At 40.3% G+C, this 282,044-nt stretch overlaps 2 protein-coding genes across 4 annotated transcripts; one reads left to right on the top strand and one right to left on the bottom strand.

Annotated features, from left to right (window-relative positions):
- Nucleotides 1-88,540: 88,540 nt before the first annotated feature.
- Nucleotides 88,541-208,553, bottom strand: LOC148028465 (uncharacterized). Of its 2 annotated transcripts, none has more exons than XM_087690277.1 (15): nt 208,410-208,553; nt 191,277-191,376; nt 190,846-191,044; nt 190,672-190,757; nt 188,752-188,824; nt 188,558-188,632; nt 173,720-173,830; nt 170,854-170,899; nt 170,668-170,767; nt 128,145-128,247; nt 118,718-118,813; nt 118,563-118,640; nt 91,451-91,547; nt 89,254-89,335; nt 88,541-89,075 (listed from the first exon to the last, which is right to left on the bottom strand). In XM_087690277.1, the coding sequence occupies exons 1-15, from the start codon at nt 208,474-208,476 to the stop codon at nt 88,964-88,966; spliced, it is 1,425 nt and encodes a 474-aa protein (XP_087546403.1). In that variant the 5' UTR covers nt 208,477-208,553; the 3' UTR covers nt 88,541-88,963. The 2 variants fall into 2 exon arrangements, with proteins under 2 accessions (XP_087546403.1, XP_087546402.1); XM_087690276.1 differs by having other exon boundaries at nt 191,277-191,379; nt 208,410-208,491.
- A 24,908-nt stretch (nt 208,554-233,461) lies between these two features.
- On the top strand, nt 233,462-249,734 carry LOC148028464 (agamous-like MADS-box protein AGL3). 2 transcript variants are annotated; one of them, XM_087689058.1, is made up of 7 exons: nt 233,464-233,858; nt 235,180-235,239; nt 235,324-235,390; nt 235,510-235,568; nt 236,494-236,593; nt 236,669-236,754; nt 249,372-249,734. In XM_087689058.1, exons 1-7 carry the CDS (start codon nt 233,674-233,676, stop codon nt 249,517-249,519), a joined length of 705 nt encoding a protein of 234 aa, XP_087545184.1. In that variant the 5' UTR covers nt 233,464-233,673; the 3' UTR covers nt 249,520-249,734. The 2 variants fall into 2 exon arrangements, with proteins under 2 accessions (XP_087545185.1, XP_087545184.1); XM_087689059.1 differs by lacking the exon at nt 235,324-235,390 and having other exon boundaries at nt 233,462-233,858.
- The last annotated feature ends 32,310 nt before the right edge of the window (nt 249,735-282,044 follow it).

The raw sequence follows: 282,044 nt of genomic DNA, 5'->3' as shown, positions 1-282,044 counted from the left end.
GAGAATGGGGAAACCCATGAAGACAAGTGCCATGCCATTGTAACCTATTCTTCCTTTGAAGCTGTTTGAGAAGTGGGGCATCGACTTCGTAGGTCATCGATCCTCCTACCAGAAGGAAACATAACCGATACATCCTCGTATGTACGGATTATGTCACAAAGTGGTGTGAAGCTAAAGCTCTAAAGCGGGACGATGGTAATAGCGTAGCCCTGTTCATGTATGAAAATATCATCACCCGTTTTGGCAGTCCCTTAGAGCTGGTAAGTGACAGAGGCACTCATTTCCTTAATAAAGTCATGGAAGAATTGACAGAGTTGTATAAGATCCACCATCGCAAGTCTACTTCTTATTACCCAAGAGCCAACGGCCAAGTCGAAGTCACCAATCGCATCCTCTGCTCGATTCTGACAAGAACGATTGCTGCACATCGTCGTGATTGGGATGATCGACTTATAGAGGCCCTCTGGGCGTACATAATCTCCCATAAAGCAGCAACAGGACAAACACCCTTCCAGCTGGTGTATGGTACAGAAGCTGTTTTTCCTGTTGAACTGGAATTACCCTCTTTGAGAGTGGCTATCAAAGAGCATTTGGGAAACGATGATTCACTGCAACGCCGTCTCTTGCACCTAGAATGTTTGGACGAAATTCGTAGGATGGCTCTACAGTGCATGGAAGCCACGCAAGCTCGACGTAAGGCTTACCATGATAGCTTCATCAAGCACAAGGAGTTCCAAGAAGGTGATTTGGTCCTAGCCTATGATTCACGCTTTGGCAAGTTTCCTGGCAAGCTCCAACAGCGGTGGATGGGCCCCTATAAGGTACTTGCAGTCAACCCTAATGGCTCTGTCCAAGTACAGACCGTTGATGCCTCTGATGATCCCTTTCTGATCAATGGATATCGCCTGAAGAAGTACTTCCCTCCTTGGGGATCTTGACAATTACGGTCACTTGATCTTTTCCCTCATTGGCGTGGCATTGTACTTCTTATGCTGCTACTTCTGATATCCGTTCTTCAGTCAGTCCTGATGAAATGGACGCAACCCTTTGTCCCCTCAACTCCATCTTCCAGCCTTGATCTCTTATCCTCTATTTTCCACCAGCCACAGTGGCGAGGTTGGTTCTGACAAATGGTAGTTCTACCATTCCCTTGCTCAATTCGAAAAAAAAGAAGAAGAAAATAAAAGAAAGAAAGAAAGAAAAAAAAAACAAAACATATTGGTCATGGGAGAAAATGACTTAGGCCCTTGTAATGCCGACCTATTCTTCGAGAAAAGGTGGAAACACCCTCGAGAATAGGGAAAAACAAGAAAAAAAAGAAAAGAAAAAGAAAAAGAAAAAAAAAACTGTTATGAGAGAAAAGGAAGAAATTCCCTGTCATAGCAGGCCTCGTTCCAAGAAAAGGTGGTAAATATCCTTGGACAGGAAGCTAGCTATGGAAAAGGTGGCAACACCCAGCAGTCCAGAAAGTGGATTCATTGATTGATATCCCTCGGATCCAATTCCGACGCTACCTCCCTTGGTACGCTGTGTCCTGGGTCTCTCTGCAAAGTGACTACCTGTCCTCTAGCAGACGACATATTCCTGTCCAATACAACGTTCGATTTGATGGCTACCTCCCTGGGTACGCCTCTTCAACAACTGATGACGCGATCTTCATCGACAAACAATCGAGTGCCGTGAGCTTTCATCCTAACCGGATGAGGAAGTGAGTATGGGTTGCCCTCTGTAACTATCAACAACGAGTGAGACAGAGGGTGGGGCGAGAGACCAGTCCTTTCCCTTCAAATTAAATGAGAGGTGAGAAGTGTGAATGAAGTGTTGCACGCACAAGATGGGCCTCTCAATGCACACTGCACAATTTGTTCTGTGCACTGCACTATAAGGCTCCATGGCCTTCCTTCTCGCACCATATGCCGGCACATAGCGGGATGCACAGTTGCACCATCCAATGCGCACAAGGCATACAACCTTTGGTTTCAGGAAAATGTTGCCTTTCTGTCATTATCAATAGAGCGTGAGACAGAGGGTGGGATGAGTGTGACTGGAGTTTCTTCAATCAATTACCGAGAGGTGAGATTGAGGGACGTTACGACACTTGGAGTCAGGTATGTTCCAGTTTCCCTGTGCACCCACGGGATGGGTCTTTGCCCTCATCACAAGACACATCACCCTGTTCTGTACACTGCACTGTAAGGCTCCCTTGCCTTCCTTCTTGCACTTATGCCAGACGGGTTGGACGCACTAATGCACCATCAAATGTGCACCCTTGCATACTCCTTCTGCACCATTCCCCCCTTGTCGATTCCTCAATCGGGTATGAGATATGGGTTTCAATCATTCTTCCTCGAGTGATATTAGTCATGGGGCGAGTGACTGTTCTTTCATTCCAATTGAGTGACTGTGAGTTGAGTGCAATATCCCTCATCATCGACAATGCATTTCCTGCGATTCCTTCCATCAGCTACCTTCTTGGGTGCTGCTGCATGGTCCCTTCCATGACGGACGTGTACAGCGAAGATGCCTTGGTACCTCTAGAAGCCGACTACAACACTGGACGTGCCATCGACACTCACCCTTACTTTGATCCTCAACAAAATGGGCCAAGTTTTTCTAACCCTACAACTTTTGTTTCTCAGTGCTGGTCATGTTTTAAGTGTGGGGACGTTAGTGGATGGTCTGTGGCGTGATCCTCAGTCCCTGTTGCTCGGTTAACCCTATCCGTTAAGGTCTTACGTGTGGGGACGCGTCCCTGCGCGTCCATATTACATATCCCTCTGCATATGCCTTACCCTGTTCATGCATGTTTGCCATGCCTTGCTTTTACCCTGATGGGGTCCCTTCCCACCCACCCATTCATTTTCCACCCACCCTTGGGGCTGTTCCCTTACAGTTTTCCTTCATTCCCTGATTTTGCGGTCCTGTCTTGTGAATGCATCCTACGTTCCCTGAAGTCCAAATCCAACCTTATAGCCCAGTTCCTTCCTTTGACCAACTCATTTTTCCTTCTTACCTACCCCTATTCCGGTGCACGGTTTTTGCGTTATTAATTTTTGACACATTTTACACAAATTCGCTGGTTTTCCATGTGAACGTGTTTTTCTTGTTTCGGAACCGTGCTCTGACGTCCTAGCCCTGCCATCCACTTTTTCCCTGATATTTTTTCTTTTTCCTCCGTGTCATTCCGATACACGGTTTGTCCAATATTAATTTTCCGGTTTTTTTTACGACTTTTTCGTGCGTATTTTTGACATTTTTCCATGTGAACCTGCCCTTTTTGCATCAGAATTCCAATTTGATTTGACAGCCGTCCCTTGTGCCTTCCCTCACCTTTTTCCTTTTTCCTCCATCCTCTTTCGCCTTCTGGATTTTTACTTATTAATTTTTAAATGAGTTTTTAGGAGTATTTTTGGAATTTTTTGCATGTGAACCCCTCCTACTTCCACCGAAACTGCGGTTTAACGTGATAACCCTGTGCCACTCCTTCCTGCGGATATTTTCCCTTCTTATTGCATGTCATTTCGGTGAACGGTTCGTCCGATATTAATTTTCGATCCCATTTTCGAGTTTTTTTTTGGGTTTTTCCCATGTGCACGCATTTTATCTCAGTCGGAATTATGTTTTGATGTGATAGGATTGTTGGGCACGTCTTTCTGCACAGTTTTCCTTTTTTGTGCACCTCATTTCGATGCACGGATTTTCTGATATTAATTTTTAATTGCGTTTTTTGTTTCATTTTTTGTGTTTTTTGCACGTGACCGCCCTTTCCCCCCCCGGAACCTCCGTTATATATTTTCCTTGTTTTCCCCCTGTCGTTCTACCCACTTTTTGTTTTTACGATATTTCGGTTTGACGTCCGGATTGGGAGATATTAATTTTTCTTTAATTTTACGTGTTTTCACGCGCTCCGTCTTGCGCGTGAACGCGTCCTTTTTCGATTTTACGCGTCTCCACGCGCCCCGGTTATGTCCGCGTGACCCGTCCCGTCATCCCAGCGCCATTTCAATCTCGTTACGGCAAATTTTTTTACCCCGCCTTGCGCATGTGCGCGAGACGGGGGTACCCGTCCCTCTTGGGCCCCTACCCCGCCCATTTCTATTTCCCCCACCCCTACCCTTCCCTGGGTATCCCCTACCCTACCCTGCCCATAACCCTACTCTATCCCACCCCTCTTGGGCACCCCCCGTGGGTGCCCTTATCCCCCCACCCCCTTGCCCCCCTAACCTACCCCCACCCCTCCCTTCCCTAACCGTCTACCTCCTTCCTCTCCCTCTTCTTGCGTTCCTCCTCCCCCTCCTCTACCTCCTTCCTCTCCCTCTTCCTGCGTACCTCCTCCCCCTTCTCTACCTCCTTCCTCCTCCCCCCTTCCTCATTTCTCCGCCCGCCTGCCCCGTCGCCCACGACGCCGTCCGCCCCCCCGTCGCAGGCCGTCGCCGCCCCCTCGTCGCTGCAGAACCGCCCCCTCGCCACCCGGAGCCGCGTTTCGTGCCCGGAGCTTGCCGCCGCCTGGAGGTCGTTGCCGGAGCCCCTGGGCGTTGCCGCCGTTGCCAGAGCCGCCGCCGCCCGCCGCCGGACGCGCCGCCATCCACTTCCTCCTTCCTCCTCCTCTTCCTCCTCTTCCACCACCTCCTCCCTCACTAACCTCAGGTTAGTTTAACTAACCTAACCATTGTAACTAACCTTAGTTACCACTAACCTAACCATTGTTAACTAACCTAACATTAGTTATACTAATTAACCCTAGTTAGTTACCACTAACCTAACCTACCTCCTAACTCTAACCCTAACTAACCCTAGTTAGGCTACTTAACCCTAACCCTAACCCTAACCCACCTTAGGTTAACTGACCCCCTTTAGGTTAGTCTCCATTGACCTAGTTCCCCTAACTGACTTATCTAACTTCACCTAGACTAACCTACTTCCCTCTGACTAACCTGACTTGACTTGGGCAGACTACCATGACTTACACAGACTAACTAGACTTAACAGACTTCCTTTTAACTTACTTATCAGATTAACATGATTTAATTAATTTATAAATTAATTTTCACATCATAAAAATTCAAAAAAATTTCTAAAAATTTCCTTCGCTTTTTGCCAATTTTTGGAAATTTGTCCGCTGGAAATTACAACCCCCAAAAATTTCTGAAAATTAAATATTTTCCAATTTATCCCCCAAATTACCAACAAATGTAGAAAATTCATTTAAAAATAGTAAAAAATTTTAAAAAATTATACAAACTTTCCCTATTTTTTCCTTGACCATTTTTCATTTATTTTTCACGTTAAAATATTATTATACATGGTACCCCTATTGTTTAAAAAAAAACCAACAAACCAACAAATGAAAATTAACCTTAACACTCTCTATTTTTTTTTCATACACTCCATTGTGGATATTTCCTCCATGGCTACCTTTTTATTTTTTCCCTTCATCCCATATTCATGTGCTATATATCTTGATTTCCTTATTATTATTATTATTATTATAAAAAAAAACAAAACACATCCACCATACATAATAACCTCACAAACAAAAACCAACCATAAATAATCCCAAATTACAAAAAATTAACAAACCAACCAAAACACAAATCAACACATCCGCTAAGGTATTGTCTTTGTTGTTTCGTCAGTGGTCTTTACTTTTCCTTTACTGGATTCACTTCTTTTGGGAGACTCTTCCGTGCGCATTTCTACATTACATCCACACCCCTTTGAGGTATTTATTTTATGTGCTTTATTTATTTTTATTTTCCCCTTAATCACACATTAATTGTTAAAATGAACTCTTTAATTCACCCACAGTTCCACGCGCATTCGCGCTCAACACACACATACTTTTTAATTAAAAGAAACCCACCGTTCACTTAGTACGCGCTACGTACACTACAGAGGCACTTTAATTTTTAATTAAAATGAACCAGTCGTCACATGAGCACGCGTTGGCAAAAAAGCGCTCCACATCACCTTAATTTGTAATAAATGAACTTGCATTTAGAGACCCCGTCGGGTATCGAAGTCCGGGATTTGAATTAACGCACCGCTTCACCTAATAATTGGTAATTTAATTTATAATAAGGAACCGTCGTTTTCTTGCTAAGGTTTATCACCTAATAAAAATTTACCAATTCTTAATAATTTATTAAAATCAACCATTCATTACATTGATTCCCCCTCACTGCACTTAATTTCCCTTTTTAATGAATCGTTTCGTGGGATGGGTATGCGCCGTCCTTACAGTTATTTTCCATAGTCAAACACTGGTTTATCGATGATGTAGTCTTGATATGTGTCGGATGTGGTATTATTTTGGTTTACTGTCTTTGTTATGGTTAAGGGTACGGTATGCAGTTTTTTTTCTTTTCTTGCCTGATACGGGGTTCTAGGTGTTTGTTTGCTGCATAGCATGAAGCTTTCGATCGCATTTGTCTCGAGGTCATGTCGAATTTTTTCTAGGATGTGGTTTGCTTGGGGTTAGTTGGTCGAGTCACATTTTATTGGTTGTTCTCTTATCTTTGGTTTTTGTCTGTTGCTTTGCAGGCATTTTCCTTAATTGTCTGTGTTGTGGTGTGTGTGTAACCATTTGAATGGCGCCTTCTCATGCTCCTCCCCCTATCCAGTACGTCCCATTAGTCAGTAGGGATTACTCTTCCCTACTTACTTTTGAGCCTCTCACGAAGGCGGGACTCGCTGCTTTTGTGGCTACTTCTTTTCCCCTGCTTCCAGAGGATCCGTCGTTCTGTGATGAGTTTCTGGCCTCTTACAGCAAGAAGACAGGACTAGTCCAGGGCATTTCTATGACTTTGACACCACGAGGCCTAGGGAAGGCTCTGTCTCTACCCTCCAAAGGTGAACCTTTTGTGACCACTCGTTAGCTTTTCTCTAATGAAGAGATTCTAAAGCTGTTGCAAAAGCAGACAAGGGAAATCCTCGATGTTAAGAAGGTGATCAACTCTTCAGGAGTTTCCTTTTCTATGATCACTGATCCCGTATGGAAGACGATCTGTCAGTTTCTCCAGGACAGGTTTATGCCTGCCAAAACGCCATCCCAGTACTTGTCCAAAGAGCTTTTCACAGCTTCCAGGATGGTGTTGAAAGGAGTTGCTATTGATTGGAGCACTTACCTCCTCACTAAAATGGATCAGCATTTCGTCAAAGTCACCAGGGGTAATGTTACCAATGTCACATATGGATCATATTTGTCTGCCTTCTTGACCTATTCAGGTTTACAGAAGACTGTGCCTCCACCTCCTCCATCAGATCAAGTACCTCCTCCTCCACCTTCAGATGAGTCAGAACCCATTGACATAGAGGATGATGATTCTCCGCCTCCCCTGGTCATACAGCGCAAACGCTTGAAGAGGGTAGCAGATAAAGCTCCTTCAGTACTTCCTTCAGTACCTATCCCTGCTACCTCTGGCAGTGAACTCCCTGGGTATCTCACTTGCAATAACCTATTCAGAGCATATCGTGAAGGATCATTGGACATATCAGTTCTCTCCCTGAACAGTCTAGTCTCAGGAGATGCAATTCCTTTTCTCTGTAAAGATATTCAAAGTTCCATTGAATTATCCATGACAGCCTGTGTTCAACAGCTGTACGCGTCTTTTTATGAAGAGCTCATGCAGTCTAAGGACCAGTTGCATAAGGCAACATCTGAGTTAGCTTCTGTTAAGGATACCTAGCAGATTTGTTCAAGCAAATGGAACACAAAACCCAACTGGTTGCCACCCAAAGCGATGAGATCTCTTCTTTGAAGATCCAGTTACTAGAGACTCAATCCCAGGTTACTAGCCTTTCAGAGGAGAAGGAGAGGATGTCCAGAGAAGCGAATGAGTTCCCAAGCTATCTTAGATGACAAACTTTCAGCTTTACAGATGGCTAATGACACAGTGGCATATCAAACCTCCCAAATCTAGCAGTTGCAAGATCAACTTGCAAAGTCCCGCTCTGTTCCTCCAAGCCCTAATGTTCCCTTGATTCCTTCTCTTTCACAGCAGGACTTGGCTGCTCTTCAGAGACAGGCTACTTTGTGCCCTCTATTTCAAGATAAAGTGAAAAGATTGCAGTCCAGAATGGACTTGTTATGGTCTACCTTTGAGCAGTTTCAGGAATATGTTTCACCAGACCATTCTTTCTTTGTCCACTACGACTTACAGAAGTTGGTCTTCTATATGAAGCTTTCCATGATGGATTTACCTCTTCCAGAGGATGGCTGGAGTGGGGCTTGGTCTGCTGAGTTGTTGACCGAGGTAGTAAGGATGGTGTTTGAAGATTCTGTCACGCCAGATACCATGTTGATGTCCTACATGTATCTACGAGGAGACTCGTTAATTCCAGATGAGGTGGATATGGCATGGTATGTGGGGGATGTGGTCTTACAGGCTGTTTTGTATGTCAATCATTTGGAGTTGCACATAGCTGACATGTTCCAGAGTTATTCCTCCAAAGTGGCTGATTGTCATGATAATTCGTGGCATCCCATGATTGATTCTGTGGTCCTCAATCAAAGACAAAACACAGCTCCTACCTTTGCCCAGAGTGCTAATCAACTGAGGATGGATCTCTTAGCCTATCTTTCAAAATATAATCCGTTTGATGCTACCTTCTTTGATGCCTATCATCGACGATCTCTCTTAGGACCTTCTGTTCCTACCCTCCTATATTACCAACAAATGGCTCACCGCTATGCTCTATATCTTTCCCTTTGTCAATCTAATTCCACCACTATTTTACCCCTTCTTTTCCAACCTTCATCTTTCCCTCAAATTCCCATTTTTACATACTGTTCCTTTATTGAGGATAGGGTATTTTCCCCTTCTCCACCCTGTCCTTCTCCATCCATTAATGTACCCTCCATATTTCCTATTTATCAGTTAACACCGTTCCTTAGTGATTCCCTCCAAATTTCTACCACTCCTTCTTTAAACTTTTCCTCTTTTTATGATTTTTCCTATCCCTCCCTTCATCCACTCTTCCTTATTCCATTACCCTCTCCTAACTCTTATATATCTCAACCACCTCAGTTGGTTAGTGACTGTGACGGGTTTGATAATCAGATTTCCAGAAGAAGGGGATGGAGTTCGGATGATTGCCTTACAGGACCTCAGATCAATTGGCCAGTAATTCCAGGAGAATGGATAGCTTCAAGTCAAGCTTATCAGAACTATGTTCATTTTGCTCAGCAGTATTCAAAGTCTACAGATCCTTCAGTGAGATTAACTGCTCACTCTGATTGGTACCTGGCGTATATGCATAGGCACTCTCATAATGATTCCAAGCCTATTCCAAAGTTGTGCATAAATGTCAACGTGAGTATTGATTCCCAGCAGCTGGAGATATTGTATTTTCATGCCCTTTGTTTGCCTAGCAGATACTTGGTCATGTTGGAAAGGATGTGCTGTCTCCAATTTTTTCAAAATCCTCCCAAAAACTTTGTAGATGAATCCTTGTCTATGGATCGTTTTCGACAACATCAATCTTTTAAGAGGGATCATCTTCATTGATACCTTTCCAATGTATGGTGGAAGCTTTCTAATGAAAAACTCTCTTTTTGGAGGAGTCATTCAGATGGTTGTGTTGTGTATTAGTGTTTGTGTTGTGAGTTCATTTATGTCATATGAATGTGGTGGTTTCCTATTGGATTGGATTTCGTGTGCGAGCTACATTTTGGAGAATTGTGGTGATGGGGTCGTGGATGCAGAGTTGAAGTTGATGCTGATGATGAAGAAGAAGCAAACACTTATATCCTTTACAAATTTGTTGTGATTTTTTTTAGTTTGATAAGAAGTGTTAATGTATAAAGGGTTTTCCTTTCTTTGTATTTTTTATATCAGATACAGGTTATAAGTTGGGGTCGTGGTGGATGGATTCTTTTTGAAGAGATATTGACGATCAAAGTTGAGCTTTTCCCTGAACTTGTATTCCCTTTTTCCTGGGTCGCGAGGATGCTTCCTTATTAAGTGTGGGGATATGTTGAGTGTTGAAATGACTTGTTTTTTGGCTGATTTTTGTTGTTTTTGAGAGATGAAGGGTTGATTTTATGAGATGATTGATTGATTTGGAAGTGGTTTGAGAGTGCGTTGGATAATATTGATTGTGTTTTGGAAGTTTATGATGCTTATTAGTGGTTCTGTGATGTTCTGATTGGTTCTGTATACCTTCTGTTTTGCTCTGTTTTGGTCTGTTTTGTTCTGATTGTCTTCTGTAAGGAGGGATGGAGTATTGATTGATGAAGAATGAGATCTTGTGAAAGTTTATTGAATAGTTTTTGAGAGTTTGGAATGGTTTAAGTATGAGTTATGTGGTTTTGATAACCTTCTGTAACCTTCTGTAGGTCTTCTGTAGAGCTTCTGTTCTGTTCTGTTCTGTTCTGTTCTGTAGTGTAGCTGTTCTGGTACTGTTCTGTGACTGTTCTGTATGCTTCTGTATGTGTTCTGATGGATGAGAAGTGTAGCTTGGAAAAGTTTTCTAGCCTTGGAAAGAGGTGAATACAAGTGCAAAAGAGCTGAAAGAAGTGAAAGAAGTAGCTGCTGAAGACTCAAGAGAAGACTAGAGTGAAGTGACAGTAGTGAGCTATGAAAGGACACTGTAGTGGCTCTGGTGACTCTTCATATCAGACATACCTCTTGGGAGGGGTATCCACGACCTAAGAGGGATTATTGAGAGTGATTTTTGAGAGATTGTAGTGAGGATATGATGTATTATTGATGGAGTGAGAGAGAGAGAGCTAGAGATAGCCAATTCTACTCAAACAGAGTGATTGTATATGAGAGATTGAGAGAGAAGACTATGAAGATATTAAAGATGAATACTATGTGATGTATTTCCATTCAAAGATGGTGTATTCCTTTGCTTTCTTTGTTCTATTGATGGATTTTGTGAAGATGTTGAAGAATATGGTTGATTCTATCAAAACCGTGGGAGATCTACATGATGTTGTATGAAGATTTGTTGTGTATGGTGTTCTCTCTTTCATTGTGATCATATGAAACATGATAAACAAGCTTGTTGATGTTACAAGATAGATTTTCTTGCAAGAGAATTCCCTTTTCCTTGGTGTTCCTCTTGGGGCTCCAGACAACTTGGTGAGGGTAAAAATCATAGGTCTTACTCTTCCTAATGGGGCTTTTTTTTGGTAATCCGCTTGAAATATATATTAATAAAGTAGGAAATATTTACATCATGTGGGATGAACAAGCATGAGCCAAATCTTTAATTGCTCTTATAAAAACTAAAGTAGGCTATGTTGAAAACATGGTCTTTTTTCCTTAACATCGTAAGTAGAGTTCATACATCTTGACAAAATTTTACTAGATCACAATTAGATATATCCATTTTCTTTTTCATGAGGATTGTTTCTAGTGTTCCAAATGTTTTTCACCTACATATACCTTTCTTCAACCATTCTTTCACATTTCTCTATACAATTCTAGCCTCCTTGTAGAGCCAAAAGATGTGGCTCATAGTTTTAGTACGAGTAGCACAAAAGCCACAATATAGGCCACAATCCTTGTACTTTGCCACCTTGACGTTGGGCAACTTTCTAACAACTACTTTCCAAAGAATTAGGTTCAAGTCTTTGCTTGGAGCTGCTCATCGATGCCATGTGTGGATAGTTGTTTGTGGGTATTGACTTCTCCGCTCCCTAGCTACTTTGGATGCTATGTTCTTCATCGGCAGTCCCTTCTCTCTTTGAGTTTGTAGGTTGGTTTGCCCTTGTGATTGACTAGGCATTGGAATGCCCCAAGCAGCCTAATTTTAGTCGCCTTTAGCTAGGTGTCTTGTCCTAGTACCTTTTGCAATAGCATAGACTCTTGCCTATTGAGTTCAAACTTTTCTTTTACCTTCATTTCTCTAATCTCATTGTTGCTTTCATCCCACACATCTACCCATTGTTGCTTTCATTGTTGCTTCATTAATGGACAATGGGCCTTCTTGTTTACAAATGTGGAGGGGAAAGACCAAAATGATTATGATAGGGCCACATCACCCTTCCTTGACTCTCCCTTGCTCCATTCTAATGCTATGAGTCTACTCCTCTAGATGTTCACCAACTTCTTGATAGATTTGTATACTCTAAATTGGAGCTTAGAGTTAACTACTAGGATTTTATCTTCCCAATTCAGGCTTTCCCACTCGTTAACTTGCAATCTTGCTTTGCTCAACATTGATTTAGTGATCACAATCAAAGGTTCAATTTGAGGATTAACCTAAAGGTGTATCTTGTGGCTTTGTTCTAGATTTTTTCAAGCCTTAGCTCCCCTTTGGTTGTATTTGCTGTGGTAGTCTTCTATATTTTAGCTATTGCTACTGCAAGTAAATGAGCAACCATATTTTGCTTATGTATCTCTTTTAACATTACAAAACCAATGTGACCAAATCTTTCATGTTGAAGTTTACTTTGTCCACACCAACGGTGGCTATAAGAGCACTTAGCCCATACAGGTTGTTCCTTCTTTCTTCTTTAGCGATAACTTTGCAACACCATTGATAATTTTTGCATCTATCTTAGTGAACCTCATCTCATGGCCAATATCAGTTATAAAGCAATTGATAGCATATTTATTTTAATCTTAGGAATATACAATACATTTGAAAGATTCTTGAGTTTACCATTTGCAGTAACAAAGGAAATAGTACCTATGTCCTTATTAGGGCATTTTGCATCATTCCTAACCGTCATAGTGATGGATTCTTATAGAGGCTTTATAGAACTGTTTAGGCCTTTCTTATTGGTCATGTGATAGAAGGTGCCACTATCCAATGTCCATGAGTTAGCATTAGATATTTCTTGCGTTAAGGAATACACTTCCTCACAATGGTCACCATGAATAAATCCAACTTTGTTTCAACTTACTGGCTATCTCCTTTCCTTTAGTCTTTACGATGTCATTCTTTTCATCTTCCTTCTTGACATGACAATCTACAATTGCATGTCCTTTCTTCTTGCAATAGAAGTACTCTCCATGAAATTTTTTCTTACTGCCTTTATTCTTTTTGTTACCATTGGTAGAGGAACCATCTTTGCCTTTCATATTGGTGGAAAATGTAGCATCTCCACTATTGCTACCTTCTTGAGCTTTAAGCCTCAACTCCTCCATTAGTAGTGCACAGAATTCCTCAAACGTCAAAGCTTGGGGTCTTACCTGCATGTTTAGAAAAGTTACAAATACATCAAACTTTGGTGGACAAATCTGAAGATACCTTTGAGCTAGCTCCTCACTAATCTTTTGTATCCCAGTGCTAGCCATTTGATTATGGAAATTCTTGATTCAAGTGATGAATGCTTCAACTATCTCTTCTTCAACAAACTTCTCTGTTGCTATTTGATTCTCCAAGTTCTAAATCCTTATTTGATTTCGTGCTTCAACTGACTCCTCAGTATGTTCCAAGCCTTTGATGCAATGGTTGTATGTTGAATCAAGATCAAAATATTATCAAAATAGCTTATAACTAAGGTATACCGTGCATCTATGTTCCTTCGTTTCCAAGCTTGTAGAAGATCTGCACTTGGAGGAATAACACTTGAAATTGAGGGGTCATGGCTGGGTTGTGGTTCTAGGTCAATCCTTAGCATTGTCTTTAGAAGCTCATAAGAATCAAGGATAATTTTGATTTTAAATCTCCACATAGCATAGCTTGTACCATCTAGATTGCCTTCACTGAAGGTTGGTAGATGAATTCTTAGTGTTTGAATTGCTTGTATAGTAGCAGTACCACCTTATGCACCACCACTACTACTTGATGTAGCAGATGATATTTTTCCTCTTCACTGTTGAAGCCCTTGTCTTGCATACTTTTCACTCCTCAAAGCCCCATGGGCTCTAATACTACGTAGAAATTACACGGCACAACAGAAAAAATATGAGTAAGCAATTAGAGAACACACAATAAATATGAGAAGAATAGAGATTACTTTAATTTCAGACGAACTAATACAAAGATGGCTCTGTCTACCCGTGTGCTTCGACTGTGAAGCTTAGATGGTGATCCAAATAGATGATAGACAAAGAGCTTAAGGGTAGTGGCTGGAAGAACTCTAACTAGGTGAAAGATTGATGATGGCTTTAGAGGGGTCTTCCCTTTATAGCTCGGGAAGGTAGTGTAGTGGGCATGTCTGACCATATTATGAATCTTTCCTAGTTGGATAGGAAATATTCCAAGGAATATTTCTTTATGGATACTACCCTTGGATTCTCGTCGTCAAGGGGCCACTGGCCCCCCCTAAGACCTCCTAGCCACGGGCCGCTTTCGCAACCCTTGGACCCCAAAATAGGGCCATATGATAACTCCCACATTCCATAACTCAATGCATTATGTCTCGAGTTGCTACTAGCATAATTACTCTATCTAACCCAAAGGCTAGATCCACAAAGGTCACCTTTTTGTCATCTGATCACATAGACCTTATTTGACATGGAAGTCAAGATCTACCCAATGTCCGTGCTGCACACACATGGCTTCTTCTCATAATGGGGACCCTACAACTTAGAGCACCATAGATAATTGCTGGCACCTTATGAGGGTGGGGCATTGGGAATATCTAACAAACTTTATCTTGAGTGCCAAAGCTTTATCAATAACTTTGTACACAACTTTTCACATTGTAAGGGGCATTGGCCAGGGACTTAAGGAGTTTAATCCTACCCTTATTGATAACTTCAAGAATCTAATTGAATTTAATACACTAGTTTGCAAATTTGCACATGTCGAGCTTGCAAGTCTCCTATAGAGCTTGAAAGATTTCTATTGGAATGCCCTCTGAGTCAGGAGATTTTCCATTTTTCATTTTCCCTACTACATGATATAGCGCTTTAGTTGAGAAAGACCACTCCAATAGTAAGACAATTTCTTTGTCTATTACCTTTGCATAATGTTGCAGCATTTGCCTAAAGCTTTCTCTATACTCCTCATCCACTATGGGAGGGAAACTAGCAATACAAGACAGATGTCTTACACACCATAGAGAATGTTGGCTTGAGATAGAAGTTGCAAACCGCTACATTCTCTTATACATGTAAGGGCAAACTTTTCATGCTCTCTTCCTAGGGGCATGCTAGTTTGAATGTGGGCATAAGATGTGTATATGGGTTGGGAGATGGGTCAAACTCGAGGCAAGAGCTAGAGTGTTGTCTCACACTTAAGGACTCAATTCATGCATATGTTATGCTACAATTATTATGTGAGTGCACCTGCTTATATATGCTATTACATACTTAGTAGATAGCATGATGGCTTTTGCTTGAATGAAGTAAGCACCAGTTGATGGATAGGTGGTGGGAAGCATTGTCATTTGCTGAGGAATAAAGTAGTAAATAGGCATAAGGAGAAGAATCTAGAAATACTATGAGATCAATAGGATTCACAAATAGAAGTGTGATGATAGATGTTGCTATTTTAATGAATAGAGACTAAAATTTTAAGATTGCAATATGAGCGATATCCGATTGATTTGTGGAAGTCATGCTTCCTATATTGTTACCGTAGCCATGAGAGATTGTAAAAGATTGGAAGAAGTTATGCAAGTGACTTAGGGGGATAGATCTAAGTTGAGACTCTCTAGGTGTTTCTTGCCCATGATGTGCCCTGAGTTTATGTGGGAAAATAGGAAGGGGGGCTAGTGGGCCAGTGCATACTTAAGGACATTGGGCATACTTAACTTAAGGACCCCTAGGTGTAGTGCCATGTTTGTTTGTGCATATTTTTCTCTCCCCGACTTTTTTTCTTCTCCTTTGTTTCCCCCCTTTATTTTGAAATAGAATTTTGTACAGAAGTACCTTTTTAGCATCAGTGAAAAGAATACAATAGTGAGATCAAGAGACTTACGCATGTGCTTAAAGAGGGATGAGCTAGTCGAGATTGAAGAAGTAATGATGGTCTAGTTTATGGGACTCAAAATGGGGTATTGTTGGAATTATGGCTTGATTGATGAAGAAGCTCTTGTTATTGATAGGAGGTTGTTGGTATTGCGCCTTGTTTATTGGTAGAGAGTGTAGATAAGAGAATGCCTTTGGAGGCACACTTGTATGGGGAGCATGATCTTGCAGATGTGGTCTTTAAAGTCTCTCCTAGTGATATATTCTAGTTAGGCCTTCATTGCTTGGTGGTGCTTTTGGTAAATCTTCCAAGGGATGGTAGTCCCTCCTTGGTGGTGTCAAGAACATTTGCTCCACGTACATAATCACCTCATTATCATGCATTCACTTGATAAAAATATGAGACTACATGTAACTGATGTGCTTCAAAATCCATTGATACGACTCTGTTAGAAACAATACTACGTATTTGTGTCTCGTTATGTTGATCTTGATTGTGATTATATTTACTTGATAATCATTACTTGTAGGGTGTGCTGTTTTTTTAAATTTTCAAAAATTGTTAACCCTCAAACGAACAAAGGTGGAAAATTCGAAAAATCTAAAGCAGAAGACAAGGCTAAGGCAAAAGCGAAACGGAAGGTGAAGGCGTGTCAAGAAGAATCTGGAAACACAAGAAGTGCAAAAAAGTCCTAATCAAGGAGAAAGGCGCACAAGAGAAGCGCAAGTTAATACTCGTCTAAAAGAGTGCAAGACACACCATGATTTATTTTAAGAGTGCCATGCTCTCACTTGTGTAATTTATAGTAGGAAGGAAGCTAGGAAGATAGGAGGATAATGGGAAAAAGGGCCTAGGCCATGGATAGCCATGTAAAAAAAGGGGATAAGGGGATGACCGCCCAAAAGGGATTTAGGGTTTTGTATATAAAGTTGAAAAGTGAATGAGAAGCTCATTCTTGTATGTGGCCAAAAGTGGCTCTCCTCTTCTTCTTCTTCTTGTTGTTGAGCTTGTGCTTGAGAGAGGGAGTTTGAGAGTGTGAGGGAGTGAGTGTGTGAGGGTGAGGGACCGGGGAGGACAAGCTCTCCGTCTTCTCCTCTCTTCTTCTCTTCTCTTCCCTTGTCTTGCTCGCGGCAATCGAGCTTGGAGCGGGGAGCTTGAGGATGGAGCTCGCTTGAAGCTTGCACTTGGATTGTGGAGCTACCGGAGTGCTCGGGAGAGGAGGTAACTCAATTGGGCATGGAGGTAAGCTCATTACATCCGTAGAGATGGATGGTGCATTGGCTATGTGAGAGGTAGCCATTAGTGCTCGGCTTGGAACACTTGAAACAATAAGCAATCCGTGGGTCTTGGATGGGCGAGCGAGAGCTTTTACATTTTGCTTCCATTGACGGGACCAACGGATTCAAGCCTTGATCGCTTGTGCACTTCGAATCGAGCATTGAAGTAGGGTTTTCCCCTAATCGGTGCTTGAGGTAGATAGGTAGGTAGGGAGGAAGTTTGAAGAGGTATTCGATCTTCTTAGCAAGTAGATTTTTGGTGTTTTGGATTTGGAAAAGTATGTTGGAGTATGATAGGTATTCTCTTTGTGATTTGGATGCATTAGGGTAGGAAAAAACAAAAAAGAAGATGAAAAATAAGCATTGGGGTTTCTCCTATCATAATAGGGCAAGAGGGTTTGATTTTCTTGCCGATTTGCATTTTGGATCTTATTTGCTATTCCAAGTATATAAAACTCTTCCCCTCCACCCATAGCTTTGATCTAGATGTGTATGCAATAGGTCATGACCTAAACCGTGTGATTTGAGTGATTTATTGTTACGCCAGCCAAAATTGCACCGCGTTTGCCCGCCGTCCGAGTGACAATGATTCAGGACCAAGTCCTAGAATTGGCCCTTGGCGGCCAAATCAACAATTCGGCCCATCTTACTTGGATGCCCTTCACTCGGCCCGTCCGAATCAAGAATTCAGACCAACTTGATATTTTGCCCTCGGCTGTGTCGACTTGGCCCACAGACAACTTACCATTCAGTCCAGTCGAATTCACCATTCGGCCCTCGGCCCAACCTGACTCGGCCCTCGATCCACTCGGCCACTTGGCCCTTGGACACCCACACTCGGACTGGCCGAATTTGACATTTAGACCAGTTACATTCAGCCCTTTCTCATTCGGCCCTTAGCCATTCGGACGGGTCGAATTGGGCATTCGGCCCCTGCAATTCGGACCTGTTGGGCCAAACTTGGATTTTTTCAAAATTTAACCTGTAGATTCTGAAACCGACCAGAGATCCCATAGAGCCAAAAGCACATATGGATCTAACACTAGACTGAAATCTAGAGCAAGTAGTTCAAAACTTGGCTATAAACGGTCCTTCAAATTGCACATGGTATTTACCGTACCGGTCATGCGGGAGGTTGGAGAGAAAACGCGCGCCGCGACAGGTCCTCCAAATTAGATCCTAGTGTAGTAAGGGCTCTACATAAGCATGGATTCTCACTTGCAAAGGAGCAACCAAAAGCCCATACCTTAACAAAGACAAATAGAGACCCCAGAACCTCAATGGTCCAATCTAGCCAACAAGGGTAACAAGGCCACACCGCAAAAACACATATGTGTTGCATTCGGACATCATATAGTCAAAGCGCAATGGAACAACATCAAGCTATAACTGCGAGGATGACTAAACATGAAAATCTTAATGATAGATGCACCTTGAACAATACTGCACAGAGGACCCAAGAAATTAGTGGAGAATCCACATCTGGTCATGTAATTGGGTACTCAAGGGCATGTATAAGAAGGCTTGAATTTACAAGCCAAGACCCGGAAGACGAAGACATAATACCGCCTGCTTATCTTAGGGTCAAACTCACCGCAGAAAGAGAGTACTGTGTCAACGTTCTCATCGACGAAGGAGCCAATTTTAATATCTTGACCTATGAAGCATGGACCCTACTAGGCCAATCAGAGCTCACACCGACTAATGCAACTCTTAGTCCTTACGAGGGACACTCCCAAGCACTTATGAAGAAGTGCAAAATCCTTGTAACCATTGAAACGGAAAGCTTACCTATCCTATTCCATGTTCCTCCAAATAGTGCTAATTGTGGAAAGGAAACCCTCCTCGGACGACCTTTCAAAAGGGCGACGAAGTGTGAGGCCGACTATGTAGCTCATAGGATACACTTGATACTACCAAGTGTGAGGATAATCACAACCTTTAGTAAGGGTGACCTCATCGAACTTCGAGGGAAAGGCAAGGAAGGTGTTGACATAATAGTCAAGCCTACCAATGAGAGTAAGGACTTGTTGAAAGAGTTGATACAAGTGCATGTCAAACAGAGAGAACTAGTGAGCGAGGCCATGCTTGAAACAAGAAGGTCGGGAGACAATGCCAAGGACAGGCTTTGGACCTACAAATATCGTAGAAGACCACAAAAGAAGCCCAAGCCTTATAGACAAAGGCATCGATGGAGAGCTAGCACAATGCTGTGATGGATATCCAAAGTGTTACTACATACTCAAGGGTATTACGCATGTAATTGATGGATTTGGGTACCAAAACCCCTTGCTGAACCACCTCTGTGAGTTGAAGGCCAGGACGTATCAAGAGCAAAGAAGAGCAGGAGGAAATCTAAACGAAAGAGCAACTCTCAAGTCAAAAACATTGGAGTGGCTGAGCCCCTCACGATTGAAATCAAGAAACCAAACGGGACCATTCGAAAGGTAGATCCTCAACCTAGCATACTTAACAAGCGGACATTAGATGTAACTATTGAGTGTGCACAAAGATCATTAGTGCCCAAGGAGCCTTTGACTTTCCAAGAGGATAATGAGCATCACAGGCACAATGCTGCTCATGATAAGGCCAATTGCTCAATGAAGCAAATGGTAGAGTCGTCTAATAGCCATGAGCAAACCTTCCAGCCAGTGTCAAAGCCGCTTAGGAGTCCCAAGTCTCCTACACCCTCTTTCCCTAAACGGACACATAAAGCACAACATCAGTCTTCAAGTGCAGCTACTCAATCTCAATCTCTATATCCATCTAAGCTTCCAAATGTCCAAGAGGTGGGAAATGACACCACCCTTAGCTCTCAACCTAAGGATAGGCCTGTGCAATCCATCGTGACTAGCTCAACTAATGCTCGATCTGCACAAGTGAATGTGCAAAGGGCAACAAAAGACATGGCCAGTTCTGATCTGCTTAAGGACTTGATACCACAATCCACCAACAATAGCCAATCCACTGAACTAGCGACTATCGGTTCCGATCAGGAATCGGAGGAGGAGCTAAACAAATGAGAATTAGCTGAAGAGCTAGACTCTCCAAAAAGAGAGGTGGTTGTACCCTCACAACCTAGCAAGGCTATTCAGCAGGCCACATCCATGTTCCATAAGGATACACTAGTGAAAGAGAATGCTGAGGCCCAACCAAACACATCAACGATTGACCTAGTTCAGGGCCATGAGTCCTTAAAGGAGACACCGCGATTGCCCAAGAAAAAGAGGACAAAACAATGGAAACAACGGTAGTTGCAAGTGGTGGTATACGCCAAGACGATCGAGACCAAGAGCACTGAAGAGCGGAGGAATAAAAAATCAAGCCCATCCACCAATCAACCCATTGCCATCTCCCCTAACAACGGTGAAACCTCAGACACATCCGTGTGTTTTGAAAAATCAAAGCAACCATCACCATCAGTGGTTGCTTGCAACACTCAATCCATCGACAACAGAACTTGCATTGACCAATCAAGAGTGGATGCAACACTGCCACAACAGGGCGACAAATCTATACCAATTGCATCCAAGGAGAATCATGATGCAATAACAGCAAAACCTCAGGAAAAACACGAAAACCTTGAGACTATAAGCAATCCTAGCATTGACCAATCTTGCTCATCTAGGCCCGAATCCCCAGCTATGCTTAAGCCTAGAAAAACTCCTAGAACCTTGTATGAGATAGCAACCGAGCAAGGCCTCATTCAACATAGAAGTGTCGCAGAATGCTTAACTGAGTTGGATGCTAAGCTCAAAGTATTCACATGTGTCTATATCCTTGTAGACATGGGTGCATTCCCTAGGGGACAGCTGAAAGAATACTTGCCATTTCCCCTATATTGGGAAGAGCAAGACATCTTGACGAGCACTATGATAGGCTCCTGCATGAACTCATGTGACTCATCTTTGATGAGAAAGCCGATGAACTACGTTTAACTGTGAAATTCAATGATGTGCTCTGCCAACCAAATCTCTTGGAGATAGAGCAACTAAAGTGACAATCAGAGGGTCAAAGTCAATTCAAAAAATGTTGGTTTTAAAACCATGTTACAATGGATGAACTGGGAGCCCAACCAAATTATGACGGTCTCAGAGGAGTGATTGGCCAAATGGCGGTCTCAAAGAGACCCAACCTATGTGGTGCCGACTTCCTTTTGAGTACTGACTACCATTCAAGGTATGGACTTAGCTGGAACTAGCCAGGAGAACTCTGACTGATAAGGTTCTCACTAAGGAGGAGTTACATGTTGCCAGTAGACTTGGACAAGGTACCATGCTACTCGATGTTGCAAAATATCTATCGTTATTGAGTAAGCTGCCACAAGTACTGGATGCGTGTGCCACACTCCAATACAATCTTGAGTTCTACGACTGGTTTTTATCCTCATGAAGTGACACGGATTCATAAATGTGTACATAAATAAACAATGAGTTTTGTGACTATGTATAGATAATGCCAACACACACAGGCAATGATAGTTAAGCATAGGGAGAAGAGTTTGGGTTTGACAGGTTGAGCTCCTTAAGTCCTCTCACCACATGTCTAGAAGTCGTGTGACCATTCCCGCCTCCAGATGGAGGGCATGCAACCCTCATTACCGCCATAGGAAGCCCTGGCCAACACCTCTAAGGACGTAGACACGGTGTTGTCCCCTTCTATACACCTTTTCCCTTTTCAATCTATCCTTTCGGGGATGAGCCTTGCTCCACTCCATCACAACCAATCCACGCAACTTAGCATAAGCCAAGATCTGCTAATGGTTGGAATACGCCACGGAGTCAAAGCAGGACGAATATCATCACAGGGGTTGTCCCTCTACAACAAACACTGAATGCGTCACCTCACCCCTCCTCCTCATATGCACTTGATAATCCACTATTTAATCCCTTTCATGCAAATAATTCTATCCTGTCTCAAAGCCTAACCTTGGTTCACATTTTGCAAATTTTCCCATAGTAGCTGTCATGGAGCACATAATGCCGCTAGCATGTAAGGAAGCTCTCCTTCGTAGCAGGGAGCACAAGGCACAAGCTCCTCCACTAGAGCAATATGTGCCTAGCCTTAAGAGGTACGCACCAAAAATAGGCCCTAAGCGACATCGTCCCGAATGCAGGCCAAAAACTTCCCAAGCGAGGAAAATAAAGGATCAAGGGAATGTCCGGGGGGTGGCAACCCCGGCTGTGTAGGCCGTCACAGACATTGGGGCACCAGGTACTTGAAAGAGGAGAAGGCAGTTAGAAACAAGAGGGAATTTGATGAATTATTTAAAAGCATTCTTGAAACAGTTGCGGCCAGGGACTATACCATACGGGTCCCGGCCAATATCTTCCCTACCTGGCCTGATGGGAGTTCTACACTAGCATAGCCCCGATCGCCCGACCACCCAAATTCACCCTGCCCCATACAAATAGAATAGGCTCTATGTTGTATAAGCTGCTTGCCAAATGCCATTTTGTCATAACTTTTTGTCCTTAAGAGGTTAAAGGGACAGGCTCCCCAACTGTACAAACCTCCCTTACACCGACTACTAATACATGTCATGTCTTTAACAAGCATTGATGATATGCATCGCAGTCAACACCATAGGATTTAGATTAAGTAATATCTTCTTGCGTTGCATTTGTTCATTATAATTGACGAATGTGACTTGCATATACTCTCACCAAGTGTCAAGTGGATACATGATGACACAAGTCTTTGTATGAAAGTGTTCAATGTCCAAGTCACCGCAAGATCACCAACCTCACAAAGAGCCATGATGGAAGCCTCACTGTCAAAAGTGAAAATCACCCATGTCAATCGCCCACATTGCATGGCCCAAAGCATGATTAGTGGCCACTCTCTCTTTTTGGTCAAACTCTACACCTGGCACTCACGGCAGCTGTTACCTCAATTGTACCAACATCGCACGCTACAAAGAGGTCTTGCAAAATCTCCAGTGTATCTCCCCATCTCAACAACTATTCCTTTAGCAATGAGGCTAGGACACAATCATCGTTGTAATGCCCATTTTCACAGCCTTTGAATCTCGAAAATTCCCAACCCAATTGAAAGGCTGATAGCCTCAACGTATTGCAATGGTTGTACTCATGTTATTCTTTTAAAAAAAAAGAAGAAGAAGAAGAAGAAGAAGAAAAAGAAAAGCACTCACAATCACAACACGACACCTAGGGGTCCTCAAATTAGGTACGCCCAGTGACCTTGGTCGGTTGGCTCCATCCCTAATTCCCTAGCCCTCTACACATCCCCCACAATTGTTCAGGGCACCTCAAGGGCAGGACATACCTAGGGAGCTTGTCTCCCCTATGGTTAGACCTGTCACCCTGACCCAATTGCACGATTCCTTTTTGCATCCGCCTTAGTACCATTGCAATTGATCGTGGTAAGCACCACACGAATGGCCATGAAAAGTACATCGTACTCGTTGAGCAAGCCTAGTAGCTACCAACTACTACCGAAAGTTTGATGTCAATGTGTTCAATTATGCTACATCGTGTTGTCACAATGCAAAGAATGTCTCATACACCTTAATGTGTACTTCTTCTCAACATGGACAACTTTGCTTCATCCATACATTGTTACGAGAAACCAGCCTGCGGTCTTCTGACTACGTAATATCTAAGTATGCACGAGCACTCACACAATATCTACACCGAAATATATACACAGTTTGGGTCCTCAAGTGCAGGACAATAGTCTCAGCTTGCTATCTCCCAGACTAATTGAACTACATCTTGTGCACAATAAAGAAGACTAGCACTACCCGGAGGGAGAGGCCACATATGAGAGATTTTCAATTGCAGGTATTAAAGACTCCCATGAAAGTGTCGATTTTCCTTCATCAGCACTCAAATTTGAATTCTTATCCTTTATCATCATGCAAGCCCACCAAGAATCATTGGCCGTAGAATCCCCAAAACATCAACACCTGTGCCAACCCATGAGTGCAACTCCAGCCCTATCACCAACAACGTGCTCCCAAGGACCTTCATCTACACCACCACCAAAACTCCTCCATGACAAACCACAGATGCCCCTTCAACCCACGTCTTCGGTGCATGTCAAAGCCTGCTACCTACGACGGTGAGTGCCATGGGACTGGCACTTGTCTAGGAGGGGGGGTAATGTTAACTCTCAAACGAACAAAGGTGCAAAATTTGAAGCAGAAGACAAGGCTAAGGCAAAAGCAAAACAGAAGGTGAAGGTGTGCCAAGAAGAATCTAGAAACACAAGAAGTGCAAAAAGTCCTAAATCAAGGAGAAAGGCACACAAGAGAAGTGCAAATTAATACTCGTGTAAAAGAGCGCAAGGCACACCATGATTTATTTTAAGAGTGCCGGGCTCTCACCCGTGCAATTTATAAAGGTAGATAGGCAGTAGGAAGGAAGCTAGGAAGATAGGAGGACAATGGGAAAAAGAGCCTAGGCTACGGACGGCCATGTAAAAAAGGGGATAAGGGGATGATCGCCCAAAAAGGATTTAGGGTCTTGTATATAAAGTTTAAAAGTGAATGAGAAGCTCATTCTTGTGTGTGGCCAAAAGTGGCTCTCTTATTATTATTATTATTATTATTCTTGTTCTTGCTTGCTTGAGCTTGAGCTTGTGCTTGAGAGAGGGAGCGTGAGAGTGTGAGGGAGTGAGTATGTGAGGGTGAGGGACCGGGGAGGAGAAGCTCTCCATCTTCTCTTCTCTTCTCTTCCCTTGTCCTGCTCGCGCGACAATGGAGCTTGGAGTAGGGAGCTTGAGGATGGAGCTCCCTTGAAGCTTGCACTTGGATCGTGGAGCTACTGGAGTGCTTGGGAGAGGAGGTAACTCAATCGGGCATGGAGGTAAGCTCACTACACCTGTAGAGATGGATGGCGCATCGGCTATGTGAGAGGTAGCCATTAGTGCTCAGCTTGGAATGCTTGAAACAATAGGCGGTCCGTGGGTCTTGGAAGTTGAGTGAGAGTTCCCACAAAAATAAAGCATTAAAAAAAAATCTTTGTTTGATTTGTACACAATCATTGAAATCATAGTCAATTTATGTATATGTTTACAACTACGAATTCATGTTACTCTGAGAAGGAAATTGTAGAACTCAGGGTCATACTTTACTATAACACAAGCATTAAGGATTCATGTGGGAACTTTACTAAGAAAGATAAGTATTATGTATTGTCAAGTAGTATTGTTCCTTGTCCTAGTCTTCTAGAAAGATGCAACTCCTCTTATGTTAGAATTTTTAGTCTAGGATGGATCCTACTAATAGCAAGCCAATACTTGAAAGGAACCAGGGGCTAATGAAAGGTAGAGCCCGAGTGGAATTACACAAGTGCAAGCAAGAGCAAAGTAAGAGCTATGATAGATGGAGCAAGAGAGTAAGAGAGAGAGAGAGACTGTATGTGGAAACTCCAATAGTTACAATGTAATTGGTCTTCCCTTATTCAATAGTCATTGAAATAATAAAGAATAAAGTGGTAATGATGGGTGCTTGCCACTTGCAATGTATAGGTGTGCGGTTGCTATAAGTGTAGTGAATACATGAGTGGAAAACATGCATCTTTACCTATAACAACTTATTCAATAGTCAATGAAAGAATACATAATGAAGTGACAATGATGGACTTGCCACTTGTAGTATATAGGTGTGTGGGTATTGTTGGTGTATTTTTGCACCCTGGATGTCTAAGAAACAATGCCTCTAGCAAAGGTGAAGACATAGTAAGAGGTGGACTTCCTACTGTCTGCATTTCTTGCATAATCAGAGTCAGTGCACCCCATGACTCTTGTATACTAGCCATCATAATATGTGCATATATATGCATTTTCCTTAAGGTGCCTCATAATACCCTTCATAGCATTCCAATGCTGCCTGCTGCTAGGTGTAGCCATATAGTATGCAATAACTCCCACTGCAAATGCTATGTTAGGATGAGTGACTATCATGGCATACATCAAACTATCCAGTATGAATGCATAAGGGATCTTGGCCATCTTAGTCTTTTGCTTATCAGATTGCAGACAGCTGGCCTAACTAACCTTCATATGAGAAGGTAAAGGATAGCCAATAAGCTTAATGTCCTGCATATGAAATTGGTCAAGGACCTTTTGGATATACTCCTTTTGTAATAAGTAATGAGCCCCTTAGAGTGATCGTGTTGTGTGATGCTTATCCCAAGAATATGTGAGGCTTGCCCCATGTTCTTTATCTCAAAGCTCTACTTGAGTTGACTTTTCAAGGTATCCAACTCATCATGAGTGCTTCTAGTAATCAATATATCATCCACATAGAGTAAAAAAATTATAAGGTTGCCATCATGGACCTTCTTCCTATATAAACACAGATATATATCAGTGCGTGTATATTCTTGTGAATGAATGAAAGCATGAAACTTGTGTACCCTTCCCTAGGTGTGTGCTTAAGGCCATAAGGCTCTTTCTCAACTTGCACACTAGGTGTTTCCTATGTCAATTGACTAGCATCAAGAGAAGAAGCCGCAAAGATGTAATCGTCATTAGACTCAGGCTCCAATGCATTTATATCCTCAATTGTCACATTAAACTTACTAGGAACAATGCTGTGATCATCAAATTTATCTTGCACTTTGCCCTTGCCTTTTTCCTTGCACTTTGTAAGTGTGTCTAGCTTTGCTTCTTAGGATGCAATGGAAAATGGCTACCCCCCTTTCTCTAGAAGCATAGGCAAGATAGATTAGGGTTACCAATTTAGTTTTGTCTGAGTCTCATGCCAAACCCATGGAAGTCTTGATGAGTAGGCTTGCATGTCTTTTGCTAGTCTCACTATTGGAAGTTTAGGATCAATCACCATGACCTTTCATTACCTTACCCCTCTTTCCTTTGGGTCATCACAACTTTTAGACATGTGCATTTCCTTGAGAGGCATGAGATGCAAATCCCACCCTTGCAATAGTTTAGGTATTCTTAGATAGTGTAGCTATTTCCATTGAATGCACTTGTAGCCTTCCCTAGCTTAAATGGATTAGGCAACAATATTTCAAACTTGTATCTAGACGTAGCTCTTTCCTTCCTTGTTAGTCCTCATGTCTTCTTGTGGCTTGTACTCCTAGAGCTCTTGTTTGACCTTTTAGGTCATTCCTATGGCCTTCAAGCTTTGGTTCTTACCCTTACCTCAACTCTACAAACTCTTATATATACCCACATGGTGCTAGTTAGGGAATCTTATGCCTAAACTCCTCTCATTATGTGTGGTCTCATTATTTCCTTGTGCATATGCTATGCAAGACTCTAGAATTGTGAGCAAAAGAATATGCCCATCTTATTTGCCGGTGCTCTTCAATTGGGTGTGCAAGTGCCTTGCTAGATCTCCAATTGTAAGGTGGTTCATTGATTAGAACACTACATGTAGTTGTTGCCAGATCGGTAGCTTTTGGAGGCACAATGAGTGGTGAAAGCCTAATTACATGTGTGGTTGAGTTTGTGCTGTGGGGATGGTGAAATTAGCTAGTGCACTTCATGGCTATTAATGTGCAACACCCTAAGAGATTATGGTTGCATATACTAAGGTGCAATTGCAAGGTCCTAGGGTCTTAAAGCCAAGAAACATTAAGCTTGATATATCAATGTCCAGGATATTTCATAGGTCATTGAAGGGGACCCCTTATTATCAACCTCATGGGTCGTTGAAGTGGACATGCAATATGTGTGCATGTGATTTGACTAATTGTATGTTGTGACTAATGAATTGAGTGTTGTGCATATTAGCCCGTGTATCTAATACATGATTTGGGTCATATGAAAATGCATGTGATATGTCATGGTATGTGATTGAGTGTGTGAGATGGAGTAACCAATGTGACTAATTGACTGTACCACTAGTCATGCAATATACCATGTGACTGATGGTGACTAGTCTCCATCTTCGTGCACTTTGCCCATGAGTGAAGGTGAAGTGTGAACCATGCATTTGAATTGTGTGCTACATGCTCACTAAATTGCTTGCCATCATCATCTCAATTTGAAACTAGCTCCACCCATTCATCACTACAAGCTTGCCATCATGACTGCATCCATTGCAAGCATCCATGTCAATGATCCTACTCTAGTTTAGGCATTCCAAGGTTAGGGGAGCAACAAATCACTTTGTGAGGCATCAAATACAATGTGGTGTCCCTAAGAAAGTTTCCTAGCTTGTGATTTGTAGCACAATGAATGAATGATGAAGAAGAAGAGACATGTGATGGGCTACATGAGTGAGCTCCACCACTCTTATGGCCCCTCAATAGACCAATATTGTTACCATGATAAGTGTGCTCTCTTGATGAGGCTAGCATAGTTTCACATTATAATTACAATGCAAATACTAGCACACATAGAGTCATTACAATTAGCCTTGCAAATTAAAAATTGTGCTAGCTTAAGTAGTACATAACATATTAGTATTGCATCAAAATCTTACTCTTCAGATATAACCAACTTGTGATTACTAGGAACATTTGACTTTTGATGATGGGCTTTGACAATCATCCAATAGTTATAGATTCGGTCGAGGAGATCTTGTAGTTGTTAGCTTGTCTTACCTACTGCCAATAGTGATCATGTTGAAAGATATGACGAATGATGTATGCTCTAGGGAGAGATGCTCTGTATCCCATAAGCACAATGAGGAGAGTGGAACAACCCAAATGCTATATAAGCATGCACTTGGTCCTTATTTCAATGCAATGCTATTGTACTTTGTACTTCCAATTTGTGCCCTTGTCATGTCCTACTCAAGATTGTATTTATGAGTCCAAGCACTTAATCTTGGAACCTAATTCACTTGAATAATAGTCATTGTCTCTTGTGTATGTCATCATGGTTCATGTCTATGTATTCTATCCTCCAAGCTAAACCATGCTCAAGATCCATGTTTCTCAACATGGTATTAGAGCTAGGTTGAGCATGGCCAAGCTCATTAAACTCTTCCTTAAGGTCCTCTTCATCTCTGGTTACCTCATTGTGAGCTCATGAGCTCATTTCTCACTCCAACTCCACTCTTTCCTTCATGGCAACCATAACAACCTACACCTACCCTGCTTGGAGCTCTCATATCTCTTCATATAAGCAAAATCTATTCACGCTTTCTTCTCGAGTTTTGTTCTTTACCTTAGGGCACTCTTCTGTGTCATGTCGCAATCTGACATTGGTGATTTATAAATGCAACATTGCTGAAATTTGTTGACACTATTTTGTCTACGCCTATCACTATTCGTACTGTTGATTCTCCTCCTCCACGCCGTGGTTCATTCTGCAACTATAGGGCATTTGAAGCCCATCACATAAGATTTATCCTGACAAAATTTGAGCCCAAATAGTCCAATGTGGGAGCTTCTACAACAGAAAAACCAGTCCTATCCTAAAACCCTAAACAAAGACTCCATTGCCATTTTGCTTCAAGCTTTTTTCCACTTCATTTTCTCACTGTTCTCAACTCAAGTAACCCTCTGTTACTCAGATTTCATTAGTTTCCAACAAATTAACCCTCAAGAAGAAGATTTGGAGTAGTCCACCCTTGAAGATTAAGAAAACCACTTGAAGATCAAGCATCATCAAGCTTGATATCAGGTTTTTCACAGCTACTACTTCGGTCCTTGCAATGGCAAACATGAATATTTTTAATATGGAATGCCCATTTGATTAAATCCCTTGTAAGCCTCAATCTCATTGTAAAAGGATGGATATTGCTTGAGTATACTTGCGGTAAGACCTCCTTCAAAATGTCTGAACTTGAGCAAATAGCCAAATTCAATGGTGAAGGCTTTCATGCTTGGAAAAAAAAGACAATGTACTATCTCATAAGGAAAGACCTTTGGGATCTATTTGAAGATGATACAAGAGATGCAGATGGCAAGAAGGAAGATGATGAAGACGGGTTTGTTGAAGAAGCCTAGCTCAAGACAAAAGAGTGGAAAAATATTAACAACAAGGTTCTAGGCATCATTGCTTGGAGACTATCTGATGATGTATTGCACCATATTTCCAACATCGAAGATGTAAAAAAGCATGGGACAAGCTTGACAGGATCTTTCAAACTCAAGCTAAAAACTCAAAAGTAAAATTACTCATGCAGTTCTATAAGCTAGATGTAAAGTATAGCTCTTCTATGACTATGCACATTAACGAGTTTAAGAACCTAAAAACTCAACTTGCAACTTTAAAGAAGAACATAGATGAGGATGAAGCCATAGCGGTGCTACTAGCAGTGTAAATCAAGAACCATATGAGAACCTTGTGTCTATTCCTAGTCTCTCACTCAAAGACATTGAACATTCTCTACTTGATGGAGAAAGTAAACTTAAAAATAAGAATGCAAAAGAAACCATCTGAAAGGACAATCTCTTGTACACCAAGGGAACTTATGGAGAAAAAGGATGTAGATGAGGATTCAACACCAACAACAAGGATCAGGCCACATGTCATTATTGTGGTAAGATTGGGAACATGGCCAGTGAATGTTTCCATAGGAAAAGAGCACAACAGGTGCAAAATGGTAACCATCAAAATCAATTTATGAATGAAGAAGATGCTTCAGCTATCAATAACAACTTTGACATATTGTTTTGAAGAAATTATCATTGTATTTTTTGTGAATCTTGTGTTTTCCCATAGTGGAGTTTTCCCTTAGAGGATTTGCTTTGTAAAAAAAAAACCCCTTGACAAAGATGTGAAATTTCAAGCTTTAACTTGACTAGGCTACCTATGAACTAGTCTCCTAGACCATGCCATCATGTAGGGGGAAAAAGCCAGTAAGTGTAGGAACTCATCATTTGAGGGGGTTGTTGAAAGATATAACAATGATGTATGCTCTAGGAAGAGATGATCTATATCCCATAAGCACAATGAGGAGAGTGAAACAACCCAAAGGCTATATAAGCATGTACTTGGTTCTTATTTCAATGCAATGCTATTGTTCTTTGTACTTTCAATCTATGTCCTTGTCATGTTCTATTGAAGATTGTATTTATGAGTCCAAGCACTTAATCTTGGAACCTAATTTACTTGGGTAAGAGTCATTGTCTCTTGTCTATGTCATCATGGTTCATGTTTGTGTATTCTATCTTCCATAGCTAAACCATGCTCAAGACCCATGTTTCTCAACAAATCGTATGATCAAGTAGCATTCTACATGAAGATATCCAAACCTATTTTAAAATTGGACCAAGATGGCCATGCCAGCACAGTTTCCAATGGCACAAATGTTTGGGGAACGGCAAGAAGTGAGCTTTTGAGCGAGGTTTTCTAGGCAATCTCCACTTCTTGTTCCACACAATCCACTTATTCCACCCCTGGATTTTTTTGACCCACCACCATGGCTTCCCCCACCACCACCATCGCTGTGGTTGCTGCCACTACTGCCACTACTGCCACTACCATAATGGTGACCTCCACTACCACTACCACTACCACCATTTCTATTGCCACCATTGTTGCCACCTCCACCTCCACCACCACTACCATTACCCTCACCACCTCCACGATTGCCACCACTACCTTCACTTTGTGTACCTCTCTTTCTCTATCTCTCTCTCTCTCTCTCTCTCTCTCTCATCTCTCATTCTCAGTTTCTCAGTTTCTCTCTCTACGTGTATATTCACTTTTTCTCTTTCTAGCACACTCGATCAAATAGTACTATCTCATGTAAACAATTTCTCTATCTCTAGCATGTAATGTGGATTCATTCATGCGATCATCCCAGAACGGGACACCACGGCCCACATCTCTCTCTCTCTCTCTCTCTCTCTCTCTCTCTCTCCCCCTCTCTCTCTCACAAATTGCTCCATGTCTTTACTCTCTCTCAGTTTAGGGTTGTACATGCAATTTCTCTCTCTCCCTCTACATTTTCTCTCTCCCTCTCTCACCTATATATATACATACATACATACATACATACATACATACATACATACATACATACATACATACATACATACATACATACATATATATATATATATATATATATATATATATATATATATATATATATGTATATAAATCTCAGTCACTCACTCACTCTCCGTGTTAATCTCCCTCTCTCTTTCACTTTCTCTCTCTCTCTCTCTCTCTCATGCATGCGATCAATCCACATCGTATAACAATGCCTCACATCAGATTATGACACGTGTTGTAACAAACACTTCTCTTAATTTCTAAATATGCCTCTCTCTCTCTCTCTCTCTCTCTCTCTCTCTCTCTCTCATAATGTGGACACTTGGGTGGCCACTCTATATTTTAGAACTTTAATTGCAATGGATTGATAGCTCCCTCCCCTCCCCCCTCTCTCCCTTCCCCCCCTCCCCCCAACAAATTTGATACAAGTCAATTCATACAAGCAATCCAAATCGTACTACTATATTATTTTCATTGTAGGTTGGGAAAGCCCCGAACCTCCAAAGGGCTTCCCGAACCTTATCTCTTTTCCAAACCTCCCTTTTTCAATCAGAATCCCCTCCTCTTCCCTCTTTCTCATGTGTAATCTCTCATTTTCTCTTCCCCCTCCTTTTTTTCAATTAAAGCCTCCCCTCACCTCTGTTTTTTAAATTAAAACTCCCTTCCCTCTCTCTCACTTATAATCTCTCTCTTTCTTTTCCCCCTTCCCTTTTTAATTAAATTCCTTCCCCCTCCCCCTCTCTCTCTCATTTGTAGGGCGGCCTAGGTTCTCTCTCTCTCTTCTTTAATTAAATCAAACTTCTTTTTAAATCAAAACTCACACACACACACACTCTCAGTTAGATTAAACTTTTTAATTAAATATTTTAAAAAGTTTTTTTAAATTTAAAGTTTTTCAAACATAGTTTTTCACACACTTTGAGAGAGAGAGAGAGAGAGAGAGGAGGAGGAGGAGGAGGAGGAGGAGGAGGAGGAGGAGGAGGAGGAGGAGGAGGAGGAGGAGGAGGAGGAGGAGGAGGAGAAGGATAAAAGAAAGAAGACGGAGAGAGGTGGGGGGGGAAAGAGGAATGAGAATAGTTTTTTTTCCATTAAACATTTTTCTTCTCCCCCTCCCCCCTCTCTCTCATGTGTAAGGCCTAGGTTTTCTCTCTCTTTCTCTCTCTCATAGTTAGATTAAATTTTTTAATTTAGAGTTTTTTGGACATAAATTTTCACACACTTTGAGAGGGAGATAGAAGAAAAAGAAGAAGAAGAAGGATTAAAAAGAAGAAGAAGAAGAAAGAGAAAAAGATAGAGAGAGGGGATAAAGAGAAAATAGAATAATATTTTTTAAATTAAACCTTTGTTTATATAGTTTTTGACTTAGAGAGAGACAGAGAGGAAATATATAATTTAAAAGAGAGAGAGAAAATAGGGGAGAGAAAGGGAAAGAGAGAAAAGAGAAAAATAGAGAGAGAGAAAAAAATATATAGAGATAAGAGAGCGAGAGAGAAAAACTTGAAAGAGAGAGAGAGATATATATATATATATATATATATATATATATATATATATATATATATATATATATATATATATATATATATATATATATATATATATATATAAAGAGCAAAAAAAGAAGAGAAGAGGGAGGGAGAGAGAGGGGGAATAGAGAGAAAGAGAATTATAGAGAGAGGAAATATAAAATTTAAGAGAAAGAGAGAGAAAAAGAAACAATGAAAAGAGAAGAGAGAGGGGGAGAAGAAAAGGGGTGAGAGAGACAAAGAGAAGAAAAATAAGAGAGAATTTGAACACAGAGAGATAATTATAGAAAGAGGAAAGATAAAATTTAAAAGAAAGAGAAAGGAAAAAAATAAAAAAAATGAAAAAAAGGAGAGAGAGAGAGAGAGAAGAAGAAGAAGAAGAAAGTGGAAAAGAGAAAGAAAGATGGGAAAAAAGAGAAAATAGAAAAGTCTTTTATTATTATTATTATTATTATTATTTTGAGAGAGAGAGAGAGAGATGAACATGTAGAGAGAATTATAGAGAGAGAAAAGATAAAATTTAAAAAGAGAGAGAATAAAAAATAGAGGAGAAGGAGAGAAGGAAAAGAGAGAGAGAGAGAGAGAGAGAGAGAGAGAGAGAGAGAGAGAGAGAGAGAGAGAGAGAGAGAGAGAGAAGAAAAGCACAGAGAGAAGAAAAGGCGCGAGAGAAGAAGAAGAAGAAAAAAGAAAAAAAGAGGAGAGGGAGAGAGAAGGAAAAGAGAGGAGAGAGAGGGGAGAATAAAAGGAGAGAGAGAGAGAGAGAGAAGAAAAGCAAGAAGAGAAAAAAAGGAGAGAGAGAGAGAGAGAGAGAGAGAGAGAGAGAGAGAGAGCTAGGAGAGGAGAAAAAATAAACTAAAATAGAAGGCAGAGAAAAAGAGAGAGAGAAAAAATTAGACATAGGGAATTTGGGAGAGAGAGAGAGAGAGAAAATAAAAAATAGAAACAGAGGGAAAAGAGGAGAGAGAAAGATGAGAAATGGATTGTTGAGCAAAGTTGCCATGCTATTGTTGCTTCAGGGTAGTAAAGCTGCTGGGAAGTGGCCTAGCATTTCATGCGCGTGAAGTATATGCAAAATGCTAGTGTATATTTGTATTGTATTAAATCTGGAAAAAATGCTTTTGCTTGATAAATTAAGAGAGATAAGGTCATCAAAGGCTTATAAAAATTTTGACACAAGCCATCCAACTGGATTGTATAACAATACTTTCTTGGCAAAATAAAATGCAGTTGTGATAAGAGGTAGTATTGGTGTTGCATTGCTGGTCACAGTATAGGTGGTGTTGGAAAAGTTCTCCTGCTTCCAAATTCAATGTGCAAGTTTTCTTTAGTGAGTGTGAGTTGGTGTATAAATATGTTGGCATTTGCATCCATTCCAAACACTCGGAGGTATACATAGTATAGGTGCTTGCATGCCAAATACACTTTTTCTTTTGCGACACGGTCCATAAAATCTTGGCAATTATGTGTTGGATTCTTTGCAATGTGCACATCATAAGACTCTTGCATGACACTTGAGTTAGGTATCTCTAGTTTGAAAACCTCATGCTTCAAGGGCTTCACCACTATGTGCCCCTTCACAGTTGCATCTAGAGCCAATGGTGAGTCTATTCTTTTTCATGTAGCTAGTGAAACACCTTTTCAATATCTATACGAGCCCTCCTTTTAGCATGCACCTCTTGTGCCACCTTTTGTAAAACAAACCCACCACTCTCCAACATGTGGATTTCTTTTGTGGTCGAATTTGTGCCTCATGCCACTGGCCATACTTGTGGAACCTTGGGCGGTGCATGATGAATGGAAGAATATATGTTCCATGTATGGTCCACACTATCATTACAAAACCACATGAATTGGTGCTACATTTCATGTTGATTGCTAGCTTCTCCTCTTGAGCTGGACCACTCCATGATGCCCCAAAACAAGATACAGACACCCCATGTGTTGTATTTTTGATAGGTTTTTTGCATTTTCCCTCTCTAGCTTCCAACCATCCTTGACATTGTATATAACTGAGAGCTAGAATCCTTCTTATAGCCTAAACAGTTTCATGAAGGATTGTTTCCACTACCATTTCCTCCGAATAATTTGGTGATACTACCCTTGATTGGTCAGAAGGCAAAGGGTCCTCAAAGTTTAGTTTTCTTGTACCCTTTCTTCTAGGTATGTTTTTGGTCACATAGTCAGACTTGTGAGAGGCATTGAATTCCTTGGACCCCACTTTTTATTGAGGGTTGAAATGACTTGATTTTGGGCTAATTTTTGTTATTTTTGAGGACTAAATGGTTGTTTTTTGATGGATTTTATATGATGATTAGTTGGTTTGGAAGTGTTTAAGAGTGTTTTGGATGAGGTTGATTAGGTTTGAGAAGCTCATGATAGTTTTCAGTGGAGATATGATGTTCTGACATGTTATGTTGATGTCTTGATAGTGTTTGATTGGTTCTGATTGAATTTGTGGAGCTTTTGTTTTGCTCAGTTTTCTTCTGTATGATGAGAGGTTGGAATAATGATTGATGGAGTTTAAGAGTGTTTGAAAGCTTATTGATTGATTCTTGATGGTTTTGATTGGTTTTAGTTGAGCTAAAAGCTTTTTGATGACTTCTATATAGTTATGTAGACCTTCTATTGAGCTTCTATAGAGCCTTTGCCTTTGATCTGTTTTGTTATGTATACCTTTGTAAGTGTTAAATGGGATGGATGTGTTGCTTGGGAAAGTTTTGAAACCTTGGGAAGAGATGAGAATAAAAGTTCAAAATAACTCAAAGAAGTGGAAGAAGTAGCTGCTGAAGACTCAAGTAAAGACCGAAGTGACAGTGACATTGTTAAGCTACAAAGGGACACTCTAGTGGCTCTGGTGACCATTCATATTAGGCATATCTCTTGGGAAGGATATCCATGAACAAAGAAGTATTATGAGTGATTATTCTTGATTATCCCATTTTACTATTGAGAGAGAGCATGTATGAGAGAGAGAGAGAGAGTGAGAGAGAGCCAAATCTATGCAAAACAATGTATCTATGAGTGAGAGATTGTGAGAGAAGGCTATGGAACTATTGAAGATGAATGATAGGTTATGATTTCCATTCAAAGTGGTGTATTCTCTTGTGTTTTTGTGGTCTCTTGATGGATGCTATGAAGAATATGAAGAGCATAATCAAATTTATTCAAGATAAAGGCATGTGAGAATTGTTTCTATTATGAAGTTGTGTGAAGAGTTTTTGCTTTTGGTTTTTTTTTCTTGTTGTGGTTAATTAAAATATGAATAAAATTCTTGTTGATGATACTTGATAGATTTTCTTGTAGATTATATTCCTTGTTTTCCTGGTGTTCCTTTTGGAGCTCCATGTTTTTGGTGCATAGAGCTAGGGAAAACTGCCACCAACAGGCATCAGAAGGGGGGGCTGAAAATGAAGGAAATGGCATTGCTGAGAGAAGAAGAAATCAATGGATACTTGCAAAGTTCCTTGAACCACTAAAGAATTGGAAATTCTTATTGTCAAAGCCACTTTCTACAAGAAGTTCATCCCACAATGTTGAAAACATATTAGCATCTTGATGCATGCTCTATGTGGTGAACTATTTCCTCTTCTTGTTGAAGCAACATAGACGTGCATCTTGGTGGAAAATTGTTTGGGAGCAAATTGAAGTGCAAAAATAGAGAGAATGACCATCCATGTGAGATTTAGCATTCATTGAAGAGTTTCCAGACATAATCAAGTGGGAGACTGTGAAGAAGCTTCAAGAGAGAATGACCATCCATGTGAGATTTAGCATTCATTGAAGAGTTTCCAGACATAATCAAGTGGAAGACTGTGAAGAAGCTTCAAGAGTTGTGGTCAGTTGAAGTTCATGAGAATAAGAAGGAAAATAGTTGGAACTTGTTTATAGATGCTCATCGAAGGATACGTGGGATGCTTGGTATATTGACAACCTTCTGTTTGTCCAATTAGCAATCCACTTGAAGCTAGTAGATAGAGTGTTCTTCACAACATATATTGTTAAAACCATCAGAAGCTGGTATTACTATGATGATAGCACCACAACGATACTTAGAAGAATGAGTTTTGATACCTTCAGATTCGAATATCTTCCCCTCTAGTAGTGGAATGAAAGCTGAATTCAGAAACATCGAAAAGAAGGAAGTAGAAGAAATGTTGGCAAGAGAGTCCTCTAGAGACTAAAGCCCTTTGATTCTGTTTTGTTGAGTACAGAGAAACTGGGTGGAGTTAACTCCTTGATGAATGATGCGATTAAGAGGCAAGAACTAGAACGAGTCCAAAGGTACGTGAGAAGAGAGAAGGAAAAAAGTAAAGCTAAGAACCAACTAGCAGCAGAGCAGAAGTCTACTTTGACGCCCTAGCGGCACTCTTTATAGAGGTCCCCATGGCGACTCAAGGTCTCCTTCCTAGTCAGATCTGTCCTGAAAATATTGATGATAGGCCAACGAATGTAGTCATTGTTGCCCATCTTTAAGGGAGAATACAACAAAGACTGTGATCTTCATGTAGCATAGTTCATGGTAGCATGTATAGCCAATAATGCCAGAACACCCGAGCATTGGCTGTGGTGATATTCCCAGCCACTTTCAAAGATGCGACGTTTCAGTGGTATGAGAGACAAGCAACAATAACTTTTGGCACATGGAATGACTTGAAGTTGACATTCCTCACTAAATTTAGGTGTAAAGATTTTGAAGAGCAAATGCGAGAGGAGTTCACAACAGTCCTTTGCTGGTGAACGGGTGGAAGCATATGTCTCTAGAATGGAATCCATACTAAAGAGATGGACCAACCATCACTTAGACGAAGGCATCTAGAAGGGAGTTTTTCTTAGGGGCCTACAACTAGAAGTTCGTAAGTTTGTGGAATTACGAAGACCAGTCAACCTGTAAGCTACAATGGAATGTGCAAGAGTGTATGATGAAGTTGAAGGAATGTTGTTGATGACCTTAGGAAGAGGAGCCCTACCTCCTCCCATGCCTGGAATGGTATACATGCCCAATGCAATCCCAGGGGCATTTCCCTATCCCTACCCTTAGTTGCAAACAATGCCGTAGTATAATGCACTGAATCCAGAGTGGGGCTACATACGACAGTATCTCAAATGATGGTTCAACCACAACAATAGTGGCCTCAAGTAGTTCCCCCAATGGCAACTCGACAACAATAGTGGAACCCTACCAACTAGAACCAACAACCCCCAGTCTCAAGAGGAGCTTTGAAGAATCAAAATCAGAATAGGGGACCCTCTAGATCAACCCAACTAGTTTGTGCGGCGATTACAAAGGCTTTCCAAAATCCTACTGCAAGTACTTCAAGAGGAGAAAATTTGAAGGACTGCTTGTCCAATGTAGTTGCAAGCATCAAGAAGGAGCTGATGGATATGATTATAGAATAGTTGTAGATGCTGAAGGTGAATACCGCCAACATATCTACTCTTGCAGGAGGTGGAAGAGATGTCATGCATTCTAATACATGGTGTGGAAAGTGCCATCAAGCGGGGCATTTAGCCACTGCATGTACCCAAAAACCAACTATCCCTAGAGCCTTTTATTCATATTGTTTAAGGAAGAACCATATAGAGAATATCTGCTCTTTGAAGGGGATACATGAAAGAAGGAAGAAAGACGAAGAATCAAGATTCAACTTGTTGGAATCCAAGATGACAACTCAGGACATCGGACCAAAGCCTAGAGAGTTTGGTCCTAATTTAGGCCCAACGAGGTTTCCCTCTCAAAGTTACAGAGAATGATAGTCTAGTAGTAGCCAAAGATAAGAAGTGGAGTATTATAGATGTGGAGAAAAGGGACACATCTCACCAAATTGTCTAAACCCTAGAAGGTCTATGGACTACAAATCCTTATGTAGTCGATGAAAAGGAGAAGGCCACATTGCAAAAGATTGTCCAAGTCACGCTGCAAAAGCTACCCTTGGATACCCAATAGAAGACCCAAGAACCTACCTCTAACTTGGTGGAATTGGAAGTTGCTACAATAATACGTGCTAAGAAAAGAGAACCCATAGTTCCAAAAGAGAATGGTCCCTCTTTCAAAACAATTAAGTTTAACCTTCCCAAGGAGAAGTAGAATACTGTAGAGCAGAACAATGTAGTATAGAGCATTGCAGTGGCACACAAAGAGCTACATAGACAGGACCAGAGGTCCAGAAGATGGAGGATGCAGAAGTACCTCCAGTAGTAGAAGAAGTGGAGATGTTGCTGTCTCTAGAAGAAAAAGGAAATATAAAATTGGGCATTGCCCCATTCCCTAGTCGGTTGAAGAATATGACTTGGTCAAAGACCTAGACACCTTCAAACCAAACCTAACACTCCGACAATTTCTGGTATTGTCTCCTAGTTGTCGAAAGAAATTCAAAAGCATATTGACTAGAAGACGATGCCTAATGATTTCTTTCTCAACGACAACCAAGTCTAACAAAGCCCCAGAGCCTATGAAAGAAGTGGATGTGGCTAATGCCTTCTTAGATCCTGATATCCCAGAAATTGTGGATTGAAGGATGCTTTATAGCAAACACATTGATTGATAGAGATCCATCATTAGTGAACATTATGACATATGTGATAATGAAGGATATAGGCTTGCAAGGTATGCAGCCCCCTACACAGTGGCTTATCAGATTGGCAGAACAAAGTAGAATCAAGCCTTTGGGCCTCCCATATCTGAAGACAACCCTCGTAGGAAGAGACTATTGGTTAACCTATCTGGTTATAAAACCAAACCAAATTCCTTGGGACCTGATATCCTTTGCTTCAGGGAAGAGTATAGCTTTTTGAAGCAAGGGTACGGACGGATTGGTTCAAAGGAATCCTAATCCTAGCTAGAAGACCTCACAAAGTGGTGCTAAAGTTATATGGATCACAAAAAGGTAATGGATACACTTCCATTGAAGTCTTAACAAATTCTTCCAATGAAGTAATAGATGGCACATCAGGAGACGAAGAAGCTATCAAACAGATCTTTTCCAAGAAAATAGAGGCACAGCCTCTAAGAGTGGCACTATAAGCCAACTCCCGAAAGAAGCAAAGTCTTTGTCAATGGGTGAATATCTCTTGCCTAAACCTGAATTGACTTCTGAAGCCACCTTTGACATTGAGATAGAAACAATGATGTACTGTTCTCCTTGTTACATGGCTGTAGCAAAGACAGAGATAGAGCGAGAGATAGAAGCAAAGACAGATGTAGAGACATAGGATACAACAGAGGACATGTTCTTCTCTTACAGAGCCTCTATAGAGACCAAGGCGGGCAGAGTCCAAAGAGAATGAAGATGGCAGTGAAGATGAAGATTATTAAAGTGAATTGGAAGAATCTATCCTACCCGTAGAAGGCATAGATGAGAAAGAAGTTTCAGAGGCTACAGAAGCAAAAGATCCCATGCTATTAAACAGAATGAATCTAGTATCCTTTAGACTAGCTAATGGATCACATTATATGCAAAATATCCATAAGAAATGGATTAGGAAAAATAAGCCTTCATTTCAACTGTGGCTCTTATCTTCCGAAGTTACCCTTCTCAAGAGAGGATGATGATGATGCACCGTGCCAACAACCACCAGTTCGGCAATCCATGTGCACAAGGGATAGAAATAGACCCTGCCAAGATCAAGAAGATTGCAGCCTTAATAACACCAACCAACCTTAAACAGTTGAGGGGATTCCTTGGCTGTGTGGGCTACTATAGAAGGTTCATTGCACATTTTGTGACAAAGGAAGCCCCCTACATAAGCTCTAGAGGAAAGATATAGAGTTTACATGGACCATTGATTGTGAGGAGGCGTTCAACACCCTAAAGCAATGTCTGATTGAAGCACCCATCCTGCAACCTCGTGATTGGATGAAGGAGTTCCATGTGCACACCGATGTATCTGTTGAGGGCTTAGGAGCAGTCTTATGCCAAAAAGGCTCCTCAAAATTAGATCAACCCATTTATTATGCAAGTTGAAAAGTCACTGATTGAGAAAGAAGCTATATAGTGACAAAACTTTAATGCCTGGCAATTGTGTTTGTCTTGGAGAAGCGACAGCTAGAAAGGCCTTGCTTACATGATATTGGTGGGCGACCTTCCACAAGGATGCCTATGACTATTGCAAATGTTGTGATGCTTGTCAGAGAATGGGAAAGCCTGCGAAGTCTAGTGCTATGCCACTACAATCCATCCTTCTCCTAAAACTGTTCAAAAAATGGGAAATTGACTTTGTTGGCCCCATTGATTCACCAACCAGAAGGAAACAGAACATATACATCTTAGTATGTGTACAGACTACGTGACGAAGTAGTGTGAAGCCAAAGCTCTCAAGTGGGATGATGGCAACAATGTTGCTTTATTCCTGTACGAGAACATCATCATCCATTTTGGCAGTTCCCTATAGCTACTTAGTGACAGAGGTACTCACATTCTCAAAAAAATTATGGAAGAATTGACAGAGCTATACAAAATCTGCTATCACAAGTCCTACCCTAGAGCCAATGGCCAAGTCAAAGTTACCAATAACATCCTTTGCTTGATTCTAACAAGGACAATTATTGCACATCGCCTGATTGGGATGATCGACTTATAGAGGCCCTCCAAGGCTCCTTGGCCTTTCTTCTTGCATCTATGCCAGATGGATTGGGACGCACTAATGCACTATCAAACTGTGTATGCTGGCATATTCCCTCTGAAGCATTCCTCTCGTCGATTTCTAAACCAAGTGTGAGGTATGGGTCTCAATAATTCTCTTTGAGTGTCGTGAGCCATGGAGTTAGCAACTGATCTATCATTCCAACATGAGTGATTTTTGAGATGAGTGATGTATACCTGGCCATCGACAATTGAATCAACTCTTCCTCAACAATGCTACCTCCCTAGGTGCTACTGCATGGCCCTTGCCATATTGGACGAATGTGATGTGGCGAGCCGTTGTACCTTCTAGCGAGATGATGAGACAACAATAGTTCACTTCGACCATCTGCAACTTAATTAATATGATATATTAAGGTCTTAAGTGGGGGTCGCATCTGTTTTGCATAGCCCCATGGAAACATCCCTATTGGATTATTTCTGAATACCATGTCCTAATTTTTTTTCCTAATAGGGTCCCTTCCCCACTCAACCGTTTTATTTTCACCCCACCTTGGGGGCGTTCCTTGTTCGTTTGTCTTTATCCTTTGTTTTGCCATTTTTCCATGTGAATGCATCCTACATTCACTGAAATTAAAATATGCTCATACATCCTTATTTTCCCTTTAAATTGGCCACTTTTTCTTTTTACAACCCTCAATTTTGAGCCATGATTCTTGTGTTATTAATTTTTGATGAATTTTTTATAAATTTGATGTGTTTCCATGCGAATATACCTTTTTTATGTCAAAACGACAATGTGATGTGATAGCTCTAACCTAAACCTTCCCCTTTACCTTTTTTCTTTTTACTGCTTGTCATTCTGATGTATAGTTTGTCTGTTATTAAACTTTCCGTATTTTCGGGTATTCTCGTGTGTGTTTTTGTCTCTTTTTCCATGTGAACTTGCCCTAAAATTCTCAAAATTCAATTATGATTAGATAGCCTTGTCCAGCTTGCTGTCATGCACAATTTTCCTTTTTTCTCCATCATGTTATGGGCCACTGATTTTATGTTATTAATTTTTTCACTTGTTCTCATGCTTGTTTTTTCTATTTTTTCCATGTGAATGTCCCTGAACACCACCAAAAACGTGTTCTAATATGCTTGCCTTGTCCCACAGGTTTCCTGTGGCATTTTTTCTTTTTGTTGCACTTTGTTCCGGTGCACATATTTTCTCATATTAATTTTTGACTCCATTTTCGTCTATATTTTTATCGTTTTTTCCATGCGAACATGCTCTCCTGCCCCCAAAACTGCGTCCTATCCTCTCTATTCTGTTTAACACCTCCCTGCAAACATTTTTTATTTTTACTTTGCATGGTTTTAACCCACACCTATTTTCGTGTTAAATTTTCTTTTTGTTTTCAGGTTTTTTTTTCATGCGAATGGATCCTATCTTATCGAAACTGCATTTTGATGTGCTAGACTTGTCCAACACTTCCTTTTGTATATTTTTCCTTGTTTTTGTCTTTTGTTTCGATGGACGGATTTCTAAAATTAAATTTCCTGCGTATTTGTGTTTCACCATCTTTTGTGTTGCATGTGAATGTCCGCATTTTCATGATTTCCCATGCGTCAATGCGTCCGTGACATCCTTTTCCCTTGGTGCTTATGCCCGACCTACCGTATCGACCCCGTCATTGTAAAATTTTTTACCCCTTGCCTGTGCATGCGCGCAAGATGAGGGGCATGCTTTCTACCTCACACCCTTTCCTTTAAGCTTCCATTTAAATTTAAATTAAAAAAAACCCTCTCCCCTCGTGATGGTAACCACCTTTCCCACCCCCTCTCTTCCCTCCTCTCTCTCCTCTCTCTTCTTCTTTTCTCTCTCCCTTTCTTTTCCTCTTCCCTCTTTCTCTCTCCCTACCTCCCCCTACCCTCCTGCACCCTTGTGCATCTTCTTCTCCTTCTCCTCCCCATTTCCATGCCTCCCCTTCCTCTCCTGCTTCTCCTCCCCCATCTTCTCCCTTCCCTTCCCCTCTTCTTCTCCTTCCCTTCTTTTCCTCCTGTCTCCCACCTCCTTCATTCCTCCTTCCCCCCACTTCCCTCCTCTCCCCTGTGTCAGCTGCTGTCACGTCTCTCCACGCCACCCAGGACGCCCTGCAATCGGAGCCGTGTGCCCGTCTTGGATGTAACCGCCGCGTCGCCGCCACAAAATCACTGCCGCCAATAGCACGTGAAGGTCGCCCCCGCATCGGCGAGACCGTTGTCACTTGTATCGTCACGCCTTGGTTGCTCGCCACCTCCTTTGCAGATGCTTTGCCGTCTGCCTCCACCGGCGACAGCCTCTGCTCCACATGGCCACCGACCCTGCTCTCCCTCCTAAGTGCTACTCCATGTGGCCATTACCCCCCCCATTTCCCCTTCCCGCCCCGCCCACTGGCTCCTTTCCCCTAGCCTACCCTAGCTACCCTGCCTGCCCACCGGATGTGTTACATGCGAATGTCTATGTTTTCGTGATTTCCCACGCGTCGACGCGTCTGTGACATTGTTCTTACCCCGTGCATTTGCCTTGCTCGCCATGTTGGCCCTGCCATCGTAAAGTTTTTTACGCATGCGCAAGACAAGGGGTGCATTTTCTACCTCACCACCCTTTCCTTTTAACTTCCATTTAAATTTAAATTTGAAAAAAGGAAAAATACCACTCCCCTCCTGCGGGTAACCACCTTTCCCACTCCCTCAGATATAAAGAATGCAACTAGCAGCACAGTGAATAAGCATAAACAACTGGTACCAAAGAGTATCACAAGCTCAAAGTGCTAGTAGACAATACATCCCATAAGTATATACATCATGTATGTAGAAGATTCTCAAGAGCAATTGTACAGATTTTCCAAATGCACAAGTGACAGCAAAGAAAGCACGAAAGCTCAAAGAAATTGACCAAAGTCCAAGCACATCAAGTGTAGCTCAAATCCAAGTAACAAAGTATATCATAAGTATATCCAGGTACATATATTAATGCTAGATATGATTGTAGACATATACTATACTTGAAAGATTAGTGGGCACAATAGGCATAAACCTTCTCAGGTAAAAAGCTTGCTGTCCACACTATTACAATAATAAATGCCCTATCAAAATAGAGCCAAGCAAGATCAAATGTGTCCCCAAAGCACCTAAATACATCCTCCAAGCATTTGGGCAAGTATACATGAGTATATGAGTACCAATAGAAGCATAAATGAGCTCCAAACACTAAAGTAAAATTGTGCTAGGCCTCTATACAACACGTTTGCTATATATAATAGCAATGAAAGAGATTGGGGTGCTCCAAAATTATTCCCAAGAGGAAGTACCAATGTTAGGGAAGTTGCCAATGAATACCAAGTAATGGAGAGCTCAAACAAGAGTTGTTGGAAATTGCAGTAGTTAAGGAACAGAGGGCTAGAAACCAGACAGTTAAGGAGCAGAGGGCTGGAAACTAGATGCAAATCATGTTGCCCTACTTGATGTGTTTGCTGCTCCTATTGACTACTATTGAGCCTCAAGGAAGGCCCCTAGAATTCCTAGAACAAGCTTTAACAAGTGGGAACAAGCCAATAGAAGGAAATGATCAATGCATACCTTGAGAAGAAGAACCAATGGTTGTTTAAGCTTTTGAATGTGGCTGAAGAAAATGAAGATGAAGGTCCTCAATTTTTTTCTTTGATACTAGTTGAAAGATGAGTGGAAGATGGAAGCACAAGCCAAAGTAAGAAGAGTGTAAGAGCTATGGAGGTTCAAGAAAGAAGAAGAGACACCACTGTGTGGGAACTCCAATAGCCACAATGTGTAACTTGCCTTCCCTTATTCTATTTGTCATTAAAAGAATAAAGAAAAAAGTGACAGTGATGGGTGTCTGCCACCTATAGTGTACATGTGCATGTTTGTATATAATAAATGTAGACAACTAGGCAAATGCATCTTTTAATCCCCAATAGAGGGGTCAAAGGGTGTTCAACTTGGGTATATCAAATGACGGATACCAAGAGAAATGAGATTTTTGAGATGATGTGGAAGCATCCTAAAAGTCTCAATTGGAGACTAGTTAAATTACTTATATATTGTTTGAAAAATACAATTCTCATTGTGTTTGAAGGATAGGTATTCAATGAACCTATGTAACGGGCTAATTAAGGAAGCTTTTATATGTTTTCATAATGTGATGTCACCCTAATTAGATAATTAATCATGCTAGGTAAAAAACATTGAAGTGTATGTGCACTATAGGTAAAGGAGGCAAGTTAAAGTCCTAGTGCATTTACTTTAATGAGTCAACACACATTCTTAAATGCCAAATGGGGGAAAAGACATAATAGAGATCAATTGGACCTAAAACTAGAAGCAATACTCGCTTACCCCTTATAAAATGTATACATTTGTAACTTACATGCAATATCTATAATTTTTGAGAAATTGATATTCCTTTACACTAGATTTCCTTGGAAGCTACCTCATGAAAATAGTAGGAGACAAGTACTTAAATAGTTGTAGAAGATATTATCAAACATTAATATGCATGGTGGAGACATTTCTATCACAAAAATACCTGAAGAAGTCCACAAAAGAGTAAGATAGCTTGAAAATAGTGCATTTTGGCATGTTGTGTTTAAGCATACTGCCTTTATTGTCTAATCAATACCAAATCATGCACATGTTTTTCCAATTTGACATACCCACTAAGATGCACACATGCATTTTGGCATACCCATGCATAGACATACACATGCATTCACATACACACAATACTTTATGTACAAGTATTTTGCAACTATAAAAATTTCTTACTGCCACAACAAAGGTGTCTACTCACAAGGCAAGGGCCTTCTCTTAGCAAAAAGACATGATGTAGATAAAAGAGCAAGCACAACAAGCCCGTGTGTATACTTAAGCAAATAACTCATCACACGTTTTCTTAGAAAGTGACTACTCTAAGGGAAATACGAAGACTCAAAAGTGTGTCAGACTATGTATCCTACACCTACATTTCCAAATTCTTTGTAGAATGATCTATGATGATTGGAACCTAAACATGAAGTGGAAGAGGTTATCCTTGCTAACACTTGAAGAGGCATCACATGAGTTTCTAATAGTATATCAAAATGGTGTGTGCTATTTTGGCTCATCCACATCATATTACAATCATGGACAATGACCTACAGATGTTAAAAAAGTTGAATGCGTGTGTAATAAGTTCTTTCACTTTGTAGATATCCAAGAGATATTTTCAAACTAGATGATGCAAGATCTTGCCTTGATTCCCCCTTTCTATGCTTCCAAATGATTACATAAAGGTTTTGGAGGCAATATGTAAAATGATACAAGGGTAAAGGCATAGCAAAAGTCTTTGTGGAAGGAAGAGCATGATAGGAGAAAGAAGGAGAAGAAGAACACAACCACAATATAGAAGGATCTTATGGGTGCCAACGACTTTTACTTGAAGAAGGCAAAGCTATTAGATAATGCCAACATAGAAGCACTAGACCACTACTAGAAATGATCCTACCTACCAATTCTATCAAAGGATTTAGAAAGGTAGTTAGTGCTTGCAAGAAGGTGGTATGGACCATGAACCCCATGCCAACCACCATAAGGATTGAGAAATATAGTTAGTGCTTGCAAGAAAGTACTGTGGACTAGGAATCCCATGCCAACCACCACAAGGGACTTAAATTTTAAGACATGGCTAAATTTGAATATATGCAAGTCTATCAAACGACTATTGAGTGTTTTTTCACCAGGATAGTCTTCTACTACTAAACTTGACCTTCTATCACAAAGCCAAAGCCAAAATTTAAAGAAATCTAAGCAAGGTGGCCACTAGACACAAGAAAGAACTTAGAAGACGAAAGTGAATAATAAAAATTAACGCCATAGGGAAAAGTCAGAGGATGTGGACATGCATAGAGTAGACTATCATAAGATATAAGAAGGGTTGGAATAAGAGCATATAGAAGAGGAGAGTAGAGAGATACGAGAATGGATCAAAGGAGAAGGAAAAGGGTGAGAAGAACAAAGAGAGGATGGTTTTTGGCATGCATTAGCATGGATTGAAGTTGATTAATTAGATCTTAAGTGGTGCAAAAGTCCTTACAAGGATGTCTTGATGTATTCCAACTACCACCACCTTGATGGTTCTCTTGCATGATTTAGAGGTCCCTAGAACCACACAAGTATTATGCGTCTTGTCTTAAGTAATGCTAAGCATTTATTTCCATGTTTGAACTTTTTGTGTCATCTTTGTAGGTCCTTAAGGGGCTATAGTGTGGCAAACATTGCCTTAGCAATACTATGAGGGTATTACTTTTAGGAGAAATTATATCTTTGGTTCATTTAAGGGTGCTAAGTCATGAAGTATTACACAATGGCTTTGTAGGCCTTGTAGGATACCTTTGGGAGTTATCAAAATGTCTCCATGTCGGTGAAAATGTATCAATTGAAGATATGATAGAGTTCAAGAGGGAATATCTCTATGGACAATGTGACAAAGGTTTAAGTCTCCTTGGTGATAATAATTGATGCTCATTATGTCTATGAGATGCCAATTGTTCTTCCGCAATGCTAGGCTAGTCCTTAGTGTGCTTTATGTTGTGTCCAGTGTGCATAGAATAAATACCCTCAAGCTATTCAAAAACCCAATACCCCAAGGATATGTGTGGAGGCTTGGATTGGAAATTTCTAGCTCGCGGGTGGAAATATGTTTGTTCAGAGTGCTTAGAAAATTGTCTTAGGGTTGGCATCTCGCTAAAGAGTACTTGTTAAGTGTTAGTTTCTAATGAGAAAAATGATCTGGTGCACTATATGTATCTTCATCATTAAGATAGTCTTTAGGTGTAGGACCAAGCACATGGGTGTAAGAGGTGACCTAAGGAAAATATGGATTCTAGCAATAGTAAGAGTTAGCTATTACTTGGATGACCATGTGGAGCATCAAAGTGATATACCATGGTTGGATGGAGGAGATGTGAATTTTCAAGATTTATTTGCTAAGCTTGTAGCAAAGGAAAATATAGCAGTAGTGAGAGCGAAAGGGAGGGGACAAAGTAGCCGAGTAGGTTTTGACTGTGACAACATGTGGAAAACCTAGTTGTTGCAAGCCTTGTAGGAGGAGACAACTTCGTTAGTTCCAGGTGACTATGGAGCTCATGAAGCATCTTGACATGCTAGTGCTTCAAATCTCTTGCATACTTTCTTTTTGTAAAATATTAATTTGACTATTTAGTGGTTATTATTCTTGGTCAACTTCAATCTTAATACTTTTGTGAGGTTGCACCAATATCGTTTTACATTAAGGGGCCAACAACATGACAATACAAAAGCAAAACTCACCCTACCAAATTTTATTAACAATTTTTCACAAAAGAAGTATACTTTTTAGCCAATGCAAAATATAATACAAAGTTTTTTATATTAGTATAGGATTACATGAGTCAAGTAATCAAAATACATGAATTTTGTTATATTTGGGATTTTGTTAACTTGAAAACAATGCATCTGTGTGATGATTGCTCCTCTATTATCCCCTCATTGTCGCTCTTTCATGAATCCTCATTTAAAGCTAGGATTACTTGAAAAAATACTAATGTTTCCCAAATTTATTTATTCGACAATAGTGTTATGTATATAGTTCAACCACTAAAAAATTATTATATAACCTTTCTAGATTGAAAAATTCAATGGGAGAATTAGATATCACTCTATTGGCCTCTTTACCCTAGTTCTTGGTCTTTTGGCCTCAATTGTTATTCCTTAGATGGTTTCTCTCATCTTGTATCTATTTCCTATATTGATCTTCTCAACTTTCTTACTTTTCTCCTCATCATGGTATCATTCCTTGGTGATGTTTGCTTTCTTCCTCTTCCTAACTTGCTTTCTTTGCACCTTGTTGAGACATTAGAGCTCCAAATGAGCTGGCATCCATTATATGCCTTAGTGATGTGGCAAGACTTTACTCACTCACATGTTAGGTGATCCACATGGGGGGTATGCCATTGATTTTCCAAATGCACTACACTCATGTAGTCCATTCTTGGTTATAGCACATTCATGGTACCACCTCATCTATCTTTAGCAAGTTAACACTTAGTGATCACATATGAATAAGTTTTAGTCCTTTTATGTTAGTCTTTCATTATAGTAAACTAATTTCTTTTAGTGTGGAAGAAGAATAAAGAAAAAGAAGAAGATTTAAGACCTACTTCTTTATGTACTCAAGTCTCCATTATGTGGATGTGTCCTCTTGGTTGCTTCACCTCTCTCTCCTCTTTTTGTTTATACTTCTCTTGCTAGATTAAAACCATAGAAGGCCTTTATATAGTGGCCAACTTGGCTTTGATGTTAATGTGGATGTCATTTTTCTCCTTATGCACAACTACCACTTATCAGACGTAATATTCAATGTAGCAATGCGAGCCCCAAAAATGATATTGAAGATAATACATATAAATCAAGCATAGTTGTGTGGATGGATGTATGTCACTTTTGAGAACATCTCTCAGAAGATTCAAGGCATGCATAAATCACAATAGTTGTTGTTATGTTTGCTTAAATTACTATGGCATTTTCCATGTTTAGAAATATGGCATGGTTTGTGTTGTGTAGGATCAATAAAGGTGACACTCTTTATGGCATTTTTATGAGAACTTGATTATTGAATTGTTGCCTTTTGCTTCAATGATGGATTTTTCGCTTATCCTAGGCCAAGAGGATCAATAAAGTAGGAAAAGAAGTGGGACATTTTGTCTTGACATGGGGCACTCAAGTTGTGAGCACTATCATTTGAGGTATTCATGGTTTTATGGCACTATCATGATATTGGTACAAAGTAGTACAAACATAATTGGTTCATAGACTCTTATGTTATTCATGAACCCTAGTGGTAGTCACATTGAGTAGTCAATTCTTGATACATGGGGTGGCTTGATATGTGAAATTTAGTACTCTTGTTCACAAACATACTCCTAATCTTCTATTTCAAGGCACATACATGCTAAGTAAGAGTATGATTAAGGGATAATACAAGGGCATGTATTAGATAGTAGATACCAATGGTTGGGACAACACTTAAGAAATCCTTACCTTTGCAAAGGAGCTTGCAAGCATCCTGTCTCCCTTACGGTGTGGTGAATGTGAATATTTGAGGAAACAATAGCCACATGGATAAGTGGGATGTGACCTAAAGTTTCAAAGCACAAATGAGGAGAATGGCATATTTCATTTGAGAAATGTAAATTGGTTGCATGTAGATAGGACTTATTGAGTGAAATAAATGTTTCAAAAAATAGGATTTTAATAGCCTATTTTAACAAAGATTTCCATGGTGCCATGTATAGTTGTAAGCACTCATGTTTATCTATGTGAGATATAGTTATGTTTATCAAACATAATGGGAATGAACAAGCTTTGAAGTACCAATTTGATGACACAGACATGGGGGGAGTATAGCTTGATTAGCCTCAACTTGATCTTTATCTATTTAATCTTATTGTATTTAAAGCATTTCTACATGCTAGAAGTGTATCTAAAGGTTCCTCCTTAAATCATATGGCATGAACATGCACAACTTGTGAGACATTCTAGGTAAAGGATTACCAAATATTCTATAGGCTTCAAAAATTAACTTGAATATGCTTAGAGATAAGGAATTCATAGGTTTTCTTTAATGAGTGCCATATTCTATAGGCTTTACAATTTAACTTGAATATGCTTAAAGATAATAAATTCATAGGCTTTCTTTAATGAGTGTCATATTCTACAATTTAACTTGAATATGCTTAAAGATAAGGCATTCATAAGTTTTCTTCAATGAGTGTCATATTGTCTATTTGAGATGCTTGAAGCAAATAGTCATGATATCACAAATATCATGAAAGTCTTGTCAAGTTTTTGCTATTGGGATGTAAGGTCAATTCATATGGAAAGAGCATAACTTTAAAAAAACATTAAAACAACTAGGTACGTTTAGAGCTTGACTAGTATTCTTTTCTACTAAAGATTTATTACTAAGGATGGGCTTGTTTTCTTGAATGAGTGTCATATTGTGTAATTGAGGTGTTTGAAGCAAAGAGTCATTGTACCACAAAGACCATGTCTTATCAAGTTTGCTATTGTGATGCAACGCCAATTCATTAGAAAGTTCACAACATTAAAACAACTAGGTAAATTTAGAGCTTGACTAGTTTTCTTTCTTACTAAAAGATGTATTAAGGATGGGATTGTTCTTCTGAATTGTTTAATATCATACCATGTTTTAGTTTCGATATTTATAGCAAGTTCATATTTTGAAGAGTATATGAAGATAGGGTCTCATAGCAAAAGTCTTGAAAAGAGAAAGGAGGAAGAATGCAAAAAGAAGCTTTACATAAAAGCAAATTAAAAACTTAAATAAATGGTATAAATATGATTTTAAATAAATGATAGAAATATGGTTTTCAAATCTCATTGAATGGAGCACTACTAGAACCATTCACGATATCCAAGGGTGTGAGACAAGGTTGTGTCCTTAGCCGTCTTTAGCCCCCTACCATTTGTCGCTACAACTCACCCCCTCTTTTGCCTCATGAAAAAAATGGTTGAAAAGGGAGAGCTCACTGGAGTTAGCTATAGGCAGGAAGTATTTGATTGGACAAGGGTTCATAGATGACCTCATCATGTCACTGCATGTAAAGAAAGGAAATGTGGCGCAAGCACTCAGATTGCTAGAAATATACATTCAACTTGCAAGATTCGGCATCAATATTCTAGAAATCATCCCTTATTAGTGTCACTAAGGCTTACCTCATCAATCTCAGAAGGAAAGACAACTTAATAAATAGAGGGGTAAATTATCAGATACTTGGGCATCCCCATTGGGGTAGGTACAACAGAATCACTTCAATCTACTTGGGTCCTAGCAAAAGCCAAGGCCAAAATCAACAGCTAGAAAATCACAAGTTGGCCACTCCATATGAGACTCAAAATTCTGAGTTTGTTCCTTAATCCTATGCTTTCATTCTATCTACCCTTCAACAAATGGGGGCTAAGGGAAGAGAAGCACTCCCCAAACGCCATGGAGGGCTAGACCCGCTTGACCCCACTATAGAGAGTGTTTCCCTGAGAGCCAAGCTCCTAAAGCGATGCTGGTCTCAAGAAACTCCTTGGGCTTGTATTTTAGTTGACATTCTCTTTACCGTCAACAACAAATACTACATTTCTTGGGCAATGAATGGACTGGAGATCACTCAATCACATGCAATTAGTCAAATCAAAGCTCTTGGGATATGGAATGCATCCTAAAGGAATAGGTACTAATCGTGAGCAAGGCAAAGGGCAAGCCTCCAAATGAATGCATAGGATTGAATAAGAATGCATTCTAATCAAAGTATTTTGACCCTTTGCTAGCTATTGAGCTTGGCAAAAGGGGTTCTATGTGCCCAAGACTGACTACTTCCATTAGCAACAAAGAGACCACCGCTTTCTCTCAACAACTAGCATGTCAAGAAGATTATAGAGAGCACTCCACAATATCTAGCATGGATCAAGAAGGGCTTGAAAACTAGCGTGAATGAGGAATCTCTCTTGGACTATCTTGATAGAAACTAGTCCCTAGCCTTCTAAGGATAGAGTCTATAGAAACTAATCCCAAGCTTGGACCCAAGTTCACCTAAAATTCACATTAATAGGGAACAATTCTTAGCACATGAAGACTTAGATGTGGTGCCAATGGTAGCAAGAGGAAGCAAAAGCTATTATCATTCCATGTAATTAGGCTTGTGACACTTAAAACACTATTAGAGAACAAACATGCAAGAGTCTTCAAAGGTGAAGATGTGGAGATTGCCTGGAAGGAAATTAGCCCTTAAGGAGTCATGGTTTTTGGAAATGTGATGTAGTCTTGGCAATCTAGGAAAATTTGATAGGACTAAGTGTTTGGCCTACATCTTATAATCCTAGCAACGTTGTAACCCTTTATATTTATTAGTTCAACTATCTATATTTTTGTTGTAATATTTTGGCACGAAGTCTTTAAGAGGAGGGTTGATTGAGGAAACTTAAATGCGGCTTTTCAATGTTTTTGTGTGAAGTCTTTAAGTGTAGGGTTAATTGAGGATACATATAAATTTTCAAATGTGTCTTATAATATATACTCAACATGCATTCTTTCTTGTTGGCAAAAACATGTGAAGTTAATTTTTTGTGAGTAATGTTGGGTTAATGTATAATTATCAATATTTTTGTAGTAGTTGTTTTCCAAAGTATTACTCATATGCACTCTAATTTAAATGCTCATTTTTACTTATTGTGATATTCTCAAAACTAAGGGTAGAGGATAGGCCTACAACTTCTATGCACTTGCATTCAATCATTTAAATTGAAGATGAATGCTCTATTCACTTCCATGTAATCTTCCCTTCATGTGAATGACCACTATTCTCATTCATGTTGGGACACACTCTCTTTCTCAAAGCTAATGCCTTCTCATCACATTGGTTGATGATTAAAATGTGAAGGGGTCCCTTGCTTATATAGTTTTTAAAAGGCTCATACTAAGTCTTTTTATCCCCCCTGTCTCTCTCTTTGTGTCTCTCAACTAAAGCCTTCTCATCACATTGGTTGATGTTTATTCTGAAATTATCAACAACCCCAATTACTTTCTCTCCAATCATCATAGATGATATGTGATTAGCAGTGAAATGTTTCTTTCCTTTCCACATGACCACAAAAAGTCAAATTTTAGTAGTAGCAAATGTTATCAAGCGATGTGTTGTGTATTACAAGGTTAGTTTACCAAATATAAAAGCACTTGATGATTTATAAAAAAAGTGAATGGTATAGCCAACAAGTAGTGGCAAAACTTCTTGATGGCATACACCATTGTTGACCCTTGTCTTTCCATCATTGAATAATTAATTGATGCTTCCCTAAAATGTCTACTACTGGCAAAACTCATAGGCAAGTCCATGTTATTTTTACTAGATTGGCACAACAAAAATCCAATTACCATTTTTGAATCATCAATACGCACATGAGAAGTTATTATCTAATCGAGGGGTCATAAGATAGGTATGTCCATTAGAGCCTTTTTAAGTACTTCAAATGACTCTTGGCATTCGTTTTGGGACATTCCCAGATAACCAATAGCTTGTCAAGTGGTCTTGCTATTGTGGCATAACTGAGCACGAAGCATCACTAATACCTAGTATGTCTTAAGAAGCATCAAATGCCTTTTTGATTGGCAAGGTGTTGGAAGCTCCATTATCACCTTAATCTTTATAGCATGTTGCAATGCCATTCTTGGATTCCACATGCTCTAAGATGATGCTTCTTAACCAAAAATTGTATTTCAATGGATTCAAGGAAAGATGATACTTCAGACACCTTTCAAAGACCAAGTAAAGCTTCTCAAGGTGCTCCTCCTAAGCTAGAGTAGATGTAGAGGACGGTGCACTTGGGTAAATGCATGAGGGTTGTCATGCACATGTGCACATGTGCTCTATACACATGTATAAGGATAGTGTAGCAAGGGTAGTATATTGTGATGCATCTTAGGCTAAGTACAAGGATGGTGTGTGTACGATAGTGCACTACTGTGTGTGCACTAGTGGGGCTACTAATGTGCATGTGTATGTAGGATAGTGCATATAGGGTGTGCACCAAGAGAGGGGTGCAGAATGCATGTGTCTTAGTGCATTATGCATTGTCATGAATGCACTAAACTTGATGATGTACAAGATATGAGGACTTAAAAGTGGGGGATGTGCAAGGGTGATATATGCACTACTAGTGCACAATGAGTAGTGTACTAAGGTTAATACATCTATGCACTATGCACTAAGGTGGTTGGTAAGATGTAAACAAGATGAGATGGGTGCAAAGTGCTTAGTGTAAGAGGATATGTAAGCTAGATTTGCCTTATACAGGAATAGACTGTTCTATTCTTTCTTATCCTTTACATAAAATTTTTAGGGTTAGGGTTTCCACATTCCCCTTGGGCATCTAGCCTATTTCCAAGTCTCTTGAGACCAATCTCCCTCAAATTGAATGCAGCTAACTTAGGTTTAGCCTTACTCCTAAGGTGTGAATTCACTTGTGCACATTCTAATTTTATGGTGTCCATCAAGTTTGTTTACAATTTGCATGAGAGGGTCTGACACTCAATTATTCACAAAAAACATCCAAGCTTGATAGTACGATAGCTTTGAATTATTTTGAGGTGTATCGATGACAAGAGAAATAATACTATTCAAGGAATTTAAGACAAATAAGTTTACTTAATTTTAGCACCACTTGTGCATGAAAGATAAACACAAGGAGACCTATTGCACATGTATCATGCACACTCATATATATATATATATATAATGTACATCTTTCTCTGTGGGTTGGTTTGACATAAGAAGCCTAGGTGTAGCTCCATCAACAAGGGACAAAGTGAAAAGTTGGATGCTGAGCCTAAATAGTGTAAGAAAGCAAATACAAAGAGACTCCCAACATTACAAGATCTAAATTGGATTTTTTTTTTTGAAAATCCCACTAGAAAGAGTGCATATGCATACATTGCATGTAGAGATACGAACTCTTCATAAAGTCCTAAGTTTATATTTGGATTATGCTTACTCTATCAAGGCTACTTCACTTTTAGCTAATGTATCAAGAAACTTGAAGGACTCCTTTCAAGAATGAATGTATAAAGGTTTGGCATCCTTAATAAATTCATGTCTCTTGAGGAAAATCATGAATACTATGATTTATTCTTTAAACTTTAAGAGGCCAATAAAAAGTCTAGTAGAAATAATGGTAAAAGATTGATAAAAAAGGATATCACATATACTTTAGTAAGTATTTTATTTTTCTACTTGAGCTTACAAGTTTTACATGTTCTTATTGCCTTGACAAGTATCTTTCCTTTGGAGCATACTTTATTCAGCCATGGAACATACTTCATAGTTAATATGGAACACTCAAGGCATAGAGAAGTCCCACTACCAAGCAATACCATTTTATTTCAAAACCACAAGTTGTAGTGGCATACTAACAGAAAAAAAATCTGTATATAAGATGTTTAACACTTTCTATAGAAGATTCAATAAAAAAATCCTTCCTATTTAAGTATGTTGATTTTGTAAAATACATGTTATATAGGAGTACTCACGAGTGGTATTGAACAGAAGCCCAAACAACATGAGAAGAAACCATTGTGCATGAGAAATAATCCCCTAAAAATTTCAAGCACACAAAATGAAAATATATCTATCCCAATAGAGTGAACGAGGTTGCTCCAAATGCAAAATGATGACCCCTTGTGTGATCAAGGCGCTTCTATGGGGTATTGAGCATGTCTCCAAATAGTGTAAGGGTGGGGCGAGGGTAGGCCATTGTGGATGAGAAACAATGTCCCTTTACACTATTTGAGCATGGTGACACACTAGAAATATCTCCATCTCAATTGTGATAAGGGACCCTATTCTACATGCAAAATAAGGGTCCCCATTTGAGCATCCTAGAAATACCTCTATTGCAACAATGCTAAGAGACCCCATTCTAAAAGTAAAATAGGTCCCTCATGCTATTGGGCCACTCTTATATAGTGTCAAGTAGGTGAGGCCATTATGCACAAGAAACAATCTTTCCTTGCATTGTTCTAGAATACATGCACTCGAAATACATCTATCTCAATAGTGTGGAGGAATCCCATTCTAAATACAAACTAAGACACATACTACTAGTACAAATCACTTGATGTTGATGAGAAAACATACCTACTACCCTTGTGATGAAATTACTTGCTTATAACAACATAAATGATGGTGCTTGAGTGCTACCCTCATGGTGAATAACATGCTATCCCTTGAAGATGATTTGACTATACCAAATAATCGCATGTTACTCGAGATAATTGTACATGGTCACAAGATTATTGGGTGTGCACATCCATGAGGTATCCAGATCAAGAAACTAGCACTAATAGTGATTTGATGCCACTGTTGGGGACAATGGTAGATTTCAATCACAAAGACAAGAGAGAAAGTAAAAACTGATCAATGGAAACCTCTCGACATAAAATCGCAACAATTAGCAATAATCTCCATACACAAACATAATCAAGATTTCTTCCTTTTTTTCACTATTAACGTTATCATTATATTCCCCTCCCCCTCCTTAAAACTAATTGTTTGCTTTCTATAGTGCACTTGACTTTTTTTGTCCTAGAAGTTTGTTAGCACCTTGTTCTCACAGAGAAACCATTTGCCTCTCTTCTCTTCTCTCCAATTGCTTGTGAAGATCAAAAGGAAAAGCACCTTTCATGTGGTCAAAGGCATATCTCACCCCCTTTCAAAATACACCTACTACCCTCATGATGAAATCATTTGCTTATAATAGCATAAATGATAGTGCCTGACTACTACCCTTGTGATGAATAACACACTGCCCCTTGAAGATGATTTGACTATACAAAAAAATTGCATGTTACTTGAGATAATTGGGCATGTTCACAAAATTATTGTGTGTGCTACATCCATGAAATATCTGAATCCCGAGGGGTCCACTAGGGTTTACTGTATGGTACCACGTGAGTGTAAGGGAGGGGGGTTATTTAAGGGAAGGAAGGTACATTTTATAAGGCAAGGTCCCATAAATAGGGGGTAGATAAGGGGTATTTTCATATATTTCTTGCACGTAGGTGACATCTCCTTATTACTACTAGTGAATCCCCCGTGATCTGAATCAAGCAGATACTACCAATAGTGATTTGATGCCAATGTTGGGGACCATCACTTAATGTTGATAAGAAAACACAACTACCATCATGATGAGATCACTTACTTATAAAAGTGTAAATGATGGTGCTTGACTGCTACCCTCATGATGAATAACATACTGCCCCTTGAAGATGATTTGACTATCACAAAAAATCATGTGTTACTGGAGATAATTGCACTTGTTCACAAGATTATTATGTGTGCTACATCCATGAAGTATCCATATCAAGCAATTACTACCAATAGTGATTTGATGCGAGTGTTGGGGAAAATGGTAGATTTCAATCACGAAGATGAGAGAGAAAGTAAAAGCTGATCAATGGCAACCTCTTGGCATAGAATCACAACAATTAGCAATAATATCCATACATAAACATAATCAAGATTTCTTCCTTTTTTTCACTATTAGTGTCATCATTATATCCCCCCCCTCCCCCGCCCCCTTGAAACTAATTGTTTGCTTTCTATAGTACACTTGGTGTTTTTAATCTTAAAAGTTAGTTAGCACTCTATTCTCACACATGGACCATCTCCCTCTCTTCTCTTTCTCTCCAACTGCTTGTGATAAAAAGAAAAAGCACCTTTCATGTGGCCAAAGGCATATCTCACTCTGTTTCAAACTATGGAGTACTCTTCATTTACACATTGTAATACCTTTAACACAAAGCAATTAACTCTCTTTCCAATTCCATATGCAACAATGTCTCAAATTTTATTTTCTTCTTCCCATTTCACAATGTTCATTCTATTTCTATCTATGATATACCTTCATAAAACAAGTGGCAAATTCAATGAAGTCAAAGCTCTCAAGTGGCAAATAATAACTTCCCTCTACTTAGTGGACAACAAAGTCCAATTTCTCAATAACAAGAAAATATAAAAGGGAATGAAAGCCAACTATTCATGTGTGTTTTGGAGTTAGCACATGTGTAACCTTTCTATTCCATGATGTGAAGCATGAAAGTAACTTCATGGCTGAAGTGTCCTTGGTACCAAAAAGTTGCACTTCATAAGCTCAATGTGGAACCATTGGACACACCCTTATTATTTCAAGGGGTTCAATCCATGAAGTTACATCTCTCACCTAGTCTACTCACATGCATGAACATGATAAACTAGTCTACCAAATAGATTGATTCAAGGAGATTGTATTGAGTGCACTTATTGATACTTACCATGTCATAGTCATAATGTGTTGATAAGCATCACTCCATGCTTCATGTGTGTAGCTCTCTCATGATCTTTCTTTTGATGCTATCCATGTATTAAGAGGGGTTACTGATGATGAGCTTGAGGAGGAGAATTTCACATTGTCATGTCCCTTAGTCTCTCATTGTTAACTTCATGCACTTATACTTAAACATGCAACTCATCAAGATGGGAGGGAGAAGAAGAAAAGAGAATGCAAAGAGCTTCACAATGCCATATTCTTTGCTCCATACACTCCTTCTCCTTCACTCTCACATACATACCAAAGTGTAGCAAGAGAGATTGTAAGCTAGAGTTGGCACACACATGAATAGCTTGTTCTATTCTTTTTCATCCTTTACATAAAAGTTTTAGGGTTAGGGTTTCCACCTTCCCCTTGGGCATCTAGCCTATTTCTAAGTCTCTTAACTAGTCTCCCTTAAATTACATATACCTACCTTACCTTAAGCCTTACTCCTAATATGTGAATTAACTTGTGCACATTATAATCTTATGGCGTCCATCAAGTTTGTTTACAATTTGCACGAGAGAGAGCATGGCACTCAATTATTGACAAAAAGTATCTAAGCTTGATAATATAATAGCTTCAAAATAATTTCAAAAATTTTCTTTCCAAAAAATTGTGGAGGCATGTTACACATTATGGTTAACAAAACATATATGGATATACACATGATCCAATGACAAGAGAAAGAATATTATGCAAGGAAATTTAAAACAAACAAGTTTACTTGATTTTAGCACCATTTGCAAATGAAAGATGAACACTAGGAAACCTATTGCAAATGTATCATCAAGACTCATCAATATATTTGATTGTTTATATATATATATCTATCCATGTATGTCTTTCATTGTGGGTTGGTATAAGCCTAGGTGCAGTTCCATCAAGGGACAATGTGGAAAGAATGATGTTGGGCCCAAGCACTCAAGGAAGCAAATACAAAGAGTCTCCAAGTATTACAAGATCTAAACTAGAAAATGTGTTGAAAATTCCATTGGAAAGAGTGCATATTTTTACATTCCATGTAGAGATATGAAATCTTCATAAACTCATAAGTTTACATTTGGATTGTGCTTACTCTATCAAAGCCTACATCACTTGAGCTATATCTATTTTAAAATTTGAAGAATTCCTTTTCAAGAATAGACTTTCAGGGAGGCCACATGGAACTTCAAAAGAATAAAAAACAATTTGGAAAGTTATGGGATGTATAATATATTGATAGGAAGGGAAAGCACTAGAAGTTTTCTCTCCAACTTCGATAATGTCCAACCAAATGCAATTTGTGAATGTTGGAAAGAACTCTATGAAAGCACAACTAATATGGTTGGTGATCCTATGATAGAAAATGAATGTATAAAGGTCTATATATAACTTGATAACTTCATACATCCCTTGAGGCAAACCACAAATACTATGAGCTATTCTTCAAACATTAATAGGACAATAAAAAGTCTAGTAGAAACATTGGTAAAGCTTGGGGAAAAAAGGATATCACGTGCAATTTAGTAAGCACTTTATTTTTGTACTTGAGCTTATAAGTTTTACATGTTCTTATTGACTTGACAAGTCTCTTTCCTTTGCACCATATTTTATTTAGGCATGGAACATACTTTGTTGACAAATATGGACCGTTGTTAATATGGAACACTTAAGGCATAGAGAAGTCCCACTACCAAGCAATAACATTTTCTTTTAGAACCACAAGACATAGTGGCATAGTAACAAAAGCAAAATCCCTTTTGTGATATGTTTAACACTATCTATAGAAGAGTCAGTACAACAATCCTTCCTATTTTAGTGTGTTGATTTTGTACAATATATGTTATATTGGAGTACTCACTAATGGCATTGAACATAATCCCTAACAACATGAGAAGAAACCATTGTGCATGAGAAACAACCCCCTACAAATTTCAAGTGCACACAAAGTGAAAATATGTCTATCACAATAGAGTGAAGGAAGTTTACTCTAAATGCAAAATGATGGTCCCTCACACAATTCTAGCACTTCTATGGGATATTAAGCATATCTCCAAATAGTGCAAGGGTGGGCCATTGTGCATGAGAAAGAATATTCTCTCACACTATTTGAGCATGTGCACACTAGTAATATCTCTATCTCAATTGGGATAAGGGACCCTATTCTACGTGCAAAATGAGGGTCCCCATTCAAGTATACTAGAAACACCTTTATCTCAATAACACTAAGGGACCCCATTCGAAATGAAAAAATGAGGTCCCCTTGTGCTATTGGGGCACTCCGATATAGCGTTAAGCATGTGTACAAATAGAGAGAGGTGAGGCCATTATGCATAAGAAACAATCTCCCATTGCATTGTTCTAGCAATGTGCATGCACGTGCACACGCGCACACGCACACACGCACACACGCACACACGCACACACGCACACACGCACACACGCACACACGCACACACACACACACACACACACACACACACACACACACACACACACACACACACACACACACACACACACACACACACACACACACACACACACACACACACACACACACACACACACACACACACACACACACACACACACACACACACACACACACACACACACACAAAAGAAACACCTCTACTTCAATATCATGAAGGGACCTGATTCTAAATGCAAATTGAGATCCCCTCTGGCTATTGGGACACTCCTTTGTAGTGTTGAATATGTGTCCAAATAGTGCAAGGGGAGGCCAATGTGCACAAGAAACAATTTCCCCTTATACTATTTGGGCTTACGCATGCTATAAATATATCTATCCTGGTAACACAAAGGGAATCCATTTAAAATGAAAATGGAGTCCCTTTGTGCTATTGGGGCACTCCTATATGATGTTGGGAATATGTCCAAATAGCAAAAGTGGAGGCCATTCTGCATGAGAAACAATCTTCCCTCGCACTACTTGAGCATATACACACTCGAAACACCTCTATCCCAATATTAAGGACCCTATTCTAAACACAAAATGAGACCTCCTCGTGCTGTTAGGGCACTTCTATGTGGTGCGGGGACTAAGTATCAAAATAGCATGAGGGGAGGCCATTGTGCATAAGAAATGGTATCCCCTTGTACCATTTTGGCCTATACACACTAGAAATACCTCTACCCTAATAGTGCAAAGGGGCACCATTCTAAATGCAAAATGGGGTCCCTTTACGGTATTAGGGCATCCTATATTGGTATTGAGTGTGTGTCCAAATAGTGCAAGGGCAAGCCATTGTGCACAAGAAATAATAATCTTTCATACAATTCAAGCATATGTATACTCGAAACACCTCTATTCCAATAGCATGAAGGGCACATATTCTAGATGGAAAATGACACCCCCTAGCACTATTTGGGGCACTTCTATGTGGTGTTGGTGCATGTATCCAACTAGCACAAGGGGAGGCTATTGTGCATGATAAATTTTCTCCCCTCACACTATTTGGGCCTATGCACACTAGAAGCACATCTATCACAGTAGCATGAAGGGACCCCATTTTAAATCCAAAACAAGGTCCATTAGTACACATGGACCTCATTCTCAATGCGAAATGAAGTCTCGTTATGTTATTGAGGTCCTTGTGATTAGTATTGAGCATGTCCCTAAATAGCGAAAGGGGAAGCCATTATGCATGAGAAACTAACACCCCTTGCACTATTAGGGTACATATAATAAAAACACCCACATCTTGCACAACTGTTTTTCTTGTTATATAATGAAAAAGACTCGTTTCTCTCACAAAGAGGCTGGTATTCATGATTAAGATGAACGTGAAGCATTTCCATCTAAAATTCAATAGAAGTGCATGAGTGTGTCACAACCATCATTATCTTGGATTAAAGATCTCAATTATTCTCTAGTTTTCTGTGCACTCTCTATTCTTTGCTTGGATTTTGTTTGTTGTTGTGTATGTAACATTTGCAATTGAGGGTGGAGTTTCTTACCTTCCCAATGTGATGTGCCGCATGCAACTACTTTTAGGGCATGATGCTTGTGGTCTATTAGGAGACATTCCTAAGCGATGTTGTCAAGCACTCTTTAGAATCACATGAGGTTTATCACTTGGATTTTTGCTCGAGTCCACATTGCAATGGGAGGTTCTAGCCAAACCCACTAGGATCAACCTAAATCCTCGGGTTCCTAGAGCAAGCTAGGGTCACCTAAAAATTCAGTAGCATTAGTCTTCGAGTGTTTGTTTTACATAAGATCACCCAAATCGAAGTGGACTTGTGTTGCACTTGGTTCAAAGAGAGTGAGAAAGAAGGGGGACTGCATCACGTCAACCCTCTTGTCCCCATATGGCATAGTCTCACTCTAACTCCTAAAATGACACACTAACTTATTTAGATTTGCTTAATTTTAGAATATTAGTTGATTTAAAAGAGACAAATCTAGAACTTAACTTCGTTTAACTTAGACCATCATGCAATGTGAAATGAATTAAAAATAGATTTTCCCATCTCTCTTCTAGGATGACTTTACAATTAGCTAGGTATAATCTTTCTAATACTATGCAACTTTACCAAGAATTTTTGTTTTATTTGTGCCCAACTTCTCAAGGATTACTATAAATTGAGCAAACCTGAAGCGAGGAACACAAGAAACCGAGCACGAATAAATCTAACATGTACATGAATTGATGCAAGATAGACTATTTCTATACTATAATTTTATTAATGGTAGCACATTTACTCTATTGTACATACCAAAACTAAACACAATAGACCAAAATAACTAATAAATATTCAAGCCATAATTAGGAGGGCATTATCATGGCCAAAATTAGGAAGATTTTATATTGGCTACCAACAAGTTTGAATTCACAGCCAAACACTATATATAAAAGAGATTTGATGCAATGTTAACTATTTTATACTTAAATTAAGAAGAGTGCATTTACTCTCTCAACCAAACACACCAACCTACACTAATTAAGAAATATTCATGCCATAATTAGGAGGAAACCATCCTTGCCAAAATCAAGAAAAAACTATCCTAGCTTACTAAGAATAAACTCATATCTAAAGACTAATATTGTATAAATGAAACATAAAACAATATAGGATAATATCTTCCCTTAAAATCAATAAGCGAGCCCAATAAGGCCAAAATGTTGAATACATCATCATGGTCTTTGTGCTATACTCTTCACTATCATGGAAAATTCCCTCTTAGATCCTCCTAATCTTTGCTCTCTTTGGCTATATAAAAAGTGGTTAAGAAGCAGCAACATTGAGTTGCGTTCTCTTGTAATGTGCTCATATAAGATGGTGAGATAACACCATTTTCCCACTATTTTCCCAAAATGGATACACGTCATGAGTGAGAGAGAGATAAGTAATTTTATTTGCAATCCTATACTTGACATGATTGACTAATTATGGGGAAGGGCAAGAAGAAAGCTTTTTGAGCGAGCTTTTTTGGGCAACCTCCATTTCTTGTTCCACACAGTCCACTTATTCCAACCCTAGATTTTTTCCACCACTACCACCATCACCATTGCTACCATTGCCGCCACCACCACCACCGCTATCTCCACCACCACTACTACCATCTTTGCCGCCACCACTGTTGCCACCTCCACCACCACTACCGTTACCCTCACCACCTCCACGATCGTCACCACTAACTTCACTCTATGTATCTCTCTTTCTCTCTCTCTTGTCTCTCATTCTTGGTTTCTTTCTCTCTCTATGTATACATTCTCTTTTTCTCTCTCTAGCATACTTGATCACTCTCTCTTTTTCTCTCTTTGACACATAACGTGGATTCATTCATGTGATCACTCTGGAACAACGAAACACCACGGCCCACCTCTCTCTCTCTCTCTCTCAAATTGCTCCATGTCTTTACTCTCTCTTAGTTTAGGGTTGTACATGCAATTTCTCCCTCTCACTCCACATTCTCACACACACACACACACACACACACACACACACACACACACACACACACACACACACATCTATCTCAGTCACTCACTCATCATGTTTATCTCCCTCCCTCCCTCTCTCTCTCTCTCTCATTTTCTCGCTGTCATACATGCAATCAGTTCACATTGTATAATAATGCCTCACATCAGATTATAGCATGTGTTGTAATAAACACTTCTCTTAAATCCTAAATATCACACACACACACACACACACACACACACACACACACACACACACACACACACACACACACACACACACACACACACACACACACACACACACACACACACACACACACACACACACACACACACACACACACACACACACACACACACACACACACACACACACACACACACACACACACACACACACACACACAATGTGAACGCTTTTATAGCCACTCTACGTTTTTAGGACTTTAATCGCAATGGATTGATAGCTTTCTCCTCTCCCCCTCTTTCCCTTCCTCCCCTCCCTTCAACAAATTTGATACAAGACAATTCATATAAGCAATCCAAATGTGCATTTATATTGTGTTAACTCCAGACAAAGTGCTTTTTCTTGACAAATTAAGAGAGACAAGGTCACCAAAGGCCTGCCAAAATTTTAACACAAGCCATCCAACTGGATTGTATAATAGTACTTTCTTGGCAAAATAAAATGCAGTTGTGCTTAGAGGTAGTGTTGGCGTTGCATTGCCAGTCACATGTAGGTGGTGTTGGAAAAGTTCTTCTGCTTCGAAATACAATGTGTAAGTTTTCTTCGATGAGTGTGGGTTGGTGTATAAACATGTTGGCATTTGCATCCATTTCAAACACTTGGAGGTACACATAGTATAGGTGCTTACATGCCAAATACACTTTTCCTTCTACGACATGGTCCATGAAATCTCAAAAATTACATGTTGGATTCTTTGCAATGTGCACACCATAACATTCCTACACGACGCTTGAGTTAGGTGTCTCTAGTTTGGAAACCTCATGCTTCAAGGGTTTCACCACTGTGTGGCCCTTCACAGTTGCATCTAGAGTCAATGTGCTGAGTCTATTCTTTTCCATATAGCCTATGAAACACCTCTTCGATATCTACATGAGCCCTCATTATTATCCACCTCTTGTGCCTCCTTTTGTAAAAGAGATCCACCACTCTCCAACATGTGGATTTCTTCTACGATCAAATTTGTGTCTCGTGCCACTAGCCATACTTGTGGAACCTTGGGCGGTGTGTGATGAATGGAAGAACAAATATTCCATGTATGATACACACTATCATTACAAAACCACATGAGCTGGTGTCGCATTCCATGTTGATTGCTAGCTTCTCCCTTGAGCTGGACCACTCCATGATGCCCTGCTACCTCCTCACCCATCCTTGTTGTTGCTTGAGGTGTGGGACTAATTCCTTGTTGTAGTCGACTCAAAAGCTTCTCTATAGCACTTGATCCTGCACCATGGAACTTTTCACCAATGAATGCATACCGTTTTGTGCTCTGTAGTAGAGCATTGACTAAATCAATGACACATGCATCGTACAAGCTGATAGATCCCTTGAATCCCTCCCTGCCAACCAACTTGCATGCATTGGCTCTGTTAGGTTCGTGGTTGGCATATGAACAATGTCCACCACCTGGACAAAAATATAGCATGATAATGCATGGAGAGTGGGAAAATAAATGCACCACACATCACATCCTACTATTACAAATTAGTCTTACCTTGACAAAGTGTCACCTCCAATGTAGATATGCAATATGCCACCACCTAAGCCAATAATCCATTGCTGGTATATTGTAATCCGCAACTTTCCTTGAGACCCATCAAGCCCGAGTGAATTGATATTGCATTGTTACATCATCTTCCATGGCTGCACACCTCCACATGCGGTACAAGCGCTTATGCTCATCTTGGAAAATCTTGTGTATATATTGTGATGTGTGTATTTGGAGACTTTGTTCCCAATGAAATAAGCAAGATCTCTCCCTTCGTTGCATTATGTTGTGCGGACCACCATTGAACATTGTGCGGATTGCCCTTCAGTCTTGGCGGCTACCTCGTCTCCCATGAATCTTCGAAAATCAGCACTTAGATGTCCACACTTCTCCATCACTTCATTCATCTTTATCCAGAAAAGAGCTTGTGCATATGTATCCTCTTCCTTCATCTCACATATTTCTAGATTCATAAACTCTTGTATACTATAAAAATACAAGACAAGAATGGAAGAGCAAGGAGAACTATGTTTGTTAAGTTCATGTTGTGATGGTAGAATCGTGTAAAAGAAACTACCTTGGGTCATACACCTATGCTGCCGTGGTGGTCCAATCATTAATGCGATGCATGTGATCGAAGCATATCTAGCTATTTTGTAGGTGCTTAGTGCCATTCCTTCACATACGATTCACTAAGTCAACCCCTGAGGTTGGCCCAGTCGTTGACATTTTGAATATAAAGCACCTACTATCATTGTCAATGGCTTTTGCCCAGGAAATAGGTTACCATGGAAAAATCTGTATGCACAATTTTGCTTTAACTTTAGAAGATGAGATTCCATTCCCTGATTGCTCTTAACACATGCTGTACGGACCATGTGTTTGAACCTGCATGCATAGAATATTGATCTTCATATGCATGGCTTTTTAATGATATTTTGGAATGTGCTATAATCAGAATAATATGTTACATGTTCCTTTGAATGAGTGGTTGGAGTTCCTCGAGCATTGTCGAGAGTTCAGTGCTAGACATGGGGACACCTTGCTCACAAACAAAGGCACTCGTCACTAGCCTTCTAGCCATAGTCATTTTACATGTGTCGAGGTCCAGCTGCACTAAAGTCTCTTACCATTTCCTTTGTGGTCTTTTGCACCTCTTTGCACGTTATGGTTATGTGTGCCTTGATGGATGAATAGCCTTGACATTGGGCTTGCTGACATAACATAATACGTTATATACTCGCACTTGGAGAGCAGGATGGGGGGGTTCTTACAATAGAAGAATCCAAGGCTTTCGAGACCATCAACTGATATTCCGATGGTTGGTATGCTAGTATTGAGTTTACGTGCATGGCATGTATTCTTTTTTGTATGATTTACTTGCAATAGGGTACTGGAACCATGTCATGCAAATCCACAATTAGTTTAATGATAGTGGTGTGAATGAAAAATCTTGTACCTATCTATGCGACCTTGTTTGCGGAGCCAGAAATTGACCTACCAACACAATTTCTATTGGGACACTCTAGTTCTTCGACACATTTGCTTCGATGAACAGGTTTGGGGGAATGCCATCGATGTTGATGCGGGCTTTGTCCAGCAATGGCCATCGTACTTTTGCTCCATACCCTCCATTGGATGCATATTGTTTGCTTAGTAGTGGAAGCTCATATGCCACATTGCCATAATACAAAACTGGGATCTCTTCCACTCTCTCTATAGTGCTCGTATTCTGAAGCAAATGATGTAACACTAGGTGTTGACCCCCCAAAAACATTATGTACTCAACCACACTTACATCATAAGAGGATTGTCACATCCCCTCCTCTTCCACATTAAGTGTGATAGGGATGGTTTTGCTTTTCTCAATATCTAGGGGGGAGTGGTGAGGCTTCAACAGTGGTTGTTGTTTTCTCAATGCTACAATGGCTCTAGGTGAGGTCTATGCTGGGGGAAGGATGAAATGTAGGCCCATTTCCTTGCTCGACAAGATAGTCTTGCTTGCGAGACCAAGGTATCTGGAACATATACCTAGCTAGCCTCATGGTCATTGTTACAATGGATCGACGTGCTTTGTATTCAACCATTTGCATGGGTGATACCAAGAACATGGTAGCCATTTCCATTGCAAATGTCTTCCTTCTTTAACATTAGGAACCGACTACTTGTGTAGTGCATAATAGGTTTGGCAGAGAGGAAGGATATATATATGCAAACCTTGGTGTTTGGTTTAACACGTGATGTTGGATCCATTTCCAAATCTATCTACACATGTACGAATACACATATTAGATATGGGTGTCATTAAAAGACTTAGTGTAGGGGTATATGCCGTATATGAGAGAGGGGGAGAGAGAGGAGGATATATAAAGTGTGTGCATGCGAGAGAGAGAGAGAGAGAGAGAGAGAGAGAGAGAGAGAGAGAGAGAGAGAGAGAGAGAGAGAGAGAGAGAGAGAGAGAGAGAGAGAGAGAGAGAGAGGGAGGGAGGGAGAGAGAGAGAGAGAGAGAGGGAGGGAGAGCAACAAGAGGGAGCCAGGGAGAGAGACGGGGGGTGATGGATAGAGAGAGAGAGGGGAGCAGAGAGAGAGAGAGAGAAAGAGGTATGAGTACCAAAGAGGCCTTATATAACCACTTTGAGATAGTGGGGCATTAAATGTATGTCACAAAGAGAGAGAGAGAGAGAGAGAGAGAGAGAGAGAGAGAGAGAGAGAGAGAGAGAGAGAGAGAGAGAGAGAGAGAGAGGGGAGGGATGCTTGTCATAAATTTCTACACCAAAAAGTATTGGGGCACTGGCGACCCCTTCTTTGGTGATAGAATGATCCCAGTACACGCACTCTCTCTCTTCAACCATCCTAGCCCACATGTATTCTCTCTCTCACATGCCGTAGACTCTAAACCCAAATAACTAACATAGATGCATGTATCGATGACCCCTTTCCTTATCGGTAGGCAGAACGATTCTAGTCCACATGCACTTGCACTCTCTCTTCATCATCTCCAAAAAAAATCCCATACAACTAACATATTAATGTACTATCATATTAATTCATTAATTAGTATTACTATATTAACACATTGATTTATATAAAATGACTAATACTAACATATAAATCAATAGACAAGATAAGTAATATTATATACCAATGGTTCACTTCATATTAATTCATCTCTATAATAACTAATTAATTAATAAACTAGTTGATATGCATGAACTAATAAACAAGCTAACTAATATCAATTAATAAATTAATTAATAATCTAATTGATATAATTTGATTGATACACTAATTAACTAATCAATAAACTAATTCACACCATCTAAGTAAATATTAATTAATTTATATATATACTAATTGATTTTTGTACTAATAAAAAATCATTAATAATTTAAAAAATAAGTTAATAGTAATCAATTGAGTAATAAATAATACTGATTACTAAATAATCATGTGATAAAATAATTTAATAATAATCTAATAAAATAAATACAAAAAATAAAACTAACAATTATTACTTAAATTAAAGATATTTATTGATTGTTAATAGTTATTTTATTTTAAGTAAATTATAACTAAAAATAAATAAATAAATGATAGTTATGAGTTATTAATTTTAACTAATTTTTAATGAATTTCAAGTAAATACTTATTGGTTATTAATTTAAGTAATTAGTTACTAATTTTAACTAGTTAACTAATTAATAATTTATTAGTTAATTAATTGGCTTAATAGTCATTTAACTACTTATTCATTAATTAAATATTAATTTTAAATCATTACTTATTAATTTTAAATAATTAACTAATAAATAATTTTATTAGTAAATTAATTTATGAAATATTTATTAACTAATTTATTAATTAGTTACTTAATTAGCTAATTGGTTTTTAATTAGTTAATTAATCATCAATTAGTTATTAATTTGCTAGTTAAATAGTTGATTATTTTAATTGATGAATTAGTTACTCACTTACTTAACTAATTGATTTTTAATTAGTTATTAATTAATTGGTAAACTAATTACTTAATTAGTTAATAAGTTATTAGTTAATTAATTTTGAAAAGTCATTAGTTAGTTATTAATTAACTAATTAATTTAAAAATTTATCACTTATAATTAATTAGTTAATTAATTAATAGATTGATTATTTACCTAATTAAATTTTTAATTAAGTGGTTAATTAATTTTAAAAAATCAAACACATTTTTTTGCTTTGTGTGTGTGTGTGTATAGAGAGAGAGAGAGAGAGGATGCAGACACGAACAGAGATGCAAGGTTGAGACAGTGAGAGGGAAAGAGCCCCATAATGGGGTGTCGTCACCCCTTTTCAGGGCGATTTTTTTTTCCCCTACCCCCTTTGTCCCCCTTGTCCCACCCAAAGTTATTTTTTATTTAGCTAGTTAAATTTAATTAGTTAAATTAACTCAATTATTTAGTTAATAAGTAGTTAAACTTTTTGTTAGTTATCTTATGAAAATAGTCAGTGAGAAATTAGTTAGTTCATTAGTCAATTAGTTTTTAAATTAACTAAACTAATTTGATTAAAATTTTTGTGGATAATCAAAAACTTTGTTACTTAACTAATTTAATTAGTCAGTTAATTTTGTTAATAATTAATAATTTTGTTAGTGAATTGATATCGATTAGTTAATCAATTAATTCAATTAGCTAATTAATAATTACTTAAAAAATTTGTTGGTTAATTAATTTTATGTTTTAGTTCATAATTAGAAAACTAACTTTATTAATAATTAAATTAGTAAAAATTATATAAATAATTAATAATTAATAATTAATTAATTTAAATATGTACTTTTTTAAATTATTAATATTTTTGTGAGTTGAGAAAATTCAATTAGCTAGTTAGTTGATTTAATGAATTGATTAATAATTACTTATAAGTTTTGTTAATAATTCGTAATTATTAATTAATTTATTAGTTTATAGTTAGTTAAAAAGTAGTTATTAATTAATAATTAAGTAATTATTATTTCATAATTAAAATTAGTAATCGATATTTAGTAACTAGTAATTAATATATAAGTAACTAATAGTTAATAATTAATATATATTCAAGTAGTTAATTATTTAATTACTTAATTAGTTTATTGTTGAAAATCACACACACACACACACACACACACACACACACACACACACACACACATGCCATATGTGTAATTGTTTCTTGCCAGAAAGGGTTCACTAGTAGCCCCTTATATTGTACAAAAATTTTTTTGGCGACCTATTCCTAGCAAGAGTAAAATTTTGACCAATTAGATTTGTATGTTTGTTTTCGCCCAATAAGGGACTGTCGGACGACCCGCCCCTTCTTAGTGTGGAAAAACAAACCACAGTTCTGAGAATAGATAGCATGGGAAGAAGAGAGAGCAAGAAAGTGTGGGTTTTTTTTCATCCAAGAAGGGGTTGTCATGGCGACCTCTTCTCGGCAGAAAAGAAACCCACATGTCCAAGAATGCATGGGTGAGAGAGAGAGAGAGAGAGAGAGAGAGAGAGAGAGAGAGAGAGAGAGAGAGAGAGAGAGAGAGAGAGAGAGAGAGAGAGAGAGAAAGAGCATGCCAATATGTACTATTTTTTCTTGCCAAGAAGGCGTCATTGACAGTCCCTTTCTAGGTTAAATATTGCATGCTCTTCCTCTCTCATCACTTTGTTACTCTATTTTCCCCCATGCTCTCTATTCTCGGACATGTGGGTTTTTTTTTCTCGATGAGAAGAGGTCACCGATAGCCCCTTCCTGGGCGAAAGAAATCCCCACTATGTTGCTCTCTCTTCTCCCCATGTTGTCTATTCTTAGAATAGTGGTTTGTTTTCTCGCCGAGAAGGGGTCGCCAATGGCAGCCCCTTATTGGTGAGCGAAAAAAAAGCCACAAATGGCAAAGGACCCCCCTTTCTCTTGCAATTCAAGTTCGTGTTTTTTGTGCCCTACCCTCACCACGGTTCTCTCTCTCTTTTCCCCCCTCTCTCTCTCTCTCTCCACACCTCTCTCACACACAACCACACATACTCTATCTCACCTTTCTATCCTAGGCTTTTTCCCTCTCTATCCACCTCACTCACACACACACACACACACACACACTCTCTCTCTCTCTCTCTCTCTCTCTCTCTCTCTCTCTCATCCCAATATCATCTCTTTCTCTTCCTCTTCCTCTTCCTCTCCCCCCTCCCTCTCTCTCTCTCTTCCCCCCCTCTCTCTCTATCACAATTGGTATTTGATGGTAGGAAATCGAGTAAGCAATATATATGCAAGAAGTAACCCTAAGCCCCTCTATTGTGGCCAAATCGGATTTCAAAAGATGAGATCATGTCACCCTTTTTGAGGGCGATGGAAGAATTGCAAAAGGTTTAATCCGACAAATGTTTCCCTCGCCGAGCTTGCTCCGTGGACGAGTGGGAGTTCTTGTCACCGTCGTGTATCAGAGAGGTGTGAAGGCCCAAGGCAAAGGAAATATTGAGATTGACATTGAGGAAAACACAATTGTGCAAAGACCAATGGAATAGAACCCCTCTCTTGATTTTTGTTACGACTGCTCTATCTCCCCGTCTTACCCTATTTCAAATCTTTATTTGTAGGAAAGAGAGCAATGATCAGAGGAGTCTCCTGAGGACTCTAACTTACCTCCATGACCTAGAGCACGATAGGCTATTGTCACCAACAACATGCAATCACAAGGGAGGAGTTGCCCTCCAAGAGCGAGAGGGAGAGCAACACAAACGTGATCATTGACTTCCGTCGAGCTATAGGTAGCAGATGTTCCAATTGCATGTGGAGAAGGAGTGATATCAAGAGAAGGTGGCCATGCTTCGATGACACAGACGAGGAAGCGCAAGAGAAAGCTTGTAGTATCAGAGAGTAATACTAACAAGGAAAGCTATGACCATCAAAGCATCGAGTCATTTAGTGCATAGTAGGGGCATGGCCGTACGCAAATCAAGAAGAATCAAACGCAAAGAACTGAAAAGAAGCGTATGATAGAAGCTGGTGAAACGACTAACAAGACTACTCTCACAATCACTTGTGATAAATGTATTATGCAAGCATGCATAGAAGACCAGTTGAAAACATTGACTATGAGTTTTTGTAAGAGATGGTAGCATGATTTAGATTATGGTTTTTATTTCTTTACATCGATGTGGACATAAATTACTTCATTGTCTCATTCAGATATGCGGATATCCACCCCTTTGCCACCCATCCCATTATGTCATTTGATTTCCATGCCTATAGTTAGACAAGTCACATGGAGGTATAAGCAACTCTCAAAGACCTTTTTTAGTAATGGATACGTTGGATGAATGGGTATATTCATAGTATCATTAGAGACTCCACCATTGCAAGAAGGTTGATGATACGATTAGAAATGAGTGGGACCTCCATTGGCTAAAGAAGCATGGGCGCTTTGAGACAAAAATCAGCGGCATCGATTGGGTCTTTTTGTCAAATTGCATGTTTTAAGTTTGGGATGGTAATCATCAGCTCATAGCATGGATGAATGAGATACGCACATGTGAGTGGCCCTAAACCATATGACCTTAATGTTTTGCAATGTGTTTATTGCTTATGTCATCGTTAACATAATTGATTGTTTGCAACAATCTTTCCAGATGACGTGAGGTACCATGTACACGTTGATTGTCACCTTGTGAAAGTGAGAAGTGTGGTAGAGGAGGGGGAGATTTTGTCAACTATTTCTCGTATAAACAGGCATGCAATGGAGCATATTATCATATGCTTGGATTACCTTTGTGTGCTAAACGTCACGTGGATGATGAAATATGCATGAGACCCTAATATAGAATGTATGTACAGAGGCTGGCACAAAAGGGGGTTGTCCATATGTCGTATTCAAACCTTGTTTTGCAAAGCAGGGATGCTAGGGCAGGCTCACCACACAACTATTTTTGATAAGTTAACTAATGAGGCAAAGGCATGGATGTAAGTGCATAGAAAGCCGGTGTCCATTCCCACATAGTACAAGGCACTATTGATTGCACTTGCCCATGTAATGTGGAAGGTAGGTAGTTCTTCAAGCTAACTTAACCATGTTTTTCGTGATGCATTTTTTCCTAATGCAATGATGTTGTCCTTAATTACCAAGTGTAGGATGAGTACGATATGGTGGTGCGACCAATCGAACATAAACAAATACAACTCTCTGACTTTGAGTTTATAACCAAGTGGGGTAAGGAGTACTATAGTGTTAATGAAAAGCTCGTTAAGAAAACTCGATGTTTGCTAAGAGTTGCAAACCCCAGTCTTGAAGAGAGGTGGTTTCAGTAAGTTGCTACCTCTTTGTATGTGCCATTTATATGTACTCAAACTACATTGGTCTAGAGTAACAATGTTTTTTTAAATGCAGAACTGTCTCATGCTTGGAGTGGGGATCCAAGATAGGGGGTGAATTGAACAAGGAGAGAGTATACACATTGGCATCCTCAAAGCTAACGAGATAGGTCGCATAAGGATATTGAAGGCCATGGAGAGCTCTGATAAGAAAATTCAAATGTTGATGGGCATTCTTGAATGTAGGTTATTCTTGTTCGTCTAAATCATGCGCATCGTAAGTTCGATGAATTGATATTAAATGACATAACTTTGATTTGAGCAAATGGGAATGCACCGTTTCAAAGTTGGATAAGACAAGAGACCTTTTGGGCCATGTTGCAAGATGGCGAAAAGAGATTGCTTTTCAATTGGGAGGACTACTATAACATTTGTGTGGAATATGATTTATTCTTCCAATACACACAAGAGATAAAGAGAAAACATAGAGAGAATGTTTTGCATTGACTTCCATGATTTCAAGCTAGATGAAAATATAGAGTCATAGAATTCAATGAAGATGGTAGTATGGAGGCTTCTGTATAGGTAGTTCACAATATCCTTCTTTTAATAGCATGTTTGCGGTGCTACCTTGCCAATCCATTCCAAAAATGCAATGGTGAATTTGCAAGTTAGGTTCATGTAACGAGCAGATGGAGAGGGGGCTACACAAACTTTGCTAGGAGAATGTGAGGACTGGGCAAACTTGTAGGATGATCAATACATGTACGAGGATTACCAAATAGAGCAAGAGTGGGATGAGGAGGTATATTGAAGATGCCCTATTTTCCTCGACTATCCAGAAGGTGAATACCCCTCCAATGAGAAGATTTTGTACAAAAAATACTCAAGGAAAAAACAAACACAAGAGATAAAAGGATTTAGAGGCATGGTAAGTAAAATGAGTTGTATTCTTAGGAGTATATTACACTTTGTTGTCTCCTAATAAAGAGACTATGATGGGTTCCCAGGAAACTGATACTAGTAGTTTAGTTGCTGAAAAAAGAAAACAAAAGAGCTCGCACACATCTAATATCGTTGAAGAGAGGCGGCCCTCATCACCAATTAATTTGGTTTCTCCACACCCAAAATGTTTGATGTTTTGAAGTACTATAGCCAAGACATCTCCTGTCCTTGTAGTGAAAATATTTCGTTGAATATGAATTGTAACCACCAAACCATGTAGGCCTCTTGATTGATACCATTGAAGAGTATATTGCAATGGAAGGCACCATTGAGGAGATCTGTGTCATTGTCATGGATAGAAGGATACAATAAGTTCTTCCAAATCTTGTAGTGGAGAGTGTTACCTTACACACCGCTATAGAGAGATGCACAACAACGATGAGAAGCAGTGAGGCAATAATCAAGGACACGACATCACATCAAATTGACACACATATTATAGAGAACCAAGATGGTAAGCTTGCTTTTGCACAACCTCATGCTATGAAGGCACGTAATTCTTGTTCATCGTAACAACAAGAATATTTTTTATTGTGTAGAGGGTGGAAGAATTGAAGGTCTTGGATTCGAGGTGACATCGAATGTGGCTCATATACAGAGAGGTAAAGAAACAATGCTCATGAATTCCATACATGCTATGATTGGATTATGTCAGAGCTTGAAAACATACTGTCATTACATGATGTTAATAGTGACATGTGTCCCTGTGTAGGGGAGGAAAGAATGTAAGAACACGGACTATCCATGCTAGGAGACATGGTAGCTACTACTGGTAAATAAGTATGACTCATGGTTTTGTTTTCTCAGAGTACAATGTCAATAAGAAGAGTTTGTATTTTTGCAGAGGGGGATATAATGTTTGACTATCAACCTATAATGCTAGAGGATGTGCTAGCCACAGATACGGGTAGACTAACATGTCTCAAAAATACTATCTACAATAACATTTTGAAGGAATAATATGTTAATTGTGAATGCATCGTGCAGAGGGCCATACTGAAAGTCACGTGGAAGTCCCCTTGTAAGACATCGTCTCACAAAGCTACAATGGTGTAAGATGTACCAACCACACGTACATGTAAACAAATGTGTATCAAGAATATTATCTATAGTAACATTGAGTAAAAATAATATGTTACTAATCAAGGAATCAATGTGCAGAGGTCCACACTGAAAGCCCCATGGAAGACCCCTTGGAAGTCACTGTCTCCCATGTTGCTACGATAGCGAATGTGGAGTGGCATACTGTTCTGTGCAACCCATTTGAGATAGGAAATACATTGCAAAATGATCAGCCAAGTGAGGCATTCTCTCGATTGACAGAGGCATTGGAGGAGGTCAAACAACACAAGATGGTCAAGGTTGATAAAGAAACCACAAACACAACATGTGATATCATGGTGGTTTGTCTCCCTAAAGATAGTGCCGTGTATGGATTGGGGGATGGAATTCCATAATGGAACTTCCATATTGAGGTAGAGTCAGTTGATACTATGAATTTGACTGATTGTGTTCTCAAGGACATAGGGATGTTACTTTTCCTTGCCATAACACACTCCATAGTAGAGCTTGTTGAGCAAGTTGTTGTGGAGGATGGTCACACTGACGGATGGAGTTAGGGCAGAAGTGTTAGGCCTTACGCATGGCATAGGTTATTCATTACGAGACGCCTGTTTGTATTATTGGAGGTAGAGAGGTGAGAGTTTTAAAGTCATGATATGGTCATGCTGGATACTATTTATGTATCACACTTGTTGACTTCGTTTGGTGAGCGTAATTATTAAAATTATTATTTCAAGCAAGTATATGTGATATATATTTTAGCCTACATGTGTTTAGATATTGCTTACAATGGAATCATCCATTCGGAGTTCACAAAAGGTGATGTTACTTTGAATGAGTGGGTGCAAGATTTATCAGGATCCCCATTGAGAGGTCAGTATGAGATCCAATATTATTAAACTAATGTAGAGATGTTTTGTGGACATTTAGTAGATTCCTAATTCGTTATATGAATATCACATACTGTAGGTAGCATGCAATGTGGCAGGGCTTTTTGGAGCTTGTTCTTGCAAACTTACACTAAAGAAGGGGACACTATTTTAGATTGCAATGTGGGATGTGGTGACCTTGCATCCGTAGCGCTAAATTCCAATAGACAGATTGCATGTCTATATCATTTTGCTGAAGATGGAAAATATCTAAGAGTAAAGGTAACATGTTTACATAAACTTGTACAATATTTGACAGTAATGTAGTGCTATTTTTCATCATACCAATATATGGGTGCTCATCCTTCCATGTACGCATGTACAACTACCTCCCACAACCCAAAAATTAATTGTGTTCAATATGAACGGGGTGCTTCTATATAGGTGGCGAAAGCATAAGGGATCATTATTGGTGAAGCCCCTAGAAGTGGGCAAGTATTGGGTGATTTTGTGGCCATGACTCGCAAGGTTTTTGAAGAAAATAATACATTGTTTGACATTGCTATCTAGAGCTCCATGAAGGAAGATAACTTAAGTGAGCTACTCCAATTGGTTAGAAGTGAATGTGTGAAGTCGTCAAAGCAAGCACTAATATTTGAATTTCAATATGGATAAGGCAAGTGCAAAGCAACTCCCACAACAACTTCTGTCGGAAGAAGTTACACAAAGCCCCTTTTCATGAAATGTTTTAATGACATTAATTGGCCGCACTTCAACCCATGCACTTCAACCCAACAATGACACTATTAGTGAATGATAGCATGGAGAAGATGCAGATGAACCCACCCAACACCTTCATATGCCCATCCCCATTTAAGGGAAACCCTATGGACATTGTTCTCCTGGAGTACATGCTTCCCTACTTGATTGAGTTGGCGTGCTTCCATGGTTCAGTCCTAGACTTTGTTAGGGATAACCAATTGACCCTCTAGCAATGGAACTCGATTGATATTTGATGTGCATGATGAATATGTACTTTCAAAATTATTAGATTGTGTTTATTTACAAGCGCAATGAAATGAGGATGAGAGGGAAGAGGAGAAAGAGAGAGGAATGTGTAGATGAAGGAGATTGTATATAGGCATTCTCTCAATTGCAATACTACAAGATGTGTAAATAAAGCATGTCCTGAGATTAACTATTTGAACAATGTGAAAAATAATAGATATCACAAGTTATTGTAGTGAGTGTAATAAACTATTTGATACCCTATCCTCTTGTAGTAATTCCATACAATAATGCTCAATTGAAAGCAACAAAAACATGTGCAATATAGTTTCACTTATGTGTGCACAATGGAAGTGATATATTAGGATATAATATCAAATCATGTACATAAAAGTAAGAGATACATGAATGTTTATATGCATGTGGGAGTAACAATGTGATATTCTTTTTGTCTTGATATTAACAGCTAAAAGTGTCTAAGACAATGGACCTCATGCAAACCCTTGACCCTTGCAAAAAATAAGAGGGTTGTGAAAAATAGATGGATGACCCTTGCAAAATTAAGAGGGGGAGAGAGAGAGAAGTTGCTAATTTAGAGAGAGAGAGAGAGAGAGAGAGAGAGAGAGTCTGTGTGTGTGTGTGAGGGAAGGAGAAAGAGAGGAGTTGCTATTTGAGAGAGAGAGAGAGAGAGAGAGAGAGAGAGAGAGAGAGAGAGAGAGAGAGAGAGAGTGTGTGTGTGTGTGTGTATGCATTTGTGAGTGACATAAGAAGAGAGAAAGTAAGAAGAGAGAAGGTGAGTGTAAGAGAGGGAGAAAGCAAGAAGTTGCTAATTGAGAGAGAGAGAGAGAGAGAGAGAGATGTACTTGAGGTAATTAACATGGGGGGAGAATCATTGGAGGGGAAAGTTGCGGTGGAAGCAGTGTAGGTGGTATTAACAACGGCAGTGTGGAGGCAGCGGTAGAGGTGGTGGAGATGGTGGTGGCAGTGGGGGGCAGTAGTGGTGTTTGATATGTGCACAAGAGAAGAGGAGGAATAAGTGGACTATGTGGAATAAGAAATGGAGGTTGCCCAGAAAACCTAATTTGCTTCAAGACCATGTTACACAATCAACTTGATTTACTCTTGTGAAAGCTAGCCATACCATTAGGAGATTGGAGCAGCTCACAAAACATGTTATGATTGTTAGAAGGGGTTGGTGAAAAGTTACAATTTATTTCCAATGCATTGGTTGGAGGAACAATATTTATGAGCTTTCTTCGAACGCAACAATTGTGTGGCATCTCAACTAGTGAATGGAATGAGAGCATTAGGACTATTCTAAATGGATGCAATACAAGTTGAAAGCTTATAGCATTCGATCCTTTTGTGTGAATGTAGAACGATCTCCTAATGATGCTCTCTTTGAATCCTATTCCAAGCACCATTGATTGGCATTTTTGAGGGGAATTGATCATGTCATTGTGTTGATCAAGTCTCTATCATTTTTGAATTTGGCTACAATGCAAAACCTCAATCTTGGTTACAATCACATTAATGGGACTATAACCAATGTAGTCGCCACTCTACTAGTCATCACATTCAATTTCAGCATGTCCTACAACCTACTTAATGGCATCATACCACTAGGAATAGGACAATTAATTCATGTGCAAAGCATAGACCTATTTGACATCTACAAATAATATATCTGATGAAATTTTGGCAAGCATTGGGTATTGTGTGAATGCTCCACCTTTCTCAAAATTCATTAATGGGAAGCATATTGGAAGGTTTCCAAGCTTAAAAGGTTGTAAGAGTTTGGATATGTCCATGAACTCATTCTCACGCCCAACTCTAGCATTTCTTGTAGGTCTACCAAGCTTGAAGCACATTAGTCTTTCTTAGCATAAATACCCACATCTGGGATCTTTGCAAAGTTAAATCCAGCCTCTCTCCTCTTCAATCTGGATATATGTGTCCCTCCATTGTCCAAAGCTTGTCCCATGCTAACATATGATGCTCAATCTCAAAATAAATCAATGCTCAAGGTAGGTTATAAACATGTATTTGGGCTCATTTTCGAGTAGAACTCAAAGGACGAGTGCTTGGAGCTAGAGATGTAGGTGTTTAGTTCTCCTTCTATATAGATGTGGGGACAGTTGCCAAAAGGAAGGCATATGCATTTCCAGATAACACAAATAGAGTGTAAGTTGAAAGTTTACCCTGGAAATGCTCTTATGGATATGCATATTAAATGTGGTATTGTTGATGGCGTCAAGGTATAGATCTTACATAAACGAAACATTTTCATGTGGAATGGTGAAGTTAGGAATTAGAGAAGAGAAATTTGTGTCAAATATCTTAATTGGTATGTATTAAATTGCTATGCAATGGCAACCATTCTAATAGAATTGTAAGGCACTTTTTGACATCAAAGGATAGTTGTACAACATAGGTGTGGGCCGGAGAGGAGGTCCATTTCCCAACAATAATATATTTTTATATGCTTTGAAGGAGGGCCATCATATGTTTAGGAGGAAGTACCATCAAGAAAAGAGAATGGGAAACTAAGATCAACATAGTGGGATGCCTCTTGATGTCATGAATTTTCATCAAGATGACTCCGTAGAAGTCGAAGTGCCAACACATTGATTGGTGTATTGAAGAACAGAAGTGGTGAAAACGCCTCTCCGTGCAACAAGGCGTCCCACTGCACTGCACTGCAGTCCCTCCCTCGTTGAATGCACAGCAGCTCTTGTCTGTCACGCTATAAAAGCGTATAGGCGATGGCTTACTCCCAAATCCTTTGCATTCATGAAATTGATAAAATGTCAATTCAAAGTAACTCCGAAATCCAAGTTTTACTCGATTCTCACCAAAATTTGTAATCTCACAAAAGTAAGAAAATTCTTAATTGACAATCGATGATTGACTGTTTTCTTACTTTTGAGAGATTACAATTTTTATTTTCTGAGATTACAATTTTTATTTTCTTACTTTTGAGAGATTGCAATTTTTGGTGAATCTCAATGATCGACAATTTTCTTACTTTTGAGAGATTACAAATATTTTTTTTTTTTTTGAGATACAGTTTTTATTTTCTTACTTTTGAGAGATTACAATTTTTTTTTGAGATACAATTTTTATTTTCTTACTTTTGAGAGATTACAAATTTCGGTGAATCTCAATGATTGACAATTTTCTTACTTTTGAGAGATTATAATTTTTTTTCTGAGATACAATTTTTATTTTCTTACTTTTGAGAGATTACAATTCTTGGTAAATCGACGATCAACAATTGTCTTACTTATGAGAGATTACAATTTTTTATGAATCGATGATTAACAATTTTCTTGCCTTTGAGAGAGTACAAATTTTTATGAGAACATTGACAATTTTCTTGCTTTTGAGAGATTACAATTTTTGGTAAGAATCAAGTAAAACTTGGATTTCAGAATAAATTTGTCTCACAATGTTTGGTTGCAAATGATGATGTGCCAATGCTTGATCTAGTTCTTCATAAGATTAACGGTCAATCTCTGCATTTTTGACACATTCATCATGAGTTTCAACATTCTAATGTGTTGCTAGTCCACTCTTTGTATCAAATAATTTGATTCTTTGCACAGTAGAGAGTTCTTTGATTTTTGTAAAGTAGGGATGTACCAACACATGGCCAATTGGCATTGACCATTTTCTTACTGTGATTTTATTTTGCTACTACTTGGCTCTAACTTTGTGCTTCCAATAGTAGTGCTATTTGTATTGACGATAAGGTTCTATTTGCTCTTGCAAATGTTATGTGCCAATGCTTGGCATATTGGTGGATACTCCAAGTTGTGAAGCACCAGTTGTTGACACCCCTGCGAGTGGACACTATGGTGGTTCCTAGGTTTCTTGCATTATTCCAATGGTGGTTGTTGGTCCCATGTATTATATTGATCAAATAGGACTCATGGGTACTATAGGAGGTCTTGATTTAACCATGTAAGTTTCTAACAACAAAGAAGTTGGGGTTATGTATTGACATGTAAGTTGCAAGCACACCATTATGTTTTCTCTCATGAACTAGGGTAAGAATTTCATTATATAGAGAAAGCATGAATGCTTGGCAAAGATGTGGGCATTTCCCCATCTTCATCCTCCTCTATTATTTAAACTTGATTTTCCATATATAATGTGAGAGAACCATTCTTACTACCTTGAGGACATGGTCGAGTGTATTCTGACTTACTCTTTTAGGGTGTCTCTCTCATGGACGTGTGGCAAGATCCATTGTGATCTACATGACCAAGTCTTGTTGCCTCTTCTTTACTACCTTAATACTTCCCTCTTTACAGATGTTGAGATTTAGTTTCACATTCTCTTGATTGAGTTGTGATGAAACATAGATCTTATGGTCAAGAGCCTCTTCCAAGGGAGTGGTTAGAGTCTAGCATATGCATAAGAGTTTCAAAGCTTAGTTTTGGCCCTAGCTACCATCCTTGTCATTTAAATAGATCCTATCTACCTAGGCAATCCTCCAACTAGCCCATGTGTGTTGGTTATTCTAGGTTTAGACCGAGCATACTTCTTTGTTTAGCTATGTCACAGCTTTTAGTTTGTGGGACATAGAGCCAATTGTTCCCATGCATTTCTTTCCTCTTTTATCATGTAGTCACTTCCTTAAGATCTCTCCTATACAGGACTTTGTCATGTACTTTCACCAACACAGTCATCTTTCCTTCCAGTCAGTCTAGTAGCAATAAGAACTAGACCCAAACTAGGCATTTGTGGAGGATTTTAACTATTGGGGAGCTAGTAGTCTAGGATAGCGCATAAACCAAGCTCTTAATGAAGCCCATAGATCTACTAAATACATATTCCCTCTACACTCATGAGCCAAGGAGTGAAAATAAAAACCACTTTCCCACAAAGGTATATTGAAAAAGGGAGGCTTTCAATTGTGCAAACTACTTTAAGAACTTTCTCCTGGTATCGTTCTCAAGAAATACAAATAAACCCTTCCAATAGAGCATTGTACATGCCTATGTTTAAGCTTTGACAATGACAATGTTGCTAGGACTTTGAGCTTTTTGTCTTTGATCATGTTACTCTTGCACTTCTTCTAAAGCTTGAGACTACTACCATTTATCTCCTATTCCATAGCTTGCATGTCAACTTGGTCACCATACACAACAAGTGTGTAATCAACATCCAACCCATCCCTCACATGTCATTATTGAAGAGGGTGGCCACCATGTGGTAATGACCATGTTCTCTATTAAGTAGGACTTCAATGCCTTAACTACTATTTACTCTCACATGTGCCCTCCCTTGTTTCAAAGCGCCATTGATTTGAATATTGGTTGGACATGGGCTAGCCAAAGGGTAATTCTTTCTTATTTTAGAAATGGGGCATGGATCCCTTAAGTTATTATAGATTTTTGGGTTGATGAATGCCAACATAATGGTATGTCATTGTCCTACTAAAGAAGCAAGTAGCAAAAATGTAGTTTCTACTAAAGCATGTGGCCTTGAACTTAGGAACATACAACCATGCAATTAGAATAAATTTGTTTATCAGAACTTTGGCTCGTGAAAATGGACCTTATTTCCTATCTTTACTTATTTGTAAATAATGTTGCATCAAATGACATCTCATTACACAATCATTTGAAACCCAAGTGAAATCCCTAATCAATGTGGGAGGTAAAATCTTTAAGGCGAAGCCAACTTTCACTAATGCATGTGCTACCCTGCAAAACACCTCCAATACCATTCTAGTCTCAAAGCTTAGCCAAACTCTTGGGGGACCGAAGAAGGGCCATGTGAGCAATTGTAAAATTGCATTAGAGGAATGGCATGTAGTCGACTTCTCAATGGGGATGGCAACTAGACATCCCCTCATGAAGTGAAAGCCTCCTTGTCTACCTTTTTGAAGTAAGCTCTTTGACCACAGGCTTGTGCAAAATGGCATGATTTTGATACCCTCGATGAATGATATTGAATGGCTTAGAGCCTACTTTATTGGCACTAGGATAGGCTCATCATCCTCACCATACAAGGTTGAATCATGTGCATACTCAAGAGTCCAAAAACTCTACATCTACTCGCATTGACAACCTAAGCCCTCTCAACCTGCTAGCTCCCACACAAGAATAGTACATTGCCTAGGAGGAGAGTAATAAGAGGTATGGAGCTAGAGGTCAACTTTGTCTAACAGATTTCTCCACAAGGAACTCTACACCTTTCCTCCCATCTATGATCACTCTACTACTAGTTCACGTGTACATTGTTGAGACCCCACTAATCCATAGCGGAGCAATGCCTAATTATGCCAAGGTGTCCTCTAGGAAGTCCCAAATGACCCTATAAGCCTTTCCTAAAATCTAATTGAAGCAATGCAATCTATGCCTATTGTGCTAGTCCCACTTTCTAGCCTCAAAGAAGGTGAAGATATTTATCGAGACACTCTGATCTTAGACAAAACACATTTGGGTGTCAAAAATGATGTCTAAAAGGAGTGGGCAAAGTTGATTACTAATAATCTTTGTCAATGCCTTAGAGCAAGTACCAAGGTGATCACAACATTGAGTGAGCTCTTCCTGTGTCCCCCATTCGAAAGGAGATAGAGTTCAACAAATCAACTATGTAGCATTCATGCAAAGTTGAAGATTTTAAAGTCCACAATAGGGAATTGTTCGCCGCCTCCTCGATCTTAAAGAAAAATGACTTCAAGAGCCCATCCTCTCTTGAGCACTTTTGCCCATCTTATGGCTAGAAGGGCTGAAATAAGTCCTCAATGAAGGGTGCAAGGACCGAGTGCCCCATCACCTTTGTCATCAAAGAAGAGACCCACACATGCTCCCTATAATAGAGCACACCATTAGAAACCATTTCATACTAAAAAAGCTACATGTAATAACGAGTGGCTAATCCCATGAACTCTTCAGGATATTGATAACACAAGTTACGGATTTGGTCTTGGCAAAACTCTCGACATGTAATGGCATCTTTCCACATGCAAGACACTGGATGTATTGAAAAAGTATTGTCTTGTCATCCATGCTTTCTAAACAACTCATGCCCACAACTCCTAGATATGGAGGATGTGCTCTTCAAGTAAGTCATCCTCTAAATGGTGGCAAAGTCTAAACACAAGGCTCACTCATCCCAACTCTATTGCATCACACTAAGAGGCTCTTCCTAATGGATCATGCTTGACTCTCTTAGGATTTGTGCCACCTCCACAATCCCTCCATTCTATGCCCAATCTCTACCCCAAAGTTGTGTTTGTCTGCACACCTCGCACTCATAGATCATATCCAGATCTGATAGGAATGCAGCTTGAGGGTTGCGATCAACACATTAAAAGATAGAGGAGAGGGACATGGTCAGATAATATGGCCCTTGCCAACTGCCAATTGCTCTAGAAGGATGTCTCTGACACGCCTATATCCCTAGGAGAAGTCTAGTGATCTGTCACAGCTGTCAAAATCTGAGTCTCCGAGCAGCTTCAGCATCCACTGCAAAAAGGAATCCCTCCCAAGCCTTCTAGGCCTCAAATGCAATACCGTAGAAATACATGCCTCTGCCTTATTTACGCTAGGAGAAGTCTAGTGATCTATCACAGCTGTCGAAATCTGAGCTTCAGCACCCACTGCAAAAAGGAATCCCTCCCAAACCTTCTAGACCTCAAATGCACTACCCTAGAAATCATGCCTCTCCCTTATTTACCCAACCCAATCTCCCATCAATGTCTCCCATGTACATAGGCCACTGCTCTGAAAATAACTGCATCCCTGCACCACCTAGCCAAAAGGACGATCACTTTGTCACCTAGTCACGGATGACCACCATACTTGCTGCTCAAACAAACCCCCTGTGTATGTAGTCTACAGGAAGGATCAGTTCAGCACTCAGGAGGTGCCTTCTCGGCAGGGGCTGCCGGGGAGCTATCTGCTCCCTACTATGGTGGCATTGGTCTTGTGTGAATCCAACGACGTACACTAGGGTTAGGCTTTCTCTGGCGCTCAATCTTTTTGTTAAGGGGGCATACGCTTGAAGCGGGTGCACTCACAGCCTAATGTCCAACAGTTTGGCATCTGAGACACTGCTCAAACTACCCCATGAAAATGATCTACTTGCTAATTAAGGAGTTGTTGGCTTCAATTTCCAGCACTCGGAGCACTTTCTTGACATCTGTTGCCACAGGAACCTGTGGCATCCCCGCTCTTGTCACCCCATACATGAAGAAAGCCAGAAGGACGATAACAAAAAGGTGATCAAAGTCCTCTACCAACGTGCAATACTCTACAGCCAAGACCAAGACCTGCAATACTCTACAGCCAAGTCCGAGAAGAGATGTGAGAAGGTTTTGAGGAAAAGTGTGAAGAGATCCAAAGGTGGAGACTTGAGAATACCTTTGTGACTAAATTTTGCTTGTAAAGACGGGACATTTAATTACAGCGTGATACAAAATGACATAGTAAAGATTGTACACACAAAAGAGCTTCAAACGTTCGTAATCAAATGTTGAGTATGAAGAGAGAATGTGGTGCTGAAGGGACTTCCCAACTCAATAGAATATCTGTCTCTTTCTTCCAATTGCGGCTAGCTGGAAGCATTTAGCCCATCCAGAAAACATAGAAGCATCCCAAAATACAGCCACCATCATTCTTCATCAGTACACGAGTTATATTTTCCCTTCTTTTGCCCTCGTTAGAGAGCATCACAATAGCTTTAGGGCTCGAGAGCAACTTAATGAACAGCACGAACCCTCAAGGAGGCGTAAGATACGGTGCATGGTACAAAGGAATTGAACTGGAAACTTCCTTTTAACGCATGCCCGTGATTGACTATTTGAGCTAGATCTCTGTTTTTCATTTCCCCAGATTTAAAACACATAGTAGGAGGCACTCTTGCAATAAGGGAGGTAGAGGGGATGTTGCAAGGGAATGGAGCAATTGCATGGGAATACTCCTGACACCGACTCTGTGGATCACATTTTAGAACCCTGCCCGAATAAATTTGAGAAGAGTTTGTCAGCCATTGGAGGCATGTTCATGGGCACAGGGGCCATGAAGTTCACAATTTTCTCATGCACATTGTACCTGCAAAAACAAAACAGAAGCAAAAAGAGATGCATTATTTCCCTCCACTGTTTTTGTGAAACCATTGGTCATTTTGTATAAATAAATGAGCACAAATTGGTCAAATAGTGACCACAGCCACATGCTTATTTACAGTTGGGTCATTGACACAAAACCACTAATTTCAATGAGCAAATACCTTATTTTTCGGCCTTTGGAGGCTCGGCGATCTACCACCTTCCTTCTCTTGCTCTGCAGCTTTGTCAATGAATGAAAAGTTCCTGGAACAAGTATTCAGATGGAACAGAAAAGAATCTTAGTGCATGCAACCAAAATTGTGGACATTTGAATGCTTACCTTTCACTAAAAAAGAAAACGGGGTATCATGGGTAATCAAACAATATGCACAGCCAACAGACAGGGATTTTAAAACTGCAAAAGAATCATTGCAACAGGGCTTTAATTTGCACTTGTCCACATGGGATATCTCCGCACGCATACCACATTTTTGTGATCATGCATCACTCTCTCTTTGCAGTCAGCGGAAGCTGTTAATCTAAGAGACTATCACCATACAACCTATCAACAGTGGCATGATATATTGTAATGGATTCATCTTACTAATCAAGCTTTGGAAAAGCATGAATTATGTATCCAATTAATGCTCTAAAGGATAACCCACCTTCAGCATGAAATGCCACCTGATTTGAAGCTGTTCAAATTGTCCTCAAGCCAGTAAGAAAAGATTAGCAGACATGGTGTTAGCCATTTTCAGCATGTCCAGTGTTTTCTCTAAGCAGGGGATTTGACACACAGCAAAGTGGCAGGAACCACCTCGTAGGACACCCATCAGCTAAGAGGCTTTTGGGAGGGACGGTTCTCGTGGAACGTGCTGCTTCAAATTCCATCCAGACACTTTCTTCATTGTGCACAAGGATGGGTGGTTGAACACAGACAAGGAGAAGCAGAGGCAGCCTTTTTGGCATTCACCATAGGTCGCCAGGTTTGTCCAGTGTTTTGCCTTGGGACACTTTGTTCTGAGGTGTTAATAGAATTTTTACTTCTCTGGGGAAAAAAAAACCCACATCAACTGGCAGGAACCACCTGAGTGGGACCTGTGGATATTGTAGGAGGGTGAGCTTTATTGTGATCCAGCCAAGTAGCTGGAGCTGGCATCCTCAATCTCAGAATCATCTGTCAACTTCTGCATTCTGAGGGCTCCCAGAACATATTCTGAGGCTTGATTGGAGGCCTGGAAGGCACTTGACCAAATATAGCATCACAAAGCCTTTCAGGCACCCCTTCTGGATGCGCTTGTGAGACAGCTGGTAGGTCTTGTTTTTTAATGCTTGCTTGCTTATGGAGGGCCGGCTATAGGTGACTAGTCAAGATGCAGCACGAGGGGAGCTGCCTAAGATGCCCCATGCAATACTTGGAGGCCTTTCATTTTAGACTGCCACGAGGTATTGTGAAGGATAGCTCCAGTGCTGCACTTTACCCCCAAACAACCTTGAGATGCTTTGTACGTGCTCCAGCTCTAATGCTATCCATGAACCTCAGCTCCAGCAATGCTGTTTACCATGTGCACCTTTATTCATTTGTTGGAGGAGCATAATAATTAACCACTTCTTTTATTGGAAGTGAATATATATTGTGCCTTTGGGGATGCAGGGCGCAGGGTTTGAACTCACACCCCCCTCAAACTCAACCCACACTCAAACCACTACGCCACGAACCCATTGGCAGCCACTTCTTTTATTTCCCAATCCCCCGCATCTCTATAACTCATCAAGCAATACGCCAACCATTCCCAATGTAAGTAATATCTAAATTCAATCTCATAACACAGTCCTCTTCACTCTCAGCCTCCCTTGTAGCAAAATCCATGTCTCATGTCTCATGGGATACATGTTCTTCCTGGTGCAATCATCAATCTCACCCTTATACTATAAGTCAAATGGGCATGTAGATATATATTGGAGTCTCACAAACCATATCTTGATGTGATGTCATCAAAAGTTTGGTCTGTATTCATCAAAGTGCAAATTGCTGCTGTGTGTTCAGCCCCTTTAGTAATAACCAAACTAAGCAATATTCATCCAAGAATTATTCTACTTGGACAGCCAGACTCAGGAATAATTCTTTTAAATCCAATGACAGGATAAGATGTTTCATTAATACCAGTAAACTGAAACAGATATATTGATTGCATTGTCACCTATATTATCCCTTTTAATTTGTTAACTTAGTCGATTAGGACCAACACTTACATAGTTCTGTGTTGAACAGTATAGGTGTCGGTTTTCATACTTTCTTATACAAAGCTTTAAATAAAAGGCACACAAGACCTTTATGTCAATTGTCACAAAACATGAAAAAGTTTGGTTTGCTCATACCTAGAGATGCTGGATCTGATGACTCCAGAAATTCACGCAGCAGCTCTTGATAGAACTCTGCATCATCAATAAGCTCAGGGTCACCGCCTGTCGTACCCTGCAATCAAATTGATATATAGTAGGCATCTTAAACATATATCAATCAATTTTTATACATGACACAGTTTTTCCATCATTGGCATGGTAGCCAGAAACATCCAGCCATCAGATATAATTTATCAAGAGACTGGGCACCTTATAAGGGAAAAGGAATATACATTATGAATCAGCATACTACGTCTTAAAGGCATGATTGTCCTGTTGCCTATGGAATTAACCTAACTTGATCTAACAACAGCGTGGCCAGGTCGAAGGATTCTGCAAGTTTCAACTGTTTTTGCACATAGAGATGAAAAAAGTACTGTGTGTTAGGATCACTGGCCTTTGCATCATGCATTTGAATTATCATACACCCACACTGACACATCCTATCGTATAGCCTTTTCTACATTGAATCCCCCCATAGTTGCACTAGTACCACCTACAAAAGGGTTCGTACTATACCATACATATGAGTGCCATAAGGTACCAACTTAAGTCTGATCTGCACTTTGGGAAGAGTTAAATGCTTCTTATACTAATAAGATTCTCTTGTTTGAGATTCAAACTTCATCTCTGTACCTTTTGCTGTCAAAAAATTTAGGTTTTAAGTAGCTTTTATGAGAGAATAATGTAATTTTTAATCCTGCCGTGCCTTAACAAATCTTAAGGGACTATCTAGTACCGTATTTAATTGTACTATAATGTATCATACTTTTTGTACCTAACAACCATGAATCTCCCTTTGAAGCCATCCAACATACACTTTCATTTCCCCATATTACATTTGCAGCATCTTAAGGACTTCAATCTCTGATTCCCTGTTGTAAAACTTAGTCTAATCTTACATGTGCAGCTATCTATCAACCCAAATAGAACCCACGAGACATTTTAAGCTTAAAGGGAGTAGGTAAATAAATTACACCATTTGACTCCAACTACAGACAACTCTAAAACATGGACCGCGAAGCACTCTCCCACCTAAATCTCATTTCTTCATCTCATACACTCAAAACATTTCTAATATTCCCAATCAGCAATGTTTAACATGTTCTACACCCCTCTTCTTCACCACATTAAAAGAAAATGCCACAATGATTCCATCAGAAATTCAGATACTGCAGCTCAAATTTGGAACAAATCTACATCTTTCCAAATGTCTTCAATCTTTAAGAAAACACACAAATCTCACAAAATCCTAACAAATATTATTAATGTGACAAAGGAACATGTGGTTTTGGTAATTGTAAGCTTAGAGCCGGCTGTGTGTACAGACCCAAAACCATATGCTTTACTTAGAAATTAGAGGCATCAACTTATCATCCGGTCACCTATAGCCATATTCGGTTGGATCTAACATCAACTATGGAGAAACGGTAGTGTATGCAAGAGAGGCACAAAGTGTGTGGGGCAAACATAGGGACAATGAGAGAACTCAGAAACTCAAATAATAAAACAAGGGGGCCTCAAGGTTCCATGCCTCATAGACTGGTACTGAGGTAAGCTTGGATCAGTCGATGACACCAATCAAATCTCTGAGATGACTGCACTTTCCTGACTGACCAGACAGGACCACCTGTAAAGGGATCTTCCCTTGAGAAAACGACTGTAGTCCTTTGGGCAGAGGTGTGTCAATGACAAAGATGGGTGCTACTGCAGATGAACACAACTGCAGTCTAATGATGGGGGACAGCTGCAGCTGATGGGTGCCAACTCTAGAAAGAACAGTTCTGATGATAACAAACTCCAATAAGCAGGCTATGATTGCTGAATGAAGGTGCTTGCTGTTGGAGAAAAAAACACAAGAGATGCTAATAATGGGGAACTCCAATGAGAGGCAGCTGATATCATGACTGATGCACACCCTGGTTAGGTAGGAAACACAGTTTGGAAGGTAATGGAGAATGCCAGCAGTTGCACAGGGGGCTTCACAGCAAAATGCAAATGATGGATGGCAATGATGTCGCCAGCACTTCAGAAGTGGCATCAGGGGGAATGAATGCTGGGTGGCCTGTTTAGGCACAGAACACAGCTGTGTAGTAGCAGTGAGCAACAGGTTGCCTGCTGATGAAAAGGGAGTGTGACTAAGCTGATCTGAAAGAGGTGCTAGAATGAACAGTATGGAAGAATAACGGAATCAGAGGGATGGATGGATGCTCACATGTCCTTATATACAAGATTTTTGGGCATTTGTCCTGCCATGCAAAAATACCCATAAATACAAATAAAGTCTTTTTGGGGATGATAATGAAGAGCAAAATTAGGCACTGACGCACCACATTTTACTAGTTAATGCATGCCATGACTTTGTTTGCTCAACACCCCTTCTAAGGCACAAAAAGCTGCCCTATAAGGAGAGATGCTCTGCCTGCTAAGTGCTATTAAATGTGCAGAAAATATAAACACAATAGAATTCCCAATTAAAGATAGTTGTGTGGCAAGGGAGTTGATGATCAGGGTAATCACTAGGGAAGACGGCAGCTCAACAAGCACCACCCCATCCAAGGGAAGATGAAGAATGCAAAAAGGTTTCCCCAAGGAGTGTGAATGTTCACACAATGGATCATGACCCCCTTTGAAACAATGAAGAAGATCCCCCTCTAAAGACCCCTCTATATCAGTTAAAGAAGTCAAGGTTGTACTGATGGGAAGCATAGAGATCTAGGATTGCAGGGACTTGAGTGAGGCAAAAGACATATGCGCTAACATTAAGTACCATGCTCCCTACTCCTAGCTTGCTAGCCACATGTAGATCTTCTTCTAGAAGCAATTTATCATACAAGTGATGTTTTTGGATAGTGGCAAAAAGTTGAACCTCATGGACCGTTGCCAACACTCTTAATGAGGTCGGGGCAACGTACATGGGATCATGTATTGAAGCAAAGAGAGGAGACAACAAGCAGCAAGCATCAAGGGAGAGTAACTCACCAAGGAAAGGAAGAAGGGGAAGGAAGCAATGCCACCACCCGTCCACACCAAAGACCCAAGGTGAGTCCTCTGTGTGTGTGTGTGTGTGTGTGTGTGTGTGTGTATTAGGATCTATGATTGAACTTCTTATATCACAAATAAATCATGGATGGCGGTTGTCGGATTGAAATCAGCCGACTCGAAAGAAGATAGGGAATCTAGAAACTCGTGGAGAAATGACTGCCAAGAGTGTCGAAGAAGATATCTGAGGTTGTAATGGAACAGAGAACTGACGGCTTCTAGAGATGCCATCCTAAATCTAAGTGGAAGAGAGATGGAAGGGACGGGTACCATATGTTGGGGGTAAAGGTGCATGTGCCTAGCCGCCTATGTATTACTACACTGGCAATACCCACACACCTATACACTGTTGGTGGCAAGCACCCATCACTGTCACTTCATTCTTTATTCTTTCATTGACTTTTGAATAAAGGGAAGGCCGGTCACACATTGTGATTGTTGGAGTTCCCACATCTTCTCTCTCTCTCTCTCTCTCTCTCTCTCTCTCTCTCTTGCTCTTGCTCCTTCCACCATAGCTCTTGCTTCCACTCGGTGCTTCCACTTCAGGCTCAATCCCTTCAACTAGTATCAGAGCCAACCATTCGAGGAGCTTCTTCATCCTTTGCTTTAGCCCAGATTCAAAGCTTTAACTCAAGGTTTTGTAGCAGCCATTGTTTATTTCTCTCGAGGTATGCATTGAGCCTTTCCTTCTTCTGGCTTATTCCAACTTCCTCCGTGCTTGTTGAGGAGCTTCCCAAGGCTTAGCTAAGCCTTGTTGAGCTGAGGAGCAACCATTTTATCCATTTATTAGTGGATATAGAGTATGCTATATAAGTTATGGACAACTATGGTAACTTCATAGCACTATCATATTTTGGCCATAACTTTTGCATTCAGTATCAGATTTAGGCGTTCTATAGCTAGAAACGAAGAGTACGATGAGATCTACAAATCTGGCTCTCACAGAGTTTATTCTCTGCAGTTTTCTGCTCTCTATTTCACATAGAACAAAAGTATTCAGGTTTGGTCAGCAAATAGTAAATTCCATAATGCATGTTTGATGCTTTGAGGATGCTACTTTGGTGCCCTATGGTATGGTTATGCTTTTGGGCTGATTTAACATACATTTAGCTCAGTTTTCTTAGAGATTTCATTGCTGTAATAACAAGGCTGAATGTCATTTATCAGAGCAAAGCATATTCCTCTTGTCATTTGATGCTTCCGGAGCTTGGTATTGATGCCTGACACTTGGGGATGCCTGACACATGTTTTGGAAAGCTTTTGGGCTTCGATTGAGCTTGCATTGGCTCAGTTTAAGAGAGATTTCACTGCTGTAATACAGTGGACAGCAAGCCTTTCTCAGGGAACACTAAATGCCTATTGCTCTTGAATGTCATTCAGGTTTATAATATACATGTATTGATGCTTAGTATTGGTCTATGCAGTCCAATATGCTATGGGATGCTCTTAAGCTTCGATTTTGAGCTTGGCAATATTCATCTTGACTGTGGTTCGAGCCTTGATTGCTTCACTAGCTTATGCAGTTACAGATTTGAAGAAAATATTGGGTTTATGCTTCCGGATGTACGCTCTATGGACTTGGATGTCTGGATGTCATCACCATGATGTTCTGAGCTTTGCTTGCTCATTTGACATTCAACTTTTGCTTCAGTGGAAGCTATTCAACTTTAAGTATTAAGCCACTTTGACACTTGGATGTACTACATAGCATTTGGTTTATGTAGTTGAGTTTAAGCTTATTACAATGAGACAGTGGGACTCATTGTGACATGTACATGCTCTCTTGATATTTATTGGATGCAATTACACTATCGTGGGCTGATTTGATCTCTAGGCTTGGCCTTGGTACTTATGTCCGTCAGGGTGTTGTTAGTGGTATTTATGTGCTTTTGGGTTATGTATTGAGCTTTGCTCAGTGGGTTATACATTTGGCAGTTCTCTTCATTTACCTTTGAGACCTATCCTGTGCATGATGTCTATCCCTATTGCATGTATGGTTTCTGGCTTGATTCAGCAGTGGTTTTGGGGCTAATTTGCAAGATATTACAGCAGCCCGTTTTACTCTTCTATTCACTTGCTTGGTCTCGTTATGGCTAGTGGTTCTCGTGACAGTGCTATCTTCAATATTGAGAAACTTGATGGGACGAATTACAGCTATTGAAAGACCTAGATATGGCAGGTTTTAGTGCAAAAATTGCGGGTTAGACCACTCAAAAATGGGGGTGCCAAAGCCGAAAACATTGCAACTGAGGATTGGGATAAACTGGATGAGCTATGCAAGTCCACGATCATTTTATCACTCTCTAAGTAGGTTCACTACAATGTTATAATTGGAAATCAAAGCACATATGAGCTTTAGACATAGATTAAGAATCTTTATGACAAGCGGAGTCCTGCATCTCTAATATATTGGTTGAAATAGTTGATGAACCTTCACATGAAAAAAGCGAGTTCTATGTTTGCATACTTGAATGAGTTTCACTCTATCATCAGCCATTTAGCTTTGCAGGAGATTTAGTTCAAGGATACTTTGCATCCTTTTTCCTGCTTAGTACCCTACCTAAGTCGTGGGATGCTTTTCATATGCCTCTATGTGCTAAGGATAGGCTGAAATTGTAGGATGTTGAGAGTGCCCTCTTGACAGAAGAGATGAATAGAAAGAATATGGATGCTTCCCATATGCCACATGCATTGACTGTGAGAACCCAGCAAGAGGGAAATGGCCGTGCTAGAGACTCTAACAGGTCTCAATCTAGAGCACGTGGACAGTCTTGCAATAAGTCCTATGGCCATAAGTCTAGTCTTACTTGTCATTATTGTGGGAAACCAGGTTATATTCAGCCACAGTGCCATAAAATGCGCGAAGATAAGACAAGGAAAAGGAAAAGGAAAAGGGTAAAGTACAGGACAAGAATGATGATCGCAACATTGTGCCTAGCAAGTCCAATGTCAAGATTCAAGAGATTAATGTAGTATAGCCTGATATATCTAATGATCTTATCTTAGCAACTTTTTCTTTGGGTACTTCACAATTGACTAATGCTTTGTCAGGATATACTCACTTTTGGTTGATAGATTCAAGGGCTTCCTTTCATGTGACCCCTCATAGAGAGTGGTTTTACTCCTATCATAGGTATGACTAGTTCTGTCCGTTTGGTAATGACATTGACATTAGAAATAGTTGATATTGGTGATGTCCAACGGCATTTTGGTTCAAGCAATATATTCACTCTTCATGATGTACGTCATGTATCAACTCTCACAAAGAGCCTTATCTCTACTGGCACCTTGGATGATATAGGTTATGTTGTCTCTTTTGGTGATTCCTCATAGAAGATTTCCCGTGGAAATCCTGTTATTGCACGTGGTGCTAAGTCTAGTACCCTTTATCCTTTACTTGTATCTGAATCAGTTGACCATGTTTTAGCTGTGGTTGCATTTCCATCTATATCTCTTTGGCATCATTGCCTTGGGCACATATCTTTGAAAGGAATGAAAATGCTTACCAATTTACAATATCTTCCACTCCTAGACTATAAGTATTTTGAGTCTTGTGATCATTGTTTAAATGGCAAGCAGACATGTAGTATGCATAAGAAGTTTGGCATGAAGCGCATGGGTAAGCCTTTGGCTCTTGTTCATTCGGATGTATGTGATTCCATGCCCTATCACTTGCTAGGTGGTACAAAGTACTTTGTCACATTTATTGATAATTACTCACATAAGGTCTAGGATTTCCCTATTAAGCAGAAATCGGATGTCTTGTCTACCTTTCAGTGTTGGCTTGCTCTTATTGAGAACCAATCTGGGTATAGGCTGAAATGCCTAAGGTGAGATAATGGGGATGAGTATGTCTCAAAAGCTTTTGAGTAGTTTTGTGATGAGCGGGATATTGAGCGTCAGTTGACTGCCCCCTACACCCCTCCACAAAATGGTATTGCCAAACACATGAACAGGACGATTCAAGAGAGAGTCTGCAACATGCTTATCCAAGCAGGCTTACCCCAACACTTTTGGGCTGAGGCAGTTACTACTACCATACACTTGATTAACAAGTTCTCATGCACTGCTATTGATTGTCAGGTTGCAGAGGAGGTATGGATTGGAAAACCTCCAGCATATGCTTATTTGCACGTCTTTGGTTGTGAAGCATTTTGCTATGCTTCCAAGGACAAGCGCAATAAGCTACCTCCTAAGTCCGTGAAATGCATCTTTCTTGGTTATGGGGATACAAGTGAGATGGGCTATTGTCTATGGATCCATAGGCTTGCAAGGTTATTCACAGCTATGATGTCGTTTTCCATGGAGAAAAGATGCATAAGCAGTCTGAGTAGGTGGTTGAAATACCCGAGGCGATTTGTCAGGAGGAGCATCCTGCTCCCATACAACCGGCTAGACAGCCTGCAACAGTTGATGCTCTACTGGCCCAGGACCCACCTATTATGTAGGATCCGCCTGCTTTGAGACCCCCTACTAGAGCTAGACATCAGCTTGAGCGCTTTACGCCCTCCATGGATTATGTCATGGTAACAAATGCAGATCAGCCTCTCTCTTATAATGACGCCATGCACAAAGATGATAGTCACTCATGGGATTTTTATATGTAGGATGGTAAGCCTATTGGTTGTCCTCTACCTTCTCATGTGAAGATTAATCAAGCCGATTGTTTGCAGTCTGTTGAGCAGAAGACCAAGATAACTAAGATCCCTTATGCATCTGTCATGGATAGTTTGATGTTGCCATGATAGCCACTCATCCTGCCATAACATTTATAGTGCGAGTTATGGCACGTTATATGGTTGTACCTAGTAGATAGCATCAGGATGCCATCAAGGGTATCATGAGATACTTGAAGGCCACAACAGCTATATGCATATGTTATGGTGGCCAAGATACAAGAGTCGTGGGGTATACTGAGTTTGATTGTGCACGACATGCAAACAATAGGAAGTCCACCTCTAGCTAGGTCTTTACCTTTGCTAGACGTGTTGTTTCTTGGATGTCTTGGGTATAGAAATGCATGACCCTCTCTACTACCAAGGCCGAGTATCCTGCAACCACTAAGGCTTGCAAGAAGGCTCTCTAGTTAGACCGTTTGGTGGTAGAGACCTTGGTATTACTAATGTGGTTCCTACATTGCATTCGGATTCTATGAGTGCTATCTAGTTTGCCAAGAATTCGGTCTTCCATGTGAAGACAAAACACATTGAGGAGCATTTTGCCTTCCTTAGGAAGTTGATGGGCGTTGGATGAGATGACATATTTCCTCATCCTATTATACTTGTGTACATTTGTACTTTGTTACTTTTTTCTTGTTCTCTCCTCACTAGGGACACATTCACCTTTAAGTGAGAGGTTGTTGGGGATAAAGCGCATGTGCCTAGCCGCCCATGTATTATTACATTGACAGTATCCACACACCTGTACACTTTAGGTAGCGAGCGCACATCATTATCACTTCATTCTTTATTCTTTCACTGATATTTGAATAAAGGTAAGATCGGTGACACATTGTGACTTTCCACATCTTGTTTCTCTCTCTCTCTTGCTCTTGCTCCTTCCACCATAGCTCTTGCTTTTGCTCGCGTGCTTCCACTCCGAGCTCACTCCCTTTGCCACAAATGATCTCCTTAATGTCCTTATTGGAGTCAAGTGGGAGTAGAAATGAGTAGCTTGTTTTGACCCACAAGTACCAGACAACAGCCTCTTGTTTCTCAATGCAATGGTATGTGGAGCTAAAGGTAGTGGCAAACAGCCATTGCCTGTCAATGGAGCAGATTGTAAGGCTTAAGGTAGTGGCAAACAGCCATTGTCTCTTAATGGAGGTGAACTGTGTGAGCTAAAAATGCATTATAAACTTATTAGCTCTTTTAAACAATCCCAAATCATGTAATTACCGAAACTTTCATTAAAAAAGAAACACGTTCCTAGAGAGTTTCTATGTCCCATAAGCCAAACCCTAATTTGGGAGGATCCACTCATCTATAGATAGATAGGCTCCCCACCATTCAGCCATATCCCTTGTCTTTCCACTTTCAACCATCAACTCTCCCTTCAATAGCTGTTTAGTGCATCACAACTGCTGTCACATCATCAACAGCCCTTGGTGCCCTGTCCATTGCTGGTGCCTACTGATTCTAACTGCTGATGGCCAGTTCCTGCCCTCTTGACAGCTCTGTTTAAAGTTTGAGCAGGCCATCCTACTATCCCAACCACGTCCAATGCATGCAGCAACTTGCATTTACTGCAGTGCAAGCCCAGGCAGCATCATCTTAACCTTCCTCTGCTATAGCCCAGCTTCCTACGGCCTCCAGTGATCAGCTACCATCATCTGAAGGCGGTCACATTGCTGTGTTTACCAAGTTCCAACCCCAAAGACTGCTATGATTTGGTTTTGTAGCTTGCTACCCTTCCATCTCAACGCTGACTAGTGGTTACAGCACTCAGAATCCATCTCCAGTGGACATCACACTCTGACTAAACTCCCATCCCGCTCCCACGAGATCCACTAGTTGGTGGAAAGCTCTCCCCTTGAGCAGCTTGTACATTCTTTCCTTCACTTATAGCATTCATTCCGTCACTTCAAAGTTATCTTTCTTCTCTATTTGTATTTGTCTTTGCGTTTTGTGATTTGCGCTTTGTATTTTTGAATTTGTGTTCGTGTTTGAATTCTTTGTGTTTCAATTCTAGCCATACATGCAATGTTTTCTTTTGCAAACCCTAGCATATCTCCACATGGTATCAAAGTTGGTGCTCTTGTAAAAAGTTCCTACTGTTTGTGGAGGCTTGGTTTTATGCGAGATACACAAATGGCACGTAACCAATTCACAAACTCCTCCATCTCAGGATCCTACGATGTCTTATCAAGCTTCTCCATCACTGGAGGCCCTGAGGAGGCATTATGGAATCAACAAGACAACACTTCACCTTCTTCTTCTTGGCTAGATACACGTTTCATAATAGAGGAGTTCCAAGAATACTTGTGTATAAGGTACATAACTAGTGCTCTACAACTCCTGAAAACCTTGCTCTTACTACATCTAGATTGGTTGGTGAGGTTGGCCACCTCTCCCCATGTCAAGTTCGTACACCACTTTTGAGTCATATGAATCAAAACCCTCCCCTCTTTTTCCTTTTGGTATATAGGATCTAGATCATGATAGGTTTGAGTATCTCAATGCTAATGGAGGCAACTCTCGAATTTGAATTCTATGTTTCAATCATGGCCATACATGCACTGTTTTCTACTATAAACCCTAGTATATCTCCACATGATATCAAACCTTGTGCTCTTGTAAAATGTATCCTGCAGTTATCGTGGAGGCCTCGTTTGGTGTGAGATACACGAACAACACATAACCAATTCACAATGTCTTAGACTCCGTCTCAAGATCCTACCATGTCTTATCAAAGCTTCTTCATAACTAGAGGCCTTGAGGAGACATTATGGAATTGATGAGGAAGATGTCACCTCACCTTCTTCTTGGCCAGATACATGTTTCATGATAGATGAGGATTTCCAAGGATATTTGTGTATAAGGTACACAACTACTGCTCTACAACTCTTGAAAACCTTGCTCTTAATACATCAGGATCGATTGGTGAGATTGGCCACCTCTCCAATCAGGGAGAACATACTACATTTGGGACAATTAGCGATCCATCTTCTTCATCGCCCGCCATGCTCGATGTCAGGTTCATACACCACTTTTGAGTCATATGAATCAAAACCCTCCCATGTTTTTCCTTTTGGTATGCAAAATCTAGATCATGACAGGTTTGTGTATTTAAAAGTTAATTAAGGATACTCTCAAAGCAAGTGTACTTCCACAAGTACATCTGTTTCATTTGAGTATGAAGTTGGTTGCAACTATTCTCAAAACCCTCCCATCTTTTGGTTAAAGCATAGATTTTCTTTCTTCTACTTTTAATAACTTAGGATTGCACTCCAATCTGCATCCAACACACTAGGATTTGGATATTTGTTTCTATTCCTGGTACCTTTTTTTTTCTACATTGCATGTTAGCTATCCACAGTTGAATGCCACTCTACACTCACCATCCCACGTATTAGACTCTCAAACACAAGGATTTTCATCCTCTACCTATAGAGCATCGTCACTCACTCCATGGGTCATTCCCACACTAAGATTTCCAAACCTCTACCTACCGTGACCCTGTCCCTCCTCCTTAGGCTACACTTACGGCTACCATGTCCATGCCCAATTAGCCCATACGCACTTTTGGATCCAAAATATACACATCTTGCATGCATAGTGGACTGTGGACATTGTAAGGTTAATTCCCAAGTGTGCTCAATCCCCCACCCTACCCATCCTATTCCCCATTCAGCACTACCACTCTTGTTGCTACGGCAAAGAATGGCTTTATGGATAAGACTCATTTTAATGGGTCAAATTTTACCACTTGGTCCAACAAAAGTTAATGCAACAAGTGCTTGAATCTCAAGGTCTTCGGAACCTAGTAGTTAATTTGAGGCCTATGTTGAACCCTGGACTGGCCCACCCTGACCACATTCGTCAATTGAGAGCTCCCAATGCTACAACAAATGTCAAGTTACTACAAGGGTTATTTCCTCAGTTTCATTCCCAATTACAACACTATCCCCTAGCATCCAATCATTGGAGTCATCTCCTTGATCACTATGTAGCAAGAGATCGAAACCGACACATTAATCTCGATTCTATGCTGCAAAGCTTTCTATTAAGGAAGGGGATAATCTAAAAGTCACGTTGGCTGAAATATAGGGGATTACTTGCCGAGTTCGCCACTACTAACTCCCCAAAGTCAGATGACAATCAAGTTTCGTTTTTCTTAAACAAGCTACCTTCTAAATACTTCCACTTTCTGCAATACATCATTTCATTGCCCCCATTGCCAACCTTCCATGGGTTCGAATGCCAATTCTTGCATTACACGAGGCTACATAACCAAGTCCACAAGAAGGCCCCATTTTCCTATCCAAAGGAAACTTTAGTTTCCACTTCTAGAAAGGGAAACATCAGAGGTGGCAAGAACTCTTAAGTCGAGAAGGCCGCTCAAAAAGAAGGGTGACACCCCTTCCTCAAACAAAACCAAAGATACCAAAGAAACCAAACCCATTTGGCAATAGCTCCCTAAAAAGAACAAGTTTTGCACACACTAGCAATGATTGGGCCATGTAGACAAGCAGTGTTGTACTAAGGCCCATGGTCTTCTAGCTAAGAAACCACAGTAGGCAATGACTGCCTCCACTCCCCTTGGATAGTTGAGTGGCGCTAAACCTCCTTCTGCTGCCCATCTACTCCTCCTAGCACACATACCATTGGACACGTGGCACATGGATAACCTCATCCGCCCTGCCTTACAATACTCCTAAAGGTTTGGTTGACCAATCTACTAAAATCACTCCATTTGCAATTCATGCATCCATTCCAAGGTCTCCTCCTACACCCCCACCTAGGACTCTTTCCCCACCTAGAACCATTTTCTCATTGCAACATGTGTTTCATTGGGAAAGATTTGATGATGGCCATGCCTGATGGTGGCCACACATTTAGGATATCCCCCTTAGGGTACACTAGACTAGTTTCACATTACTTAGCATTTTAGTTCCTTGGGCTAATGAGTCGGACCCATAGGCTACTTTGGCTTTACAACTTTTTCCATTTATCTTCCACACTATTCACACTCCACCATTTACATATACCTTTTCTTCATTTTAACCCTATTTTATGTTTTATTTTGCTTTGAAGCATCTCACCATGAAGCTTCTATTTTTACATATTCTAATCTCTTTTGCAAGATTTTGTATTTTAGTCTAGGACTAACATGTAGGCTTGCAGCGGTCCTTGGACTGGAGACATGGGAAGTTTACCATTCCTTGCGGTTTCATCTTCCTTGGAGACTTGCTCTTCTACTAGCATGGAGGCTTCCCCTCTTCAGGTGGATCTTGCAACATCTCTTGATGCTATCACAGTGGTAGCTTCTCCCCAACTCCTCCAATTGGGATACTTCATCCTCATCGTTCTTCAAGGTTCTCAACACCACACAAAGTTCGACATCAAATTCCTCTTCCTCCTTCAACATTCACACTCCATGGTTGAGAGGGGGTTCCTACCCTTTCTTGGTATTCTACATGTTTCGGCAATTGTCTTTGACATTGGTCTCCCTTCCGTATTGTACCTACCCTTTGTATATGTGCATTCTCATCATGTAGAATTACTCTTTGCATCTCATTGTGCAGAGCACCTACAAGCGGATCTTGAGTTGTCTCTACCAATGGTTATTTTACCACCTTACCACATCTCCATACTTCTTCATCATTTTCCTTTGTCACTGACACGCACAGGTGGTTGGGATAGCTTGTATATTTTTTAATGTGGTAGAACGATTTTAACCATTCCTTTTCATTCTTTCCCTAAGACACATCTACTTGATAACACAAAAACATTTTTCAAAATCATTTTCAACCAAAAACACAAAAAAAAAACAAAAAGAAAAGTTCAATGTGGTTCCACCGACCTTTGTAGGTCCTAGAAGGCCATTGGACAACTAGTAAGCACCCTTTGTCCAATGCCTTGGCCTCTCTCAAATGATTGCTTGGGCTTCCTTAGTAAGATAACTATCGCCTTTGTAGTCTTGGTAGGCAATTGGGTAGCCAACATACACCCTTTGTCCGATGCTATCACTGCTTTGAGTTAGGATGCCTTGGGATAAAAATTGGCTTGAGATTTTCTTACAGTCCCTTTTTTGTCCTAATTTTGGGCTTGAGAGGGAGTGTTGAGCTCAAAATGCATTACAAACTAAGTAGCTCTTTTTCTTTTTCAAAGAGAAGTAAAAATCCTATGAACACACCTCAAAACAAAGTGGCCCAAGGCAAAAAAGTCAAGGACAAAGCAGCTTTTAAGGGACATCCATATCAAGAATTATATGACGAGGGAAAGTCTATTACAAAGCTTTAGTGAATACCCAGTCGAGAGGTCTACAATGCCAAACCATATGGATCTAGAAAAGGAAAAAGGTGCCAAAATCCCATATTCTGAGAAAAGCATCTCCTCTTTCTCATAGTCGTCGAGCTGACCTATATTCTCTCCCATCTTCCATGAAGAGTATGCACAGTCTTTGTCTGTAGTGTTATGAAACACCATCCTAAGGGCTCTCCTCTACACCTCCTAAGCCCGTGGGCAATCCCATACGCAATGCCTCTGAGCCTCCTTATGCTCCCCACATCTAGTGCAAGGAACAGGGTCTCTACCATAGACAAGCCATGTACCAATTACTAAACTCCTGTGTGCTAGTAACCAAAGAAGAGTAAAATCTTTCTTGGTCTAAAGTTGTCCTCCAATCTCCTCAAAAGTCTACTAGGAAAGGTTGTAATATACCCCTGATAATCTAGTGCTCAGTTACAGCTACCACCACTCTAGTCCTACTCATATCTATTATCCTCTCAAACCTAGTGGTATAGCCAAAGAAGGGTATATCCTAAGGATCAGAGGCATTGCTTATGGGATTGCCTATAAGCAATGCCTTTGAGCCTCCTCATGCTCCCCAATCTAGCACAAGGAATAGGGTCTCTACCATAGCCAACTACTAAACTCCTGTGTGTTAGTAACCAAAGAAGAGTAAAATCTTTATTGGTCTAAAGTTGTCCTCCAATCTCCTCAGACGTCTGCCAAGAAAGGTTGTGATATACCCCTGATAGTCCAGTGCCCAACTACAACTACCACCACTGGAGTCCTCATCTCTATTATCCTCCCCAACCTAGTGGTATAGTCAAATAAGGGGACATCCTAAGGTGTCTCTACAAATGGATCTCTCTATACCCACTCCCGAGGATCCCACTGAAGCCTCTATAGCAGCTTCCCCGTGTATGCGAAATGTCTCCATCCATCTTCCATACAAGTTTGCTAAGTACCAAGTCCTATCACAATGAGCCACAAGTCTAATCCTTTGTCGAGAGTATCCTATGAACTCTAATTGATCCAGATCCTCTCCCCTAAGTCCACCATCCATCTCTGCTGAAAAAGTAAACACACTCTTTGTACTAGTGGCTACCATTGCAAGAATAATCTCTCCTCTAGTGAAGACCCCTATCCACGTCTAATCTATCAATGTATCATTCCTCCATTCAAGGGGTACCACCTCCGTGATGCTCTCCTTTATGACTCTGAAAAAAGTTATAAATCACATGGTAGCTAACAAAACTTGATTTGCAACTACCATCTTGCCTGCTAGTGATAGTCTTGTTGTGCTCCAATATAGTAGCTTTTGTCTTATGCTAAGTAAAAAGTGAAAGGTGGAGCGGAACTACAAGTATGGGCGGAAGCAAGAAGGGAGAAAGAGCTATGAAGGTTCAAGCAAGAGAGAGAGACCGGTGTATGGAAACTCTAACAATCACAATATTTGACTTGCCTTCCCTTATTCTATTGTCACTAAAAGAATAAAGAATAAAGTGATAGTGATAGGCATTTGCCACCTACATTGTACAGGTGTGTGGATACAGTATATAAGTAAATGTAGACAGCGATGCACAAGCAGCCTTTAACCCCCAACAACCTCTGATTTAAAGTCAAATGTGCTTAAGTGTGGTGAAAATGAGAAAAAAGTGACAAAGTACAAAGTGTACATAGATGTACAACAAAATGAGGAATAGATGTCATCTCATCCTACACCTATCATCTTCCTAAGGAAGGCATATCATTCCATTGGGAGACGGATCATAGATAAAATAAGTTGGAAAATTAGAAGTTAGAACAATTATCAATGAGTTGTTAATACTAAATAATTACATATGTAAAAGTTAAATAATAACTTACTTGTCTCGGGACAAAAAGTTATTGCGAAGCAAGGCCTCGCCAATTTTATCCATATACTCATATAGAAGGCCCAAAGTACTTGCCTCTATATCAAAGATGTGCAATACAATGTAAATAGGAGTAATACTTTTCACCAATGCCTCTACCTCAACCTGCCAACTCTCATTTAAAATATTGTGCCTAAAAGCAAGAGCCTTTGGAGACTCTCTCTCACTCCATGTGAGCCCTTGGTATGCAATGATGCCTATCAAATTTGGATGAACTTCTCCAATACAATAAACATATAAGAAAATCTAGTGGCAAAGGACTTCAATAGCTCAAGTGTACTATTGGCTCGAAGCTTGTGACAGATGGTCTCTTCTTCATAAATCTTACCATGCTTGTTGCCGTCTTCAAAATGTCATTTACCCAAGATATTTGTCCAACATCTTCAATAAGCAAGTCAAGGCAATGGGATGCACATAAGAGTCCATACTATGCTAGGAAACTCCTCCTCAAGCATATATCCCATAGACAAACAATTGCTTCCATTATTTGTCAGCACCTGCACCATATTTTGGACTCCTATATCCATGATGACCTGTAGAATGTGCTTCCAAATGAAAGCTCCTATGATGCTAAGACTTGAGGCAGAGGCATCGATGGCCTTAATGAACATGGTGCCTTTGCATGAGGACACCAAAAAATTATAAATATTTCTTGGGCGCATATCTGACCATCCATCATATAATATTGTGTATTCGTATTTCACCCACGTCTCCTTCAAGGGATCCAATTAAGCCTCTATGGATGCTTTTTTCGAAGCTCCCGTGTGTGTAATACGTCCGGGGATGGCCTTTCCACTTACACCCTATGCATCTCACTGTCTTGATTGTCTGTTTCCATTGATGTATAGAGGCCACATTGAAAGGGATAGTACACTGAATAAATAAGTGTGTGGGTCCTCGAGTTGCCTTCACAATTGCCTACCTAGTGGACCTAGTAGCGCTAGCCAAATTAGAGGTGGCAGTGGCCCATCAAGAAGAAGTACATCCATATCTGTATCGGGTCCAAGTGTAAAAAGGACCCCGTTGCTATCTTCTAGTGGTGGTGGGCAAAGGGGCTCCTTGCATGGTGCAAGTGTCCATGTAGGACTTCATCTCTCTAGCCTCTTCCTCTCTCTAATTGCACTAGTACCACGTACGAAAGGTTTGATACTATACCATACTTTAGGTACCGTACCTTACGTATTAGTACCATAAGGTACCAACTTAATGGATGCATCTTTTCCGTTCGAACTACACTTTGGGACGAGCTAAATGCTCCTTATATTAATATGATTCTCCCATGAGATTAGGTTATTTGAAATTCAAACAATTTCTCTCAACCTTCTCTCTCTTAAGCCCACACTTCTCTTATTTGTATGATCATGCATGTATGATGTATCCACTTCTACCTATGTAGTTATAAGTTGTAGGTAGCAGTAGCCCATGTTGTGCATTCTGCATAGGTTTTGGCATGTTACCCTCAAGTACTCATCTTATATACTCTAATAGCATTGCTATTTAGACTTGAAATATCTATTATATCATCTTTAGTCCAAAATAATCAAGTTATTTTTTTGTCGTACTAATATCGTACCGTACCTTATAAAATCTTAAGATACCATTTAGTACCGTATTTTATTGCACCGTACCGTATCATACCTTTCATACCTAACAACTATGGTATTGATATATTTACATACCTACGTAATACCGTATTTATTTTAGTGTATAATCTGAATGTCGTTTTTCCGTTTTCAAAATTTGACCAAAACTCCGAAACTCCAGTTTTTTCCGTTTTTGTTTTCCCATTTTCGAAACCCCCTCGTACTATGCCTCAGACATCCAAGAGATACCACCTATAGCAAAGGTAAAGACATACCTAAAGGTGGACTTTCTACTAACTACATTTATTGCATAATCTGAGTTAGTATAACCCACAAATCTGGTATCCTTTCTACCATAGCAAATGAACATATCTGTAGTTAAGGCATCTCATGATACCCTTCACGGCATCCCAGTGTCGCCTGCCAAATGTAGCTATATAACGTGGCACAACTTCCACTACAAATGCTATATCAAGGTGAGTGGCTATCATGGTAGACATCAAACTACCCACTATGGATGTATACGGAACCTTGGCTATCTCGGTCGTCTCATCATCTCTGACCAAGAACAATCTCTCTGACTAACACTTGACATGAGAAGGTAAAGGACAGCCAATAGGCTTACCATTCTACATATGAAATCACTCAAGTACTTTGTGAATGTACTCATTTTTGGAACAAGTAGAGAAATCTCTTACAACGATTGTGCGTAATTTACATACCAAGTATATGTGAGACATGTCCCATGTCCTTTTTAAGCTAAGTCTTTACAATATCTAGCTTAGAATGAGCACTCCCAACAATAAGCATGTCATCAACACAAAGTACCACTATAATAAGGCTACCATCAAGGGCCTTCTTCATGTATAGACATGGATCCATATCACTGCAAGAATATCCCTATGAATGTATAAAAGCATCAAACTTATGGTACCATTCCCTAGGTGTCTACTTAAACCCATAAAGACTCTTCTTCAATTTACACACTAGGTGTTCCTTACCTCTTCCCATAAAGCCCTTAGGCTGCTGCATATAAATATTCTCATGCACGTTTCCATGTTAAAAAATCGTCCTAGCATCCATCTGATAAAGATCCAAATCCAACCGAGCAACCAAAGCCAAGACCAACTCATCAAAATCAACTCCCTTTTCTTGCTTAAAACCCTTAGTAGCCAATCTAGCCTTATATGCTAGCTTAGGGTGACCAGGGGTACTCTTCAACTTGTATACCCACTTACATAGCAATGCACTCTTTCCATCAAGCAAGGAAACTAAGACCCATATACAGTTCTTCTGCACCCAATCAAACTCAAGCTGCATAGCCCTCTCCTAAGAATGAGAACCACCTCTACATATAGCCTCCTCACAGGCAAGTGGCTCAACAGAGTTTGTCACCATGACATAATCCATAGAGGTCTCATAGCAATCACAAGAACATAAATCTCAAGTGAAGCATCTCAAAACTCATTGTGGGGCTTGTACACCCTATCCTCTCTATCTAACACCACAGACCTACACAATAGGCAGATCCTAGGTCACTACATCATCAACAACTACAGCAACAAGCTATCTCACTAGGGCTAGCTGTACTATAAGAAGAGGCTCCTCTTGAAAGATCACCTTGCGTACATCAATCACCTCTGTTCTCATATGTATCTTTTTCTCATGAAAAATAATATTATGATTGCGTATAACCTTCTGAGCTTGTGGATCCCAAAGACGATAGCACATTTCACCTACATCACCATATCCAAGAAAAATGCATTTGACAGACTTTGGATCCAACTTATTGTGCTTGTCTTTGGAAATATGGGAAAAAGCCTCACACCTAACGACTCACGAGTGTGCATATGAGGGAGGTTTACTAGACCATACCTCCTCTATAACTCTTACCACCAAGAGTAGTACATAGGGATCTATTGATGAAAGGCCTAGCAATAGTAATTGCTTCAGTCTAAAAGTGTTGCGGTAAGCTTCCTTGACTAAACATACTATGGATTCTTTTCTGAATACACCTATTAATGAGCTCTGTAACACAATTCTAGGGTGGAGTGTAAGGGACAGTCAATTAACGCTGAATACCCCCGTCATCACAAAGCTGCTCAAAAGCCTTAGAGACATATTCACCCTCACTGTCAGATCGTAGGCAATTCAGCCTATACCCAAACAAGTTCTCGACCATGGTAAAAAAGCGCTGAAACGTAGGCAAAATATCCGATTTTTGTTTAATAGAATAGGCCCAAACCTTATCCAAATAATCATCTATGAACATAACAAAGTACTTCGCACCACCCAAGGACTAACATGACCCAAGGTGATGATGCCATAAAGATACATGTGGAAGATTAATCACAGCCAAAATATGGTTGACAAACCCAAAAACAAGCAAAGCATAGAGTCTGCTAACCTTGGCACCTCTAGCAAAGACAAGATTGCCATAGATCATCTTCCATGAAGAATCACCAAAAGATACATGGTACATGTCATCATCCAACTGTCCAATTGATATAAGGCATTTAGTCAAAGCCGGGAGATGACATATATCATGAAGCACAAAAGTGCAATCTAACATCACCTATGTCAATGATATCCAATGCAGTGGCATCTTCTAGTCTAATAGAAAACCCATAACAATATAGTAGCTATGAAACGAATGACAATGCGAGGTAACATGAAAGAAAGCCCCGGAGTCAAGAAGCTAATACTGAGAGTAAGAAGCATCGATCAGCTGAGTAGCATCAAGTGATGAAGTAGCAAAAATATAATCATCCAAATTATATTCCAATGCATTTATCTCCTCTATCTTCACACTAGACTTGGCACAATCTTAGTGGACTTTGCATTTTCCTTCACTTTCACCTTGCCTTTCTCACTACCCCTATCATTGCGCATTTTATGGCACTACGGCCTCATGTGTCCTTACTACCCACAATAATGATATATCAAAGAGAACCTATAACCACGAGACTTACTATGGGATTGCCCACAAGATTGAGACTTGCCCCTATTGAGCTGTGAGTCTCTACCACAATTATTATTATCATTTTCACAACTTCTGCCTCTAACTATAAGTGCATGAGAAGTGTAAGTTGCATCAATATTCCTCATGTTTACTTCTTCTATAAGTAAACCACTCTCTACATCATTGCATTTAAAACCACCCTCAAGAGGATTTGCACTCATAGCAGCATGAAATGTATTTCGTAACTCTGATAGCATGACAAGAAAAAACAAAGACTTTATGTTATCCTTAAACTTAATGCCCTGTGAGATAAGCTCGCTGAAAATAGAGTGGAACTCGTTCAAATGAGTAGACATTGGGGTGCCCTCCTTCATGTAAAGATCCATAAGCTTCTTCAACCAATACAATTGAGATGCACGACTCTCCTTGTCATAAAGATCACATATCTCCTTCCATAAATCATAAGCACCACCAGCAATAGAAATAATATTGAAATACTCTTGCTTAAACAAAGAGAGTATTATAGTAGACTTGCATAACTCATCCAGTTCATCTCAATCATCTCTATTCTAATTTTCTCGCTTTATGCCCTTGGCTTTCAATGGCCTAATCTGTTTCTTCTACACCAATACCTGCTATATTTGCATCTTGCAATATTGAAAGTTGTTACCATCTAGCTTTTCAATATTAAAATAGCACTATCAATTGATGCATTTGAAGTATCTTCCATCATTTTTGCAAACGACTGCAAAGTACAAGAGTATGGGCTACTACAATTATAGCAAAACAACCCCAAAATTGAGCCAAAAGGGAGGGCAAAAGGGAAACAAAAAAGTATACAACTGTCCACAAACATTAGGCTCAAAGTAAATGACCATAAACAGTATTCAACATTTATTATAGAGCCAAAGGGGAGGGCATCTGCACTCAAAGTAACTGCTCATAAACAGTATTCAGCATTACTGTCCATAAAATTGCAATAAATGACCATACATCAATAGGAAAATGGCCAATGGAGTAAGCTCCCACTACTACAAATATCTGGGTAGCAATCTGGGATATATAGAATGCAACTAGCAATGTAGCAACCAAGTACCAAGAACTGTCAAAGCATACAGAGTGTCACATATATAGATGATTACAACCCACTGACAATGATAGGTACAAGATATCCAAATGCTCAAAAGAAAATCAACTCACAAGAGTCAATATCTACAAGAACAATATATGCATATATCAATTGAGCATGTACATGAGCAAGAGACTCCCACTATCTTTAAAGAGCCAAACTCTACAAAGAAAAGTGTTTCCCACTAGAAGTGAATTTGGGATGTCCAAGAGCCAAGCAAAGCTCAATACATAATGATCATAACATCTAGACAACCAAGATACATGATAAGTACATTCGGATGTCATGAGGACGTGAAATTTTTTAGATGCTTTAATCTTGCTAGTGACATTTGATTAAGTTAAGCACGTGTTGTACATGGCAGTTATTTCATGAACACAGGCCAAGGACCCCGAGGATGCAAAGGGTGTCAAAGGTAAAAGTTGTGATAAGTTATGCCAACTAGGCTTTGGTGATCAATTGGTGAAAAATTGGACCCTAGGACAATTGTTTGGCCATTAAGTGTCAATGGTAATACTAGGGACTAGGCATTATTAATTGATTAATGCTAGTCTAAGGGTCAACAAAGGTTGGGGAGCACTCCAAGTTACAAATGGCTTAGCCACAAATGGGCACATCAGAAGTGCTTAAATTAACTTTTAGAATTAAATAGTTCTGAAAATTAATTTAATGGATGGATAAAGCTGAAAATTGGGTTTAGAAGGCCACAACTTGACATAATACCCACGCAAACTAAGAAAACGTTTTTGGGGCCTGGTTTGAGCCATTCAGTCAGGTTTTCAACTTGAGGGGGAGAGATGTGTGTGTTGCTAGTCCAATTTTTGCAACGGAATCAGCCATTGCAAGCAGGGAACAGCAGATAGGAGCCAATGTACAGCAAGCGAGAGCAGATTGAGTGTCATCTCGGGCTAGTGACAGTATCCTAGAGGCTCCATGCAGCAAGCGACAGCATTTAATGCTGATCAAGGCAGGTTGCAGGCAGATCTAGGGGTTTTCACACTTGGAAACTCTGAATTTTCTCTCTCTGGCGTTCTCTCACCTTCTTTAGTCAATTCTTAGAAGATCTCAACCAAATTTGGTGGACAGCAAGGAAAATTCTGCTATGAACACTAAATTTCAGCAGAAATTAAGGTTTAGCAGCCACCTCGGGACCCATGCCATCAATCAAAGGCATCGTACACTAAAATCAGCACTTGAGATTCGTAGAATTGTCAGGGATTCGAGATGCCAGCCCATCCATTGTAAATTTGGGGCAGCATTTGACCAATTGGGGTTCCATTAGAGCAAGTCTTGGGTGAAATTCAAGGGGCAATTGGCCCAATTTGTTTGTTGATTATTGGTACAGCAAAGGGATTTTGGATCAGCCAAGAAGATTGTGGAATCTCAACCTGTATTCAATCCAAATAGCATCTCAAAGCATCCCTATAACATCCGGGCATCAAGATAGTATCCCCAAAGCATTACATAAGCATTATGAAACTCACTGTATGCAGTTGTATACAATAGACCTGTACCAAACTGGGAGTGAATGGCTGAGCAAGAACTCTTCAAAGAGTGCTCAAGAACAAGCCAAACAATGCCGGAATGATTGCCAAAGAGTAGAAGCAACACCCAAGAGGCAAACAATGAATCAAGTATGAGCTGCCAAGCAGGAAACAAGGGCTGAAAATTCAATGCAAAATGTGTTGGTTATTCCTAACTTCTCTATCGCTGCTCTTGACTTGAATTGCCACTAATGAATGCTCAATGAAGCTCACTGAAGCCCTGGAACAAGCCTCAATAAGTCGAGACCAACTTAAGACTCAATACGTACCTTGGAAGGATAAAGGATGGGCTACCATGGAAGCTTGAAGTGAAGCTCTTCTTCCCAAGCTGAAGCAAGTGATGAAAAAGCTCCTCAGATACCCACTCTGATACTAGTTGAAAGGTGGAGCAGCAATGAAAGCACAAGCAGAAGCAAGAAGGGAGCAAGAGCTATGGACGTTCAAGTAAGAGACAGAGGCTTGCATGTGGAAACTCTAATAGTAACAATGTGTGACTTGCCTTCCCTTATTCTATTGTCACTAAAAGAATAAAGAATAAAGTGACACTGATGGGCGCCCACCACCTGCAATGTACAGGTGTGCAGATATAATATACAAGTAAATGTAGATGGCTAGGCACAGGCGGCCTTTAACCCCCAGCAACAAGGGTGCAAGCAAGAAATATCAATGCCTACATGGCAGCCCAAGTATCTCACAAAAGTGCCACATGGGACCCAAGTAAAACTCTCATGTGGTTTCCAAACTACCTACCAAGCATTGCCAACCCAAAATCCATAGGATTTGTGCCAGCTAATAAGAGCTCTTGAGGCTCTGCAGAAGACCTCCATCGTAGCTACAAAGGCCCTAAAATTCTCCTCATCACCATCCACGTAAATAGATGTCATCTGCAAACTCTACATCTAGTGATTCCTCAAACTCTGGAATGGGAAACCCCAAAAACCTGTAAATCTAATTATCGAAACTTTCAGTAAAAAGAGACGGTTCCCAGAGAGTTTCTATGTCCCATAAACCAAACCCTGATTTGAGAGGATCCACTCATCTATAAATAGATAGGCTTTCCACCATTCAGTCTTATCCCTTGTCTTGCAGGTTTGGGCCATCAACTCTCTCTCCAGTGGCTATCCCTTGTCTTGCAAGTTTCAGCCATCCATTCTCCTCCCCAACCTCCTAATGAAGCCAAAGAAGGGCACATCGCAAGGTCTATCAAGGAACAGATCTCGCCACACCCACCCTCCTAGATCCCACTGTAATCTCTGGAGAGGTCTCCTTTGGTAAGGGCAATATCTCCATCCATCAACTAGACAAGTGGCTACGTCTGGGTCAATGTGCCACTTCCTCTCGAAGTGAGCGACTACTTTGATCCTCTGTCTGGAGCATCCAATGAACACCTGGTCAAGGCAATTGACACATTCATACGCCTTCTCAAAGTCGAGAAGTAGCACATTAAGGTCCTGGTTCCTAGATTAAGCCAAAGCTGTGAACTCCCAAAAAGTGAAGATGTTGTCGAAGATGTTGCGCTCTTGGACAAATCCTGTTTGTGTGGGGTGGATGATATCTGGCATCTATGGAGCTACTGACCACCTTTGTAAGGATCTTATAGGCAGTTCCAAGCAAAGTAATCAGTCTGCACTATGATCTTCTCCTTCTTCTTCAATGTTGTCTTCATCTTCTTTAACTGTAGCAAGATATGCTCTTTGAGACTTTTTCTTAGCATAGCAGAATTTCTCAATATGCCCAGGTTTCTTACAAAAGTCACAGACTACGCTCTTCTTCCCTCTCACATAGAGGAGTTGTTGGTCTCCTCTTGGGATGCTTGTTTCTCCTTTGTTCTTGATCTTCTTTTCCTCTTCCAGGAGAGAGGCTTTGATGTCCACAAGTTTTGGCTTTGGCATGTTGATTAATGTGGTAGACACATTTTCTAACTCAGGTGAAAGACTTTTGAGAAACACTCCAATGCAAATGTCTTCATCCATCTTCAAGTTGATTCATGCAAGTTGTGTCAACAAGCTTTCCATATAACTCAAATGAGTTGCAAGTGAGGTATTACTTTGCATGTCAAGCCTAAAAAATTCAATTAATAAACCATATTTTGAGGATTTGGAATGAGCTCCAAATAAGGTTTCTAATCGATCCCATGTCGTGTAAGAGGTTTCACAATCATCAACATGATGACTGTAGCTATCATCAAGTTTGAGCTTGATAATAGCTTGAGCCTTATCATCATTTTTATCCCATACAACTGAAAGTGCAGCTTCCCTTGGTTTCTTCTCTTGACCACTTGTGATTGACCACAAGCCTTTCTTCATTAGGATCAATTTGATCTTAGTTTGCCATGTATGGAATCCAACACCATTGAATCGGGATGTTGGAGGATCCTTGCCAATTTTGAGATTGCAAAATCAGCAGCAAATCAGCTCCAAACAATTCTAGTTTTAGTTGAGTACAAGTTCTAAGAATCACTAGGTGATTACTATCAAGAGATACTAGGCAATTTAGTGACTATGATACCCTTGAAGTTTGAATCTTCAAGATCTAATGCAAGTCTAAGTATTCCCCTCCTTGATTTGATGCTGGAGTTGCAAAAAAAATCAATTTTGATTAGAGGCAAAGCTGATTGTGTTAACTGAAATTAATGCTAAAAGCACTAGATGAGTGTCAATGGACACTGTTTCTTGAAGTGCTTGAGAATCTTGTTAAGATTTCCTCTCCTTACTGGTAAATAACTTGAATGCTTGCTGAAGACTGAGTGCTGGAGCAAATTAGAGAGTCAGTGATCTCCAATCTATCTCCACTTCCTTTGGGAATGAGGTGTATCAATCCCTCAAAAAGTCTCTTTGGCACGACCTCTGATGCCAGGATCTCCTGGAAAGCTGAGCTGAAGCCTACACTAATGAAATCCCAATAGCTCAAAAAGAAGTACTTATCCAGTCCCTCTTCTCCAATGCAAGAGATCTTGAAAATAGGGAGCTCCAATAAGAGGCAGATGACACCATGACTGATGGGCAGCCTGTCTAGGGTAGGAAACACAGCCTGGAAAGTGATGGAGCTGCTGTCAGCAGCTGCATGGAACACGTGCACAGCAAAACACAGATGATGGTGACTGCCAACTGGTTGCAATGTTCAGCAATGATGTCGCCAGCACTTCACTAAGTGGCAGCAGAGGGAATGACTCCTCAGCAGCCTGTTTGAGGGAACCACACAGCTGTGTTAGTTTAGAGACAGGTTGCCAACTCATGAAAAAGGAGTGCCCTTATATAGGAGATTCAAATAAAAGCCATGCATACCAATTAAGCTTGTTTGGGCTGTTAATGAAGAGCAAAATTAGGCATTAATGTACCACAGCTGCTATCTAATGCATGGAATGATTTTTGTTGCTTGACATCAACATTCTGTCTACAACCAACTACCAAGAAAATTGCTGCAATCACAGTATTTTTCCAAAAGTTTTCCTCACATATGAAGTATTTTAATGATTGCTCCTCAGAAAACCAGACTAATTCCTAGACAAGGAAATAGGACGTTCTATGCATGAAGTTGTGCCAACATCTCTCTTAATCATCCCCTCCCTCTAACCTCCTTGTCTACATCCAGTCAAACTAGCATGTTTCCACAATGAAATGGTTTCAATCTACACATTGAAATGGTTCAAAAATAGCCTGTGTCTATAAAGCACTTGCATTATGTGAACAGCTCCAACAAAATCAAAGAAGACATGAATCTGAAAGCACTGGCATAATAGCAATTTTTGCCTTAATCTTCTGTTCAGTAATCAGAAACCACATTGTAGCTTAAGCCAATGGTGAAAAAAGTTGAGTTTCCCCTGATCCATATTTTGATTTGTTTAGCACAAACATGTCAAATACGTTGCAACCAATCAGTAACAATTTTCAGCAGTCGCATTAACAATTGCACAGGAATGACAAACAGTTCAGCAAATCTCACACTATAGAACCCAAATGATACCTTTCTAAGGTCTTGTGTCGCCACAGTGGCACTATTTTCTGGAAAAGAATCAATTTGTTCAATGTTGCTTTGCACTGCCTGCAAAAGTCTGGGAAGTTTAAAGCTGATTCATCAAATTGAATTTCCCACTAGCAGAGAGATGTTATTGTTTTTACCATGCCAATAATATCAACAGAAGAACGATTGAGCTGCATCCTTCGAAGCATGCGTGAATAGTCTCTCATATGATTCTCAATCTGCTGTGAAATACTCTGCAAGAGAGTCAACATACAACTTAGCTTCTTATTAGACAACATAGGCTGTTAATGCAAGACCATACAGCATTCATTGCTACATTTAGTTTGCATACCCTTTAAGATCATTCTATGACCAGTAACAGCATGATTAAATTCGAAAAGACGTGATCTAATCAAAAAATCCCTCAGAAATTATGTATCAAGGGTGCAAGTCTTGACATCTAACAAACTCGCAAATTTTTTTGGTACAAAGAACCTGTCAGCTTCCCCAACATAGTTGTTACATACAAAAGGTATGATGCCACACAGTATGATAAAATACAATACTGAATGGTACCTTAAGATTTTATAAGGTAACGTACAATATTAGCACCAAAAAAAACAAAAAAAACTTAATTAATTTGGACTAAAGATTATAGAATAGAGGTTTAAAGTCAAAATAGCAATGCTATAAGTGTATATAAGATGAACACTTGATTATTTTGGACTAAAGATTATAGAATAGAGGTTTTAACTTTTTAAGTCAAAATAGCAAAGCTATAAGCATATATAAGATGAATACTTGAGGATAACAGACAAAAACCTCATGCCACATGCGCAACATGCGCTATTGTTACCTACAGCTTACAAGTACATAGATGGGAGTGGATACACCATACATTAATGACCATACAAATAAGAGAGAAGTGTAGGCTTGAGAGAGAGTGAGCGGCTTGAGAGAGCGGAAGAGGCTTGACAGAAAAAGAAAAGAGGGTGTGAGAGGCTAGAGAGATAGAGAGAAATGGCCTAGAGAGGGAACGCTGCGATGGCAAGACGGGACCTGTCCTAGGGTTTCTGCACGCCAGTCCTGTGCCCCGCTAGCCTTCTGCCCTGTGCATCAGTTCCTGCCCTGTCCACCAGCCTGTTCCCTGTGCGCCAGCCTTCTGCCCTGTTGCCCTGGGGTGCCTGTGTGCCAGCCTGCTCCCTGTGTGTCAACCTTATGCCCTGTCGCCCTAGGGTGCCTGTGCACTACTTACCTCCAGCCTGCGCCTTCTGTAGCGCCTGCCACGCAACGCTTGAGCCAGACAATGCCAGGCAGGCATCATCTTGTACCTGACCCTTCCAGCGACTGCCTGTGTAGCGTCTGTTGTGGCAGCTCAACCTCTGCTGCACGTGTGCCTGCTGTGCACAAGCTCAGCCTGTGTGGGCCTGCATCAGACATAGCATGAGCTGCTGAAGCTCCTACGCTTCATTGGAAAGCCTGCAGATGACTAAGATGGGCCATGCCACTGATGCTTTGGGTCTAGACATGGATTTGGAAGAAGTTGCAGTGGAAGAAGATATGGTGCCCTATACCGACGAGATGGCCCTGATCTCTCCTAAGTTTCAGTCATCTGTCAAAATGCAGCAAGAATCTCCATGAACAATTTCCTGCTGCCCCTTAGGCTTCTGATCCAAGTGATTCTCCGCCCAATTGGCTTGCAAGAACCAAATTGGGAACAATTGCTTGAGTTTGCCAATTCTCTGTTGGAGGAGTATGCCAAGCATAATCATCGAGCTATTCTTGCTTGCACAGAGGAAGAGATGATGGATACACAGGTGAATACTCAGGAGATTCTTAGCTCCTTTTCTACTTTCCATGAGCGAGGTGTCATTCTTTTCTTCACCATCTGGATACTTGTCGTCGCCCAAATCCATTAGCGGCTGACATCTCTTCTTCAAGCTGATTATGTAGAGGAGATTTTTGCTAGTCTGCATGGTTTCTATGAGGTTGTGCTCTGTACTCCTTCAGCACGAGATTTTCTTCTTACCCAACCACCCCTCTTCTTCGATAAACAGTTGATCCACATTGTTTTGTGGCACCCCATGGTGGATTTCCAATGTTTGCTAAAGCAGGCATATCCAATATGAGTCGAAATTGAGCGTTGCCACGCACTTTACTTGTTCTTCCTCAAGGATGCTATGGCTGTAGTGGGTCACATGTTGGTGCCCCCCAGTCTGAATGCAGCCAACAGAAATAGACTCTGCATATTATGGGACACGGCCAGAAAGAGACCTAACTAGTTGTACCTCTTTTGTTTCAGCTCAAATAGGGTACTTTCGCTCGCCACTCTTTCTCCTATGGTCAACTAGGTCACTTTGTAGCAAAATGCCCACACCAAAAAAGTACCCTGGTGGATCACCCCATAGTGGTTCCCCATCTGTCCCAAAGACACAAAGATGGACAGAAGCTCGAAGGAATAAAGGTAAAGTGAAGGAGGCTCTTGTGCCCATAGTACCTGCCAATCCTTCTCCATTGCAAGACCCCCTTCACACTTGCTCACAACACCGAGATAAGTCTTCTTATGCGCCTACTATTCAAGTTCCTACTGCCACCAAGGATCTACAACCCCCCAAGCAACAACAGCCACAATACCATGCTCATGACCCTCCAGCCAAGTTGGCATTTTGATGCAACTGGCCGTGTAATCACACTACGGGATCACAAGTACCCAAGTTCTACTTCCTACTTTGCAAATGGGCTTGCAGATGGGCTTTCCTCCTCACGGCTGAACATCAAAGGCTCAATCCTTTCACAGTGCTAGGAGACTTCTTTGAAGATGGTGTGTTGGGGACATTGGTAGCAAAGGCCCAAGCCACACTACTAAATCCCATCAACACTCTTGATCCTTTTTGTCTGTCTAGTCACGCGGTGTTGTCTATCTAGTCACGTGGTGCCTCTTGCACTCTTGCCCTTCTACACTTGCTGAATCCATTGTACTTGGTTCATATACGATAGCCTAGAGCCACCCTGTACTCTGTAACCTTGTTATCTTGTACTTTTTTTGTAATTATCATAATTATCCATTATGGAAAAAAAAAAAAGGAGATGGCCTAGAGCCATCTTGCATCTTGTAATCATGTAACATTGTACTTTTTTCGTAATTAATAAAATTATCTATTACCAGGGGGAAAGAGAGAGGCTTGGTGGAGAGAGAGAGAAGGAAAAAAAAAAAGTAGGCTTCAGGGAGAGTGGCAAAAAAGGCTCTGTGCTTTTGTACTAAATTGTACGAATACATTAAGTACAGTGTTGTACGGATTGTACCATATGGATCACTTTGTATTACGTATGGAAACAACCTTGCTCCCAAATGGTCATAACTCTTGGAAAGAATCCTAAATCAACAATTACATACAAGGCTGATTGATAAATTTGTACCTTTTTTACATTAAGACATGGGAGCACTTGAAAGTAGAAATTGGCCTTTGGCACATCCATCACCACAAGAAGTGCATGATTGTGTAGCCTGATCTATATGAAGCTTGCTCAACATCATTGTATCCTTTCCAAGACGCATAACCAATATTAATCCACCAAGTGATTCTTGTGTTTCCTTGTGCAAATGCCCATGACTAGGTTCTCAGCACCAACTCTAACCTAATTCTAGTATCTATCAATCTACATGATTGCATAGGAGATACGCAACAAATATTTATGCCAAATCCCAATATGATACAGAACATCGTCCCTAAAGCCAAAGTAGAAATACCCTCTTAGAAACAAACCCCCCCCAATCACAAACTTAGAGCTTTTTCCTTGAGTAGTAAAATAAATTCTTAATAACTTTTACTCTCACATATAACTTGTGAGAGGCAGCATATTGCAACTAATACTAGTATATCAAACCGACCAAGTTTGTTGTGCATAGGAGGCAATGAGTTTTTGGGCATACAATACACTAGAGGAGGCCTTTATAACGACCCAAGTGGGAATCCCACTCCAAGGAAGTGGGTTTGGAGAGAGCCCTTCTCAGATAGGGCTCTAGACATGCTTTATTTTCCCAACATCTCACCAAATTGCTCAACAATGGCTTAGGCATGGTATTTCCCTCCCCTTTCTTACAAATCTGGAGGAGACTATGGGAGATTATGCCAAGAAAGGGTTCGATATTCTTTTGGCCATTCGCACATAGAAGCCTGGTTGCATGCACTTGTTGGTAGTTGACAGAGGCTTGATCGTATGCTCAAGATTTGGTGCCATAGAGGAGGCTAAAAAGCAATGCATTTAGGACTGCCCTGCAGATTACACACTGTTAGGGCAATGCTCAGCTATGCACAAACACAGATTCACAGTGAACAGTCAATAGCAAGAGAGGAGAAACTGCTGGAATATCACATCCTGCAGTGTGCGAATCAGAGAATGAAAGTACAATCTCTAAGATACGATAGTACCACACCCGAGGTGGGTGTTCACATGGGGAAAAAAACCCTTCTCTAGCTCAAAGGTAAAAGCTGCCCATGGAATAGGGACTGCCCACACCAAAATAATGGAGGAACACAACAAGTGTAACACCACCCCAAAAGTGAATGATATGAACGTATATAAGGGAATGGAAGATCAATCCCCAATTGTTAGTAATGTGGAAGGCCTCAGACTTTTCTCTAGAAAAGCTTTACTAAATACATCTACCAAATTCTCATGTGTGGGGACATAAACTAGGTCAATCTCCCCTGTATGGAGCCTCTCTCAAACACAATGATAATGCACCTCAATGTGCTTAGTGCAAGCATGAAACATTGGGCTCCTTGCAACTGCCCTGATACTCTAACTATTAGTATAAATAGGAGTGGATGACTACTGTTCCACATGGAGATCAACCAAAAGGTGTTTGAGCCATACACATTCCAATGTAGCTGTAAATGTTGCCCTAAATTCAGTTTCATAGCTCAATGCAGCCACTATAAACTGCTTCTTGCTTAGCCAAGAGATGGATGAATCATCAAACATGAAACAATTACCATTGGTGGACACTTGCGTATCAAAACAACTAGCCCAATGATCAATCACTGTCTGTGAAAGCATGCAAGCAAAGAGAACTACCCCTAGGGTAGAAGAGGCCCAATGATTATGTGCCTTCAAAGACACATTTTACTGCTAGATAATGTTTAGTCCAGGGCTGTGCATGAAGCATGCCAACTGAGAAACCCCAAACTGAATACCTGGCTATGTATTACACAAGTACAATAGACATCTAACAACCTACTAATAGAGAGAAGTATTTCATCTCTGTGCACAATTTGAAAGTGAAACATAGATAACAAGTTGGCCCATCTCATATGCTTCTCAGACAACTTGGTATAAATAAAAAAGAAGCCCAATGTCTGATAGTCTGTTTGCGCTGTAAAATCAGCCTCTAAGAGATAGTGTTTCCAAGTTAAAAGTGCATGAATTACAACAAGCAACTATTTCGCATAAACCTATAAATTCCTTTCTTTGCACCATGGAGAGCACAACTCTAATAAGCCACAACTCAGCCATCTTGCATCATAAGCCACAACTCGGCCACCCTGCATTAAAATAGTCTCTATGTTGTTTTCACATGCATCACACTAAACAACAAATGACTCCTTAGATCAAGCACACAAGCACAGGGTCTAAGATCATCTTTTCTTTTCACTTTTTAAATGCTGAAATTTTCATTGCTATCCACTTCAAAGACACACCCTTCTTCCACAAATCATGCATTCAAGATGCAATCAGCAAAATTGAGTACATACCTTCCATAATAGGAACATAGAAGCAGAAACATGGATCTCGTCATTCTTCAAATATGGCCATGAGTGTACTGCCTCAACCTTTGCAAGATCCATACAAATGCCATCAGTTGACACAATGTGCCAAAAGAGATGGATCTCATACACGAAAAACTCACTCTTCTTATCATTTATAACCACCTTGTGCTTATGTAACTCATTGAACACAATGTCCAAATGCTGCCTCTGCTCTGCCTCATTCTTTGAATAGACAATCATGTTATGTGGCCAAAAGATGTAATCCATCATCCGATAAAATGTGGAAGGAGTATTCCTAAGTCTAGAAGGCATGGCAAGAAACTCATACAACCCAAAAGATGCCTTGCTATCCCCTACAATCTATCAATAACATCATCGATCCAAGGCATCGGAAACCAACTCTTTATCATGATTCTATTCAAAGCATGATAGTCAATGCACATATGCCATAATCCATCTTTTTTCTGAACCAAAAGTACCAAAGAATGAAAGGGAGATAAGCTGGGCTCAATCACCTGACTCATTATCTCCTCTTATTAGCCTACACTTTGTAGGGTAGCTTATTAGGATGGCTACTTCCAAAATTTTGATCTATGTCATGATCTTCCAGCCTTCCATGCAGTAGCTGCCCCGGAAGTAACTAAGAAAAGCAATCAGCATATATCTTCAAAAATGATATGTGATCCTTTTCTAACTTAGACACGTTCCCAATATTTTTGTTATCAACCTTATTCTTAGTGAAAACCAAGTATGCTGAAAGGTGATTTTTCATTACTTTAGAAATGGTGCAGTCGATACAATAGGGACAAATTCCCTTGTGTTGAATAGTGACCACTTTAGCATGTGAATCAATAACTGCATGCACACAATGACACCAAGGCATACCTAGCAAGATATCACAACCCTCAAGCAATGCAATAAAAAATTATTTGCTACCCACATATCCTTGAATGTGCAAGTGAAGCTTTCCAATGAGCCGTATGGCAGGCTCTGCATGGCCCTTGCATGCCATACCAACTTCTCTCATGGGTGATACCTAGACACGTTGCCATGTCTATGGAGATAAAGTTGGCTCATGCCCAATTATCAAAGAAAATTAATACATATTGATCTCTAATTTTGCGCCATGCCCTACATAATTGAATAGCATCATCATTGGGCTAATCACTAACATCCAACAGCACCAAATCAACTAATATTTTGGGCTTCTTTCCCTTGGATCTCTCTAATTTTCTAATTTTTCAGCTAGCTACCTATTGGGAGAGTCCTTAGCCATATGACCCTCCAATTCATAAACAAATCATTTATTTGCAGCCCTTGATTCCCTTCGTTATGCAACTGTTTTCCAACCCTTGGTGTTTTGACCTCTTTTCAACCTAATTTTCAGATCTACCCCTTTTCTCAGCCCTTGAAAACTTCTTATTCGATTTTCCATTCGTGTCTTGGAGACTTGAATCCTTTCCACGCAACAATGCATTGGTTGTACTAGCTATTTCTACGACTTGCTCGTGAAGAAGAACTGGACAATAAGAAGTCACTGGCAACAAAGCATACTAAAACTTCTTATTATACTATTCCAAATTCTTGCATTGTGTTGCATCAAGCTTATTTCAAGTTGTCATCATATCCACTTCAAATGTACTAGTCAACCAATTTAAAGCAAATATTTGCTTAAATTGTACCCATGTTGACGATGCTCTACCTTGCATCAAGAGCATGGACCATTGCTACAATGCATTTCCCTTCAAGAAAGTGATTACCTTCTGAATCTTCGAGGATTCAATGAAGTTGCCTCCCAAATAGCCGGCATTAAAATTGCTAAATAAAAGCAGCCTATCTTGTGCCCCATTGAAGGCTTCAAACTTTACCACTTTTCCACCCTTATCATAGTCCTCTGCTGCCCCTTTGGGAGTCAAGTTATCATACACTAGCTACTGCAAAAAATGTGCATTTGCTGTATTTACATAATGACCAACACCATATGAAGCATTTGCATGACCAATGCTCATTCCTTGAGCCCCAAAACCACCAGGGGATGCAAATGAATTGCCATACGTGCCATTTTGTGCCTCAAGTATCATGCCAATATTGCCATACATAAAGTTATGCATATTACCACATTTCTAGCAATTGCCTGCATTGTCCCGATAGTCTTCAGCCTGCTGCCCACTCTTCTGTGCTACTCCAATCGTGTTCAGCCTAATCGAGACTCTTCAGATCTGTGTTTGCTGCTGCTAATCACATCTGGAGACTACCAGCTACATTTCGAGGTCCATACAAAGTATGACACACTCCCTGGCTCATACTCTCTGCCCTAGTCCTTCAAAGACATCGGAGTTCATTGTTTTGTATTCACTTTGCATAGTGTGCTTATTGCATTGAGTATTGTATCTATTCATTCATTCATTCATTCAGCTTCAATGTTCATTGTCTCTTGACTTACCCCAACCCTATTGAGTTCTATTATCAATCAGTGGTTTCTCATACGATTGTGTTTGTATTCTGTGTTCAAGTATTTCTTCACACAAGCATGTGATCATTTTCAATCAAACACACAGATCAGGACAGCAGCTTGTCGCCTTCAATGGCCCTGGTCATGCACAAGATAGGGGTTTCCATTCCAAAGCAGGCCATAAGTTCAGGTAGGCTAGAGTCAAAATGCCGCTGTTTGACAAGATTTGACTCATGCAAGAGGGAATACAGGAGAAGCAGCTCGAATGGTTCTTACATGGGTGTTATTAATGATGCAAAACTTCCCAAATCGAGCAAGAACGATTTGTTGGTTTTGTGGAGATTGCCACCCTATCTGAAATGGACAAATTATATGGGAATAAAGGGTCATGGAGAGCTCTAACTGGAATGGATGCCTTCTATGGGAATAAGGGGTCACTGAGAGCAAAGGTATTATAAGCATATTGCATGAACCACCTTTACTAACTTTTTGGAGCACAACAGGCTTAAGCATTATCAAATCTTCATCACCTTGAAGCAAACAGGCTTGTGAGCAATATCCTACAATCTGAGACAATCTCACTGACTACTTGCATATTCACACACGTCACTTATCTATAACAAGTGGCTGCTAACACAGCCACTCCCTTAAAATGTCTTCAAAGTTAACAAACCCCCTTTGAGTCAAAGGGTGCTCAAACCTTTAACACCTAACAAATGTGATACATAGCCTATGGAAAGGTATTACTCCACATGCAGCATTGTTAAATATGGTTGTGTCTTATTCAAAACAGTCATGAAGTAGCTAAGTTGCCCTTTGAGTCAAAGTTTGCTCCAACCTTTAACACCAGACTAATGGGCTGCACAGACTATGGAAAGGTCTTACTTCTCACGTGCCAATATTTAATCTGGCTGTGTGTAATCCATTCACCAAACCAACAACAAAAAAGGGGAAAAGAAAAGTAGTCATAAAGAACCTAAGTTCATGGGTATAAGGTGATGTGCTGTTCTTTAAATTGATATTCCATTCAAGTACATAATATGGTCCTTCGTTTTTGTCACATTCAGTTGCTCCATATCTATGACTTATGAGTTCATCATTCAATAAATTAAGCCATTTGATGCAAATGTGTTGATCAACTAGACAATCCTTAAACTCCCTTTGCTAGCTGATAAAGATGTTCTCTCTAAAAACTTCAACCACTATCTTGATTCTTAGTAGAGCCCATCTCTATTGAATAGAAAAACCAAGGATTCACTAATCATGCTTTGAAACACTCAACGAAAATAATATAGGTCTCGAACAGTCGACTGCACCTCAAACCATGAATAAAGGAGCAGCTCGATACTCCCAAGCAAATACCTGGTTAAAGGCCTTCAACTTGCTTCTGGAGACTGTTTGTCCTGATGATAATTGAGTTTTACGATGCCATCTATCTATTGAGCTGTTTCGAAATGGAACAAACCTGAAAGTAATGCAACACTCATTGAGAATAATTCAATTTAACAAAGAACATTATGGAAAAAGCACACAAAATTTTATGGAAACTATGCAACTGACACACTAAAACCATATTTAAGAAGTTTGCAGATATTCAAAACCAACTCAAACACCTCCATCTAACTCATTAATCTTGTAAGACATTGAATCAAGCAACAAACCTTTGGCGATAATCCAAGTATATTAAACACTAGTCGCTCAAATATAATGTAATTGAGGAGAAAATTGCTTTGAGACATAAACCTCTGAATAAGGATCCCTTGTTAGGTTAGGATTCAATAGCACGCACACACTCATGCGCACTCACAATGAACAAGTAAACAGCAAGAGAGGAGAATGCTAGAATGTCACATCCACTATGTGAGAACAATAATGAAAGTACAATACCTAAGGTACTAAGTACCACACCCCACTGATGAGTGTTCACACGGGGAAAAAACCCTTCTCCAACTAGAAGGTGAAAAGTACCCGTGGATAAGGAAGAGTTCACACCAAAACTTAACAAGGAATAGGCACATCAATCCCCAAATGGTATCAAGCCTAGAGCCTTGCAAAAGGCTTCAAAGTTCTCTCTAGAGAGAGCTTTTGTGAACACATCTACCAAGTTGTCCTGTGCAGGCCCCAAAGACAAACCAAGACAATCTCCCCCGCATAGCATGGGGTGAAGAACTAGATTCAATGAATCCCATCTCTAATAACTCCTTGATTTGTTGTAATGATCATACACCTCAATGTGCTTAGTGTGAGCATGAAAAACTGAATTTCTCATAACTACCATGGCACTCTGACTATCAATATAGATAGAAGTGGTGATTGCTGCCCCACACTAAGATCAACCAAAAGGCATCTAAGCCATACGCATTCCAATGCAGCTCTAAATGTTGCCTTGTATACAGCTTCACAGCTAGATGTGGCCACTATAGATTGCTTCTTACTCATCCAAGAAATACATGGATCACCAAGCATGAAATAATTACCACTAGTAGCCAACCGTGTGTCAAAACAACCAACTCATTCATTGTCTCTAAATGCATGCAAGCAAAGAGAAGTGCCTTCAACATAGAAAAGGCCTAATGTCTGAGTGCTTTAGAATAGTGAAAGACACATTTAGCAACTTGCCAACATGTAGTACCACGGCTGCGCATAAAGCGTGCCAACTAAGAGACTCTAAACTTAATATCCGGCCATCTATTACACAAATATAATAGACACCCAGCAGCTTGCTAATAAAGAGAAGCATCGAATGGATCTCCTGCACCCCCAAGTGTAAACCTTTGGCTTGTCTCAACTAAAGTAGAGATAGGCTTGCAGTCTTGCACCTAAAATGTTAGAGAAGCTTCCCAATGTATTTAGACTGTCGCAAAATAATGCCCCGCTCAACTGCAATCATAGTACCCCGAAACGGCGTTTCGCGGCTACCGACATGAACGCCGGCCATTTCAGACCGAAACGAAAACAGCAAACCAGTGTTTCGGCATCCTGCGGTCCGTTTTCGGGCAATCCATCTCCCGCCGCCTCCTCTTCCTCCCCCTCCTCTTCCTCTTCTTCTTCTTCTTCTTCTTCCTCTCCTCTCCTCTCCTCCTCCACCTCCTCCTCTCCTTCTTCTTCTTCTTATTTCTCTTCCCATTACCTAAAGGCTAATCATGACGCCGGATCCATATTGGAGACACGTCACTCCAATTAAGAGATACAAGCACTCCGACGGATCAAAGAAGTGGCGGTGCAACTATAGTGGATTGGAGAAATCGGGGAGTGTTACGCGCGTGAAAGACCACTTGGCATGCGTTCCCAACAAAGACATCGGGCCTTGTTGTCCAAACTACAGTTGCCAGTTGTTCATTGATGCTGATACTTATTATTCAGTAGTTACTAGAGTCTAGAGACTAGTACACAATGCTCAAATCTCATTGAACTTTGGAGTTTTGATAGATTATTCACATGACATAGTTACATGTATCATTGTATCTTGATTTCACTTATTATGCATCTTGATTCTTATTCCATTGTTCTTGATGTTAGTCTCCATTATTCTTGATGTCAATCTTCACTACTCTTTAGATCAGAGATGATTCATGAGTCATAAACTATAATTCATTTTGTTGCCTTAAGTTTTGAAAATCGAGTCTTAATTGTGTTAAGCTGTCTTAAGTTTCAACCATTAAGTCTTGACTCTTCAATCTTCACTTGTGAGTCGTGACATGTGTAATGAATCATGATTTCAATCATATGACATGAAGACTCAAAGTTTTGTATGAAAATTGGCTACATGTTGTTGTAGGCATTGATATATTTACATATCCACATAATACTGTATTTATTTTAGTGTACAATCCAAAACGTCGTTTCCCCGTTTCCAAAATTTGGCTGAAACTCCAAAACTCCAATTTTTCCCGTTTCCGGTTCCCCCGTTTCCCAAACTCCCCCGTACTATGACTGCAATAAACTATATGCCAAGAAGTAGTGCAAGCGGCCAACATCCGTGACATAAAAGCATGCTGCAATTCAGCCTTTAAAGCTGAAATATGTGTCTCATGAGGTCCAATCAACAACATATCATCCACATAAAAAATGAGAATCAAGAGGTTATCCCCATCTTTGAGGACACAAAGCTTCCCTTCAATGTGTGAATTACTAAAGCCAAGAGCAATCGAATATGCATATCTTTTCGTACCATGCCCTAGGTATCTACTTCAAACCATAGAGATCCTTATGCAACTGGCACACTTTGCTCTCTGAGCCTTTCTGAACAAAGCCAAGAGATTAGTGAATCTAATCTTTTTACATTGCTCGACATAGCTCAGTGTGACACAAAACTCCTCATGAAGATCACCATTCAAAAAAGTAATCTTTGCATCCAATTGATGCACATGCTAATCACACTTGCCAAAATAGACAAGTCACATAACTATCATGTGTTGAGAAACCACTTCTTCAATTTACACACTTCATTTAGGGTTTCACACTAACAGCCCCAAAAAGGATTGACGCCCACATAGTGGTGCACCACCCTAGACAGCTTATGCCTATAAATAGGTAGTTACTTCATTCATTCTTCACTTCTACCACTCTCCGTACTCTTCAGTTATTCTTCACCCCTCTTCCTCCGTCATCAGACACCTTTCCCTTCTCTCACTAGCACCTTCCACTACCCTCACACCCCTTCAGGAGAGCATTGCGGTTCGTGGCCCCTGACTGCCTTCACCCTTCCTCTTCTACTTTAGGTGCCTTATTCTATCATCAAGCCTTACATTTGGAGCATCTTCCACCTGGTGACACCATCATCTACTTGGCATCAGTACCCTTCTCCATCACGCTTGACCTTCACCTGCGTTTTTCAAGCTAGAGGTCTTCTCCTTGTCTGGCATCATCATCTCCACATTGGCGTTAGCATCCTAGCCTCTAATGACAGTCTCCATCATCGAGCGTCAGTGATTTCATCACTCGTCCATCGTAGGGGTTGTTGGGACCTGCTTTTTGCAGCCTGGCTCCTCCTCCATCACCTAGCGTCACTCATTTATCACAGGGACTGCTGAGACCTTCGTTTTTGCAGTCTGGCTCCTCCTCCACCTGCATCACTTGTTTATCACAGGGGCTGCTAGGACCTGCGTTTCTGCAGCCCCGCTCATCCATCATCTGGCATCATCATTATCCACCTTGCGTCAATATCTGGGCTGCTCTCTCTGCATTTGACAACTCCGACACTCGGGGATTTGCGTTTTGCTACCCAGGTCACTCCTCGGCATCAGAGGACTACGGTTTGCTTCCTTGACAACTGGTGATCATCTTCCACATCTCCGACGGCATTAGAGAACTACGGTGCGCTCCCTCAACAAATGTCTTTCACCTTTTACTAATTATTTCGATAGCCCACTGCCCGAAAGACTGCATTTCACTCCCTTCACTGTGCAGATTTTCCACAGGTGCTACCGCTTGATTCAAACAGGACAGTGCAATTATCTTTTGAGCTTCGGCTCCATTGTATCATCTTTTCTTCTCATAGCATGATTCAATGCATCATCACTATCACCAGGTGGTGATACTTTTTGCAGTTGCTTTCCTTATTTACTTATATAATTTTTTTTTTTCTTTAGTTGTTGCTTTTTACCCCCAGAGTTCTCTTGGATTAAGTTGGGATCTTTGCATGGCCAAAAGAGGCAGCCATTGGGACAAATTGGACTAATGGTTTGTCTGAGCCTTGGGACCAGATTGAATGGGCACTAAAGAATAGAATGCCAGTGGTTTGGGACTATGTGCTTACCCACTAGACATGGTGCAGGACAATGAACCTGGCCAAGACAAAAGATACACATGTGAGAATGCCCATGAAATAAAAGTCACTGTAACTGAGCCACATTACACTTTTTGATGTGGTTACAATGATAAAAGTTGAACAACTTGAGGAATGCAAGGGTCACCATCCCTAAAATTTAGGGAGCTACTATTTTTGAACCCCATAATCTATTCACGCCATTATCTTCGTTTTTGCACAAGGATTAATTCTCTGGTCTATGCCGAGGCCAAATTTTACACTGATCATGGAGAATTTTAGACCAGAAGGTTTAAACGGGAAAATTGTTACATGGATGCCATATGTCACAATTTGGGCACAAATTCCCAAAAGAGAGAGAGAGAGAGAGAGAGAGAGAGCATTTTTAAAAAAAACGTAATAGGGAGAAGGGGCAGATCTGAGAGTGAAGTTTCAAGGGGTTGAGGGCAGATTGCTGCAAGTACATCAACTATGGAGAGTACTTCGTCGTCTCTGACTCATGTACAGAGGTTGAGCTTGCTCCCTCTAGTCAACTCTCTCTCTATTCGTAGAGGAAATGCTCTACATGATGGGCTGATTCCATCGAATGTACAGTTCTGTGTTTTCTTTGCACTTCTGCTAAGGCAAGAGCCTCACTGTCCAGGTTCACGAGCAGCTAATGGCTTCTCCAATGCAGAAACTAAAGAAAGTGAGGACCATGCCACACAGGAACAGGGTTTTTAAGCTCTGATTTAGTGCTGTTTGTGGGACTGTTTTACTGCTGGAATGATGCCAGGGACAAAGGGTTGGTAGTCCATCTGGTATGGAACAGATCTAGAATGGAATAAGGCTGAAAACAGGTCAAGAAACAGGTAAAAACAGTAAATACAGAGTTCTGCAGACTACAATTCTGCACATGAATCATTGAGTTATGGTCACAGAAAGTGTTTTCCTAAAAGGGATGTTGTTCTAGATATGCTGGACAGTAAAAACAGTAAATACAGAGTTCTGCAGACTGCAATTCTGCATATGAATCATTGAGTTATGGTCACAGAAAGTGTTTTCCTAAAAGGGATGTTATTCTGGATATGTTGGCCAGTAAAAACAATAAATATAGAATTTTACAAATTGCAATTCTGCACTTGAATTATTGAGTTATGCTCACAGAGAGTATTTTCCTAAAAGGGATGTTGTTCTGGATATGTTGTACTATCCTTATGCAACTAAGATTTATTCAAAAAAAAATGAAAGCCAACTGTTCACAGGTTCTGTCCTTTGGAACATTTCATTATTGTGATTTCCCAGCTTTTAATTAAAAAAGAAATACCCAAAGGGGCGCCAGACTTCGGGGCCAATCTGGTGTTGAGTGAGGGAGTGAGGTCTCTGTTTGTGTGTGTGTGTGAAAAGACCAGGTATTAATTGAAGGAACTACCGCTTTATGTGAGTCATAGACCGGCTTCAATCACCGTGTTCTTCTTGTGTTTATGAGTTTCTCTTCTCTCTCAGTGTTTGCCGTACACACTTTGTGTTACTCCCCATAAACCCTACTTTCTCTCTTTATTGTCGCTTATTTTGACATGATATGAGAGCATACCTATTATTTTAGACATGGTATTAGAGTATACCTGTTATTGACATAGTATCAGAGCGCAGGAGCTCAGAGCATAGTAATAGGGGACGCCTGTCCCATGCCCCCGGGATGCCGAAACGCCGTCCCAAAACGGGACGCCTGTGCGGGACGTGGAGGTGGAACGGGGGACGTCTCGAGAAGGGAGCTTCTAAATCGTGTGGCAAGACAAGAGGCTCTATTGGAATAAAGTTATATTTACTTTTTTTTTTCCTTAAATTTATAACTTTGTTATAACTTATATAATGTAAAGTTATAACTTATTCTAAAATCATATCATCATGATAATTATAGTGTTTATTATTTTATGTCCCCAGGTCGGAGTACTTTAGAGCCATGTCGAAGAAGGTTGGAGAGTATGGGCCTAACTATGTGTCCCCCCTCTTCTCAGGCTTTACGCACTACCTTGCTCGATAAGTAAAAGCGTGTTGTGGAGCAAGCTACAGCAAACATAAAGAGAGATTGGGAGAAAAATGGTGTTACACTTATTGCTGATGGGTGGAGTGACACGAGAAAGAGGTCCATCCATGGCATTGTAGCTTATTCTCAAGGGGAGATGTATTTTATGTCGTCCCATGATGCTTCAAGGACTGGCAAGTCCGCAGATCAGCTTGCATCAAAGTGGATCTCTGCCATTGAGATTGTTGGGCCACATTTTGTGGTTGGTTTTGTGGCTAATGGTGAGCCCACAAATAGGGCAGCAAGTGCCATTGTTCAGGGAGTGTATAAGCATATCACATTTTCTTATTGCAAGGCGCATTGCTTGAATAACCTTTTGAAGGATATTGGTGAGTTATCATGGGTCCATCCTGTGATACATGATGCAAATCAAATGGTTACTTTTATTTTAAATCACCAATACCTTCGCTATGAGTTTACAAAAAGGTCAAAAAAGGCCTTGTTGAAGTATTCAGACACACGGTTTGCCTGCAACTTTTTGATGTTGGGATGCCTCAAAGAATGCATGGGTGTAGTGAGACAATTGTTTGTCAGTGATGAGTTTAGTACTTTTTCATTGGCAATCACTCCTATGGGCATAACATGCAAAGAAAATGCAAAGAGCAATGAATTTTGGGATAATGTAAAAAATTTTGATGCAATGGTTGTTCCTATTATATAGTTGTTGAGACTCATTGATCGTATGCAGCCATGTATTGGCAAAGTGTACGAGGCAATGGATAGGATGATTGAAAAGTTAAAAGATTTAGTGCCTGATGCTGAGCAATATGAGATACATGATTTGTGTATTGAGAGGTGGAATGCCTATAGCTCACCTTTGCATTCAGCTGCATTTGTTTTGAATCTTGAGTTTCAAGGTAAGGATAAAGAAAATGATAATGAGGTCAATCTCCATTGGAGGCAAATTCTTGAGCGCATGGTGCCTGATGTTGACACTAGGTGCAAAATTAGAGATCAACTTGCTCTCTATAGGAGAGCAAAAAACTCTTATGGCTGTGCGGATGCTCTACATAACCGATGCAGGATTGGGGCACCTTTGTGGTCGGAGGATTTTGGATCAGATGGGCCAGAGTTGCAAAAGTTGGTTGTTCGTATCTTAAGTCAAGCAGTGAGCTCCTCTTGCTTGGAGCAATTATGCAGCACCTACAATCATATTACTTCAAAGAAGAGGAATCGCCTTGGAATAGAAAAAGCAAATGATTTGGTCTTTGTTAGTGCCAACTTGAGAATGCTTTGCAGAAGAGTTACATCACAAGCCGATCCATTACCCAGTGGAAGATGGAGCAGGAGAAGCATACTCGTTTTATGGAGACTATGCATGGCACCCATGATCATGAGGCTAGCACTTCAAGAGCTGCAAATGCACATTTTGCTGGAGATGATGATGATTCCCTCTAGATTTGGCCTTATTCCTTACTAGAGTTCGTTTTGTATGTTGATTCCAAGTTTATGGCTGGTTATAGCTTGGTATCCAGCTGCCAGCTGCCTATATGATGTCATGACCTATTGCCACATGGCACAACTTGTAGATGCTCATTTTGTTGCAGATGATTATAATTTCCTTTAGATTTGGACTAATTCAATGCTCAAGTTCATTTTGTATATTGCTTTATGGCTGATTACAACCTAGCAACCAGCTCGCTGCTACCTACGCCCTAGGGCCTACATGATGTCCTAAATGATAAAGCTACTTTAGTCTTTTGTCTTTTACTACTCAATGTTCACTCTTTTTCTCCTTGAATATTTGTTTTTAGTTCCTATCTTTGAAGTTTGAAGTTTGAACTATTAAACTTTCATGTCACACTAACAATGACAGGTCACAGTGGAGTTTGGACGCATGCTCTTTTGTAATACATTGATTGTTAAAGTTTATCCATACCATTTGTATTTGTCATTTGTTCATCTCATGTTCGTTATACAATATGCTGATAAAATTCAATGAAAAATGATGTTTTTAAAGCTCAAACTGTGCTTGTTTATATATTTCATTGCAGTAGAGTCTAATGTGATGAGCTAAAAACTGTTTTATATGTGAAAATGCATTTTTTTAATATGTCGTCCCCGTTCCCTGGTTTTGGCCAACCCCCGTCCCCGACCCCGTCCCTTGTTTCCATGGCTCAGAGAGCTAAAGACCCTGTTCATTAGAGAAGGCAAAGACATGTTGCGGATCTAGTATCATCTACTGATTTCCCCCTTGATTTCAATTGCATCTCCATGAGACAGAGATACCATTCTCTTCCTCTCTAACCCACCCTCCCCTTACAGGTTGATGCTCCAGTGCTGCAACTTCTCCACAAGCAAATGGACATACCACTGGTTGCTCCTCTTTTGGCATCACCGGAACCCCCACTGATACTTGCCAACATGGACTTTTGCTCCCTACCCCGCTGGAGTATATACGTCTACCCCCAAGCACTCGTGTCACCTCTCCCTTCTTGGCCACAGAGTTTATTCTGTATCAACTTTCAAATTTTTATACTCAAGGCAATAAGACGCATCTGGTGTGCACTAAGCCCTTTCGAGCCACAGGAAGATCGACTGGTACCACGGCCTCCTTGTGACCGCCACAATGCACTACGGAGGTTGCTTCTACTTTTTCTAGGGTTTCAAGAATGCCACCTCGACAACCCACGGTTCTACAATCCACTCCCCCAAGAGACAGTGATTGTTGGATACCGTCCCCTTGACAGTCCGCTCCTTTGCAAGACAGTGGTTATTCGACCCCTTCTATTGCTTTGGCTCCGCATTACACTCCATTGAGAGACTGTGACTCTTGCCTACCCTTGGCTCATAACCTTTCTCCACCCTGGACTACTCAAGTTCAAGAGGCCACCTCTCGAAGTTCTTCAATATCTTCAATACTCCAAATACCTTCTTCGGCACAACCGGCGGCACTTCCTTCGTCATCAAATGATTTGGAGTCCATGATCCATGAGTTTTTAGATTCCCTCTCTCGTAGAGGAGGATTCAGAGGGAGATGTACTCTTTTTACCCTCCGAGGAGGCTCCTACTTCTTCTGCGGCTTTAGAGGGGGCCCATGCACCTCCAGTTTCAAGAGGGACACCTACTCATCATGAAGCTCATCACCCTCCCTTTACTCTCTGGGGATGACTGTCTTCGAGCAGTCATTTCTCCTATTGATACCCAGGATCTTCAAAGCTCGCCTTGATCAAGACCTTGGAGGTTTAACCACGACTTGGTAACGAGGCCTTTGAATTTCTTCCAGCATGGAGTTACGGAGCTAGTGGCTTCTCTCCCGAGGTGGAGTTAGGTTCTGCAGTTCATCCCGTCTACTATTCCTTACTATAGGTTACCTTTCAGGTGGCAATCTTGGATCTCTGGGATCCTCTTCTTCTTCATCGTATCTCTCTTCGCTCTCTTTCTTCATCCCTTTTTGGGCCTGAGAGGGGATGTTGAGAAACAACTTCTTCAGTTTACACACTTCATTTATGGTTTCGTATTGATAGCCCCAAAAAGGGCTGGTGTCCACATTTTGGCCACTTTTTCAATGGGCCTACATAGTGGTGCACCACCCTAGACAAGTTATGCATATAAATAGGCAATCACTTTATTCATTCTTTACTTCTACCACTCTCAGCACTCTTCAGTTATTCTTCACCCCTCTTCCTCTGTCATCAATAGACACCCTTTCCTTCTCTCACTAGCCTCTTCCACTACCCTCACACCCCTTCAAGAGGACATTGCGGTTCATGACTCGTGGCTGCCTTCACCTTTCCTCTTCTGCTTTAAGCGCCCTGTTCCATCATCAGGCCTTGCATTTGGAGCATCTTTCACCTGGCATCACCATCATCTACTTGGCATCAGTACCCTTCTTCATCACACTCCACCCTCACCTGCGTTTTTCAAGTTGGAGGCCTTCTCCTTGCTTGGCCTCATCATCTCCACGTTGGCGTCAACATCCTAGCCTCTGGCGACAATCTCCATCATTGAGCGTCAGTGATTTTTTCACTCGTCCATCATAGGGGTTGTTGGGAGCTGCATTTTTGCGGCCAAGCTCCTCCTCCATCACCTGGCATCACTCATTTATCACAGGGGGTACTTGGACCTGCGTTTTTGCAGCCCGGCTCATCCTCCATCATCTGGCATCATCATTATCCACCTTGCATCACCATCTAGCCTGCTCTCCCTGTGTTTGACAGCTCCGACACACTGGGATTTGTGTTTTGCTACCCAGGTGACTCCCCAGCATTAGAGGACTGTGGTTTACTCCCTCCACAACTAATGATCATCTTCCACATCTCTGACGGCATTAGAGGACTGCAGTGCGCTCCCTCGACAGCTATCTTTCACCTTCTACTAATTACTTCATTAGCCCATTGCCCAGAGGTCTACGTTTCACCCCCTTCACTGTGCAGGTTTCCCACAGGTGCTGCCACCTAATTCAGACAAGATAGTGTAATTGTCTTTTGAGCTTGAGCTCCGCAGTATCAACTTTTCTTCTCATAGCATGATTTGATACATCATCACCGTGTTTTTGAGTTTCTCTTGTCTCTCAATGTTTGTTGTACACACTTTGTGTTACTTCCCACAAAACCTACTATCTCTCTGTATTGTCGCTTATTTTGACATGGTATCAAAGCATACCTGTTATTTTAACATCATGTGTCATTTTTATAAATAGAGTCTAGCTCTAACTGCATAGCCACCATCCAATGCTCATCCGCTAAAGCATCATATCATGTAAAGAAATAGACTCCTCATTGCATGCAGCAACTATAAGTGCCTGCACAACCAAGCTACCCTGTGTATGGCGAGTGACTGCTCTACTTCTACTAGGAAGTGGAATAGACTGTTTGTTGTCCTGAATGTGTCCAACATCCATTTAGGGATTGTTTTAGCTTTCCAAGTAGCAGCCCTCTCATTGGCCACTTCACCATCAGCAATGCCTTGATCAATGGGCGGAAAATCAAGCTGTTGTTCAACATGTCTTTGCTGTTGTAAACCCTCAATAGGTTGTTGAATTTGACCAAAATCAAGTGCACTTTGCTAAAATAATGGCAACAAACTATCAAACATATCCATAGGCTCCACATTGGACTGATTTTTGCAGTCATGAAGGCTTGACCAGCATGTTCAGCAAATACCACATCTTTACTAACAAAAATCTTGTTCATGGAGGGTTGGTACAAGCAGTCATCTTTACTTTTTGCATTGTAACCAATAAAAATACATTTGATATCCTTATCTTAAAATTTATATCTTCGTGGCTGTGGCACCAATGCATATGCCAAACAACCAAAGACATGAATGTGTGACACCACTAGTTTTCAGCCATTTCAGGCCTCATAAGGCGTACATTTAGCCAATGCTTTAGTGGCGCTAAGGTTCAGCACATACACTACACACATAATAGCATCAAGCCAAAACTTGAGGGACAATTTATTGTGTGAAAGCATACAACATGCCATTTCTATCAAAATGTGATTCTTTCTTTCAACCACACCATTCTATTGAGGTATATAAGGCGTAGTACATTGATGTGTAATGCCCCTTTCAACCAAAAAAGAGTTAAACTCTTGTGACATGTATTCCCCCCCTCAATCTGTACAGAGTGTAATCAACTTGCATCCACTACCATTTTCAGCCAAGGTCAAGAAGGTTTTTAAAGAATGCAAGTACTTCTAATTTGTGCCTCAAAGTATATGCCCAACAATGACAAGTCATGCCATCAATGAAGGTAACAAGTACAAGTATCCTTCAATGGATTTGACAAGCATGGGTCCACAAACATCACTATGCACAAGCTGTAATTTCTAATCAATATGCATAAATCCACCTTTGGGAAATGAAGCACAATGCTTTTTTGCCAAGTACATAACTCTCGCATACATTGTGAGTAGGCGCTTTCAACCAACGGAGATTGAGCACCATATTTTCACTTCTCAGGTGAAGCAAATTGCCATAATTAAGATGAGCAAATCGAACATGCCATAACTTAGTGTCATCCATAATGGTGGAATCAACTTGTAATGCATCCTCTAATGCTCTCCTCCTATGTAAATCAAGTTGATAGAGGCCATTGTGCAATGTGGCATCCCCATCACTATAGTCATAGACGTTGCATCGATCCATATGGAATTTAACCACAAAACCAACACATGCAATGGCTGAAACTAAAAGCAAGTTTTTCTTCATGCCAGTTCAAGCATGATAGTTTTCTCATCTACTACAATGATGGGAATCTATCCAATGCCTTAGATTGCATATGAAGCATTATTTGCACATACAACTGATCCCACCTTTTGTACATTTGCATATGATACAAACAAGTCACAAAAGGATGTCATGTGCTTAGAGGCACCACTGTCAAAATACCATGAAGTGCTATTTTCAACCATTGATAAGCCATGTGTACGTGAAGAAGGATTATGCGAACAACGCACAACAAAGGCATAAGACTGACTTGCTGAATGTGCTATTGCATCCTTCACACTTACTAAATTTTCAGCAACACTCATGCCCAATTGTTTCCAATTTTCACTTGCAATCCTTTTTCTGATTCCTCAATAATATGCCCCTTTTTCATGCAATAATTGCATCTCTTTTTCTTAGCATCCTTATCCTTGGTGCTTAAAGAGTCCATGGACGAAGCTAATTTACATTTTTCCTTTGAGTTTAATGGCTACCATGACTTCCCTTTGTTCCTATGGCTGGTTGCGAATGCTTGATTTTCCATACTTATGTTAGAGTGATTCACCTAGCATTGCTCTTCTTGCAATAACAATGACACAACCACATCAAATGTGTATGCATCAGTATCTCCTTTTGCAGTAGAAGAACTGTAGTGGTGAAACTCTAATAAATATCAAGTAAACCAACCAAGACTGTAGAAACAAGAGAGACATCACAAATTATTTCATCAGTATTTGCAAGCTGCTCCATTATGTCCTTGGCACATGTAATGTATATATCCACTGAATCACCCTCTATCAAGTGCTCCATCTCAAGCTATTTGCGCAAATAGGCTACACGAGCCTCATTGCACATTTGATACAACAAAGAAAGCTTACCCCAAGCATCCTTGGCCATTGTGCACGACCAAATATGCAGGATAACCTGTTTTTTCACAAGAATTCAATCAAAGCATGAGCTTGGGCATCACACTCATCCCATCTCAATTGATCCGCAATGGGAGGTGCAACAAGGTCTGGAGCAAAAGATCCATTGATGACAATGAATGAACTAGATGAACCCGTAGCATTTTGTGTAGCAGAGCCTGCAAGCCAAACCTTTGAACCAAATGCATAACCCCAAAGTTACTTGGCAACTAAAACATGCTTCATAATGTATATCGACATCAAATAACTAGTGCCATCCAATTTATTGAAGTACTCAAATATGTTTAGCAAATCATTTTGACTTGCCATTACTTGCTGTCTACAACTGATTTTTCACAATAGCTACTGCAAAATCTAGAACTATAGGTATAATAATATAAAAAAGTAAAGTAAAGGCCAAAAACTTACAGTTTTCCATGAAAATTGAAGTCTATTGCAAAAATCCCCAAATTTGTGCCTATTAAGAGGGTTGTGTGTGAACAGGTGAAACCAACCTTCCTCCTTGGATAGAGTGGTAAATAACCCTATTAAGCACTAATTATAACAAGCATAAAATTTACATAAACTGAAAATGCACAATTTGCCACTTTAATCTTGAACATTGGACACCCAATTGGCCCCAGAACTCGCACCCCTTGCGATATTTCTTTATCTTATATTGCAAATGAAAGGAGTACAACTGAGATCCTTTGATCTCTTCCACTAATCCAAGTGCCACTTACTGTCAAAATTGACCAACAAGCCTCCAAACCAATTCGCCCCTTGGGTTGCTTAGGGATTGGTCTTCACCCTACTCCTTGAAAGACAAATTCAGCCCCAAATCTAATATTGGCTACTTGGCCTCTTAAAATTTCTATTGTAAATTAGGGTTGTTAACAACAAAGATTGACCCAAATCTCTTCCTCTAACGGCTCAAACTGCTAGAAAATGGTAAGATAACTTGAGAGATGGATGGGGGATGAGAGAGAATGTTGTAGAGAAAGAAATTTCAGAGTTTCATCGCGAGAAATGCTGAAAAGCTACTACTGCCCTACTCAAACGCCCATGGAAGCTGTCACCTACAACTAAGGCCCACTAGAAAGACTGCTCCCCCTCCTGTATGCTGTTATCTACACTAGGAGGACCTTGGGCTGCTGTCACTTGCCCCTAGAGGGCTCCAAACTACTGTCACATGCTATGGGACTGATCCTTGGGGGCTACAAATCACATCAGCATCCTCTCCTTGCTATCTAACAGCCTCTTCCTCTCTCACAATGACTCAAATAGACTTCCACCAACCCTTAAAAACGTTTTTCCCACTTGGATGGGTAAGTTTTGCCAAGTAGCAGCCTTCTAATCCCATTTTCCACCATTATCCAACTTATTAAATACATTTTCAAAATATTAATTTTGAAAATTATTTTAATGATTATTATAATGCTCAAAAAATTAATTTCACCAGTCAATTGAATTGGCTAGGCCAATTTGTCTTCTATGTATCCTTGAGCAGTTATTAGCCCTTAGACCAGCATTAATTAATTGATTAATTAATAGTCTCTAATATCACCACCTGATATCAGTGGGCCAATAATTGGTCTAGACCAAAATCTGACATTTGGTACCACCTAATACCTATCAGACATAATTTATTACAACTTTTGCCTTTGGCACCAACAACTAATATCTCACGATCCTAAGTCCTACACTATGAAATAATTGACTTGCACCTCACACATGCCAGTCACATTAGCACATTTGATTAACTTTTAATCAAACGCTAAGTAAGCAATAAATTTCACGTCCTCGTGACAACGAGAGTTTATCTATGGGGCTAATGTTGATTAAGGCCAAGGTGCAAAGGCTGTCGGTGTGAAGGATGGTCTATTGAGCACAGTATGATGCAGCACGACCAAGTAGAAACGAGTCAGTGCACATAGTTCTAGGTTGTGGCTGTCAACGCACAGGCTATCGAGACGACAAGCACAAACATGTCGGTGCACGCAATTCCAAGCTGCAACTCTCAACATGCAAGTTGTCGGGTAAAGAATATGGCACAACTGTTGGGTGCAAAAGATTTATGAACAAATGGTCGATGTTGTGATAGCCCATCAGTTCAAGCGCAGCAAAAAGGCCCATTGGAGTGCGGAATGGATGCAGATTTCCCATTGCACTAATGATACTATAAGGCGACTCAGTCATGACTGCAGGCATATCCTGCATGCCAAGCTGGATAGCTTCAGAGTTGATTATAATAAGATGAGCATAGCCAAGCACGTGGCTGAAGAATAGACTTTGGACTTGCCACCAAGCTGGAACTCAATGGCAATTGTGGCAGTGGTGAGGGCTGACGACCTGAGTAGCAACGATGAAGAAGGTATGGCTCTGAACCACTGTTAGGTTAGGATTCAGTTTAGAAATCAATTAGGTACGAATATCGAGGCAAACTGTCGTATGCACAGTGAGAGACAGAGAGAGTGCGAAAGAGCAGAGTAGAGAGTGAACACATTTTTCGGTACAATGACGAGTGTACCACTTTAGGTTTTTAGATAGATATATATATGAAAGTACAATGTGCTAAGGGTGTGTTCACACCCGTGCACATATAAAAGGCACGATGGCCCTTTATTTCCAACAACCTCCCACCTTAAGAGGAGAAAAGACTCAGCTAAGTCTAGGTATGTACAAAGCTAAAATAAATATATCTATCCAACTCCCATCATTTGTCGGCAATGAGCAAACCGCTCTGCTAGAAGACCTTTCGTGAGAAGGTCTGCAGGGTTATCATCTATATGCACTTTGACAAGCTCAATGCTCTTGATGTCAAGTACATCTCTAATGAAGTGGTACTTCACCTGTATGTGCTTTGTCTTTGCATGAAAGACAAGATTCCGTGCTAGCATGATAGTACTCTGACTATCACAATGGAGAACAGGTAACTCTGAGATACCAAGCTCTCCCACCAGACGTGAAAGCCCTAAGGCCTCCTTGCATACCTCAGTGGCAACCATATACTCTATCTCTGTAGTAGACAATAAAACACACTTGTGTAGCCTGGAGATCCAAGAGACTGCTCCTCCTCTGAAAGTAAACACATACCCAGAAGTGGACTTCCTGCAGTCCGCATGACTAGCATAGTCTGCATCCATAAAGCCAATAACAGATGCCTTCTGCTTTCCAAAGCAGATGCACAACTCCTTTGTGCCTTTGAGATATCTCATAATACCTTTCATTGCATCCCAATGCTTCTTGCCAGGGGTTGCCATGTATCTGCTAACCACTCCCACTACAAAGGGAATGTCAGGACGTGTGGCAACCATAGCATACATCAAACTGCCAACAACTGAAGCATATGGTATCTTGGCCATTTTAGCCTTCTCACCATCAAATGTAGGGCTGTCCTCTGCACTGAGTTTCACATATGGAGGCAATGGAACCCCAATTGTTTTCCCCCCTCCATATTGAAACACCGCAAAACTTTGGAGATATACTCCTGCTCAGATAGATAGAGCAAGCCTTTAGATCTATCTCTGAGTATTCGCATGCCAAGAATGTGATTTGCATCACCCAGATCTTTCATGTCAAAGCTGCCATGAAGACTTTGCTTCAATAAATCCAAGGCATGAGTATCCCTGCCAGCAATCAACATGTCATCAACATACAAAACCAAGATAATAAGGCTGCCATCTGCTACCTTCTTGGTGTACAAGCAGTGATCCACTTGACTTCTATGAAAGCCTTGGGACTGCATGAATGTATCAAACTTATGATACCATTCTCTTGGTGCTTGTTTCAGCCCATACAAACTCCTTTTGAGTTTACATACCATTTTTTCTTTCCCTTGTTCAACAAACCCTTCAGACTGCTACATATATATGTCTTCATCCAGATCACCATGTAAAAACGCAGTCTTTACATCCATCTGTATAAGTTCCATATCTTCAACTGCAACCAAGCCCAAAATGGTTCTCAATGTAGTCATCTTGACTACATGAGAGAAAATCTCATCAAAGTCGATTCCACGCTCCTGCTTGTACCCCTTTGCAACCAATCTTGCTTTGTACTTGGGTGAGGAACCAGAAGTGACCTTCATCTTGTAAACCCATTTGCATGGAAGGGTTTTCTGCCCTTTAGGCAACTGCACCAGGTCCCAAGTGCCATTTTTTTCAAGAGATTCCATCTCTGACAACATGGCTTTATACCATTTCTTGCTGTCCTCTCTGTCCATTGCTTCCTTAAAGCAAGATGGTTCACCACAGTCTGTCAACATGACATAATCAGCCACATTAATTGCACCAGGAACAAATCTGTCACGTTATCTAGTAGCCCTAGACGATCCCCTAACCCAATGGTCATTGTTTGTTGGCTGTTCCTGCAAAATTTCATTTTCAGCATGCTGTCCTAGTATTTCAGCCTGCAAATCAATGCAAATTGCAGTAGAAGAAAAATCCGTTGAGAGGTATTGGGGAGATTGTGCTCACAACCATTGATGGCTCTATTCTCCACCTACATGATGCCTTTTTTGTGCCAGGTATAAAGAAAAAATTGTTATCTATTTCTTCTTTAGCACGATATGGTTTGCAAGTCACCTTTGATGCTAACAGATACATGGTGAGAGATAAGGAACATGACTTTGGTCTTGACTGGTACTCTATGTCATGGGTTGTATGAGTTGGATACTCTTTCAGTTGATCAGTCGGCTTATTTAGCATCCACTCTTACTCCTGCTATGCTACAGGCAGAGTTATGGCATGCTCGTATGGGGCATGTAAACTATGGTAGCTTGATGCTTTTACAGCGTACACAGATGCTTGATGGATTACCTCTCTTGGAGAGACCTCCTGAGCACTTATGCAAGGGATATATTTTGGGAAAATGCATTCGTTTTTATTTCCCCGTGATGTTTCTTATAAAGCCACTGCCAAGTATAGATAGTGCACTCAGATGTATGTGGCCCTATGCACACAAAGTCATTGGGTGGTTGTTACTTATTTGTCACTTTTATTGACGATTTTACTCGCTTTTGCTGAGTCTACTCTATAGTGAAAAAGTCAAAAGTATATGATGCATTTTTGGCTTTTGTCGCACTTGTTGAGAACCAATCTAGCAGCAGAGTAAAGACTCTCTGTTCGGGCCGACGGTAGGAGCAGCATTTAAGCACCTGTATGGCGTAAAGTGCCGAAAAGGAGCGGACTAATGCAAATTTTATACGGGAATTTAAAGCCGATGGAAGAGGAACATGAAGATTCGACAATTTTAAGAGACCGAGGAAGACGGAAATGCAAACTTTGGCCGTTGTGGTGGTTGCTGATTTTTCATAATTTTTTCGATGGTCAGATTCAAGAAAGATAGCTTCTCGGCCATTCGGGATGTCAAGCCGGACATGCACGATTTTTCAGATCCGAAATCGATCACCAGACGGAAGCAATGTGAGAAGCCGGACATTGCAAAGGTCAAAATTGACCAAAAAAAGAGGATAACACATTGGGCATGCCCTTTAGGGGCCCAAAAGGCCCCTACTTTTCTTGTTGCAGGGAGGGGGGAGGGAGAGAGAGCCCTTTAAAAAACGGCATGAAACTGTTGCCGCCCCTCATGGCAACGTTTTGGGAGGAGGGGTAGGGGACTGAGAACAACCCACCCAACTAATCATACTTAGCAATTTCCTGATTTTTCCGCTCTCCATCGCCACCTTCCGCCCGAAAAATGGCTGCCCAATGGAGAAAATGCAAAATTAATCTCCTCCTCTTACTACCCATTCACATGCGTGAGAAGGGGGTGGAGTTTGATGAAAGATGCTGATGGAGTTATGGAACCGGAGCGAAGGAGATCGTAGATCGGGCTGTGAGAGAGCATCAACGGCCAAGAATGAGCATGGGCGGCCTCCCAACCATGAGATACAAGTCTCCAAAAGCATATTTCTATGCGTAAGTAGTAGGTTTCTTTGTTTTATGATAGATAATTGATGAAATTGTTTTGAAATAGTTGCCTTTGGGTCTTAATGCTGAAATCTATCAGAAATCGTGAAGAAAACCAGAAAATTTAGTCATATAATAACTTTACCAAAACACGCAAAACCCGTAATTATGCGGTTTCATAGAAACAATAAATCTTGGTGGTTTTGTTGTGATTTTGGGGTTCATGTGGATTAGAAATAAATATAAAATCAATTCTCAATGATTGTGATCAGTCCTAACCCATAAATCAGAAATATCATAATTTTTATCTAAATAAATGAAGAAAAATAGTGAAAAAATGAGAAAATTTAGGTTTTTGCATAAGAAAATTAAGGAAAAATATGATTTACCTTCATGGATGTATAACATGGCTAGAGCATGAGGGATAAGCCTCAGTTCCGCCTTGTCTTTGTGTTAAAGTATAGTTTTACCACTTTTACAAAAAAAACACACGAAAAAATGTCTCCTACACTTATCAACCCATGCATAACCTAAACGGTAGGGAGGAGGAGAGGTTTTGAGGGTGATTAGTTACTGATAACATTCGAAATTCTGATCTATTTACTTGTGCATACCATATAGGACGTTTATAATTTAAGTAGCAGCACGAGAATGCTCGATGCTGACCCTTAGCAACACAGCATTACGTATAAGCTGAAATCATTGAAAGAAATGTCTTTGCACTTCACAATGCTGATTTCTAAATGATAAATGATTAAGCACTATGGTTCATACACAGTTGCATTACACGCAACTCATGGTGTCATTCCAGGAGATATAGATATTTTCCTCCCTAAATAGTCCCCAAGAAAACCGATCGCCTAAACCTCAAACATGAAATTTACGATAGAAGTTAGGGCAATGTGTCCCTTAGATACTCCTGGCCACAAGGCCCAGGGGGGTGTGTTATTTGAGTGTAGAGAGGCCCGGCTAGTGCTTAGAGCCAGTGTGGCCCATTTTAGATTCCGACAAGTGGTGCATTTGCCGGGAGCCGCTAATAAGTGGCGGTTTTCGAATCCTAGTCAATTGGAACCAATTCATTAGTGTATGCCAAAAGTCAATGAGATAGACACAGAAGACCGTCAAGCCAAGCTTCAAAAGCAAGAAAGAGCTAAACGGGCTAGAGGGCGGACCGAAATAATTAAAAGATATTCTCCGCAAAGGAGTGGTCCAATATCCTTACAAGGGTGGGATCTTAGTAATCCTAGCTCGACGCATAGTCCATTAGGGGGAGGAAGCTCTAGTACGTCCACCTTTCAAATCAATTCGTCCACTTCGAGTGGAGTGATAGTTCCAATTGTTCAAACTCCTTTAGTGAATCCGGTTGTTACCATGGCGGCGAACCCATTGCAATCCTAACAGGGATGCCGGACTTGCCAACCTTAGGGTTTCCTCTACCCATTTTTAATGGCTTAGCAGAGGAAGTGCGGAACTTCATATCAATGAATTCCAAAAGTTAATGTTTAACTCTCAAATTCAAGATGGACACTTGATGATGTTCTTCAACATGACTCTGAAAGAACGAGCTGCAATGTGGTATCACAACCTTGAGGCTGGAACCATAACTACAATTGACTTATTCTTTGCAGCCTTTCGAAGAGAGTTTTCCCCTGAAAGGGGAGGTCAATATTAGCTACGTGTCCTCAAAGTTACATGTCAAGAACCTCACAAGAATGTCCGTGGGTATGCCAAGAAACTGAAGGAGCTATTTCATAAGTTGCAAACCTATATTCCTATTCCAACTACTACTCAATTGCAATACTTTTTGAATGGGCTAGACTTTAACATTTGAGTGCAGTTGAGCAGTGTTGCTCTTGCTAACATTGATATGGCTATTACACGAGCAGAAGAGGTAGAATCATGATTACAAGCGGCTTATACCACTAAGGAATTGGAATCCGAGTTTAGGGTTTGAAAATACTTTAGCACTAACAAATGGAGGTCAAGGGACGCCCATGAGTCCTCCTAATGGGAAAGGAAGCATAATTCCAAACGTCCCCATGTTGCCAGCTCCTCCTTGTGTGACCATGCTTATGACCAGCCAGATGGCTCCACCAATTGTCGAGAGCCCAACGATAAATTCTAACGTTGTTCCAGGGAATCAACAGTCAATCCTAAATCAAGTGGTTAAGCCAATAGAACGACAGGTAGACGATCGCGGCTATGAGTCAAGTGCCTCGAATGTCCTTGGCGAGGTTAAGGATATGATAAAGCACTATACTGATATGATTAGCAAACAATATAGACAAATAGCCATTCATGTTAATTTCCTCAAGAAGCAGCAGAATTTGATAGGGAGTCAACGCCCTGAAGAGGATGGCCCCTCAAGATTCAGCTCTAAGTGGTGTGATAGCCAACATTTCTCTAGGGATTGTCCAAATGTTAAATGTGACATATGTGGAAAGTCCAGCCATTTAGCTAGTACCTATTGGAGTAAGATTAGCTCTCTCTAGCAAGGAAGTAAACAGCCAGGTCCACTTAATCATCGAGCGCAAGGGAATAATCTCGAGCAAGATGAAGGACCAAAACAAATATTACAAAGAGGGAAAGCTATGGTAGAGGAGCTACCTAGTGGCAATGGAGTTAGCCTTATAGAAGTTGTTTGCGCCAATGGCACTAAAGCTTCTAATCTACGGGTTATTACGAGAGGTCAAAAGAGTAAAGAAGTCGACAAACCCAAGGCAAAATCTGTCGAGGAAAACCCTAAGCAAGATGAGGAGGGGACGCAAGTCCTTAATCCCAATATGGAAGGCGAACCTCTCAAGGCCGTAGATGGTAAAGCCAACTCCAAGAAGGATAAGGAGTTACTAAAAAAGAAAGCAAAAGTCAAGAAAAAAGCACCAAGGCTGGTTCAAAGACCGAAGGAGAGAATGGTCTGGCGAGAAAAGCGAGCTCTTGCTAGCTATCATGAATTCGATTTAGCAAAGTTCCCTTTGCAAAGTTAAGCCAGATGTAAATCTTCTACAGTTGATTAAGTTGTCTCCAAGAGTGCGCAAGGAATTTAAGAAAATTCTACGCACCAGGTATATTGTTGAGCCCTTGGGAATAGCACGAGAGAGTAGGAGATGATTGGTTTTAGCATACTGAAAAGCATTGTCTGAGGGTAGCAACATATGTTGATGGAATACTACTAGACCATGCTATTATGGACACAGGATTCTCTGTCAACATTATGAGTTCGGAATTGATGGAGAAACTGGGATTAGAAATAAAAAAAGATACCTCCACGATCCTCCGAATGGCTGATGATAGTTTAAAACAACCCGAAGGTTGCATTACTAAAGTCCATGACCCTTGCCAATGTAGAACACATTCTGGACTTTAGGGTCATTAGGTTTGCGAAGCGACCTAGCTATCAAGTATTGCTAGGCAAGCCATGGATCTTACAAGCAGACTGTCAGGTTGATATACCCGCTCGGCGATTGATCTTTGGTCGAGGTGCTAAACGTGTAGTAGTAGATGCCTATCCTGAATCTCCTCAGAGTGAGAGACTTCATTTATCTTCGTCAGAGTTTAATACGCTAGATGCTTCATATGCGAGTGAAACGTCATCAAGTGACGAATCCAATGAGAGGTCCACTACAGAGAATATCTACCAAGTGACTTTGAATGAGCCAATAGAGGCTCAGGAGAGGATAAGGGATGCGGATGTAATTGAGCTCGACCTTGGTACGATGAAGGATTCACGGCCAATTAAATTAGGATCCATGCTCAATTCGGAAGAAAGGAAGGACTACGTATCCTTGATTCAAGAATTCCGAGATATTTTTGCCTGGAGTTATGACTGGCTAAGAGGAATGCCTCTCAGCCTGGCTATTCATACGATTCGTTTGGAGTAAGGTAGCCACCTTGTGCAACAGAAAGTAAGGCATATGCGTTTCGAATTAAGGGACGGGCTATTCGAAGAATTGACAAAGCTACAAAAGGCTGGCCTGATATTTCCGGTTCAACACACAGAATGGTGTTCACCAATTGTTATCAAGAAGAAGAATAACAATCACATTCGGCTTTGCGTAGATTTCAGAAAGCTTAATAAGCAGACAGTTAAGGATACCTACCCGTTGCCATTCATTGACCTGATTTTGGATCAATTAGCGGGTTGGGAAATCTATTCGCTTATGGATTGCTTTGTTGGATATAACCAGATGGCTATCGTGAAGGAAGACACATTGAAAACGACATTTATCATTGTCTTCGGTACCTTTCCGTATCATGTGTGGCCTTTGGTCTATGCAATACACCTCGGTCTTGGCAACGAACAGCTAATAAGACCTTTGGTGATATCTCCCCAAAGAAGTTAAAAGTCTTTATTGATGATCTAGAAGCAACCACCACAAGGGAGCGATAATTGATTATTCTAAGAAAATGTTTTGAGCCTTGTAGACAATTCTACATTGCTCTTAACCCTAGAAAGTGTGTATTTGGAGTGCCCTATGGGTTGTTACTCGGCCATGTGGTTAGTTCAGCTAGTATTGCAACTGACCCTAAAAATATAAAGGTTATAGTCTCTATGAGCCGCCAAGTACTCCAAAAGAAGTGCACAACTTTCTGTCATCAGTGGGATACTCTCGAAGATTTATCAATGCACTAGCAGCAAGAGCGTTGCCATTGACGAACCTGCTATCTTTTAACTATCTATTTGAGTGGAATGAAGCCTGTCAAGTATCCTTTGAGGTTGTGAAGCAAGAATTAGCAAAAGCACCAATCCTAAAAGCACCCAGAAAAGGTGAAGTTTTCTATATATTTTCAGCAACCACAATGCATAGTATTAGCTACTGTTTAGCTCAAATTTGGAATGAGAAATGGTATCATCCAATTGCCTTTGCTAGTAGGAAATTTGGGATATCTAAAGTTAATTATACGTGCATGGAGAAATTGTGCCTTGGAATGATCTTTGCAACGAAGAAATTTAGACATTATATTCTCTATGAGAATGTAGTATTCTTTACAAAGGCGAAAGGACTCAGATTATTGTTGAATAAGTTGCAACCGCCTGACCATTTAGCAAAGTGGTTAATCACTTTGTAGGAGTTCAATTATGAGATTAGGAGCAAGCAACCGAAGCTGCAGGGTATTATAGAATGTCTTGTGGATTTCGGGAAGCCAAAGGAAATTATGGCTTAGGGAAGTGATATTGAAGGTCTAATTAAAATCGATACAACTTCCATCCCTTCCTGATATGCGGCTATAACGCATTATTTATCTACAAGAAATTTGGGCCTGCTTTATCGAAGTCTGAAAAGAGAAAGATCAAGCAACAAGCATTACGCTTTTCGATTATAGCGGGTGTCTTATATCGGAGAGAAGTAGATGATATCTATCGTCATTGTGTAGTACCTAATGAGGTACCATTTATTCTTGAGGAGTGCCATGATTCAGCATGTGGGGGACATTTTGCTGGCCAGCTTACCGCCCAAAAAGCTCTCCGTGCTAGATATTGGTGGCCATCGATTTTCCAAGATGCTTTCACTTATGTTGAGCGTTGTGATGTCTATCTAAGACACGATGCAAGGGAAAATTGTAGGCGACCTCTAAATCCCATTTTGGTTACGTTACCCTTTGAAAAATGGGATATTGATTTTGTCCCACAAAATGGTCCCACGAAATTATTTTCTTTTCATTTGTGGGGACCGGCAATTAAGGCATGAAATCCTAGGGTTTGGTTAAGTATCTTTGGGGGAGATTTGAGTAGTTGTCTGGAACCAGCCTTCCTTCTGTGGATGGGTGGTAAATCCCTAATTACTAATTAATTACAGCAGCAAACAATCAATGCAAATCTGAAAATACAAATTTACCTACTGATCTTGGACAATGCACACCAGATTGGCCCCAAAATTGGCACCCCTTTCGGCATTTCTTTAGCTTTATTGAAGAAGAAGTTGATTTACAATGGGATTCTCCCAATCCCTTTCAGTATTTCAACTCCCCTTGCTATCCAAAGTGACCACCAAGTCTTCAATCTATTTTGCCCCTTGATTCGGGCACTCAATTGGCCTTCACCCACTTCATAGACGATGGAAATACCCCAAATTCAATGGCTGGCTAGTCCTCCACCTGAATTCAGCTGAAATTCACCTTCAACCTTGTTGAATCCAAGTCTTGGAGCTTCCAATTTCTGGCATGCTTACCAAGGCTGCTGTTAAACACTAATTTCTGCTGTAAATTAGGGTTTACAACAGATAAATTTGCAATTTCACAACCTCCAAGGGTCCAAATGTTGAGATCTTAAGAGCAAGGCTGTGAAATGGCTCAGAGATGAGAGGGAAAGCTGTAGAGAGAGAAAAGTCAAAGTTTTGTCGCGAAGAATGACTGAAAATCAATCAAGTGCAGCTATTGCCCTGCCACAACAGCATGTAGATGCAAAGAACTGAAGAAAATCAATCATTTAATGCTGCTGCCCTGTCTCAACAGCATGTAGATGCTGTCTCCTGCTGTTGATTGGTCTTCTTTTGCCCCTGGCTGCCTCAGAAAGTCTCCCAATGGCTACAAATCAGACCAGCAGCCTCCTCTCCCTCTCCCTTGCAGACTGAATTTATACAAATGCTTATTTTCAGCCTCTAAAGACGTTTTTCAATTTTACACGGTCATTTTTCACAAATGGCAGTCTTCACAATGGGCTTTTCCAACATTTTTCATAACTAAATATTAATTTTCAATCTTTAAATACTGAAAATTAATCTAATAATTATTTCGGTGCCTGAAAAATAATCTGACTGGCCAATAATTAAATTGGCTAGGCAACTTCCATTCCCGAGTAACTCTGGGCCATCTTTGACCATCAGATTGGCGTAAGGTACTATTAAACGTCACTTCTCTAGTGTCACCAACTAACACTTATGGCCAAATGGATGATCTAGGCCAACAACTGGCACCAGATATCACCAAGTACCTGTGCAGGATAACTTATAGCAACTTTTGCCTTTGACATGCCATGATTTCTTCGAGTCCTAGGCTCGTAAATTTACTTTAACCCCAGTTGCACCTCACATGTGCAACATTTACTTAATCATGTGATTAAGAATTAATCCACATGTTAAGTGAGGTTTTAAAAATACGTGTTCTCATGACATTGTCTACCTCCTGTTAGGACATTGTCGGGTATTAAAGACCTGTGATAAAGGGTAGTCCTTGTGACCCTGTCCTTCCTGCTTGCAAGGCAACTGTTCTAGAAGTCCCTGCTAGTATGAGGCAGTTAGAGAAACCTACCAAAGTACCAAAGAAGAGCAAGTTCTGAATATATCTAAAGCTAAAAATTACAGAGGTGTGTAAAAAGAGGTTCTAACCCCCCAATCCGAAAGGGAAAATGAAAAATGAAAAATGAAAAATGAAAAAAATTCCTATATGTAGTTGATTATCGCCTTACGGAGACTTGTCTTTCTAGGGATAGCAACTAGTGTGAAAAAACAATGAAGAAATTAAGGAAGGTTGGAGCGAAAATAAAAGTTGGAGACTTGTCTTTCTAGGGGGAGTTGTTTAAAAGACCGCATCAAACAACCGCCGCCCCCTCATGGCAACGCTTTCGCACGAGGGGCGGAGGGATGAGAACAACCCACCCAACTGATCATACTCAGCAATTTCCTAATTTTTCCGCTCTCCATCGCTGCCTTCCGCCTGAAAAATGGTTGCCCGATGGAGAAGATGCAGAATTAGTCTTTCTCTCCCCTCTTGCTACCCGTTCATATGCGTGAGAAGGGGGTGGAGTTTGATGAAAGATGATGATGAAGTTATGGAACCGGAGCCAAGGAGATCGTAGATCGGGCTGTGAGAGAGCATCAACTGCCAAGAACGAGCGTTAGCCGCCTCAGCCATAAAATAGAAGTCTCCAAAAGTGTGTTTCTATACATAAGAAGTCGATTTCTTTATTTTATGATAGATGTTTGATGAAATCGTTTGGAAATGGTTGCCTCTAGGTCTTAATGCTGAAATCTATCATAATACTTGAAGAAAACCAGAAAATTTAGTCATTTAATAACTTATACAAAAACACACAAAAGCCACAATTATACGGTTTTCATAGAAATGATAAATTTTAGAAATTTTGTTGTGATTTTGGAGTTCATGTGGATTAGAAATAAATATAAAATCAATTCTCAGTGATTGTGATCAGTTCCAACCCATAAATCAGAAATATCATAATTTTTAAATAAATGAAGAAAAATAGTGAAAAAATGAGAAATTTTAGGTTTTTGCATAAGAAAATTAAGGAAAAATATGATTTACGTTCGTGTATGCATAACATGGCTAGAGCATGAGGGATAAGCCTCAATTCAGCCTTGTCTTTGTGTTAAAGTACAGTTTTACCGCTTTTACAAGAAAAACACGTGAAAAAATGTCTCCTACACCTATCAACCCATGCATAACCTAAACGGTAGGAAGGAGGGGTTTTGAGGGTGATTAGTTGTTGATAACATTCGAAATTCTGATCTATTTACTTGTGCATACCATATAGGACGTTTGTAATTTAAGTTTAAGAGGGTCGAGTAGCAGAGAATGCTCGGTGCTGACCCTTAGCAACGTAGCATTACGTTCAGGCTGAAATCACTGAAAGAAATGTCTTTGCACTTCACAATGCCGATTTCTAAATGATAAATGATTGAGCACTATGGTTCATACATAGTTGCATTACACACAACTCATGGTGTCATTCCTAGACGCATTGCAATTGTATTTATACATATGACCTACGTTGAGTATGTGAGATACCTAAGCTGTAGGTTTAGACGATCAGTTTCCTTGGGGACTATTTAGGGAGGAAAATATCTATATCTCCTGGAACGTTTGAAAACAAGAGTGGAGATTGTGACGTACGTGCTATTTTGTTAGCGGCGCATCGAGAAGCTAATCCCCAAGGTGTAGGAGAGCTGCAGTGGGGCATGACATTCAGCCGAGGGGTGCCTCCTTCTGTTTGTGCTTACGAGGTGTTTTACACCGATATAGGTGTAGAGACTCCCTTTGAGGAGTGTGGCGAAGGTTAAACCATTGGATGACAATCCAAAACAAACGCGAAATTTACAATAGAAGTTAGGGCAATGTATTCCTTAGATGCTCCTGGCCGCGAGACTGAGGGGGTGTGTTCTTTGAGTGTAGAGAGGCTCGGCTAGTGCTCAGAGCCAGTGTCGGTGGGCCCATTTTAGGTGCCGATAGAGAGGGGAAATACATGTCCTCTATGCTGAATTCTTTTTTGAAGTAAAAGGGCATTGTTCATCAGTACACTACTGCTTATACTCCATAGAAAAATGGGGTTACAGAGAGAAAGAATCAGTCACTCATGGAGATAGCCAAATGTATGTTGAAAGCAAAGAGCTTGCCACACAGTTTTTGAATGGAAGTAGTTATCTGTGCTTGCCATGTCTTGAATAGATGTCCCACCAAAGCATTAAAAAATATCACGCCTTTTGAGACTTGGAACTGCCGGAAATCTTAGGCTGTCAAATGCATTTTTGTAGGGTACAACAATGAGAGCAAAGGATATAGATTATATGATCCTGTCTCTGGAAAGGTATTTGTCAATAGGGATGTGGTTTTCGATGAAAAATCTGAATTATCCCTTGCTGGTTTTGACACATATCAAGCTGCCAGTGATGTATTTGAAGGGCTACTGCCCATTTCATTCAGTGATACAGCTAGAGTTCCAACAAGTGAACTTAATGTTCAGCCAACTACTCCATTGGATAATGCAGAAAAGCAACCCATGGCAGATCTGAATATTCAGTAAAGTGCTGAATCTGAAATTCAGCAAGAGCTTGTACACAGTCACGAGGCTAGACAAATGCCTAGATGGTATTTACAGACTATGAAAGATAGTCATTTAGATGCTCCCATGGCTGGTCGTACTAGAAGGCAAGCTCATATGCATGATGGGGTGCACATACCATGGAGTTTGTTATGGCACCACAAACAGTTGATGATGAGGAGCCTAAATGTTTTGAGGATGCACAACATAGTGTGCATTGGATGGCAACACTACAAGCTGAGTTTGATTCCATCATTAAGAATCAAACATGGGATTTAGTGTATTTGCCTATTGGAAAGAAGCCATTGGAACAAAATGGGTGTATAAGCTGAAAAGGAATGCAAATGGATCCATTGACAAATATAAAGCCAGGCTTGTATCCAAGGGCTATGCACAGAAGAAAGGCATTGACTATGAGGAGACATTTGCTCCTACCTCCCACATGACTACCATTAGGTCTATGGTTGCTTTGGCTGCCCATTATGGATGGACAGTGCATCAGCTAGATATAAAGACTGCATTTTTACATGGGAAATTTCCTGAAGAAGTATATGTACAGCAGCCCACTGGTTTCGCAGTGGAGGGATCTAGACACTTAGTTTCTAAACTGAAAAAGGCTTTATATAGTTTGAAACAAGCTCCTCAAGCTTGGTATGCAAAGATTGATGCTTTTTTACTCAGCCAAGGGTTCATAAACAGCTCATCAAAGTCTACTATTTACGTATGTAAAGAGGGGGGATCCATGCTGATCATTTGTCTGTATGTTGATAACCTTTTTCTTACATGGACACATGCTAATCAGATTTCAGCGTTCAAACAAAATTTACAGCAAACTTTTGAGATGTCACATTTGGGGTCTTTGCACTATTACTTGGGCATTTAGTTCATTCATGATACTAGAGGCATTGGTTTATTACAGTCCAGATACATTGGTAAACTTCTTGAGAGGTTTGGCTTACAGGATTGCAAGCCAGTCTATACACCAATGGAACCTGGACTGAAGTTGTCATTGCACGATGAAAGGAGGGGAGGCAAAGGTAGAGGGAGAGGGAGAGTGAAGAAAGAAGAAAGTGGAAGAGGGAGAGGGACTTGGGAGGGGATGATTAAAGAGCTCAGAGGAGAAAGAAGTGAGTGGTACATTAGAGAATAAGAGCTTAGAGGTGAAGATGACTCAAGACTCAAGAGAGGAGCTCAAGAGACTAGAGTGAAGTGTGAGATGAATGCAAGGGGATCCCTTATAAAAACAAGGGCTGAGCCACAAGTTTAAACTTAAAAGTTTGAATAGGTTGCTGTTTACCTGAAAATCCTCCCAAAAATGGGGTGAAAATAGATTGGTAATGGGTACTCTACCTTTGTGTATGTCCCTTGACTTCACCTAATACTCACTCACTCTCTATACAACAATATTAAAGCCTCTTCACAAAGCTTTTAGATTATCCACCACAAATCTTGAGAAGACTAAGGGCAAGTGTAAGTGCTACCAATTGGGTTGCAAGTTTTGTGGGAAGTCATACATAAGTAGCGTGACTCGACTTCCCATTCACTTATCCAACATGATAGAGCACTGCAGCCTATGTCCCCAAATCCCTTAAGCCTTAGCCAATGAGATAATAAAGATATACTCTCACATCTCCAATCAAAGAGGCAATGTTTCTTCAAGTATGGCAGAGGCTTAAGAGGAGATTGTTGCCCCCAATATTAAAGTATATGTTTTCAAATCTCCTTGTCCTTCCACCTTGACAGTGTCAACCTTCGCTCTACAACCATTCAAAGCAAGAGGCCCAAGAAGCAACCCACTCTACAAGAGGCTATGGGAGGCATTTCCAGTTCATCTTTCCTCGAAGAGAGGTAAGAGAATATGAAAATACAATTTATACACACTATCAGAGTGCATTCTACCATTTCATTTGCTTTGAGTAGATCAATGGTGGAAGATGGTCAAAGCCATAGCCACAGATGGCCCGTGTGAGGGATGGTACAAGGTCACCTACAATGACATGTGAACTAAAAAGCTTGACGAGGAGAGAGACAAAATCAACGAGTCTCTTGGGCTCATGCATACCAAATGGATAAAGTATGGGTGCTTCACTTCTTCTCTTTGCAGATTCTTCTTGCAAGCTGTAGATGCAGAGCAAAGGAAAAAAATAACAATGGGGGTCTTCATCTACGAGCACACAATGCAAGCAGTTATCAAGGTACGAGTCAAGATGTAGCTTTAAGTTCATTCTATATTTCAACCTTTATAATACTTATCAAGGTAGGATCTAGATTCTACCTCATGATCCAAATTCCATCTACTAGTAACCTTAATGCCCCATCTACCTCATTCTTAAATATCCATCTCATCTACTTCATCTACCTCACCTACTGGCCAACATGGTGCAAGTAGTCGCTCACAATGCCTCTAATTGTCAAAGGATGGGACACTCACTTGAAGTTGAATTTCCATCCATTATGCGAACCCTATGTGCCTCCCACTATATTTTTCAAGGAACATATTGGAAGCTAGATTGGGTCAGAGGATTATTGGAATCACCCATTGTCTAGAGTTGGCTCTAATATCAATTGTCAAACAAAAATTTGCACAACTCAACAAAAGATGAGGTAACCCAAAAGGTAATAGAGAACCTCAATTCTTTATTTACAGGAGTCAAGTGAGGTATATAAGTAAGACTTCAAGATCCCAAGCCATGCACTAATCAACACACTTCTGCACCCTATGTTCACAAAGCCTAGTCCACAACAATCTTGATCAATCATTATCAATTTTCACTCTATCTTACATAACCATGAATAATCCAAACCATGCTCCTCAAATCACTTGCTCATGCTCATACCTTCCCCCACTTTCAATCTCGTAGATGACTCCCCAAGAGAAAATCTCAAACAGCTCTAGTCCTTGCTCTAATTAAAGAGAAGAGAAGATAGATGATTGACCTTCGACCCACCACAACCCCCTAATCCTCCAAGTATCATGACTAAATAACGATATCAATGATCCAATCCTTTATGGCCATGCCAAAACCTATTGCTACTTAAATAAGCATTGAAATGTTTTAGCTGACAACCTTTAATATTTGGCCACTTTAAATTTAAATAGCAAGGCTCAGCGTTTCAGTCTTGCCACGTTAGCAACTTTAACGATCGCTGCCCTGACAACATAAAACCTACGAATTGGCTATCAACTACTATCAGGAGGACGTGAAACTTCATGCTTTGCTTAGCATTTGATTAAGTATTAATCAAATTGCAAATGTGATGGTGTACATGTGATGTGCAAGTTAGTTATTTCACAATGACGGGCCAAGGACCTTGAGAAGTCAGTGGGTGTCAAAGGCAAAAGTTGTAATAAGTTGTACTTGACAAGACTAGGTGGTACCTAGTGAGTGATTTTAGCCTAGATCTTTTTATTAGCCATTAATGTCAGTGGTGACATTAGGAACTAGCCATTAGTTAATTAATTAACAACAATTCAAGTGCTAATAAATGCTCAAGATTGCTTGTATTTTTTTTGCAAGTAAAACGTAGTTGATTATATTACTCAAAAAAACTTGATTACAACGGAGTGCTCATGCTTAACAAACTAGCTGGACCTGATGCCAAAAGTCATAAATACATCATGTATACAAGCCTCTCAAGGCGGTCTGGGGGGGATGGGGGCAAGAAGCCATGGAGGGGGGGTGTATCGCCATCTGGAGCTGCCTGCTTGCATCATGAAGAACACGTCCTAGCCGCCCCAGGTGCGCAAGAAGTGAAAACAGAGCTCCTGACGAGCTCCTGACTCGCCCTACACCTGGTCCCACCAGCCGCGGAGGGAGTGGATGACGGAAGTCCAGAGCTCTGCCAAAGTCACCTGTATTGAAAGACTCTCCCTGCCAAAAACCTCCTAACAGCGTGCCTTTCGGATGTGCCATCCAGTAAGACTCCCTACGATCTCCCATACCTTAGAGCGGTTTGTTGTGGGCTCTAGTACCTGGCGGCTGGGTAAAGCCTCCAAGCCAACCACTGCGCAAGACCCAGCCTCAATGATGAAAATCATGTCCTACATCCTGGCCTCATACAAAAGGTGACAGCCCTGGCTGACTGCCTACCAGCAGAAAGCTCCCCATGAGACACATCCCAGGCTGTGGGTGCCAGGAGGCGGAGAATGCGTCATGCTCCTCTCTACACGAGATGTGCCGTCTTGCATGACCAAAGGCAGTGCTTTGGAGTTTCCAGAAGCTGCTATGGGCAGCATTTACACCCTCCATCCTATTGCATGTAGGCTATTCAACTCCCCACCGCCAAACATCCATGTGCCAAAAGCCATAGGAAGTACGATACCCTCCTTGGCCTCCAATTGTCCCATAGGCGGTGCCAAAAAGTCCGACATAAGGTATCCGTGATGCTGTGCTCCGCCCAGTATCTGCTACGCGAAGGCGCCCAATCCATGTCCTCCTACATCAGTACATGTCTGCCCATCCTGGCTGTGTACTCCAAGAACCGCAATGGCTTCTTGGCAACTGCAATGGCCGGCCATAGCCACTCTCCAAGGTCCCACTCTAGCTCATCAAGTGGCCTACTCTCCCATATCCACAGGCACCACTCCCGGAACTCAACCTAGAACACATAAGGGTCCACACGCCAGGTCTTCCCCTGAAGACCAACCACACGAATCCTCATCCAAGGAAGAACAAGGATCTCCTCATCCTACTGCCCTCTGTCAAGGACCCAACATCCCCCCCTTGTGCACGATGAAGAAAGTCCTGTAGGGGGCCTGCCGGTGAAAATCTAGTGGCCCATACCTCGCCAGGCTCTACCGGCTCTCATATCGAGGGGTCAAGCCACTCCTAAGGTATCGGTGCGTTAATCTCCCTTCTCCTTAGCTCAACTCCTCTTTGACAACCTGATGCCTACTGCAACACCTTCTAGCCCACCATCCTGTACACCTCCCACCATGTCCTAATGGTATAAACAGGGCCGGCCTCCAAACCAGCCCACTAGATGTGGGGACGCTAGCCGATCTATATCCCATCCCGATCTCTGACCTTGGGGTTCCAGACCACCGGCTGGTGGTCTATCTCCTAATGGCATCCTGGGGGGCTCTGAATTAGGGCCTTACGGAGGCCCTGCCACACATGAAGTAGGCTGCGGAGGAAGGAGGATCTGGGGGGTGTGATCTAGGCTGTCGTGAAGATCCATCTCAAGGATGGCCTCCAATCACCACCAAACCTCGATCTGCACTCCTGGAGACCCTCTTGCAGTAGAACCTTCTAGGTCTGTCCTCTTGGTATGAGCCCACGGACTACTAGCTTGCCCAAAAGGACGAGGCTCTAGAACTCTGGGTCTATGATCCCAAGCCCTCCCTCAGACCGATGCCGGATGATGGTCGCCCACACCACCTTGGCCCGAGAATCCCTCGAACCGTCTGAACCCCCAAAGAAAATTCCGCACTTGGCCGCGAAGCTAAACTACACAAGACGAGGAAAAGCACCAACACGAGGCGATGTACCAAGCTGTCACTAGGAGGACCTGGTTGACCCCCAAGGCTCGGCCCGCTAAGGAAAGGCGGACAGTACTCTAATAGGTTAGCTTCCGCCTGATAGAGTTGAGAACTGGAAGAAACTGCTAGGCAAGAGTGATGTCGAGTCCCACCTGGAACCCTAGGTATCGGACTATCTGCCCTCTGCACACCCATCTGAATCCCAAGTGGACGCCCCACTCCGTGCTAGAGTCCAAGTCCGTAAGAAAACCAACCGACTTTCGCCAGTTGATTTTCGCTCCTGCTGTATCTGCATACTCTGAATCTAACAGCTCCGTCTCCTCCCTCACCGGAAGTCGAATGCCACGTAGCCCACTCACGCATTACCTGAGGAAATAAGACATCGCCTTTGCAAAGATTAGAAACAGATACGAGGCCAGAGGACAACCCTGCTGGACCGATCTCTCCAGCCGAAACTCCTCCCCCCTCCTATCACCTCTAAGAACCCTGGTGATATCCGATCTGTATAGTGCAAAGATACCGCAGATCCATGCCTGGGGTACGCCCAACCTCACCATGGTGCCCTCTAGGAAGTCCCAGTCAACCCTGTCATAGGCTTTCTCGAAGTCCAAGAGAAGTACAGCCAATCCCTCACCACTCTGCTCAGTCGCCTCAAAGACGGTGAAGACATTGTCTGAGATGCTCCTATTCTAGACAAAACCTGTCTGTGTGTCATAAATAATGTCTGGAAGCACGGGGCGGAGTCCCCTACCAATCATCTTAGCCAGTGCCTTATGGGCCACTAATAATAGAGTGATCGGTCTCCACTGGGATAGCTCCAACCGGTCTCCCCCTATGGGGAGGAGACTGATAAGACCTGCCAATAGACTACCTGGCATCCGTCTTGAGCTGAAAATCTCCCAAAAGGCCAGCAAAAGGGGATCCTTCACCACCTCCCAGTAGGTAGTGAAGAAGGCCCTAGAAAGACCATCCTCTCCCGAGCATTTCTACCCGTCTTGTGCATGGAAAGCCTCCTCTAATTCCTTCTCTATGAAGGGGTCTAGAAAGGAGTGTCCCATCTCCTCTATGAGGGACAGCCTGTGGTCCTAGACTTGCTGTCTACGGCACTGTCCTCTGGTTGAGACTGCCTCCTAGTGGAAAAGGTGTCTATAGTAATCAGTGGCAGTCTCCATCACCTCATCTGGGCTAGAGTGAATCCTCCCATACTGATCTCAGAGCCTACGAATCTGCTCTCCTGACGTGCGGGGCTGATGCACCTGGAAAAACTCCATGCACATCGTGTCCCCCTTCAGCGCCCAAAAGGCTGCTCAGGAGTGGAAGGAAAACTCCAAGCGCCTATCCTCGAGGCCAGCGAGGGCTGCCCATGCGCACACCTCCTGTGCGCAAAGAGTGGGATCCCTTGATACCTCCTGGAGTAGTCTCTGCGTGGCTGCTAGGTCTCACCGGAGTGCTCTCTCCTCCTCCCAGCTCTACTGCCTGGCCTATAGGGCTGCCTCCTGGCAGATCCTGCTCGACTCGGCTAGGACCTCTGCAACCTCCTCTGCAATCCAGTCCCTCCTGTCCCACTTCCTAGTCCAGATCTGCTCAATCTACCTCCTCCCTCCTGTAGACCGAGTCAAGGATCCGACAGGATCCTTTGTCTAGGGCTGAAGCTGGGGCATCAAATGTCAGGAGAACCAGGCAATGATCAAACAAAGCAGTGTTAGCCAACGGCCCTACCTAGCCTCCGTGAGAGCATCCCCACTCTCCCACATAGAACCTGTCCAACCACTCCAGCAAAACTCCGCCCAATCTCGCTGAGGAGGAAGACCTCCCATGCCTCTTGCTTCTCCCCTGCCATACCCTAGCAATTTCTACCTCTGCCTTGCTAGTCCTCTAAGGCCTCCAGGTTGTTGAAGTCTCCTCCAACAATCCAAGAGTCCACCTCTAGGAGTCCTACTGCGATCTCCACCCAAAACCTACTGCGTGCCCTAACATCAGTAGGGGCATACACATTGAGGACTCCAAGGCACGAGTCCCCAATATGCAATCTGATCCATAGAACCCTCCCTGCCACAATCGTCCCATGGTCACGTATACAGGCGATGAGGCTCGAGCCAATAGAGGTGCATATGCCTCCACTCCTGCCGTGGGCACCGATGGCGTATTCCCAGTAAGTGTGTGAGCTGCCTAGAAGTACCTTCCCTACCCAATGGGCCTGGGCAGGGGTGAGCTTGTGCTCCTGTAGAAGTAAGATGTCGATCCATCCAGCAAGGGTAAGCTGCAACTCTTGCCGAACAATCAACTTCCTAGAACCATGTGTCCCATTGTAGTGGAGGCTATTTACATTCCAGGATGCAAGATGAAAACTCATAGGGAAACTTGTGACTAACCGACTAGGTATCTGTTTGGTGTGGAAGCTGTTGATGAAGAAGATCTATGGGGCATGCAAATACGCTTTGCTACAAGCCTACACGGTGAACTCCATTTCCCCATGGTGACCCTCGGGCGGACCATGGGGGTGATAGATACTCCAAGTGGTACCACCAAGGCATCTATCAACCAGGCTGAGAGGCGTGACTCTGTACACTCGTAGAAATGGGGCCACCTGTGTCAAGGGCCACTCGATCACGTCCATCGGTGCTCTCCACTGTGGAGAGGCTCGAAAGATAATAATCAGATATGGGACCTCGGCACCAACCTACCAATTAATGTCTATCATGCAACCAGGCCACTGTTGGGAAAAGAGTGCTAGTTCTCCTTCTCCCATCCACTCGGAGATGTGGTCTACCACCTAACTCTTCACCTCCTCTATCTGTGTCATCGTCCAGTCTCCTAAGTGAGAGGTCTCAAGGAAGAAAGCATAGTTTGGTCCATCCGGTGGTGTAGTAAATGGACCTTGCCGCTCCTTGACTTGCGTACCACAAGGATCCTAACCTCCAAAAGGTAGTGAAAACTCTCCGCGCTCCGCAAAACTCAGGTAGAACCACACAGGCCACTACGAAAGAACTCCTGTGGTAGCAGCTACACCTGTCTTGGGAAACTGTGACGAGCGGAAGAAGGGACAGATGAGCTGGTGGTTGTGTGGGGAGGGAAGGGGCTAGGCTGCTAGTGAATGGAGGATGTAGACATATGGGGCTCATCACCTCCTGTAGGAAAGGGGGAGGGAGGCGCTGTGGGATTTGGAGTGAGGTAGCCTCTGACGCCTCCATGGGTGGTGGATATGGAGGCCTGTGGTCTTGCCGGGTGGGATGAGCAGAGGGGGATGGAGGGTGCTCTGTTGGGGGGCCGACGCTCGCCCTCCTACTCCCTGCTGCCGTGGCTGTGTCTGAGGGGTTAACTGCGGCCCCCTCTGTTGTCTCTGGACCCGTATAGAACCGTCAATGTCCACCTGTGGGCCTGTCGGTGGAGCCGCCTTGGCTTCAAAGCGCATGCAATCTGCTACCTGATACCCAAAATCATGGCAACGTAGGTACTTCCCTAGCTGCCCACTCACAATAACCTACTGCCTAAAAGAGTGTCTGCCTGCCTCAAATCTCTAGAAACTTTCGTATAATCTTTGTATCTTTCACTACCACCTGTATCTTTGGGACTCCTGCGACTGTCACTGCATCCGTGAAGGAGGTAGAAAAAACTGTGCCGAAGAGTCGTCCAAAGTCCTCCACTAATTGGCGATACTCTACTGCCAATCTGGGGAAAAGTAAGGTGACCGGATGTCTAAGAAACCTATGATGGAGCGCGAATGCCTCCACTATGAAGCCACTGTATCTGAAAACCATGTAAATGACCCCCTTCGTGGAGACATAGAGTGAGCTATCCACTAGCTCACGAGTTGCGTCCGCAGAGGTGAGTCAAACCATGAAGATCCCTTGACCCATGAGAACTGCCTCCATGATCTGCACTGTGCCAACGTGCAGTGTGGAGTGAAGCCAATCCCGAAGTTGGGCCCTAGATGGGGAGTGTCCTACGACCTGACCAAAGATCGTTGTTTCTTTCAGCTCTACAGCTTTGTGGCACGAATGGCTAAGAGCTGTTACTCAGAGAGGACGATGTGCAAGGTGTTTGACTAGGGGGGCACTCGCAGAATGCAGCGGCGTCTTACCAGAGGTTTTCATTGAGCGTCCCTGCTAAGAACCTACCAATCACACTGATGTGCTACCGGAGAGCGGGAAAGCTACTGTAGAGGGAGGGAGCAACTAGTTGGGTGTAGGGGACGACGATGGCAAGGAGGGGGAAATGCTGTTTTCTGACGGTGGGGGAGGTGCTGGACACCACAGATGGCTGGCTCACAACGGGCACAACGCGGATGGTGGGTCTACCGCCGGACGGGGCCGAGGCCGTAGGGTGGAGAAGGCAAGGCGGGGAAGGGCTGGCACAGGGGGGGCAGCATGCGGGGGTGGATAAGGTGGGGCAGCACAAAGGGGGGGGAGGGGGGGGGGAGGAAGAGCAACGCTTAATGGGGGAGGCAGGCACACCACTGGGCAGGAGCCGTTTTTCCAATAGAAAGCACGCTTAGAGATGGCTCGAAGCAAGATTGCTTAAATAACAATTTGGACCTTAAAATTTAAGTGTTACCTGATATAGTTTATTTTTTATAGTGTGATTAATAATTAAATTAGCTTTCAAAATTAATCTTCTGAAAATTGCTGAGAAATGCAATTAGAAGGCCGCCACTTGGCAAAACTTGCCCATACAAGTGAGAGAAAGGATATTAGAGGTTGTTGGAGTCTCATTCTAGCATGGTGGAGGTTACGAGATGAAGAGAGATAGCTTCTCCTGCAATTTTCCAGCCATTGGTGATCAACCCTGCCATTAGAGGCTTACTGGTTGTTATGGATAGCAAGATGTATTGAAGATTGAAGAAGATTGGGTTGGATCTCAGTGTATTCAGCCTTTAGCAATACAAGTTAAAGAAATATCGAAAGAGGCGCCAATTTTAGGGCTAGCACTTAATGGGGGAGGCAGGCGCGCCACTGGGGAGGGAGCTAGGCGGGAGGGACAACACACCACGGAGCAGCAGGCGGGGGAGAGCTGGCGCGATGGGGAGGGAGGGGCAGCAGCGTGACATGACAGGCAGGAGCCGTTTTTCTAATAGAATGTGCGCTTAGAGATGGCTCGAAGCAAGATTGCTTGGATAACAATTTGGACCAAAAAATTTAAGTGTTACCTGATATAGTTTATTTTTTATAATGTGATCAATAATTAAATTAGCTTTCAAAACTAATCTTCTGAAAATTGCTGAGAAATGCAATTAGAAGGCCGCCACTTGGCAAAACTTGCCCATACAAGTGAGGGAAAGAATATTAGAGGTTGTTGGAGTCTCATTCTAGCATGGTGGAGGTTATGAGAGAAAGAGAGATAGCTACTCCTGCAATTTTCCAGCCATTGGTGATCAGCCCTGTCATTAGAGGCTTACTGGTTGTTATGGACAGCAAGATGTATTGAAGATTGAAGGAGATCGGGTTGGATCTTAGTGTATTCAGCCTTCAGCAATACAAGTTAAAGAAATACCGAAAGAGGCGCCAATTTTAGGGCTAACCAAGGGGGCCGGGGGGGAGGGGGGATATAGGGGGGTGGTGGTGGATGGGGGAAGCAGGTGCACCACTGGGGTGGGAGCTAGGCGGGAGGGACAGCACGCCATGGGCAGCAGGCGGGGGAGAGCTAGCGCGATGGCGAGGGAGGGGCAGCAGCGCGACATAACGGCGGGCAGGAGCCGTTTTTCCAATAGAAAGCGCGCTTAGAGATGGCTCGAAGCAAGATTACTTTGATAACAAATTGGACCAAAAAATTTAAGTATTACCTGATATAGTTTATTTTTTATAGCGTGATTAATAATTAAATTAGCTTTCAAAATTAATCTTCTGAAAATTGCTGAGAAATGCAATTAGAAGGCCGCCACTTGGCAAAACTTGCCCATACAAGTGAGGGAAAGAATATTAGAGGTTGTTGGAGTCTCATTCTAGTATGGTGGAGGTTACGAGAGGAATAGAGATAGCTGCTCCTGCAATTTTCCAGCCATTGGTGATCAGCCATGTCATTAGAGGCTTACTGGTTGTTATGGACAGCAAGATGTATTGAAGATTGAAGGAGATTGGGGTGGATCTCAGTGTATTCAGCCTTTAGTAATACAAGTTAAAGAAATACCGAAAGAGGCGCCAATTTTAGGGCTAACCAAGTGTCCATTGTCTAAGATTAAGTGGTAACATTTGCATTTTCAGATTATCTGAATTTTATGCTTGCTGTAATTAGTGCTTAATCATCAGGTTCATTACCACCCTATCCGAGAAGGAAGGCTGGTTTCAACTGCCAACATGACAATTGCCATGCATGGAACATGCTACACATCATGAACTCCTGAACTCAATACTTCTTTGTTGTCCATCTCAAATTGCTAAACACGACAACTACTACTCATGTAATAAACTTGCTGCCTTGCACATGATTTCTCTTGCTTGACAACCTGCTATTTCCAATGACCCCGGTGCACTACAACTCCATTTAAGTAAAGGTTATTGATGTTCCAAGCTGCTAAGTGAATTCTCACAATGAATTCTAGCCACTATGGTACATGCTCTTCCATCTCCTAATGATCTCCACTACATTTTCTTGAGTCCAATTGCTACTGTAACTAATCCAACAAAAAACGGAATAGACTGGCCCATCAAGAGGAGGCCAAGGGCATGCCTTATCATCCATTCATAGGTGTTATAGCCCTTTATCAACTAGGATATGGCAATCATCTTGAGCCTCTTCAACGTAACTAACTTGTTGGCTCTCTCCTTTGCCCCAATTCGAAAGACACAAAGGCCTAAGCTCATTGTATCATCATCGTATTTCATTCATTCATTGGGTCTCTGAAATTTTGAGTTCATTTCCTGCTAGTATTTGTCATACACTTTCCTGTCTCCACTGCTAATGCTGCCATTTCATTCAAGTGCCAACAAGAACAAGAGAAGAGGGGGGGAAACGTGAAGAGAAGGGCAACACAATGGGGAGGAGCAAGCAAGGGGGTCCCCTTATTATGGGGCGGTGGAGGAAGCATCCCTGCCAAGGAGTCATAGAAGTCAATATCATGAGGGTTTGCTAACTTCCCTGGGGGGTGCCTGGGGGTGGGGGGGCGGTGGTCCAGTGAAGGGTAGGGAGAAAAGGCATGCAAGCTGGCAAGCTGTTGGTGACAAGAAGCAATCAGCTTGTCCTTAATGAGATAAACTGCTACCCATTTTTGGGAGAGCAAGGACAAGGGTGTTATTCATTACCACTATTGCACTATGTTGATAAGTATATCTACCTTGTCCTTATAGAAAATGATTCAAAGGCGTAACATACATGGATTGCATTGCATTGCTCCAACACAACCCTTTTAACACAATCGTGTGTGCACATTAATCCATTCACCATGCAATGAGCACATATGATGTTATGGAAATATCATCTCTATGGTTTAAAGATTGAGTAGCATAGATTACTTATTTTTCACAAAACTGTCTATCTACAAACTACACAAACTTTCGTTTTATGTAATGCCCATTGTTTCTAGTGTGTTTATACAAAGAGAAGATCCTCCAATTTGACAAATCCTCTTATGTTACAATCAAATACAATTGTTCTTCAAATACATTGTTAAAGAGTATTTTGGCATTCCCTTGGAAAACCATCATTTTTATTACCTTAGTCATTCAACGACAACATCTCCTGAAGTGAGAGTGCATGAACAAGCATCAAGCAAGCTTACACAAACACACTATTTCATAATACATAAAATAACTTATATTGAGCATCATTGATAAACCACTATAATTTAAACTCAATTAAGTTGGAATGATGTAATGCCCTTGTAGAGGAAGTATTACCTAGAATAAAGCAATGATAGTTGTTGCCACAACATGTCCAAGATATCAGAGGACTCCGTTGTAGGGCTTACAATACTGGTCGATTTAGTGTTTGTAGCATCTGAACATGTCATTATTCTCAAAACTAAAACATGACTCAACAAACTAAACTAGCAAGTATATTTCATAGCAAGAAGTACTACGTACTTAGTGCGGATATCCCATCAATGTAATTATTTTCTTGCATTAGAACCTACATACACAATCATTCTTGTCTGTTATACCTTTTCAATAGAGGTTTATGTAAAATAAAAGCAAATGGACTAACAAATAGCAAAGCAGGAAAACAACCACAAACTATGCAAAATCCAAAATACATTCCAGAAATGTTTCATTTCTTGAAGATCACCAACATGTAATTGAAAGGAAAACTGAAGAAAGATCTAAATCACCTACAGCCCATCAAATACTCTCTTTCCTAATAGAGACCCAAAGAGCTCTCCCTTGGACGAGGCCAGCGGTCAAAAAGTAGAACTCTATCCTGGTAGTACGTCTCTGCAGTGCAATACACGGCCTGCAGAGAGAATATGCTTCTAAGCATAAGAAAATCAATTAAGCCTCTTATCAAGGCTCAGTTCAGTGGAGGTCCTGTGTAAGAAGGCTTCATTCCTCAAAAAAAGAAAAAAGATGTCCTCCAAGGCCTCTTAGGAATCTCATGCTCTAATACTCAAACTCTCAAACTAGAACCTATGGTGCCACCTCCTGGCCTGCCTGCCTCTTGAAGCACTGCAACCTGACCCCCCTTAGGAAAACTGCTCCACGTTGACAGGTCTATTATGTCTTGCTGCTGCCTCACATCTCCTCGGCCTTGGTGTCCCTCTCCACATCAAAAGCTGCTGCTTTTTGGCTCTCCTCCTGCCTGCACACTGCACAGCCTCTTGGCACTTTTTCCCTCATTATCCAGCATCAAGCATTGGTAATTTGCTGCACTCAAGATCCATTCTGAAGGACAACAAAATCTGATGCAGCAGAGCAGCAGGCCAAAAGACAAAACAAGCAATGTCTGGGCTGAGGATGAGGAAGCAGAGCAATGTGCAGCCTGGCAACAAGCTCTCAAGAGAAAGGAACCAGGTAAAGTGTAAAGCACAGACAACAGAAGGGTGAAGATGAGCAGGTGGCAGCGGCAGCAGCAGCAGCAGCAGCAGCAGACGGTGAAGAATCTGGGTGGCAGCCTACTACAAAACCATAGCCTGACGAAGGGTGAAAAGTAGCCTGGCGGCAATTCCAAGGGCTGGCAACAGCCAACACAAACAGGGTGGCAACAGGCTGCTACTGCACCAGCTCCAAGGGGCAGGGGAGGGTGACAGCTCCAGAGGGCTGGGCAGCAGCCTGCAGCAGTGGGCGGCACCTGAAGAGGGAGATAACAAAGGAGGGTGGGCGACCCTGAAGGTGAAGATGAAGGACTGGGGATAAAAGTAGCAATGCAACTGAGTCCCCTGCTTCTAGAACATTATGAGCCAGTTGACCTACAAAACAGCCTCAAATGTCACCTAAAATAAATAATTACTTTTTCGGGCCCATTTTAAAGCAGAAAAAACGAATAAAAATACAAAAAATTAAGTGGCAATTTTAGATAACTTTGATAGCGAAGCCAATTGTCACATGACTTACACAGGAATTGGCTCCAAAAGACTTGCATGACAGAAAGGGATCCACATACATTGCTCACAAGTCTATAGTGTGCAGGTGAAACCCCTCACAAGAAAGGAGGAATGCCACACATCTATGTCAATAAAAGAGACCTGAACCTGCAACCTCTTAATTCTAGCCCCATCTAGACTATCACTTTGGTCGCTTTGCCCCATCTGTCTACAATTTTGGCACATTATTGTCTATGCAACTTCCATCATCGAGTAATTCACTTATCACCTTTAACTCACCCCTTGCAAAAGCCAAAATTGACAAGAAGCACTGCACTAGTATACGTGTCAGATCCACAGAAGTCAAAACAGGCCCTAAATAAACATGTCAATGTGTATCCTACCAAGTATCAAGTTTCAACCTCTGCAAAGTTAGCATTCAACGAACAAAATTTACAAGTGATACGAAAAGCCTAATCACTTGACAATGCTATGTTTGTTAATGTATTCCCTTTTTGTCAAGGGTACTGAACTACCATATGCAATTGTACTTCAAACTGTTCTGCATGTTTCTAACCGGTTGGGGAGTGAATGCCTTTTCACAAGATCAAAAACGTGGTAGACTGGAGTGCCTAATCTGCTCTTGCAAGTCTTGCTAGTGTAGGAAGAAGAAAGATTTAGTCTGTTGATTGACAAAAGCTTCTGACAGTTTTCAAAGTATGGCTGCAGTACATCCTACAACTATCAATTTAAGACGATGTCATCTGCCTAGAGAAAGATATTGGACAGAAAAGAATAAAGCCCTCTTTCATCTATGTGTAGACCAGAAAGGATTGGGAATAATTAACACCTCAATGGTACTGTAGATCTGTGTCATGCCCAATGGCTCATTTCCAAGGACAGACTCCAGATGTGTGAACGTTTAAGGGCACCTAGTAAAGCCAGTGGGTTCCTAATATTGCTGAAAGTTTAATCTTATCGATGGTTTTCTTGTGATCAGTTAGAAGGATTGATCATCCATAGTATAATCTCTCTCAATGTGCTGCCATTATAGCACATCAGTTAGAAGGATTTGATCATCCATAACATCATATCTCTCAATGCGCTGCCATTGTAGCACAAAAATCCAGGTCCCCAAGAGTGATGTATATTTGGTATAGTGTCATAGTAAAGCAAGACAAATAAACATAATTTGCTTAACCACAAGGACTCACCATACAACTCATTTGATCCAAACCATGCTTGACTGAAAGCCTGATCAATTTGGACTGTGATCCTCATTAATACAGACACCAAGCACTTTTTGTAAATATCATAGCAAGCATCTACATAGTATTGATATCTTAAAAACAGATTGGTTTCTGACATGGGACAACCCAAAACATCTTACATCGAAATTGAGAAGAGTTGTCTTTTTTAAAACAAACTGATACCTGTGTGATCTTTGTTAGAGAATCAATCGTTGAAATGCAGGAAGCAGCTAGGTGCTCAAATGCATTATTGACTTCCTCATTAGCTCTACAGAATATCGCTTGTGTGTTTTCCTGCATGTACATCCCTTGATATGTCATACACACAATGCTTCAGAGCTCCTGAAAAAATCTCAACATTCTGCTCAGCTATTTATTGGATCACAATGTCATGTTACCATTACATTACCTGTTCTTCTTCAAGAGTTGGAAGTAACTCAGAACTGAATAAAAATGTTTCAATCATTTCCTTTAGCTTTATGTGAAAAGTTATCTAGAAATAGGAAGTATGAAAAGTTAAGAACATGTGCCCTGCAAGACACTATGATAAGACAGCATATTGCAGTTATGTGGGACCACCTGTCTTGGCAGTTACACCTTTATATCTCCAATCCATCCCCTTGAGCACCATATTTCTGCCTTTTTTCTCGTTTACTCTTCCTTGAGTTATCCATTTAGTTGTGTGAAACCTTGCAACGAGGCTTTCATCAAAAATATTGGAGTATGCCCATACACAGTTCACACTCACAGGTAGGAGAGACCAAATCCAAGTTCTACTTTCTCTTGGATTTTCTCCACTTTATGGTTTTATTATTTTCTCAACAATGCCTAGGGATTTGAATCCAAGTTTAGCCAATGTAAGATCAACTCTTGTACACTGTGGATGAGCAATAATTATCAATGACTTTTCAATGTTGTCATCAGTGTTTGTCTTTAATCTCTCCTTTATAAACCCTCTCTCAGTATTGAAAATCTACAAAAGCATCATGAAGATGACTTCACATGCAAGCCTCAAAAAATCATACGACATCACTGATTTAACAAACCCCCACATACTCTGATTCACTACAATGATGCTTCTGTCAGTTTGTCTTGTCATTGTTTTCATATAGACATGCTCTATGTAAAGAAAATGCTGGGGCAAACAAAGAGAAAATGCAAAATATGCAATAACATTCAAACACAATCTATAGAAAGCTTGCATGAGAATGAATGAATATCATAGTACGGGGGAGTTTTGGAAATGGGGGAAACGGAAACAGAAAAAACCGGAGTTTTGGCCAAATTTTGGCAATGAAGAAACAGCGTTTCAAATTGCACACTAAAATAAATATAGTATTATGTGGGTATGTAAATATATCAATGCCTACAACATGTATCCAAATTTCATACAAAACTTTTGAGTCCATGTCATATGATTGCAATCATGATTCATTACACATGTCGCGACTCACAAGTGAAGATTGAAGAGTCAAGGCTCAATGATTGAAACTTAAGACAGCTTAACACAATTAAGACTCACTTTTCAAAACTTAAGGCAACAAAATGAATTATAATTTATGACTTATGAATCATCTATGATCTAAAGAGCAGTGAAGACTGACATCAAGAACAGTGGAGACTCACATCAAGAACAATGGAACAAGAATCAAGATGCATAATAAGTGAAATCAAGATACAATGATACAAGTAACTACGTCATGTGAATAATCTGTCAAAACTCCAAAGTCCAGTGAGCACTAAGCACTGTGTACTAGTCTCTAGACTCTAGTAACTACTGAGTAATAAGTATCAACATCAATGAACAACTGGCAATTGTAGTCTAGACAACAAGGCCCGATGTCTTTGTGGGGAATGCATGCCAAGTGGTCTTTCACGTGCGTTACACTCTCTGATTTCTCCAATCCACAATAGTTGCACCGCCACTTCATTGATCCGGCGGAGCCCTCGTATCTCTTGATTGGAGTGATGTGCCTCCAATATGGATCCGGCACCATGATTAGCCTTTAGGTAATGGGAAGAAGAAGAAGAGGAGGAGAAGGTGGTGGTGGTGGTGGTGGCAGCGGCGGCAGTGGAAGCTGGAGTGCCCCAAAACGGACCCCAAGATGCCGAAACCCCGGTCTACCGTTTCCGTCTCGGTCCGGAACGGCCGGTCCGTTTCAACAGCCCCAAAACGCCGTTTCGGGGTACTATGATGAATATGATACAACTAGGGCCTAAAACCTCCATGTCTATAAGGCTGGGGATGAGGGGAGCTGAGAGTAGTGTCCAAGATGCCCAGAAAATTTCCAAGTATTGTTGTACTCAGGACAGATCCCAAAATGCTGAGTAGCGATCCACCAAGTGTAGAGAAAGGCGTGGTAGCAGAGGAGGTAGTGAAACACAAAGGGTGTAGAAGGATGATGACAACGGCGAGCTGTCCACGACCAGTGGCTCAAAACACAGGTTTGCTGATGAAGAAACGCAGGAACAGCAGGTCACTTGATTAGACAGCAGCAGCAAAACCTTTAGATGTTAAAAATGCAGGTACAACAGGGCTGGCAACTGTTAAAAACAGCAAGACTAAGGCTGACTGGTGCTGGTGACAGCAGGTACAACCTCCAGATGGTTGGCAACAGCAGCTAGCAGTTGGGAGCCCAGGCAAAGGCTACCGGGCTGGACCAAGACTAGGGCTCCAAACATGCTGGCGATGATCTCCAGGGGTGTGGGCAGCACATAGAATAGGTTGTCTGGTAGAGAATGGTCAAGGTTGGGCTGGATGCCCACAACATACTCTATTTATAGAGGATTTTTGGGCATTTTCCCTACTATTTAAAAATAAACCCTTCTATTTTTTAATCACCATTTTAACTGCTGTTGGGGGCTGTTTTAATGTCCTGCAATTTTAAATCAACACGTGCCTTAATTCCAATGGCTTAACACCCCTACTAAGGCCCAAAAAGGTCCCAAGATGAAGAGAAAGTCACTTCTTCCCCCTCTTTTTACCCAAAAGGTTCCACCCCAAAGAAACTCAAGGCATTAGACCAAGGTTGCCATTATAGGCTACCCAAGGGCCTTCCATGATCATAGAGGCAATGGATATGTTCTATTGAGTAGCCCTATTGGGTCTTACACTTTTGCTTATTTTTCTTTTAGACACAATATATCAACAACAAGACTTAAAGATTATCCCCCATTAAAAAACCATTGAAAGGCAAAGTTGTCAATGAAGAAGTGCAGCAGAAGAAATGATTAGGTAGATAAGGGTAAGCTGCTATGGAACTCAACTTGAAGCCCCCTGCCTGAAGCTGAAGAGCTGATGTAGCCTGCCATTAAGCGCTAATGGAAGCATTGACCGCCACATTTGCATGACAGCTTTCTGACAACTTACCATCTAACGATGCATGCCACCTCCCTACACATCACTACACTGCCATCTGTCAGCACAAGCGACCCCAATCAACCCCCTATCTAGCCTTTGCTTAGCACCTCCCCAACATGGTCACCATCAACCTAACTGTCTACCTGCCACCTCCCTACACATCACTACTGCCCGCCCGCCACCACTGCCAACACACCACCTTCTATTTTTCTTCATAAAGACCAATAAATACTTATTTAAACATAAAGATAGGGCTAAATTGAGGCTAAACCTCATGCTTCAGCCTTACCATACAGCACTTGTTTCCCATTTTTTAAGCATGAAAAACCTTTTTTTTTTCATTTTTCTCTCATTTTTCTATTTATTTATCAATAAGTAATGATATTTCCTAATTTTTTTATGTGACTTGATTAGACTTGCTGAGAATTATTTTCATCCCTCATTTCATCCCATGAGAACACCATTAACACATCAAAACCCCCAAATCCATGATTTACCCTAAAACCACAATTTTAAGGGGTTTGCATGTTTATGAAAAAATCAGTAAATGACTGATTTTTGCTTATTTCCTTAATGTTTCTCATAAAACAGATCATTGACAATCAAGAGCAACCATTTTCAACCATTTGCAATCAAGATTTATCATAAAATGATGAAATGATAACCTCATTAAATTGCGCTTTATTTTACACTTATCTCATTTTTGGAAGGCTGTGGTAGAGCAGACGCATATTGCCAGAGCAGAGATTGATAATATAAAGGAAGCTAGATCAAGGTATAGGTTTCATGCAAGAACTTCATTTTGGGCTCAGTCTGGTGATAGGCTTAACAGATACTATTTTCACACCATAGGGCTGAAACACTCTAGCCATGGTCAGAGACTTAGGAAAGCTAATGGTTCCATCACATAGGTCCTTTTTGAGGGGGGACAAGTGGCTACACAATACTACACAAGTTTGTTCAGATCTACGACTAGACCCCCTATTAGAGAGACAAAGAGATAGTATGGTAGAGTACCAAGAAGGTCGTGACATATCGGATGAGCAAACATCTAATGCCCTTTTTACAGAGAAGAAGCTAGAAAATGCACTTTTGGCACTACCTTCTAGCAAGTGTCAATGCAAAGACTAGATAAGTCCTTTATGAGACAAGGGTCAATGCAAAGACTAGATAAGTCCTTCTTTATAAGCTACTAAGACCTCACCAATGCAAGCTTTGTAACCTTCCAAGAGATTATGGCATCAAGGGTTATGCCAAAGAGACCTTCCAAAGGACTTATTCACCCCATTTCCAAGGAAACTAGAGAGCTTGGAGATCACACAAAGAAGACTGATCACCTTGCCCAAAACCGCCTACAAGTTCCTTGTGAAGGTACTCAATCTCCGACTAGCCCCAGTGATGTCAGACATTATCCACCCCATCCAGACCGGCTTTATTCAAGAGCATAGCATCTTGGACAACATCTTCATCTTCTAGGAGCTAAATGCTTTTGCTTGCTCCAAGAAGTAGAATCTTGTTGTGCTCCTCAACTTCAAGAAGGCATATGATTGTGGGTTGGAGGGCATAATGTTGAGGATCGGATTCCCTGAGCACTAGGTTAGGAGAGTAGTGGCTCTTATTCCTTAGCACACAATCAAGGTATGACCAATGGAATTGGAAAAGAGAGATTCAACATCCAAAGATCAGTGAGACACAGTTGCCCACTAGCCCCCTTCTTGTTCTAATTTGTAGCATAGCTATGAGCTCCTTTACTAAGAGACAGATCCTTGGGTATCAAAGGTATTAGACTATCCATCCTTCAGTTTAAGGAGCTTCTTGATATGGAGTTTGTTGATGGCACAGCAGTCTATCTAAACAGGGATGAGAGTAACTTTGAAGCCCTTGTAACGGCCATAGAGATATTTTGCAAAGCAATAGGTACCTTAATTAATTGGCACAAGTCCTATGGATTTTAGGTGTGCAATTCTAGGCAGCCAAAGTGGTGACCACAATGTCAATGCTGACACTAGGGACTAACATTAATTAATTAATTAATGCCAATCTAAGGGTCAATAGAGATTGGGGACCACTCCAGGTTGCATATGGCCTAGCCAATGTAATTATGGATAGGCAAATTTAATTTTGGACAAAGCCACAAGGGCTAAAATTAATTTTCAAGATCATTTAATTTTGAAAATGAATTAAATGGTTGGATAATGCTGAAAAATGGGTTTAGAAAACTGTCACTTGTCAAAAATTCCCATGCAAATTGAGAATATGTTTTTGGGGGCTAGGTCTCAACCATTCAATTAGTTTACAACTTGGGGGAGAGAGAGAGAGAGAGCTGCTGGTTCATTTTCCCATTAGAGAACAGCAATTTGCTGCAGAAGACAGCCATCTGGGGGCCTCAACAGACAAGGGACAGCAAGGAGTCACCTTCTAGGGGATGGCAACAACATTGCTGACCAGGTGACAGCATTTTGAAGGTGCCTGGCAGTAGGTGACTGCATTAAATGCAGGTTGGGGCAGGCAGCAAGCAGAATTTAGGGTTTTCTCGCGAAGAAAATCAGATTTCTCTCTCAACTTGGCTTTCTCTTACCTTCCCCAAGCCATTCTCAAGAGATCTTAGCATTTCCCAGCCATTTTGAGCAAATCTCAGCCAAATTTCGTGGACAGCAGAGAGATCCTTGCTGTAAACCCTAAATTTCTACAAGAATTAGGGTTTGATAGCCACCTCGGGACCTGTGCCAATTGGTGAAGGCATTGTGCACTGTATTCAGCACCTAAAATTTGTGTAATTATCTTTAGCATAAACCATGGCTGAAACTGTCAATGGCATTTACTAACATGCTACTGTCCATGGAACCAAATGTAAACCATTCAAAACTGAGTATCAACTGATCATTAACTGGTCACTTTTTGATCTGAGAACTGATCATTTTCCAACAATTTCTTGCATTCTTAATAATTATTTCATCCTCAAAAAAATAATATGACAATTTATCACACAAGTATTCCTGAGCACTCATTAGCCCCTGCAATGGCATGAATTCATTGATTAAGGTCAAGTCCCTAGTGTCCTCTTCCACCACAGATACTTATGGCTAATAAAATGAACTATGCTAATTTCTGACACTAGATATCACCTAGTACATGTTCTCTCCATTATAAATAAAGTATAGGGTATATGCCTTCCATATACAAAGGTTGATAGTGGTTCTATTTCACTTGTTACAACTTTTGGCTCTAGCACCAACTGATACCTTGGGATCCTGGGTCCCACATTGTGATATAATTGACCTGCATGACATGTGCAAGTCACATTTGCATGTTTGATAAACTTTTAATCAAACACTAAGCAAAGCATCAAAATTCCACATCCTTGTGATAGACCACCCCTTGAAGTCCTTGCAATTGTCATCAATTGCACTACAATGTGCCAAAGCAAAGTATACTGCAAATATCAGCTACTACTGCTGCTCAACTATGCTAATGTCAAACACTTGCTGCAAACTTCCACTCATTATGATTATAACATAAGACTATCAAAGAATCCAAAACTTTTGCCAAAAACCTATAGAATACATCTCTCAATAGCATATCTCAACTGTTCTGGCCAACTGGAACTGTTATCCCCCTCTTAAGCATCACGCAATGCTCTAGACCCCTACTTTGATCAATCTAATTGAGCCTAATCCAAAGTCTGCTCTGATTGAAAAGCTTCAAGGTAAAGCTGCAATAACTTGAAGTGGTCTACTAAGTCACTCTCTTCCATCCACTTAACATCCATTTGGTGGATAATTCTGAAACCTCACTAAGTATCTCTTGGAAACTTTGCCTCTAATCTTTCTCTCTTTACGTGCCAATATCTCCTCCAGTACCAATATCTCATCCAACTCCTCAACCTGTTGTTGAATTTCACCAAATACATCCTCTAGCACATCACCATGAAAAGGCCTCAACAAGCTCACATGAAAGGCATTATGTATCTGCCAATGTGGAGACAATTTCAACCTATAACCAACATCACTAATCCTCTCCAACACTTGTAAGGGCCCAAAATATCTCATTCTGAGCTTCAGACACAATCTCTCTTTACCTTTCATCTTCCTAATCCTTACCTTCTCAGAACATAACACAGCAATGCCTAATCACCCACCATAAACTGCAAAGCACATCCATGTCCCTCAGGTGCTCTCTTTTGCTTCCCTTGAGAGCTCTAAAGTGCCTACTCAACCTTTACATAGATTGCATCCATGTTTTGCACATACTAATCAACCTAAAAAATATTATCATTTGTGTGTAAAATAGGGGACACTTTCTTACCACCCTTCATTACCTTAAATAAAGCCTTGCCAATGAAACTATGCACTATATGGTTGTATGCAAACTCTACCACAGGCAAATACTACTCCCGTTGTGTCTTAGGCTCAAATACATAACATCTCAAGAGATCTAGCATTGTAGCCTTAGCCTCTTTGGACTAACCATTTACCTATGGACGGAAGAACAAAGAGAATGTCAACATGGTATCCATGTTCTCAAATATTCCCTTCCGTAACAACCTGGTCATCCACGGATCTCAATCACCGATAATCGACTCTAGCATGCCATGATACTTAAACACATCCTACAAAAATAAGTGTGTCATATGATCATCCTTTAACTTCTCCCTCATCGGAATGAAATGGATCTGCTTACTGAACCTACAAATAATAGTCCATATCCCATAATTTCCTGTAAATGGCCTAAGAAGCTCAAAGATAAAGTCCATACCAATGCTCTGCCAAGGCCTATCAGGTATAGGCAAGTACTATAATAAACCCGACATCTTTTGCCTATCATACTTCGCTTATTATTGACATACAATGCATGTCCTCACAAACTGCTCTATATCGTGCCTCAAAGCAAGCCAACAACAGAAATGCTCCATTGTCTTAACTATGCATCAATACCTCTACACCCTACATAAGGAGGAGCATGACTCTCAATCATCACCTTAGGCCTCAATTGCTTTGTGACACACATCCACCCATGCATCATCGTCAAACCATCTCTAAGCACAAAGTGACCTCTAGCAATTGCAAAGCTCATCCTATACATTTGCAGAATCGGCAACATACCTATCTTTCATGGCATCAAACTCAATGTGAGATACCACTTGGAAAGGGGAGGTGTATGACTTCCCACCTAGTTTCTGAAACTTTAAAATCCTGTATCTATTATACCTCAAATATATATTGTATTTCTCTATGAAAGCTTATTCAAATAAAACCTAGTACTAAGCCAAACATTTCCAACAAGTATGCAAATATAAATCATTAGATGCCTATCGCTATCACTAAATAATACAAAGATCGATTATCATAGGCAGTCTATTTGCAATAGAAAATCATTTCTATAATAGAATCCGTACTTCCAAGGCCTTGTCCCATAGTGCCTATATGTAAACCATTTCATTTATGGAAGGGCCCATAATATCTCATACAGAGCTTCAGATACAATCTCTCTACACCTCTCATCTTGTTAATCCTTACCTTTTCAGAACACAGCAATGTATAATCGCCCTCCATAAACTGCAAAGCACATCTATGGCCCTCAAGTGTCCTCTTTTGCTTCTCTTGAGAGCTCTGAAGTCAGCACTTAACCTTTACATAGACTACATCCATATTTTTCACATACTAATCAACCTAAAAAAGCTTATCCTTTGTGCGTAAAATACGGGACACTTTCTTGCCACCCTTCATAACCTCAAATAAAGCCTTGCCAATGAAACTATGCACTATATGGTTCTATCCAAACTCTATCAAAGGCAAATACTGCTCCCATTGTATCTTAGGCTCGAATACATAGCATCTCAAAAGATCTAGCGTTGTAGAGTTCGCCTCTTTGGACTAACCATTTACCTGTGGATGGAAGAACAAAGAGAACGTTAACAAGGTATCCATGTTCTCAAATAGTCCCTTCCATAACAAATTGGTCATCCATGGATCTCATTCTTTGATAATCGACTCTAAGATGCCATGATACTTAAACATATGCTACAAAAATAAGTGTGTCATATGATCATCCTTTATCTTCTCTCTTGCCGGAATGAAATGGATCTACTTACTGAACCTACAAATAATAGTCCATATCAAGTACTTCCGTGTAAATGGCCAATGAAGCTCAAAGATAAAGTCCATACCAATGCTCTGCTAAGGCCTAACAGGTATAGGTAAGCGCTATAATAAAGCCGACACCTTTTGTCTATCATACTTCACTTATTATTGACATACAATACATGTCCTCACAAACTGCTCTATATCGTCCCTCAAAGCAAGCCAATAAAAGAAATGCTCCATTGTCTTAACTATAGCATCAATACCTCTACGCCCTACATAAGGAGCGTGACTCTCAATCATCACCTTAGGCCTCAACTAATTTGTGACACACGGCCACCCATACATCATCATCAAACCGTCTCTAAGCACAAAGTGACCTCTAGTAATTGCAAAGCTAATCATATATATTTGCAGAGTCCAAACCAACAACATACTAATCTTTCATGGCATCCAACTTGGTGTGAGATACCAACCTAGGAAGGGGAGATGTGTGACTTCCCACCTAGTTTCTGAAACTTTAAAAATTTGTATCTATTATACCTCAAATATATATTGTATTTCTCTATGAAAGCTTATTCAAATAAAACCTAGCACTAAGCCAAACATTTCAAACAAGTATGCAAATATAAATCACTAGATACCTATCACCATCACAAAATAATACAAAAGATCAGTCACCATAGATCCACTATTTGCAGTAGAAAATGGTTTCTGTAATACAATCCATACTTCCAAGGCCTTGTTCCATAGTGCCTATCAGTAAACCATTTCATTTATGTAAGGGCCCATAATATCTCATACTAAGCTTCAATACAATCACTCTTTATCTTTCACCTTCCTAATCCTCACCTTTTCAGAACACAACAATGCGTAATCACCCTCCGTAAACTGCAAAGCACGTCTATGGCGCTCAAGTATCTTCTTTTGCTTCTCTTGAGAGTTTAAAGTGTGTACTTAACCTTTACATAGATTGTATCACATGCTACAAAAATAATCATGCCATATGGTCATCCTTTATCTTCTCCCTCACAGAAATGAAATGGATCTGCTTACTAAACCTACAAATAATAGTCCATATTCCATTATTCCCCATAAATGGCCTAGGAAGCTCAGAGATAAAGTCCGTACAAATGCTCTGCCAAGGCCTATCAGGTATAGGCAAGCGCTATAGTAAACCTAACATCTTTTGCCTATTATACTTCACTTATTATTGACATACAATACATGTCCTCACAAACTGCTCTATATCGTTTCTCAAAGCAAGCCAATAAAAAAATTGCTCCATTGTCTTAACTATATTATATCATCAAACCATCTCTAAGCACAAAGTGACCTCTAGTAATTGCAAAGCTAATCATATACATTTGCAAAGTCCAAACCAACAACATACTAATCTTTCATGGCATCCAACTCACTATGACATACCAACCTAGGAAGGGGAGATGTACGACTTCTCACCTAGTTTCTGAAACTTTAAAATTTTGTATCTATCATACCTCAAATATATATTGTATTTCTCTATGAAAGCTTATTCAAATAAAACCTAGCACTAAGCCAAACATTTCAAACAAGTATGCAAATGTAAATCATTAGATGACTATCACCATCACAAAATAATACAAAAGATCAATCACCATAGGTCCACTATTTGCAGTAGAAAATGGTTTCTGTAATACAATCTGTACTTCCAAGGCCTTGTCCCATAGTGCCTATCAATAAACCATTTCATTTATGTAAGGGCCGATAATATCTCATACTGAGCTTCAATACAATCACTTTTGACATTTCATCTTCCTAATCCTCACATTTTCAGAACACAACAATGCATAACCGCCCTCCGTAAACTGCAAAGCACATCTATGGCGCTCATGCATCCTCTTTTGCTTCTCTTGAGAGCTCTGAAGTGTGTACTTAACCTTTACATAGATTGTATCACATGCTACAAAAATAAGCCTGCATCCTTTATCTTCTCCCTCAGAGAAATGAAATGGATCTGCCTACTAAACCTACAAATAATAGTCCATATTCCATTATTCCCTGTAAATGGCCTAGGAAACTCAAAGATAAAGTCCATACCAATGCTCTGCCAAGGCCTATCAAGTATAGGCAAGCGCTATAATAAACCTAACATCTTTTGCCTATTATACTTCACTTATTATTGACATACAATACATGTCCTCACAAATTGCTCTATATCGTTTCTCAAAGCAAGCCAATAAAAAAAATGCTCCATTGTCTTAACTATATCATCAATACCTCTACGCCCTACATAAGGAGGAGCATGACTCTCAGTCATCACCTTAAGCCTCAACTAGTTCGTGACACATGGCCGCCCATGTATCATTGTGAAACCATCTCCAAGCACAAAGTGATCTCTAGCAATAGCAAAGCCGATCATATACATTTGCAAAATCCAAAGGAGCAACATATTAATCTTTCATGGCATCCAACTCACTGTGAGATACCAACCTAGGAAGGGAAGGTGTATGACTTCCCACCTAGTTTCTGAAACTTTAAAAATTAGTATCTATCATACCTCAAATATATATTGTATTTCTCTATGAAAGCTTATTCAAATAAAACCTAGCACTAAGCTAAACATTTCAAACAAGTATGCAAATATAAATCATTAGATGTCTATCACTATCACAAAATAATACAAAAGATCAATTACCATAGGCAGACTATTTGTAATAGAAAATCGTTTCTATAATAGAATCCATACTTCCAAAGCCTTGTCCCATAGTGCCTATCAGTAAACCATTTCATTTTTGGAAAGGCCCATAATATCTTATACTAAGCTTCAAATACAATCTTTCTTTACCTTTCATCTTCCTAATCCTTACCTTTTCAGAACACAACAATGTGTAATCGCCCTCCATAAACTACGAAGCACATCTATGGCACTGAAGTGCTCTCTTTTGCTTCTCTTGAGAGCTCTGAAGTCCGTACTTAACCTTTACATAGACTGCATCCATGTTTCACACATACTAATCAACCTAAAAAATCTTAACCTTTGTGTGTAAAATAGGAGACACTTTCTTGCCACCCTCCATAACCTCAAATGAAGCCTTGCCAATGGAACTATGCAATATGGTTGTATGCAAACTCTACCAGTAGCAAATATTGTTGCCACTGTGTCTTCGGCTACATAGCATCTCAAGAGATCTAGTGCTGTAGAGTTAGCCTCTTTGGACTAATTATTTACCTATGGATGGAAGAATAAAGAGAATGTCAACAAGGTATCCATATTCTCAAACAGTCCCTTCCGTAACAAGTTGGTCATCCACGAATCTCACTCATCGATAATCGACCATAGCACGCCATGATACTTAAACACGTGCTACAAAAATAAGTATGCCATTTGATCATCCTTTATCTTCTCTCTCACAGAAATAAAATGGATCTGCTTAGTGAACCTACAAATAATAGTCCATATCTCATATTTCCCTATAAATGGCCTAGAAAGCTCAAAGATAAAGTCCATGCCAACACTCTAGCCTATCAGGTATAGACAAGCGCTATAATAAAGCAGACATCTTTTGCCTATCATACTTTGCTTATTATTGACATACAATATATATCCTCACAAATTGCTCTATATCGTGCCTCAAAGCAAGCCAATAAAAGAAATGCTCCATTGTCTTAACTATAGCATCAACACCTCTACACCCTACATAAGGAGTCGTCACAAATTGCTTTATATCGTGCCTCAAAGCAAGCCAATAAAAGAAATGCTCCATTGTCTTAACTATATTATCAATACCTCTACGCCCTACATAAGGAGGAGCATGACTCTCAATAATCACCTTAGGCCTCAACTAATTTATGACACACGGCCACCCATGCACCATCGTCAAACCATCTCTAAGCACAAAGTGGCCTCTAACAATTGCAAAGCCCATCATATACATTTGCAAAATCCAAACCAGCAACATACTAATATTTCATGGCATCCAACTCACTATGAGATACCAACCTGGAAAGGGGAGGTGTACGACTTCCCACCTAGTTTCTAAAACTTTAAAATTTTGTATCTATCATACCTCAAATATATATTGTATTTCTCTATAAAAGCTTATTCAAATAAAACCTAGCACTAAGCTAAACATTTCAAACAAGTATGCAAATATAAATCATTAGATGTCTATCACCATCACAAAATAATACAAAAGATGAATCAGTATAGGTAGACTATTTGCAGTAGAAAATGGTTTCTATAATAGAATCCGTACTTCCAAGGCCTTGTCCCATAGTGCCTATCAGTAAACCATTTCATTATGGAAGGGCCCATAATATCTCATACTGGGCATCAAATACAATCTCTCTTTACCTTTCGTCTTGCTAATCCTTACCTTTTCAAAACACGGTAATGCGCAATCGCCCTCCGTAAACTACAAGGCACGTCTACGGCGCTTAGGTGACCTCTTTTGCTTCTCTTGAGAACTCTGAAGTGCATACTTAACCTTTACATAGACTGCATCCATGTTTTCCACATATTAATCAACCTAAAAAATCTTATCATTTGTGTGTAAAATAGGGGACACTTTCTTACCACCCTCCATAACCTCAAATGAAGCCTTACCAATGAAACTATGCATTATATGGTTGTATGCAAACTCTATCAAAGGCAAATACTACTCCCATTGTGTAGATCTAGAATTGTAGAGTTAGCCTCTTTGGACTAACCATTTACCTATGGATGGAAGAACAAAGAGAATGTCAACGTGGTATCTATCTTCTCAAATAGTCCCTTCCGTAACAAGCTAGTCATCCACGGATCTCAATCATCGATAATCGACTCTAGCATACCATGATACTTAAACACATGCTACAAAAATAAGTGTGCCATATGATCATCCTTTATCTTCTCCCTCACCGGAATGAAATGGATCTACTTACTGAACCTACAAATAATAGTCCATATCCCATAATTCCTTGTAAATGGCCTAGGAAACTCAAAGATAAAGCCCATACCAACGCTCTATCAAGACCTATTAGGTATAGGCAAGGGCTATAATAAACCCGACATCTTTTGTCTATCATACTTCACTTATTATTGACATACAATGCATGTCTTGACAAACTGCTCTAATATCATTTCTCAAAGCAAGCCAATAAAAGAAATGCTCCATTGTCTTAACTATAGCATCAATACCTCTACGCCCTACATAAGGAGGAGCGTGACTCTCAGTCATCACCTTAGGCCTCAACTAATTTGTGACACACGGCCACCCATACATCATCATCAAACCATCTCTAAGCACAAAGTGAGCTGTAGCAATTCCAAAGCTAATCATATACATTTGCAAAATCCGAACCAGCAACATACTAATCTTTCATGGCATCTAACTCATTGTGAGATACCATCCTAGGAAGGGGAGGTGTATGACTTCCCACCTAGTTTCTAAAACTTTAAAAATTCGTATCTATCGTACCTCAAATATATATTGTATTTGTCTATGAAAGCTTATTCAAATAAAACCTAGCACTAAGCCAAACATTTCAAACAAATATGCCAATATAAATCATTAGATGCCTATCACCCATCACAAAATAATACAAAAGATCAATTACCATAGGTAGACTATTTGCAGTAGAAAATGGTTTCTGTAATAGAATCCGTACTTCCAAGGCCTTGTCCCATAGTGCCTATCAGTAAACCATTTCATTTATGTATAAGCATTCTAAAATATTCCACATAATATGCTTGAAGAGTAAATCCACATAATCCACAGTTGTAAAATCAAGCTTGACAATTTTCACTCAACCTTCTGCTTACTAACAGCTTGACCTTTCTGCACCTCTTCATCCGTACGTCCTTTCAAACCACGCAACATTTCCCTGAGAAACTCAATTCTTATCATAGTAAGCATGAATTCAACAAATTTCACTATGTACAAGGTTGTCACATGAAAGAGGCATGCAAAACAAGAGGACACAGGTTGGAAGAATGAAACAATGAGCAGATCAACTTTGAAGAGATGGTTGTGAAAACTTAGCGCATATTGGATGCCTTGATTTAGGCTCACAGTCTACACCATTTATTAGGCTGCTTTGCTGGATATGATAGACATGCTTGTCACAATTCTAGACTTGCATCTAGCCTTTATAGCTTGATTATACAACCACACTTTGCACACGCACCCACCATTCTCCCATATAGAGAAGCACAGTTACATTTGAAAGAAGATAAGATGGACAAACAGGCATACAACAAGCAGAGATGCACCCATGTAAGATCTATGTAAGAATAACTGCCTGCTAAAATGCATAAACTGACAGACACAAAGGCAAAGATAAACATGCAGGCAGAGATGGAATAAGTTTCTGGAATTACCAGAACGAGACCAGCAGAAATCCAATTTTCTTCCAAACGGTAATTTGGCCTTTCCAGACGTATTTAAACAGCCACTTCAGGTGCAGACCTAGTTTATAATGGAAACAGATATATACACACACTTGCAGGACACACATTGCATATAGCATGTGTTTGCAAGTTTCTGGGTACGTGGCTCATTTGAAGTGCTGCAATATGGCATTAATACCTCTAAATCATAATTTTATTAATTCCATAGGCACCTTCAACGGCCATTTAATGTAAGAAATCTGATTCGTGATAATAAAAACAGCTAGAGGTCTTTTGTTATCGAATTACAAGGCAAATTGCGACACTTTGATCACATTTATAAAAAGAACATGTTGCTAACACTGTAGTAGATAAACGCTAGAGACTCAATACCACCATATTCAGCATTCCAAAACCTAAAATCTTGAAAATAAAAAAGCACTTATAATGCAATCTCAACCACAAAAAATCACACTATTTCTACAATAGTTGCAGTCCCAAAAGCCACAATTCTATTTCCATCAAAGGTTTATTGAGAACCAATACTGTAGCAACTATATCATTACTTGGTTCATTAGGACTGGGAGATGTAGTCATGCCATAGATTTGCAGGACATCTCTACTGCAAAGACTATCTCAGGACCTGAACACAGGTTATTCACACACTCCATGGAAGATGGGAGAGACTATAGTGCATGAGGAGGAGTCTTACTCATACTTAAGATTCCGGAACCTTCTTTTACTTTGAATCGCATAGGATTTGGTATTACAGCCCACCAGGCTGGCTGTTTACTCAACCCTTGTATTAACTTCATAATTCTGATGTATCTTTGTAGGCTATGCAGAGCTTATTTTAATTTTTGCCTTGGGGATGTTTTTCCTGAGGTGTATGTTAGACATTTCTCTTCTTTGAAAAAGAAGATCTGATTATCAAAAAGAGACAAAGCATGAAGTGCAATATAGCCCTTACACCTTAGATGCTTAATTTAAAACATACAAAATCTGATCCAACTGACCAAAAACAATTTGACGACCAATCTCACCAGTTCCACACTATGCCCTGAAAAATACAGGACCGAAACATTTGATATATGCAGCACAACATAAAGCCAATAAAACGAAGTACTAAAATCTCGCTACAAAATGGAAGCAGGGAAGAAGAAAGCAAGCATGAAAGAAAGGATGAGGATCAAGACCCAGAAATTTGACTTCAATTATTTTGGATTTTGCTGATGAGAAGAATAAAGCAGTCAGACAGAAAAATGGTAAGAAATATGGAAAGAAGAGGGAGGAATGAGACATGGGCTAAATAATGAGAGGAGTAAATAAAGAGGATGCTTACTCTTCTTGTGCTTGCAGCTCAGTGTATTCTTTGTCTAGGGCCTCCATTTCCAGATCAGGACTCTGGCGGTGAAAATCTTCTGTGCTCTAGAAAGATTCAGCAGGTGTTCAACATCAGTTTTCTTACATAGAGTTCCTTGCCAAACTGACTCAAGCTCTCTAAATTCTGACCTACCTGGAATTCATGTTCATCAGCTCCATCAGAGTCCCAAACATATGCCTGGTTGCCATTGGCATTCATGTCCTCTCCAATTTGCTCAGAACCCATTGATGAGTAATCATCAAAAGCCTCCTTTCTGCTGCGCTTAATGCCAGCATATTGTGGATCTTCGATAACAATATCTGGGCGAAATCGAAGCCGCCCATCCTGAAACCTGTCAGAACCAAATATTGCACCCCTTGATAAAAAAACATAAAGTCTGAAGGTTCTTTCAATTGTCTTAATCTCAACAGCAATCATAAACTTTAAAATATTTATCTGTAATAAGGATTGTGGTAAAATGGACTACAGTCAAATCTTGTATGCTATGAAATAATTAGCTCCTTGTGCAAAATTTCAAATGTTTAAGACAATCTTGGTGACATAAAAGAAATTGAACCAACTACTTTGTATCTTCAAAATCTGAGCTCTGATCATCCTCATCGCTGCTTTCACTGAAAGATTCTCTACTCTCCTGTCCAAGATCAGACTTTTCATATCCATCACCTGCTATTAAAGAACAAAAATGCAGTGATCAAGATAAATAAATAGGTCAACAGCCTTATTTAAGGTGCATCAATTATTTCTGTCTTCCATTTAACTTCTTCCTGCTGATTAGAAACAACTTTGTTTCTAATACAAAGGCGTACTAATTGGAATACAAAAGTAAAGCACATGTGAGACACCTTTAACAACTATGCTAGACACAGCACATTCTCAGTAAAATATTCTCTGAGCAACACTTATTCTACAATAAATAATGAACAACTCCATGATTTTGGAAATCCTCAATATGAAACTTTACAGTTTTCTTGCTGTGGTACATGTAAGGCACCTGCACAAGTGTACTGACTGTGCAGAAGTGCCAAAGATGCAACTAAACTGTGAAGTTAGGCCACGTAACACATTAGCACTGAGATGAATTGGGATGGTGGCTGATCAGTAATGGGGGCTGAGTGATAAGTGAATAATGAGCATTAGGTTCAAATGACTGGGTGCAACCTCTACATTGACACAAGACTGTTGGATCAAACTTATTGTGGCTGTCCAGTGTCAACCATATTCATTCATAATGACTTCATATAATCTCCAAGTTTGTAACTAATCATCAGTAAGACTTGGAAAGACTTATGAAGCTCATGCTCAGACAATGACTTCACGATTAGCCAAACCATTAAACAAATCACACCTAAATCTCTCTCAAAAGCGGTAACTTAAAGGCAAAAGGATGAACTTATAACCTTGGCTGCCATGGATGGAACAACGATAAAATTACATCGTTTTGATCCATTTAATTCAAGTAAATACTTGTTCTTTTGGACGAGGAAATGCACTCAAATTGTGTATGATCTTGCCTATACATAGCTTCGAGCACATTCAAGGAGATGGTCTCCCCTATGTATGTCCTCCTATCTTCCTTGAATCTTATTATTTACAGCTATGCTTACCAGAATATTTGAATCATAACCCTAGAACCTCATAGTGCATGCTCAGAGTTTGAGGTTTCTCTCTCATATTCATCGTTGGACACCTTTTGAGCATGATTCCACAGAAAACTCCCAAGTAATTGCCATTGCCATTGTTAGGCTACAAAAAAGTAGTCTAAAATTAATCCTCAAAGCATTGGCCAAACTATTCAACCCTTCTATTGTCCCAAAAGGAAACTCATTACATTAAAAATACAATTTTCAGCAGGACAAAAGTCCTGCATCGTACGAAAAGGGACCATTGCACTAGCCATTATCTATCTCATCCATTCTGTCACCATCAAGCCCTATTTATGTGATCACCATCATTTTTCCATCAGGTGCCTCCATCATCATCCTCATTGCCTCATCATCATCATCATCATCATCATCCTCCATCCATAAGACAGGCACAGATGCCCGCTGTCCAACATAATCCCACCGCTGGTTCAGGGTCCTTGCTGCTGATTTCAAGCTGTTCCAGCCCTAGAGACTGCTGCCTAGGAGACTGGCCTTAGACAGCTGTGTTTCAAGGTCCTTGCTGCTCATTTCAAGCTGTTCCAACCCTGGAGACTGTTACCCATGCCTAGGGACCTGCCACAGACAGCTTCATTTTGCTATCACTGCAAGCCATCCTGCTGGTTCAGGTCCTCCTGCAGCTTTCCAACCTGCCACATTATCATCTACACTTGGCACAGCTATATTATTACCTTGAGATTTCCCTCCATGAGAGATCTCCATGCAACAAGGAAGCCTATGGACCACCTAATGAATAAACACCCAACTCTCAACCCACCTTGGCATTTTGTTTAGGCCTACTCCAAATAGTACACATCCTTGACTTTCTTCATGACTGGCATGGTGGAATAGGCTATCACGAGGGTACAGGATCGCCGGATCACACTGATAACCACGGTGAGCATTTCGTATATGTAGTGGAGGTTCTTGCATCATTCCTTGCTTTTAATGTTCGATGGGGCCTTGACAAAAGGATTCCCAAATGAATGGACTCTACATACTATTGTGCCTATCCATAAGACTAGAAACCCTTCTGATCCAGGGAACTATCAGACTATCATGAATGGTCATTTGCTGGCCAAGATGTATGAAGCATTGTTGGAGGTGTCAAAAGTGGGTGCAGTGATGGAAGCGTAGAAGACTGCTGTAATAGACTGCACAATACAAGAGAGGAGAAAACAAAAGAAAACAAAAGAACACTGCAAGGGGAGAACTCAGAGATATGCTTGGGAAATGTTGGGAATAAAGGCCTCGTGCCTTTAAATGTGCTCGGATGTGAACACACCCTTAGCACTTGTACTTATATATATCTATCTAAAAACCTAAATGTACTATCTCGTCATTGTACCTACAAACGGGCTCACTCTCGACTCTGCTCTATCTCACTCTCTCTGTCTTTCACTACGTGTAATGACTGTTTGTCTCGTTCTCCATGCCTAACCTGTCACTACAAACTGGTATCAGAGCCATCAGGTTCTGCACACTTCTCGAGACGTCAAGCATAAGCTGGGTGAGGAAGCAACTGCCAAGGCGACAGTTCCAATTCATGAGCAGGCAACAGGGCCAGGCTCCAGCGAGGAGAGTGTGCGACAAGACCAGTAGGGCACTAGGTGTGCAATGGGCAGCGGGTAGCGCGCAGCCTGCAAACAAGGACTACGCGATAGGCGGACAACTGGCGGGCACATGGGCGACTAACGACGACCAGCAACTGGTAGCAGGCGACGCAATGCATGACGGGCGACAGGCAGGGGACAGCCGCCGGCGGGCCGTCAATCACGCGACCCGCCTGGCAAGTCAACGGACCCGTCATAATTTTCTTACAAAATCAATTTCTTCTTGAAACTCCTTTCCCCCCACTGACCGGCATTCACACGTGGAGGCACAGCTTCCAATTTTCGTGCAATCTTGGCCTAGAAATTTGGGGCTTTTCCCAAATTTGGGGAATTTGATGCAGGAAAGCAAATCTTTAGGGGAAAAGAAATATTTTGTCACCTTTGTCGATGATGCTACACGGAAAGTATGGGTTGACCCTATTCGTAGCAAGGATGAAGTGCTTGACAAGTTTAAAAAATTCTTGGCATTGGCTGAAAATCAGACAGATAAGACACTTAAGTGTCTTCGCTCTGATAATGGTGGGGAATATGTGTTTAAGGCCTTTCAGCCATTTTGTGACAGCAAAGGGATAAAGAGGGAGCTCACTGCCCCTCATAATCCGCCCCAAAAAGGAGTTGCAGAGCGTATTAATCGGACCATACAGAATAAGGTCCGTACGATACTGTCTCATGCTGCATTACACCATGGTTTTTTGGCAGAGGCTGTTGTGATAGCCATTCACTTAATTAATCAGTCACCACACAGGTCTTTGGGGTGGGGGGGGAGTTCCCCAAGAAGCGTCCCAAGAAGCATGGTCGAGCAAGCCACCTTCATATGCTCACTTGAAAGTATTTGACTGCGAGGCTTTTGTGCACATTCGTTAAGAAACACACAGTAAACTTGAGCCAAAGTCCTGTAAATGCATTTTCCTAGGATATGGTGATAAGGGTGAAATGGGGTATAGATTATGAGATCCCGAAAAAAGGAAAGTAGTACACAACAATGACGTGATCTTCCAGAAAAATCGCATGCACAAACAGCCCAAAAAGACTGAGGAGGTCTGTAGGGTTGTATTCCGGGAAGAAATACCTTTTGGACAGCAAAATGTGCCCACTGTATAGCAGCAAATACCTACTGTAAATGAACCTATAAATGCAAGAAATGATGCTGGAAATGATCAGCCAGCTGTTGCCTATGATAATGAGCCACTACATGTGCAGGAACAGCCAGGACAGCAAGCTGTTAATGCTGATTTGCAGGCTGAAATGTCAAGACAACATGCTGAAAATGGAAATTTGTAGGAACAGCCAACAAACAATGACCATTGGGTTACGATCTCCTAGGGCTACTAGACAACCTGACAAATTTGTTCCTAGTGCAAACAATGTGGCTGATTATGTCATGTTGACAGACTCTGGTGAACCATCTTGCTTCGAGGAAGCAATGGACAGACAGGATAGCAAAAAATGGTATAAAGCCATGTTGTCAGAGATGGAATCTCTTGAGAAAAATGGCACTTGGGACTTGGTACAGTTGCCTAAGGGGCAGAAAACACTTAAATGCAAATGGGTTTACAAGATGAAGGTCACTTCTGGTTCCTCACCAAAGTACAAAGCAAGATTAGTTGCAAAGGGGTACAAGTAGGAGCATGGAATTGACTTTGATGAGATTTTCTCTCCTATAGTCAAGATGACTACATTGAGAACCATTTTGGGCTTGGTTGCAGTTGAGGATATGGAGCTCATACAGATGGATGTAAAGACTGTGTTTTTACATGGTGATCTGCATGAAGACATCTATATGCAGTAGCTTGAAGGGTTTGTTGAACAAGGGAAAGAAAAAATGGTATGTAAACTCAAAAGGAGTTTATATGGGCTAAAACAAGCACCAAAAGCATTGAGATAGATAGAGTAAGCCTTTCGATCTATCTCTGAGTATTTTATTGCCAAGAATGTGATTTGCATCACCAAGATCCTTCATGTCAAAGCTGCCATGAAGACTTTGCTTCAATGAATCCAAGGCATGAGTATCCCTGCCAGCAATTAGCATGCCATCAACATACAAAACCAAGATAATCAGGCTGCCATTTGCTGCCTTCTTGGTGTACAAGTAGTGATCCACTTGACTTCTATGAAAGCCTTGGGATTGCATGAATGTATCAAACTTATGATACCGTGTGAAACTCAGTGCAGAGGACAACCCTACATCTGATGATGAGAAGGCTGAAATGGCCAAGATACCATATGCTTCAACTATTGGCACTTTGATGTATGCTATGATTGCTACACGTCCTAACATTGCCTTTGCAGTGGGAGTGGTTAGCAGATACATGGCAACCCCTGGCAAGAAACATAGGGATGCACTGAAAGGTATTATGAGATACCTCAAAGGCACAAAGGAGTTGTGCATCTGCTTTGGAAAGCAAAAGGTATCTGTTGTTGGCTTTACGGATGCAGACTATGCTGGTCATGCGGACTGCAAGAAGTCCACTTTTGGGTATGTGTTTACTTTCAGAGGAGGAGCAATCTCTTGGATCTCCAGGCTACAAAAGTGTGTTGCATTGTCTACTACAGAGACAGAGTATGTGGCTGCCACTGAGGCATGCAAGGAGGCTTTATGGCTTTCACGTATGGTGGGAGAGCTTGGCATCTCAGAGTTACTTGTTCTCCGTTGTGATAGTTAGAGTTCTATCATATTAGCACGGAATCCAGTCTTTCATGCAAAGACAAAGCACATACAAGTGAAGTACCACATCATTAGAGATGTACTTGACAGCAAGAGCATTGAGCTTGTCAAAGTGCATACAGATGATAATCCTGCAGACCTTCTCACAAAGGGTCTTCCAGCAGAGAGCTTCGCTCATTGCCGACAGATGATGGGAGTTGGATAGATATATGTATTTTAGCTTTGTACATACCTAGACTTAGCTGATTCTTTTCTCCTCTTCAGGCACATTGCCTTTAGGTGGGAGGTTGTTGGGAATAAAGGCCTCGTGCCTTTAAATGTGCTCGAGTGTGAACACACCCTTAGCACTTGTACTTACACATATATATCTATCTAAAAACCTAAAGGTACTATCTTGTCATTGTACCTACAAACAGGCTCACTCTCGACTTTGCTCTATCTCACTCTCTCTGTCTCTCGCTACATGTAACGATTGTCTATCTCGTTCTCCGTGCCTAACCTGTCACTACAGGAAATGGAATCCATATACCATATACGAGACAATCGCATATAACAGTGAGTCACTAGTTGTGTAGCACACGCACTGGCTCCCTCTCTCCAAGAGGGCCTGCATTGGAATCTGCAAATAATGAATGATGATACAAACTAAGGAGGGAGGCAAATAAATAGGCCAAAAATATGTCATAAATATGATCAAGGTCAGAAATAAATGCTAAAACCGCTATAAAAATGACACGTAAAAAAGCCTAAAATAACTATAATGCCTCACTGAACCACATGCTCAAACTCACTCATGACCTAACTATACTGCTAATACCCTCTCTCAAAGCATGGGTGATCTGATACAATACAATGATACAATGATAATGACTCATCATAGTCCATACAACAAAGACCACTAGAGTACCATGGATACCCAAGTAGTGGATAATAAAGCCACCACCAAGGTGCCCTGGAAAAAACCTAATGTCGATGTCGATCATTACCAAAACTTGAAAATAGAGAAAAATCATAGCAACTCTCAATATCTGTAAACAATGCCTTGCTATAGTATACATGACCATCCAATCAACAATGCCTCTGAGCATACGTGACCATGGATTCGCCGCCTTTGGCCAGACCGCTAGAGTGTCAATGATTTCAAAACCTATCAGTCGATGCGGAAGGAAAGTCCCTCTCTAGATCCTTTGCACATATATACCTATATAGATGAAGCTCACCAGCCCATCTCACACTCCCCCTCTGGCACTAGAGACTTCTGAAGGGTGACCGCATCACTTGTACTAGAAAGCAACAAAAGGAGGGGCTGCCAAGCCCTTCCCTTGATCTGGAGAATATGACCCTTCCGTGCCTTAGCCTTCACCTTGGCCGAAGTATCTGAGTTCGAATCGAAGGAGGAAAATGACTCAGCAAAGGAGTCCCTATCCTGTTGCTGCTTCTCCTTCTTCTTCCTCAAAGCCGCTACCTCCTTACAATCCTTGCACAAATGTCCCTTCTTACCACAATGATAGCACTGGGCCTTCGACTTCTTCCTGTCACCCCTCTCTGAAGCTGCAAAGCCTCATTGGAGCCACCATACTAAGGTGGCAACCTCCCCTATTACCGCAAAGCCCCTCATGTTTAAGCAACATTGAGGACACTCACTAGTGTCAATGATATCTAGGCTTGCAAAACATTGGCTACTCCATCAAACTTCGAAGGGAGCTTATAAAGCACAGTCTCCACAAGATGGGTCTCTGGAAGGGCGGACTACATGTGACAAAGCTGATCCTGTACTTGTGTAACCCGAAGTAGAATGATTGAATAGTATCCTTCAGCTCGACGAACTTCATCTGTTGGAGCTATCCATAGAGGATAACTTCAATGCATGGTCAAGGAAGCCTCCTACATCTGAAGCTTTGTCCATATCGTGAAGTTGTCTTGCAAGAAGTGACTGCAAGGAGAACCTCTTTAGAGATACAACAAAAAAGAGCAGAATATACACGGGTATCATTGAAATCCCATGTAAGCACAACTTCCTCATGGTTGTCCTAGTCCCAATCATTTGAAAGAGGAGTTGGAGACTGAGGACGCTTAATAGAGCCAGAGACCACGTACAACAATCAGTTTTGCACAAACCATGCTTTCATAACAGCACTCCAAGTTAAGTAATCAAGGCCGTGAAGTTTGTCATCAGTAGAACAGTAAGGAGGAGCCATCTGGAGAGGATAGCAATAGAAGATAAAGAAGAGAGAGAGAAAGAAAGAAAGAAAGTTATATTAACGTCTTCTAAAGACCAAAACTGGCCTATGAGACAAACTGTGATACAACTGATGAGGTCCAGCTATCCAAAATAAAAGTGCTGAATGAAAAGCTAAAAACTGGAAACTGAAAATATGGTGTTGTGAGTGTGATAAGTGTCATATATGTGTATGTGCGTATGTAGCTCTGGTACTCCAGATAATGGCTACAAAAGGGGAACAAATGTCGGCTGTGATAGGGGAACAACTGTCGGCTGTGATAAAGTGGTGCGATGTGTATATGTAACAGATGCAGGGAGATATACTATCCTGGGATGTAGTAGCAGTCGTCGAAGTCGCTAATAGCAGGTGATCCCTCCTGGATGCAGGATGTGGTACATCGGCGGTGGAGAAAGAGCAAACTGGAGATCTGAGATCCAATGTGTCGAGTGTCATCGGATCTCAATCTGCTGTCGATGTAGATCAAGAATCCTCCGGATCTCCTGTCGGTGTGGCTGTGGGGTTCGAAACCCCCGGATCCTCGTACGGCGTCGGGTACGCTGGTCCTCAGCCTGCTGTAGTGTGAGCCCGGAGGTCTGGCTGGAGACTGGTATAGTAGCTCTCACTCTGTCTGTCTGAAAGAACTGTGTAATAGTCGTCTGGGTGGGCCCCTCTCTGACTGGGACCCACTGTGTGCTCTGCTCTCTGATGTGCCATGCCTCTCCCAGAAAACGGCCAAATGATCTCTGATCCATATCAGTCATACATCCCTGAAGTGAGCTGCTCAATGTGTATCTAGATCTCAACTCTGAGTATGCCGGGCATCTGAGAACAAAATGCTCCTCACTCTCCACCTCTGATCTGCAAAGGGGGCATATCCTCTCCTCCCGTGGGATGCCACTGGCTCTGCCACTCTCAATCATAAGCTGATGTGATGATACCCTGAGCTGTCCAATAAGAACTCTCAATCGATGTGGCATATAGATCTGCACATATCTCGGAATCTCTATGAATCCCTGCTCTGATATGCTCAAGAACTGTGTATAATAATGTGCCATCTTCGATGGCAGTGGCTGTGCAGGGCTGACCCATGTCCTCTGTATATAAATATGCCATATCTCCTGTCTGATGACTCTATTCCTCTCAGAGAGAGAGAGGGTGTAAGTGGGAGCCTGAGTATCATATAGAAGAGGTGGGAGTCTATCAATGTCCAGCCCATGTCTGTCAAACCAAGCTCTAGTCTGTGCATACCATGATGTGGTATCCCCCGCTCGAGCCATCTCCTGAGATGCCATATATGCTCTATATGCAATGCGATCTCTGTCCATATCCTGAAATCTGTGTAGGAAGCAGACTGTCTGAAATAATGCCTCGACTAGCATGGGCGGTGTGGCAAGCTCTGCTCGCACAATGTCAAATACAGCCAAATACAACACAGACTACACAAAGTATGAGTTCGGACCTATAGAAGAAGCAGGAAAGTGAGTAACACCTGAATCCTGCATAAGCCGGCGATACCACAAAGGAATCCTAATAGACTCCTCCTGCTGCGAGGGAGACCGAGTAGCCTCCAGAACCTGTAAAGCACCTATCTCAGAAAGGGACTCCCCCGCACTAGGATAAGATAGATCCTTCTCATCTGAAGAAGGCTCCCCATCGAATGGCTGTGGATTCCTAGAAGACTCCGAAGGGGAGGCTGAAGGGGTGGAAGTACTTGAAGAAGAAGGAGTCACATCCGCCAAAGGGGGAAGGGAAGCCAAAGTAGGAGGAGGAATGGGAGGGGGAGGTGCCGAAGAAGGAGGGGTGCAAAGAGGTATCCTAGAAGGAAGTGAAGGGAGAGAAGGTGGGAGAGGGTCCGTCGATGTCGAAGAACCACCTGAAAGAGAACCATCAATCGGATCCTCGGAGGCCGAAGCCTCATCGAAGATCACATCCCTACTCACCTCAATCTTCCGTGTAGTCGGGTCGTAGAGCCGATATCCCTTCGTGGTCGTGCTATAACTCACGAAGATAAGCTGTGTCAAGCTTCGGCTTCCTCTTCTTCTTGTCCATATGGACAAAAGCAGCACGGCCAAAGATGCGAAAGTGGGACACGGAAGGCTTCCTCCCAAAGAAAGCCTCATAAGGAGTCAAGTCCTGCAATGCCGAAGTCGGAGAGCGGTTGCGAATATGCACCGCTGTAGCCACCGCCTCACCCCAAAGGAAATGAGGAAGACTCCAATGCTCCAGCATGGATCGGGCCATCTCCACCATGGTCTAATTTGCACGCTCTACAACACCATTCTCTGATGGTGTATTCGGATGGGAATACTCCACCCGAAAGCCATGATCCCTGCAAAACTGAGAGAAAATGTGAGAAGTGAACTCGCCACCGTGATCAGCTCGTAACCACGAACTTTGGAAGTTGTTTATGTCTCCACAAACACCTTCCACTCGCAGAAACGGGAGTACGCCTCACTCTTGTACTCCAACAAATAAGGCCACACATAACGACTGAAATCCTCCACAATCAGCATCAAATACTTGGCCTTCCCAAGGAAGGCTGTGCCCATAGGTGCGCAAAGGTCAGTGTGAACCAACTCAAGCGGAGAAAAAGCCCTCCTGGAAGCAACCTGTGGGTGAGGCTGCCTATGTTGCTTGCCCCTCAAGCAGCTGGGGCATAAAGTGTGGACAGGAGGGAAATTGGGAAGTCCCTCCACCATCTTCCTCCGAGAAGCCCGTCGAATAGAATCAAGGTTCAGATGCCCATAACAAGCATGCCAAAGCAGCCCAAGCTCGTGGGAAGCCCGCGCAGCCAAGGCTGTGAGCTGGTAGAGCCCACCCTCCTGTGTACCTGTCCAAAGAGCATCACCTGTAGAAGCATCCTCCACTGTGACTGCATCCTGCATAAAAATGACTCGAGTACCTAGCTGAGTAAGACCATGCACAGACAATAGGTTAAAAACCCAAATCAGGTACATAAAGAACTTTGGCGGAAGAAGACCGCCTGTCAAAAAACATAGGTAAAGTCCCCACGCCTCGAACAGGAACTGTAGAGTTGTCACCAATGGTGACAGTGCCCCCTCTCAAACGAAGATCCTGAAGCCAATCCTGTCTAAAGGTCATATGAGAAGATGCTCCGCTGTCCACGAGCCAAGGCTTCGCCTGAATGGTAGAAGCTAGGGCTGTATCCTCCTCAACAAAGACATGCACAAAAGCAGACTCTGTCGTGGCTGGGGCCACCTTGGAGTCCTTCTCCTTGGGCTTCAAATGGGGGTACTTTTGCCAACACTTCTCCTCGGGATGAGTGCCCTTCCCATAGTGTGGGCACTTGGGCTTCTTCTCCTTTGCATCCTTCTTGTCCTCCTCCTTGTCCTCCTCCTTCTTGTCCTTGGCCTTCGCCTTTTGTTGCTTCTTCTTCTTGCCGCCACTCGTACCTGCAATAAAAGCCTTGGTGGAGCCACTAGCACCCACCTCTCTGAGACACTCGTCATGCTCCAAGACAAGCGGGGGAAGTTCCTCCCATAGAAGTTTCTCGCGGGTCCTCGAGGTGATGAGGCTGGTGTAGAAGACATCATACCGGGGAGATGGCGGCTGAGTCAAGAGAATCATCGCCATATCCTCGGAAGAAATCACCCGACCAAGAGAGGCTAGCTCACCTTGCATGTCCTCCATCTTCGTAATGTGCTCCTTCATGGAAGAAGAATCATCAAGACTGAGTATCCGCAACTTCTTCTCCAAAGAAATCTTGTGGGCGAACGTCTTATGCTGGTACAAAGACGCAAGCTTCTTCCACACTGCTGCTGCCGTCTGTAACCTGTGAACATGAACAAGAACCGAGTCGTAAAGACTCATAAAGAGAAAGGAACGGGCTCTAGAGTTGAGCCGATCCCACAAGGCTACACGGTCCATAGAACTTCCATCGGACGAATCCACGGGGGGATGGTCGATGGGTGAAGAAACAAGCTCCCATAGGTCGAATGTATCGAGGATGCACTCCACCTTGCACGACTAGAGGGAATAGTTGGAACCGTCCAACTTGTCTTCCTTCGGAAAGGAAGGGAGTATGGGCACCTGTATCGAGGGAATCAAGGAAGGCATACGGACATCTGAAGAAGCCTTCACCGATGGAACCTTCACTGTAGATGGAACCCTCTGAGATGCATGGACTGAAGAAGGACGGGTGCGAGGAGACTCCTCCCATCGTCAATCACGAAACTCCTGATAATCCCGTCTCCGCTCAAAGGAATGATGTGAAAGAAGCTCATCCTCTGAGTCGTCAAAGCCTAAAAACTAATAAGACATCTTCCAAATCTGCAAACACCAAATACACCAAAGAAATCTTTGCCGATGCCGAAGGATGACCAACAGAAGGGTCACCAACCACCAAAACGCAAGCTGTGGAGATTGAGAAACACCTGGAGCTACAAAACACAATGATGTCTAATGAAGATCACCTAGACAGAAACCGCCGAACACAAAATGCAGCCTGGGAGATTGGCGCCTGCAAGAAAAGGGCCCACAAAAGGAGGAACAACCTCCAGAACAGCAAAACGCAGCCTGGAGTAGTGTCGCTAGCTGTAGGGATGGCCACAGGGCAGAAAACGCACCCAGGAGAGGAGTGTTGATGATGTGGCAGCCTCAGAAACAGCCGCCTGCAGCAAACGCAAGAGTTGGAGCCGCCAGTATGAGCCGCCTTGGCTGTTGGGAAGGAATCGACAGCAGCATAAGAAAGGGATGGTGTCTCTCCGTCGGAGATCCTCCATGCTCTCAGTTAGGCGATGATACCATGTGAGAGTGCGCAACGGAAGAAGAAAACACGAACACAGAGGAGAGGGAGATAGAAAGCAGAGAATGAAGGAAGAAAATCTGCACTGACTGAAATGAATGCTGAATACTCTGAAATGGACTGATCAATCCCTGCACGCAGCCCGAGGCGTCAGTGAGGGCACCAGATCAGGCTGGAAACGAAGACAGAACCAATGCCGGAGTGGGAGAGGAGAGAGACTGTGCTGAACCTGCGAAAACAATCTGTATGGCTGATGGGGGGGGCTGCTATATATAGCCCCCCAGCCATAAAACTGGCCGACTGGCCAAAAAACTGGCCGACTGCACCAACAAGCAGCCTCTAAAGGCTGACTGCCACAAAAAACAGCTACACCTAAACTGACAAAGCTCCTCTGTCTCCTGCCAGACTCTGACAGGAGCTCACAACCAGGAGATGATAGACTGACACTGAAATAGAGCAGGCTAACAGTATATAGCTAATGTTTATTTTCATGTGTTGACTAGGGAAGCTACATTACTACCTACTTTCTTTGTGCAAAAACAGCCTTGGGTAATAATATTGGTCACCATGTGAATGAATGTGAAAACCGAGGCATATGAGCATTTGATTTCCGACCATTGGGAAGTGGTATTGAGTCATCTAACAAGAAAAGTTCCATGTTGTCCTTATTGCACTCATTTGATACAAGATTGAAAGCAAGTTAAGCCTCATGTTCAATGGTTGAATAGGCCTCTATTGTATGGTAATTCTCTAACAAAAGAGAGCATACATTGGACTATTGTGTTTAAAGAACCATCGGCAATTGAAGAGCTAGTCAAAGCCTATTATCTTCTAAAATTGGGAATTAGATGCATTGATGATGTGGTTGATGAGGACATTTGGTTATTATGTTTCCCAACTACATGTTTAGCTCAAGTTCTTGGTATGCATCATTGATCCCTCGAGAGAAAATTTAGCATAATGTTGCACCTTTTTTACCCATGCCTATTGTGGTTGAAGATGACAAAATGATGGATTGAAAATTAGTACATAATACCCTAGGATATTGTCCAATCTCCTTGAAACAAATGTCTTTCATTGAAGTGTACAAAGGTATCTTTTCTATAGCTCAAATTGATAAGCATGGGGATGACTTGTGGCACCTGTATAAATCACTGGGTTGGTGGAAATCCAACAATAGTAAAATTTGGACAAACAAATTGCCTTTGGAGCAAAGGCTTTTCCTTTGGAGATGCATTGTGGTGTCAAGAAAAGTGACGAGATGGCATGCACTCATACCATATCAGAGAGGTAGTAGGGTTTGTGGGGAGACACAATGTACACCAAACACTGAGAGAAGAAAACCAAAAACGAAGAAGACAAAGAAGAGTGAAGAAGATGATGAATGATGAATCACTAAATCATGTTGAATCGATCAAGTTGATACAATAGAGCAAAAGCTCGAAGATAATTGCATTGTCATGGCTGATTAGGTGATAGTATCTAAAAGAAACTGCACTGTCAAGGGAGTGAAACAGCGTCCTTCCAACAAGGTGTCGATGACAAGGGAAAGAGCTGCTCTATGCAGGGAGCGAAACACAATTCTCTAGGAAATGGAATGTCAAAGTAGACACTAGAAGATGAAGAGCAATAGTAGAGGAACGAAACACAATCCTCAAGAGCTATCAGAGATGACAGCAATCTAGAGTGTCTGGAGCTGATGGCAATGTGAAGAAGACCTCCAAAAGGCGTCACAATCAGTTGGACAGCACCACAAACTAAGATATTCGCCAAGGTAGGGGTGTGGACAGCAATGATAAGAGGGCTAAGGCTGAAGGTGTGCAGGGGGAATGATGAAGAATGAATGAGAGAGTAAGTATGGAGTGGAGTGGAGTGGGGTGTAAAATGGATAAATGTCCGTGCCCTATTTATACACATGAACCATTGAATTCTCTCGGGTGGCGCCCCAACTCTCTCGAGTGGCACCCACTGAAGTCTCTCGGGTGGTGCCCAAACACTAACAAACATACAAATAAACCCTTTCTGGGACAATAAATGGAAACCAAAATATGAATTAAGGTAATGAAATAAACTTAATGAATGGGTTTCACAACAACCCCTCTCATGCCCAAAAAGGAGTGAAAAAGAGGAGAGAGAGAGAGAAAGAGAGAGAGAATAAGATCCACCCAGGAATCCCAATGCTCCACTTATAAGGTAATGAGTAGTGAAGAATAGAAGACATGATGAGCTGATAGAACTCGAAACTCAACCTTGAGAGAGAAGCCACAAGCTCCATTACTCCATGTTGGATGGTATACGAAGGCCTAGCCACCATGCCATGGCTGAAACATCCAAAGCCCCGAACTGGGAAGAACTTGTACATCCTAGGTAGCAATGAAAATAAGAGGGTGAGATGCCATAGAGATGTCAACCACCCCAAGAAGGAAAAGGGTTGTCGACAAGGTGTGTGAAGAACCACAATATGAGTAGGAACCCCCTCTAAAACTGAAAGAATGGGATCCCCCTCGAAAGAAGCAGAAAAATGAGCCCCCTTGGAATCCCCCTCGGTGAGAGAGAGAAAATCAAGAAACTCATGGATCACAGCCTCTAGAAGTCTGAAGACAAAAAAAAGGCTGCAAGCAATGCCAAAGTAGGTATTTGGGGCTCTGATGGAACAAAAGCTAGGCAACTCCCAGAGACGACCTCTCAAACCTAAGTAGAGAAAAAAGTGGAGCAAGGGGTATCACACGAAATCTCCTTGATGTTTGCAGCAGAGTCAGTGTCCATGAAGCAAGTCAAAGGAGGTTAGGAAATAGATAGCTCCTAGGGAGCCATGGATTAACAACAGCAGCTTCGGCCTCTCAGTGGAATGAGCTACGAAGCCAAAGGAGTAGTAGTCAAATAACCATTGTCTCTCAAAGGAGTAGAGGCCAAACTAATGAAGTAGTACCCAACAACCATTGTCTCTCAGAGGAGCGGACTGTAAAACCGGTGGCCGCAAAAGCCATTGCACCCAAAAATGGGTGGGGAAAACTGCCGTAGTGCATTGCAGCGGTCTCCAAGAGGACTTATTGCCGCGTGGGATCTTAGAGCCTCCATTTTCTTGAGAGGACTTAGGGCGCATAGAATGAGTCTTATTGCCTAGAGGAGCATAAAAATCTAATAGCCAATGCAAAATTATGTCTGTGGCCTAAACAAGTGAGGTGGCACAAGGAGTGCCGAGAGGTAGATGCATATACTCCGATCGGGTAAGGAGCAAAGGTCGATGATGACAATCTTCACTGGTATAACTGTTCTTGCCAGAGGAGGTGCACCCAGTGATCGGGCCTTCTATTTTTGTAGAGGCACTAATGTGTAAAACCTGTAAAGGTAGGGTGGATGGGAGAAGAAGATAAGGGCATCTTCTAATGATGTAGCGAAAATAGGGAAAAAACTAAGAGTGTCGTTGAACCTGCAACCTTTGTTTTCCTTCTCCGATGAAGAGGATCTTTAGCTCTCTAAACACCTCTACTCTGAGACCATGTCAAGAAAAGTGAGGAGACGGTATACACTCATACCATATCAGAGGGGTAGTAGGGTTTATGGGGAGAAACACAGTGTATGGCAAACACTCAAAGAAGAAAACTCGAAAACTCGAAAGAAGAAAAGTGAAGAAGATACTGAATGATGAATCAAAGAATCATGCTAAGTGAATCAAGCTAATACAATAGAGCAAAAGCTCGAAGATGACTAAACTGTCTAGGCTTGTCATGTGGCAATATTTGAAGGAAACTGCACTATGAAGGGAGGGAAACACAGTCCTTCAGGCAAAGGTGTCGATGACAAGGGAAAGAGCTGCTCTATGGAGGGAGAGAGACACAATCCTCCAAGCAGTGGAATGTCAAAGTAGACATTGGAAGATGAAAGGCAACAATAGAGGGAGTAAAACGCGGTCCTCAGGAGGTGTCAAAGATGAACAATATGCTGAAATCTCTCCGAGATAATGGCTGCTATCAAGGTGATTGCTGGGCAGGCACCTAGAGAAGAAAACACAAGAATATGTAACTAAGATCTCTCCATGTAAGTAGCTACAAATAGGCGACTGTTGGGCAACCCTTCAAGAGTGAAGAAAACATAAAAGCGCAAGTATCTAATGTAGGGCTGATAAAGAGGATGTAACCTACTATAGATGGCCTAAAACTGCTGCAAACACAGCCTCCATAAAGTGGCTGATGGCTGACAAGTAACTGAACTTAATGAATGGGTTTCTCAAAATGTGGGAGTGTTCCTTGTGTGATGAAAATTGGTAAATCATGGTATTGCTTCCTTCTATTGCTATAGATGCTTCCATGCAAAAGAGACATTTTCACATTTCGAATACTTTTTCTGCCAGCCTAGAAGATTTTCCAGAGGGATCTCTCGTTATTCCCTTATCTTTCATTGGGGCAGGGATCTCTCATTATTCCCTCTTCGTTCATTACATCAGATATTGGGCTCTATGGACTATTTTGGACTCATAGGAACCAGCTTTTATGGGTGATCGGTTATTTCAACCCTTTTATGCCTACTTTTGGCTTCCATTGCGGCAATCATTGCATGATTGTTGCCACTCCGATGATTTGGATGCTCCAGCTATGGCTGTGGTCTTTAACCTTTTGTTTCAAAAAAATTAAAAAGCTTCATGATGAAGTCTATTCACCTCGTATGGTTTTGACTTACTGAATTACAGGACAGTGGAGTGTGTTTGTGTGTGTACACTAGATCAGAGCATTGGTTTCACTCAAAAGAAAAAAAAAAGAACGTGGGGGGGGAGAGACAGACAGATAGACAGACCATTCGTGTGTTCTTCTTCCTTGCTGTAATGTCGCCGCCGCGATACTCTTTTGTTGGCCTTCGTCATCGTCGGTCTTCTCTCTCGAGTAGTAAACGAGGGTGCAAGCAACTATTGCACGCTGCTCTTGCCTTTCACCCCTTTTTTTTCAAAATAAATAAAGAGAGTTGATTTTTTCTTCCCTGAAAAAGCTAGAATGGTGCCTATTGATACAATTACCCTTTACGAAAAGAAAAGAGAGAAACTTTACAATAATAATTTGGATTTTCTTTCATAGAGCCGAGTGGCCAATAGGCATAGACAATTGGGATAATGAGCCTACATTTCTCCACAAAATTAAATAGGAGCATGGGTTCGTGTACTTGGTAATAAAGAAAAATGGCGATCAATCTATAACTTCATATACTCTGTAATTTTAAAAAATGGTGATCATTAAGTCTTGTTAGTTGTTGAAGAAAGCTTGATGAGTATGTTGCAATTATCAAGGGCTGAGATTGCAAAAAAACTAATTTGTGTGGGAGTTGATGGAGCAATAATTATGCAAGGCCATCACTCAGGAATTTGTGTCCGCATACAAACTTCTATAGCGCCTTTCATGTTAGGAATTCATTGTATGGCACATAGAATGAACTTGGCCTATAAAATAGTTGATGAGTTTGATAGTGTTGCAAAGGTGGAGCAATAGGTCAGTACATCTAGTAGTTTTTTTTGTAGGAGTTCTAAACGATATTTAAAGTTCCAAGAGATGGCAAAGGGTTTAACACAGGGTAGAAAAGTATTGAAGCATGTGAATACAAGGTGGATTAGCTTGTACTTGCCAGCTAGGAGCACACAATCTTGCATACACAAACTAGCGCACAATCTTGCAACAAGAGGAAAGCAACTTAGCAACAAAACTTGATTGAGAATGAGAATACACATATTTTGGGTAAAACGTATGGTTTGAGCTTCTCTATTTGGCCAATCTTTGGGGCACACTTTTTAGTTGATTTGGCTTGAGATTGTTATCTACTCTATAGATACTAATTTTTTTCTCTCTATTTGTGTTGATATGTTGACATGGAAGATGATTGATCATCCATGTACTCTGAAGATTATGGATCTTGTTATAAAAGACAATAAATCCTCCATAATAGCCTACATGGCCCACAAATATTGGGAAGTCATTGTTGACAATAGCATATATGGCCTAAAGATTTCATGCATGGCTCAAGAATCCTTCGACATCCTTGTAATCAATCATGCATGGCTCAAGAATCCTTTGACATCCTTATAATCAATCAAGCTATGCTAGTATAGAAGACTAAGAATCTTGGCTAGTGAGATACATGACCCATGAACCTCTTGAATACATTTATACTTGAACATTGAAGGTAGAAGGAACAATGATTAGTAGTATAGGATTGATGTTAGTTAGATGTAAAGCTAGACACACTTGACCATCAAGGGAAGAAGGAACAACAATTATATCTTCCGTGAAAAATAATAAAGATCCAATACAATGGAAGATTCATAACTTGCACAACTCACAAATCTTTGGTTTCACTTAATATAGTGAAAAATGTTTGGACTATCACAATTCACCAAACACCGATGAATCCTACATAATAACTTGCATGACGTGTGGATCTTGAATGCACATAAATCACACGACCCATGGATCTTTCTACACTTGTAAAGTAAGTTGTGCTATATAAACATAAATGATAATGAAACTAGAATAATAAAAAGTGCATGGATCATGAATCTTTAGACATCCTTATAATCATTAGTACGACTAATCTTGCACTGGGAGGAAAACCAGATACGCTAGGACAAGCAGAAGTAAACAATAGTGAATTCAATTCAAAACAATAAAGTGGATATGAATGGAATAGAATGGAACTCAAAGACAAGGCTCAATGGAATGTGACCCATGAATCTTTGGGCACATGATGGACTTCCCCTAGAAGAGAAAAATAGGTAGATCAGGAGGTGCATATGAATCTTTGGACACATGATCGATCTTCCCCTAGAAGAGAAAAATAGGTAGATTGGGAGATGCATGGAATGAATAACATAGTGAGTTAAATTAAAAATAGAGAGTGTAAATACAAAGAGTCTTTGATAGGATACGACTATTGGTTCATAACATTCGAGCAACTGCAAACAAAATCATGTTGACCAAAAAAGGGACTTTATAACCTTATAGTGAAGGCGATGCGAGTTTTGACAAATGGGAACCATTAAAATGACACAACTTGAATCCTGACAGCCAATGATATAGCTCTATCTTTGCTTTGCTATATGCAAAGCCAAGCATAGCTGTTAGGTAGTAGCCCTCGTAAAGCACCAATAAAGTGTCACATTACTCAAATCCATTTTTTCAACTAGCACCTTTACCCTATATAATACACAAGCATCCAAGAGAAGACGTTTAACACAATTACCTCCTCCCTTCTCCTTCTTCTCCTCCTTCTTTGTGATACTTCATTTGTGCAAGATATATTCAAGCAAAGAGCAACATTATAGCCCTAGGTGTATGCGGAATGTATAACAATACTACATTGTTGTATGAGGAAATACAACATACTATTGTAAGCATTGTCGAGAATAACCCTATTGCTTCAAGAAACAAGCATGAAACATAGAATTGACTTCATAGAACCATGAGAAAACATCATATAATAGTTATCACAACATTATAAGAATAGAGAACAAAAAATATTGTTGAAATATGGCACGATGATGGAGCAAAACATGGCACGATGATGAAGCAAAAACATGGCAAAAACTGTCAGGACAAATTTATATTAGCAAAAATCCCATCATACAACAGGGCATGATCAACAAATAAGATAATGATAGTGTCTCTTTAGGCCATGCCTGTTACAACCTCCAATAACTACATATCATATGAACTCTAAAGTTTACTCTCATAAAGACACTAAATACACTAAGGGTGATACAAAGAAAGCTAAATATGATGCTTAATGCCAGGGCTAACACCTGGCATAGCCTAGTGGATGGCTGGCATAGCTATGACCTGAACCCTTCTAATGTCGAAAGCCTTATTAAATTATAGACTAATCTAATGAGGCATAGTTATTTGTTACCCAAAGCCTTTTGCTTTGAAGTAAGTCACACAAAGAAACGATGAAAAGAGCCTCTCTAGTAGGATGCTCATAGCCCCCTAATGTAGTTGCATAACTCACTCAAAAGACAGTCATCAAAAGTAAAGGCATACATAAACCATGATGGGATAAACAAAAAAACCACTACCAGTTTGTCCAAGTAGTTCATGAGCTATGATGCTCATGCATTCCATGTGAATCAAAAACTGAACCCTCATGTGGCATATCATCCCCATGTGGTTCGTGAATAGCCAAAGATACAACATCCATGTCATGTATCATATCACAAGTCAAAGCCTTTATCTTTACTTGACTGTTGATATCCATCAAGACCTCGTCAATATTCAATTTAGAACCATCACAAGCATGAATTTTAGCATTATGACCAACTATTTTAGCACTTTGCAATTTAGAAAGAACCATAATCATTTTATGATATTGTTTTTGCAATCCATCCATCTTCTTCTTATAAAGAATCCTTCTCATGAATAAGAGATTCCAAATTTTTAGACATAAAGCTTTGTTGCACAAGAGTATAAGGTTGATTAATCACCTATGACATTCTATTAGCCATAGCAATCCATTGCTCTAGCATAAGTTTTACCAACTAATTATTCATGATAGTAATGTCCGATTGCATAATAATTGATCCATAAGGATCCACATCCATACCCTACAACATTTATTTCTCTACCTTGCATTTTTGTAGCATTGATCCATCTTCAATAAAACCGGTTAGGGACAATCCATCTTCAATAACACTTTTTGTTGCAAGGGGTTTTCAGCTATTTCTAACAATTCCCTATCAATTAGATAGTTTAGGATACATCCACCCAACTTTTTACAGAAAACTTATAATTCCTTATTATCTGGCATAATTGTCTTGTTTCCATTTCAGATAATCATAGGTTTTTATCACCTTCAAATGTACTTAATCTATATAATAAATTGTTGTATTTTTTAATATATTTGAGTTTTACATAACCACATTGTTCTCCTCCAAAGTGGGAAATTCCAAATCTCTCAAGAAAAAATGATCTACATCTTCTTTACATATTGCTTTATCGATAGGGGACCTTCCAATTGGTATACGAATAAAATGGTTGTAATATACTTGGACAAGAGATATTGCTAATCCTCAAACTCTATCAATTGTAATATGAAAAATGCAGATAAGGTTACAAGTGGGTTAGCTAGAATAGAGAATATACATAGTAATGTTTAGAGTACTTTGTTTTTTCAAAATATAAAGCCAATATCCTTAAATGGACTTATACTATATTGCAGAATAGCATGAAACAATCAGTTGTGAGAACAGTCCTTCAAATTGAGAAAAGACCATACTTCCCATGGCAAGATTGTGGTAATGCTTTAAAAGTTTTGCACTATCTACAAGAGGATAGCACGTTGTCCTACTACACTACATGTAGCAGGAAAGTATGTTGTTTTGGCAATTCTGAATTAGCAAAGCTAATTTCCACCAAGAATGTGTCAATAAATCATGTAATTGCAAGTTTGATAGTATCTTCTTGCAAGGTTATTAAAATGAAAATACACTGTCCCACATATTTTACAATGTCAATATGCCAAGATTGGAAACCCATCAAGTAGAATAACATCCACAATATATCATAGAGAATAAAGATATAGAACCATAATTGAATAAGTAGATCACTACTCCAATGGTAAAGAGTAGCCACATAGAGAATAAAGATATAGAACCATAATTGAATAAGTAGATCACTACTCCAATGGTAAAGAGTAGCCACATTGATTGCTCTAGCATCTCCATCATAATCTTCCATGACTTTAATCTCATAAGATCATTCACAAAATCTTTTTGAGCATCAATCCAAACTAACAAAACTTGTATCTACTAATTTTTAGGCTCTTGAAACTATTGATCTTCGAGTTTTTGCTATACTTGCAATTTTTAAAGTTGTTATAGCACATCTTGCTGCTGTAGGAATTGAATGAATTTAGATTGTTATTGTAAAACAATACGAATATTGGTGGTTGTTGCATGAAATGCATGATGCATGCAAACTGTTATTGTAGGCACTGTAGGAATGTAATTGCAAAAATTTTAGGACACACTATTAACCAATGCTTCAATAGATTCTCTTTTCAACACCATGCTAGATGGAATTTGTAACTTTTCACAATCATCTACAATACCTATCCTATCCCCAATCCCTTGAATCCAACTACTAAAACCATAATCCTTTACACACTGCCATTTGCAAATATACGCATATTCTTAGGGAGTCTTAATACCTTAACATACTGTCATAAATAAGAGTAGAATGGAGTTGCATTAACAATATTCTCACGAGATCCCTTAATCACAACTCACAAGATTTGTTTAAAATCTCCTCCAAACAAAGTAACCTTTCCACCAAATGGCTTATTATACCTCATAATATTCTTAAACATGAACATTACAGGTGAATCAACTATCTATTTCCAACGGGATTTTGAACTTGAAGTGAGCAATACGACCACCAAGTCAAAGCAAGGCAGCAGTGCCAGATGATGCAATTGTCAGTGCTATATATTGATCACTTCGCAAGTTTTCTCTAGTAAACACTATTTCCAAACCCACTAGGACTATCAAAAAAGAATATATCCCTAGAGTTTGATTCCATGGCATCCATAACTGCACAATATGCAACTCTCTGTCCATCATTTAGCATTTTCCCCACATATATATATATATACATATATATATATATACATATATACATATATACATATATATATATATATACATATATACATATATACATATATATATATATATACATATATACATATATACATATATATATATACATATATACATATATATATATATGTGTGTGTGTGTGTGTGTGTGTGTGTGTGTGTGTGTGTGTGTGTATATATATATATATGTATGTATATATGTATATATATATACACATATATATATACATATATATATATATATATAAGTTCTTTGTTGCTCTATGGTATCATATATGTATTCATCTTGTAAAGGTGTATTAATATACAATTGAGCATTTGGATTATGAGGATTTGGCAACCCAAGAAAGCCAAACAATCTTTATCCATGTTGATGTAAAAAATCTTGGAGTTGTAATAAAGCCTTATTTGACGCTTCTTATTGTAGAGCATAATGGGATACATTCCCATGTCATCATTGTAACTTATACAAAATGTCATTTGTCATTGGCACCAAAAACCTTTCCCAAAGTTGGCCAGGTTGAGCAAGCTCATAAAAGACTAGAATAGCTACAAATAGCATTTGAAATTGAATATTAGTTTGTATAGATGAAGCTTCTTTTAAGCATAAAGTCCACTCATCGTCACTTTGAAGCATCCTTTTGCCAAGCAATCCTCCTTAAAAGTATTATCCACCACATTGTCAATAGTATGCAAATCCTCAAAAGAAGTACATCCCCTAGATATTGTCAAAAGTATACCTAAGTAATAACATTCACCAGAGGTAGGTGACACAAAGTATATCTGACCAATAGTATTTCTACATTTTCTCTTGGTCCAAATCTTTCATTGTGCATTCCATATCCAAAACATTGGAAAATCTTGATAAAGAATAGTCCTAGCCTCTAGGTCAACTCTATTGCATACAAATCATTTGATAAGAGTAGTTTTTTTGGATGTTTTCATTTTGCATAACATTTTATATATTATTTGTATCTTGAAATACCACAAAATTCTCACTTGACAAATCCACCTCTAAGTGTTGTATATTGGGCTTTTCATTATGTAGTGGAAAATCAAATATTTACTAACATGCTTGAGAAGCACATATATGACATGCATTTAAGTAGCTTTGGATCTCATCCACCTCATGGTTGGACACTTGTAAGATTAGGTGTAATGAACCAACCCCGGTATAGAATTTCATGGTTATACAATTGTGCCATATATATATATATATATATAACTATAACAATAGTCATAATCAAACATACCTCCACATTTTATATGTGCATTGCATTTTTTACTCAAATAAGGATTGTATGGAACAACCCATTGATTATCATGAACATTACCCTTGATGGTCAATGTGTTTCCATTATCTTTCCTTCTATAAACAAGATAGCCAATGTCATCAACAGTTGTCATATATGTGAACTTTCGAGGAAATCTTTTGGTACATCTACCATCACACCTGCAAGGACTTTTGGGATTCATTGGATTGCAAGGACCATGAATTTTAAAATTTTGACTCAAATAAATCTAAAAATCTATCTTTGTTAGCCAACTCATACAAAACTATCTATCATAGTGACAACCTTCAAAGGATTTGAAAGGATGTCCCAGAATCTGCATAGTATGGGAATGTGGCAACCCTCGCTTTTGAAACTCAATCACACTAGCATAACCAATTATCTTTCTAAACAATTCTTTCTTCAATAACGTATACCACATATTAGCATGATTTTTATGAATACTCACGCAATCAAATTAGGATGATCACGAGGACTCTGTCTAGGCAACAACGCATCAGTTATCTCATACTACTTGGAATTTCATGCCATTGTTATAAAAAGATCAAGTTTTCCATTACTTCAAACTATGGCCATGGCATCTTGATGTAATTGATACATATGTCTTGGTCCATTGTAAATGAAGATGGTAAAACCACTCTTTTACCCACAAAAATACCAGTTAGTTGAGCTGATTGGTTATCCATTACTCCAATCATATTTGCCAAACCTTTAAAAACTTCTAAACATAGAACTGATTGATTCTGATGGCACCAAATCAATCTACATTGCTCTACAATAAACTATTGCAATAGTTGGCCACCACCCAACATGCATGCTTTGATGTCTTCATGCACTTGGAGGAAAAATGTATAAAATTGCATTTGAATGACACAATTCTTATTGAGTAATTCATATGCATTGATTGAAACATTGGCATTACTATAATGAACTTTTATATGCCAATCATCATCACTTGTGGGAAAAAGAAGGACATACAACATTGGCATAAGCTCTATGCAAGTTTGAAATAACCACACAATGACCATCTCAAGTATAAACATGAATATCTCGACAATTGAGAGTATCCTCATCACCTTGACCTATCATGATAGCTGCCACCTTTATTCTCGCTAGAGCAGAGTATTGTCTATTACTCTATTAAATACTAAAAATAGTCATCCTTAATTCCATTTGAGGATTGTGTTGCAATTGTCTACCTGCATATTTAAAAGCTTGTGCATATATATTATGTTGATGCATCATAGATTGAAGCTCTCTAAGTAAGTATGGTAAGAGATAGGCATAACCCTAAGTTGATTAGATAGCTCATGTTTATGAAGTTAGGAAAGGGCCAAATGCTTGACTATCTAGTACATCGTCTTAGATCCGCTATCATCATCATAGTCGATCAATCTACTCTCAGTAACTTCATTGTTTCCCTTGTCATATTTGCCATGAAATGACAGCGAAAGGTTATTGAACTGCATCGTTGGAACGAATCACAACATCATCATAAATTCTCTTGCCATCATCAACGAATTGATCATCTTCATATGGATTGATTGTTGAAGCCTCTACATCACAACATTGTTGATAATAACAAGATAGAGAGCACACACGATAATGTGTGTGTGTGTGTGTGTGTGAGAGAGAGAGAACATGGATTGTGTCCATGGGACTTGGAGATGAGTATCTAGGTGTTTAGATCTGGATCCTAGTGTAAGGGATGGAATGCTAGATTACCATTTCACCTCAGAGAAGATGTAGATAAATATATTATTGTTATTGTCTTTGTATTTGTACATAAATTACGAGAACAAACCTCATGCTAACATGATTAATTATAAATGTGCTAGATAATTAAGCACTTTCATCCTAAAAGGAAAGTGGAGGGTAGATACGTCCTATGGTTGGGTAGTCTTGGTGAATCGAGAGTTTTTCCTTTGAAGGTGCTAGGCTTAGGATGTTTTAGGAAAGGGTTGGATGATGACTATCCTAGAAAATATTATAGAGCCCAACCTCATATCATTTTAAGGGGCTAAGGTGAGACTTGCTTCATCGGCAGAGGGGATGGCGTGTTAACTTCCCCTAATTTCTCACCCTCTTGGCTAAGTTTCAAATATGGAGGTAATCAAACAATGATGGCCTTTTCCCTCTTCATATTGAAATTCTTTGATACCTTACTAATATATTCCTTCTGAGACAAATAGAACATCTTTTTGTCTCAATATCACATAATATGCATGCCAAGGATGTGACTAGCGTTACTCCATGTCAAAGGTTTCATGCAATCTTTTATTTTAAGCATCCTCATCCATGACTAACTATCCAATAATCAACATGTTATCCACATAAAGAATCAAGATCATAATGCTACCATCCCTAGCCTTTCTAGTGTATAGGTAGTAATTGGTCTCACTTCTAGTGTACCCTTGAGATAGTATAAAGGCATCAAACTTATGATATCATTTCACTGGAACCTATTTCAAACCATGTAAGCTCTTATATAGGAACACACCAATTATCTCTTGCCTTCCACAAGCAGGTTGCTACATATAAACTCATGCAAATCTCTATGCAAGAAAGTTATCTTTGCATCCATTTGAATAAGCTTCATGTCTTCCTTGACACCCAATCCAAGTACCATGAAGGGTGGCCATCTTGACCTATTGATAAGAATATCTCATCAAAGTCAATACCCTTCTTCTTCTTAAATCCTTTGGCCATCAATATTGCCTTCTTTACTTAGGCAATGTAGCATATTGAGATAACTTTAAGTTGTACGTCCACTTACATGGATGTGCATGTTTTCACCCTTAGGTAAAGGACCAAACTCCCAAGTCTATGACTAGGGATGATACTTATAAGTGGCAGAGAGTTATACAATTGGATATTGATTCTTTACAAAAGATTGGGGATTTCTGAGGAGGGAGGGTGTGCCATGTCGCCGGGGGGGGGGGGGGGTTTTGGGTGGTGCCATGTTGTGGGGGGGTTTTTTGAGGAGGTCCGCCGGGGGGTGGGTGGTTCCATGTCGCGGGAGGGGGTTGTGTGCAGTGGGGTGTGTGTGCCGTGTCATTGCGGAGCGGGATGTCTGAGGAGGGAGGGTGTGGCATGTCGTGGGGGGGTGAGGTGACGTGCCGTGGGTTGAGCGGGGTTTTTCGAGGCCGTAAGTATGACATAATCCAAAGATGGAGTATATCTATCATGCGGTGTGGAAACCCACATAGTTCTATATAAAATTGGCTTAATAGGAGCCTTTGACTATCCCATTTTTCTATGCTATAAGACATGAGGTTGTCCTCACCATCTCATGATACTCCCACCTCAATATCAAATGGTTGTATAAGCCTTGTATCATGTGGAACAAGCCATACATACTACTCATATGTTGGTTGTCCATCCTTTGGAAAACTACTCTATGGTCAACCATTTTAATTGGCTACTTATGTATTTTATCCTCATTGAAAATGACATCATGGCTGCATGCTACCTTCTTTGAATTAGTATCCCATAAGCAATAGCCCATTTCACTTGACTCTCCAGAGCCGAGAAAAATGTATTTCTTGGACTTAGGTCAAGCTTACTTCACTTGTCCCTAGGTACATTCATGAATGCCTCACAGCCAAAAACATGCAAATGATCATAACTAGGTCTCTTACTAGACCATAATTCTTGCCATCAAATACATAGCTTTATCCCAAAGTTCATTGGTGAGATCAGTATAAGAGAGAATACTACGAACTCTTTCTTGAATGATTTTGTTCATTTTCTCAGCCACACCATTTTAAGCAGGATTCTTAGGAGCTATCAACTCTCTCTTGATTACCACAACTTGTGCAAAAGTTTTTGAAGGCATTTAAAGGTACTCTCCACCATCATTAGTCCTCATGCACTTAAGCTTCTTGCCCAACTAATTCTTTGCAAATGCCAAGAAATCCATCCAATGCATTACTCTTCTTATGAAGAGAATATGTCTAGACCTTCCTTGTGGCATTATCTATAAAAATGACAAAGTACAATGCTCCACTTAATGAAATTATATGCATTGTCTCACACAAACCACAACGAACCAAATCAAAACATCTCGATCCTTTACTCCTAATATCTCTCGTATGCAACATTTTAGTTTGCTTTTCAAAGAGACAATGCTTGCAAAAACCAAGAGTAGAAAAATTTAGACAAGGAAGATAGTTCTATGAGAGTGTGCATAGCCATGTGCATGGGCTCAAGAATTTGGCTCATTGTGACACGCATCATGCTCAAGTACCAATGGGACTAGCTTCTCGTAAGTGAGAGTCTCCTAGCTATGAGAAGTGAGAAGAGTAGTGTAGAACACATCATATGTCAGTGATGGAAGGTGTGAGAGAAGTGTCACAGCTAGGTCCTTTGAAGAAACATCTATACCAATGAATGAAAGCTCATCTCGAATCTCCTCCATCATGTGGATGTGATCCCTCATCGTAGGGGAATATGTTGACAGAAAGTTGTTGTAGCTTTAACATAAGAGATAAGATGGTGGTTGGTCTAAATGATCCTAAATCACACAATCCCCTATAGTATACACGTCAGCCATAAATGCCCTTCAATAAAGTACCTATAAGAGAAAAAAAGAAGATGCTTCTATTAGAATAAAGGTGACCAATAAGAGGCATCCTCGGGATAATTGAGGTTTGTCATCATGGTACAAAAGAAGACTAACCAAGGCAAAGTAGACAAGGAGTATCCAATGATGAAGGGAACAGACAATGCCAACTAGAGAAAGGAAGCAGTTAATGTAGAGGAAAACATGCCTTCGACCTGTAAACATAGTCAATCCAGGGGCTCGTAAATGACCATGAGTGCTCAAAATTTGAGTCTCTCCAATAAATGCAAATTTGCCCAAATGTGGGCCTGCAATGGAGGCCGCCCAGCACAAAAAAGGTCACCATGGTCATCAAAGAAAGAAATATGTCCGCCTATAAATAGGTCACCCAATAGAGAACAGGTGCCACCCAACTTGCAAATGTGTCGCCCAGGAGGACTGATGACCTACCTTCACAAAACGTAGAGATACAAGGGCTGCCTACACAAAAACGTAGGTAATGCAATGCTTGGTTCTATAGCATGTGTGCCTGGGGTTGCTTGCAGAAAATGCATGTTTTTTTTTGTGTTGCCCAGCCAATAGAATGGCCACCCAGTCTACTTGATGTTACTTGGGTATAGTAACAGTGCCATCCAAGCCTAGTAGAGGCTACCCAAGAACAAAATACTAATCCACCCTGATAAATGCAGCCTAAAAAAAGGCTGGAAACAAACTACCCTTCCCTATTTAACCCCAAGCACAAGGTCTGTAGCATTTGGGGATGATGCTTGGTAAGTTTTGTTGTGGATAACACAGATCTCTTCGAGATCTTTGGCTCCCACGCATGGCTCTGATACCATCATGTGAGAGTGTGCAATGGAAAGAGGAAAGTGAACACGGCGAGAAGAAGGAGATAAAGAGAACACAGGAGAGAGAAGGAACAATGTGACTGCAATGGTGGATGAAGGTACAAGGCTATAATAGTCAACCCCAACAAGTAGCTCCATGGGTCAGTGTGGGCATTAGATGGTTGTATGGGGATGAGAGAATGAGGAGGGATTGTTGATCACAAAGGATCAATGATGGATAATGAAAGTGGGAGGGTAGACCCCCTATATATAGGTGAAAAAGAGGAAAAATCCTAAATATGGTCAAACCCCAAAAAAATAGCCAAAAGTGCACAAAAAGATATGCACTAATATGCCCTCCATCTAAAGTATCCAAAACACATAAAATGATAGAAAATTTGAATGCGAGAGCTCCTAATGTCCTTGTTTGACTCAAACTAAGGCTCACAGGTAGGAGATGACCACACGAGACACATGTGATTGCTAACAAGTTCAAATGGCACAAAGCTTTCATTCCAATGACTAACATATGTCCCAAACAATAATACCATAAGGAAATGGATGGTTGTTCAATGAAAGCTATATCTGGTCTTTAATAGTAGAGACATGCAAAAGACACCAAGTACTAGATTTAATCCCTTTGGTCATAATAAGAGATCCCTTGCAAATCTTCCACACATGATCACCAAAGATCACTCTATAACCACATTCAACAAGCTGACTTGTAATGATCAAACTTGTTATCAAGTCTAGGATATTCTTGTACATTCCACAAGATAAAAGAAAAACTATTTGGCAGTGACAAGTATATATCACCAATACCAACAATACATACATAGTTATTTTCAAGATGAATGCATCCTCTCTTTCTAGAATACAAGCAGTAAATCAATCTCTATGTAAAGTACATGAAATGATGCTTATGAATCCAAAAGCCAATTTTGAGACATGCCATTATCCATGGTAATCACAAATGCATTACCCAAATATAAAATGCATACAAAACATGCACCATCATCACTACTACATGTATTTATCTCCTCTATCTTTGCTTTGCATTTCTCTTCCTTTTTGCTTTTTTGCTTATCCTTCCACTTGTCGTAGTTTCTTTAAATATGTACCTTCTTATTATAAAAGAAGCATTCTAATTCTTTGTGCTATAAAAAAAGTGTTCTAATTCACTTATTATAAAAGAATTTTAGTTTTTTCAAATATGTCCCTTCTTCTTATAAAAGAATCGTTCTAATCCTTTTTGCTATAAAAGAGGTGTTCTAATCCTTTTTTTCACTTGTTATAAAAGAAGTATTCTAATCCTTTTTGCTACATGAATTGCTTCTCGACTTGCCTCTCTCAAGAGAGTCCCCCCCCTAGCATCTGACCTTCCTCTCACACCATAAGTGCATTGGACCCCTTTGACCTTGCATTGTTCTTTTTGTTCAGCTCCTCACAACGGGCAAACTACTCTCACTATTAAAACTCATAAGACCACCTGCATGTGCACAATTACTAATGGTTATCTTGAAAGTGTCCCAACTCTCAGGGAAGGTGACTAATAAGAAGATGGCCTCTACTAAATCTTAAAAGACAACCTTCTGAGATGTCAATTGGTTGAAAATAGGGTTGAACTCATTGAGGTAATTATACATTGAAGCCCCCTCATCCATATGGAGATCAATGAGTTTTTAAGTCAATAAACTTGTGAGCTTATATGTTGGGGGTAAAGGCGCCTCTGCCTAGCTGCCCATGTATTACTACACTGACAGTCACCGCCACTGCACACAGTAGGTGGTGGGCGCTCGTCACCGTCACTTTATTCTTTATTCTTTTAGTGACAGTTTGAATAAAGGAAGGCCCGGTCACACATTGTGATTGTTGGAGTTCCCATTTCTAGTCTCTCCCTTTCTTGCTCTTGCTCTCCCGCCATAGCTCTCGAGTCCAACCTTCGATCCGTCGCTCCCTTTTAACTGGTATCAGTGCTTTGCTTTCCGACTCTTGAGCTTGGTTTATGGCATTCTCAGTATCCCATCGACTCCCTACTTGCATTGGGTCTCCTTCCCGGCAGCCATATTGACTCCTTCGAGCTCCCATCACTCCCCGGCTTCCCGAGCACCTTCCTGGCATTGTTGGGCACCTTTAGGGCATTACATTAGAGGTATTTGATCATTTTCTTCAGGGTTTACTTTAGTTCTCAGGTCTCACACGCTGTAAACAAGATTGGGGCAGCCACCATTGAAGCTCCCTTGCTTCATATCTCACTTGTCTTTGAACAAGACTTGCTGGAGCTTGTTTGAGGCCTTCCTTGGCTTTAACCGGACCCCTCCGAAGCTTGGACACCATTTTTTGCAGCCCCAGGACCAGCATTTATAGTTGGCAAAATCGCGCAGCCCTCCCATATGTGTCTTCAGTATTGACAGTCACAACAGCAGCTCTTCCCCTCCATTGGCACTTGGAAAGGCTCCATTTCGAGCATATAAACATGCTTTGATGCTTGGTTTTGATGGTTGATGTGTTGGCAGAGCATTTGGACTAATTTAACACTATTTTGGGACTATCATAACAATCCACAGGTAGTTTATGACATTGTTACACTGACATTTGATGCTACAGCTTGTTTGGCATTGTCATTTGATGCTCGGTTGGTCCCTTTGATGCCCGGATGTTAGGGGAATGTATGCCTATTGTTTGGCAACCATTTGGAGCTGATTTTGGTGTTGAAATTCTCAGTTTTGAACAGTAAATCACTGTTGTACACAGTTGGGCTGAAGTCATTTTACTCATGTATACTTATGCCTATGCTTTTCAGGCTATGTTTCGAGCATATACGGTGATGTATTGACACTTGGGGCTCAACATAGAGCTTGGTTTTGATTTGGGATCGTTGGTTGAGCTTGAGCTCGCTTTGCAAAGCATTTGGATGCTCCGTCTTGGATGTACTTATGGCACGTATATTGCTTATATCTGACCAATCTTGACATGCTTAGCCTATGCCATTACTACATGCTAGTTACATTATTTGGAGCCTATTGGTATTGGAGCTCGCTTGACCTTGGATTCTCAAAGCTTACTTGAGCTATTTATTGGCTTGGCAGAGTTGTATCTTGGGATGTATTTGATGTCTTACATGCTTATGGATGCTACATACGGATGCTCTACTGCCTACATGTTTGGGATGTACTATTGATGTATTGTCTTGGACTTATATCATTGGCATTGTGTCTTGCCTTGGCTTGAGCTCTTGAGCTCGTACATACGGATTTTGTGCCAGTGGGAGCATTCTTGAATGCTTATCAGACATTGAGCAGGTGATACTTTTATGCATTGAGTCGTTACATGCTATTGAGCAGTTATTGACACTTGAGACTTTGGGACTTCTTACCTTTTGGGATGATACATCATATGTCTTGGTTCACTGTGTGCTTATGAGCTAAGTCTCAGTTTTGGATCCGTATCTTTGTGAACTGACACCTACTTGTGTCAAGTTTTGGTAGTGGCAGGAACACTTTGCCCCGTTGCTTGGGGGGTGTGCCTACTCACTGGCAAATGTTTGTATGACATACTTGGGTGTTGGATTCATGCTTATCGACAGTCATATGCTTAAGCTATGCCCGCATGATGCCAACTTTGGTCTTGGCAGTATTTGATTGCCTTGGGATCCGATTTTGGCACTGTTAGCTATCTTTTACTGAAATCTGAAATTTATTACAGCAAGCATATATGTATGGACTGACATGGATTTTTCATGCTGAAACACTCTGAAATGATTACTTTCACTAGCACTTGGTGGGCAACAGCTTTGATTTCACTTTCTTCGCCATTTTTCCTCGATTTTGGTGATTTTTTTGGTCATTTTCTGCAGTAAACAGCAAGCAGTTTTGCACTGTCTACAGTCTTCCAGCCTGCATTATGGTGAGTTCGTCCATTGATCATGCTATTTTCAACATCACTAAGCTTGATGGTATGAATTACTCTCATTGAAAGAGCCAGATTTTGGCAGGTGTTGGTGCAGAAATCGCAGATCAAACCTTTGAGGTTAAGCGGGCATCCGCCTGCAACTATGCCAGATGAGGAATGGCTTGAGCTTGATGAGTTATGCAAGTCCACTACCGTATTGTCTCTCACAGAACAGGTTCACTATAGTGTCTTTGAGGAAGAATAGAGTGCATGGCAGTTGTGGGAAAAGATCAAAAATCTCTATGACAAGAAAAGTCCAGCGAGTCAAATGTATTGGCTGAAGTAGCTTATGGATCTGCGCATAAAGGAGAATGTGACTATGTCTGCTCACTTGAGCTAGTTCCATGCTATACTCAAGAACTTGACTTCGTAGGACATCACTTTTGCATAGGATGTCACTTCTCTTTTCTTTCTTGGTACTCTTAATAAGTCATGGGATGTATTCCGCACTGTATTATGTGCCCCTACTGCTACCTTGAAATTATCTGATGTTGAGAGTGCTCTTCTGCACAGGAAGAGGTTAACCATAAGAATTTGGATGCCTCTCGTGTGTCTCATGCTATGACAGTTAGAGGCAGGAATGATGAATATGGAAAGCATGGCAGTGGTAGTGTCCGTGGAAGGGATTCTCAAAAATCTCGGTCCAAGTCTCGTGAGAAGTCATCCAGTGGGCAGGAATGCAGATGTTACTTGTCACCATTGTGGAAAAAAGGGCCATATTAGGCTACACTACCATGAAATTGTGCAATGAAAGGTGTAAAGATAAGGGGAAAGACAAAGTGCAGGATAAGTCTTCTGATCGCAGCATAGTACCTACAAAGTCCAGTGTTAAAATTGAAGAGATTATGCAGCCTGAGAATGTTAATGATGATGATTATATCCTAGCAGCTTCTTCTAGTGCTTTGCAGATGATTGAGATACGCTCTATGTATGCACAGTGTTGGCTCTTGGACTCAGGTGCGTCCTTTCATGTGATACCTTGTCGAGAGTGGTTTCATTCATACCATACTGTTTCGGGTTCTGTGCGCTTGGGTGATGACACTCTCTTGATATTGTGGGCATTGGTGATGTTAGGCTGTAGTTTCCTTTTAGCAACAGTTTTGTTATGCAGGATGTACGTCATGTACCTGCTTTGACACGCAGTCTCATGTCAGCTGGACAGCTTGATGATGCAGGATATCATGTATGTTTTGGAGACTTTGCATGGAAGATCACTCGTGGTAGACTTGCGATTGCGAGAGGTGCCAAGGCTGGCAGTCTCTACCCCTTGATTGTATCAGCTTCTTCCCTTGATCATGTTTTGTCTGTGGGTTCTATCCCACATGTATCTCTTTGGCATGCCTGTTTGGGCCATATGTCTTTGAAGGGAATGAAAATGCTTTCTGGTTTGCAGTACTTACCGCCCCTTGATTATGCATGTTTTGATTCATGTGAGCATTGTCTTTATGACATGTAGACTAGGTCTACGCATAAGAAGACTGGTAGGCCACGCATGAGTGAGCCCTTGGCATTGGTACATTCGGATGTTTGTGGGCCAGTCTACGGGCGGTGCAAAGTATTTTGTTACGTTCATAGATGATTTTTCACGGAAAGTTTGGGCTTGTCCCATTAAGCTGAAATCCGATGTCTTGGCTATGTTTTAGAGATAGCTTGCATTGGTTGAGAACCAGCAGTCTGGGTATAGGCTAAAATACCTAAGGACAGATAATGGGGGTGGGTATGTTTCACATGCTTTTGAGCAGTTATGTGATGAGAGCAGTATTAAGCGTCAGTTGACCGCCCCCTACACCCCCCATAATGGTTTGGCTGAGCGGATGAATAGAACCATCCAGGAGCATGTACGCAGTATGCTTAGCCATGCAGGCCTACCACAGAGCTTTTGGGCTGAGGCAATTAGTACAGCTGTGCATGTCATAAACAGATCACCCTCTAGTGGTTTGGATTTCTAGGTTATAGAGGAGGTATGGAATGGAAAACCTCCCTCTTATGCGTATCTCCGTGTCTTTGGATGTGAGGCATTTTGCCATGTGCCCAAGGACAAGAGACGTAAGTTGGATCCCAATAGTGTCAAATGCATTTTCCTTGGTTATGGGGATGCAGGCGAGATGGGTTACTGTCTCTGGGATCCGCAGGTGTGGAAAGTCATCCGCAGTCATGATGTAGTCTTCCATGAAGACAAAATGCATAGGCAGCCTGAGAGAGTTGTTGAGATCCGCAAGGTCATATTTCAGGAGGAGCCGAGAGCTCCCGCACAACCAGTTGGACAGCCTACAGCTGCAGCAGATGCTCATGGTCAGGGTATTGGACAGGCAGCTGGGCAGGCAGTAGAGCCTACCGTGAGACGGTCTACTAGAGACAGATGTCCACCTGATAGATTTCAACCCTCGATGCATTATGTCTTGGTTACAGATGTAGGAGACCCTTTCACCTATGATGAGGCTATGCGCAGGGGTGACAGTCACTCCTGGGAGAGGGCTATGCAGTCTGAGTTAGACTCCCTGCATAAGAATGACACTTGGGATTTGGTTTCCTTGCCTACGGGCAAGAAGGATTTGCCATGCAAGTGGGTGTACAAGCTAAAAAGTACCCCTGGACACCCCAAGTCGGCATACAAGGCTAGATTGGTAGCAAAGGGTTTTAAGCAGGAGCATGGTGTGGACTTTGACGAGGTCTTTTCTCCTGTGGTTAAGATGACCACCATGCGCTTAGTCTTAGCTTTGGTTGCTCGCCTTGACTTGGATTTATACCAGATGGATGTCAAGACAGCTTTCTTACATGGGGACTTGCATGATGAGATTTATATGGAGCAGCCTAAGGGCTTTGCAGAACCTGGCAAGCAGCACCTAGTGTGCAAATTGAAGAAAAGTCTTTATGGCTTGAAACAGGCACCTAGGGAGTGGTATCATAAGTTTGATGCCTTTATGCAGTCGCAGGGCTACAGCCGGAGTGCTATGGATCCGTGTCTTTACACGAAGAAAGCGTGTGATGGTTCTTTATTGATTTTGGTACTCTATGTGGATGATATGCTGATAGCAGGGAAAGCTCATGATGAGCTAGATGCTCTTAAGACTCAGCTCAAGAAGAGCTTTGAGATGAAAGATCTGGGATAGGCTACTCACATACTTGGTATGCACATTAGACGCGACAGGCATCAGGGACTCCTCTACTTGTCACAGAGGAAGTACATTTATAAAGTCCTTGAGCACTTTCGCATGCAAGACGTAAAGCCTATTGGCTGTCCATTGCCTTCTTATGTGAAGGTATCACAGGTTGATTATCCGCAGATAGATGAGTAGAGGGCCAAGATAGCCAAGTTTCCCTATGCATCCGCAGTGGACAGTCTTATATATGCCATGATAGCCACTCATCCAGATATTGCCTTTGCAGTTGGTGTTGTGGCACGCTATATGGCTACACATGGCAATAAGCATTGGGATGTCGTGAAGGGTATCATGAGGTACCTGAAGGGCACTGCAGATATGTGCATATGCTATGGCAGCCAGGATACAGGAGTCGTGGGGTACACTAACTCTGATTATGCAGGACATGCAGATAGTAGGAAGTCCACTTCCGACTATGTATTCACCTATGCTAGAGGTGATGTTTCTTGGATGTCCATGGTGTAGAAACACACGACCCTTTCTACTATAGAGGCCGAGTATGTTGCAGCCCTGAGGCTTGCAAGGAGGCCATTGGTTGGGTCATTTACTTGCTGACCTTGGTATTGATGCTATCCCTACACTGTATTCAGATTCTATGAGTGCTATTCACTTAGCCAAGAATCCGGCCAAGAATCCGGTCTTCCATGCAAAGACGAAACACATTGAGGTGAGGTATCACTTCATATGTGGGGTCATTGAGGACAAGTCTGTTGATCTTGTCAAGATCTCAACTGACCAGAATCCTGCAGATCTGCTCACGAAAAGCCTTTCTACAGAGCGCTTTGCCTTCCTCAGGAGGTTGATGGGAATGGAATGAGATGACGTCTTTCCTCATCCTGTTGTACATGTGTACATGTTGTACTATCATTTTTCTTTTTCTTTTCACTCCTCACTGGGGCAGATTCGCCTTTAAGTGGGAGGTTGTTGGGGGTAAAGGCACCTCTGCCTAGCTGCCCGTATATTACTACACTGATAGTCACCGCCACTGCACACTGCAGGTGGCGGGCGCCCGTCACCATCACTTTATTCTTTATTCTTTTAGTGATAGTTTGAATAAAGGAAGGCCCGATCACATATTGTGACTGTTGGAGTTCCCATTTCTAGTCTCTCCCTTTCTTGCTCTTGCTCTCCCGCCATAGCTCTCGAGTCCAACCTTCGATCCATCGCTCCCTTTCATTATACTTCATTTTTCATAGAAGTCACCAAGCCTTTTCTATACACCATATGGACATTTTATGTTTTTCACATTAAAATACATGGACTTTAAGAGTGTCAATATAATAATGGAGCATGCCAACTCATCCAACTCCTCCCATATATTTGGATCCATGTCTTCAGGCTTAATCCCATTACATGTGATTGGCTTCACCCACTTTTTCTGGACCTTGTAGAATTTCTATTTCTAGTATGAAAACTTTATTCCATCAAGCTTTTTAATATTGAATAATGCATTTTTTGAAGTATAGAGAAGCCATAATGATAATATTATATCTTGAATACTAATGATAGCATTCCAAGTGAAAAGAGACCCCCATTGATGGCAGGTGCATGGAAAAGCCAAATAATGGCTAAATATAGCATCAACAACCCAAAATTGAGACAAATTCCCACAAAACAACCAATATACATTCAACTACAAGACCAAAAGATTGCAAAACCAAATGCTCACCATAATGGTAAAGGCACAAACCAATCTATTTACAAATCTTTTTAGAATTTCCCAGCTATTAATCTGAGGCAAAAAAACATCCAAAACACATGCATATTATTTTTGTAGTGTGAAACTAGTCCTAGCTTAATTGAACTTAGTCCAAAGGTTATAAATATAAAAAATGGTTTTTGAGATAAAATACATGCTATGTAGCTTGTAGAATATGAAAACAAATGGAATAATGAGCCCAACTAATCAAAATGCTCAATATGGGTCATTTTTAGCATAAACAGCCTCCTTAGAGCATTTGGATAAGTAGTACAATTCATAGACATTGTGATCTCAACAAATCATTAAGTATCTCTCTTTTCTTTCTATTACATAGAAAAAAGTAGATCTCCTACTTTAAAACAAGCAAAGCATGTGCCTAAGAAAGCTCCCTACTAGATCCAATAAGCAAGTCCCTTGCTTCTGTGAAACAAGTTACCCCCCTACTTAAGCAATCCCTATGCTTGCATACATCAAAACCATGTTACCAAGGTCTCTTCTTAAGTATCCAAAGCCAAGCTATTTTGCTTCATTCCCAACCACTTATGGTTACCCAAACAAATGCCAAAATGGGTTATTGTAGCCCCAAATCAAGTCTCAATGGCCAATGACTTCAAACTAGATCCCAATAATGAGAATAGTGCCTCTATCAAGGTATGGGCAACAATTATCAATGTCAAAAAAGGAGCTAAAATCCCCTCTTTTGTGACAAAGCTTCACTCTTCATGTTCTTCCCTCCAAGCACAAGCTCCACAACAAATGTTGAGCATTTCTATGATACTAAATAATAGGGAAGTAATGGTGGGATACGAGGTAGAAGCTATGAAGTGCAAGAGGGTTAAGAGATAGAGAAAAACACAAGAGAGTTATGTGGATACAAAATGAATGATGCCCTTATTCTTTGTTACCTCAATGTACATATGCTTATACATAGTGTACTTATACAAGAGATGCTAGTCCACCTATTGGCCATTGGCCTTTACCCCAACAAATAACAACCTCCAAGGCAACATGAATATCATGTGAAACCTAATCTTTGACCAAGGCATAAAATATTGAATAAGCATGGGTAATCTAAACAAAAGGTTCCTTTCTCAAACCTAGAAGTTCCAAAAAATAACTTCTACATGTGTGAACAATAGACTAGAGTTTTGAAACTATCTAACCATCAACATTCTATAGTCTAGCCATGTTTTCCCGTGCAAGGATGCTTGCAAGCCACAAAAGGATTTATGGGAGTGACAAGAGTTATCATGTAGACCCTCAATCAAGGCTTTGAGTTTGGCATGTTGATAAAGTCTTTACTAAAAATGCCTAATAAAAAATACCAATCTCAAAAATAATGGAGCTAGGACAGCATGGTCTAGAGACTCAAACAATAAAAAATGAACCAAAGCCAGCATTTCCTCCACAAAATGCATACACTACTTGCAAAGTTAAGCATGGTGAACTCCATATTGCTTGGCAACCCTCTACACATAATCAATTGTTCAAAGGAGATATTGCCCACACAGGGACATTCAAGTAAAAACTTATAAAGTAGCTATCCCATCTAACCATTGAAAACTACATGAGTTGAATAGGAGGAATTAAAGTGCAAAGGAAGTCTACCCAAAAACTATGCAAAGGGGATAATGGGCTATCTAACCATGTCAAAGTGCAAAAAGAAGTGATTTGATAAAACATATTGTTAGAATATTGTCATCTCTAGAATATATGATAAGAAAGCATTGCCTTGCATAGCATGTATATGATCCAAGCAAGACCATATCGCCATATACTAGGCTAAGTCAAAAGTAAATCCCAAGGTTGATGAGCAGAGCCAAGGCCAAAGGTCTTGCTTGAGAACCAATGCAAAATCATCCTAAACAGAACCCTCCAATGCATCCATATCGAGTGCTCTGAGGTAGATTGCAAAGGGGTGGCACACATATTGAAATCATTCATTAGCAAGCCTACTGTACCGAGATATAGGCATGTTTTCAAGTGACCCCACAAGTCACGCTTGTGAAAGGAATCATTTAATGTATAAACCCCAACCAACCATAAAACCTCACCTTCAAATATAATTTTGATTACTAAAAAACATCCAAATGCATAATTCTTTACAAGCACCATTTGAACTTATTGTGAACAACCATGAGGACACTAGAGTAATGCATTGCAATGCCCCCAACATAAAACAATCAAAACCCATGGCAATTTGAAATTCTATCCACTTCACTATCACTTTTATGTTCATAGCACATAACACATCCCAATTATTCTCATGCAAAATATTCCACATATCATGTTGCTTGCTAGGAGAGAAAATCCTATGAACATTCCAAGTGGCAATCTTCATATATTAACAAAAAGAAAATTAGATCTAAGGCTGAGCCTACCTTGATTTAACTTTCTCTACCCCAACACCTCAAATATCCCATGATTTAAAAACCTGAAAAAGAAAACAACATTGGTTTCGTGTCCACACTAGCATCCAGAACATCATCTTATTAGTGTCAAGAAAAGAATTATGATTATATTGAACACATGCACTCAACAAAGTATTTGCAAATTCCAACAAGTGCTCTCAATCCCAATCCTAAGATTCTTCAGAGCTACTAGTGACTTGGTGGGCATAAGAGCGCACCAAATGCTCTAAAGGGATAGGATCCTTAGAACCCACCTCTATTCATCTCTAGCATGATTGATTCGCTTAATAGCTCACTGATTATCAAGACATGGCACCATTTCCTTAGTGTAGGAAACCATTTCCTCTTCCTCTTCTACTTTCAAATCTGGTCCCCTCCCTACCACTACCTAGTCAATGAAGGTTGCATTCAAGGCAACCATTGCTATCACTTCACTATCATGTAGTTGGATAGATGCAATCCACGTCTACATGAATCTGCCCTAGTTGCATTGGTCACAGCTCTCTCTCTCTCTCTCCATTGTAACACAATTATGTAGGTATGCAACCTTGTAGGTCTACTCCTACATAACAACAATCATACTATGTTTCTATTATTACAAGAAGAGGGTGGGACGAATGAAGTGTTAATGCAGTGGTTAAGCATTGCTTGGTAGTATGATGCCAATGTGATCATGATAGTTCTTGGACCATCTAAGGGTTGGAGCTTAATGAGCTTAATACGACACGAAGGTCGACACGGTATGGTAACACGTCACGGCAAGGTAACACGACACGGTAGGGTTGGAGCTTAATGAGCTTAATACGACACGAAGGTCGACACGGTATGATAACACGTCACGGCAAGGTAACACGACACGGAGGTCGACACGGCACGGTAATGCGACACGGCCCAGCGCCGATGCGGTTCAGCAGTCCACCATGTTACCTCCCCCCATCGGGCAAGGAATCCCTCATATCACTTGATATTTCTTTGTGCTTATGCAAGGACGCATCCCCGAAACCCTTCACGGTAGCACAACACCCCACTCACCTCTCGCCCCATGAAAAAGACTACCTATCCCCCTCACTCTCACTGTTTGCACTCACCATCCCCGCTCACCTATTCGTGGTGGGAGTCCCCAGCCACTTAACCATACCCAAGCGACACGCACTAGGGCCCCATGCTGCAACGCGCCCAAGGAGAGCCAAGCCTCAAGTAGAAGGTACCCCCACTATAGGTACAAAGGGACACTTATGATAAAGTAAAGGACTGACTACACGGGTAAGCATGAAGGAGATCGTTCTGCAGTGAGCAGTAAATCCCGTGAGATGAAATTTAGCAAAGTTTCAGAACTTTTAAAATTTCTGCAAAGGTTCGGAAATGCACGAAGTATGATTATTAAGATGCTCTATTTTTGGCCCTAAAAGTTCTCTTGTGCCTTCCGAAAAGGGCCGGGTGAGAAGGCACTCTTTCTTCCTAAGAATCCCCCTTTCTCCTCGCGACCAATTGAGAGAGAAAGATAGATGATTGATAATCATGGGGAAGAAGCCCATTCCCATCGAGAAGATCCACAAGGAATCGAGCCGTCGTGTTACTTTCAACAAGAGGAAGAACGGCCTCCTCAAGAAAGCCTACGAGCTCTCTGTGCTTTGCGACATCGACATGGCTCTCATCCTCTTTTCCCCTACAGGAGACCTTACCTACTTCTCCGGCAGGCAAAGGTACATTCATAGTCTGTCTAATCAATCACATACGCTAAAATTTTCTTGGATATTCAAGAGAGCAATTGGATATACGAAGAAAAGAAGACTAGACATGGCTCCTAACAGAAAAGATTAATCACTGTCCAGAACCGATCGAATAGTGTCATGGATTGTGATACATGAGCGTTGTCAAGTTTTTGAAACCAAATACCTTGAAACAAAAGGGCCACAATAGCGGTTTCTGACATTTTCCCATGTGACAAAAGGGGATATTTTCTCTTGCTTTCCCTTTATATTGCTCCACGCCATGGGCTTCTTGCTTTAAGTTAAACTAAAGTCCTAACCAAGCACGTTTGGAGACACGTCCCACTATCCTAACCACACCTAGCTAAGTATGAGGTCCAACCCCTTTGCAAAAGCTCATGATGTTGTCAGAATCCACAATTTGGAAATTATAGCGAAAATTTGTCCAAAACTTATAGTGTAAGTACATAAAGCATCATGCATCAACGTTATTATGCTGTTAATGCTTGTATTATATCATAAATGTATCATCAAAAGCACCACTCAAACAAGAAGCTCATGATGTTGTCAGAATCCACAATTTGGAAATTTGTCCAAAATTTCTTGTGTAAGTACATAAAGCATCATGCATCAACATTATTGTGTTGTTAATGCTTGTATTATATCATAAATGTATCCTCAAAAGCACCACTCAAGCAACAAGCCCATACCATAATATTTCACACACCACATTCTATTTGTAACATAGTTTTTAGGCACGGTAGCTAGATATTAGTAACTCAACTCAATGACATTCAAATACTTTTAGACCATGAAGATATTAGTTCAACTTAGACAAAATTAGCTAATTTGGGTAAACAGATGCTACAATGCATGTACTATTCGGATAAAGAATACAAAACTTCACTACTCTTGTCCATTTTTAAACGAGCTTTATTGCCAATAGCCACATTTATTTTTTAGCCAACATGCATGAGAAAGGATTCTAAAGTATGTGGAAAGTGCCAAAATCTCTATAACTAATTTTCAAAATTTTGTTTAGTGTGTTGAAGTAGTGCATTAGATTTTACCATGAAAAACAATAGTGAATGGACACGTTGCAACCTCCTTTTGCCCACTCACATATATTAAGCATGTACTTGATTGCATCAAATTTTGCCATTAAAAACAATAGTGAATGGAGACATTGTAGCCTCCTTTTACCTACTCACATATATTCACATGTACTTGATCGTGGCATGCAAATCTAAGTAATTTCTTTTAGTATCTTACAATTTTAGTGATAAGTATCTTATCGTTTTATGATACGTTGCAGCCCTGTAGAAGATGTCCTTGTGAAATTTGCAAGCTTACCGAAGCAAGAGCGCGACAAAAAGTAAGCATGGTTTTGAATTTCTTTATTTGAAACTTTGTGTAGACTTTGTATTGGTCTTGTTGCAAGTTTCTTTTGGTTCTACAGTCAGTCTCAAAAGTTATCAAATGAAGTTGAGATAAACAGCTTGCCAAGGAAGATAGAACAAGAAGAGGTAAATGGAAGCTAATAAAAGTGCTTCATTAAATCTCTTTCTATTTGCTTCATCAATCATACAAATATCAAAGCCTATACAAAAGTTTAACCACTCATATCTCTTGTTCTTTTGATTAGATTCTTCTAGCAGCAGCTCACAAACTAAGCTACCAACTCCGTGACCCACAAACTGAGAGGTATATTCATGACTAGATCCTAGTTATCTACTCGCACATTGAATTATAGTTAGATTGTTTAAATATCAAATTATGTCTTACTAATGGTCTTGGGTCTTAAACACACATGATGCTGGATAAAAACCAATACATCCTTTTTTGATGCAAGATACCTATTGGTAAGAATAGATCTCATTTTGTGCCGCTTCTTGGCATTTCATGTCTTATTGGTCACAATATTGTGCTTAGAGAAGTGTTACAAATTTCTCTAGGAGCTACAATTCCATGAACAAGAATTACGACGAATCATTCATAAAGCCGAGTGTTGCTTGAGGTATATGTTTTTGCTCTAATGTTTGAAGGATTATAAGCCTAACATTGCAAAATAAAGGTTTAAAGACTTAATGGATCATTTTATAAAATTATATTTGTCTAGGATCGTACTACTTAGTCAAATTGTTGGATAGTTGCACATGGCGCTGTGTGTGTGTGTGTGTGTGTGTGTGTGTGTGTGTGTGTGTGTGTGTGTGTGTGTGTGTGTGTGTGTGTGTGTGTGTGTGTGCACGCGCCCATATGCATATGTATACATATAAATATTATGTTTGTTTGTCCATATGCATCTGTACACACTAATATATGTTTGTTTGCCCATATGCATCTGTATACATATAAATATTATGTTTGTTTGTCCATATGCATCTCTCTACACACACACACACACACACAGAGTGTGTGTGTGATGTATGACCCTTGTAAAATGCACTTGAAATATATGTTTTTCTAGTTATACTTCGGAATCCATCATTCCACTTGGCCTCCATATAAGGATCAATCCATCCATGAATCTAAGAGTTACTTTGATGATTACTTTATGCTTGCTTCTTCATTGTCAAATTTTGGAAAACTTGCACATATTATGCTCTTAACATGGTCAAACTCTTTGTAGTGTGTGGGAAGGGCATCCAAACAAATCATTCTCATTACAACAGCTTATATTTTTGGAACGATATATACATGCAAAACTACAAGCAATTCAAGCTTGGAAGGTAATCCATAAAATTTTTATCAAAATTTTATTATATGATTTGTGTAGTAAGTAATGATATGTGCATGAACTTCAGGTTAGGACAATGCTGGATCAAATAGATTTAGGGCAAATCTTTAGTTCATGGACCGACCTGGAAAATCATCCAATGAAAGAAGAAAGGTATGACTTAGTTAGCTATATTTTATAACCATACATTGAGCTATCAAGATAACTATTTAGTTATTTTCTTGGCTAAGCCAAACACGTATTATAGTAGTAGATGATAAGAAAGTTGAACTTTAACATAAACACAACTAAATAAAATTAATATTCCAATAGATTTGAAACATATATAAGACATTTTCATTCTCTCGATGAAAATAAGAGAAAATAGTCATTTTTAGCCAAAGGTCCAACACTTGTTGTAGTTATTCATATAAAAGTTGCACAACACTAGTATTCTACTTAATAGTAACCCCTAAAAAAATATGTGACTTGAACTCACTAATAGTATGATTTTAAAGCAAAAGTATAAATGATTCTTATAACCAATATTGCTTTGAATCATGAGAAACTAATTTTCTAGAATTGTTATCTCTTACCCAATCTAAGTCACAGTGGGGGACAAGGACATGGCATAATGATAAGTGATGCCATAGTTGAGAGTTCTCTTTAAGTATATGAGCTATAGTAATCTAGCTTTTTGGGACCTTGTTTGAGAATGTGCTCAAAATGTGAACAAACTAACCATAGTCACATTGTGTCTCCTAGTCATACATTTTGCAATCGTTCTACTTATCAATATGTCTCATAAAGACACATTTGATGCACTTTACTTTGTGACTAGTTTCTTCTCTTATTTGAGAGATGTGTATATCATTCAAATACAAAGGTTCTAAAATGAAAAATAGCTTCTTACTAATGTCAGTCGCATAAGACAATTTCTCATCAAGGGCCTTTGTGTGGCCGCAAAGAATAGAGATAAAGATATTAGATAAGAGTTGAATTTTGCTTTTTTTTTTCAAACATGGTGGTTGAGTAGTTGCTTTGTTCACCTATTTTCTTTCATAATGAAGTTTGTACATCAATAAAATTGGGGAGATAAAATATGTATCTAGTACTAACACAAATATTTGCAAAGTTGACTCTTAGGCCATAAAATTTGAAAGATTGTGGATACCTTAGAGATTGAGTGGTGCGAAAATACCATCATTTGCACAAGCGCTATATGAAATTCCCTCAAGAGACTAGCTAGTTGATATGCTTCAGATCAACATGAAACCTAAGTTGACAAGGATGAAGGTGCATGTGCTGGGGATTCCAATCACTCTTACTAGGCTCAAAGCAGCTCCCTGACGTCAAGCAAGCCACCTACTTGATGAATGACAAATAAAAGCTTGATGAAACACATGGAGAACCATCAACCTACTAATGCGACCGACTCCACCTAACTCGATAGCGCCTAGAAGATACTGGCCCTCACTTGTGGAGCTTTAATTGTGTTGACCTACTTGTCACATTTTACTTGTGCAACCACCACAAACTTGCCTCTGCCACTACTCATGCCAATACCGACATACCCAAACCACAATACTATTTCTTACCCAACAACGCTCCCAGGACTCACCCACCAATACTTCCTCCTTGCCTTATTCAGTTGATTACCACAATAGCCCTTCTTGCCACCATCCTCACCAGTGAACCACCACCTTCCTAGCCAATGAAGTCAATGAGCACATGTCCCACGTGCCACCGTATTGCCCTTATCAACCTTTCCTCTTCCTCCACTACCCAAGGCGATCCCTTCCATCTATGTCATACCCACATTATGCACATGGATGTGTCTTCACCTTCTTCATCCACCCTTGTAGGATTCATCTAGTTCCTCACTCAAGCTATATCCATGTTCCCTACTTCAACACATCCCCCTCATGTGCCAAAATCACCAAAGTAGAGCTTAACACCATAGTCACACGAAACTAGTGTGTCGTAAGAGATTATAGGCCGCCCTCCATCACCACAAAGGGGCTCTAGTGTAGCCCCCCACACACACATGGTTGATGCCTTCTTGTGCCAATTTGCTTCATTCTTGACATAGAGTTGGCACTTAGGGACAGAGTAACAACCCTTGAGGCATCTTCTTTGGCCTACAAATTGGTTGGAGATTGCTTGTCCATTCATATTCTCAAGGAATCCATCCAGTTGACTCTTACTAACACCCTAGCCGCGACGGTCACATGAGTGGTACCCCTGTGGAACAGGTTCTTTAGGCTCCAGTTGAACTCACCGAAGCAAATGGAGGTAGTGCTTGCTACCAACCCACTTGATGTCAGATCTTTAGTGGCATACTTTGATAGATGGATCAAGGGTCATGACTATTCATCACTTGGAGATGGCAATGCCACCACCATCATCTCGTTTTATGGCCTCAATGGGTACTTCACACCATGCCTTCCTGAGATTGGTAGCACATTCACCCATGAGAGAGAACTTTGGTTAATGTAGTCTCGAAAGGCCCACATAGATACCTATATATTCATGTTATCGTTCCAATGGAGTCCTTTATGCCCTTCCTCGAGGAATCTCCCTTGACCATCAAGATTCCCTCTATCCATGGGGGTTTTCTCACCCAACTTGTCACATACACAAGACTCTCAAGCCAGTGCTTCATTTGCAAGATGATCAGATATGTTATAGCAGAGTGTCCCAAGACTCAGTAGCACTAGACCTCATTCAAAGATAAGGGAGGTGCTACACCTAGGACATGAAGGAGGGATGATGCAGAGCATCGGAGATAGTGCAATGCTAGATAAAGTAGGAGATAGCACCAATGAGATAGCGAGAGTGTGTAGAAGAGGGATAGGGGTAGAAGCAGAGAGGCCTAAAGCTAAGACAAGCAAAGGGACAATGGAAAGTGGTTAAGATCCTTACACCACCAATCCATATGGTGCCATCTCAATCTCCTATAGATTCCACAACCACTCTCTTGGTTACTAAAAAGCTAGAGATTCCACATCCCTTCATTTATAGAGAAACACTGTAGATAGATGTGACAAGTCTAGAGAGGCAGTGAGACCATCATGATCGAGGTGATGTAGCAAGTTGCACATGCACCATCATCTCCCAAACCCTCAACTCGCTAGGTGGAGATCTTAGAGATAATTCCATACCAAGTACCCAACATCCAAAAGATTGGGGAGGTTGAGGAGGCACACGAGAGTGATTAGGAGGTAGAGGACTTGGACACATACTTTGAGGACTTCCCCCCATTACACCCTGCAACAGAGTTAGCAAAGAGGAAACATGAGAGGGAGTATTCTAGGAGACAATAGAGACATGCATGGGTGGTAGAGCCATGCTAGTTTAGGAGGGTGAGATGCACTCCATGAGGATATGAAATGTATGAGGCTTCAAAGGATGACACTTCAAGCAAGGTCAAAGCCTCACGAGGCAAGATTTGCACATAGCATTAGTGGGAGGATCAATTGATTTTCTCATGTTGCATGAGCACCATGCTTGGGTAGAGAGGCTATCTTGATGCTGTAGGAAGCTACTGCTAGGTCAAAGCCACACTTATTGGATAGCAGCCATGGGTGGTATAGATATATAGGCTAGAGTATGCATATGCATTGAGAGTAGTGGATCCATTCAGTATAAGACTAGGGTATTGTGATTCCAAGGAGAGGTATTGTGATTTCAAGGAGAGCTGTGTGGCTCTTAATGAGAGTGGAGGAGTCACTTGTTGCTCTTCGTAGGTCATTTATGCCTCGAATGGCCAAGAAGATAGGAGATAATTTTGGCCTACCCTTAGTTAGTCTCAATCACATCATTGGATAGTAGGGGGAAGTTTACTACGGTGGAATCCCTTGAGGAGGCAGATATGTTGAAATTGTTAGAGGAGGAGAGTAAGCTACTTGGGAGGAGCTCTTATTCTAGATGAGAGGCTAGGACCCATGGTACACATTAGAGTTTGGTCAGTCCATAGACTTGCTCTAGTTTTCTAGGAGAGATAAGGGAGTAGGAGATCAACCAATTTTATATTGATGATTGGTCTTCCCATAGGGGTGGCATAACACGTATCATACCTAGTGCAAGCCTCTCAGACAACTCATCCATTCAACTACTTCTCTTTGAGAGAGTTGTAGGATCCCACTATAGTGCCAATATTCTAGAGCACTTCTTTAATGGGGACAATCTTAGAGAGTTATTCACATAGATTTGGAGATCTACACCCTTCTCGATTGGACACACACTTAGCGACTTGGATGAGAGCCTATAGGAGATTAGTTTCTTCTTCAAAGAGGAGGCCATGATGAGGAAAAAAGGTCTTTTAAAGAAGGAGAGATCTACTAGATCATCATTGCGGCTGCCCTATAGAGGGGAGCATCCATTCAACTACTTCTCTTTTAGAGAATTGTAGGATCCCACTATAGTATCAATATTCTAGAGCAATTCTTTAATGTGGACAATGTTAGAGAGTTAGTCACATAGTTTTGGAGATCTAGACCCTTCTTGATTGGACGTATACTTAGTGACTTGGATGAGAGCCTATAGGAGATTAGTTTCATCTTCAAGGAGGAGTCCATGAAGAGGACAAAAGGTCTTTTAAAGAAGGAGAGATCTACTAGATCATCATTCGCTGCCCTATATAGAGGGGAGCAGAGAGTTAGCTAGGATGTAGATGGATAATTGAGAGGATGCACATTGCCAAAGCAAAGATTGGTTATACAAAGGAAGCCAGATTAGAGTATAGGTTTCATGCAAGAGTCTCCTTCTGGTCTCAATCTGGTAACATGATCAATGGGTTTTTTTTGTGCCACAAGACCAAAACACTCTAGATGGAGTGTTAGGAGACTCAAGAGAGTAGATGGATACATTGCACATGGCCCATTTAGAGGTGACACGTGTCGCTACACAATTCTACAAGGCTTTGCTTGAGTCCACCACTAGGCCGCAAGGCTACAAGAGAAATAGAGAGACAATATGGAAAAGCATAAAAAAGGTGATTACAAACAAGATGAGCCAATATCTAATGGCCCATTTTGTAGAGGAAAAGTTGTAGAAGGCACTTCTAACACTGTCCTCAAGTGAGTATCCCTTTTGTCGAGCTATTGGGATCTCATCAATGCAAGCCTCCTCTTAGTTTTCCAAGAATTATGGTATTAGGGGTACAATACCAATGAGACTTTTCAAGGGATTGATTCACCATATTCCCAAAGGAAGTGGAGACAAACAAGAGATCACATAGTGGAGATCGATCACTTTGCTTGGAATCACCTATAAGATCCTTGCAAAGGCAATCAATCTTAGACTAGTCCCATTGATACTAGGTATTATACACCCCACACAAATAGGTTTTTATCTAAGAGTGCAACATCTTCGACAACATCTTTATTTTTTGGGAGTCCATATTCTTAGCTCAATATAGGAACCAAGACCTTCTGTGCTCCTTCTTGACTTTGAGAAGGCATATGATTGTGTTGACTTGGAGCTCTTTGAGGGCATGATGCTCAAGGTGGGATTTCTAGAGCAATGGGTTAAATGAATAGCAGCTCTTTACTTCTCAAGAAATAGCCAAGTTATGACCAGTGATGTGTGAGAAGACAAATTCAACATTTAGAGATTAGTTAGATAGGCCTATCCACTAGCCCCCTGCTTGTCCTTATTTGTAACAAAGGCCTTGAGCTCCTTCTTTAGAGACAGATTCATCATTCAGATATTAGTTAGATGGGGTTATACATGTGACCTCTTCTTGTTCTTATTTGTAGCAGAGGTCGTGAGCTCCTTCTTTAGAACCATATCTATATATTCATCAAGCTAATTATAATTAGCATCCCATTGACTTTGCATCATCTGTATTTATTGCTTTTTTTTTGGTGAGTACAAAGCAGAGATGAGCATCAATGATCTTGATAGTGCAATGATGCAATGTGTTTGTAACTACCATGGAGATATATTGTAGGGTAGTGGATACCTTAGCTAATTGACACAAGTCATGTGGATTTGGGTATTTGAACCTAGGCAATCGAAGTGGTGACAACATGAGAATTTCACGTGGGTTCCCTATGGGACCATAGTGAAATATCTTGGATGCCATGTGGAGATTGACATTACCTTAGAGTAGGGAGAGTAGTCATCACCAACCAAGTTCTTCTTGTAGCTATGTGGTACATCACTCCTTGTTGGGCATTATTTGGGTCATGCATTGGCTAGGTGAAGCATCTCATTAGGAATTTCATTTGGTCCTATGGTGATGGGAACCCATCAAGAGTAAAGGTTGCTTGGAATGTCATCATATAGCCTAGATCCAGAGGAGGGTTGAAAATCATAGATCTATATAGCTGAAGAAAAACCTTCATGGCTAAGCTCATAATTAAGAATCTTTTCCAAACATGGAGAAACATGGTAGCCTAGCATCTAGTGGATTTCTCAAGAGATTAGGACTAGGGAATCGGGGAGAAAATTGAGATCAAATTAGTGATTTCCATTATCAAGCATGAAGATCTATATCACCAAGGCTCCACTAACTATCCCCCTCCCAACTATAGCTGGAGAGAAGAGGAGGAATCTTCTTCTCTTCAATCACTATCTGGGATTTAGACTTGGGTCACATTCTTGGACAAAGGATATGTTTATCATGGAGGAGATCCTCTTTACATGACATTGTATAAGTGGGAGATTGGTTTGTGTTCTAGGAGCTACCATAAGAGGCTCAAAGACAAAGACTATAGGGTCTCAATAGAGCTAGAGTTATGATTGAGGCCAGATGGAGGGAGCTCTACCATATTGGTGGACAATTACACATAGTGATCTGTTCTTTAGCGGGGACTTTCTTCTAGTAGTCTTTGTGACTAGTAGATATAATACATTTATTTTTATGGTTGAGGAGGATGACTATCTCCAGTGAGAGGGCCTTGACTATACATCATTCATTAGATGCTCTCTAGACAAAGGATCAAAGTAATAACTCACTTTGAGAGAAAGTGGCATATTGACCTAGACCTAGGTGCCTATCTTAGTAGATGGATAGAGATATTGGGCTTATCAAAGGAGACCTCTACAAAGATTATAGTGGAATTGGAGATTGGGTATGGAAGGATCCTTTCCTTGATAAACCTTGTTATGTGGCCTTCTTTGGTTGCACTGCTAGGTTGGTGATAAGAATACAAATGAATAAGATCAGAGCACAACAAGTAGCCACTCCACATTGGCACAATGAGGGAATCTCAGATGAGTTTTTATAAACTTTTGGAGGAGGCTACACAACAACTTTAGACCTAGGGAGATCTCTCTTCCCATCTCTCTTCCTACAACTTTTGTAGGAGACTACACAACAACTTTAGACCTAGGAAGATTTCTTTCTTCCTATGGCTTATAGCTTATAGGAGCCTAGTAGTGGCTTGGATATAGTAGAGACCCACTAGCATGCACCAAATGCAGTGAGCTAGAGTGCTTATGGGACTACCCTAGAGCTCATGAGGTGTTGAGAAGAGCCCTTAGGATGATATTTGATGGCATAGTAGAGACCTTGGTGATGATCTGGGGGGCTATAGCATGGGTAAGAGATAGAGGCCCAAGATGTGGTGGTGAGGATGTTTCGGGGGGAGTTATTATTTTCTTATAATTGGAAAACATTTGAATAGGATCCCACTCTAGATTACTCGTAGGTGTAGTGGACACAAGGATGTATCATATCTTGATGTATTTGGACTATGAGATGCAATCATGTTATTGACCTTCTGGATGTATCCATAGAGGAGATTCTATCAAGGATTTGGACAAAGAACATTCACATTCTCCATGGGAGATGGGAGAGGATGCATGAAAACTCTAAGAGGATGAGGAAGAGAAGAGAGGCTTTCTTGTAGACATGGGATTTCACACTTTCTTCCATACTATCCCTCATATGGTTTGGCATTATAGCCCACTATATTGATTGTTCACAAAACCATTGTATTGGTAATGTATTTAGTTACTCTTCATAGGGTTGCTTATACTTTTGTGTTTTACCTTAGGTTTTTTGCCAAGGTATCATTAAGAGATATTTATTTTCTTTGGGAAAAAAAGAAATGCCCTCAAAAGTGTCACATATTTGATTTTTCTTATACAAAATCCAAGATTGAGTCCTCATAATCACTTATTCTATAGACCTCTTAGCTATGCTTCACTTTTTCACAAAGTCACTTATTTATGAAATATAAAAAGATGCACCATAGCATTTCATTATTCAATGTATGACAAACCTCATAGATTATTAGATTTCTTATTATTAGTTGAAAATAGTGATGGTTACAAAGTATAACACAACCACATTAGACTCATGTCTATATTTTGTGGCGGGTATTATGAGAAAAGTTTGTTGATGAAAAAAGAAACGGCCCTTTGTGTTTGGTACTTGACACATTTGAAAATTGAATATAGAGAGCATAATCTCCACCCTTGAAATCAAAACTATATAAGATCAATCAAATTTAGAACCTCATCATAAGATTACAAAGATGTCCTGCTCTAGCCTTGAATGTAAACATGAGAGTGTTGTTTTATGGCATTTGGAGTTTGAAATGATGATCTTTGATTCTCTAACATCATGGAACCACATCAAACTTGGGAGTGTGAGTTGTTAGGCATTGTTATGAGGTATAATATTAGAACCTTCAAGCTTTATCTCTCCCATGGTGCATGTGCAATCAATGATGCATGCGCACGCGCATGCACGCACGCACGCACGCGTGCGCGCACAAAGAGAGAGAGAGAGAGAGAGAGAGAGAGAGAGAGAGAGAGAGAGAGAGAGAGAGAGAGAGAGAGAGAGAGAGAGAGAGAGAGAGAGAGAGAGAGAGAGAGAGAGAGAGAGAGTGTGTGTGTGTGTGTGTGTGTGTGTATGTGTGCGTGCGTGTGTAAAGTTTAGAGAAATTCCTCATTAGCATTTCCTGTTATGGAATGCCTATGAAGTGGCTACATTGGTTGGAAATCTTTAGGTAGTACTTGCTTTCCTTTCTTTTTTACTCTCTTCAATGAAGCCTTTTATAACTTGGGTAATAACCAATCACCTTGAAAAATGGTATTTTTATTATTTTTTAAAGTTAAGAGATACATATCTAGATATTTCTCATTGGCTCTTAATCATGGAAAGCTCAAAAAGAAAATCAAACCCAAAATATAAATCTTCCTACCTGACTTTCATGATGCCAATGATAATCTTGATTGATCATGCTTTTCATTATTGTTCAAGGTGAATTGATTATAAGGTGCAAAAGTTTGTTCTAGGATCATTTTCATTAAGTATAATTCCAATGAAATATATTATTATTTTCATGATGTCAGTGATAATCTTGATTGATCATGCTTTTTATTATTGTTCAAGGTGAATTGATTATAAGGCACAAAAGTTTGTGCTAGGATCATTTTCATTAAGTATAATTCCAATGAAATATATTATTCTTGTAGGAAGTTGGCCTTTAGAAAACCTCACCAAGTGCTTTACCCACATGAAGTTTTTTCTTCAAAGTATTCCCCTCACTTTTGCATTTTTCTCAATTTTTAGAGTTTTCCAATTTGGCCTTTAGATCTTCTTATCATATTTACATAACTTCTTATTTCTCTCTCTCTCTCTCCCCTTTTCTTCTCCCCCTCTCTCCTCTCTTTTCCTTTTCTCTCCCTCTCTTCTTTTTCTCTTTTTTTTTTCTTCTTCTTCTCTCTCTCTCTCTCTCATTGTTCATATTCTCTCTTCTTCTTCTTCTTTCTCTCTCTCTATCTTCTTCTTCTTCTTCTTCTTCTTCTTCTTCCCTCAATCTCTCTATCTATAATTCTCTCTCTTCTTCTTCTTCTTCTTTCCTCAATCTCTCTATCTATAATTCTCTCTTCTTCTTCTTCTTCTTCTTCTTCTTCTTCTCTCTCTCTCTCTCTCTCTCTCTCTCTCTCTCTCTCTCTCTCTCTCTTTCCCCCTTTTCTTCACCTCCCCTTTCTCCTCTTTTTTCCTTTTTGTATTCTCTCCCTCTCTCTTTTAAAATTTATCTTTCCTCTCTCTTTCAAAAAATGTTTAAATTTAAAAAAGACTTTTCTTTTTTCTATTTTTTCCCATCTCTCTTCCTCTCTTCCTCTTTCTTCTTCTTCTTCTTCTTCTTCTTCTTCTTCTTCTTCTTCTTCTTCTTCTATGTGTGTGTGTGTGTGTGTGTCTGTTTCACATGTTTCTTCTCTCTCTCTTCCCCTATCTCCTCTCTTTTCCTTTTCTCTCCCTCTCCTCTTTTTTCCTTTTTTTCTTCTTCTTCTCTCTCTCTCTCTTTTCATTCTCTCTTTAAATTTTTTTATTTTCTCTTTTTCTTTTAAACTTTTTCTTTTCTCTTTCTATAATTCTCTCTCTCTCTCCCCTTTTATTCTCCCCCTTTCTCCTCTCTTTTTTTCTCTCTCCTTATTTTTTTCTCATTGTTTCTCTCTCTTTCTCTCTTTAATTTTATATTTTCTCTCTCTATAATTCTATTTCATATGTTCCCCCTCTCTCTCCCTCCCTCTCTTTTCTCTTCTTTCTTTTTTGCTCTCTTTGTATCTTTCTCTCGGCCTTTTATTCTCTCTCTCCCTCTCCTTATTTTTCTTTTCCTCTCTCTTTCAAGTTTTTTTCTCTTGCTCTCTTTTCTCTCTATATATTTTTTTCTCTTTCCTGTCTTTCCTCCTCTCTCTCTCCTATTTTCTCTCTCTCTCTCTTAAATTATATCTTTCCTTTCTCTCTCTCTCTTCTTCTTCTCTCTCTCTCTCTCCTTTTCTTTTCTCCCCGCTTCTATTCTCTCTCTCTCTCTTTCTTTTCCTTCTCTCTCCCTCTCCTCTTTTTTCCTTCTTTTTTTTCTCTCTTTTAAAATTTATCATTTCTCTCTATAATTCTCTCTCTTTCTCTCTCTCTTCTTCTTCCTCTGTCTCTCTCTCTCACTCTCACACACACTCTCTCTCTTAAAATTTATCATTCCTCTATAATTCTCTCTTTCTTTTCTTCTTCTTCTTCTTCTATCTCCCTCTTAAAGTGTGTGAAAAACTATGTAAAAAAACTTTAAATAAAAAAAGTTTTTGAAAAGTTTAAATAAAAAGAAATTTTAAATTAAAAAGTTGAATCTAATTGAGAGAGAGAGAGAGAGAGAGAGAGAGAGAGAGAGAGAGAGAGAGAGAGAGAGAGAGCCTAGGCTCTACAAGTGAGAGGGGGGGATTTAATTAAAAAGGGGAGGGGGAAGAGAAAGCGAGAGATTACACTTGAGAGAGATGGGAAGGGGTTTAAATTTAAAAAAGAGGTTAAAAAAAGGGGGGTAGGTTCAAGAAGGCCTCTAGAGGTTCAAGATTTCTTGAACCTACAACCAAAATAATATAGTAGTAAGAATGTCTAAAACATATTGCTTTATAAGTTTTGTAATGTTTTTTGTGAGGTATCTTATGTTTTAATGATCTTTGAGCTCTATCTTTCTTATGAACCACCTCTTCTATTGCTCCCTTTTAGACAAAGCAATATCATTCTAAAATAGGGTTATCTAGCCCTTTTTTTTTGTATCTATCTTCTATGAGCTTCTAGAGTTAAGACTTGATGATACGATTTCCAAATGTCTTCATATTTTCATATTTTTATAAGTATATCTCTTTAGTAAAGAGAAATTGTCATCTCAATCAATTTTAGTTTAAAAGCTAGTTATAAATTATTTTCCAAAATAATGATCAATTTTAGTGCCTTTCTCAACTAATGAAAAAGGGAGAAGTATTTTTAGCTCATATCAAAACCTTGTCTCAAAGAGCATCCCAAAAAGCCTTTTTTCAAGAAGGTTTTTCACAATAGTTATAAGCTTTCCTCATAAATAGATTTGTTACAAGCCTCCACCATGTCATTATCTAATCATAGAATTGGGATCAAATTTCAAAGGGATGATTCTTTAAAGGTGATATCTTAGTAAGAATTAACCCAACACATTGAATGAGGTCTTTTGGTGCTTTTCTAAAGGTGGTATCTTAATAAGAATTAACCCAACTCATTGCATGAGGTCTTTTTGTGAAAAAATCCCAAGAAATGCTAGTTTCACATGAAATCAAAGTGAATTCAAGTAGTCACATTAAAAGGGACATGCCCATTAAGAATATACCATCCATCATGCCAACCTAATGATTTCACTTATGATTATTTGGATCACCAAACATCCAAAAGAAAGATATCTAGCATCATTTGCTAGGAATACTAGCTTTTGTTAAAGTGACTCTCATAAAGTACTACCTCTAGAATCTAAAGATTCCACATAATCTAACTATAAAAATAATATAGCAAGTCAATATGGATATCTACACAAGGCTATTAATATCTATAGTAGGTAATTAAATTAAAGCTCGAGGGAGTCTAAAATGCCCAATCAATCTCAAAATGGGAGTTGTGGGCTTTGATTGTCAACCTCCCCATGTTATGGGAACATTCACAAATACAACAATTTAGAGCACTCTTCTTTTATGGTGCACCACAACCCTCAAAAGTAGTAATTTTTTTTCAAGGTTAATAACTCGTGATACACCAATTTTCAAATATGATAGTTCTAAAGACACACCTTCAAGAAATCCAAATTTTCTAGTTAACAAAGTAACACATCAATATATATGTGTAGTATTGTGGTGATATTAATATCATATTTATTTTTTGTATGGTTGAGAGAGAGAGAGAGAGAGAGAGAGAGAGAGAGAGAGAGAGAGAGAGAGAGAGAGAGAGAGAGAGAGAGAGAGAGAGAGGGGGGGGGGGGAGGGAGGGAGGGAGGGAGGGAGGGAGGGAGGGAGGCTAATCTTTTCAACTATTTTAGGGACATGTCTATGGACATACTAGAAATGTTTGCAAATATAGAGTGTGATGAAACAAGTTCCCTTGATGACCAATCAAAATCAAATCAAATCGGAATAGATGGAGTCCTTGAAGAATTTGATGCACAATCATGTGTTGACAATGATTAAATTAGCATAGACACAAGGGTCTCTTTCTAAAAGAATGGTGAGCAAATACTTTCTATATTTGATAACAATAAGTATTGACCTTTGACTAATGATAAACCAATATGTGGAGGCCATTCCAAAATATAAAGACCTTTAGGTATTTCAACCTTATTGTATACAACAAGCTCTCATTTATGTATGAAACTACCAAGATCATAACTTTATACCAAAAAGTTTCCAACTATAAAGTTCATATTTGTGTGTGTGTGTGTGGGTGAGGGGAGAGAGAGAAGACTGAGAAAAGGAAATAAGTTAAACTTTTCAATTGTTTTAGGAACATGTCTATGGACATACTTGAAATGTTTGCTCTAGCTACAAAGTATGATAAGACAAGGTCACTTTATGACCAAGCAAAATTAAATCAAATTGTAATAGATAGGGTCCTTGATAAATTTGATACACAATCATGTGTTGACAATGATTAAGTTAACATAGACACCAGAGTGTTTTTCTAAACGACTAAGAAACAAAAATTGCCCATATAACTACCGAAATTGTAACTTATATTCAAGTTTAAATGTTCATGTTTTTTAAATGTGAAATGCAATTTGTTACATATGTGCAAAAAGTTAAATAGCATTGCTAAGGGAAATATATTAAGGTAGAGGCCAATAACCAAATTTAGCAAGCTTTATATCAAATATATTGCATATCCAAATGTTGGGGGGGGGGGGGGGGGGGGGGGGGGGGGGGAGGTTCACTCGAAGGGATTAAAAAAATCCATTTTTAAGACATTTTTTACATATAGGAGGGTATCACATACAAAAGGGTATCATTTAGCGAATACATAGACAAGTTAAATAAGGAAAGGGTATTCTTTATTCATGATACATTTAAAGATAAGGGGTTTTTAAATTAGGCATTGACCACACTTGATAGTAAGGGTTTTTATATAGTGAATCCCTTGAGATCCAAATTTTGCATCGAGATTCCTAGTGACTATCAAACATTGTCATGAAATGCATTAATATGATCCATAGGTACTAGAAAAATTGATCTACTAAGACCATCCAATTATAGAAAAGAATGTGTCTAACCTTTAAAGGGTGTAGCTTATTAACTCATGTTGATCCTTCTCTTCCATGTATCCATCTTGGCCATATGTAAGTGTTTATTCCAAGTTGATCACGAGTGCATGAATATTATAGGTAAAGGGCTCTTGCAATCCCTCCTTTTCTTACAAAACCATAACTTTTAGTCTATATAGACAACCAACACCTTAGGAGAGTACGAATCTCTCACAATCATTAAGGTGGCCAAGTCCCTTTGAGTTTATGATAACCTAACAACCCAATCCTTTTCCTTGTTATCAAGACCAAAGTGGTGCTCAATCTAAGCCAAGTCCCTTAAGGCATGTTAGTCACATGATCCCATATATCTACCCATCTTCTCAATCCTTTCGTATGGATCACTTTGAAGGCTAAGCATGGGCAACTAGGGGGTCATATGCAAAGAGGACCATACTCTAACGACCAATACTGCAAGGCTGAAGGGTCCCCCTTCCTACCTGTGTGCCACACTAGTCCATGTCTTTTAAGATTCCAGACCACTTTTTGAGAATATACATATTTGCAACCTTAGAACATCTTAGTCTTATTAGGCAACTATTACTAATGATGTCATATTATCTAATATTGGGTCATCTTCTACCTTTGGTAAGACTCTCTTAAATCTAATTCTAGAGTATCTCAACCCAAGGTTGGTGCTCCCTAATCTATTTGTATAATTCCAAATGTAGTCTCTTTATTATCTGCAAAAAGCAAGCAATATTTGCTAATCATGAAAAATTGTAATAGGAAAAGATAATATTTTTGCATTGAGATGTGACATTAGCAATGTGCAATATAGAGATTGCAATACTACTTTGTAAATTAGAAGTGGTTGTACTATTTCACAAAGTAGTTACATTGCTTACATCTTTATTTTTGTAGATTTGAGAGTCGGGCTCGATCCTGTGCAATTTATAATAGTAGCAATAGCTTGCAAGGCAAAAAAAGGTTCTATTCTATGCTTACCATAGGAAAAGCATGCAATAAGAGATGACTAGTCATGCAGCCAAAAAAAGGGTTGCGTGCCCAAAGGGAAAGGGGAAACCCTACTCCTAGAAGTCATGTATTTAAAGGATGAGAAAGAATAGAACAAAGCCATTCAAGTGAGTGAGAGTAAAGGAGAGGGAATGTGATAATGTGTATGTGGAATGAGAGACATGGTAATGAGAAGCTCCTTGTATCCTTCCCCCCCTTCTCCAACCTATCCCTTTGGTAAGTTGCAACATGACCAATAGTGTATGAGTTGAGAGTGTGAGAGAATGAGGAATGTGGTTCATGAAGCTCTCTTCTTCTTTTCATCTCATTGAAATCTTATTGGCATCTCCTCTCATTTGAGAGCAACAACGGAAGCAAGTTTGAGAGTGAAGGAGTGCGTTCATAGATCAAGGATATGGCTCATAGATGCAATGGCTATAACATGGTGAGTAATGATAAGTGCATCCTCTAATCGTATCTAGTCATGTGAGTAGGCTAGGTGAGAGATAGTTGTGCACTTTATACATCAAAATCCTTGAAAGAATAAGGATGAGTCCAATGGTTGTGACGTTAAGATTTAGAGTATGACATGTAGGTTCTGTTCCTACAACCAAGGACACATCTGTCACATAGTCACTCACATACCTTGCATTACAAAATAGGAGGGGTGCACATACACCAACTCTAAAATAGGTGCAAATAGTTTGATCATGACTTTGTTGCTTGAGTTAAATGCATGGGATATATGGTATTAATGGTTATCAAGTTGAAGATAAGAATAATTTACAAAATTTTAAACATTTTCTTATATTGAAGAAAAAAAGATGAACACCATTATGAGTTGAAGGGAATCAAAAAGATTTATTAATGTCATCTTTGATTACATTGCACGAGACATGCCTCCATGCAACAACCACATGAGAGAGAGAGAGAGAGAGAGAGAGAGAGAGAGAGAGAGAGAGAGAGAGAGAGAGAGAGAGAGAGAGAGATATATATATATATATATATATATATATATATATATATATATATATATATTAACGTCTTCTAAAGACCAAAATTGGCCTATGAGACAAACTGTGATACAACTGATGAGGTCCAGCTATCCAAAATAAAAGTGCTGAATGAAAAGCTAAAAACTGGAAACTGAAAATATGGTGCTGTGAGTGTGATAAGTGTCGTGTATATGTATGTGCGTATTTAGCTCTGGTACTCCATATAATGGCTACAAAGGGGGAACAAATGTCGGCTGTGATAGGGGAACAACTGTCAGTTGTGATAAAGTGGTGCGATGTGTATATGTAACAGATGCAGGGAGATATACTATCCTGGGATGTGGTAGCAGTCGTCGAAGTCACTAATAGTAGGTGATCCCTCTTGGATGCAGGATGTGGTACATCGGCGGTGGAGAAAGAGATGAAGCTGTGGCGAGGCCTCTAAGTGCTATGGAGGAAAACCAATGATGCAAAAAATGCTCACTGTTTTATGATATGGGTGTACCTACTTAAAGATAGTGTGCTGGAGCTCTCCATTGGATGCCTATTACACATGGCGAGCAATTATTCATTTGATTTACTCTAAAGTCAGTGTTGGTTTATCTCAGTCATTGTCACAAAATAGGGGGCCATCTTTTAATTGGGCCCCTTACCCTACTCATAGACCTCAAACTTGCTCCACCGCTCACATTTGGGGCTCACCCGCTATAGCTAGTTGCCTTGTCCTTAAAGCCCAATACACCCATCCTGCTGGATGTAGATAGCCACCCTTGTATCCTCAATCTAACCATGATTGCCTCACCCTGTGGCTTGCTACTACTCGCCACAACTTTGAGGTTTTGGTTGCCATCACCTGCAATTGGGACCTACCACCCTTCATGGGCCCAGCAAGCTTCAAGCTGAGGAAGCCCTTCCATTAGCCTTGTGCCCCATTGCTTGGGAGCTAGCATCTCCCTGAGTTGCGTAGCTGCCTCATTAGAGTTCTGCGCACCACTTGTAGGCACTATCCTCTAGCCCCTATATTGCCTTCCTTGCAGTTCTAATTGGCATAGTTGAAAGTTTGCTTAGTCATGATGTGGATGGCCACTTGGTAGGCCATGTCCACAACTTCATTGGTTGCATCCACTTGACTACTGATCAATAGTGCCATTGGCCGCCGGGAGGTCTGCAAAAGCAGTTTATGCAACTATTACTGCTTGGTTGGCAGCCATGCCAACAATTCCATGAGCTTCTACACATCGCCCCGTCTCTGCGGCCCAAATGCATCACGTGCAGTCTACACATACCGCATTGTAGCTATTAGCTCAGTCATGCCACCTCTGTAGATTTCCATGCAAGTTGCATCACCACTAGATCGCTACCCTTGTGCCTTGGAAAACACCACCTTCTTAAAGCCACTTGCTGGGCCTTGGAATGTGCCACCACCACGTGTGCTCCTTTTTCTTCCACCACCATGCCCTGTATCAACCAAGACTCTTTGTACATTACTATCTTTCCACTCTAATAACCCCCCCCCCCCCCCCCCACCACCACCATGATGCACTTGCACTCATTCACTCACTCAACATGGCACAGAAAGGTAACACGATATGTGAGAGCAAGGTATACTCTTGTATTATTCATGAAAGAAACAGTACAACATAGGCACATCCCAGGACTATACCCTCATGACGCCGCATATATGAGGGTTCACCACTGGGTATATAGGGAATCACATGGAGAGTGGAAGCCAAGCACGGCTCAGAGTCACTACTACTCCCTATATAGGTGTTTTTGGTAGGAACACCATGGTATAGCTACAGAGCCCTTACGATCACCCCCACTTACTAGAGGATTGTTGTCCTCTTAGCAATCTAAGGGTAGAGGTTATTTGACTCATTTGAGGTCTTAACACAACTTCTTCTAACAAGTTGGCCAGTGTTTACTGGTCTAGGACTAGACACATTAGCGGGGTCTTAACATGGCCTTTACTATCAGACTGGTTAGTATCTAGTGCACTAGGACTTGGGGGTCTTAACGCATCTTTTCCTATCAAGCTGGTCTGTGTTTGCCCATCTAGATTGTTTGAGTTCTTTGATTTATTTTGGCTACCATGAAAATCCACCGTCGACTCAATTACATTTGAGGAGTGGAGGCATTACTAGGCCTATGGTAAGTTCCATGATGACTCAAGGGGCATTGGAAAAATTGTTGGGATTCTCCTTGAGGAGCTAGGTGGCGAACGTGTCATTGCCACATTTGCATGCCTTTGCTTCTGAAATCCAAGTGGCTTCTTTGATAGGGCATCCTTTCCACTTAGTGAGGTACTCGGGGTATCCTTTGTGTTCTTGGTGTGCCAAAGGAATGCTTCTACTTCAAAGGGGCCATTGGAGTGAAGCAGTGGAACATGCCACCCCCATTGGTTGTCGGGATAGAACCTCCGTAGAAGACATGAATGAAATGCATTATGGACACAAATGCTTTTTGGCAGCTCAAGTTTGTATGTTACTTAGTTCAACAGTTGAGTGATGTGGTAAGGTCCATAGTAGCGGTGATTGAATTTGGGGCGGCTCATATTCTTTGGGAGGGACATATGCTTGGAGTTGATGAGGACCATGTCTCCCTTGGTAAAGAGTACTACCTTTCGCTTCTTGTTGGCCTGTTCTGTCATGGTGATTTTGCTATGTTTTAGACTTTGCTTAGCTGCAATGTTGCGGCCTCTCCATTTCTTCAAGAATTATTTCACATCCATATCTTCATCTTTGGCAGCTCTTGAGGCTAAGGCAAGAGGTGTGATGACTTCTTTTCCCGTAGCTAACTCAAAGGGTGTGTAGCCTGTGGTAGAGTGGATTGAGCTGTTGTAGTGAAACTTTAGCACATCAAGGTACAAGGTCTAGTCTTTTTGGTCCACCCGGGCATAGCTCCTTAAATAGTCTTCAATGCCTTGGTTAACTCGCTCTGTTTGCCCATCTATCTTGGGGTGGAAGGAGGATGAAAATCTCAATTGTATTTCCAAGGTCTTAAAGAGTTCCTTCCACATGTCACTCATGAATCTTCCATCTCTATCAGACACTATGGCTAAGGGTAAGCCATCTAGCTTGAAAACATGCATGAAGAAGAGGCGGGCTACCTCCTTGGCATTCAACGGTGCCTTGGCAGGTATGAAGTGAGCTTGCTTTGAGAAATAGTCCACCACTAAAAAGATGATGGTGTAACCATGGGATTTTGGGAGCTCCACAATGAAATTAATACTAATGACGTCCCATGGCCTGCTAGGTACTGGCATTGGTTGAAGTAATCCGATTGGCTTGGAATGTGGTGCCTTCACAAGTTGGAAAGTGGGGCATGTATTGATGTAATCTATGACTTCTTCCTTCATGTTTGGCCAAAAGAACTGCTTTTTGAGTGCTTTAAGTATCTTGCTTTGTCCCTTATGCACAGCTAATTTTCCATCATGCACTTCATGTAAAATGACCTTCTTCAATTCCACACTATTGGGCATGTACAATCTCTTCCCTACAAACAGAATTCCCTCCTCTAGGGTATACATGCCATGCAGTGTCTTGTCAGCTTTCACCTCTTTTATAATCTTGTGCATGTCTTGGTCATGTTCCAAAGCATCCTTCACTAACTCAAGGAAGCTATTGCTCACCACACTGACAGCTTTCAAATTGGATTCGCAACTTAGAGCTTTTGCTATCTTGTTGGTGGACCCTAACTTGTGTTTGATCTCCAAGTCAAATTTTGCTAGAAAGTCGAGCCATTGGGCTTGTTTGGCAAACAACTTTGGTTGGGATTGGAAGTATTTGAGGGATATGTTGTCTGTGATGACCACCGTGTGTTTGTCTTGGACATAATGATTTCATTTTCTAAGGAAATGAATCACTACTAGCATCTCTTTCTCATGTGTGCTCCATTTGGTTTCGGCATCTATGAACTTATTGGATTCATAAGCTATGGGGTGGCCATCTTGCACCAACACTCCCCCAATGCCATAATTTGATGCATCTGTGGAGATTTCGAAGGGCTTTGTGAAGTTGGGTACTATGAGGATAGGGGTTTGACTAAACGTTTCTTCATCAGCTCAAAAGCAACCTGCTGCTCGCTTTCCTATGTAAAATTGTTATCTTGTTTGGTGAGGTGGGATAGTGGTGCAGTGACTAGGCTTTAATCCTTAATGAATCTTCTACAAAACACCGTGAAGCCTAGGAATTATCAAACTTCCCTCATGGTCTTTAACACATGCCAATTCTTTACTGCTTTTAATTTCTTGGGGTCTACTTTGATGCCAGCTACACCTACAATGAACCCTAGGAGCTCTAATTCCTTCATTGCAAACTCGCATTTTTCAGGCTTGGCATACAATTTGTGTCATCTCAGCTTCTCAAAAACTAGGTGTAAGTGTCTTTTGTATTTCTCTAGAGTCTTACTATACACCAAGAGATCATCGATGTAGGTAATGACGAAGACATCTATTTCAGGCCAAAAGACTCCATCCGTTAGGCCACAAAAGGTGCCTAGCCCGTTACTCAATCCAAAGCCTAAGACTAGCCATTCAAAGCTTCCATATCAGGTACGAAAGGCTATTTTGGGGATATCTTCTTCTGCTATGTGAATTTGATGGTAGCCTGACATAAGGTCTATATGGCTGAAGTATTTGGCTCCATGTAGCCTATCTAAGAGGTCTTCAACTAGGTGCATGGGATAGTTGTTCTTTATAGTGATCTTATTTAGGGTCCTATATAGTTGGAGTCCCCCATCCTTCTTCTTGACAAACAGCACTGGGGCACTAAAGGGGGATTTGCTGGGTTGAATGAAACCTTGCTCTTCCAATTTATGTAATTGTTTCTTCAACTCCATGAGTTCAGTGTGATTCATATGATAAGTGGTTCTAGCTAGTGGGACTGCCCCTGGGATGAGCTCGATCTTGTGGTCCACATCTCTTTTGGACTGTAGGCCCTTGGATAGTTCTGTTGGCATCATATCCTTAAAATCCTCAAGTATTGCTTCCACTTTTGTATTACCGACTTGGAGTTTGGGCCTCTTGGTGATCTCTTGCTCAATGGGCCGAATCATGTATAAATACACCATGTCCCCTTACTTTACTAATTTCTCCACTTGTTTGGCACTGTGGGTCATGATGCAAGGCCTAATCTGGGTAACCTGGCAAGGTGGTGCTTGGGTTGGTGCTCGTGGTTGGTTAGTACCTGGGTTTTCTGTTTGGCATGAGACTCCAGGCTTGTTCCCCTTCATTTTCACTTTGATTGATGTCCTACACGGCAGCTGCATTCTCTCACATAGTACTCTAATGCCCTCTCGTTGCATGTCTAGCATCATCTCATTAACTCCCTTCCCAAACATTGCAATGACATACTTGTCATAGAATTCTAAACCTAAGGTGACTTCAAAATCGTCCATGGGAATGACTAAGAAGTTGAGTTTGGCTTTCCATTTCCCTGTTTCTACTTGCAGTGCAAAGACCTGTTTAACCTTCTTGGCTTCTCCTTGTGCAAAAGTTACTGTTAAACCTTCTGAGGCCTTAGACAATTTGAGCCCATGTTTGGCTACACAGTTTGGGATGGTGAAGTTGTGGGTGGCTCTTGTGTCTACCATGATGGCTTGATCCCCTTCACTCACTCTACCCTTGAGGAATAAGTGTTGAACTACTGCTATTACATGGGTTGCCATGCATTGGGGACAAGCACTAATTGTGCCCACCCTTGGATGGTCTAGGCTCTCATCACTTCCACTGGGAATTTCTTGGATGTGTAGGGGCTATGGCTCCTCTCCTCCATATGCACTAGTGGCTGCTACTCTAGACCTGCTTGATGAGGCTCTGTCATCCATGGGGCATTGGTTTTGATAGTGGGGTCCCTCGCACTTGAAACATCTAATCCCTGTGGTTGAGCCTTGGGGTCTCCACCATGATGTATTTGATCCCACTGACCCATATGATGCACTCAAAGTTGGTCTGTAGTGGTTGGTCCACATCGGCCAATTGATCCTCTTGGTACTAAGGTGGATTGTGATGTGGATGGGGTTATTCTTGAGATTTGACTCTGCACCTCTCCAGGAATGGGCTTCTAGGGGTATTGGGTCTTGGGGTCCACGAGTTGTTGGTGAGGTGGTTGGTGTTGAATTTGATATGACTCCCTTGGGCTGTTCTTCTCCCTTCTAGGTGAACTAATCTTTTAGCCATTCTCATGGCCTCAACTAGACTGGTTGGCTCCTGTCTCTCTACATCTTTTTTGACCCATTCTTGAATGCCAAATAGGAATCCATGTAACTTAGTGTCAGTGTCCGTGTTGGGTAGTTGCAACATGAGCTGCCTATATTTACTGACATACTCCTTCATCTTCCCTTGCATTTGTTTGAGGTTTCTCCATTCATCTTTGACTTTGAATTTTTCCATCTTTGGGATGAAATAGTCTTTGAGTTCCTCATGGAGTTCTTCCCATGAAAAAATAGTGCATCCTTGCTCCTATTCTAGTAGGTACCAACCAACAACGTCTTCCTCTAAGTAGGCGGCTGCCACTTGTCCCTTCCTATCTTTAGTGATCCAGGCATACTTCAAGTATCTATCTACTTCTATGATCCATTTCTTCAAAACCAACCCGTCTCTCTCTCCTTTGTACTTGGTGGGTTGGGACATTTTGAACTTGCCATAGTTGTCTTTTGAACTATCGCTCTCCTCCTCTTCCCTATGGTTGTGTCTTTTGTCTTTCTTCTTGTCCTCCTTCTTGTTGCCGGCTTCAACTATCTTCTCCTTGTCTTTTCTTGTATCTTGAGCTCTCCTAGAAGTCTCCTCTCTCCCTAACCTATCTATCTCCTCTTGCAACTTGTGTCTTTTCTCCTCTTCTTGCTGCTATAACACCCACTCTATGTAACCCTGCTCCACTTCTAGTTTTCTTCTCATTTCCTCTTCCTCCTCTTTCATTTGCATGTTCCTCTAGATTGAGTCTAATAGGCCTGACATGCCCTCCAGCTTCGTCTCTAGTCAGGCCACCTTATCCTTTTGAGCTACTCTCCATTCTTTCCCTTAGCTCTTCTTCCACTCTTCCATCGTTGGGATGAGTGCATTCTCTTTGTCATCCTTGATATGGTTGTGGGAAGTAGTGCCTTGGATTTTAGTGTTGTCAATGTGGGGAAGCCGCATTTCACCTTCGGATGGTGGTCATGCCATGGGGAAGCTGCATCACGTCTTTAGATGTTGGTTGGTGTTGGGGTCATCTTGCTGGGGGTTGTTGCAATGGGGGCCGATGTGATGGGGGTCAATGCAATAGGGGTTGACATGACGTGGGTCGTCTCAAGTCTATTTCTTTGGGGCACTAGATCTCCTCTCCTACTTCTCTGAGAGCACTCCTTCACTTTGAGCAAGAGTTGCTCTCATACCAAGTGTGATGTACCTACACTCATTCACTCACTCAACACAACACAGAAAAGTAACATGATATGTGAGAGCAAGGTATAATATTGTATTATTCAATGGAAGAAATGGTACAACATAGGTACATCCCAAGACTACACCCTCGTGATGTCGCACATATGAGGGTTCACGAATGGGTATAGGGAATCACACGTAGAGTGGAAACCAAGCAGGGCTCATAGTCACTACTACTCCATATATAGGTATTTCTTGTAGGAATGCCATGACATAGCTACAAAGCCCTTCCCTCCCCCCCCCCCCCCCCCCAAAACCAAGATTCTATATATTACGAGCTTTCCACTCTGCTCAGATATCCACCACTGCCTCTCTATCAACCTTAAGATGCCTTCTTAAGCCAAGAGCCACTGGGACCCACCAAAAAGAGAAAAAGCACCTCCAAACCACCCTAGAAGGAGGTTGAGAAGGTGCAACTAGTTCTGGATTGGTCAATAGAGGTGAATTTAAAGCCATCTACTTACTAATCACTGAAGAGAAAGAGAGCTACTTGATATGATGGCTTCTCTGACTTCCACCTTATTTCTAGGAGGAGGAGAGAGAAGCTTTGAATGGGAAGAGTGTGGCCTCATATACATCTGACTATTTAACAAGCAATAATTAAGATTACTATTCTTAGTTGGTTTAGGGTACTAAATTTTGTATTGTAGTAAACTTTCATTGTTTTTGTGATCAGCCCCCCTTAGTGCACACACACATATACATGTACACGTGCAAAATGCACACACACTTGTATAGTGTACAATGTGCACATGTGCACATACACATGCACAAAACACCACACATTGTATACCACCATCCATAGATACCACCCTAGTTCACACACTTTACACTCACCCTTGCCACACAATACCTTGCAATACACCTGGTAGATCCACCTTCTCTCTCTCTCTCTCTCTCTCTCTCTCTCTCTCTCTCTCTCTCTCTCTCTCTCTCTCTCTCTCTCTCTCTCTCTCTCTCTCTCTCTCTCTCTCTATATGCCCATCCTATTCACAAGGGGGTGACGAAGGGGATGAAGGAAGGTGGTACCTTGAAGTGCCCAACACTAGTGAACTACACCCCTGCACAGTGCACATTGCACATTGCACATTACATGTGCAAATGGCACCCATGTACATTGGCCCTGGCACTAGTACATACCATCAATCCCACATAGTGCAATATGCTTGCATCACACCTTACATCTTATTGCACAAACGCCTACATGTACTTTCATACCATCATGTACACTCTCTCTACTTTTGCCTACTTTTATCACATTGAAAATAAATACAAAGGATAGTGTGCATGAAAACCTGACATATTATCCACATGATCTCCAACATCTTACAATTTTAATCAAAAGGAAGAACAAGAAATAATTAGAACATAGCACAAAATTCTATTAGATTTTGTCTCTCTCATCTCTACGATACAATCTTGGAACTCCCAAAAGGTAGGAATATGGATTGTTGTTTCTAATTCCAAAAGGTGTAACTTTTTGCCCACTAACTCCTAGGTGCTTAGTTTAACTATGTAAAAGAACAGAGATGTAGTAGTCGCTGGCCTAATACTTGGCATTGACCTGCAGTTTGGCTTGTGAAATCCAAGATAGAACCCATTATCATCCCTTCATTTGAATTGTATGCATACTATAGATACATGCTAATAGTTAAGCCTCACGCGAGGCCTTGCACCCTGAAATGACCGCACCAAGCATTTAGAAGCAAAGCCTAGATGTAGTACTAGGGATACTTGCAACCCTCTTGTGCTTAACTACAACATTACATACATATTGGGAAACTACTATAACATGAAAAATGTATCAAGGTGAGGAAGACTCATGAAAAAGGACTAAGTAGTAGGCTCATAGCAAGGAACTATAGCCCACACATCTTGAGAGCTAGATATCTTTTGCCCTTCCTACATTTCCTAAACAACTGAACAAGCATACTCTTGCAATCCTTGACTTCCTAAATCCTACAATTCCACGTATCCTGAAGTCATCTTTTGCATCTCATCTAGCACGTCAGGGATAACTATAGCAGGCTGATCCACATTTTGATTCATCATAATCTTTGCCATAAAATCTTCAACCTCTCTTGAGTACTTTAATATGTTCCAAGTACGCGTGTAGTTCGTGCTACTTCAGCTTCACCTCTTGCAACTCTATCTTTTCCTTTATTATCCATTTTAATTGTCTTGGGTTACCTAATTTTAGTCACCTACTCCTTCTTCTTAGATATCTTTGGAAAGAAAGATTATAAGAAAATCCTAATACTGTACTAACAAATTGGAAACTTGTATGGCTTGCTTATCATGACCAAAGCCCATAGACAAATAGTGCAAATATTTCCTTTTTTTTTACTTGTATCCTCTTAAAAAACATCCACTTCCTCTTCTTTCTCATCCTTCTATATGTTAGCAAATTCCCACCTATTCTCCCCTTGATGTTCACTTATCTTCTAGTATTATGGGGTCAATACATTAGTTGGTATATTGCAATGCATGCATTTACCTGTTGATACAAAATTGCTAACGTGGCGTGTGCACAACTTTTTTGATTGTCCTTATGCTAGGTGGTAACAAAGGTATCTACCATAAGCCAATCGCATAAGATCCTAGCCAACTTTGAAATGTTAATGTACTTGGCTAGTCATAGCACACCAAATGCTTCCTCGCCAACCAAATCCATCTTAATTACCAACATTACCCTCTCCATAAACCATCATAATCGATTCTTTCTACTAAGGTCAAGGTTACACAAGGTATACATGTTCCTTGGGCCACTTGGCTCCCCAAATTCTTTGATATCTCATCATCCTTGCATTTCCAAGCTTTATGCTTGTAGTTGATTGAGACTTGAAATACCTTTGCCACCAATGTGGTTGATAGTTTGATCTTTCCTGCAATCTTTTCACCTAACTTGTGCAAATATTGAATTGATTGCAGATATGATTGAATCACTTTGTGTCATTGAAAGCACATTATGATGTCTCATTAGGGAAAAAAACACATAAAAAAAGATATTTGTAAGAAAATGATCAAGTTGCTAATTACTTGAGATTTTGGAAGAATGAAAACATCAAATTTGATTCCTCAGATGTGATTAATAAGAGAATATTTGGTTCATTGAAGGGGTTAGCCATTAATTGTTCTCATCTTTTAATTTATGTCACGGTCATCTTTTCGACCATTTTTGTCTTGAAACTTGATAGATTTTGCATTTTTGAGATATTTGCACCAAAATCGCATTCGTTTGCTCCTGCGTCTTCTTTTCACACATCGTTCTCTTCTTTGTGCTTACTTTCTTATCACTATGAGATTCATTTGTGGTTGATTTACTAAAATGTTTAGAAATATCTCTTTAAGTAACATAGATGCAAGCACATACAAGCATAAGCTTGCCATTCAACTAGATCCGATTTATACATCTTAGAGAAGTAAACATAATCGAGTATTAACGGATGAGATGGAGGTGAACAGATTGCAAATACAAGGAAATAAGCATATAAATTTGTGGGTGGATGGAAATATTTATCCCAAGGACTCTTCTACAAGTAAATCTCCTCCTTTTTTCAATATTCATGACTACATAAGATATGTTGGAGAAGGTTATAACAGGATGCTTGGCTATTATATAAGGTTATGCTCCGCATCTTACACATACATGGCTCAAATGCACGAAATGAGAAAAGAATTATTAATTGCAAAAACAAGCATTTTTGAGTTAACGATGGATAATATTGATATTTTGGAAAATGCTAATAAGTTATTACAAGACAAGCCAACACTCTTGAAGAAAACTCTAATAGAATTCATAAAGAGGAAGAGACTATTAAAAAATATAGCCAGCTTATGTGAGAGAGTAAAGAAAAGAAGACTAAATCTTGCAAAGAAATATGTCTCTAACATATCAAGCATTAATATATGAGAGAGTGAGAAGAGAATCAATCTGTTAAAAGAGACCACGAATAAGAAATATATTTTAAGGATTCTTAAGTCACCTCAGAATGTGGATTTGAGAGGCCCAACTCTCAAAGAATTGGTAAATGACTTAAAGGACACAATAAAACCAAATGAAACTGTAGAGATATGAGATATTGTGGATATTAGTCAAAAATGTTATTGTGCTATCTCTAGATTATGATTTAAAAACCTTAAATGTAATAGAATAAGTGCATTTGGGTTGCCTCGAGTCCTTGCAATATTGGTTGCAAGGACAAGGACTACTATGAACCATAAGATTCCACATGTTTTTGGGGAATACATTCATATTGAAGGGTCTATACTATACAAAAGGCCAAAAATAAAATCTATTTTTGAATACAATGCATTTAACAATATATGGGTTGATCTAAGAAGAGTGTAGATTGCAATGGTCTATATGTATAAACTCACAATAGAGAAACGTCACAGTGTTTTGATGCTTTGAAGTTAGATGAAGCATAGATTTAAAAAGGACAAAAGATAGAAAGAGTTAGCATTTGCATCATGAACAGGTATTGGACTACAACAATGGTGGAGATCAAGCATAAGTTCTAGTCCAAGAGATGGAGATTTGGTGGGTTGGTGTAGCTTAGGTACCAATTGAGAATCATCAAACATTGAAATAGTTGTTCACTCATACATGTATTCCAAATATTATTATGTCTCAAAGTGAAGGAGAAATATTACTGGTTGATGGGATTAGTAACTTTAATGTGGAATGGCATATGAGCTACGGCTTAAAAACTATCAAATGTATGCTTGGAATATGCAATGGAGCAAATGTAAAATATCCTTGTGTTTATTGCATGGAAAGTGTTGGGTCTAAAGATTGGAGTAGCTTGTGCCCCGGAAGAAGAGCCCCAACTACAGACTCTATAGATTTGAGTAAATTTAAAACATAAAAGATATATGGGATCCCATTTTTTCAATTCCTCTTAGGAATGTTCATATTTGTACTTTGCATGCAGAGATTAGAATAATTGACAAACTTCTCAAGTTGCATTTCAATTATGCATACTTGATTAAGTCCTTGTCTTTATCAGATGAGTGTATTGACAAATGTAAGGCATTACTCTTGAAAATGGATTTTCATAGAGGTCAAGTTCACTAAAGAAAATATCCAACACTTTCATAGAAAACAAGAGGTGTTTTGACCAATGTCTCTATGGGAGGCTCAAAAGCCAGCCATTTTTTAGGAAACTATATAAGAAAACAAGTGATCATTACTTGGGAGTATTAGAGAGAGTTGTGTGGGATAATGACAAACGTTGCAAGCATACCGTGACTTTCATTTCTAAAGATGGAGGGTTGGAGACACCTTGATGTCTTTCGAAAGCTCGTCAAGCAACAAAAGACAACTTACACATATCCAAAAGAGTTCAAATGTTCAATTACAAATCTTGTTCAAGCAATAAAGGAGGCATGGTGAGAAAAAGATATCACATTTCATTTGGTAAGAGAGAATATTTAATCCAAGTTTTATTTGATAAAATTTCCAATGGTGTAAAATGATTGTTACTCTCTTGTATTTGCAGCATATCTTTCATATCCATGGGCCTTACTTTGTGGAAGAGCAAGGCCCCCTAGCAACTTATAGTGGCCAAGGCATGGAAATATATCACTATCAAGCATGTATAATCATGCCATTTTGGCCAGTGCCTCTACCTACAAAATGGTGTGATCTCTCCTTAGTGCAGAGACAGACTGCTTCTGTTCGTGGCTTATCGACTCCTACTTGGCACCTCCTCTATGCTACGACTCTCAGTCAAATATTTTTTGTTTGCTCTTTTTGTCATTTTTTGTTAGGTATTGATTTTAAGGATAAAGCAGACAACAAGGAAAGTTTATATAGAGAGCAAGGATAGTGGACAAGGGGCCAAGCCATTAGAGGTTCCAGAGGCTATTTCTCCTGAGATCCCTCCTACCTCTAGTTTTCTCTAGTCTATTGCTATGCAATCAATGCAATAAAGTGCAAAGACTGTGTCTTCTTCTCCTGCTTAAGGCAAGTTCCATGTGGTTAATGACCAATCCTATGATCTTGGTGGACAGTTCTCTCCTCCAACTGCCAAGGTTCCGCCAACCTCCCCTAGAGTACATGATCAGCCAATCAATCAAGCTAGACCGTCTTTTGCTCAAGGAAGTGAGCCTTCCAAGCCCACGAGAAAAAGAGGGTCTAGGTTTTACTATATATAGAAGTGTTTAAGTGAGATAAGGAAGGCCCAAAGATTATACAATATGTCATTCTAAAGATATCTTTTATCAGAGTTGTCAATAATATTTCTGATAGATTATCAAGAGTGTCCTATGAATCACAACTTGTAGTGATTATTTTTCTTCTGGAGGCAGCTAAAGATTTCGTTATTGACTTTATGAATGATACTTACATTGCTGCTACTCATGCTCATACGATCACCTTGATGAAGAAAGATTTTAGTATGGTCAGCAAAATCAGGTACAGGTTCGACAAGGTTATGAGGCCCTTGCCTACTGCTAATAAAAAAACCTTTGGGATTCTTAACATTCCCCCAAAGTTGTCTAGGAAATCTAAAGGGCCAAAGAATGAGTACTCAACAAGGAATGCATCCTAGCAGGAGTTTGTCCAAGAAGAAAAAATGCAAAAGGTCATAGAAATCGAGGATGAGGTTTGCAAGAGAAAAATCACTCTCTTGGCTCTGTTAATAATAAAAGGATGGGTGAGATATATGGACAAATGGTTGTCAATGTTTCTTGTACTTTTGAGAAAGAGGACTATCTTAGTATATCTTCTAAGGACAAGTCCATGCTAGTAAAAATGGATATTCAATTGTGAGACTCTATAGTTTATTGTTGCATAAGGTAAGGCATTTTGATTCTCAAATTTTGAAGTATATAGAATGATTGTGCTGTTGATTGCAAATAATATTCCTATGTTTTTGCTATTGGATCTAGGGTGTTGATTGCTTCTCTTAGCCAAGATATCTCTAAAAGCATAGTTATTGTTGATCTATTCTTATCAGTGGAATTGTTTTAGAGATTTGGTTCAAACATAACAATGTTTTTCAAATCTTTTGATTCCACAAACTACCATATCTTTTTTCCTTATATTGAAAGGTATGAAATTTTCTAAAAGGCATAACATATACTTTTTTATTGTTGTATTTATTTCTTACTAAATTTTTGCTTTGCAGAGGACATTGGAGTCTTATATATATCGATGTACTCACCGAATAAATTATTCTCATGAACTCTCTAAGTTGTATCCATGGCCAAGCAAAAATGTGCGTTGAGTGGAATGCTGCTTACTTTTTGGTTAATTGATTATTTTAGTTACAAGTGTCCATTTGCAATACTAGCAAGCTTGTGAGACTACCTTCTTGGACACCACATATGAGGATATTGTTGATCCTAAAAAACCATACAACTTTCTCTAATAAGTAGTACCATTGCAAAGTGATGCACATACTTGTGGATGGAGAGTGATTTCAAATGTCTACATGACAATAGATTCAAAGATACTCAAGATAGATGGAGTGTATGTAAGTCTCTTTCATATTGTTCATTTTTTGAGGGACCCTTTTTCAGTTTATCAACTTGTTACATTTATTCTTGCAGTGTCGCTAACTCATATGTGTGGTGGATAAAGGAGCGGAGTATTGAGTTGAATTTGGATATGACAATCACACAAGTCGATCCTGACTCCCCTCCATATAAATCTTCAACTAAGGACAAGGGAAATGGCAATGGCAATGGCAAGGGAAAGTCATCTGCGAAGACTAGTAAGACAAACTCCAAAAAGAAAGGAATGCTAATACTTTCTCCTATGAAGTTTGATTCAACTCCTCTGAAGCCTAAAGAGAAGAGAGTACCTGTCAAAGTCAAATTCTTCTAGCAACCAAAGAGAAAAGCCTTTGTGAGAAGCCTAGAGATCTTTGTAGAAAGTGACAAAGAAGTTACAATGCCAAATAATGAGAAGGTGTCGAAAATAGAAGAAACATAGATGTAGACAAGAAGTTGGAGGATGCTTTATTATTTTGCATCCTTGCATATTTTGACTTCAATTTTGTAACTCCTAATGCAATGAAAAACTTTTTATCCTATATAAATGTGATAATTTTATTTTTATAGATTTGAAAGGTAACTTGCTTCAAAATGGCTTATACGTTTGTATTGAATGATATCTTTTTAATAATGTCACCCAACAAGATGAGATATTACAATGTTTTCATATTTACGGCTCAAAACTTACAATTATGGGAGGCAAACAACTCATACAAGAGAAAAAGCATTCAACTCTTTTTCCAATTGTTTTATCATTGACTTTGAACTTATATCCAGGGGATGTATTGTCTAGCAATTCCAAGGTATCCCTTACATCCTTTAGACTCCAATTGAAAGTAACATTTATATACTTTTCTCCTTCATATGACTTGCACCTTAAGTTTAAGAGGAATGTAATCTGTATTAGAATCCAAGGGAATCCAAATGCCTAGTTTAAGTTTGTATCTCCTATAATCAAAGCCCAAAGCAAGAGTTTGTCATGCGATGTTGTAAGACAAAGCCAAGGATTGAGGGTATACAATACACCTCATGATATCGCCTTTATGGTCATACTCTCTAGATTTCCAAAGCCTTTCTATAATTTTGTCCAATTCCTCTTTTGCAAAATTTCTACTTAGCCAAGATACCTTTGTCCTTTGTAAATGTGCTATTTGGAAGCACGCTATAAAGATATGTAAGGGTATAAACCATGATAGGCATATTCTTCTTGAGATCCTTCTAGCTATCATGGATTTTTGAATATGCTGACATATTTTGAATTTAAAATTGTGCATCGTTGCCTTATCAAGAATCTTCCAATTTAGAGATGAAAGACTTGGTAATGGCAAATCCTTAATATGCCCATATGTATCTGCTCTAGAGGGAACCACATACTGTGCATAATATATAAAACCCTACCCTCACTAAAAGAACCCATGGTCTAATCACCATAGATAATATCTGCGAACACCTTATGAATCACATGGAAGGTTCCACTTAAGCTTTCCACAAGTTGCTATTCAGTACTTATTGATGGAAATATGTCTATAACTAAGAATTTATTATTAGTACTTGCTTAAATGAAAAAAATATTATATACATTATCAACTAAAGACTTACAATGTGTTTGCTGGGAAACACGTTCATTTGGAGGCAAGTGCATATCCTTGGCCATGTAAACATGTTACACTTTGACAAACCACCCTTCAAGCATAATTTTGAAAGTAATGATACATCCCTTCTAGTGGCATTTTATATCCTCTCATTTTCTTCTTTTCACCTTGTGAGAGCCCTTGCAAGAGGAAAGCATGGTAACCCAATCATTTATTCTAAAGATTTTGGGCCCCCAATTTCCACTAGCTCCTAGCTATAGATGGTACAAGAGTTTACTAAACGAGAATGGCACCTTGTGGATGCCATACATAGATTGAATTCACAGAGAAAGAAGCTCAACGAGAAAGGTGAATGAACTAAAAATGAATATTAAGAAGACTAATGAAAATATATTGGGTACAAAAAAGAATATTGAAAGCTCTTGACTTTCAAATAATTCATTATTAACTTCATAGCATCTTATCATATCCTTTGTCAGATCTTATAAGTAAATAAGGACTTGGGGACTACCAAAACATGTCAGCATTTGGAGAATTTGGCTAAAAAGGAGGACAGAATCATGAAGTGGACTCTACTATCTCCAAAAAAGAGGAGACAAGAATACCATATTCTTGCACATGTGGCAAGCTCTCTTTGGTCCTTTTCTTAATACCATGAGTTTCCCTTAATAATATTTTTCATTCCCCTTTCTTTTGATAGCTATGTAATATCATTGTTGCCACTGGAGATCTAGAGATCCATATAATATCTTGACACACTACTGTGGGGTCCTCTACAAGATGATGATGTCTCATGGACGAATGCTTTGAAATAGTGGAGTTACATGTTGATCAATGATGTGCGATTTTTTTTCATTTTGTATCATTAGCAATAAGTGCTTGATTAAATAACATTACTTTTTTATATACACCACCTAGTTCTTTTATCTTTGTTTTGGTGATTTATCTTGTTTGATGATTGAATAGATCTCATTGGAGCTTGATATTGTATGACATGCATTTAAAAAATTATTATTTTATAAATATTGTTGGCAGGGGCTACCATGAAAGAGCTCGATAGTAAGTATCTACATCTCTCCTTTGAGATTTAGCTGGTGCCAACCCTAAACTAACTTCACCTTTGTCTTTAGGGCTGGGTGCAAACTTGTGGGCTACATGGAGGGCGTTCTTTTTGAAACAACATTTTTATAACTTGACTACAAAGATTGTGCAGGTCTCACAATAGGGCCCTTGACATATCTATTGTGGATGGAGGAAGTGCCTCAAGGCATTTCTTCATCTAAAGGTTATATATGGTCTTCCAAATATGAGTGGTTTTTATGATGCAAGCTTGTTTTGTTAGTTGAAGCTCATAGTTTGTAATTTTTTCTTTGGCACAAGATATTGATATAGGGAGATACTCAGAGTTTGAAGTCAAGAAATTTAAGGTCAATGCTGTTCAATTTTTTGCACCAACAATTGTCTAGCACCACAGGAAGGAGGTGTTGTAGAGAGATGAGTTCGAGAGAGAGAGAATACAGAGAAGGTAGGAGGAGGAACAATAGTAGACAAGGGTTCTACAAGAGCCAGAAGATGCCATATGAGGTCATGAGGTCAACATGGAAGATGTTCGACAATGAGCTAAATCGAGAGAAGCTATAGAGAGCCGGTCATAAGGGGGCTGCAAAGATTAGAAGCTCATTGGCATGATATGGAGAAGGCATGCCAAACCTCCTAGTCCTAGCCACAACCTCGCCCCCCATCCCAATGACAACCCCGACTCTCGACCCTTGAACTTGGCCTTCAAGGCCTCTACGTTGTAATTTTTCGGTGCTTGTTTGCCACTTTGTAAATGGAAATGGAAATGAAAAAAAGGAAAAAAAAGAAAAGGTTCTCATATGTATTACTAAACTTGTTGTTTACATTTATTTGATGGTATGGTCTTTCTTAAGTACAAAAGCCCTATGAAACATTTGCCTTTTTTTGTGGAAAGTACATGTGTCTACAATGAAAAAAAAAGCTTGTTTATTTTGATTATAGTTAGGCTGATTGAAGCATATATCGTGTGCAATGAACCCCACGAGGGTTAGCACCAAGAAAAAGAGGCCCCTCCCTATGCCGAAGGGCCCCCACTTTGCTTGGTGTTGATCCTCATATACACTGAATGATATACAGGTCACCATTGAGTGAGAGAGGAACCTCCTTGGGTGATGACCCCCCTGTATTGCTTAGTGGTGACACTCCAAGTGTAGGCTACTCAAATTTGGTGTCATTTTCAAATGACAATTAGCTCTAATGTGATCCATGCAACCGAAAGTAGACTAGTACACACTGATATGAGAGATTACTAAGATCAAGTCACAAGGAACCTGCATTTATGAACCTATTTATCATGTGCAGAAAGTACCTTGATGCCACAAAAAGATACTGTGGGACTACCAAATTTGATACTTGAAAGTACTAAGAATACCGATAATGCTACAATAAGACCAACAATAATGGTATTAAGGAAGTACCAAAAACTACCAATTTTGGTACCCTAGGATAGAGAAATCCACTAGTAAAGATAGTCCTAAATAGAAGTATGGAATGCTTCCAAAATACAAAATAAGTGTTGAGAGCTAGGGAATGTACCATCCAAATGCTAATTTTGAATCTTGCAAGTAGGTACCTACTGTCCTGTAATTGTGCAGTCCTCAGAGGTAGCTCTGCTCCGCCAATCTACTAATGGCAATGCAAATGCACAATATTGCTTGTTATCTCTTTACATGTGAAGCTATTTTCTTTTCTTATTGGGACTTGGTAGACATTGAGAGAGTAGTTAGAGATAATGTGATGTAAACAATTTCTTTGATCATGTGAATGTAAAGCAAGATAAATAATGCAAATAGCAATGCACCATTTTGTCATCAATATAAAAGCTAAACAAAGTAGGAAGTTGGATGTCTTCATCATGCAAGTCCGTCCTCAATTATTGTAATGTGCACATTGACCCTACCTTCATAATGATCAGAAGTTCACCATCTAGCCAAATATTAATATCTTGTAATTAATTTTCAAAAAAATCCCTAATATCTTGGTTTAGTAGCATCAGTTTCCCACAAACATGGTGATATCTTCTATACAAAAATGTCATGATAAAGTTTTGAGTGACAATCATATACTTGTAGACAACAAAATCTAGCTGTATATTGCAGGCAATTTCATCTTGTACATTTGTATCCCAGCTTGCATATGCAAAAATCTAGGATACTATTTGCATCCAGATGCTTAACTAGGAACATGGTTCTTGAGGTCTAGACTTTAGTGCTAGAGAAAAAGTCCACAAAAATGGCTATAGGCATAAAAGTGGATATTTTGCTTTGATTACTTGAAATGTTAGACTTTAAGTATTTCTATATCTCGTGAACAATTTTACACATGTAACTCTTGCTTATTCTAGAATCTAGTAAGAGCCACTCTACGGTCTTAAAATCTAGAAGAGAAAGGTTATACAAGGCTCCCCATTGCCCACTAGAGGGAGGTGGTATGTAAAAATAATCATAAAAGAGTATGCCCCTCTTAGCTAGTTCTGCTTTGGTCCTCCCCTTGTAAAGATCTTCACCAATAGAGCCATAGATGACATCTAAAACATCCATCATACATTCTACTCTAGTTGCCACTCCTGGATGCTTGATGAATACAAGTCTATTAACATCAAATGGTCTTGTCAATTACAAGGTAAATACCAAACATGGACCTTCATTTATACCAAAAAGTAGAAACAATCAAAATGTACCAATAGTTGGGTCTATAGAGATGGAGATTAGAGGTAGTGGGCTCAAGGTGAGGCTCCTTATGCATGAAAACATAATGCACACACACTTCTTTGATTGTCTTTTTGGAGCCACCAAGTCTAAAATCTGTTGCCCTGCCCTTCTGGCATGATAAAAAAGGGTTGGTTGTCAAAGACCTCTTCCACTTTCTTCGTTGTATGATTATCCAACTTCCCTTTGTTATGGTCAAGGGAACCCACCTATTTTGCTCATTGAGCGTATTGAAAGTGACTATGGACTCAATGGAAGCACTATGTCTTCTACACTAAGAAGATGCCTCCATGGAGTAGGAAGATGGAGGGCATAAATGTGTGTATTGAAAGTGACTATGGACTCGATGGAAGCACTATTTCTTCTACATTGAGAAGATGCCTCCATGGAGTAGGAAGATGGAGGGTAGAAATGTGTGGTTGAATGGAGAGAAAATAAATAGAAACTCCAAAGGGTGTCAAGTGGAGGTAAGAGAGAGAGAATGAGCATTAAGCACTCAAAGATTTCAAATGAGGAGAGAGTTCCATCATCTTTTTTCCACTCAGTACAAGTAACAATTGAAATATGATGGCAAAACATTACTATTGAAAAATGATAGTCACTCCACTTTACTACTGGAAAGCGACAATTACTCCACTTTATTACTGGAATATGATGGCAAAACATTGTTATTGAAAAATGGCAGTCACTCCACTTTACTACTGGAAAGTGACAATTACTCTACTCATTTCAATAAAACTAATAATATCAAAAATATCAAATTTATTTTTTAAAAATACAAAAATACTTTTTAAAAAAGAATTTATCACAGAAGCCTTCTCTTCATTGGTGGAGGGCACACTCTCTCTACATATTAAAAGGCCAAAAAATGATCTCAAACTCCCGCTAATTTTTTTGTTAACACTATCAATTTCAATAGGAAAAACATGTGAACATTTACCATTTCTCATTGCAAACTTTACTCCTGATATCTTCGTATATTCTATGTGGTGTGAAGTTTCTAAGGGCTCGCAATCACAATGTCCAATTCTAGATTATCTATTCATTCATAATTTTGGTCTAAGATAATTTTAAAATACCAAACTATATTGGAATGTGATAAAACTTCACATGCACATCCGTTAGGTGGCCAAGGCAAAAAAAAGGAGATCCCTTGTCTAAAGTCTATAAAGCTACATTAACCCAATTTTCAGCTTTAAATGGATTGAAAGTTCATTTTTCTTCTCATTTTTACATCTTACTTTCATTTCTTCTTTGATTCTCACATTCCCAACCTTTATTTCTCCTCCATTCTACCCTCCTCGAGATTGCATGGCACGCACTAAGCAAGTTGCTCGTCGTTTTACCTCGGCAAACCAAATGCCATGGCTTGCTTGGAGCATGAGGTGGATCCTCCTCAAACACCTATTCACCTCTTTTTGGTGGTTCTTCCTTGCTTGAAATACCAAGAATTGTTTCAGAGGCACCCAAGTCATGTTAGATTCCTTGATGGAGTATGTGTAGGTGGTGATGGTGGTCACAAAGTTTTCCAAGACCTGAAGGGGGGGGGGGGATCTAGTGGTGGTGAGAAAAGATGTTCAAGGTCGAAGCTCTTTGAGAAGACCAAAGATCTCATCACCTTGGCTCGCAAAGAGAGTCTCATGAATCCATGCATTAAAGAGTACATGAGCATCCATCACAGTAGCAAAGGATGAGGGATGTGGTGGATATAGAGAGAGAAAGAGAGAATGTGTGAAATGAAACAAAGAAACAATAACTAAAGTAGTTCCACCTTAAAAACCCTAAGTTTTAAACCATTAAAGGAGTATTCGTATACAATGTTTAGTTATGGCTTTACTTAACGTATTTGTAAAGTTCATATGCATATGTAAACGTGTCCATGTGGCAATTGTATGTTGTATTAGCTATAATCTAGAAGGAGTCCCCTCCCTCCTTGTTACATAGGTGTGCACATATATATCATAGGTAAATAAAAGGATGTTATATATGTTTAAAAATTTCATTGTAAATTGCAAGAATGTACATGTACTATAACAAGTAACATGGAAAGGAAGGCACCTCTTTCCCATCCCCAAGTAGATGATTGGATGTATATATCTCATCTTGATAAAAAAATGTATATGCATACTCAAAAGAATCAAGGTTAGGGTAGGCATTTCTCTCCCATGATATGTAGTTGTGTGCATGAATCTTATGTCAAATTTTAAGTATGTGTACACATACACATGTTCGAATAGTTTTGAATATAATTACATGAACACACAACAATGTAATTTTTTTAAAAAAATAAAATGCTATAGTGTACACTTTTGCAAAGCGATAATATTTCATTAGCAAAAAAAATCCAAAAGTTTAAGAGTGTTGGATCTTATAACTTATAGGGTTTGAATTTTACAGAGACTTTATAATTTCTAAAATATGTGGAGCCATGCACTTTCCACTAGGAATAGTACCCTCAGCTTGGCTTTGAATCTCACTACTATCTAATTTAAAATAGAGGCTAGCAGGTGAATTCTCCATTAACATTGTGATCTCCTGATGTATTATACTCAAGGGCCAATTATCCTCCATCTACAACACTTGGGACTCACAGCCCTCATAGATGATTATAACATCCATAGCCATACTTTCACATGTATCTTGATCAAGGCACAATCATTCACCCTTGAGCATCCTCTATCCACAATACTTGAACACTAGGCATAAAGTGACTTGACACTCTACTATGTCAAGACTATGAGTGATTTTTGACGACCAACTTTTGCCTAGAATCCTTGTTACATAATCCTCAAATGCACTTTTCATGACGTACATGCTTTTGGTATGTCTCAAGCCCTCACATTTCTTGAACATATATGCAAAAATTGCAATTGCTATGAACCAAATTAGGTGCACATTCTTTGAGCTAGTACTTGGCTTCATAGAGTTCAATATGTTTGCCAACATGTGCTACACATGTGCAAAATGTCGCTACTACACAATGCCCATTCTATGCTATTGAGATTCGGTAAGTGTATAGACTCAAGGGTTCCATATTCTTGAACCCGCTTGGGCAATATATACTTGGAGTCGTAGAAATATACAAGATTATTTGTGAGCTGCGTGGTTGTATGCCCTTTAAAGAGTAGTCTACCAATTTCGAGGTGGTAACAATTAAAAAAACATGTGAAAATCTTAACAATTTGCCAGTCATAGCAATTTGAAGTGTATAATTCTATAAATACAAGAAAATTAGTTACATAGATATTATGAAATTACTCATTCTCAATATGCTGCAAAGACTTACAGTTTGCAATGTTTTGTTGAATGGTTATAGTGGGTGCAATATATATTTGCTTTTGCATGAATACATCTTGTACCGATTTCTCTATTACAAGGTGAGAATCAACCTTTCTTTCTTTGAGAGCTAAAATTTTATCCTTTTACACTCACTCTATGTATGTGAGAGTGATGCAAGTATTGTGATCATTGCTATATATGTGGATGATTTAATCATTGTGGGTGATAGTGAGACAAAGATTGAGAATGTGAAGGGTCTTCTCAAGACTAAATTTGAGATGAGGATTTGGGAGAGCTACGCTATTTTCTTGGCATAGAGATAATCAGGACTCCATAGGATATATGGTTGTCATAGAGACACTATGTGTTAGATATATTGAAGAAGTATGTATGGCTAATTGCAAGCCTATTTTAATACCTTTGGATGTTAATGCTAAGCTTAGTGCACGAGGGTGACTTGATTGAGGATGTTACTATGTATTAAAATATTATGGGCAGCCTTATCTATTTGACAATCACTAGGCTAGACCTAAGACTGCATGGTTGGTTTGGAGAGTCAGTTTTTATGAATCTTCCATGAAAGCCATATTTGGAAACAATGCAACATACATTATGCTATGTCAAGTTTACATTGGACTATACCTTACTGTATGGTGCAAGTGTACCATTGGACTTGCATGGTTATATAGATGAAGATTGGGCTAGTAGTATTTTAGATAGGAGATCTACCAAAGGTTTTATATTTTCCTTTGGGAGTGTTGCTATTACTTAGAGTAGCAAGAAATAGTTGACAATTGCCTTGTCTAGTAGTATAGAAGCAGAGTATAAAGGGGTTGCAATTGTAGCATGTGAGGTAGCTTGGTTATGCATGCTACTTGGTGATTTGGTCCTAATAGGTGATATTAACTTGGTTTATGTCAACATAGAGGATCAAGCTATTGATATTTTCACCAAGGCCTTGGGAACTAAGAAGCTTCAATGCTTCAAGACTATGCTTGGAGTTTATGAGCTCATGCTCTGAGCTTGAGGGGGAGTATTCAGATGTCAAGCTCTACATGAGCTGGCATCCACTACGTGCCTTGGTGATGTGGCACAATATTATTCACTGGCATGTTAGGTGATTGACACGAGGATACGCCAGTGATTCTACAGTTGGACTATACCCATGCAGTCCATTCTTGGTTATGGCACATTCATTGCGCCACATCTTCTTTTTTAGTGAGTTCACACTTAGTGACCACATGCACATATGTTGTGGTACTATCATATTAGTCTTTTATCATATTGTAGACTTAGTTCTTTTGTGTTGAAGAAGAAGAAATAAGAAGAAAAATAATTCAGACCTATCTCTCTATGTTCTCAAGTCTTCATTGCTTGTGTGTGTGTGTTCTTGGGTGCTTTACCTCTCTCCCCCTCTTATCTGTTTTTAGTCATCAATATCATCTCACAAAAGTTTTATTTGGCTAATCCAATAGCTGAGTTATCACCAACTCCTTTTTAAGTAAAAATGGTAGATCAAAGGAGGCTACAACCATTGGGAATCCTGAATAATAAAAATATCAAGATAGCAAGTGTTATTTTAAAAGTAAATCTGGTGGTCTTGAGGATGGATAAAATGGAAAGGTCTTATCAGATGTTGTTAAAAAGAACTAGTTCAAGTTGATAAAGTTGAAGCAAGATTGGGAAGTTGATGTAGTCACTTTTCCCCATGGATGTAAGGAAATTTGGTTGTGCACAAGGAATAAGATGCTTTTAGATTAAAAATACAGACCTATGACTACTCAAACTATCAATCTACTAGAGAAAATAGAAGATGAGGAGGAGGAAGAAATTTTGAAGGCTAATCCTATACTTTTTCTTATCTTTGAGATAGATGTGAAAGGCATAATGCAAGGCTATGCTATTAAACCATTTGGTGAAATAGATTTATAGGAGCAACAAAAGAAACTTAGGACAACATGTCCTTGTTAAAGATCTCAAGCATACAAAAAATTAGGAAATTAGGAAATCAAGAGATGCAAGTAAAGACAAAATGATGAGGAATTCAAGAAAACAAAGTTGCAACAAAAGAACGGTTGGATTATGAGGGACTATAGTAGAAAGTGAGTCAATAGAGCATACTATGATACATTCACATTGTTTAAAGATAAAGTGCAATAAGTCTATTTGAATAACCCAAACCCTATATGTGGATAAGACATTCAAGCAAAAGTTGATGGAATTAGGCAAAAAATTTCAAATGAACTTTGGATTGAAGAATGGACCACTAAAATTTCAAAGAACAACATAAAAGGCATTTGATTCATATTATAACTTTTGTAGAATAGAAGATCATTTGAGATAGATAAGGTTGTGTTTTGGAAGATGTATGAAGTTTGATATGGATTTGAATCCTTTGGAGTTAGCGTTTGCCTCATATTTGCTATCAAATGAGGAGTGTTGTTGGGGCACTTCTTGTTTGAAGGAGGAATGCCAACCCTACTTCCAGAATTGTATGTGATACCATAGTCAAGAGTTCCCTTTAAGTATCTGAGCACCCGCATCCCAACTTTTCAATGACTTTCTCATGGGTTTTTTGAGAACCTCCTCAAAACACTAACAACAAAACTTATATCTGGCATGGTATTACACGAGTAGATGAGATTGCCAACCAACTTCCTATACCTCCCAGTGTCTGCTAGTGCTAATGTATCCTCAATGGATAACTTCACATTAACCTCCATAGGTGTAGCTATCTCCTTACACTTGGTCATGCCAAATTCTTTAAAGATCTTCCATGCATACTTTTTTTGACAGATAAAGATTTTTCCAAGTTCTTGCAAGACTTCAATCCCCAAAAAATAGTGCAACAAGCCCAAGTCTATCATTTCAAACTCAGAGCTCAAAGCCTTTCAAGTCTAATGGATCATATCTTCATAGTCACCTATAATAATAATGTCATCCACGTATAGGACAATCACTACAGACTTGTTACTATCCCTATAAACATACTAAGGCACATCTTCTGAAGTTCAAACCTAGAGAGAATTTATCTATCCGCTCTAGAACCATGCTCTAGGGGCTTGTTTTAGCCCATACTGTGCCGCCTTCTTTAGCTTATAAACATTGTTCTCGGAATGGGGGCCCTCAAACCTTGGTGGTTGAGCCACGTACACCTCCTCCTTGAGGTCACCATTCAAGAACATTGATTTAACATTCATTTGGTAAATTGGCCACTTTTTATGAGGAGGCATTGCAAGTATTGTGCGAATAGTGGTCATTCTAGCAATTGGAGCAAATGATTATTGAAAATCAAATCCTTTAACCCATGAAAATCCCTATGCAGCTAATCTAGCTTTGTACTTTTCTAAGCTGCCACATTAGCCTTGTATTTGACCTTCCAAACCCACTTGGTGCCAATGATCTTCCTCTTTTCTGGCCAATCCACTAGCTCCCAAGCATCATTTTTTATTATGCCATCATACTCAGCTTGCATAGCTGCTCTCCATGCTGGATTGGTAAGTTTTTATTCTACATCTCTTGTCTTCTTTACTTCTCTCATAATCTCAGCCTAGAATCCTTTCTTTGCTCCTCTATTCTCAGAGACCTCATTGGTCCATTTGTCTTTTCCTTAGTCATGGTAGGCATAGGATTACTGTGATCAAAAAGTTGCTTCACCCACTGTGGCAATGGCTTTTCCAATGGCATGATTGCAAGTTGGTGAAATTTTTTTCATCTTCTAAAGATTATGATTCCTCCTTCTTGAGGATAGGAACATCTCTTGGGATAGGTTCATAGTGGACTACTTCTTCACTGGATGATAAAGTGGAAGAACTTCTATTCTACTCCTTGAACACCACAATATGGCTCACTACGATCTTCTTTGCCTCTTGGTCATACAATTTGTAAGCCTTTTGCTCAGCGCTATAACCCAAGAAGATGCATTTTGTGCTTTTTGGGTTTCTTTTATCCTTTGGAAATGTGCATAACATTCGCATCCAAAAGTTCTAAAATGTGAGACAACTGGTTTCTTACCAAAATATGTCTCATGAGGAGTTTTTCACTTAACAATATTTATGTAACTTCGATTGATAATGTAAACTACAATATTAATAGCTTTTTCCCAAAACAAGTTAGGAAATCCCTTATCCTTAAGCATGCACCTTGCCATTTCCACAATGGTGTGACTTTGGCATTTAACAACACCATTCTGTTGAGGTGTACGAGGTGTCATCAATTAACATTGAATCCCTTTGCTCTTACAAAAGTCTTTAAACTCCTTTGAGTTGAACTCACCACCACCATCTATTCTAACCTTCTTCATATTTCCATGCTTTTATTCTTAACAAGTTTAGCCATTCTTTAAACTTACCAAAAACTTGAGTCTTATCATGAAGAAAGCATACCCACATCTTTCTATTATAGTCATTAGTGATCAACATAAAATAAGAAGATCCTCCCATGGCTTTTATAGGTATTTTACTACACAAGTTAGCATGCACCAACTCTAGAGGACCTTTCGCTCTATCGTTGCTTTTTTGTGGAAATGCATTTCTCTATTGCTTGCCCATCATACAAGCTTCACAGGGTTTCTCCTTTTCTGTTATACTGCTAGTAGGTGAGTAACTATGCCTTGCTTATGCATCTACTTCAACATTACAAAACCAATGTGACCAAATCTTTTAGGCCAAAGTTGACTTGGTCCCACACCAGGGTTGGTTATAAGAGCACTTAACTCATATAAGTTATTTTTTCTTTCTCCTTTGTTGACAACTTTGCTAGCACTATCGATAATTTTTGCACATGTCTAAGTGAACCTTACCTCATGGCCAAGATTAGTTATAGAAGCACAACTGATAGCAAATTTCTCTTAATCTCTAGAACATACAACACATTTCTCGGGTTCACCATTTGCAGTAAAAAAAAAAGAAATAGTACCTATATCCTTAGCAAGGCATTTTATATCATTCTCAATTGTCATAATGATGGATTCTTGTAGAGGCTTTATAAAACTATATAGATCTTTTTTATTGGTCATGTGATAGTAGGCGCCACTATCCAATACCCATGAGTCAGTGTTAGATATTTATTGTGCCAAGAAACACACTTTCTCAATGATTGTATGAATAACTCCAACTCTGCTTTAGTCGTATTGGCTATCTTCTTTCCTTTAGTCTTCATGATGCCATTCTTTTTATTTGCCTTCTTAACATGACAATCTACAATTGCATGTCCTTTCTTCTTGTAGTAGAAGCACTCTCCTTGAAACTTTTTCTTACCACCCTTCTTCTTTTTGTCACCATTGGTAGAGGAACCACCTTTGCCTTTCACATTTGATGGAGAATGCAACATCTCCACTATTGCTACCTTTAAGTCTCAACTCCTCCTCCATTAGTAGTGCATGAAATTCCTCAAACATCAAAGCTTGGGGTCTCACTTAAGTGTTTAGGGTAGTTACCAATCCATCAAACTTTGGTGGACAAATCCAAAGACACTTCCTCACTAGCTGCTCACTAGTCTTTTGTATCCCAGTACTAGTCATTTGGTCGTGTAGATTCTTGATCCGAGTGAGGAATGCTTTACTGTCTCTCCTTCAACAAACTTCTCTGTTGCTAGTTGATTCTCGAAGTTCTAAACCATTGTTTGATTTTGCATTTCATATTAACTCAGTATGTTCCAAGCCTGTGATGCCTTGGTTGTATGTTGAGTCAAGGTCAAAACACTATTAAAACAACTTGTAACTATGTCACACAATGCATTCGTGTTCCTTTGTTTCCAAGCTCATAGAAAATTTACATATGGGGGAATCATAACAATCAAATTTGATAGATCAAGGGTGGATTGTGATTCTAGGTTAGTCCCCAATATCGTCTCTAGAAGCTCATAAGAATCAAGGATAGTTGTGA

This window comes from Lygodium microphyllum, chromosome 12 (genome assembly GCF_053477565.2).
Source record: "Lygodium microphyllum isolate KBCC chromosome 12, Lygodium_microphyllum_v1.1.10, whole genome shotgun sequence".
Lineage (NCBI taxonomy): Eukaryota > Viridiplantae > Streptophyta > Polypodiopsida > Schizaeales > Lygodiaceae > Lygodium > Lygodium microphyllum.
Note: the sequence above shows the minus strand (reverse complement) of the source record. Positions and strands in the feature narration are given on the sequence as shown.

Bases quoted from the DNA above. Each gene is read 5' to 3' on its own strand.
- LOC148028464 (XM_087689058.1), top strand. From the start codon at position 233,674: ATGGGGAAGAAGCCCATTCCCATCGAGAAGATCCACAAGGAATCGAGC. The intron at 233,859-235,179 runs GTACATTCATAG...GATACGTTGCAG, and splicing joins TACTTCTCCGGCAGGCAAAG to CCCTGTAGAAGATGTCCTTG. The intron at 236,594-236,668 runs GTAATCCATAAA...CATGAACTTCAG, and splicing joins AAGCAATTCAAGCTTGGAAG to GTTAGGACAATGCTGGATCA.
- LOC148028465 (XM_087690276.1), bottom strand. From the start codon at position 208,476: ATGACGAAGGCCAACAAAAGAGTATCGCGGCGGCGACATTACAGCAAG. The intron at 128,248-170,667 runs GTAATACTTCCT...CATTACTTTCAG, and splicing joins CTATCATTGCTTTATTCTAG to GTTTGTTCCATTTCGAAACA. The intron at 118,641-118,717 runs GTAAAAACAATA...AGACTTTTGCAG, and splicing joins CTGTTGATATTATTGGCATG to GCAGTGCAAAGCAACATTGA.